Here is a 266,203-nt window from a genome sequence, read left to right on the forward strand (position 1 = left end):
TCCGGAAGGGTTTAATTTTTTTTTATTGAAATATATCCTATAATGGCCTAGTTACTCTTTAATACAATTCTCAAACACAAACTAGATTGCAATTTCAAGAAGGTAGTTGGACGAAAATATTGTTCAAACATGTTTTGTGGTGTTTTTGTTATTATTGTTAAGAGTCAAGAGTGGAAATATTTTGTTTTTGCGCAATAAAAAAAATTAATAAAAAGTATTTAAAAATAATATTTTTTATTTTTATTTTTATTTTTATTTTTATTTTTATTTTTATTTTTATTTTTATTTTTATTTTTATTTTTATTTTTATTTTTATTTTTATTTTTATTTTTATTTTTATTTTTATTTTTATTTTTATTTTTATTTTTATTTTATTTTTTTTTTTTTTTGGGGGGGACTCCCCGCGCATTGTGATTGTGTGCGTCGCTGGTTGTCATTGGCATGTTGATGAACTCGCTTTGAGTAAAACGTATCGCAGTTACGTGTAATTTCGGCAGATCGTAATGGAACCCTTTCCTAACTTGAATAGCCTACCCCCTTAATTGATATAATGAACGGTGAGCAAAGTTGACTTAAATTCTGTAACAGTTCTTAATCAAAATTCGCCCACACCATCATTCACCTATCAGGCCCAGGGCTCAATTTCATAGAGCTGCTAGGCAAGAAAAATTGGCTTAGCATGAAATTTCTTCCTTGACAAAAAAACAGGATTACCAAAAAATTATACATTTGTTGATTATTGCTTGGTACTTGTATTCAGCTGTTGTTTGATTATCCTGAAAATCACGTGGAAATTTGGTTGAGAAATCCTGTTTTTTTTTCGAGGCAAAATTTTTTTTTTTTTGGGGGGGGGACTCCCCGCGCATTGTGATTGTGTGCGTCGCTGGTTGTCATTGGCATGTTGATGAACTCACTTTGAGTAAAACGTATCGCAGTTACGTGTAATTTCGGCAGATCGTAATGGAACCCTTTCCTAACTTGAATAGCCTACCCCCTTAATTGATATAATGAACGGTGAGCAAAGTTGACTTAAATTCTGTAACAGTTCTTAATCAAAATTCGCCCACACCATCATTCACCTATCAGGCCCAGGGCTCAATTTCATAGAGCTGCTAGGCAAGAAAAATTTGCTTAGCATGAAATTTCTTCCTTGACAAAAAAACAGGATTACCAAAAAATTATACATTTGTTGATTATTGCTTGGTACTTGTATTCAGCTGTTGTTTGATTATCCTGAAAATCACGTGGAAATTTGGTTGAGAAATCCTGGTTTTTTTTCGAGGCAAAATTTCACGCTTAGCAAATTTTTATGCTTAGCAGCTCTATGAAATTGGGCCCTGGTTTTCCCCTCTTGCAATTCCCTGGACCAAGTATACGATTTGTCGTTAAATAGTTGTTTTCTGTACACGCCAGAGGGATATACCTTGCAAACAAAGACGTTCAAAAGTTTAGATTTCCTGCTAAAAAACACCATAAATCATAAAAAACAACCGAAATGTCAAACTGGAGTGTCTATCAGTCAATAACAGTCATATAGGGTCAACGGACGACATTGTGCGTAGTCGTTCACTCACTGCCAATAATAAAAAAAACCTCTCTTATTTTTGTTTCTATTGTTGACGTCAATGTCAGGTTATTCGAGGGGATATAAATTACACGGGAGGTTGTTCAAAAGGCAAAGTTTTCGATGCAAGTTCGTGTTTTTGTTAAAGTTTGTTTGAGGGTGGGCGTGGCCGGGGGCGTTTCGACCCTTTTATGTCTCAGGGCACTGCTCTGTACAATAATCAAAGCGAATAAAAGGTAAACATGCTCTAACTATTTACACACTGTTACCAAATCTTTTTTTTGTTTTTTTGTTTGTTAGTATGATGCTTTCACGTTAGTCCTAACATTACTCAGGCAGTGTACGTCATTGACTTTGGAAGTTAAATCCATCACTAGTTTTTGAAGAAACATGCCACAACTGATTCAGTTCTTGCACTAGAATATATTTATATGTCGAGGAAAAGGAGTAAAACTCAAACTTGCGTATGTTTGTTGATGTTTTTCTTTTGTGCCAAGGTGAGTTTTTGTTTAGCGTCATTTCATTTGATTTATTCTGGTTGTGAAGTCAATGACTCTCAGTCAAGCAAAGTTAGTCATCATACTAGACAGGAAACCAGATGGAGAGAAGACAAGGAAGGAACTTTCAGTTTTAGATGTGGGATGAAAACCACAGAGCTATATTGCGGAGGAAAACCACGCAAAAGTTTGGCTGAAAACCCAATCCACATAATGTGTCCCTGGTGTGATTAGAACCGGGTACCACTTGGTGTTCGAACCGGGGTCCTAGCCTAGCAAAGCAATACAATTCATCGCAAGACACATTTCACATCACCATAGTGATTTGTATTGTGATATCACATTTTATTTAGCAACTACGATTGATTTGCAGTTACAATCAATCTTAGATCTTTGTGAACTCGGCCCCTGGTGTGTTCGAACCGGGGTCCTATGAGGTGGAAAGTGGGGAATGATACCGCTATGTCAACCAGGGTCCAATTTCCTAGAGCTGCTATGCTTAGCATGATATTTCTTCCTTGATAAAAACAAGATTACCAACCAAATGTCCACGTGATTTTTAGAATAAGCAAACAACAGCTGAATAAAAAATAACAGGAGTAAGCAATATGCAACACATGAAAATTTGATTGGTAATCCCTTTTTTTTTATCAAAGGTAGAAAACAATAATTGTGCATAGCATCTCTATGATATTGGCCCGTGACCACCCATAAACCTTTCCAAACTTCCATGAACTTTCAACATTTCAAGAGGACCCATTATTTTCTAGGAATGAATGATAAATCATTTTTGTTGTTGACACATTATAAACTATGGAATGTTAGAAATATTATCTTTGTGAAATGGAAATCTGAAGCTATTTACCGCTGCTGGTTGAGGATAGGTTAGTCATAATGTGAGAATAGCTTCAGGACACCACCAACTTGGCACACGACCAATTCAATATTTTTTCACAATATCATATCAATATGATTCTCATCCAACTTTTTTGCTTTTGTTGTGAAACTGCTCTGCCTTTTTGTTTTTCGTTCAAAACGAAAGTGAGGATAAAAAACCGCAAAAATTTAAAACACTTTTAGTCGACAATAATTTACACAATAAAAGTGCAATCATATTTTGTTGTATAGCTATCGTGAGAAATATAATATGCAGTTTTACACGTCGGGCGTTGACTTCACACTGCACGTAGTGCAATATGCTGTTGTGAGACGGAAAATGTGTCAACATCGCCTGCGATTTACAAGACTAAGAACATCACAAATACAACTTCTTTCCTCGCACAATAAAAGACTGGGATGAGCTTCCTCAAGACATCATCAAGCTGCCCACCTTGGAGCAGTTCAAGGAGGCCATCAGATGCGAGTAAGCATCAAGAGTCATAGGTTACTTGCACGTTTTTCAATTTGTGTATAATTATGGTGTGATGGGCCACTCAATGAGTAGGCTAAACAAACCGTCCACCAACGGTATAGCCGCCCCCTTGTCTAGATGCTAAACATGCTTTGACATGTAGCTGAATAGATGTAGATCAATTGCGTCGTGCCGTCGCCAATCGATTGTGCTGTCGCCCGTCGCGACATGCGTCACCGTCGTACCGTCGCGTCATGCCGTCGCCCGTCGCGTAGCCTGTGTTTCATTAGTGGTTTATTCTTTTGTCTTCCGTTGCGTCTTGCCGTCGCATTGTGCTCTCGCGTCGTCCATCGCGGCGTCCGGCACGTCGAGCTGTCATCCGCGGCGTCATTACGCCATACCGACGCCCGAATCGTCGTTACCTGTCGAGTCGACCGTCGCGTTTCTCATCTTCTAATCAGTTTTAAAAACTCGTTTCTCTTAGAGAAGCTTAGTAACTGACAACATTTTAAAAGCCTTTTGAACACTTGAGTGCGTTAATGTAAAGACCTATTATGTTTAACTTTGTTTGTCCTTCGAAACTGCCTATTTATAGTGCATTTTGAGCCCCACCAAATTCCATCAAAAGTGTTTTGGTGGTCACACTATGGTCTTTTCTAAGAACATGGATGATTGCACTCTCCCCTCTTGAAACATAATACAGAGTAAATATAATAAGAATGAAATATTAATATCAAAGTATGTATATTCATTAAATATTAATAAGGGGCTATCAAAATGTGTTACTGCGTTATTGATGTTTAATCTATTTTCAAAGGTATTTTTCACTTTCTCAATATTGCCTATTCCCCTTGTTGTACAAATCACTTGAGTTTTAAAATGACACAACCTACGTAGTAATCAGACACTGTGCCAATGATTGTAGAATTTCTTGGAAAATCTTATTCAACCATGGAGCAATTGCTGCACGATTCAACACATTGTTACATAAGTGCTTTGCCCAATTTCATAGAGCTGCTTAAGCACAAAGTTCTGCTTAATCAAAATAATCAATGCTTAGTCAAATCAGAATACCGGCCAAGACTCCACTCAATTGTTATGATAAGTAAACAATAGCTCAATACCAGTCACAAGCAATGTATATGGCATGAAATTTTGGCCAGTAGCATGTGTAAAATAAGCAAGCTATTTTCGTGCTTAACCGAATTTTTCGCTTAAGCAGCTCTATGAAATTGGCCCCTGTTACACAAGGGAGACTAAAACGCCTTCTACCTTTAAACATTTTTAACGAACGTCCATAGGACACTTAACATATTGTTATTATTTCAGTCTTTCATCACAGGATAACTGTGATTTCCTAAGGACTCTAATACACACCCACAAAAGTGAGGAGCAAACAGCATGGTCTGGAATGTCAAATCTGGAAGATGTTTCCCCCCTGCAAAAGAACAGACAACAATTGGCTATTGTTCATGAGTTAGGCGGACTGTTACACTCTTTGTCTCCTCAGGAATTCGCTTAATCCGAGCTTAGTTCCACCCATGTGGGTTTTTTTGACGGACATTTTAGTAGCTATCATGGGATTAGGAACTTAATCCCGATTTCAATAACATCGTCAGCTGTTTTCACGAGAGAGAAGTGGAATTTTTACCATTATTAACCAAATTCGCTGTTGGTATTCTGTTTTGTCTTGTTAGCTAATACGGGAATTTTAAGAAGTACGTGGAAGTGTCCTTTGTGCTGTGTTTAACAAACAATGCACAGGAACGCGTCAAGTGATTATGGTCGATAGCCGGGAATTGTATAGGAAGACAGAATTGTCCAATATTGGTCAGTGAGAAAACAATGCACAAAAATGCGTGTAATACCCATCTATAGAACACGTGGTACCGATTTCATTGTTTACGGATCAACCAAGATGGCACAAAACACAATAAATTAACATGAAAAACCACAGCATTCCTCTTAAAGCGTTTTCTTTTGTTGGGGAAATCCTCTACTTCCTTTACGATATCATATAAAAATTTTAGTTGTTAAAGGCAGTGGACACTATTGGGAATTACAAAAAAAAAAAGATTATCATGAAGAGTAATGGGGGAGGGGGAGGTTGATAGTATAAAACATTGTAAAACAGCTCCCTCTGAAGTAATGTAGTTTTCGAGATAGAAGTACTTTTCCACGAATTTGATTTCGAGACCTCAGATTTAGAATTTGGGGTCTGAAATCAAGCATCTGAAAGCACACAACTTCGTGTGACAAGGGTGTTATTGACTGCATATGTTGAGATACACCAAATGAGTAGACTGGTCTTTGACAATTACCAATAGTGTCAAGTGCATTTAAAGCTATCAAAACAAAGTTTTGAATCGAGAATTGACTATGAATAATCTTGGACCATTGTACTAAAAAAGCAGGGTTGTTTTTTTGAGAGAGTTGCAATAAATTGCGATATGAAGCTATTTTTTGTCTCACGGACGAACATAACCGGGTGTTGCACTCGGAAAAAAGTGCCCAGGAGTCATTTTTTTGCAGTACATCAAAAAATCCTTTTTTTCAAAGGACTTAATTTTGTGAATCGAAAAAAATTGTTTAAAAAGAACTTACACAGTGGCAATTTTAATGTACAGGAAATCAATTTGTGCCTAGGAACCACGTGACCAAAGTAAACTGGTCCCCCCCCCTCTATTATAACAATCTCAATAGGCATCACATGACTTATAGGGATGAACTGCAAACATTTAAGAGACACGATAATGAAGCAATATCCGGGGTCAATTTGTTCAGTGAAGAAATAAACTGATTTTTCGGTATTCTTTAAACACGAGATTCAACAAACCTACCTATGTCTATTTATATTGGTTTACGTTCATTTGCCTCAAAATATAAACTTCAAACTTCAAACTGACAAATAAAAGACTTTATATTAGTACAAAAACCGGGCCACCTGGTGTACAAGGGAGATCGAGTCCCAACTATAGCCTTCATTTGGTTTATTACCATTCATTTGCATTGCGAAGAGCTGCAAGAATGACTGCAACTAATGACAAAATAGGGTCAGTGCTTCCGAAATCAGAAAATCTGAACAGTGTTAATCTTTTAAGCTTACAAGTGATATGAATTGTACTTTCCCGGACGAGTTAATCTGTAAGCAAGTCCCTCAGTTCCGAAATCTTACAAACAACTCTCAGAAGTCAAACACTAAATCGAGAAATATTAACTTTATTGTCAAAATACCTACTTACCTATTCACGGCGTCCTTCCCGGGAACAATGTCTTGATCTTTAAACCCACACTCGGTTGAGCATGAAGAGCCTTAATCCGGTCTCTTGTGCTGGATGATAGCTCCGAAATACTAGCCAGAAAATACTGCTTGTCCAGTTTCCTAGCCAATAATCTAAACAAATGTTCCAAATAAACTGGTTGAAGTATAAGTGAGGAGGGTTTTCCAAAATCGTAGTAGTGCTGCATGCTCTTCCAAGCAAAGCTTCTTAACTGCTGAAGGAGTTGTCGGCATGTCAAAGTGGACGATCGTCTTTTTAAGAATTGCTCACGCCGGAATGTTCAAGACAACATTGTCATCTTGATTGAAAAATAACTCAATATCGTCCTATCTTCCAGAAACCCCTTATACGTGGGAGAGGAGTATAACTCATTCTGACTGAGGAGCAAACAAAATGAACGCAACCAACCATGCCAGAAACCTCGGGGCGAACCCCGTCTCTTCTGGATCTGAATATATAATCTCTAGAGCCAGACGAGAAGAGAAGATGACGAATAAATTTAAGCTTTTAGATGTGGGAGGAAAACCCCATCAGTCAAGTATTCAAGGGAAAACCCAGGCAGTCAAGTAGGGACTGAAAAACCCAATCCCCATGGTGCACCGGTGGGATTTGGACCGGGTCCCATAGGTGGAAGGCGAGGCAAGACACCACTACACCAAACCGACTGCCCTCTTAAAGGCAGTGGACACTATTGGTAATTACTCCAAAAATTATTAGCAAAAAACCTTACTTTAATAGTAACGAGTAATGGGGAGAGGTTGGTAGTATAAAACATTGTGTGAAACTGCTCCCTCTGAAGTGGAGTAGTTTTCGAGAAAGAAGTAATTTTCTACGAATTTGATTTCGAGACCTCAGATTTAGAATTTTTGAGGTCTCGAAATCAAGCATAAAGCACGACAAGGGTGTATTTTCTTCCATTATTATCTCGCAACTTCGACAACCAATTGAGCTCAAATTTTCACAGGTTTGTGCATGTGTTAAAATACAGCAAGTGAGCGGACTGGTCTTTGACAGTTACCATTAGTGTCCAGTTTCTTTAAAGATCTACTGAAACGAAAATGGCAACAAGTGATCTTTGCTGAAAGTAATTTAACTTAAAATGCTTTCAATCAATAAGGAAATTGTTTTGAAATGTAATTAAACTGATTTTATTTGTGCTAAAAACTACCATTTTGGCTACTCTTCTCTGGTGCTTTTCAGACAATTTTCGCGGAAAGTCCTGTTACGTCATCACTCATGTACGTCATACGTATGGTATGGCTCCGCTTTGAGTAATGTGTTTATAGTTTAAGTGCATATTCACTCGGCACAGTAAACACACACGGAACCTTTGTACGACTTTACGTCCCATCCGAAGGACGAACCGACACGATCGGGACTCGAACCCACACTTTGAACCTTGAACCATGAAGCCTCAATAAGCTTTGTTTTGTACAAAATAAATATATGCTCCTTAAGGATTTGAATGTTCGCACTGTGAGAAACGATCTATAAGTTTGGGTAGTGCCATATCTACAGTATTGAGTAGAGGATGTTCAAACCACTCGACGTTTCGATACAGATGCTCTGATTGTCTTCAGGCCAAGCCTCACATCAACAAGGGGCGTAGCCATGCATTAAAACAAACAAACAAACAAACAAACAAACAAACAAACAAACAAACAAACAAACAAACAAACAAACAAACAAACAAACAAACAAACAACAAACAAACAAACAAACAAACAAACAAACAAACAAACAAACAAACAAACAAACAAACAAACAAACAAACAAACAAACAAACAAACAAACAAACAAACAAACAAACAAACAAACAAACAAACAAACAAACAAACATACAAACAAACAATACACTCTTCAATATCTTCCACTGAGAGTTATTTCTGTCCTACTTTCACTCATTCTCCTAAGAGATTACCAGTGTATTCCATCCATATACTGATCAATGGACCACTCATACCAGTCACCCATCATAATGTACAGAACCTCTCAGTAACTTAGTATGACAACGCACCATTGTTAAAATCCTCCCGTCGAATTAATTTTACCAACCAAACAATGCAGTCCCACACAATGCGGACTTCCTTACACCCATTGTTGTATTTCAAGCAAACTTTAAGTTTACCCCAGTGGGTTGCCACAGCAAGAAGCCGATGTGGGGCTTCGTGGTTACCCATCCCCCCTCTCCATTTTACCTCTTTGCAAGTGGCATCTCTTAGAACCCAATCCTCTTTGACCAACCTCCATTCAAGGAGTCAACCACGGAAGAATGACGCTGGCAGACACCCAAATGATTCACTCTTTAAAAAGTCAGATTTGTTGCAAAGAGTATCATCCATCGGACCGTCTAAACCCTTCTATTAATTCGGCACGAGCTTCGGCAAATCAGCCGAACTCTTGTCCTCCTCTTTCCCCCTTTTTTTCTCTCGCTAATACCTCTTTCCACTAATGCGGCTCCCCGATTTACCTTTAAAATCCCCAAGGAAAGTTCTCTTTGTTTCTTTTCTGTGTGTCTCCTTTCAGGAGTTTAATAGGACCTGATGTTTGTATTCAGAGATTTTAATCAGGTTGAAAAAGAGACGCTTCGAACGAACTCTGCGCTGACTGCTCAGTATGTTAAACCGGAGGGTGTAACTGTTTTGGGACTTTTAGAACTGCGAAATTGAGTAGCACCGATACTGCTGACGACAATGCAAAATAAAAAAACTGGGGTGCTGAAATTGACACCATGCATGGCTGTTATATATATTTATACCAAATAGAAAGTCAAAATTTACAACATAGTGGCGAATAACACGTGTAATTTATTTTAAAAAGTTGACGGTTAAAATTTGCCCTTTGAAAATGGTATGCTACATTATTTAGTACAATCGTCGTCTATTCTTACAAGAAACGCAATACCCATGTGGCATTCGAATTGCAATTTTACAGAATTTATATTTTGCAACCACATGTTTTTTCTAGAGTGACTTGTTTCTTTGCATCTTTGTTTTTGTTTTCTTGTTTGCTTTCCAGTAAAAATAATAATTACAATCATGACCCCTCCCAAGTTAACCCCCCAAAATATGAATGGAACAGTGTACGTTAAGTTTAGAATAGAATGGAGAAATATAAACGAGAAAAAACCCCGACATGAAACAAAAAACATTTACGTAATCATACGTTCAAGAGCAAACAATTTTAGTCCAAGGGCAGTGCAGAAAATAGAAAGGTGCGATTTTATAAATGTTCAAGGATAAATTGAGTTATAAAAAGTTATATTTTACTTTAAATACACTGGACACTGTTTGTATTTATTGCAAAGACCAGTCTTCTCACTTGGTGTATCTCAATATATGCATTAAATAGCAAACCTGTTAAAAATTTAGCTCAAATGGTCGTCGAAGTTGCGAGATAACAATGAAAGAAAAAACACCTTTGTCACACGAAGTTGTGTGCTTTCAGATCTAATTCTAATTCTGAACTCTCCAAATCAAATTCGTGTAAAATTACTTCTTTCTCGAAAACTACATTACCTCAGAGGGAGCCTTTTCTCACAATTTTGTATCTTATCAAAATACAGCTTTTCATTACTCATTACTGCAAGATAGGTTTTATGTTTGGGTGTTTACCAATAGTGTCCTCTGCCTTTAACCATTATACATGTATTCGGATGTCGTCAGATGGTTGGGCAGTCATTGTAATTTTATAAATTTTGTTTTGATGTAATTCCTTGTGTCTCTAACATTAATTTTCTATGTAGTATGCTTTTATTTTGTATTACCCTTTCCCCTCTTTTTTTATAACCTGCCACGTTTACATCATGCCACCAAACCGCAAAATACCACCGGACAAAACAAAACATTACTATTTATAGAAGTGTTCCCCGGAATTCGGCCGTTACACCTGGGCCTGCGGATAAGCCGGCCGTTCCGCTAAACCAGTGCCTCGAATCTCAAATGAGATTAAATCAGAGGGGGAAAAAGGGACTTGAGACCATGTTGAAGACTTAAGTATAATTCCTTTTCACGCTCTGCTGTGTGACGAAATACCCCGATCTCTGTTGTTGTTGTTGCTATTGGAAAAGGTTGGCTCAACATACTTCAATATTGTACCGGAATATTTCTCCTCGACACAAAAAGAGTGTTAGTGGGGAATTAACTAGTACTGGTTTGTGCTTGTTTTTGACTTGTAAAATCCTCTTTTTCTGAGCAGGCTTATTTTGATTAATACGGGTGTCCAGTGTGTGGTTGAGTCGTGTACGCTTTATTCGGCTTTGGCAAATCGTATTACCACTCTGCATGTACATATTATATTCTGACCAGAGCCTTTTCAAGCCCACGTACTACTTGTTGATGTTGGTTCATGCATTATTCATAAGGAGGTTGGACCATTTTTGTTATGGGTGGAGCTTTTCGGCGTAGTGGGTGTGGCTTATACTACAGCGGGCATAATAGTGTGCATAGCGAATTATACATGTGTTAAAGAGGTGATGGTAAAATGTATTGTGCTGTTTGTTTTTACGAAGGTACAATTTCTCGCATTGATGTACGGTGAGTGTAATTTTTTTAACGGAAACTTATAAAAGGAAATGTAAAGAACATTTTTTATCCTGCTTCTATTTGATTGCTATTTGAAATGTGCTTTATAACCCAATTCTTATGAAGATTTGCCAATGGTGTCCTTCCTTTTAAAACAATTTTGATTGTGTAATATGTTAACAATATTTTTACTGATACAGTATTTATACTGAGGACCTTCGTGGAAAGCAATGCTGGGTGCCGATCGGAGTTTACCCTCATTACAGGATCATTACGAAATTGGTTTTGCTAACAAAACAGTTGCTGGCAGTGTAAGCACACAAATTGAAAAACCTGTAGAAGTTCGGGATCGATCGGCCATCTGGGTCGCGAGAAAATAGTGAAAAACCGATTACACATTTTGCATTGCATCGACGCCCCCCCAAAAATGAAAGAAAAAACATCTTTAAACAAAGATGATGCAAAAAAAATAAAAAATAATAATTTTAAATTAGAAAAAGAAACATTAATCATCCGAACGTGGTCCTTGCTTTTATTAGCGGCATAAATTAGGAAATGATGAATTCTGCTCAAACATGTAAACAAAATGTTCAGTGTCATAATTATGTCCTACAATGTTATGCAATTATGAACACCTACTTCTCAATAAAGTTATCAATTGCTGACATTTTCTGGAAACTATAAAGAAGTATTTATAAAAATGGACTCAGATGCACTCCTACATCACAATCTGTCTGTTCGATATAAAGTCATGTACAGATCATCACCCAGTTTGTTGATGTTCCTGTTGTGATCTGTCTGTAAACAATAAATAATACATCTTTTGTAATCACAAAACAAAAAACAACCCCAAAACAGCCAATAAAAACATACTGTGAAAAATTTACTGACTTGTATTAAAAGGTCCTTGTGTAAAACAGGAAGATATTTGACACATTCCGCTAAGACCTACCTCGATAATACCGTAAAAAATCATACGAACTAAGTCACTTAAACTTAAAGAACGACAAATTTATTTAGACATGTTGGAGAATATTGTGTTGACTTGTATAACTGTTCCGGGTTATGAAATCGTGTATTGTACATCGCTTTTGTCGGTGTTGACAGACTTTCCCCAGGTGTTCTGTTTCATTTACCTACGCAATATCAATACATTTATCGCAAGCAAATATCATACACAGTGAGTTTCAAACAGGATGAGCAGTTTGCAGACCAGATTGAACAGTTTACCTACCAGATTTCCAAAATGTAAAAGCATATAGTAAAAGTTAGTCCGAGCTAGCTATTTTTTTTTTACGGACACCGAGCTGCCAGTAAAACTCAAGAACGGACCGCCAAGGCGGTTTATAATTTCCATGTTTATGTGATGGACAAAGAATTGAAGAGTGTGCAAGAAAAAAAAACAACACAAAGGTGTTGGGGCGTATTGATGAGTGTAACAACGCACAGGAATGCAGTTACCTGCGAGGCAAGAGGGGATTTTAACACATGTTAAGTGGTCAACTCGCACCTGCGGATGCCAAGATTTCAATGACTAGTTACCGGTCGGTATGCTGCTATTATTATACCGCTTGTCCATCACAGCGAGCGGCAGGGGTAAATGAAGGCTCCCTAACCATTCTCGTCCATGTATCTTCGATCACCCTCTCTCTCTGTTTCTCTCACTAACCATCAGCAATTCAATAACTGTTGAGGAGAAGAAAAAAAGAGACTTATTGAATGGCCAGTGTTTGCTTTGTTTTTGTCTGGAGCGTGTGACAGTTGTCAAAATCCTTTCTTGTGCCAAGAATACTGTGGGTGTCCAGCAGGGCAGGTAAAGAAAGGGGGAACCTCCAGCGTGATGGCTGTCACTCATCCCGTTAGGTTTGGAGGGGAACAATAAGCCGATGGAACGGGCGCCGATTGACTTGTTGCCTTGCCCAGCCCTCTCTTTCAAAAGCCTGGATTTTACGCTCAGATGAGCTGGGATTGAAGCTTGTCTTGATGGATGTGAACGCACGAAACAATACCCACCTCCAACCCCTTGTCATTGTTCGCCAAAACGTCTTAGTGAACGTCACTCAAACATTGAGCTCATAATAAACGGAACAGTAAAATGATCATGCACCCCACGGGACCAACAAAAGACCCCGGGCCGCTGACCGTGAGATTCCCTAAAAAAAAAATAACGAAGTGTAATTCCTATCAAATATCGACCCCAATTTCCCGCGAAGAAAAAATCCTTCAAAATCTCGTATAAGGGTATAGTCCGAGAGATACAGTACCTCACCTGGGAAGAGAATTACCTAAAACGACCCTGAAGGGACCATGGAGGGAAGACAAAAGGGACATTGAACCCCTCTGACACTTTTTTTTTTTTACAGTAGATTTTTTTTTCCATTCATCAAAAACTACTGTACGTTTTTATTCACTGGTAGGGTTAGTGACGCCTGAACTCTGGTGCACGGCCGTTGTCTACGTTACCTCGCTCTGTGGGTTTTATATATAGGCCTAGGATTTGGTTTCCTTCATGCGTAGTTTGATCATAGATGGAGGACTGGGAATGGATGGGGGTAGGACAGCAGAAACTGTGACATATATGATGGGGATGGGGATGGGGGGGGGGGGGGGGGGTGGTGATCGTCAATTTGAACTGCCCTCTGCCCTATCATGAAGAGAAATGTAACTTTAAAATGTCAGGAGGACTATAGTCCATACTGCGTGCAATCGACCCCAGGTTCATAACATAATTTAATTGCAGTGTAATTTTTGAGTCTTCGTTTTTTTTTTTTAACTCACACACCTACCATGAACCTTTGATCCCTGCTTCGTTCCAACTCCTTCTAATTCTACCTCCATGCACCTACCGATTCTTGGGTATGGAATGCAATGTATAGGCCTTAATCCCTACGACCAAATACTGACACAGGTGTCCTCGAGTTTCTCAGATTTGACCGACATTGTCCGTCACCTTGCTCCGAAATTCTCAAACGGTCGAGAAGTATACTTGTCGGTTCTTTTGATAGTTACGAAGCGACTGTGTACTAAACCTATTAAGGGGACATTCCAACATGGAGATGCATGTTCCAGTGTGGAGGAACTGGACACGAGTTACCGGTTTACTGTTTGACTGTGAAATGGAGATCTCGACGATGCGATCATCTTTATTAATTAGTATCAGGAAGTGATTTCTGTCTAGTAACTCTCACGGCTCAGGGCAAAGAAAAACAACAAATGATGTTTTCTGCTGTATCAAAATATTCCAGTGGACACTATTGTATTACTTAAAACAATTATAAGCATAAAACATTACTTGGTAACGAGTAATGGGGAGAGGTTGATAGTATATAAAACATTGTGGGAAACGGCTCCCGCTATAGTAACGTAGTTTTCGAGAAAGAAGATATTTTCCACGAACTTAATTTACGAGACCACAGATTTAGAATTTGAGGTCTCGAAATCAAGCATCTGAAAGCACACAACTTGGTGTATCTCAACACATGCACAAACAAACAAACAAACAAACAAACAAACAAACAATTTGAACAAACAAACAAACAAACAAACCAGGCCCTGTGAAAATTTGAACTCATTCGGTCGTCGAGGTTGAGATAATATTTGAGATATAAATGGAAGAAAACACACCCCACATCATGTTGTCTGCTTACAGATGCTTGATTTCGGGACATCAAATTCTAATCCTGAGGTCTCGAAATCGAATTAAAATATTCTAGTGGAAAATTACTTCTTTCTCGAAAACTACGTTACTTCAGAGCATGGAGGTAGAACTAGTCTCCATGTTCAGAGGGAGCCGTTTCTCACAAGTTTTATACTATCAACATCTCTCTATTGCTTGTTACCAAGTCAGTTTTTGAACCAGATGTATTCCCTATACCTTTTGATTCTGGATGACCTCCCACACATTCTAGATGTTCTGACCCATTTTGGGTCAATGTGACATAAAGTTCGTATCACACTGACCCATGTCGGGTTGCATCAAAAGACGTCGTGCTCTGAAACTCAGAATCTGGTTCGCATAATCATTCATATAGTTGATTAACTTTGTTTTAAATTCATTAGTTTGATACGAACCATCGACCATAGTTTGTGGTTAAAAAGATGCAATCCGAGGTCAAGCTCGGGTCGGTTTCATAAACAATTAATAGTTAGGACTGCCCTAGTACATGTAGATATATTAAAAACCTAATGCTAGTCCTAAGTTAGGAAGGGTATACTCGTCCTAACTTTAGACAACTCCTTGTGAAATTCATCCCAGTTGTTTTATGGAGGAAACTGTGTCTGCTGTGAATGCTGAGAAGAATGGACTAGGAATGTAATGTGTACATAGGTCGAGTGGCTGAAACTTTAGAGTACAGACAACAAAAAATGCGAAGTTAACGCACTTAACACTTGCCATAATGAGGTGACGTTTTAAACGGATACAATTTAATAGCGAATATAAAGAGAAAAGTTGATGGGCACGCTGTCCCCCTAAGTTATTTTGATTATGAAGAAAGTCCTTGCGAGAAATTCGAAAACATGTGCATTGTTAATGGTGTGATGATGATGGGGGCCGGACCCAAACGTGATGGAGTTGTGTACCCTTCGGATCAGCGCTAAGCACGGCAGGTATTTCAAGAGGGGTGAGGACGGCGTGGCTCGGTGATTTGATGGAGCCCGGGGAGACAACAGGCGGGTTTTTGCCCGTCGGCGTCTGGGGACAACACGGCAGCATCCTTCGGTGTTTCCACGGAGCCCCCGGGTCTCCCCTCCCCTACCACCAACTTATCTTGAGATTTTTTAATCCCCTGTTTAAGTGGCGGATGGAGATTTGGAGGTAGTCCTTGTGGAAGACGAGCACATTCATAGATGTGTAATCTATTGTGTTTTCATTTTGGGGGAGATGGTCATGTCAACACTTGAAGTTAGACTTAATATGTTGCGCAATCATATGAACTTAAAGGCCTTGTAATGAGGAAAAGTGACACAACTCTTATATGGATGGAATTTACTGGACACAACAGACTTTGCAAGTTTACAAAAATTTCTATTTTAAAAATTTTCAATTTTTTAAAATAAATTTTGAAGTAATTTTTTAGGGGGAACTTAAAGGGAAGGTACACGTTTGGTAATTACTCAAAACAAATATTAACTTAAAAACTGACTTGGTAACGATCATTGGAGAGCTGTTGATAGTATAAAACATTGTGAGAAACGGCTCCCTCTGAAGTAGCATTGACTTTGAAATAGAGGTAATTTCTCACTAAAATAATAAAATACTTCTAGCTAGAAGTCTTTTATTCCTATCTGTAAGCACACAAGTTCGTCCAACAAGGGTGTTTTTTCTTTCATCATTTTCTCCCAACTCCGATGACGAATTGAGCTCAAATTTTCACAGGTTTGTTATTTTATGCATACGTTGAGATAAACCAACTGTGAAGGCTGGTCTTTGGCAATTACCAATAGTGTACCTTACCTTTAAACAAAAACTACGGTTATAAAAACCAATGGTGTACCATTGGCTTTTATAACCATTAATTGTTTGTATCCTATATTATGAGTGTAGATAATGTACAAATTAAGCTAACCTTCGACAACTTCATGTCAAAAGGTGGTAGCGCTTTTGAGATATCGCCAAATATCCGGAGCGGTTATATGTCCACGCATATACTTCAAGGTGTTGGTTCTGGTTTGTTCGCACTCTCCATGGCACAGCACCAACCTACCTACAAGAGCTGCTACAACGCCATGAACCGAACCGACGCCTTCGCTCCTCTGACACAAACCTTCTCCGAGTACCCCTCCGAGGATCACTCCTGGGGAAACCGCTCTTTCTCTCGGTCTGGTCCTTCCCGATGGAACTCACTCCCAGTCAAACTCAGAAAGTAAACTTCCTTCAACACTTTCAAGAACCAAATCAAGACCCACCTCTTCACACAAGCTGCTTCTCCTTCTGTTTATTTTGTTTAATTAGTTCCTTCAGTTGTTAGCTTTGTTAGGGTTCCTTCGCCAGGAGTGTCACCTGTGACAGACATGGCGCATTACAAGTTTCCTTTATTATTATTATTATTATTACATAATCTGAGAAACGTATCTGACAGAAAGGTTTCTCAGACTCAAATGCTGGGCCCAATTTCATAGAGCTGCTTAAGCACGAAATTTTGCTTAAGAAAAAAAATCCTTGCTTAGTAAAATCAGATTACCGGCGAAGACTCCACTCAATTGTTATGCTAAGTAAACAACAGCTAAATACCAGTCACAAGCAATGTATATGGCATGAAATTTTGGCCAGTAACATGTGCAAAATAAGCGAGCTATTCTCGTGCTTAAGCATCTTTTTTTGCTTAAGCAGCTCTGTGAAATTGGCCCCTGGTGATAACAGCTTATAATTTTGTCCATAAGCACATAACTTCGAAGTGAATGGTTCTTCTCAAATTAATGCTTTATACTGTCGAAAGCTGATGTACTTCTAACCAACTAAGTTTGTATTGCCAAGAGTGATTGCTAAGTTTGTATTGCCAAGAGTGATTGCTAAGTTTGTATTGCCAAGAGTGATTGCTAAGTTTGTATTGCCAAGAGTGATTGTCTTATCTCTCATTATGGCCTAATAGGGCCACACTCGGCAATTAGTTCTTTGTTTTATGCAAGCAAGGTAATACCAACATAGTATTGCTATAGCAACAAACGTGAATAGGTAACTGAAATACAAATAAACTTTACTCTTTTGGGTTTCTAAAAAAAAAAAAAAAAAAAAAAAAAGGGGAGGTGGAAGACACACCAGAATTCTCTGTATTCTTCGTCACCTTGTACCTACTCTTAATGGAGAACAAGGACACTGAAACAGACTTCGATTTATCTGCTTTTCTGAGTAACAGCCTTTCACCGTTGACAATATTGGGGGGGGGGGGGACCTGAAGCCCAATTACTATAAACCGTAATATAATTGATGTCATTGTGACATTGTCATGACTCGGCATTAATTATAGATTAACAATGAACGATGGATTCGTTCCCGTTAGCGACAAAAGAGGAACACAAAACGTAAACGACCTCGTTAGAACAAAAAATTAAATATTTATATAGAACGATCAAGTCAACTTCAGCTGATCATTATTTTTTTTTTTTCCCAGAGACAATTTGCGTCTCTTCAATAAAGTTCTAACCGTCCAGAAACCCGCCACAATCATTTGTTTGTTTGTTTGAGCTGAGGGCACTACTGCACCAAGATTCCAACGATTTGGTAGTGGAGGTACCAAAAGTAAGCGTTGGTAACAAATTCGGAACATTCACAAATTATTCCCCACCTCCTTACGAAGATCGCTCAATTTAGAAACCGGTTTCTAATTTTCAAAATGTTGCGAAGAAGGTTCGACTTTCGTAGGCATCGGTAACATGGTAAAGTGTGCGTAAGCGTTGGTAATGTTCGTAAAGGCATTGACAAGCGTTGGTAAGCATTCGTAATATATTGGTAAGGAGAGGGCCGACCGAGGACGATCGAGGGGTGCGACCGAGATGAACATATTTACTATTCTACCGCCATTTCGGACGTACGCAATTCGAAATTCAAATATTCATTATATCGCCCAAGTGTGAGAGTAGCATAATATTTAGGCAGTGCCTAGTAGGTGATATATGTGTATACGGAGCGCTGCTGCTTTTCAACTGTACGAAAGCCCATTAGTGCGTACAGAAAATCTAATCCATTATTACAGATTGTGAATCCATTATTACGGTTTCATAATTCCTTATTTTTACAGATTCTTAACCCACAATATCAAACTGATTTTTTTTAATCGCTCTCTTGATTTCTCTCCCTCTCTCCATCGGCGTGATCCAAATCGAAAAAAAATTTCTTGAACACGGAAAGGTGTCCTCATTCCAAGCCTATTTTAGCCCGTTTCTAATCTGGGCTCAATTTCAGAAAATACTGCTCGACAAATTTCTTTTCTTAGCAAATATCGAGTGGGACACCAGTCACAACAATATAAACCTAATGTAATTTTGGCTGGTAACCTGCTTCTGTTAGGATATACTGTTCTGTGCTCAGGAAGTTTCTGTGCTTCTGACTTTAAGAAAGTGGACCCTATCCCGGTCGCGCGTCGCGGTTGCCACCCAGTGAAGATTTGAGACAACCTTGGCCCAATTTCATCGAGCTGCTCATCAGCACACAAATTTGCTTAGCATGAAATTTCTTCCTTGATAAAAGCAGGATTACCCCAGAAATCTTCATTTGTTGCATACTGCCTGTCACTGGTATTCACCTGTAGTTTGCTTATCCTATAAATCACGAGGAAATTTGGTTGGCATTGCTGGGTTTTTTTTCTTCAGGGAAGAAATGTCATGCTAAGCAAATGTGTGTGCTAAGCAGCTCTATGAAATGGATACCAGTCCGGCTACACATCATCCACGGTCTATCCACAAATAATGAACCATCGATGGTGGCACCCAGCCAACCCTCACCCTAAAATCAGTGTATACACCTTTTTAAAATTTTATTGAGTAATTAAACCGAGACGTAATAAATACTTTAAATTCATGGACTAAACCACTTTATCATTTTAAATCCGTCGGAGGAAGAATGGAAAGGTAAACCCGTCTGAAAGAATATGCAAATAAATTTCGAGGTTTGTCCAAATAAATTCCGAGGTTCGTCGACTGTTGGTTGAAGGGAGCCGCCGGTTAGGCTGGGATGGGGGAGAAAATACGGCGCCACGGCCCACTACAGGATCCACATCATGGAGGTGAGAAGTCTGCTCCTTGTAGTCAACTTTATTGACGGTATGACCGGTGGTATCTTTATTTTGGCATTTCTCGAAGATACCAATACATGATTAGACTTGTGGACAAGTCGTTTTGGGTACCTTTTTGAACGACACAAAATACAAACGTCCACAGATTAAACTTACACGGTCTAAAGATAATGATGGTAGAAAGCGCCCCCCCCTTAAAATATTGTACTTGTTGAGGTGCTGTAGTTTGTGGGAATTTAGAAAAACAATTTCACGTACATATTTGTGGTATCGGTGAGACGAAAATTATTTTACCATTTTCAACGAATTTACGCGAATCTCCTAAAAACATTGCTCTTTGATTTTCACCTTTTTTTTCCTCTTAAAAACTTGACGACGAATGAAACTTCTACGGGTGGTTTATACTACATACACATTCATTCACAGTAAGTACGGATTCTTGTCATGGACAAACACTTCATAAACCAACAGGTATCAAAATCCTTTGAATGTTTGTCACGATGATAGCGGTCTGACTCTCTCCGCGATTCCCGCGACATTTGTGATGTTCCCGCGAGACTGATGGCCCCACGAGACTACTGACCTCACGACTAAGGGAATCAATGTGTGGTGAAAAGGTTTTCAACTAGGGGTTTAATCCCAACGAGGCCTGGTTCTTGATAATTTTACAGAGACGAGGTCGAGGTAAATTATCAAGAACCAGGCCTCGGCGTTTTTAAACCGCTAGTTGAAAACCGATTCAACACACTTTGATTCCCATTCATAAATACCTTTTTAGTAAAAATGCGTAATAAAGTAAGAAACTATGTAAAACTTATCCGTTTACCTAAATGGTATGTTCAGTATACAGTACATGTTGAATGTACATGTACGATGTCCGTACGTGTGTGTTTTCCGGTTCCGTTCGTGCGCATGCGTTTATAGTCTTGGTGCATATTAGTCTGGTCCCCTGCCCAAAGATTCCTTGACGTCTCTTGTTAAAAATCTTAGGTCAGGTATCACCCACGGTTAAAAATAGAGCATGACGCAACTTGTCAGGGTCGGGGGTCATCTCCAGGGAAACCATGTCTGCACGTACTACTAGTTGCGATAACGTAACCCTCCTCCAGGCCGGAGGGTTACGAGATTATTTTGATCGTCAATTAATGACAATCTGGTTCAACACGTATAATTTCGACAGCTAGTCACCAGATTTTCCCCCATTTTTACCACTTTTAAAAATCATGAAACTTAATCCTCAATCAATGTCTAATGAACACTCAAGTCAAAACACCTTTGAAAAAATATGTTTGAAGAAAAAGGACAAAAACTTACCAGATCGTCAACATTCGGACAGTATCGTTTATGTTCGGTACGGACTCGTAATGTCAGTCCAGACCTGTCACTTTGACACAGGTTCCGGGAGACATATGACTAGGAACCTGTGCCATTCCCATTACAGGACCCCGGATTAGGATCATTTCTGACATGGGAGTTTGTTTAAAAGTGTGCTAAAATTTAGTGACACTGATTTAAAAGGGAATGGACGCGTTTGGTTATTGTCAAAGAGGAGGGAGAACGCCACTTTTATTTGTGGAGGGAACTTTGACCCCATTGCCCCCCCCCCTTTTTGTGTACGGGATTAACATCACAGACGAGGACCTGTGTGTGTGTATGATGATACAACTTTTCGGGTGATAACAGACGACCAATAAGTTGTGCATCGTGGGGCCCGATAAGTTTAATAACACTGTCGCAAGAAACCTCTGCTGTGGGTCAATACACTTAGGGTTTATGCTCTCCACAACCCCTCATCATTACGGCTTTGTCTCTCTATTCTTTCGTGGACTCAAGCCCGACTGCCGTTGATCTATTTGCACCCAAATCGCTGATCAAGCACAACTTTCAATGCGGTCTCTAAGTATGGGTAAACACGGAGTGGAGTGGACCGGCGCGCCGGCGGCTGGAAGGCCCCATCCGCCGGGGAGGGAGACGCAAGCTCACGGCGAGGAGTCTCAGCTCCAAGACGCGATGGCATTTTTGGATGGTCTTATTTATTGGGGAGATTTTTTTGTGAGAATGCAGGGGTCTTCTTGGGAGGCTGGGGTTTGAATAATACTGTCCAAACAGTTCGTGTTGGTGCTCCAATGATCAAATGATATCATAACACAATATAGAACTCAGTTCCTGGAAAAGTGTCCCTCTTTTCTCTCCAGAAGACGATCAGAGCATACTGATCGAAACGTTAAGTTGATACCCACGGTTGTTTTCAGAACCACCCACTTAGAGATGAATATCATCACACGGTGTTACCGCAAACCTTAATATATATATATGGAATAGATACGCAAACATATTCGTTTGAAGAATCTGCAAAACGTATCATCAATATTAGACATCAAGTTTAAAAAAGGGGAAAGGGAACCAACCCACCCCTTCCTAAAAAAAATGTTTCACATACATCTTTAAATCTAACTTGAGTGTTAAATCCACTGTCAATGTTCTCGAGGCAGTTTTGATATATATCTCTATGATATGACAGCCGTACAATGTATTTTTATAAAACCTAAACACCAATGCCTTTAGCCGGTTGATCACGACAGGTTTTTCTGAACATAGGGTTATCGGAACAAACGGCTTTCGGAACATGTGTCGGAACATGTTATGGCTTACGGAACGTAGGGTGTCTGAACATAGCGTTCTAGGGGTATCGGACCATGGCTTACGCAACATATAGGGTGTCTGAACATAGCGTTCAGTGAACTAGGGGTATCGGACCGTATGGCTTTAGGAACATAGGGGTGTCGGAACACAGGTGTTTCGGCACAGAACCGTGTTTAGCTACTCCTATGCTTTCGGAACAGTGCATAATTCAATCTTATAGCCTGACACAACATAAGATGTTGTCATCCCAAACAAAGTTTACTGCTCATTGAAAAGTTAACAAAAACTGCCTCTGTTTTGAGCCCACACCAATAAGGGCATTGCTCTTTACCCAAAACCCAATCCCCAAAATAACGGTCATTGATTGGCCACTTAGTGCCCCAACGTCACGCCATTGTTTTGCAGCACACCATAATGGGGATTTGAGCCCGGGTTGTATAATCCAGTGCAACCGATCGGTCCCCTAGATGAATGAATCAAATCTTCCCAACTTTTGTCCCCACTTTCTTAAGAGGGTGCGATTAGGACTTGAAGATAAAATCGATCGTAAGATGAAGAAGAAGAAGAGAAATCCACCCCTGGACACGCTGCCTTTTCCTTTCTGTATTAGGAAAGTGGTTCGCAATGATGGAAGACATGAGAGAGAATAGGTTCTCAGGGGTTCAGTTTTAGTTATAATGAAGTATCATGTTTATAGCATAATGTTCTAAACAAATCTTGTTGTAGCCTCTAATTTTGTATCCTTTAGAGAAACCCACCCCTGGACAAGCTATTTGTTTTCTACTTACAGGAAAGTGATTCGCTAAGAAGGGACAACAAAAGAAGAGACTGAATTCTAAGGTGGTTTAGTAGTTACAATAAAGCACACGGTTTTGAACCCAAAAAGTTCTCAAACAAAATAGTGTTTTAGCCTCTGATATCTCCCCACCCAAACCACATCATGGATTCCTTTTTCACTTTCCATTTTTCTCCACAGATATTCTCTTTAAACCTGCCTATTCCTTCAGAAGCACCGATGGCAAATTACAGAGTACGAATGTATAGACCTTGGTCGGGTGTCCCATCTTCCTGCCATGCTACAGGTAGGAAAAAACATCCATTGATAGTGAACCGTTCTACACAAAAGGTATCAGACTATTTTACCCTTTGAGCCTCCATGTGGAAGTGGAAAAAACTCAAACGACAAAACATTAGTTAATGTGAATGATTGTCCGTAACTTTTCCCCTCAATGATGATTACTTTTTATTATGATATTTTGTTTGTTCTTATAAGCAGGTCCCAAATGGAAACCATTTTTTAATACTGATTTGGCTGACCTTGGGTAAATAAATGATTAAAATAAATGTAGAATCAAAACATTTTGAAAGATACACAAAAATAAACACCAATTATGAGGAAGTGTGACATTTTATAAGAAAGCCCATTCCACTGCTTAGTCGTTAACAGTCGCAATGAAGAGCTAAATTTGCCTGCGGTGAGTTTGCTACAATTTAAAAATCTATTTAAAAACATAAAAATGGCATAACAAAAAAGAGAAGCTAAAGCTTCTGCACCATTCTATTAAGGGTAGACAATAAGATCAATATTTTGGTAACTTTGTTCTGAACAAAGCGAAGCCTGTCAAACTGTCACCCGTGGCGACTATAGATGGACAAAACATCGTAAAAACCCTGCCATTATTTCATGACTTTAGTGATACATGACCAGGATTCTTAAAGGATTAGGGTTGAAGAAAAAAAAACTCACACCAATGCAAGGAAATTCCTCACGGGTAGAAAAAGTTTAGTGTTTGGAAACACCATACAAATATTTAAAAACATTCTTCAAAGGGAGATAAAACTAAACAGTCATGTAGTCACGTTGGCTGTGCATCGTCGTTAGAGTCGAACTTCACTCATGGTTTCGTATCGATCCCAAAGTTAAGGACTTAAAGTTAAAAACAGAACAAGACAATGTTTGTAGAAGAACAAGAACAAGAATAGAAAGGGAACAATGCTAAAGGCCCCTGGATTCAAAAACATCAATAAAGCAACAGGCGGCCGTGTGAAAAGATACATGTGGGTTATATAGACGCGTGTGTACGATTGGCACAAATCCTGCGTGGGAAATGCACAGATATCAATTTTTCCATTGTGACAGGATGATTGGTACACGGGAATTATCCTGGGAACATTGAGGAAGAAGGGGGGGGGGAGGGGAGGGGGGTTAACAAAATAATTTAAAGGTAGTGCCATGTTGGTAATGCGTGTGATACTAAATTGTCAATGTTTTCATAAGTAGCTGCGCGGAGCTTTCGTCATCTTTGTGTCAGATTTTGTAATTTATAATTTTTTTTAACTACATCAAAAGTTCGCCCCCAAACAAGAACACGATTGGTAAATGAACTACAAGAAGAAACTAATCTACATGACAATCATATCAAAGGAAAGCTGAAGGTATAGGACCTGATAAGTATCCTCTTAAAGGCAGTGGACACTATTGGTAATTTCTCAAAATAATTATCATCATAAAACCTTTCTTGATTACGAGTATTGGGGAGAGGTTGGTGGTATAAAACATTGTGAGAAACAGCTCCCTCTGAAGTGAGGTAGTTTTTGAGAAAGAAGTAAATTTCGAGACCTCAAGTTTAGAATTTGAGGTCTCGAAATCAAGCATCACAAAGCACACAACTTCGTGTAACAATAGTGTTTTTTCTTTCATTAATATCTCGCAAATTCGACGACCGATTGATCTCAAATTTTTTACAGGTTTGTGTTATTTTATGCATATGTTGAGATACACCAAGTGAGAAGACTGGTCTTTGACAATTACCAATAGTGTCTACCGTCTTTAAAATCGTCCAGATTTTAGGATGGAGGGAAACATGCACCAGGCAATGCGTTTGAAAGAGATACAGTACGTTGAATTTCCTCCACGGGAATAAAGCTTCAGCAAAGCAAGGGTGTATGTGTGAGACGAAGCAGAAAGCCTCCTTTTGCACTAAAACACACTAAAGTTATAAAAGAGCAACTATAGGTAGGACACACTAGCTGCACATTTACCATGAAAATATCTATGAAAAACATAGAGCCATGGCTACAGACCGCTAAGTTCGTTGCTCCCAAATCATCGATGTACCATCTAGCCTATTCCTGTAGACAACAAATTTGAGCCAGATACTCATTTAAAAAAAAAAAAAACATTATCCCCATTAACTGCAAGGCCTCGAATTAAAAATTGCTGTGTGCCCTGTACTTTTGCTGTGGTGCTCTTTGCAAGAATCCAATACAAAATTATATTTTCCTCTTAGTAGTGGCCCTCACCAGAGGACAAATTGCTGTGGCCCTCCAAGAGCGAAATTCAAGGCCTGAATAACTGCCACTATAGCGAACTGTTTCTTGAGTAGTATTAAAGCTCCGTTCCTTCTCCTAAAGCTGAAAAACTGAAAGGTTGACGCACTGTCAGCCATTGACCCTAAAACCCAACCGTGTGACAGTAAATGTGAAGACGTCACTCTCCACAAACAAGGCAGGCTGCCTTTTTTAATAATAATTTCGGTTTGAGTTGAGAAACATGATTGTTTATTTTTACTTGTGTCCACTATTCATCATTTACATGACCCATCACATAATTTTTTTTTGTAGAAATACCTAATTAGCCTACATGTCCCTCCAACCAAACAAAATAATAAACTCGATTAAGTCAGCCACTATTATTATTGACCCAACGCCCCCTGTAATCCTCTTGTAAACCCATGGATTACAAGGTTTAAATTGTAAGGAAAGAATAGGGAGTAAGTGAATAGAACACAATGGAAGAATTGATCTTCGGTTCTTATCCTATGATAATTAGGCTAACGGTGTTTGCTTAATCTGAGCTTGAGCCTTTCTAAAGCGCGGGAGCCTTCCAAGAAAGTGAATGGGTCTAATATATTGGTCAATGGAAGGATTTGGCATATCCATAGTATTTAAACTGTAGTTGCTGTCAATACGCAATTACCAACTCAAATTGACGTACGTGTATCTTGTATACAGGGATTTCACACTGCGGGTTGCGCCACACTTAAAGACAGTGGACACTATTGGTAATTACCCAAAATAATTATAAGCATAAAACCTTACTTGGTAACGAGTAAGGGGGAGAGGTTGATAGTATAAAACACTGTGAGAAACGGCTCCCTCTGAAGTAATGTAGTTATCGAGAGAAAAAAACAGTAATTTTCCACGAATTTGACTTCGAGACCTCAGATTTACAATTAATTTTTTGATGTCTCAAAATCAAGCAACTGAAAGCACACAACTTCGTGTGACAAGGGTGTTTTTTTCTTTCATTATCATCTCCCAACTTCCACGACCGATGTAGCTCAAATTTTCACAGGTTTTTATCATATGCATAGGATGTTGAGATACATCAAGTCGGAAGACTGGTCTTTGACAATTACCTATATAGTCCAGTGTATTTGACAGGTGTTGCACCAAGCTGATTATCACAATTTGTAGGCCCTCAAAATATTTGTAATAATTGAACTTTTTGTGGGGTCATGCAATTGATATGTTGTGTAATACCAACAATCTATCACAATCCTTGGGCTCTGTGCTTTAAAGTTTGAAGAGATTTGGTAATGGTTGGCACTAAGTTGGTACTATTTGGCTTGGAAATGGAAGGAAGCGAGTCGGTTTTTTTTTCTAGGGTAATTAGCAAACATTCTAAACGGCTGACGACCCGACCTACCAAAAATTGACAAGAAATTTATTTGTGTGAATATATTTGATTGGTTTTCAAGGAGTCAGAGAGACTCTAAGTATTTTTTGAGTATTTTTGGCTATGCATTATTTTTTAGCATTGGTTACTAGGCCAATTATGTGAACTTATTAAGTGTGGTGGTGCACCCCATAGACCTTATCGCAAATACCAATGCGCAAGCGCAGACTGTTGAATGAGGTGCATTGTGGGATAGATATGGATCAAATTTGGATACCAGCTGGACCACAATGCACCTATTTCCAAGCATTACGCGCGCGCCCCGGTATTTGCGAAAAGGTCTATAGACCTTTTCGCAAATACCGGGGCGCGCGCGTAAAGCTAGGAATTAGGTGCATTGTGGTCTTGCTGGTATCCAAATTTGATCCATATATATCCCACAATGCACCTCATTCAACAGTCTGCGCGTGCGCATTGGTATTTGCGATAAGGTCTATGGGGATTCGAAGTGCGCCCTCACCGTTCTTAGGCATTATTAGAATAGTATCAATAAAAACAATGTTTCGTTTGGAGTGCTATTTTTCCGTTAGGCTTTCAGTAGGGATCAAGTGCACCTTCTAGTTTCCCTGGACATGGATAAATGTACAGGGATTATCAAAAGAAGGAAATGAAATGTCATCATTTTCATTCGAATTCAAGTTTGTCAGACCTTTTGCTGGTGTGGCAGGATATTCTTTCCCCGGAGATTCTGTACCCAATACGGCGAGCTGTGTTTATGATATATATTTTGTTCTAATCATTTCAGGTCAGTACGCCAGGTGACTAAAAAAAAGTACACAAGACAACTGAAACTACAATGATACACATCTCCCACCTTTTATATCAAACGATACGGTGTGTACGTGAAGCTTCACCAATTTCTTTCAACAGAGGGCGCTATGATGACTTACCAAGCAAACGTGAACACGGAGGAGGCAATAGTTGTTCGTCCAAAGCAAGGGCCTTTTCCAACACCTCGACATTGGCTCTTCGGCTTCGGCTTGGACTTCGTCGCCAGTTTCATGGCAGGGTACATTTTACACGTTGTTTCCATTGTCAAATGGGGATCTGGCCGGTGCTGGAGCCATAGCCTGGCCGAGGTTTAGAAAAACCTTCAGGTGTCCAGATTGCAGCTCTACCAGCCATTAGGTGTCTCTAGTCATTCTGATTATTTTTTAGCAGCACATTTTTGTTCTCTCTTTCGTGCTTTTGTTCGTACAACTCATAGAACACCTTTATTGTAAATACTTACAATCCACTAGTTTTGGATGAAAAAAGTATAAACAAGTAGCCTATGACAGACACGACTTGTACGTGGTATAGTCGGTTCTTCACCGAGAAAGCTTTTTGTCAAGAAACTGTGTCTTTTAATCAATTTTAAAGTCGCTATCATCAACACTCCGATCTAAATACTGCCCCAAAGCCATGCCTTCACGACAAAATAAAAATAGAAACAAAATGTTTTCTTATCAATATAAAAAGATAACAACGACACTGTATACAAAATGACCTTTGCACTGTATTCATTAGACCCACGTAAATCACGACTCACACACACAAAGTGTCAGAACACCAAAAAATGGTTCTCGCGAAACAAAATGCACCATCTGATTCCAGTTTTGATTCGTAAAAACAATATTCCGTGACTTTACCTATTCATCTGCCATTCATGGAGACTGGTGTATCTTTGAGATACCCTTCTGGAAAGAAAAGCTTTCCTTTGTGGATGGTCAAAGGCATTGTGGCTGATGAAGGGATTCAAAACTGAAATAACAGAAGAAAACACCGAACACGGGACTCCTGCAAGTTTATTTTCTAGTAGGTGATTTATATTATTGCCAAAATGGCTACACCTCGAATGAAAGCTCTGGAAGCCAAGGTGGTTGTCTTAGGAAGAGAAGGTAAAGTGTAAAATATGTTTTTTTTTTTTAGTAATTTCTTTAAAACAAAATCCAATCTTTACGTTCTATGCTTTGTTTTCCTCGTGAGTATCACTTTTGTTCTGTCGCATTGATCAGGTAGATTTGACAACTCCTGCCCTGAATACAAAATGTTAAAGAAGTTTGGCTGTTGGGATCGGTAGCTCATTTTAAATATGTTGTGAATACTTAGCTGACTTTAAGCTATAGCAGTAAAAAAAAACGACAGCAACATAAACAACGGCATCGACAACGAATGCGACAGCGGTAGCGACAGAGACAGCGACAGCAACAAAGACAGCAATGGCAACAACGACAACGTTAGCGACAGGGACAGTGACAGGTATAGTGCCAGGGACAGGGACAGCGACAGCAACGGCAACAGCGATAGGATATCCACCAGGTAGAGTTTGCATATTAGCATACAGATACAGAGGGATAGGGACAGCGGACAGTGATATCGAAAGCAACAGTGACAGTCAGCGACATCAACAACAACAACAACGTCGACAACAACGTCGACAACAACGTCGACAACGACAACGACGACGACGACGACGACGGCGACGGCGACGGCGGCAGCGGCAGCAACAGCAACAGCAACAGTAACAGCAACAGCAACAAAAACAACAACAACAACAACAACAACAATAGCAGCAGCAACAACACTGGCAACAGCAACAAGAACAACATCGTCAAAAACAACATTCAAATAAAAGGCCGACAATCTAAAAACAAAATCAAATGCTCATCTAATGCGGTTAAAACGGCTTCTGTGGGTGACCATTGACATTAAATCATTTTATAAAAACCTATGTGGGTTTTAACCACTTAAGTTGACTTGTTGGTCGAGTCAATGTTGGCAATTATGCGGGGAAAAACATAACCAATGACAAGGTGGTTTAAAGGAACTAAGTTTGGATTCAATAATCTCTTGTGATTCTCGCGGTTTGTCATGATTTAAAATGCCATTGCGTGGCAGGGGTAGGGTTTTCTGGGTTCATTTCGTAATAATAAGAATGAGGTTCAAAGTTAGTGGACTTACCATTCCAACGCTAAGTACAGTTAGCAACCAGGCCCCGATTTCATAGAGCTGCCTAGGCAGAAAATATTACTTAATAATTATCTGCTAAGCAGAAATAAGCAGGATATCAGTCACAATTTCTACATGTGACAGGATATTTTGGCTGGTAACCCTATTCTGGTAAGCATAATTTTGTTGTGTTTGGCTACTTTGTTTGCTTTAAGGAACACGTTGCCTTGGGTCGGTCGAGTTGGTCTTTGAAAAGCGTTTGTAACCGTTTCTTATAAAAGGCATATATAGAAAGATATTTTTAAAGTTGAGTAAATGATCCACACAAGTATCATTCGAAATTGCGTTGTTTTCCTTTTACATCGTCGACTAACACAGTCGGCCGTTAATATGGGAGTCAAATTTTGTACTCCCATAAATGGCCGACCGTGTTTAATAGTTCGCAAAGTAAAAGGAAAACCACGCAATTTCGAGGCAAACGTGTGTGGATCATTGTACTCTACTTTTAAATCATCTTTCTAACCATATATGCATTTTATAACAAACGGTTACAAAAATTACAGAAATTGGGCCTTCGACACCCGTTATCTTATCACTGTTACCACGGTGCGTACAGACATTAAGCAAACATTATTATACTTGTTGCATGTCGAAGGTCAACATCTATGTCAGTGTAAAGGTCAAAAGGCTGGAGGCTATCAGTACATCGTCATTGTGACGTCATGGTCATTACGATACCGGTACAAGTAAATTGGCTAATTAACATAAAATACCCTATTAAACATGGCGTCATTTTCAAATACCTCATCCCTCCAAAGAACAATTATAGTGAAGACACGAAAGTGTAAAGTAAAGTCAAATACAGAAATCTATTTGACGGAAAATAAGCAGGAAATTTTCTATTTTTTTTCCCACCATTGTTTTACTTTTATTGTGGAAGAATGTTGGTAATAACAACAATACAAAGATCAAATTAATTTCCTCCCGTGGTACAGAGTGATATGAGGTCAGAGTTCTCTTCAGTAACTAATATTAGATTGTGCAAATTAATGTCAATAGCAACTTTAGCAAAGATTGGGATTTCTGTATCATAATAATGTTTTGTTTGTTTGGGTGTTTGGGTGTTGAGGGCATTGCTAATTTTGTTTGTTTGTTGTTTTTTCTTCATTTGAATTCGGATGCGAACTAGTCTTGACCCAATACGTCAGTAGTCGCAGTCATGTCGGTTATTACGATACTGAGCGTAGTGCACTATCTATCGATCACTGACGTCTTGGTCCAAGACTAGACACGAATGAGCTCCCTTCCTGCCCTTAGGTACATTTCATAAAAGTTCTAACAAAAATAATTCTTTGTTTAGATTAAACCTTACTTGATAACTACTTTCATTCGACCGTCAGGTGTTGGTAAAACAAGCATTGTAGTGCGGTACGTGGGGAAAATATTCAGCAGAAATGTGAGTCCAACAGTCGGCGCTTCTTTCTTTACATTCAAGATGTGAGTATAATTAAAAAAACACTTACATATTCCTTCTCTTTGAACGTAAATTTCAGATTAGGTATGGAGTTTGACACACGTCTTTTTAACAACCTTTCCGTTGTATGGATCCCCTAAACGGACTGGAATCACTCCCTCTTCCTCCCCAAAAACACTTACTCCCTCGAAATATGTTTTTTTTCCCTCTATAAAGTAATGGTTCCCCCTAAAACTAATATAAAATGGTGTTTCGTTTCCTCGCTGTACACTTGTGTCCCCACAAATTTGTTTCCTTAAAATAGTATTACGTTCCCCTGAAATGACATTTTTGGGGGTGAACAAAGGGATTATTCCAGGGGAATGAAATATATGTTTTCGAGTGCACGAAATTATTTTAATTATGTACACTGGTTCGAGGCAAACAACAATTAATGAGAAGCGTTACCACAGTAGCGATTACCATATTCAATTGGGCATACAACATAATTAACATTTAAAAAAAAACCGCATTACTTCGTAGGCAATACAAAATGATTTATTCTATCGTAAGTGATATAGGCTACAAACCAATAGTTTTTTTCGTTAATTTTAAGACTGCACTCTGAAAATTAACTCGAGTTATTACTGAACGTTTACTTCCCCCTTTTAACAGGACCGTGGATAACCACAGAGTGAAGCTGATGCTATGGGACACGGCTGGCCAAGAGAGGTTCCGATCCATGGCTCCGATGTATTACAGGAAAGCCAATGCAGCCTTCTTGGTATACGACATCACACAGTACTCAACATTTGAGAATATGAAAACTTGGGCCGAAGGTCAGTGGCATATGACTATGAGCAGTCAGTTTTTCAAAGAGAATTGTGTAGAAATTGGAACGGAGTGTCCTGATACATGACCCTTTTAGGTGGATTGCAATCGTCACGAATTTTCCACAATCCTCGTTAATTTTGTCTCTTCAAATTCTCCATCATTGAGTCACGTCAGCGACGTTATGGAAAAACAAACGTCCCTATTTCGAGTCCATCATCTACTCTTCAAATGTTTGGCCAGGATTTGGCGCATCTCACATCCCTTCTCGTTTGCTGCCATCAGGTCTACAAGGTAGCACTGCTCTTCCAGGGATTGGCGTCATAGGTGTGGCATAGACTGGGGGTTTTATTTTATGCCACAATCGCATTTGGTGTAATTTCATTTGGTTTACCCCAATTTATTCCAAGTTTGTCTTGCATCGACGCAGAAAAGCAGATACTTGTTCCAAATTCCAAAATCATCTCAAAACATATCTATTTTGTAAACAATATAGCATTCAGCTGATCGTTGTCTTGTGCCACTGTGTATTAGCAGACTTCTTGTTCCCTTTCCCGTCAGGAGTGTCATCATTGACTGGCATGGAGCACTAGAAATGTTCAACATTATTATTATCATCATCGTCCCACCTCAAATACATCAAAGATGGCCAACGTTTACTAGCCACTCAGTAGAGAGAATTGTTTGATATGTAACGTCATGTGCCACCTGAATAATCGCCAAACATTAACAAAGAAGAAAACAAAATGGTGTCCCAGATTGAATGGAAAACTCCATCTTGCAACCTCTGAATACTGTTGTTTGTCTTTGTTTCAGAACTGAAGAAGGCAGTTGACACACCAATAGGTGAGTACGAGGGGCCACATACATCATTTGTATTAAAGGCATTTCGCAGAAAACGGATAATTTATGCTTACTCCCAAAGAAATTAGAAACGAGCTTTATGTAACACTTTCTTGTTGAAAGAGGTGGTGGTTTTGAAAGGCAATTGGTTGGTATATCTAGAGTTGTAACTCGTTTTGGAATATTTTGCGACAACTTGCGCGTTCCCTCAATACGAATGCATTGGCGAGAACAGGTTGCCAGACAAGTTAGACTTGCCTCAAGTCCCAATCCCGTGCCATCGCCAGAAAACTATTGTTTCAGACCACATTTTGGTACGGCATGTTTGCTATAGTTGGTGCGATATGCTTATAGGGAACTGTCACACGAGAACGGGACTTGGGTTTAGTCTAAGTTTGCCTATAGGGTTATGCTGCCTTTGGACTGAAAATGACATCCAGCAGCCACGTGGGGGGGGGGGGGGCATAGCCCCCGTGGCCACCCCTTTGGATCAGCCGGTGATCTATGAAATTGGCACTATTTACCCTTTAGTTCTGAGCAGACGTTATTACACTTTACTTATAGTTCTGTGGTTGTATATTGGTTGTTGATTATTTTTTTCAGTAATGTGTGTTTTGGGAAACAAATGTGACTTGAAAGAACAACGCAAAGTGGCTGCTGACGAAGCCTTGATGTACGCTGCTTCAATTGGAGCTTTATTCTTCGAAACGTCAGCTCTCACAAACGAAGGTAAAAGGAAATAGTTTGTCCAATTTCATGGAACTGCTCGATCACACCAAGTAGCCAGGCATAACCCAAATTATTTTTGCCACAAAAAAATTTACCAGCCAAAACACAATTCCACATACACGAACACTATATGATTCGTAATATCCTGCTTATTTTGACTAAGCAGGAACATTTTAGGAATTTCTTTCTGCTTCAGCGGCTTTATGAAGTTGGGGCCAGGTCAAACCAACGCAACACAAATGAAATGGTTTTAATAACGGTCATATTTAAAAGTAGGTATTTATCAAAGATTTATTAGTTCATGTTCCCGTTTTACAATCATGTTTCCCACCACTTTTTACAACTAAATTATTAAAAATCTGAATTGTTTTCCCCTTGTTATTGTAAATTGTTGCATCTCAGCATATGCCTGTGTGAAAAGATCGGGTTCTTTCTAGACCTATGGGTCTGACGCATTTGTAGGGAAACACAAGTTTGAGACTTCTTTGAGGAGAAGACGTTTAACTAACCTCGGGAACAGCGCCCTCTGTTGGCTGGTAAAAACACAAAATGTTATTGTTATAGCCTGCTTATATGATAATTTTTTAATCAAAGTATTCCTATATAAAACAGGAGTTCAGGAAGCATTTCTGCGGCTGTCTTTGGCGCTCATTTCGCTCAGTAAGAGCGCCCCCAACTGTGGGCTTGTCACCAAGGACTACGACTCACGCAGAAAGTCCGTAGACTTAGTCTCTTTCCCGCCAAATTTGAAGCTTCTTCGGGAACAGATCAAGAGGGAGGAGATGCCGGAGGAAGATGAGGAGGATGAGGAAGATGACAACACAGCAGGGAGGTGCTGCTGATGATGACGTCATGATTTGCTTCAAATGAGAACTTCATTCTGGAGCAAGTTCGAGTGTGCGCTATGGTTAACTTTTAAGGTTGACTATTTTGACTCGAACCCAGGCTGGTCGACCATTGGCTGACTACTGTGATCGACCATTTTGGAACCAGCCTCGTGAGCATGGTTTACTTAGTGGTCCCGATAGCATGTTCCATACTAACACGCGTAAAGCGCAGAGGGAACCAGTGACACTTTAGCGAAAACGGAAAAATGCAACTGCGCATGTACATTGCTGGTCAGCATTCTACTAATGTGCGCACTCGAACTTGCTTCTAGTTGAAACATTGAGTCGTTACCATTGGTTCTTTTCGGAACCAACACTAGACTAGTTGCAAGGATTTACTGAATGTTGAAGCTCCTTGAGCGTCACTGAGTGACGGATAAAATGAGTGATATATATAAGAAGCCACTTATTGAGTTATTCACATGGTGTTATCACAAAACTCTTCTCAGTTATACGTCTACCATGCAAAGTTTCAAGTTCTGCTATTCATTCTTTTGGTTGGGTTTACTTGGAACCGACTGGAGTCAAAGCACACTTTGCTCGGCCACACCCAGTCTAATTCAAGACCACTGTGATAGGCTAATGTGCTCACTGTCGCTATGAAGATAAAGATCAAAAACAACAGGGAAAACAAATCGGGTGCGCCACAAGGAATTGTGTATTGTCCTATAATGTATTTTTGGATTCTTTTTAAAATAATGTAGGGACAACAAAGTTTAGAACAAAAGATTGTCCCACAAGGATGCTTTTTGAGAATGTGTAGATCCGACTAGAGTCAACACACTTAGCTTGGACCCACAGGTCTCATGCTACTCTGCTGTGATAGGCTGATGATGTGCTTGTAACATAATTCTTGTTTAGGATGTAGTTTATGTAGTGCATTTTGCCCACAATGCGCACCACCACAGTACGACATGATTAAGCATGAAGACTGCATGGATAATGTTTTTTTTAATGATCCTTCACAAATAAGAAGAATATCTTGATGGAGTCTTATTTTTTTTATTACAGGGCAAAGAATAATAATAGTGATTTGCTATGAAGTTTACACATTAAAGCGTTATTATTATTTGTAGTCGATTTGTTTCGTAAACGGGAAGAGGCGGCCGGTGGGGGTGCTTGGTGGGGGAGCAATTTAGGTATTTCTATAGATAAAAACTGCCACCAAGGTAATGCTTTTCAAAAGGGAGTTTGCTTTTTTAAGGCCGATTCAAGTAAAGGTAATCCTTAAACAAAATCTGGACAATTTTTGAGGATGGCCAGAAAAAGACCAAACATTGCGACCGTTGGGTAATAGGTCACTGGAATGTGCATCAGCGCATTTGGACAGGGTGCCGGAATCGAGCGAAGGGTTCCGTTTGATCCGGATAGACAAAACAGACACATGAGTTCATTTTGGAAAATTGGACGACTACATCACCATGTTGACTATACAGCCCCCTGTCACACGACAGCAATTTAGCAGGGGTCCCTTGTTTAATTTGAGCTTGGTTTTGAAATTTTACAAATTGCAGTTTTTGTGTGAAAATGACAAGTGTTTGGACTTTCCGAGGTACCTATAGTGAAATCAACTGAAATTCGCCGTCCTTATGGACAGTTAGGCCTGTTAATATTATTATGTCCTTTCCTTTTTTCGCAGACAAGCTTAAATTAAGCAAGGGACCCTTGCTAAATTTCTGTCGTGCGAATAGGGCTTAAGTCGCATTTTAAAAAGAGTATCCATGTGTCCATCATCCGGGGGATTTCTTAGGCAAGACACTGTGCAGTTGATGTAGTATTTTACACTTTGTAGCGTGAATTAAAATAATTTCTAAAAATACAACTTTGAAAAATCTATGATAGTGTGCTTAGATTTTCAAACCAAAATGCTGGTATAGACGTAGAATGAAAACTACTGTGTTTTATTTTTCTTCCGTTGAGCTGTGTATAAACTGCCCCCTCCATCAGAAGTTTTATTTTTTACCGGCAGCCGCTACTTTTTATACACGTGTTGTCAAGAGTAGCATGTTCTGCCTTGCATAATATGCCATATAAATAGTCCAGTTTTGTCTGGATTCCAAAATGGAAAACTGCTGTAGCGCCCTCAAGTGGTTATATAATTATTTTACATACCGGTCGTATTGACTGGGAGAATAATCGTGTGTTTTTACAAAGAAGGAGACTTGAGTCCCGATAAAAATCACAAAGAGAAGAGAAGGAGTGCGCCCCACTACAATTTGAGGACGTAGCGGCCACAGACGCAAGTCTTTGCCGAATGATGATGATCACGATTAAATATTATGACAACAAGGTAAGCAAGAACATTTGTCTACGCTGTTTTTAGTCTATTATAAAGTTTGTGTCGCCCCCCGCCACCCCACACCAGGGATTCTCATAATTATAACGAACTATTTATGTAGTGTCTGACTTATTGTAGCCTTAAGCCCCTTTCACACGAGAGCAATTTTAGCAAGGACCCCCTGACAACAATTGTTTCGACTGTCCCGGTTTCTCTTGCAATATCTTGTCAAACATTGCTACATTTTACAACCATGCTAAAATTATCCAAGGGACCACGGTTAAAGTTGCTGTAGTGTGAATGGCACTTTGGCTAAGGTCTGTAAATTCAGATTATACGCATTTTAGAGAGTCACGAAATCTTGCGACTATAGAAGCCATATCGGCCAAAAGAACCAAGAAGTGCTTGGACGCACACATGGGTGCCAGAATATAGACTGCACATTTGGTATTGCATACCGTGCCCATAATGGGACAAAGCGTCCCCCAATTATTCCCAGTTGTTCACAGAAGTACACGCCCCCTAAAACCGTCTGAAGAATTTATGAGATTCCAAGCACACAATGTGATGGGGGAGTGTGACCAATGCAACAATAGCACCAATTAAATCACAAGCATATATATATTTTTTTATATACTATTTCTTTTATAGATCGACATTTGCATCAGGGGTAAAGCTATTAATTTTGGTCTTACCCCATGTACACCGACGTGTGTTAGCATTGTATACCCAGTACTTTCCCGAGTTCTCTGAAGAAAATTCACTGGCATGTTTCCTCCGGGGGGGGGGGGGTCGAACCCACGACCTTTGCAATGCCAGTGCAGCATCTATACTATTTCCTGCTGGAACTGATAATGGTTGCAATTCTGTGCCTCTTGAACATGATTGAACTACTTACGTGTAAAACTTGCCGTAAGTTGAAAATCAGATGTTTAGTGCGTAAAACAATATGATTGAGTTGTCATGGTGCTATAAAGTAAAGAACGCTATAAAAATGTACAGAATGTAAAAATATTTTATTATTTTCGAATTGCAAATTATTATTTGTAAAAATTACGCTTTTAATTTTGATAAATTTTGATAAACCCTGTTTGGCCACAATGTTCTGCATAATTCATGCGGTAGGATGTGTTTGTCAATAATGTAAACATCTACAATAACAATTTGCTTTTGTATCTCTAACACGTCTGTTTTATTCGTCCAAGTAAGATACAAAAATTAATATAATTGCCTTTGTGCTTATTTTCAATAGAAAAACTAATTTGCCAAGGAGTAACGCAACTTTGGTAACATTGGTATCAATTTCATTTCCAAGAATTCCCCCCTCCCCTTAAGTCATTTTATTCTGCTGATGCGTCATGTGAGAGCGCGTTCTAAGTATTATAAACACCGAATGGAGCAACAATGGACTATTTAAAAGTATTCAAATTATTGTGATGTCTAAGAGTACGTTCGATCGAGGCATTCGGGGAGAGAACAGAATATAGTGCGTCAAGATCGTAGACCACTGGAAACAAGGCTGAGCCGCGTCTAGCCTGAACATATGACGTCACACTTTGAGGCTCGTACAGGGGCCTAGTGGGTGCGTTCGTTTAGCTTCTCTGGGTCAACCCCGGTGTGTGGCGGGTTTTTTTTCCAGGATGAACGTGTGCAGATAATTACCCACGTTCGTCCTGGAAAAAAACCCGCCACACACCGGGGTCGACCCAGGGGAGCTAAACGAACGCACCCAGTATAAGCCGCGTCTGAAGCGCGAAGTCAGTGCACAATAGCGCCCTCTTGCATTCAAGATTAACATTAAAATAAACGAGAACGGGACTCAAAAATAATTGTGATCAAGGACCTTTAAAATATGATTACAACATAACTGTTTTCGAAACATTGCCACTTTCAGAAAAGAATAAATCGCGTTCTTGTGAAACTTTGACTTATTTAAAACATCTTGCAATGTTTCGAGTATATTTTATTTAAAACCAGTGTCCCAGGGAAAACTGTCCGCCGGAGATTTTTGGCACAATAATGGAAAATTAACGTTGGCTGGAGGAGGAGGATTCAAAAGAGGGTGCTATTTTTTTTTATTTATTTATTTTTTTTTTTTTTGGGGGGGGGGCGGAATCTCCTGCCAAACCGGTACGCATGCTATTGGTCATGCTCGATCCCGGATAATGGTTCACCGGTATCAATAAGGCTTTTCCAGGGGTCAGTAGAGGCGGCTTGCGGAATATACGGGGGTGGAGGTTCGGGCAATCCGGCTGACCGAGGAGGCATCACCTGACCTTGCCGTGTGTTCATTCCTCTCCTACTGACCACAGACTGCGAGTCAGAGTCCGTAGCCGATGATATCCCCGCATTATAGTGCAACTGACCGGAGTTGTAGTCCGAATAGTTCGGGTCTATCTGGGGCGTTGACTCGTCGATCGAGCAGTACTTAGCACCTTGCGCGATACCGAGCGACAGAGGCGAAAGCCCGGAGGCCACCCTGAGATTCGCGTCCTCGACCAGGTAAGGTAGTCGTATCAGATCGACCAGCCAGCCGACACCGACCATGCCGAACGAGAAGAGGTAGAGTATACCCCACGGATACCGGCCCAGGTAGAAGTTGTGGAAGCCGAGAAGCCCACCGGGAATGGCCATGATGTAGGCGTCGTCTAGGTGGTATTTCGGGGATTCCTTCAGACCGGCTCTCCGCTGCGCTTTCTTGGTGTTGTACCGCTTCAGGAGGATCGGCATACGGAACCAGTCGCTGATGAAACCGACGCCGAAGAGACCGACAGTGACGAGGTAGAGCAGACCCCAGCCGTGGCGACCCAGGTAGTGGTGATGATGACCTGTATTTAGAAAGAGTTACAAACTTTGGTTTTTTGATTGGCTGCATGAGTAGTTCTCGTAGTTTAAACATAGTCCCATACACTTTGCAGGAAAATATTTAATATTGAAGTGCCTTGAGCGTCACTTAAAGACGTATGAGCACCAAGAAACAACTAAATATTAATAACTATTACTAAACAGACAGATCAATCTGGCTGCATCTTTTATGCGTCTGATCTCATGATCCAGTGGTTAGACTGCAGGACCTGCTGCAGTTGCAAGCTTAAAGACAGTGGAGACAATTGGTAACTGTCAAAGCACTTGGTGTATCCCAACATCTACATTAAATAACATATTGTGGAAATTTTAGCTCAATCGGTCGTGGAAGTTTCGAGATAATAATGAAGGAAAAAACACCTTGTCACACGAAGTTGTATGCTTTCAGATGCTTGATTTCGAGACCTCAAAATTCTAAATCTGAGGCAACGAAATCAAATTTGTAGAAAGTTACTTCTCTTGTAAACTATGTTACTTCAGAGGGAGCCATTTCTTTATATTATTTACAGCTCCCCATTACTTGTTACCAAATACGGTTTTATGCTAATAATTATTTTTTAGTAATTACCAATAGTGTCCACTGCCTTTAACCGCTGATTTCACAATGCCTATTGTCGTATTGTCTTACTAAACCACTATAGATGTGTGTAATTCATAAACGTAGACGTTAAACCAATGCTTGAATGAAAACAAATTTGCTTTTGCCAGAGTGGCTAAGTTCACTGTTCTGGGTGTCCATGTTGTGTTCATGAAGACTGTAATAGCGCCCTCATGTGACGACCGGGAAATAGAACCCCATGTTATTATTATTATTATTATTATTATTATTATTATTATTATTATTATTATTATTATTATTATTATTATTATTATTATTATTATTATTATTATTATTATTATTATTATTGTTATTGTTATTGTTATTATTATTATTATTATTATTATTATTATTATTATTATTATTATTATTATTATTATTATTATTATTATTATTATTATTATTATTATTATTATTATTATTATTATTATTATTATTATTATTATTATTATTATTATTATTATTATTATTATTATTATTATTATTATTATTATTATTATTATTATTATTATTATTATATATTTGACCTCACAGCAAAAGTTAAACGAACAGCAACGAACCAATCAAAATAATAACGAATACAACAAATATACAAGCAAAAAGCACATAATAATATAAAAAATTAAAAATAAAAACCCAGAACAGAACATGACAGGAGGGCAACTAGATGAGCAAAAAGGGAATGAATTGAAGAGGAGCATGCAGGCATGGGGAGTAAATCAACTGAGGGAAACAACTGGACAGACCAACCAGGAACAACTTATGTGGGTCAGGAACAACAAAAGTAAACTTGATTGCTGTTGCTCGGAAGCATGTTGTCCCACGCATATGCAGCACTAATCCAGAGGATTAAACGAAACACAATGGACATAGAACTGACTATACAACAATAGTGATTAGGTTCACCATGCCTGCAAGCACCAGCGAGTTGGAAGTTGATGAAATAAAGAAGTCTGAAAAAGACTTTTTGTATTGAATTCAAGAACTGAACTTTATTAAGATTAAGTACGCGCGTATACGAACACTTCACAACAAGAGTAAATGAAGTTGAATAGTGAAACCTCACTTAATCCAGTATCTGTAATGAGAGACATAACGTCCAAAATGTGTATTGTTTTTACCTAAAACCCCAGTCAGAGAGCCTAAAAGGTAACAGTCGCTCAGCTGCTTTGGAATCTCGTAGTCGAATTTAGGAACTTCTTCGTCTGAGGGCAAGTTGGCAATTTCGTGTTCCCACATCCATCTGGCCTCAATCTAATAAAAGAAACAACAACACAAACTGAAAGTGCACCTACAATTGACTCGTCGGCCGGGTGTGGCAGAAGATTTGGTCCTCCGCAGATTCGGTTCCCCATATAAAATAGCGAACTATGTACAAAACTTCTTCTTAGAGCACCTTCTTTAAATCATCCTCACTCAGTGCATGTTTCTCGTACAGGGGTAAACTGGACCACTGTCTTTAGTTGCAACTGTAAAGACACGGGCACGTGCTTGTCAACCATTGATTTAATCGGATACAAAAATTTCATTGGATAAGCGTGTTGTGACGTAAACTATCTATATCTGTGTTTTGATTGAACCGGGGTGACGTTGCAGCTGCACTTGCGGTCGTCTGGCGTGGATCTAGGTCTAATATAGGGTGCGTTCGTTTAGCTCCCCTGGGTCGACTCCGGTGTGTGGCGGTTTATTTTCCCAGGGCGAACGTGGGTAATTATCTGTACACTATTGTCCTGGAAAAAAAATCACGCCACACACCGGGGTCGACCCAGGGAAGCTAAACGAACGCACCCATAGGGATAGCCGGAACATCTGACGTCACACTTCAAGGCTCGTGAATAAAACGCTAGAGAGTGGCCTCTATAGCGTAGACCAATCCCCGTCCGTCTTCACCTTTCTCCTAGATTCATATGCAGACGACCGTAAGTACAGATGCCAAACGTCACATTGGACCAATCAAAACACAGGATATAGAAAGCTTACGTCACCGCACGTTTATCAAATGAAATGATTATATCCAATGAAATCGCTGGTTCTGAAAAGCGGATAAAGACAGGGCACCAGTCTAATAAATGGGAATCTCCAGGGAAAATATTTCTACATGACACCACCGGCCATTACTTTGTCCACGATGGTTGGCATCCAGTCAAATGCTATTCTGTTGATAGGTTACTATATAATTGGCGGTTGAAAACCACACTTTGCAAGATTGGCATGCAATACAAAGTACAACTGGCATGTAACAAATGCAGAACATTGTGTAACAATAAAAATGATTAGTTTTGCTGCAGATTTTTTGCGATATCACAAAAAACGCGACCAATGAAATGATTTTTTTTCTTCACCTGTTGTTTTATTGTATACATCAACATTATATGGGATTAGTACACTCGAACTGTTCCAACAACTAAAGGTATACTTTGTCTTTAAAGGCACTGGACACGTTTGGTAATAATTATTAAATACCATTTTTTTGACTTGGTGTATGCCCACATTATGCATAACAACAAAACTGTGAAAAGTTGGGCTCATTTGGTCATCGAATTTGCAAGAGAATAATGAAAGGAAAAAACCCTTGTTGCATTACTTTGTGTGCTTTCAGACTCGTAACAAAAGGCTTCAACTGAAGTCTTTTAGTATTAATTTCGTGAAATATTACCTCTTTCTGAATAAACTACGTTGCTTCAGAGGGAGCCGTTTCTCACAATGTTTTATACTATCAACAGCTCTCTGTTGCTCATTGCCAATAAGTGTTAATGCTAGTATACATTTCGAGTAATTACCAATTGTGTCCAGTGCCTTTAAATCAGCTGTATAAAATTGTGACTGTAGTACCTTGAGGTTAGCTTCTTTCACGAGTCTCGGCATACGCCAGAAGTCCACCACCCACCCGAGACCGAACAGCCCAAACGTGGTGAGGTACGCAATGCCGTAACTCGGGTTCCCAAGGTAGAAATGGTGGAACCCTATCAGCCCGAACGGGAACCACAAGACGTAGGTGTTCCCGAGAGACTTGAGCATGGTCTGAGGCACGGGAGGGACGGCTTCGGAACCCAGGGTCTCGACCACCCGGGAAGGTATCGTGGACGGAGGGGCAGCAGGAGTCGATGGTGCCGTGGTGAACACACCGCTAGTGCCGGCACTGTCCTGATCCTGGTGATGAGTCGGTTCGGTGGTTGGTGACATTGTCGGTGAATGTTGAGACCTCATCACCTGTCAGAGTGAATTTCAAAACCAATAATAATAAAAACAATATCGAAGTCTTATATAGCGCACGTATCTACCAAACAAGGTACTCAAGGCGCTGAGTATATACAAACTTTCAGAAAGATAGGTTATTGCAGTGATGAATTTTGAGACCCAATTAGTTAGCACCTTGTAAGGGTTTACAAGGTGCTACGGTGCATTAAGCAGATACAGTGTTCTTCTTATACATAAACCTTTCTTATTATCATATGACAGATTAGTTTCCGTTCAGACCTGTCCTTGCGGAATATGTTCATGCCTTTTTTTTTTAAGTGTTTAATTTCAGAGCGGATGTATTACGCATTATTTATGTTTGTACATGACTGACGGACGTCAGATAATACTGTCCTCGGAATTCCAGCAAAAAATAATGTTTAGTTTTTAACTACCACTTAGAATTGTTCAAAGTGGAATTGTTTCGTTTTAGCACAGTCATTTGTATTGTGCTGAGCAAATAAGATTGATTTGCTGTTAAAATAAATCTTTAGCTCTTTGTGAAATCGAGCGCTGGAATGCTAAAATTACAGCTTGGTGTACACACTTTGTGTAGGTGTTTATACCGTTTCTTCTGCACGATCCTGCACAATTAAGTCTGTCAAATTGTATTATTCCTCCGACAGTTTCCACATAAACTTACATTAACATAGTTATCATACGTTTGTACTTACATTAGTTACAGTCTTCGAGCAATGATATTCTAACAAACAAAGAGGAAATGTTTAGAAGTCATGGCGGTCAAACAACAAATATTTCCATCGAATTCAATCTGAGTTTCCATATAATTTTACAATGCATCCGGCATGCCGGCACTTTAGTCTTAACTACATCGTTTATAGACAAAATTCAAAGTCCGAAAACTATTGTGGGACCACAAATATAGACAGCAACCGGTTCGATACAATACAACTTGACCCTTGTATCCCTTTCTTTTGTTGTTGCATTTCTAGAGTGCTGATAACGAGCTACAGTCAAATCGCACTACGATCAGGGGAGCGAGGTGCGAGGTGGATACGAGGATACAAGATCTCTACCACGTGTGCTCTTTGCCTAAAAACGAACCAAAACTCCTGGGAATAAGTTTTCGTATCGGACACTAGTCTTGGTCCAATACGTCACTATCTCATACTCACAACGCAACGTAACGTTACGTAACGTAACGTAACATAACGTAACGTAACATAACGTAACGTAACGTATAACGTAACGTAACGTATAACGTAACGTAACGTAACGTAACGTAACGTACCGTCACGTAACGTAAAGCGACGCATCGCCATGCAATGCATGCAATTAAGCTTCAAACAATACTAAAAAGAGAAAATGGCGAAATTAAATATCAGGGACGCGGCTTTACATGATTGTTTCGTCCTCAAGGTTGGCGCTAAAACCTTGATGATGGGGATGGTAATAACGATGATGGTGACATTGGCATGATTGTTTCAACTGATTCCGAAGGATGGTTTATTCACATAATTTGTTGTTTTGTTTTACAGTTTGGTCGGACCAATAACGTTACCACTACCATTGTCATGAAAACGCTTAGCCAATGACCGAAGCTAAATACATCTTTTTCGTCAGGTGACACCAAAATGTACCCTAGATGACGTCATGGATTCAAAATGGCGGACCTTCATTGTTGTCTCAAGTACGACACCTTCTCGTGACCGTGCATAATGTGAACATGTCATTATGTGTTGAATTTATAATGCAGTAATGTGATTATCTCAATAGTTTTGGAGTACAAAGCATGCGGTAAGCTTCTAGACTGTAGCCGCCCTGATAATAAATCTCATTGCAAACAATTTGTTATCTGTATAGTTATAATTTTATGGACTTTTGATAAATCTCGGCAACGGCTCTAGCTTTATAGGCACCGGCCACTATTGGTAATTACTCAACATATTTGTTAGCAATAGAGACCTGTTGATAGTATAAAACATCATGAGAAAAGGCTCCCTCTGAAGTAACGTAGTTATTAAAGCAATTGGACACTTTCGGAACAGAAACAAAAAATTAAAAGTTCACAGATTTACAAATAACTTACAGGGTTTACAGAAGGTAATGGTGAAAGACTTCTATTGAAATGTTATTCCATTAAATGCTTTACTTTTTGAGAAAACATTAAAACAGTTATCAATTCTCGATATCGAGAATTACGGATTTATTTTAAACACATGTCATGACACGGCGAAACGTGCGGAAACAAGGGTGGGTTTTCCCGTTATTGGGGACAATACTGTTTACCGAAAGTGTCCAATGGCTTTAAGAAGGAGGTAATTTCTCACCCAATTGAGAAAAAAAAACTACAGCTGAAGCCTTTATTATGCATCTGAAAGCACACGTAGTATACAATGGTGTATTTTCTGTCATTATTTTCTTGCAAATTTGATTGAGTCCAAATTTTGTTCACAGGTTTGTTTTTTTATACAATTATTCTGGGATTCATGAAATGAGAATACTGGTCTTTTTTTTTTTTTTTTTTTTTTTTTTCTTTTTTACAAATGTGTCTATGGTGCCTTTAATCAAACCCAGCCGGCCGTTTTGAAACTTATTGCTGCACAATAAAAGGCTTAATCAGCTAAAGTATTCTTTAATTGAGAAATTACCTCTTCCCAAAACTTAATTCAGATGGAGCCGTTTCTCACACAATGTTTGATACTATCAACAGCTCCCCAATGCTCATTACCAAGAAAATTGTTATGCTTACAGTATTATTGCGTAATTACCAAGAGTGTCCAGTGCATTTACAGTCTCAAACTAGACTTTATTTCGGCTTCCATTTGTAATTGTGTTTGCGAAGAACATCCCTATGAATTTTGTTTTTGGAATAATCAGCCTTGCAAAAAGGGCAGTTTCGTGAGTCTGTTGTCCATACTATTTAAAAAACCTGACTTGAAGTCCGTACAGACTTCTATGCTTACTGACGTTTAGTTATTTAATTGAAAAGGCTTCGTTAAATCTAAAATGTAGTCAACGAAAATGAAATCACTCTTCTTTAAATGTCGATTCTGTAACTATAAACTTACCGTTAAATGACATTTTACTTCTTTTAAAAGTGTTTATAATATTAAAAATGCCAACAGTAACAATGCTGCCAAAATAAACTGAACAAAACAAATGACGAGTAAATGTGTGATGTTATGCAATGTAAATTCAGCGCAGAAAGTATTCCATAGCTAATAAAGGAGTGTACATTGTGATCGCAAGACCTTAGCTTTCCGTGCATTATTGGAGATAGAGTATCTATCTTGTTGTTATAAAGGCTTACTGTCATTACAGCTAAATTTATATAAGGATTAGTGGAGTTTCGTAAAGATAAAACAAAACGAAATACGAATAACAAGCGAGCAAGGCCGAAAAAAGTATGTGTGCATTGCATTAGTAATAACGGTCCACAAATGTTGTGGCTTTTTGGCGTTGGTTTTGTTTTTATTTAGTCCATTTTTGAAGCCTTCAAAGAATTCAGACTTTACTGGGGCTGTAACGGATTGAAGCAACTTGGAGTTGTTATTGTTTCATTCAACTATCGGAAGATAAGTGATAATGTTTAAGGCCGAGTTGTGAGGATAGCTGTTGTGGAATTATATACGTGTGGAACAACGACATCCAAAATCAAAATGGCGTCGCCATCGGATATCTCTACGTACTGTTTACTGACGGCCATTCTGATGAGCACGGTTAGTACACACGATCGTTCTTGAAGTTTTGTTTAAAAGTATTAAAACTACTTAATTGATTTATATATATTCTTTACATTGGCTTCCTGTTTGTATGTTACAAAGTCTGTCTGATCAAGCCCTCAGTGGCCTAAAATGCCCTGGACACTATTGGTAATTACTCAAAAGAGGCCCTATTTGTTAGCATAACAACTTACTTGGTAACGAGCAACGGAGAACTGTTCTTAGTATAAGACACTGTGAGAAAAGGCTCCCTTTGAAGTATGGTAGTTGAGAAAGAAATATGTGACAAGGGTGTTTTTTCTTCAATTATTCCCTCGCAATTTCGACGACCTATTGAGTTCATATTTTCACAGGTTGGTTATTTTATGCATTTGTTGAAATACATCAAGTGAGAATACTAATCCTTGACATTAATTTTACCAAATGTGTCCAGTGCCTTTAATTTATTTTTATTTTTATTGTGGTCCAATTGCGATTTCCTTGACCTTGACATACCTATTATTGATAGTTCGTCATTAAAGACACTGGACACTTTTGGTAATTGTCGAAGACCAGTCTTCTTACTTGGTGTATCTCAACATATGCATGAAATAACAAACCTGTGAATATTTTAGCTCATTCAGTCGTCGAAGTTGCGAGATAATAATGAAAGAAAAAGCACTCTTGTCACACGAAGTTGCGTGCTTTCTGATGCTTGATTTCGAGACCTCAAGTTCTAAATCTGAGGTCTCGAAATCAAATTCGTTGAAAATTACTTCTTTCTCGAAAACTACTCCTTTTCAGAGGGAGCCGTTTCTTATAATGTTTTATACTATCAACCTCTCCCCATTACTCGTTACCAAATAAGGTTTTATGCTAATAATTATTTTGAGTAATTATCAATAGTGTCCACTGCCTTTAACAGCACAGTGTAAACCATTAGGATTAGGTCTCATAATTCAAACGTAGTCCCACATCCCTTCCAGTAAATACTGTTACAGCGCCAGGAGTGTCACTAAGTGACGGATATGCGCGCTATAAGACGCCTCTATTGCTATTTTTATTTTTTTAAAGTTCATATTTCATTGGTTAAACCTGCGCTGCAAGTTACCGCAATACAAGCTATCCATTCACATATAACCATCTCTGCACTCACAGGCACCCATTTTACCCCGGGGTGGGGAGAAGCTTATGGTTAAGTGTCATGCTGAAGGACACAAGTGTCACGACCGGGATTCGAACCCACTCTCGATGACTTGTCCACCAGAACAGGTGTCTGATGCTCTTATCCGATCGGCCACGACACCCAAACTATAATTGTTCATGATTTTTTCTCCTTTTTTTTGTGAGTTTTTAATACAGATTTGCACACCAGTAGAATCAACAGCAACCCTGGAGCTCAAGTTGATGGAGTTTAGTACTGTTCCGGCAAGATGCGGACTGTTTGAGAGTGGAGAGTGTGACGCGAAGTTTTCGTTTTGCATAGACCAGTGAGTTATGAATGTTGCGAAAAGAGTACATAGAAAGTCAAGGTCAACCTTATTCAGTGTATAAATCGACTACAAACCCGGCATACTAGGTTGAGTCTAATCAAGGTCCTATGGTCTTCGAATGCTAACAATTATTCTGAGTAGTTACCAACAGCGTCTAGAGTGTCTTTAAAGGCAACTAAAGCATCTTACTTGGTAAAGAGCAACCGAAAGCGGTTGAAAGTTCGGACGAGTTACTCGATGAGCTACTCGTCCTACCGGCTGCTGTGCTTTTAAGAACAGCAGGGATAAGATTGCGTTTCATTAAGCAAAGGGATTTTGTTGACAATTTCTGAAGTTTTGTTGCACTTCACCAGCTACCCCCTACCTTTACCTCCTCCCTCTCACTCTCGCTCTTCTCTCCTAGATACCCAACAGATGGTAGTGGATGTTCAGTTGGTGGAGGGTCCTTAGGGCCCCTAGAAAATGCCAACGAAATTGACTTCGCATTTTATGGATTTGAGTCATACATCTACAGGGACGTAGAAACATGGACGGTGAGTTTTTTTAGTTATAATGTTTGACTCGCTTAAAATTATCATAAGAGTATGACGGTTGTGCTAGTATGTGTAACTAGGGATACTTCGTATGAAAGGAAGGACTAAAATAAAAAAGACTAAACCCAAAAGTCAGAATGAACAATTATTTCGAGTCAAGGACCTCAAGCCATACAATTATACAAATTCTTTTATAGCGTATTTTTACAATAATCGTTTTAGTGTGTTTTACATTTATGGTACCCTGTTCTTTGGGCCTGTAGAGTACACAACCCTGGGCAACCGAAGTGCCCCAGTGGCTTGTCTATGCAAAACATCAACCTCTACCCTCGCAGGTACCCACTTATACCATGGGTGAATAGAAGCAAAAATAATAAAGTATTTTGCTGGTCATTGGGCTAATAAATGTTTAATCTTTCTCAGCTCCCTTGGGAGTATACGACCTGGGCAACCCTTGGTGCTCCAGTGGCCTTTTCATACACAATATCAGTCTGTACCCTCTCAGGTATCTATAGATAACCCTGGATGATAGTAAAGTATCTTGCTCAAGCACACAAGTGTAAGACCGGGACACCGTACAAAGTTATAGCATTTTTGTTTGCATATACCGTTTGTGGCCGGCCTACACATTTTTAAAGACAACCATCTGGGCTTAAAAAAAAAAAAAAAAAAAAATGTTTTAATGTTGCATCTTAAAAGGAAGCGTAGGGAGACGCTTCACATTTTTTTCATTTCTTATTTTTTATATTTTTTTATATAAATATTATACACATTTTTAACGACAACAGGCTTGCCTAATCTCAATTTGTTCAAATGTATCCTTTTTGTTTTCATTAAAGGCAGTGGACACTATTGGTAATTACTCAAAATAATTATCAGCATAAAACCTTACTTGGTAACGAGTAATGGGTAGAGGTTGATAGTATAAAACATTGTGAGAAACGGCTCCCTCTGAAGTGACAAAGTGTTCGAGAAAGAAGTAGTTTTCCACGAATATGATTTCGAGACCTCAAGTTTAGAATTTGAGGTCTCGAAATCAAGCATCTGAAAGCACACAACTTCGTGTGACAAGGGTGTTTTTTTTTCTTTCATGGTTATCTCGCAACTCTGACGACCAATCAAGCTACATTTTTCACAGGTTTGTTATTTGCTGCATATGTTGAGATGCCCGGAGTGCGAAGACTGGTCTTTCACAATTACCAATAGTGTCTACTGTCTTTAAAAAGAAGAAAAGAAGAGAGAAAAAAAAACACTTAAATGAAAGATAGCGAAAATGCTTAACATGGTTTTTTTGCCTTATATTATTTCACAGGATACGGTGGATATAACATTCGACATTGTTGATGTGGATAATTTGAAAGAGGACGAGATTGGTACTTTTGTATTTAATATCGAACAAGCACGTGGTAGGACTGCCAGCGAATCCATGTACATAGACTACCGGAAGGGAATGACCACAACGTAAGTTCGCTGACATGACAGATAAGAGAGCTTTCGTTTTGGACGACGGATGGTTCTGTGGCGGTAATTATGGCATTTGGCGTCATCTGCGCATGCGTCGGCTTTGAGGACGGTGGTCCCTCTTGGCGTCATCTGCGCATGCGTCGGCTTTGAGGACGGTCGTCCCTCAATTTCTACGACTGTACTTGCGTTGAATCTGCGCTGTGCTGAAAACGACGACAAGTGTTAACCACTCGAACTTGATCCCAGTTGCTGTGTTCATGCGCCCTAAATGTGTATTATAATTAGAGATAGCACGCCCGCCTGCGGTAACGGGATGATTGTCATTCATGAGGGTTTTAAAGATGCTATGTGGCAGCAGACTTTTACCAGTTGAATTTATTGTTCTTGGTAAAGTGCGCATGCTCAAAACCACGTAGTCAATAAAGATTCACCTGGTATTAAGTCTGCGGCCGGCCACCTAGCGTTCCAAACCACGTAGTGAATAAAGATTCACCTGGTATTAAGTCTGCGGCCGGCCACCTAGCGTTCCAAAGTCTCAAGGTCCATGTACAGCCACATTTCAACACTGATCATGACGACAAAGCTTCATTTTTGTTTAATAATTCCACCAGATTTGAGCTATATCGATCCAGGAATCGGTATAGTCTTGTTGCCGTCAGCAAACAAACTGTCCATTGTTTTTTAAAACAAAGACTTCTATTGTGCTGTTTTCTCTCTCTCCACAGGATGTCAATCCAGTTGAAAGTGTACTGTAACACTGACTTTTATGGCGGAAACTGTTCCGTGGCTTGCACACAATCGGACACCGATGCTGACGGACATTATACGTGCGACCTGGACACGGGAGAAAAGGTCTGCTTAACTGGATACGAGGGAACAGACTGCAAAGACAACATAGATGACTGCTTGAGTGACCCTTGTCAGAACGGTGCAGAATGTGAAGATGCACTCAATGACTTCATCTGCAAATGCAAAGACGGATACACCGGGACGCTTTGTGAGGAAGAGTTAGATGAGTGTTCCAGCAACCCTTGTGGGAACGACGGATTATGTAAGGATAGAGTAAATGGTTTCATCTGTAACTGCACTGACGGGTATAATGGAACGCTTTGCGATGGGGATATAGATGAGTGTTCCAGCAACCCTTGCCAGAACGGTGGACTATGTGAGGATAGAGTAAATGGTTTCATATGTAACTGCACTGATGGGTATAATGGAACGCTTTGCGATGGAGAGGTAGATGAGTGTTCCAGCAATCCTTGTCAGAACGGTGGATTATGTGAGGATAGAGAAAATGGTTTTATATGTAACTGCACTGATGGGTATAATGGAACGCTTTGCGATGGGGATATAGATGAGTGTTCCAGCAACCCTTGTCAGAACGGTGGAGTATGTGAGGATAAAGTAAATGGTTTTATCTGTAACTGCACTGACGGGTATAATGGAACGCTTTGCGATGGGGATATAGATGAGTGTTCCAGCAACCCTTGCCAGAACGGTGGAGTATGCGAGGATAGAGTAAATGGTTTCATATGTAACTGCACTGATGGGTATAATGGAATGCTTTGCGATGTGGATATAGATGAGTGTTCCAGCAGCCCTTGTCAGAATGGTGGAGTATGCGAGGATAGAGTAAATGGTTTCATCTGTAACTGCACTGATGGGTATAATGGAACGCTTTGCAACTGGGATATAGATGAGTGTTCCAGCAACCCTTGTCAGAATGGTGGAGTATGTGAGGATAAAGTAAATGGTTTTATCTGTAACTGCACTGCTGGGTATAATGGAACTCTTTGCAATGGAGAAGTAGATGAGTGTTCCAGCAATCCTTGTCAGAACGGTGGATTATGTGAGGATAGAGTAAATGGTTTTATCTGTAACTGCACTGATGGGTATAATGGAACTCTTTGCAATGGAGAAGTAGATGAGTGTTCCAGCAATCCTTGTCAGAACGGTGGAGTATGTGAGGATAGAGTAAATGGTTTTACATGTAACTGCACTGATGGGTATAATGGAACGCTTTGCGATGGAGACATAGATGAGTGTTCCAGCAACCCTTGTCAGAACGGTGGACTATGTGAGGATATAGTAAATGATTTCATCTGTAACTGCACTGATGGGTATAATGGAACGCTTTGCGATGGGGATGTAGATGAGTGTTCCAGCAACCCTTGTCAGAACGGTGGAGTATGTGAGGATAAAGTAAATGGTTTTATCTGTAACTGCACTGACGGGTATAATGGAACGCTTTGCGACGGGGATATAGATGAGTGTACCAGCAACCCTTGTCAGAACGGTGGACTATGTGAGGATAGATTAAATGGTTTCATCTGTAACTGCACTGATGGGTATAATGGAACGCTTTGCAACGGGGATATAGATGAGTGTTCCAGCAACCCTTGTCAGAATGGTGGAGTATGCGAGGATAAAGTAAATGGTTTTATCTGTAACTGCACTGACGGGTATAATGGAACGCTGTGCGATGGGGATATAGATGAGTGTTCCAGCAACCCTTGCCAGAACGGTGGATTATGTGAGGATAGAGTAAATGGTTTCATCTGTAACTGCACTGACGGGTATAATGGAACGCTCTGCGATGGGGATATAGATGAGTGTTCCAGCAACCCTTGTCAGAATGGTGGAGTATGTGAGGATAGAGTAAATGGTTTCATATGTAACTGCACTGACGGGTATAATGGAACGCTTTGCGATGGGGATATAGATGAGTGTTCCAGCAACCCTTGTCAGAACGGTGGACTATGTGAGGATAGACTAAATGGTTTCATCTGTAACTGCACTGATGGGTATAATGGGACGCTTTGCAACGGGGATGTAGATGAGTGTTCCAGCAGCCCTTGTCAGAATGGTGGAGTATGCGAGGATAGAGTAAATGGTTTCATCTGTAACTGCACTGACGGGTATAATGGAACGCTCTGCGATGGGGATATAGATGAGTGTTCCAACAATCCTTGCCAGAACGGTGGATTATGTGAGGATAGAGTAAATGGTTTCATCTGTAACTGCACTGATGGGTATAATGGGACGCTTTGCGATGGGGATATAGATGAGTGTTCCAGCAACCCTTGTCAGAATGGTGGAGTATGCGAGGACAAAGTAAATGGTTTTATCTGTAACTGCACTGACGGGTATAATGGAACGCTTTGCGATGGGGATATAGATGAGTGTTCCAGCAACCCTTGTCAGAACGGTGGACTATGTGAGGATAGATTAAATGGTTTCATCTGTAACTGCACTGATGGGTATAATGGGACGCTTTGCAACGGGGATGTAGATGAGTGTTCCAGCAGCCCTTGTCAGAATGGTGGAGTATGCGAGGATAGAGTAAATGGTTTCATCTGTAACTGCACTGACGGGTATAATGGAACGCTTTGCGATGTGGATATCGATGAGTGTTCGAGCAATCCTTGCCAGAACGGTGGATTATGTGAGGATAGAGTAAATGGTTTCATATGTAACTGCACTGATGGGTATAATGGAATGCTTTGCGATGTGGATATAGATGAGTGTTCCAGCAACCCTTGTCAGAACGGTGGAGTATGTGAGGATAGAGTAAATGGTTTCATCTGTAACTGCACTGACGGGTATAATGGAACGCTCTGCGATGGGGATATAGATGAGTGTTCCATCAACCCTTGTCAGAATGGTGGAGTATGTGAGGATAGAGTAAATGGTTTCATATGTAACTGCACTGACGGGTATAATGGAACGCTTTGCGATGGGGATATAGATGAGTGTTCCAGCAACCCTTGTCAGAACGGTGGACTATGTGAGGATAGACTAAATGGTTTCATCTGTAACTGCAATGATGGGTATAATGGGACGCTTTGCAACGGGGATGTAGATGAGTGTTCCAGCAGCCCTTGTCAGAATGGTGGAGTATGCGAGGATAGAGTAAATGGTTTCATCTGTAACTGCACTGACGGGTATAATGGAACGCTCTGCGATGGGGATATAGATGAGTGTTCCAACAATCCTTGCCAGAACGGTGGATTATGTGAGGATAGAGTAAATGGTTTCATCTGTAACTGCACTGATGGGTATAATGGGACGCTTTGCGATGGGGATATAGATGAGTGTTCCAGCAACCCTTGTCAGAATGGTGGAGTATGCGAGGACAAAGTAAATGGTTTTATCTGTAACTGCACTGACGGGTATAATGGAACGCTTTGCGATGGGGATATAGATGAGTGTTCCAGCAACCCTTGTCAGAACGGTGGACTATGTGAGGATAGATTAAATGGTTTCATCTGTAACTGCACTGATGGGTATAATGGGACGCTTTGCAACGGGGATGTAGATGAGTGTTCCAGCAGCCCTTGTCAGAATGGTGGAGTATGCGAGGATAGAGTAAATGGTTTCATCTGTACCTGCACTGACGGGTATAATGGAACGCTTTGCGATGTGGATATCGATGAGTGTTCGAGCAATCCTTGCCAGAACGGTGGATTATGTGAGGATAGAGTAAATGGTTTCATATGTAACTGCACTGATGGGTATAATGGAATGCTTTGCGATGTGGATATAGATGAGTGTTCCAGCAACCCTTGTCAGAACGGTGGAGTATGTGACGAAAGGGTAAATGGTTTCATCTGTAACTGCACTGATGGGTATAATGGAACGCTTTGCGAAGGGGATATAGATGAGTGTTCCAGCAACCCTTGTCAGAACGGTGGAGTATGTGAGGATACAGTAAATGGTTTCATATGTAACTGCACCGTTGGGTATAATGGAACGCTTTGCGATGATGATAAAGATGAGTGTTCCAGCAACCCTTGTCAGAACGGTGGACTATGTGAGGATAGAGTAAATGGTTTCATCTGTAACTGCACTGATGGGTATAATGGGACGCTTTGCAACGGGGATATAGATGAGTGTTCCAGTAACCCTTGTCAGAACGGTGGACTATGTGAGGATAGAGTAAATGGTTTCATCTGTAACTGCACTGATGGGTATAATGGGACGCTTTGCGATGGGGATATAGATGAGTGTTCCAGCAACCCTTGCCAGAACGGTGGATTATGTGAGGATAGAGTAAATGGTTTCATATGTAACTGCACTGATGGGTATAATGGAATGCTTTGCGATGTGGATATAGATGAGTGTTCCAGCAATCCTTGCCAGAACGGTGGAGTATGCGAGGATATAGTAAATGATTTCATCTGTAACTGCACTGATGGGTATAATGGAACGCTTTGCGATGGGGATATAGATGAGTGTTCCAGTAACCCTTGTCAGAACGGTGGTGTATGTCTGGATAAAGTAAATGGTTTTATCTGTAACTGCACTGACGGGTATAATGGAACGCTTTGCGATGGGGATATAGATGAGTGTTCCAGCAACCCTTGTCAGAACGGTGGACTATGTGAGGATAGATTAAATGGTTTCATGTGTAACTGCACTGATGGGTATAATGGGACGCTTTGCAACGGGGATGTAGATGAGTGTTCCAGCAGCCCTTGTCAGAATGGTGGAGTATGCGAGGATAGAGTAAATGGTTTCATCTGTAACTGCACTGACGGGTATAATGGAACGCTTTGCGATGGGAATATAGATGAGTGTTCCAGCAATCCTTGCCAGAACGGTGGAGTATGTGAGGATAGAGTAAATGGTTTCATATGTAACTGCACTGATGGGTATAATGGAACACTTTGCAATGGGGATATAGATGAGTGTTCCAGCAACCCTTGTCAGAACGGTGGAGTATGTGAGGATAGAGTACATGGTTTCATTTGTAACTGCACTGATGGGTATAATGGAACGCTTTGCGATGTGGATATAGATGAGTGTTCCAGCAACCCTTGTCAAAACGGTGGATTATGTGAGGATAGAGTAAATGGTTTCATATGTAACTGCACTGATGGGTATAATGGAACGCTTTGCAATGGGGATATAGATGCGTGTTCCAGTAACCCTTGTCAGAACGGTGGATTATGTGAGGATAGAGTACATGGTTTTATCTGTAACTGCACTGATGGGTATAATGGAACGCTTTGCGATGTGGATATAGATGAGTGTTCCAGCAACCCTTGTCAGGTTGGTTGGGTATGTGAGGATAGAGTAAATGGGTACATTTGCTTTGATGAGCTCTGTTTAGAGGTTGATTGCGTTGAAGGCGACTGTTTTGAAGGGAGGTGCTTTTGTTATGAAGGATATGTTGGTGATAACTGTAACCTGGTCGACCCCTGTGCCAGTTCACCATGTGAGGCAGGAACGTGCATTGAGTTCAACGGAGACTTTAGGTATGTGTATGATTAGATATTAATAAAATAATACCTAAGACAGTTTCGCTATTCTTCGACTTGATCTCAGTAAAATTATCAAGAACACGGCCTCGGCGGGTTTAAACCACTAGTTGAAAACTTGTTCACCACACATTTATTCATTTAGTTAACATAATATAATAGGATTTCTGTTCAATGGAATTAATTAAGTTCTAATTGATGAGATAATCTAAATTAATAATTAACATACTATTTACATAAGATTATTAACTGTCAATGTTTTTAATTTTTATTTATTTACCATTCTCATTATTATTATTATTATCATTATTTTTGTTTTTGTTTTTTAAATTAATTCTAAACAATTAAATTTACATTACAGCTGTGAGTGTGAGCCTTTCTTTATGGGCACCCTTTGCGACCAGCCGGTTGAGGATCCCTGCCTTGAGCTCCAACCTTGCGTAGGTGGAGAGTGCAGTCTTTCAAGCACTACCTCTTATGGCTACGCTTGCAACTGCCTGACAAACTACCACGGCACCAACTGCGAAATTGGTGAGATCCTCGTCTTTTCCCTGACCCCCCTGATTTTCTTGGTGAAGCTGTCTCCTTAAGCCCTATCCACACTACCCTACTATTCCACAGGGCTGCCCCGGGAACTAACTGTCGGTGTTCCATGGAAATCTGGAAGGATATTCTATCCCCGGAGATTCTGTCCCCCAAGTTTGGCAAACTATGTACACAACTATTTCTGACAGCGCCCTCTTTTGAATCCTCCTCTTCCAGCTAATGTTATAACTTCCTATTACGGTGGACACCGGCACTATAGAAGACGATATTATTTAAAATCACGATGTTGTTTGTAGTTGTTGGGCATCTCTTAAAACAGTGTTTCACTGAGAGGTCTCCCCATACACAGGGTGAAGAAGAAGCAAATGAATATTGTTATTATTAACTGCACTTTTTGAAGAACATCGGTTTTCTTTCCCTCCTAGATTTGATCGTGTACAGCTACAGCATGCTCCTTGATGGCAGCGACATCAACATCATTGAATTCGAATCCAGCATGGCGTCTTTACTGCAAAAGGAAAGCGTCTCTGTGCTGGCCGTCGAGAATGAAATAGTTGTGACCGTATTGACCACTGAGGACTACAGAGCAGTCCAGACAGGGTACGGTGGGGAACGGAAGGGGGGGGGGGGGTAAACAGCAATCATAGATTAACACAAACTCGTGTTGGAGATTCTGTGAGATTTCTGTTTCCTCATAGGCCCTTTTCGAAACCATGGCTTCGGCTCCAGATTCGGCCCTGGCTAGCTTGGCCCTCGCGGTTGTTTTAACAATATTGCGCGTGCTTTGCGTAAGCGCTCGGGGCTTCTGACTAGAGAACGGATACTGGAGCCGAATCCAAAGCCAGCGCCGTGGTTTCGAAAAGGGCCCTACATACAGCAAGTTGTGTAGAAAGTTTGTCTGCTAGCGCCTCTTTTGAATCAACTTCCTTTATCCCGTTGACTGACTCAGGGACACAAACATCCGGGGAACAAATTCCCCTTCGACACAGGCGTATAAATGAAGACAAAAACAAAAACATTCTGAGACCTGTGCGAAGTTAAAACAACAAATCAAAATTTATCAGGCTTTTATTCTCAATTTGAAAATGTTAAAGACACTGGACACTGTTGGTAATTGTTAAAGACCAGTCTTCTCACTTGGTGTATCTCAGCATAATGCACAAAATAACAAACCAATGAAAATTTCAGCTCAATTATTGGTCGTCGAAGTTTCGAGATAATAATGAAAGAAAAACACGCTTGTCACACGAAGTTGCGTCTGCTTCAGATGTTTGATTTCGAGACCTCAAAATCTAATTCTGAGGTCTCGAAATCAAATTCATGGAAAGTTACTTCTTTCTCGAAAACTACGTCACTTCCGAGGGAGCCGTTTCTTACAATGTTATATACTATCAACCCCTTTTTTAAACCAATTTCCCTTGTCCCATGTTGACTTGAGACACAAACACCCAGGGAAAAATGTCCCCTTCGACAAGCGTATAAAACAAAATTTAAAAAAATCTAAATTCTCGGACCTGTGTGAAGTTAAAACATCAAACCAATATGGGACAGGCTTTAATTCTCATTTTTGAAATCTTTAAACTTGCTCTGTTTTACATCCCCCAGTGACTCGTTGACAAACCTGACCTTCCTGGCGAAGCAATTGGAGCAGAGCATCTTCACGTATCTAACAGAAGAAGAAATCGCCGCTTTGCTGAGTAAATCGTCCCAGGAGGACATAGAGGACGCCCTGGGGCACACGTTGTTTTTTGGGGAGGCCACACCAGTCATTGAGTCAGAAGTGAGTATCAATAGGTCTACCTGACTTTTAAAACTGCCATCATCTCATCCTATATACATACACTGCAAAACCTGGGTTGTTCAATTGACAACTTGCAGGGGTGTTGTCACACAGTAGACTGGGCCCCTGTCTTAATCCGCAGGGATACAGACAGGTACCTGCTATTCAGATCCAGTGATCTCATTGGATACAATGATATCATTGGATAATGTAGTGACTGAAAGCAACCGTCTGGGTTTGTTTTGATTGGTCTGAGGTCACCTCGGACGACCAATCAAAACACAGATATGGAAAGCTTAATTTCGGTCGTCTGCATGCTGTGTCCACGTACGTGTGTTTGTTTACAGTACAAGCATGTGCAATGATGTGAATTAATGTGGATGCACACGCCGCTCGGCTGGAGGCCGGTCTCTGGCGTTATTCACAAGCCTCGAAGTGTGACGTCAGATGCTCGGGCTAGTCACATACTAGACACCCGAGACAGAATATAAAATCAGAGGACGCTAGGTGGCAGCAGACTCACTTGTAAATCAATTTCATCTTGGAATTATGAGCAAGCTCAGAACTAGATAACAAACTAAAAGGTAAGCTTTCCTGTCTGCTGCCCCTTTATATAGAGTTCAATAACCTCCCGTTGGACCGAAACTCGAAGCAATTTGTCTGAATGGAGCTTACTGGTCGTTTCTATGCAATAAAATCCGGATATGCTAACAGACAACTTCAGACCCCAACCCCCAACCCTTTATTAAAGCCATTATATACTTTCGGTACAGAAGGAAAACAAAAGTTCACAGATTTACAAATAATTTACAGGGTTTACATAAGGTAATGGTGAAAGACTTCTCTTGAAATATTGTTCCATGAAATGCTTTACTTTTTGAGAAAACATTAAAACAATATCAATTCTCGATAGCGAGAATTACGGAGTTATTTTAAACACATGTCATGACACGGCGAAACGCGCGGAAACAAGAGTGGGTTTTCCCGTTATTTTCTCCCGACTCCGATGACCGATTGAGCTTAAAGGTTTGTTATTTTTATATAGAAGTTGTGATACACGAAGTGTGGGACTTGGACAATACTGTTTACGGAAAGTGTCCAATGGCTTCAAACCTCCTAAAAGCATTGAACTAAAAGATCTTCTCGATCGGTGTCATGAAAACGTCATAACTCCCTCTCTCTTTTCCCTCCAGAAATCTTTGGCCTACTACTTGGTGCTCTTCGCTATTTTTAGCGTCCTCCTTATAACCATCGTGTTAGTTCTGATCTGTATTGCTGTGCGTTTCCGGTAAGATGCTATCAGTGTGTATAGCCCACACCTTGAATTTTTTTTTTTTTTTTTTTTTTTAATATGCTTGCACCGATTACGTAAAGCACCGTATTATGCTCGGTGCTTTTCAATTCCATTGTGCATTTTTGGCAGGGTTCAATCCATGCCCCTTCGTTTGGTAGATAGGTCTTATTAGAGCTCACAAGAGCTCGAGAAGGTTACGTGAGGCCAGCCTGAGATGTTTTCTTCAATAGTTGTGTGTTTGTTATCAACGTCGACTACCATTATAATTGTGTGACAACGAGGTGGCAACAATGATGCTACAGTTCTATTTTGCCTCAAACTAAATGTTTAGAACTCCATCTTGTTTTTATTTTTTGCATTGTGTTCGAAACTCGTTAATATTTTTCCTATTAAAAGGTTTGTTGGGCAAACTGTTCGTTTATCCGCGTTTTTCAGAACAGTACCGCTGGGTAAATATATACTCGTTTAATTCCTTTTCTCCCCTTTCTCTCCAGAAAATCCAAGCGAAAGGAGCTAAAACAGATTGAAGGCAAGGAATTATCAATTTCTACATTTCAAAACTATCAAGCCAGAAAAAATCGAGTGTTGCATTGGCAAGAATCAACGCAGAGTGCGGCGGTAGAATTTGAAAATCCCGCCTTCGACGAAGATGTGTATTTACCCGGCGATGAGGGCGCTAGAGGCTACCAAAATGGCGACCCTTTGCGTTTATCTGCGACAGACCAACAGACCCAAGAAGGGACGAGTGTTCGGTATTACTGGACAGATGGAAAGAGGACTGCAAACTCCGGTAGTAAGAAGCAACACGTAAACAAGCGCAAGGATGGCAGTAAAAAAGCTAAATTACGGTCCAAACATTCGGTTGCTGAAGAAGGTGGCGAATGGTCTTTCGGAGTTCAGCAGAATGAGGGGCGACATTCAGGGAGTAATTTAGATGTCGAGATAGGTCGGCGAGAGGGGGATACCCATCAGGTTCCCAATTCCTTTCACGGTAACGTACTTATGAGGTCCACATCCCACCAGCAACATTCGTCCCGCAATTATAATCTGCAGTTTAGCTCTAATCGATCGATGAGCATGATGTTTTGATGCGAGTTTGTTTTTTAAACTAATAAATGTTTCAAGACTTCTCCATTAACAGTATATATACCACAACAGCGAACAGCAACAACATAGTCCATGCATTCTCATGTGGACGACCAGAGTAGACCGATGACGAAACGTCATGTTGTTATTATGGTTTCTGCGCAAACCTCTCACTAGATTGCATTCACACCTTGTAAAGTTAACTTGCATTTTTGTTCTATGTTCTAAAACACTCTCGATGTTGCGGGTGTCACGTCTTGTCCCACTATGAGGAAGGTCTGTGGGACAGATCTGGGTCCAACGTGAGACTTTTTAACATTTGAAAATTGCATATGATTCGACTTTTGTTCAAGTTTGCGATGGCCCTATTAATAGTCAGAATAATATCTTTCTGATGACATGACGGGAGTGCCAGTCTGAACTCCATTACCACAGGCACGAACCCCCCTCCAAATTAATTTACCCTAACTACAATACGAGGCTTTCTTTTTATGGCTAAATTATCAAATATATAAAGAAAACACAAAAACAGTCATGATACCTCATTTTTATGTTATGTTACGACGAGAGATTTCATGGTGTGAGTTTGGAGAGAAAAGATAGTTGTATGCCCTTAAAGGTTCAGTTCAAATCAAACGCATTGGCGTTTTTAGACACTTTTCATTTTTGTTAGGCGGGCTGGGTGCGTGCTATTATATATCGAAACATTCACATTATAGGCCCTACCTGGTTTTCTCTCCTTTTTTTCATTCTGGGGTGGGGTGGGGCAAGAGTTGTTAGTTGTTAGTTCCCACGCTGTATTATTTAGTTTTGTAGTTTTATAACGATGAGTATAAAAAATGGTTCAGGGTCTTTATAGTCCCATGGTGCTGAAAACATCTGCAATTCCAATAACTTAGTGTTACATTTTTATTTACGCTTTTGTGGGTGGCTTTTAAACTGTGTGAAATTAATTTAAACAAAACACATAACTAGGGCCTATTAGTATTTTTATTCAAATGTATATTCTTCTTTTTATTTAATAGCTAGATCAATTGATAAACTATTAACAAAGAGATGCACAACATCAGTCTAAAGGCACTGGACATGTTTGATAATAGTCAAAATACCAGTATTCTCACTTGGTGTATCCCAACATGCATAACAATAACAAACCTGTGAACATTTTGAATCAATTGGTCATCGAAGTGGAAAGAGAACAATGAAAGAAAAAACTTCCTTGTTGCATTATTTTGTGTGCTTTCAGATGCATAATAAAATTCCTCTATCCTGAAGTCTTTTATTATTTGAGTGAGAAATTACCTCTTTCTCAAAAACTACGTTCCTTCAGAGGAACCGTTTCACACAATGCGTTATACATCAACCTCTCCCCATTACTTGTAACCAAGTCAGTTTTTATTCCAACAGTTATTTTGAGTAATTACCAATAGTGTCGATTGTCTTTGAGGTGAATCACTGAGATCTGCAACAACCTTGCATCACAAAAATCCCGAGCATGACTTTTTGTTCTGATTATTTAACTACTCATTTTCTAATCAGTAAATTTCAGTTAATTTGATAGTGTTTATTAGGGATTAAATAATCTTACAATAATTATTATGCTATTAATAATTGGAAATAAAATGTGACTTCAGGACATGACAGTGTTGTCAAGTGGGCGCATAAAATCACATTATCAAGGACGTTTGCAGCCACTCCCACCTTATGGGGATTTTGCTATACACGTGCGCAGTTAGTAATTGCAGTGGTTTTATATTATTAAGTTTTGTATTCTTATTAAAAAGACTAATACACACAAAATATTTTATCAAAACTGGGGAGCGACGTATTGTTGTTACAACTTCAGAAATCTTTGATTGTGGACTTTATTATACACTGCTGCAACTGTGACAAAAGTATTTTAAACTTCGGGAAAGTTATGATAATGGATGAACAATGTTGAGTTGTACAACTCAAATTAAGATTGTTGATTGTATTGCTCTGACTATTATTTTACAATTTGTTATTATATTTTGGACGTCTATTTCAGAAATTGTGTCCATTAATTATACAAAAATATTAATTTTGATTAATTTTGAGAAAAATTATATCAAATAATATAAAATTAATTCATGTTAAAAGAACAAGAGCTGCCATGTTGTTGCAATTCATGGGGTGAGGCATTGTCCACGTGGGAAACGAAATAGTCTACGTATCTGGCTATAGTGGGATCAGAGACAGAGTCAGAGTGTGGATAGTGAGCAAGTAAATGAGACATAGGCCTTTGTCGAAACCACGCTTCGGCATTAAATTCGGCTTCAGGCTCCGTTCTCTCGTCTGAAGCCCTGAGCACGTACGCAAAGCACGCTCAAAATGTCAAAACAATCGTGGGGCCTAGCTAGTCTGAGCTGAATCCAAAGCCAGAGCCGTGGTTTCGAAAAGGGCCATAATAATAACCGAACCGACATTATGAAGTTATGGTTGTGTTTCTACAACCATGAACAAAGCATCATACGTGTGTAGTTGAACAACCATGCACAACTATGAAGGCTTCATACTTGGTGTAGTGTCACAATGTACTCTGTAATTGCAAAAGAGTGAAAAACACCACTCTTTACATTTCGAGTTGTCCCTCAAATGGCTCTTTAAAAAGAGTGGTGGTTATATCACTCTTTTAAAGGGGTTTCACTCCAGAACAGAGTGAAGATCACTCAAAAAGATGCAAACTTCAATCTATAAAAGAGTGGAAGACCACTCGAAAAAGAGTGGTCCCTGATAATAGCTCTTCAAAGTGTGTTTTTTCACTCTTTTGCATTTAGAGAGCACAACTAATGAGCAATGAGCAATCTACAAGTTCTACAACCACGCACAAGGCTTCATAGGTAGCGTCATGTCACACCATCGGAGCATTGTTTCAAAAAAGGAAAGCCAAAATTACGAAATCCATATAATTATTTACGCCCCTCCCTGGATTATTTCAATAAGGGGATCGAAAGCCCAAATTCCATATAATTATTGTAACGCCCCTCTCCAAGGATTATTTCAAAAAGGGAAAGAGAGCCCAAAATAACGAGAGGCTAATACAGTACGCACATGCGCAGTTCAGGCACAACCGTCCATGGTTTAGCCTAAAGACACTGGACACTATTGGTAATAATAATTGTCAAAGACCAGTCTTCTCACTTGGTTTATCTCAACCAACAAAATGAACAAAGGAACAAACCAGTGAAAATTTGAACTCAATTGTTCGTCGAATTTGCGAGATAATAATGGAATAAAAAAATACCCTTGTCACACGAAGTTGTGTACTTTCAGCAGATGCTTGATTTCGAGGTGTCGAAATCAATTTCGTAAAAATTACCTTTTTTGTCGAAAACTAGGCTACATTACTTCAGAGGGAGCTATTTTTCACAATGTTTTATATCAACAGCTCTCTCCATTGCTTGTTAGCAAGTAAGGTTTTATTCTAAAAATTATTTGGAGTAATTACCAATAGTGTTCACTGCCTTTAATACGTCTTGGTTTGGTGAGATTTTATAACCAAATCGACATAATTATTTTTTCTTGGTAGTCCTTGGCCGAATAAATAAAAAAATAATAATAAACGGCTCCTCATTCAACCGGTAGAGGGCGCTGTACTTGAAGTTGCTTCCTGATTCTGCTGCCTGACTGTTTCCATGTGTGTACTGTGTGGGGGGATAGGGGGCTGCAGTACTGTGACAAGTTTACGTTATGTATTATCAATTATTATTGACTCTTTAGCTGAACTCGCTGTACTGGCTAGTGCAGAAGAGCAGCAATTGCATGCTGGACAAGTTAATACTCGTCGTCGCGCAAACGATGTCCAAACTAGCTAGCTGTCCTGCATATAACCTGGGCGATAATTATCGTTCTAAAGATTAGGTGGTAAAAACACACGAGAGATAACAACCTTTCTGTAAAGGAAACCGTAATTCTCGCGATGCCTAACGACAAACTGAGCTGGCCTGATCCCAAAGATATCGGGATTGGGGTTGCAGCTGCCGCTGGAGCTGGGACCGATGTCGACCGCCCGACATTCAGCCCGGCCGATGCGGCCAAGACGCCGGCGAGTAACACGGGCACGGACATGCTGAACTTATTGAAGAAACACGGAGTGTCGTTCTCCATGCTACTGGCAGTATGGGGAATGGGTTATTTCAGATTCAGTTGGAGTTGGCTGTTGCTGGTAAGTATTAACATTTAAAATGAGGGCGAGGGTGGTGGGTGCCGGGGGGGGGGGGGGGGGGGGGGGTCTTCTAAATTAAATCCAGTAACTGGCTTCTTCTAGAATAGATCTAGCTAGAAGACTAGCTGTCTTTAGGTACTGTTACACCGTAGAATTTAGAAACTACAGTAACTATATAAGAAGGCTCACCAGTCACTGTACCTCTCACAGTCACTGCCTCTCAGTCTCAGCCATAGTTTTTAGAGGGCGGGGTGGGGGGGGGGGGGGGGGGGGGTTGCACTCCACACATTTTGATCGGTACAATATTGGGTGCATTCATTTTTGATTTTTTAATGCATCATTGATTGGCGAAAAAGCCAGATTTCACCGAATTATATTATTCTGTGATAATGATTTATTAGTATATTACATTTAAAATGCTATTATTTAATATTTGGTTGTCTAATTATTATGTAACACAGAGCCTATTTATTTGATATTTTCTGTTTGCAATAAACACAAAATAGACCCAGAAACTCATCCAACTCGCTGTAAAAAACAGCCAGCCAGACAAGAAAACAAGACAGACAGACAGACAGACAGACAGACAGACAGACAGACAGACAGACAGACAAAAGGACAGATGAACATAATACATGACACAATGAATTCTTAATAGAAGCGACAAGATGGCAGAACAGTTTAAGCTTAATAATAAGACAAGTATTGAACAGATGGATGTGGTTCAATTACATAGGATGGGAAGCTAGTCATACATAATGGGAGATAATATCCCGTTTGAAAGCAGACTTAAATTTTAGGACACATTGAACCCATCCTAAGTTAGGATGAGTTACCCGTCCTGACTAGATTTAGATATAAGATTAATCCTTGTAGCGTTTCATGAAATCATGGCTTCCGGAATCAAAATAAGCGGAGACTAGAAATCAGAGATCATAGTACATGTATGCTGTATAGTTTGATCGAGAATCTGTTCTGTTTTTATTTGAAAAGCATTATGAGGAGATTGACCTCTTTTTTGTTTTATGGGTGATAGCCTACTTGCCCCTACCTGCAGCATTCAAAAATATTTTTGAGACCCAAACTTAACATTTGAACATCAGCTTTTGAGCAACAAGACCACTGTCGAGACTTGTCCTCGTCTTGAGTTAACTGACCTGACACTGAATTCACTGGCCTGGGGCCGATTACAGTGTGAAATTCGAACCCTGTTTTCTGTGATGAGCTCAGATTGTTATTTTGTGATGTGCTTCTGGTGTTTTGAGATGTTGCGTTTGTTACGTTGGTACACTTGTAGATGTGACTACAACCATGGAGTAGGAATTCCTCATTGCTGCAACCTCTTGACCCTTCTCTTCCTTTCTATTTCAGGGCACAGTACTGATGGTATGGCGAGAACGGAACGGTCAAAACAAGAGGCTTACAATGGAGCTGGCCCGCCGAGCCACTCTGAATGAGCGCCAGACAATACGTAGTGCTGTCAACAACTTGCCATCGTGGGTCAGTGCACACACTTCTCTTGTTTTTATCGGTCAATCAAAATACTTATTTGACAACAATATTTTTTGTCCTCCATGTTTACACACCTACGTAGTAGACCAGCTAGGCCTATGTAGGCATGACCTATGGACTACTGTAATGGAAGTGACATTGGCTTGAAAAAATTACAAAGTCACTTAGCCAACATTTGTCACTGATCCAAAGTCACTATATAGAACTCTCTCTCTGTTCACAATATACAGAGTCCACGAATTTGATTTTGAGACCTCAGAAATAGAATTTGAGGTCTCGAAATCAAGCGTCTGAAAGCACACAACTTTGTGTGACATGGGTTTTTTTTTTCTTTCATTATCATCTCGCAACTTCGATGACCGATTGAACTCAAATTTTCACAAGTTTGTTATTTTTTGCATTTTTTTTATGTTGAGATGCAGCAAGTGAGAAGACTTGTCTTTGACAATAACCAATAGTGTCCTGTGTCTCTTAAAGGGACAGTACACTAAATGTGGCTAGCTTCTAACAGTGCCCATCAATATCATGCCCACGATTAGATGCCTTGTGGCTTGAGTACGTTGAAGCCCCGCACTTTGCAAGTCAACTTCCAAGCTATTTGTATTGGTAAGAATGATTAGTCTCCCAAATCAAGATTGTTACTATATGTAACATTGAGAGTTTGAATGTTCCTTTTGCTCATAAAGTATGACAACGGGCCTAAATATTAAATTTGTTTTCAAGGCACATGGGCAAATTTCAGGTCAGTCGCATTACACTTTTTTTAATTCTCAAACCCAAAAGCTTGCAAAAGTTTTACTACACAATAACACCAAAGAATTTTTTTATGAACACTAGGAGGGCCTAAGAAGTTCTTAGACAAATTGGAATGTGTTAATGTGCTTCAAATACCACTGTGTGTGTGTGTGTTTTCAGTCCCTTGTGTACCCTGCCTGTCTGGAAATTAAATTATGATAATATTTTGACTCGTGCAGAGTCTAGCCAAACTTACGATTCAAGGTCAACCATTGGTATACCATTGAGCATGTTATTGTTGTGTGCATTGTAGTGGCATTGTGTTTTATTGCACCAGTGCTCATTGGATCTGTAAACAAATTTGCACAGGATTCGAAGTTGAGTGCTAAGTGCTGTAACGTTGCATTAAACCTGTAGCACTGACTTGGGTCCAATATTATAGAGCTGCTTTCAAGCAGAAAATTATTGCTTTCAACATGATTCTGCTTAGAAAAATTTGCAGGATACCCGTCACTGATATTGCATATATTTGGCTGGTAACCATTTTCTGGTGCTTAAAAACTACTTTCTGTGCTTTTAAAGGCACTGGACAATTGGTAATACTCAAAATGATTTTTAGGGGCAACCTTACTTGGTAACGAGTAATGGGGAACTGTTGATAAAACATTGTGAGTTCATTAAACAGCTCGACCTCTGTCGTAACGTAGTTTTGGAGGAAGAAGTGATTTCTCACTAAAATATTTGAATAAGATTTTGGACACCTCAGAATTTGATTTTGAGACCTGTCTCAAGCATCTGAAAGCACACAACTTGTGCAACAAGGGCGTTTATTCTTCCACTATTCTCTCGCAATTTGAGCTAAAATTTTCACAGGTTTGTTATTTTATTCATGTTGTAATACACAATGTAGATTGTACACCAAGTTAGAAGACTGGTCTTTGACAATTACCAATAGGCGTCCAGTGCCTTTAAAGCAGATGAAATTGGGCCATGGTTTGCAGTCAAGATCATGCAACTATTACAGTTCAGAGATTCTTAGCCTACTCGTACATGGCTGTCTGAGATCATTCTACATTAGCCATACAGTTGTATGATCACCGTGAGCACCTTATTGTGAGATTTAAAAAACTGGCGTCAATTCACTCTAGACAAGCCCCTGTCACGGGCCGTAGAGAAAATATATGTCATGGTCACTGTTGCTGACTTATTGTAAATTGTTTTGTCACCAAATTGCCAGTCATTGACACTACTCCTGTCACCACTGATAGACGCCCACTGATTTGACAAGGTCATTACATACAGACACATGTGGTTAAACTGTCCATGACACTAAAAATACTGTCACCAACTACCATGGTTGCACATTACTGGCGTTTCTTCATCACTCTCTTAAATATAATAATAGTTGATATGTATAGCCTTTATACACCTGAAGGGCGTCTCAAGGCGCTGAAACATCCAGTATTTCCTGCAAGGTATGCATTGTGGGACTAGGTTTTTGAATTATGAGATCTACTCCTTTTACATAGCACCACGTCATGGTTTACACACATGGTTTACTAGGCAACATGCCGCCAATCCAGCCAGGAACACCGGGGGCGAACCCCTACTCTTTTTGATAAGTGCACTGGGTTCTTTTACGTGCATTTCACAGCACACAGGACCAACTTGTTAACATCCCATTCGAAGGACGCACATGTAGCAACGATTAAGTGTCTTGCTGAAGGGCACGAGTGTCACGGCCAGCTTTGGATTCCAACCCACACTCTGCTGATCAGAAACACCAGAGTTTGAACTCGGTGCTCTTATACCCACACAGGGAATTTAATTATACTGGCCCCAGGTGTCTTTTTGTACCCCATTGTAGGTCCCTATTCCGTGGAGTTCTGGTTGCACGTTTCAAGAATACCCCAGGTTTTTCCCCTACTCCAGAGCAGGGGTGGCTTTTCCCATTTGCTGGGGTAGTTCAGGGGTAAAGCGATCCAAGTGTGAATGGGTCCAAGTGTGAAAGGGTTGGGCGTTAACCATGGGGCAGCCTCAGGGGAATAGAGAAATGTAAACAGGGCTACATGTATGACAAGTTCAAAGTACAGATTTTTGATTTATTGCGGGTGATTTTAAACTTTTATTTGGCATTGTTATTTTTCTGAGAGTGAATTTCTCCTGATTGATTCCAAGTCAAAGGAGACCTGCAGCTTTGCTCTCCCCAGGGGCCTGAACATTTTGTTCAAGAGACTCTCTGTTCTTGGTGTTACAGATTACAAACGTAACATCTTTGGGATATTGGTTTTATTTTATCCAGTTACATTACTTAGCTGGTAAAGATTGACATTTCTCTGTGTACTGTTAAAACTGATTCCAGACATCTTCCTTCTTAAGTCTGATCTCAGATTTGTTTTCCCTTAGAAAAAGCTGCTTTGCACAACAAAATTGTGCTTACCAGGAAGGTTATCAGCCAAACTGCTATGTTATATGTGTACAATGTGTGATTGGTATCCTGCTAAGTGCTAATTTCTGCTAAGCAGACAATTCTTGAGCATTATTTTCTGCTTTTAAAGCATTCTGCTTTTAAAGCAGCTCATGAAGTTGCTCCCGTGTCTCCAGGGACCTGTGATATTGCATCTCATTAGTTTGATCATGCGGTCCCCTTGTGTTTTAGTACTTCACCATCTGTATCAAAGGTTAGGCTTTGATTACAATACCATGTAAACAAAAACTAAACAATGAGAGTTGCTTATATTCAATTTCAAATTCAATTAAGTTTCACTTTGTTATCCCCTTCACATCAAGTTAAAAAAAATTACAAACAAATACATTTCACTTGCCTTGAAAAAAAAAACAAAAAAAAACTGGAAGTACCCAAAAGATTGCTAGTCCAAACGCACAAAAAAAATTAATTCAGAAAGATATTGCAATAACTTCCCCTCTGGATCTATCAGCACATGCCTTAAATGCCTTCTTGGGTGCATTTCCCAAAAGACACCCAGATATAATAGACACCGTACACCCCCCTGCTGGCTGGGCAACAAAGACCATGGCCCACCAATTGTAAGGTTGATGTCTGTAATGATTTTGTATGGATTGCATTGTGATTAATATTATTCATAATTTATAACCAGTTTTTATGTCGAAGCACTTTTCACACCCAAGGGGCATCTCAAAATGCTTCCAACACTATTTCTCCTGGTCACTGGGCCTTATTTCATTCCTTAGACCATCTCAGCTCCCTGGGGAGTATTATACGTACATATTACAACCTTTGCAACATTAACATACGCTACTCGGCTAAATCAATCACAAGAACCATCTCTGCCCTCACAGGTACTTATTAACCCCTGGATAGAGAGAAGCAAGTCGAGTGTCATGGCCGAGTGGTTAAGAGCATCGAATTCAAGTTCTGGTGCTGATTCACCGGAGTGTGGGTTCGAATCCCGGTCGTGACACTTGTGTCCTTAAACAAGATACTTTACTATAATTGCTTCTCTTCACCCAGGGGTATAAATGGGTACCTGCGAGGGTAGAGGTTGATATTGTGTATGAAAAGCGCCTTACAGGCAGCTCAGGGCTGTATACTCCCCTGGAGCTGAGAAACATTACAGAGATGTTATTGGCCCTATGACCAGGGCACTAATGTAAAGAGCATTGACACGGTTATTGTGACATGCACTATATAAGAATTTGTTATTATTATTATTATAGTGAAGTGTCTTGCTCAGAGACACAAGTGTCACGACCAGGATTTAAAGGCAGTGGACACTATTGGTAATTGTGAAGACTAACCTTCACAGTATGTTGTATCTCAACATAAGCATAAAATAACAAACCTGTGAAAATTTGAGCCCAATCGGTCATCGAACTTGCGAGATAATATTGAAAGAAAAAACACTCTTTTCACACGAAGTTGTGTGCGTTTAGATGGTTGATTTCGAGACCTCAAGTTCTAAATCTGAGGTCTCCAAATCAAATTCGTTGAAAATTACTTTTTTCTCAAAAACTATGGAACTTCACAGGGAGCCGTTTCTCACAATGTTTTATACCATCAACTTCTCCCCATTACTCGTCATCAAAAAAGGTTCTATGCTAATAAGTATTTTGAGTAATTACCAATGGTGTCCACTGCCTTTAAAACCAACAGTCTGCTGAACAGAAGCACCACCATGAGCTTAAATTTGGTGCTCTTATCCGCTCGACCACGACACCCAATAAATAAGTTTAGGCCTAGTAAAATTCTATTGGGCCTATTGGGGGTGTGAGATGCAAAAACAAACAATAATAATAATATCAAAGTCTTATATAGCACACGTATCTACCAAACAAGGTACTCAAGGCGCTGAGTATATACAAACTTTCAGAAAGATAGGTTATTGCAGTGATGAATTCTGAGACCCAATTATTTAGCACCTTAAAAGGGTTTACAAGGTGCTATGGCGCATTAAGCAGCCACAACCAGGAACACCGGGGTGAACCCCTTCTCTTTTCGATAAGTGCACTGGGTTCTTTTACATGCGTTACATAACACATGGGACCAACGGCTTTACGTCCCATCGGAAGGACGAAGCAATGGTTAAGTGTCTTGCTCAAGGACACAGTGTCACGGCTGGGATTCGAACCCACACTCTGCTGATCAGAAACACCAGAGTTTGACTTCGGTGCTCTTAACCGCTCGGCCACGACACTTCCAAACTATGAATACAAAAACATACTGCAAATAATTCTGAATAATGCTTAAATCCCAAGTCACAAGTTTTTTGTTATCAGTGCCAATGATAACATAATTTACAGAGCTTTTTGTTCAGATAGGAGCTGGGTAAACATCATTGTATAGAGCTAATCAGCTCTGTTGAGAACACACATTCCGATGGTATTTTCTTTATTACATGTAGTTATATCACACTATTATAATATCAAACTTGTTTTTTCCCAGTGAGTTTGTTTGTTTCCAAGTACTTGAGGCTGATGCTACACCATGAAATGCAGTCTTCTTGTGTTTTTTTTTTCATCATTAGCTGGGTAGAATTTTTATTCTGGTCTTTTAGATTGCGATTTAGTTCACTTTTGGGCAATCCCTTATGCTGCTGTTTGTTTTTGTACTGAAACTACATATATTATTTTGCTGTTTTTTTAGTATCTTGGTCAGATTGTTACTTAACCTAAACTCACCTAAACTTTGTTTCTTTTTAGTAGAACTTGCTTCAGAACTGGCAGTTCTGGTCACAAGAAAATAGTGAAAAATCGATAACACATTTTGATATTTTGCATGATTTTGATTTAAAAAAACAATGAATAACGCGATAAACTCCAAACAAACGGGAATTTATTTTTATTTATTTTTTCATCAAATAAATATGACATTTCAGACGGAAATATTTCAAGGAATGTTTTCTACTATCATCATCATTAGACCGTGTGAGTTTTATGTAAATCTGTGACCTTAGACAAGTTTCTTACCAATTCTGTAATGTTCCTTTATAAAACCTGAAGTAACAAACTTTTGATTGACATGTTTTGTTTTAAAAATAATTTTGTCCACTTTGTGCTTTGTACAATGTGTGATTGGTATCCTGCTAAGTGCTAATTTCTGCTAAGCAGACAATTCTTGAGCATTATTTTCTGCTTTTAAAGCATTCTGCTTTTAAAGCAGCTCATGAAGTTGCTCCCGTGTCTCCAGGGACCTGTGATATTGCATCTCATTAGTTTGATCATGCGGTCCCCTTGTGTTTTAGTACTTCACCATCTGTATCAAAGGTTAGGCTTTGATTACAATACCATGTAAACAAAAACTAAACAATGAGAGTTGCTTATATTCAATTTCAAATTCAATTAAGTTTCACTTTGTTATCCCCTTCACATCAAGTTAAAAAAAATTACAAACAAATACATTTCACTTGCCTTGAAAAAAAAAACAAAAAAAAACTGGAAGTACCCAAAAGATTGCTAGTCCAAACGCACAAAAAAAATTAATTCAGAAAGATATTGCAATAACTTCCCCTCTGGATCTATCAGCACATGCCTTAAATGCCTTCTTGGGTGCATTTCCCAAAAGACACCCAGATATAATAGACACCGTACACCCCCCTGCTGGCTGGGCAACAAAGACCATGGCCCACCAATTGTAAGGTTGATGTCTGTAATGATTTTGTATGGATTGCATTGTGATTAATATTATTCATAATTTATAACCAGTTTTTATGTCGAAGCACTTTTCACACCCAAGGGGCATCTCAAAATGCTTCCAACACTATTTCTCCTGGTCACTGGGCCTTATTTCATTCCTTAGACCATCTCAGCTCCCTGGGGAGTATTATACGTACATATTACAACCTTTGCAACATTAACATACGCTACTCGGCTAAATCAATCACAAGAACCATCTCTGCCCTCACAGGTACTTATTAACCCCTGGATGGAGAGAAGCAAGTCGAGTGTCATGGCCGAGTGGTTAAGAGCATCGAATTCAAGTTCTGGTGCTGATTCACCGGAGTGTGGGTTCGAATCCCGGTCGTGACACTTGTGTCCTTAAACAAGATACTTTACTATAATTGCTTCTCTTCACCCAGGGGTATAAATGGGTACCTGCGAGGGTAGAGGTTGATATTGTGTATGAAAAGCGCCTTACAGGCAGCTCAGGGCTGTATACTCCCCTGGAGCTGAGAAACATTACAGAGATGTTATTGGCCCTATGACCAGGGCACTAATGTAAAGAGCATTGACACGGTTATTGTGACATGCACTATATAAGAATTTGTTATTATTATTATTATAGTGAAGTGTCTTGCTCAGAGACACAAGTGTCACGACCAGGATTTAAAGGCAGTGGACACTATTGGTAATTGTGAAGACTAACCTTCACAGTATGTTGTATCTCAACATAAGCATAAAATAACAAACCTGTGAAAATTTGAGCCCAATCGGTCATCGAACTTGCGAGATAATATTGAAAGAAAAAACACTCTTTTCACACGAAGTTGTGTGCGTTTAGATGGTTGATTTCGAGACCTCAAGTTCTAAATCTGAGGTCTCCAAATCAAATTCGTTGAAAATTACTTTTTTCTCAAAAACTATGGAACTTCACAGGGAGCCGTTTCTCACAATGTTTTATACCATCAACTTCTCCCCATTACTCGTCATCAAAAAAGGTTCTATGCTAATAATTATTTTGAGTAATTACCAATGGTGTCCACTGCCTTTAAAACCAACAGTCTGCTGAACAGAAGCACCACCATGAGCTTAAATTTGGTGCTCTTATCCGCTCGACCACGACACCCAATAAATAAGTTTAGGCCTAGTAAAATTCTATTGGGCCTATTGGGGGTGTGAGATGCAAAAACAAACAATAATAATAATATCAAAGTCTTATATAGCACACGTATCTACCAAACAAGGTACTCAAGGCGCTGAGTATATACAAACTTTCAGAAAGATAGGTTATTGCAGTGATGAATTCTGAGACCCAATTATTTAGCACCTTAAAAGGGTTTACAAGGTGCTATGGCGCATTAAGCAGCCACAACCAGGAACACCGGGGTGAACCCCTTCTCTTTTCGATAAGTGCACTGGGTTCTTTTACATGCGTTACATAACACATGGGACCAACGGCTTTACGTCCCATCGGAAGGACGAAGCAATGGTTAAGTGTCTTGCTCAAGGACACAGTGTCACGGCTGGGATTCGAACCCACACTCTGCTGATCAGAAACACCAGAGTTTGACTTCGGTGCTCTTAACCGCTCGGCCACGACACTTCCAAACTATGAATACAAAAACATACTGCAAATAATTCTGAATAATGCTTAAATCCCAAGTCACAAGTTTTTTGTTATCAGTGCCAATGATAACATAATTTACAGATATAGGTCTATCTGTGTGTAATTGTACTTTTTGTTCAGATAGGAGCTGGGTAAACATCATTGTATAGAGCTAATCAGCTCTGTTGAGAACACACATTCCGATGGTATTTTCTTTATTACATGTAGTTATATCACACTATTATAATATCAAACTTGTTTTTTCCCAGTGAGTTTGTTTGTTTCCAAGTACTTGAGGCTGATGCTACACCATGAAATGCAGTCTTCTTGTGTTTTTTTTTTCATCATTAGCTGGGTAGAATTTTTATTCTGGTCTTTTAGATTGCGATTTAGTTCACTTTTGGGCAATCCCTTATGCTGCTGTTTGTTTTTGTACTGAAACTACATATATTATTTTGCTGTTTTTTTAGTATCTTGGTCAGATTGTTACTTAACCTAAACTCACCTAAACTTTGTTTCTTTTTAGTAGAACTTGCTTCAGAACTGGCAGTTCTGGTCACAAGAAAATAGTGAAAAATCGATAACACATTTTGATATTTTGCATGATTTTGATTTAAAAAAACAATGAATAACGCGATAAACTCCAAACAAACGGGAATTTATTTTTATTTATTTTTTCATCAAATAAATATGACATTTCAGACGGAAATATTTCAAGGAATGTTTTCTACTATCATCATCATTAGACCGTGTGAGTTTTATGTAAATCTGTGACCTTAGACAAGTTTCTTACCAATTCTGTAATGTTCCTTTATAAAACCTGAAGTAACAAACTTTTGATTGACATGTTTTGTTTTAAAAATAATTTTGTCCACTTTGTGCTTTTCAGGTGTACTTCCCTGATACAGAGAGAGCTGAATGGCTGAACAAGGTACAGTCGTGCTTGTTAATTTTCTCTTAAGAAAATTTAGAATATTTTTTTTGTTTTGTCTTAATTTGGTTTGCCTTGTCCTCAGGGGATGGCTGCTATTTAAATTTTTGTTTTGTTTTGGGCAGAACAATTTAAAGGGAAAACATTTCACCGAAAGGAGCATTTAAATTGGAGATGGTCTAGGTGCTGGCATTTGAAGGGGTTGGGATGTTAATAATACTGGGGGCCTTTATATTTTACTCAGGCAACATGATTATGAATTCAGATAAAAACAACAGTAGGATACCCAGGAGGGAACAGTTAAAAGGTGCCTATACTATGTCTCCTAAATCATAGAATAAGCAAGAAAATATCGAGAAGCAATAAGTTGAGGCAAGCAAGATAGGGCATCTACAGGCCACTGCCATTCTTTATAGTGTTTTATTTTGCATTCAAGACATTCCCCTCCACACTCGAAGGCCGCCTCCAAAAGCTTAATACCTGTGTGCCTTTGATGTGAATAACAGGTCTGAGGATACATTCAATGAATCTTGGAGGGGTAGACTTTGAGGTCCACATAGTGAGTTCAGTTTAATTCTCTAGAGCACATTATGTTGCATTGAATGTGTTCAGTAGTGCGTGTTCAGTAGTGCTAGTCCTGTGTGAAACCAGAAATCCTTTCTTGAATATAGCTATTGAAGCAAACTGATAGTGGGAGGTGGGCAAGCTCAATTCTAGATTAAAACTCAACAGTAGTGACCAGTAGCCTAGTGGAGGTCTGGGCCCAATTTCATGGCTCTGCTTACCGCCGAATTCTGCGCTTATGATCATGATTCCCAGCTTACGTGCAAGCGCCAAATGTCTGCGCTAGCCTTGTGAGCCTAGAATGTCTAGTAACGTGGAGTACACACGCGCAGAAGCCAAAACTCGCTGCTAACCCGTGAAATACGCTTGCCGTAAGTACAGAATTCCCTGCTTCCGTAAGCGCCGATTCTGTGCTTGCCGTAAGCAGAGCCATGAAAATGGGCCCTGATGTTGTTGGTGCTAGCCAGAGGGGTGAAAATTTGAGCTCAATCGATCATCGAAGTTGCGAGATAATAATGAAAGAAAAAACACCCTTGTCACACGAAGTTGTGCACTTTCAGATGCTTGATTTCGAGACCTCAAATTCAAAATCTGAGGTCTCAAAATCAAATTCGTGGAAAATAACTTCTTACTTCGAAAACTATGTTACACTCCAGAGGGAGCCGTTTCACACAATGCGTTATACATCAACCTCTCCCCATTACTTGTAACCAAGTAAGGTTTTGTGCTAATAATTATTTTGAGTAATTACCAATAGTGTCCACTGCCATTAAGTGAAGTGTCTTGCTCAAGGACCCAACTACCAAATCAACCACCTGAATCAATTAGATTTGACAAACAAATGACAAAAGCAAAACTAAATCACCTTTGATCAATTAATCTGAGATGTAGAACAAGGAGCCATTCGGACAGTCTTACCGGTACTCCGTGTACTTCACCTCTTTGGAACTCCTTGCCTGTTGCATGTTTCCCTCCATCCTACAATCTAGACTGTTTTAAGAGGACTATCAATTCCTAGCTTCAGCTCCCCTGAGTTCGTTTCACATAAAGAAATTTGTCTTCTTGTGGCCTCATACAGAGATTGGCATTCAGCCTTGTTTTGGGCATACACGTACATGTACTTGCATAAAATATAAATAAAACAATATAGATAAAACAGTAATCATAATTATTGCATATTTTTTCCCCTTCTTTTTTTCTGGATTCGGTTATACCCTGGATCAGCTCTCAATTGTTCCAGGATTACGTTTTTATACATTTGAAATTTCAAACCTGTCTCCAGATGGTGAAGCAGCTGTGGCCGTACATCGAGGGCTACGTTGCGAGCATGCTCCGTGACACCGTGGAGCCGGCTGTTCAGAAAGCTCTCCCGTCATACCTCAAGTCTTTCCGATTTGAGAAGATTAAACTTGGCACATACGTAAGTTCAACAGTTCATCAATTCATGAATTTTTGGCATTTACTAATAATTTCAGAACTGGTATTCTTCTAACTTTAATACAAATAATTTTTTTTAAACTTAAATTTGATTTCTGATTTTGGGGTCTTTGGTAAAAGTAAAAAAAAAATGGGAGGAAGGAGGTACTTATTGGTCTTTTTTTTCCCAACTGTAACTAATACTCACCTAAACTTTGTTTCTTTTAGTAGAACTTGCTATTTTTTTTCTATTTTTTTTTTTTTACACAGGTAGTAATAGGTATATGTAGTTTAATCTCATAGATTACATTTTGTTCACGGTGAGAAAGACATAATGAGACTTCCGGCGTCTCAAATTTCTTCGCTAATAGTCAAATATGAACACCGGCTCAGTCTACCCTAGTTAAGAGTGAGAAAACATTTTTTGTAAAATACCAAGGTGCAGGTACGTATTGCACTTCTTCGGATTTCTGCTTCACTGCATTGACTTCTCACCAAAGACTGAGCGTAAAAGGACATAATATGCCTGCATATAAATAACTGTTCTTTGCAAACCATTGTGTGCTTAGCAGTAGTAAAGGACCAAGGACAAAGTGTGCCCGCCAAAGAATAAAAAAAGTAAATGTTTGAAGTTTGTGTTTCAGGGGAAACCATGTTTGAAAAGTAGTACAATCGGTTTGTCCGCGTCTGTCGAAGGACAATCAAAATTGGAAACAAATTGATTTTTTTGGTTCATTATCACATAGAAAAATGACTCTATTTTCTATCAAAGATGCTCTCTTATTGCTTACAAAGTGAACTTGTGCTGGGATAGAGTGGTACTTTTAAGGCGCTTGTAGTGCATTAGTCTGTGCATGAATTGCTGGCTATAATGGCTTCGGCCAGATGTCCATTTCATCATGGGTTGAATCCCTAGTAACATTCTTAGTAACAGTCGTAGCCAAATTTGTAATAGACCGTAATGAATATGACGTCACCGTTCAAATATTTGCCCTACACGATGGCGTCTGCGAGCGTGTGCGTGCTTGTGTGCGTGCTTGTGCCGTAGAAATCAAACCGAGAATGCTGCGTGCTGCGTGTTTCTTTGATGTACGCATGTAGACCTCCATACGGTCTGTACAATACGGTCTACACGGCCATACATTGTGCTACATGTATTTAGGTCAGGATTGGCACCTGACTAACTTTTTACAGATTAATGCTGCCAGGACGGCCCAATTCCATAAGACTGATAAGAAGAAGATTCGTATTAGCTGGTATGGATTTGGGCTTAGTGAAAGAAGATATTCAATAATAATGAGTTGAAAAATTACTTTGCTACTTGTAGGCAAAAATTGAGTGGGGCACTGGTCACAAAAATGCAAACTGAACGTAAATTTGGCTGTTACTGGTAACCTGTTTATGTTGAGTAATTTTTGTTTGTGCTTAGTGAGTTTGTGTGCTTACAGGATTTATGAAATTGAGCCCAGGGCCCAATTTCATAGAGCTGCTAAGCATGAAATTTCTTCCTTGATAAAAACAAGATTACCATCAACATTTCCACGTGATTTTCAGGATAAACCAACAACAGCTAAATACCAGTAACAAGCAATATGCAAAAAGTTGAAATTTGGTTGGTAATCCTGTTTTTATCAAGGAAGAAATTTCATGCTTAGCAAATTTTTATGCTTAGCAGTGCTATGAAATTGGGCCCAGGTCACAGGATGGAGGCACCTGGTGATGTACATGTATGCCTTTTGGCATTTTGTTACCTTTTAAAGAAGTTGATGTTATGTTGTGAGTCATAAACAATTTCGAGGAAACTGTGGTTAGAATAGATTGAACTTTTTTTTAACTGTTTATTTATTTATTTGTTTATTCATTTCATTGTTAATTTAATAGGGCCAGCCCCACTAACAGGTTGGTCAAACCATATATTTTTAAATGTTGGAGTTAAATCCCAAGTCCCAGACAATCAACAACAGGGACCGAAAACCCAACCAAATTGGAAGGCTCAGGTCTGAGTTGGGATTTGAACCGGGGTCCGCAGAACTGAAAGGCAGTGACAAAAAACATTTTAGCCATCCTGCTCCCCAGATTTTAATTTATATATAGAAGAGTTTGCGGTAACACCATGTAATGACTATCTCTAAATGAGATGGGGTGGTTCTGAAAAGAACCGTTGGATTAACTCATCGAAACGTCGAGTTAATCCAACGGTTCTTGAAACGGCGAGTTTATCCAACGGTTCTTTTCAGAACCACCCCAACTCATTTAGAGATAGTCATTACATGGTGTTACCGCAAACTCTTCTATATCTTATTTCCACCATGCAAAGTTTCAAATCCTACAGATTTTATTTTGTTCATGAGTCAAAGGGAAAGTATACATTTGGTTATCACTCTTATACAAATAAAAACTGTTGGTTAGGCTTGAAAAAAATATCAGCTGAAAGATCTTTGCAGTAAAAGTATAAGGAGGTATCCAGATAAAGATTTTTAAATGGGTCGGGGGGCTTTGAACGGTCGGGCGGGGACAATCAACATTTTTTTTTTATGTGGCCTTTGAAGCTTAGCAGCAGCTTTCAATAGTACATGTATGTATACTGAAAGCATTTTGAGAAACATTACACTGTGGTTATGTAAAAGTATGTAAGTTTTTATGCCCAAAGATTTGAATGCGAGATACAGTACTGCGTAAATTTTCTCAAAAGTGTGACTCAAAATGGCAACCTTTGAAAATGAAATTTTCACATGTAAATTGCATTTTATTCTTAAGAATTGAAACATTCGAACGCTTAACAAAAATCAAAGGTACACTTTGTCTTTAAGGGGACAGTAAAACATCTTTTTGGCTGTATTGTGTACCATATGTTTCAAATGTGGACAGTGTGTTGTGTATGGGTTTATTACATTTCTAATGCTTTGGGATTTTCTTGTTTTACTTGAGACCAAAATAGCCCATGAAATGCAGGCGGTGGAAAGTAGTAATTCAGTCCGGCACTACCAGACCCGATTGAAATAAACCGTTTTATTGTGTTGTCTTCCATTTCAATTATTCAATTCAATTAGGTTTAGTGTTTACATTATTAAAAATTACAAAAAAAAAGTTGACTGATTTATACAGAAAACCTGAAAAGCAATAAAAATTACAAAAAAAAAGATACTAGACTCGTCAAAAAGCCTCGTAAAAATTCATCTGTCTTTAAATTTTATATTATAAAACACTGATCATTTAATTAATCATTTGATTAACTTGAATGATAAATATGCTGGTAGTCTGGTGCGTCATGGGATGGGTAGCGACAGATGAAGGACACAGCCAGAAGTCTGGGAATGGCATGAACAATACATAATAAAGTTTAATTATTGGGGGTTAGACAGCTTTAGTTGGTAGAGCGCTGGCATTTTAATCCGAAGGTTGTTGGTTCAAGTAATTTTTACTTTGTTTCCCCTGTTTATTATTTGATATCTGAAATAAAAAGCTAATCCCTGATTGCTTTACTGCTTCCATGGTTATCGTTAATTTTTTTCTCTGGGGTTTTGGTTTTCCAGCCTCTGGAATAACTCTCATTCTGTTCTCCAAGGTCATAATAAATGGCCATGTGGCTGGTTGCCAAGGTGCCCGTATGTACATGAGGCTGGTTGCCAAGGTGCCCGTATGTACATGTACATGCCTGCAACTTAAACCCATTGTAGCAGCGTCCTTCACAAATAAGCTTCTCAGATGCGAGTAAGGGTGAACAGCCTACCTAGTTATTATCATGAATTTGTAGTATTAGAAATTTAAAAAATCCTTTAAAAAATGTGTATTCAGGGAGCTTTATCTCACGACCAATGAGGCACTGTCAGTTTTTGTCACTCATACCCTGTCTTTTTCTGTTGTCGATGAATTTAGCCACTACGCATTGGAGGAGTGAAAGTTTACACTGATCACGTCGGTCGAGATGAGATCATTCTGGACTTGGAAATCTTGTAAGTATCGACACTTAATGTGAAGAAAATTAAAAACAAATAACTAAATGACCAAAGAGGATGTGTTGCAAACTGATTATATTCAGAGCAATGAACTGTGGTATACATTTTAAACAAAAGGTTCATCCCCTTAGCTTTAAGTGATCCCTTGGCCATGTTGGCTTCCGCTTCCCAGGTTGTATCGTAAACTTGGTATTAGCACTGTGATTCCTGGCTATACGGCAGTTACAGTTTGAATGGCTTCTGACTTGACTCCCTCCTCCCACCTTTCAAATCAAGATATTTACAAGTATACATTGTAGGGCTAGATAGCTCAGTTGGTAAATAGCTCAGTTGGTAGAGCGCTTGCCTGTTAATCCAGAAGTCTCAGGTTACTCTAGTAATTTTTTTCATTGTTAAAATTGTGCAATCCAAAATAATATAAAATGTACTCGGTTACTTTCCCTTGTCAATTATAACAGTTTATTATAGTGTTCATCCTTGGTAGATGCTTTGAAGAAATGCTCTCGATCTTCCTCGGAACCAACCTTGTTCCATCCTATTCACTAATAATTGCTCTCGGTAGTCTAGTTGGTAAGACACTGCTCTAGAATTGCAAGGGTCGTGGGTTCGAATCCCACCTGAGTAACATGCCTGTGATATTTTTTCACAGGACTCGGGAAAGTACTGAGTAAACAGTGCTAACACACATCGGTGTATGGGTAAAAACCAAAATTAATATTCTTTATCCCGATGCAAATTTAACATCTATTATAATTGCTCACGCTGTTGTTTCAAATTAGCTCAACTTGAATGTTGTCAATCAATCATGATTGGTTGACAACATTGTTACAGATGGGCTTTCTCTCCCCCTTATCCTGTTCCTTTTGTTATGACATATTTGTTGGTCTTTAAGAACATCTGTGGTATTTGGCAAAACAGGTCAGTCTGTTTCACAATGTGTATTGTTAGATGTTATGCAACGGTCATAATGTAACATTGTGTCCTTAATGTGTTGACACTCCAAACTTATTATTAAGGTGCAGTGGACACAATGTTTAGTATAATTGCCCACTGCATTGTGTGATGTTTCTAGCCTATAAAATACTGGGTATGCCTCTTGCTGGGTTACACTCATCACTCCGCCACCACTGAGTCAGCCAGGGGCTCTGCCCAACTCATACATTGATGGGTGTCACCACTTCAACCATCGGCCACACCATTGTCCAGTATTGGTGTTTCAGCCATATTCCAGTTACAGAGACAGTCAGTCACAACTGTGCTCTTTCTCCTTCAAGTTGATGGCTTGAACCAACCGGTTCTTGCACAGAGACAGTCAGCCAAAACTGTGCTCTTTCTCCTTCAAGTTGATGGCTTGAACCACCCGGTTCTTGCGCTCCGATGGCCTAAAACCCACGCCCGGTTTTGAGGCTCTTCCTAGATGGCCTAAAACCCACGCCCGGTTTTGAGGCTCTTCCTAGATGGCCTAAACCCATGCCAGGTTTGAGGCTCTCCCTAGATGTACCAATCTAGTGCCAGACGTCAGTTTAGAAGAGGCACCGTGTAACCAGCACATCGAACCCAGTCATCAAACTTCCGGTAGCTATAATCTTAGGGTCTCTCTTTTGAATTGTATTAAATCTGCCATGTGCATTATTAATGGTTCTATTGCTTTAAATATTGTTGTTTGAGTAAATTAAATTATCATCGTGAATATAATCGCTGGTTAGGTTTCACTCTTCCTTGTCAAATGTCTCTGTCGTGCTTTGGTTCCTTTTTGACATTGTAATGAATTAGGCGCACGTAACAGAATTGGGGGCTTGTCCGGGAAAGAACTGAACAAAATTCAGAAAATTCCTGAGCCATTTTAAAATTCAGTGTTTCGATTTCACTTACAAATTTTAAGTGAACCAATTTCTCTGTTGTTTAACCAGCAATTATATCACGATGGCGGAGAAGTTTTCAATACAAGACTTCGTCGCTGACTTTGAAGAGAGTCCTTCGGAGGACAAAGTGTTTGGTTTAAAAAGGGCCGAGTTATTCGAGGTTGCCAAACATTACAAAATTTCCGTAGCTGCTAGTATGAAAAAGGCTGACCTACGAGCAGTAATTTTGGAACATTTGGTTGAAGTAGAAATTTTGGAAGAATCAATGGTTGAAGAAAAACAAGTAGAGGGTTATGGTCATTCAGTTGAAGCGGCTATTAAACTTAAACAACTTGAGCTAGAAATTCAGCTAGTAGCGTCAAAGAAATTAGACAAAGAGTTGGAATTGTTTCAGCTGAAACAGCATTCCAAATCCAATGAGCAATCAATCTCTGCAAAGAAATTTGATCCTACCAAGTTCATTAGATTAGTACCTCCTTTTAAGGAGAAAGACGTTGACAAATATTTCGCTCACTTTGAGAAAGTTGCCGATAGACTTGAGTGGCCTAAAGATATGCGTACTTTGCTTCTACAGAGTGTACTAGTTGGTAAAGCACAAGAGGTTTATTCCACTTTTCCTATTGACAAAAGCGCTGATTATGATTTAGTCAAGGCTGCAATTTTGAAAGCCTATGAACTTGTACCAGAGGCATATAGGCAGAAGTTTCGTGAAAAACGAAAACGAGAAAACGAAACGTATGTTGAGTTTGCTTATGAGAAGAAAACCTTGTTCAATAGTTGGTGTAGATCCTGTAAAGTTAAGGAAGACTTTGGCATGTTACGACAGCTAATCCTTCTTGAGGAATTTAAGGCTAACATGCCTTATGCTGTCAAAGCGCACCTAGAAGAGCAGAAAGTTACAGATTTAGAATTAGCGGCTGTGATGGCCGATGATTTTGCTTTGACACACAAAGTTAGTTTTTTGCATGCTAATGTTCAGGATCACAAGAAAGGCAACAAGACTTTTGTTCAATCTAAACCTGTTTCTGATAATAGGCCAAAGACTGAGACAAAACCACAGTCTACCTCTGATGCAAGTTCTAAAGGGTCAACTTCCAATAGCTTTTTTGACACTTCCAAACAAGTACAATGCAATTACTGTAAGAAATTTGGGCATGCTATATCAGTTTGTAATGCATTGAAAAGGAAAAATGCGGCTCTTGCCGAGTCAAAAACTGTTGCCTTTACCAATAGTACATCTCTTTCAAGCTTAAATAAGTTTGATCACAAAAGGACATCTTTGTCTGACATTAGAGAGGAGTTTATGCCCTTTGTTTCTAAGGGATTTGTATCGCTTGATGAGCGTTCTGATTCACCTACTTACCCAGTGACTATTTTGAGGGATACGGGGTCCACTCAATCTTTGTTGTTAAAAGGGGAAGTTCCTTTAAGTGAAGAGTCTTCACTCGGCACCGATGTGTGCATTACGGGTATAGGTAATGAATCTTTTGGTGTACCTCTCCATCAGTTGTATTTACAGTCAGACTTAGTTTCTGGTCCAATTTCAGTGGGCATTACCCCCACTTTGCCCTCGGGGCTTAATGGTATAACACTACTGTTAGGTAATGAAATAGCTGGCGCTAAGGTAGTTGTAGAACCATGTATGACAAGTGTGCCTTGTTCTGATAATAATACTAGGTTATTAGAGGAAGAATTTCCTGGTATTTTCCCCGCTTGTGTTACAACTCGATCCATGAGTCGTAAGACTAAGGCACCAGTTCATACTGATTTAGACTTGGACATTTCTGAGACTTTCATGTCTAGTCTATCTGATGAAATCCCTAGGGTTTCTTTTGACAAGAATGTAAATTCTTTAGATGCAGACAATCACTCTGTTCCTCATGACAGTAAGGGCTCAGCCTTATTGAATGAATTGGGTGTGTACTCTGACATCTTTTTAAGTAGAGAACAGCTAATATCTGAACAGAGTAAGGATACTGATTTGGTGACTCTTTTTAACCAAGCACATACTGAAACCGAGACAAGTAGTCTCGCTGTGTGTTACTTTATCAAGTCAGGTGTGCTCATGCGCAAATGGCGACCACCAGATGTGCCCGCTGACAATGAATGGAAGGTGTTGTATCAAATAGTTGTTCCATCAGGTTACCGTTCACACATTTTGAGTTTAGCTCATGACATCCCTATGTCTGGACACTTGGGTGTCACCAAAACATGTGATCGAATATTACAACATTTTTATTGGCCTGGTATCCGAAAGTCGGTTACCGAGTATTGCCGCACCTGCCATACTTGTCAGCTGGTTGGAAAACCAAACCAAAAACCTCCTCGTGCACCATTACACCCAATACCTGCGTTTGAAGAACCATTTAGCAGAGTAATTGTAGATTGTGTGGGGCCTTTGCCTAAAACTAGGTCAGGTCATGAGTATTTACTTACTATAATGTGTGCTTCAACTAGATATGCTGAAGCAATCCCACTAAGATCCATTAAGGCAAAACCAGTAGGTGAAGCGTTGAGAGGGTTTTTCACTCATTTTGGACTGCCAAAAGTTGTTCAGAGTGATCAAGGGAGTAATTTTACTTCTAGATTGTTTCAAGAACAGTTGTATGCTTTAGGCATTGACCAAATTACTTCTAGTGCGTATCACCCACAAGGTCAGGGCGCACTCGAGCGTTTTCATCAGACGCTCAAGACCATGATTAGGACTTATGGTATGGACAATGATAAAGATTGGGATGAAGGTATTCATTTGTTAATGTTTGCAGTACGAGAAGTTGTACAAGAATCTTTAGGGTTCAGCCCTTTTGAGCTTGTATTTGGCCGTACTGTTAGGGGACCATTGAAGTTGGTCAAAGAGAAATGGTTGTCTGAAAACACGGATGACAATATCCTGAGTTACATTGTGAAGTTGAAAGATCGCTTACATAATGCGTGTAAGTTAGCCCAATCTAGTTTGAAAGCCACTCAAGATGGCATGAAAACTTGGTATGACAAGAGGTCAAAAGTCCGTACTTTTAATCCTGGTGATAAGGTTTTAGTATTATTACCAATGCCAGGACAGCCACTTAAAGCTCGTTACAGTGGACCATATGTAATTGACCGTAAGGTTAATGATTTAGACTATTTAATTTCCACTCCTGATAGGCGTAAACAGAAACGAGTTTGTCACATTAACATGTTAAAACAGTATCACGAAAGAAATGAAGAAACTGTCCCAGTTTGCAATGTAAATGTTGAAGTTGAAAAGCCTTCAGAGAACGAGGGTGATCAGTCATCCCAAATTCCGGGTACAAGTTTCAGGTTGAAAAATTCACAAGTTTTGTCGAATTTGAGTGACAAATTAAGTCATTTGACGTTTCAACAACAATCTGAAGTGTCCAACATTGACTGATTGATTGATTGTACATTATGTACATGTAGCTTGTGTTTCTATGATGTTTGCTCTTTCTTCCTTTATTCAGTTATGCAGGCAATTGTGACATTGAGATCAGTCTGAAAGCATTGAAGCGCTTCAAGGCGGGGATAGAGAGTCTCCAGGTAATGAATATTGATTAGACTTGATCATTACTACTCTCTTTCCGTCTGGCTCATGATAATTGAATAGATCTGAGCAGGGATTGAAAGACACTAGTTCATGAATATTTATGAGGTTTGAGTGTTGCTATTGCTGCTATTGCTTCATCCAAGCTCACAGGTACTTTTCAAGTCTTGTTGAAAAAGGTTATGAATATTCAACAGCTTAACTTTTGCCATTCCCCTTTTCCCCTTTTGCCAGCTCAAAACAATTTGTACAATGTATCTCTTAATGTTTTGTTTTTGTAAATTTTAAATTTCTATTTTTTTATATGAATCTTTGTATTTTAAACTCAATTCAGCTTGTAGCTGCAATGTTTGAATGTGTTTTAATAAACCAATAATAATAAATAAAACAAAATTGATAGCCACCAGGTAATAAACATTTATTAGGCTCGACTAAACTTTCCAAGCTCAAAAGCGCACCAGCAGATCTAAGCAGTCACTTATATGAGACACTGGACAATTAATTTCAATGGTGCTTGATATTGAAAGCAGGGTCCTTTGTATTCGTTGTTAGCCTGTAAGCAGGTACACGCACCATCATTGTTCTGCTGTTAGGTACTCTTTGCTTACACAGCTACAGAAATCGGCACCTGCACAGTAAGCAGAAAATGGTGATCATTAGCGTAGAGTTTGGCGGTAAGCAGAGCCATTAAAGTGGGCCAGACACAAGTTCCTTCAAGTTCACCGACTGTCAAAGAAAAGATACAAATCTGGACTTGTATTGACAGAAGGGCTGATTTTTGTGACCCCCATTAAGGGGAAGTGAGTCACACGGTGACCCATACCCAAGCAAAGGTCGCTGTGTGGGAGACGAATTTCTCCAAACATTCAGCACTTGAGATGATACATAGACCTTGAACTACTCTCTTGAAGGGGCACAGGAATTTCCCTCTGGATGACACATGACGTTCCACCAATCAGATGACGAATATCTGTGTGTGAGAAGTCAAATCTCTTAACTTTTCAAAGCTCTTTATGGCCTCACACCGTTTAATATCTTATCTTATGGGCAATTCCATGGTCAGTCGCATTACACTTTTCTGTGTCATCTTGTTATCTTGGTGTTGGTAGTTCTGTGCGAGATATTCTTTTCACTACTGATTTGTACCTGACACCCGAGGCTTTGAATTGATATAAGAAATGTTGCGGGCTTTGTGCTCTGGATATTATATAACATCCAGAGCACAGTTGTTAAAAAGCAGTCAGTCGCATTACACAAAAAGGACATGGACAAAATTCACTAGTCACAATTCAAAAGTTTCCTCCAACTAAAAACCTTGCGAAAGTTTTACTAACTGCAACACACAACTTTTATACATGAGTATCCAACAGTATACTTATAAATGGCCAGCAACTTGAACGTTTAGGTATACATGTACATGGTCAAACCATGGTGTTGGTCAGTCGCAATAGGGTCAGTCGCATTGCAATTCTCCAGTAAATTTAAAGGAACACGTTGCCTTGGATCGGTCGAGTTGGTTTTTGAAAAGCGTTCTGTAACCGTTTGTTGTAAAATGTATATGGTTAGAAAGATATTGTTAAAGTAGAATACAATGATCTACACAAATATGCCTTGAAATTGCGTGGTTTTCTTTTTACCCTGTCGACTAACATGGTCGGCCATTTATCAAAATTTTGACTCCCATAAATGGCCGACCGTGATAGTTCGCGACGTAAAAGGAAAACCGTGCAATTTCGAGTGATACTTGTGTGGATCATTATATTCTACTTTTAAAACATCTTTCTAACCATATGCATTTCATAACAAACGGTTTCAAACGCTTTTAATAGATCAACTCGTCCGATCCAAGGCAACGTGTTCCTTTAAGCCAAGCCTACGGAGCCCAAGCTGAGTTCTTATTTGGCAAAAACGAATTCATTTCTTGTCAACAACTAAAAATAAATTGATTTTATATGTTAGCTATAACTTCTAAGTGGAAAGAAAGTTGTGAAACAAATTTGTGAAAAGTTGGTGAAAAGATTTTTTTTTGTGTCATGTATGATGTCCATGTTTGCTTGGAATTGTCCTTCTGCGTGAATATATTCCCGTTCATCCTATAGCTGCTTGCCAATCCTTACTGGCGCAAACCTTTTTTACGAATTCCATCGTCAAAAAGCCTTCCACTTCATTGCACCTTCATTGTGGATTGACTTTCCAGTACAAATTTGTCACACTGATTCTACTAGAAAGAACCCAGTGCACAAAGAGAAGGGGTTCGCCACGGTGCGCGGTGTTGGTGCGACTGGCTACACATAATGCACCACAGCACCTTGTAAACCATTACATGGTGCTATGCAAAATAAGTACTGTAGGTCTCATAATTCAAACGTAGTCCCACATCTTGCAGGAAAATGCTGAATTTTATTTTTAAAGCGCCTTGAGTTGAGCCTCACTAAATGTTGATATGTGCGCTCTATAAGAAGCCACTATTACTAATATTATTATAACTGATTTTCAAAAGACTTTTAAAGACACTTGTTTGAAGCTACATTTGTACATTATTATATTAGTTTGCTTCATTGTCAAATTGGGTTTGTTTCATTTGTTTGTATTGTTTATATAGAGGCTCCTGCTTTATGCACTTTGAAAAGTTATTAGTTATAATTAGTATACCAAAATATGCAAATAGTTTTTGTTTAGTGTCTGGGGTCGTCCTGATGGCATGGATGGAATAAAAAACAATGAAGAAAAGTTTGATCAAGCATGAAATTGAACACAGACCTATCACTTGGTGATTTTATTAGGTGGGTTAATTTCAGCTCTTTAACATAACGAACAGATGGTTGGTTTCTCACAACAATGTCTTTTCAGGAGACTGTGGATGCGCTAATTTGGGATGCATTATACAATTAAAGGAACATTACAGAATTTGTAAGAAAAAAAACTCGTCTAAGATCACAGATTTACATAAAACTTACACCATCTAATGGTGATGGTGGTAGAAAACATCCCTTGAAATATTTCTGTCTGAAATGTCATATTTGATGAGAAGCTAATTTCCGTTTGGCCAATCAATCTCAAACTTCTACATGGTAGATAACATAAAGTGCTTACACTGCCAGCAACTGTTTGTTGAGCAAAATCAAACTCTGTAACGTTCCTTTAAGTGTTAAACTTTTAATGCATCATCCCACATTGTTTGTGTACTGTGTTCCTATTTCAGTTCTACACTTTGTTAAACTTCAATGCAGTCAAAAATAATTTTTTCCTCTGTTTTTCACAGCTTCACGGTACCCTACGCGTTGAGATGAAGCCACTGGTTGACAGGGTGCCCCTGATTGGAGGAATGTCTATCTATTTCCTGAATAAGCCGGTAAACATCGTCAAAATCAAGGAATGAACTAGAAAATCTTTGCACTAAAAATGTACAGACCATTACAAAAATTTGAGTGCTGACATCATCAATCATTTGGGATTTTGACAACAATTTACCCCAAAGGGTATCAGACACAATACATTTACACCATTTTAGCTCTGAGGTTAGAGAATTTTTTTTTGACCATTTTAATAAGGACTCTCGGTTGTAAAATGAGTGCATCATAAAACTCGATTTGACCGTGGAGCCTACTGCCACAAAACATGTTGGTAGTCGCTACTTTGGAGCTGGGGGATTCTTAAAGGCAGTGGACATGTGCCGTAGAAATCAAACCGAGAATGGTGTAAAATTCGATGATGTCTGCGTTTGGACGCGCATACGGTTTGCCCCACAAGATGGCGACTTTTCATAGCAAAAAGGGGCTATTCAATACGGTCTATTACCAATAGTGTACACTGTCTTTAAAGGCAGTGGACACTATAGACCTTTTCGCAAATACCGGGGCGCGCGCGTAAAGCTAGGAATTAGGTGCATTGTGGTCTAGCTGGTATCCAAATTTGATCCATATATATCCCACAATGCACCTCATTCAACAGTCTGCGCGTGCGCATTGGTATTTGCGAAAAGGTCTAATGGTAATTACTCAAAACAATTATTAGCATAAAACCTTTCTTGGTGACGAGTAATGGGGAGAGGTTGATGGTTTAAAACATTGTGAGAATTGGCTCCCCCTGAAGTGCCATAGTTTTTGTGAAAGAAGTAATTTTCCACGAATTTGATTTCAAGACCTCAGATTTAGAACTTGAGGTCTCGTAATCAACCATCTAAACGCACACAACTTCGTGTGACAAGGGTTATTTTTCTTTCATTATCACTGATTATTATCTCGCAACTTTGATGACCGATTGAGCTCAATTTTTCACAGGTTTGTTATTTTATGCATATGTTGAGATACACCAACTGTGCAGGCTATTCTTCGACAATTACCAATAGTGTCCACTGCCTTTAATCATTTGATGACTTTAATTTCAAACAATGTTGAAAGCTGTAGACGGCCCCTTCAGAAACTTAAACTTTTATAGTGAGAGTCTTTATAACATTGCATCCTGGTTGTGGATGCCTTTTTAGAAGCATCAATATTTATATAGTTCAGCTGCATGTTTTTGACATAATCTGTCTGGAATTTGTCAAGATATTATTTTTGTTTATTTTGCTGCTTTTTCCTTTATTTGGTTTCTAGGCTATTGACTTTAATCTCACCAATGTGGCAGATATTCTGGACATCCCAGGCTTGAGGTAAAAAAGGGAAAAAATCAGTTTTTATTTGGCAATGTTGTTTAATGGTCAGTGCATTGACAAGTTGTTCTACCAAGCTGGTTCTTCCAATCTCTGTAAACCGAACCTACAGTAGCCTAGTGATAGGGTAACTTTGGGGAGTTAAAACTTAGTAAAACCATCTCCAAGTGTCTCTACATGCCTGCCAATTGCCTCCAAGTTCTCCTCGTGTTGCCAAGTTGCTATTAAAACAAAATTTCTGATTGGGTGGGTTTGAACAAAGAAAGGTGATTCCCTGGCTGCCGCTTCCTAGGTTGTAACCAAATTTGGGTGTGATGCCTGGCTAGACAGCACTTACAGGTTGAATAGCTTCTGTCTTGCACCCCGAACAAAGATATTGACAAAATAAGGAGACCGCCAACATACATGTGGGGCTACAATGTAGATACATGTAGCTCAGTTGGTAGAGCTTCGGCACGTTAATCCGGAGGTCATTGGTTCGAGTCCCACTCTAGTAAATTTTCTTTGTTCGACCCCAAATCATTAAAAAAAATTACTCAGTCAGTCTCCCTTGTGGTTTAAAGCATTTGTTTCCTGAGAAAGGAAAAGTTTAACAAAAGAGAAAGGGAAATCCTCGCTGAAACTGTCTTTATTCTCATCCGTTAAAAGGTCTTGAGACTCGGCCTGTCATTGTTTGACCAAGGTGGTTCATTCTTCTGAAGAGAGTTTTATCAAATACAGTGTACAGCAATTCTTCGCCGATCTTGAATTCTTGGCTGTGGCAGCAGACACTGCGAGTTGACCAGCATTCTTTTGTACTAGCGATTTGCAAAGTAAAAATCCTGCGACTGATCAGATGATCGCTGTTAAGCCCAACCCTTAAACCCATGGCTAGGCGAGGTGGTACAGTCCAGGTACCACCGAAGCTGGTATCTGCTGCCACCAAGAGTTCAAGATTGGTGAAGGACTGCTGGATACTTATATCTCCCTCTCAATGCATTTATCATTGGTGTTTGGTGTTCTTCCTTTTATAGCGGCGTGTTGCACTCCATTCTAGAGGACCAGCTGGCAAACTTCCTGGTCCTGCCAAACAGATTGCCGGTCAAGCTGATCGACGATGTGGACATCAGTAGCCTCAAGTATCCAATGCCACAGGTAAGACAGAAGCCATCTGGGTCATGGCCGATTGGTTTAGAGCATCACTCTTAAGCTGTAGTGGTCAAAGCCGGTTCATACTTCTTGTGAATGCGAAGCGAACTTTTTATGTCACATAGCTGTTTTCGCTGCGAATGTTTCTCAGAAGTTGAAGCCGGCATTTGGAGTGCTATGGTTTCCCAGGATACTCCCCTGGGAGCTGGGAAAGATTAAAGGCATGTTATTGGCCAAATGACCAGGGGACTAATGTAAATTGCATTTAGACCTTTATTGTGAAATGCGTAATATTAGAAATTGTGTTATTAATATTACTATTATTATGTGAATGTTATTTTTGTCAGGGTGTTTTGCGAATTCATGTGATCGAAGCGAAGGATCTTGTTGCGGCAGATTTTGGAATTCTCAAGAAGGGAAAGTCCGACCCGTATTGCATTGTGAGAGGTAAGTCTACAAATAGCTTGATGACCAACCAACCAACCTCACAGAAATACTAGTGATAATTAGGTAATTTGTACAATTATTGGGCAGAGTCTAGCACCGTAACTTGGGTAACTTTGAGGGGTGCGGCACAAGGGGGTGCACTGTTTTTTCGACGAGGGCACTTCTCTGGCCAAGTTTTTGTTTGCCCTTTTCTTTCAAGGCCCCGCTCTTTGTTAGGCCACTGGTCCTGTCCACAGTCTGTCAAAAGGGTCAAGACTGGGGATTCAAATCCATACTCAGAAACACCAGAACCTTGAATCTAGTGAGCTTGACCGCTCGGCCTTGTTGATTAATCTGATGTTCTGGTATATTTACTGAAGATGGAATTTTAAGGTTTTGTCCTTTCAAGAGACCAGTTCTATTTTACTGATGTTCAAGTATCTAAATATTTTTATCTCTCATTGAAACGAATGCAATCTTCATCGTTTTTATTCTGGTTAATCACACAGTTGGCTCTCAGAAATTCAAGACAAAGGCCATAAAGAAGACGCTAAACCCAGTCTGGGAAAAAATCTTTGAGGTAAGTACACGCTGGCTTTTTTCTCCATTTGAAAAAAATAAATACAATTAGTCAATGTGATGCTGATCTGTCTAGCAAAGATATGAATTGCTCAATTGTGTGTTATTCAACTTGTTCCAGGCAATCGTGTACCAGTGCTACGGTCAGATGATGGACATTGACGTCTACGACAAAGATGACGGAATTGGGAAAGACGACTACCTTGGAACGTAAGATTAGTTTATGGTTTTTTTATGTTTTTTTTTTTTTTTTGGGGGGGGGGGGTGGAGAGTTCTTAATGTACACAAAAGGAAAACAATTACACAAGTTAAGCCTGGTTCATACATTTACTTCCTGTGAATGTGAATGCGAAGCGAATGTTGACGTCACAAAATTTGCAACGAATACTTGAAGCAGGGAAGCAGTGCGAATAGCGAATAGTGCCGTGAAAGGATAGTTATGGCATCAAATTTGCATTCACCGGGCTTTTTGTTCTGTTGACAGAATCACCCTAAACCTTCACCATATCTACGAGGTCGGCCATCTCGATGTTGTAAGTATAAAATCAAGATCAATGACTCCGGCTCTGCTTATCATAATAATAATAATATCGAAGTCTTATAATAGCGCACGTATCTACCAAACAAGGTACTCAAGGCACTGAGTATATACAAACTTTCAGAAAGATAGGTTATTGCAGTGATGGATTATGAGACCCAATTAGTTACCATCACCTTATAACGGTTTACAATGTGCTACGGGGCATACAGCAGCCACAGCCAGGAACACCGGGGCGAACCCCTTCTCTTTTTGATTAGTGCACTGGGTTCTTTTACATGTGTTACACAGCACATTGGACCAACGGCTTTACGTCCCATCCGAAGGACGAGGCAATGGTTAAGTGTCTTGCTTAAGGACACAAGTGTCACGGCTTGGGATTCATGTCAACCAAATGAGCATTATTGTGGGTATAATGATTTCAAAATTCAATTATGAGGTCTTCAAATCAAATTTGGTGGAAAATTACTTCTTTCTCAAAAAGTACGATACTTCAGAGGGAGCCATTTCTCACAATGTTTTATACTATCAACAGCGCTCTAGTACTCGATACCAAGTAAGGTTTTACATATTTTATGCTAATAATTATTTTGAGTAATTGCCAATAGTGTCCAAGTGGTGGCATTTTTATCGGTCTTGTTTTCGTTCTTGTTATCAGGGCCTGTCTGACCTGGCCTTAAAAACCAAATAAATATTCTTTATCCCTGATGCAAATTTAACATCAATTCCTTTTGTTGAATGCAGTGGCTACCACTACAGGACATTAAACATGGTGACATCCATCTGGAGCTGACATGGCTGACGCTAACAGAGTCAAGAAAAAATTGCTACGAGGTAACAGTAGACTTGTGTTCTAAGGAGGGGGGGGGCAGATGGGGATCACATCAGTAGTTTTTTTAACTAGATAACAGGCTGCAACTGCCAAACTAAACTTTAAGCAGTCAGTTGTCAAGGAATTCACTGTGGTCAAGTGAAACAGACTGTAGGACTAGCAATCACAAGGATGTGGGTTCGAATTCTCCAAGCTAACTGCCATTGATTTCACACAATGACTAGATTGTCCTCTGGTTACTGAATTACAAGTTCTTGATTTGTGCAAATAGTAATAATAGACGTTATACTATTGTTTTATATGAGAGAGATTGGCAGTTGCCAGCTTGGCATTTATATAGCCCTTGAGAAAGTTTGCCGAGTTCCCTTGACGGAAAAATCCTCTGAAACAAAAATGCTACTGAATATTCATGAGTTAGCCTCCCCATTGGCTGTTGATGATTTTTTGTTCATCAATAACTTTTCACTTTGATACCTGCTGCTTATAAATATTCACGCAACTTATCCATGCTGCTGCTGAATATTCATAAGTTCATCATTCCCCATTGGCCTGTTGGCTGTTGATGATTTTGTTAATCAATACCCATTCCCAATGATACCTACTGCTTATAAATATTCACGCATCCTATCCATGCTGCTGCTGAATATTCATGAGTTCATCTCTCCCCAATGGCTGTTGATGATTTTTTTCACTGCTTATACATAACTATGACTCTTATCCACACTGCTGCTGAATATTCATAGAGCGAGGAAGAGGTTCAAAAGCAACTGAAAGAGGCGGAGATGGAAGAGGTAGGGACTTTAATATGCATGTTGCCGTGACAACCATCTTTATGACATCTCTCCGCTCAATTCATCTTGCCTTTCAACGATCACCCGTTTGAATAAAAATGTCTTGTACGATTGCTGTGTTTGGCACAGCTATGAGGAAGAGATTTCCAAATGGTTTTTGATTCCTTGTCTTCCCTGAGTCAGTCTTGAGATGATTTTCTCACCCGCCTGGACCTTCAAGAAACTAGTTTTGTTTTGTCGCTGTTATTTTTGTTGACAGAGTTCCTTCATTAGTTTTAGATTAATATCTTTGCATGATTTTGTGATGTCATCAAACTGTATGAGTCGTTTGCCGGGAAGAAAAGTATGGAGAAACAAGTCAAAACAGGCCACCAGGGGTGAACATTTTCAAAAATATTTTTCTTGGAAATTTAAATGCCAAAATATATTTTATTTTATATTGGGAACTTTCTTCCTGGTTAGCACTGAAATAAAATGTGCTGATGTATTCTTGACTTTAAACCCCGGACTTTATTCTTTCACATTTCTTGATACTTCTACTTTCACAACTTTTGAACAAAAATGGGTATCAACATGGAGTTTGAACAGCAGTAATGCATACATTATTCTCTTTTCAAATGTATGAAAAATAAACTGGGTAGACAAACAACTCATTTTGCTTAATCTCATCACATCTGTTTTTCGAGTTTAGAGAGTAGAGTTGTGTTTTTCCTCTTGTAGATCTGTCTCTGTCACTGTACACCGAGAGAACTCTGTGCTGTTTTAAACATTAATCATTTTTCTGATGCAGTTCTGTGGTCATCATTGAGTAAGTTCGGGTGAGCGACTAGACTAGACCTGAAACTGTAACCTACACACACATGTAGCTCTCGCATTGACCTAATTGTCCATGCTCCAGTGCATGGTCGATGTACATGTAGTCAATCTCCCTGTGCTCTATGGTTTCTGGTTAGACTATTCGGTCAAGTGTAGTCGCCACCTGAATTTACTTGTTTTTGTTACATTTAGTCACATGAATGGCAGAGGGTGGAGGGGACAGGGTTTACTATTAGTCTTGGTGCAAGACCTTTTCGTTGTGATCAACAAACTGCTCTATTTTTATTTCTATGGATTTCCCGAGTAGTGTGGAAGGGGCTTTGGTTTTACTGTTTATAGAGACCAATACATCTCTGTACAATTTTTACCACATTGGATGCCAAGACAACGTTAAATTTTTTCTTCATACAAGTACACAATAATTAAAATTGTAAATGATCCGGGGAAAAAGGTCATCCAAAGTGATTGACTGCTCAAAATAACATTCATGGTATAATTTTTGGGGATCTTTATGATATAAGCTAAAGACACATGGACACCTTTGGTAATTTTCAAAGACCAGTCTTCTCACTTGGGGTGTATCTCAACCATTGCACAAAACAACAAACCTGTGAGAATTTAAACTCTTGGTCATCAAAGTAGCGAGATACCGAGTAAGTTTTTATGCTATTAATTATTTTGAGTAGTTACCAGTGCCTTTAAAAGCTGGTTGGTTTAATCTGGAAACAAAATCTGCTCACACCTCCTCTTTTATTATATATGCAGAAAAACAACAAAATTTGAATGGTTTTTCTCAAACATATAATTCAAAGGTCTAAGGGGTCCGATACCCAAAGTTTGCCACTTTCGTTAATGTTCCATTTCTTGTTTGATTCTTGTGACTTTCACAATCCTCTCGTTTTCTTTACTGTGTTCTACCATTTGTATACCTTTTATGTAATGACAACATTTTTATTAACCCATTGACATTTCAGTTGCACTCGTGAGAATTGTTTTGTGTAATGTTTTGAGGTTTTCCTAATGTGTTCGTCAATTGTACCGTAGAGTAAGGACGGACTCATATGATTGTACTATGGGTCTTGCAAAGGGCTGGTGTCGTAGGAAAATCTGTACCCCAGAGATTTTTATCCCCCTCATGAGAAATTAACATGAGCTGAAGGAGGTTTATGGGGGACCGAATCTCCGGGGAATAGATCTCCTGCCACACTGGAAACTTTGCTTTCTGAAGACGAGCAGAGTATACTGTACGAAACGTCGAGACCACACCGGCTCTTTTCAGAGTCAACACTCCCTCAAAAAGAGATTTTTACCCGCAAGTTTTACTTGGTTGTACCCGCAAGTCTACTATTTTTACAGTTACTCTTAGGGATAGTTATAGTGCATCCTCCGGACCTCAGAGTAGAATAAAGATTTGAAAGAAGAGGTCCCACTGTTTCCCTATCGAGAGATACATGTAACAGCAGAACAGGTTCTTTTCGGAACCTATAGTCTTGTAGTATATGGGATTTAAGACATTGCATGGTGAGGTACAGTACAATCTATCTTTATTGGATGTGCCATATGTAGCACCACCACGTGTATACCTATTGCTGGGTAGAATACATGTTATCTTGAGGACTCACATGCTATGTATTCTACTACCTGACTACCCCCAAGTAGATTTTTTTGGCATTCGGGGGACTTTTTTACTACCAAAAAGAGAGTAGATTTTTGGAATTTGATACTTCTCAGTTCTGAAAAGAGATTTCATAAAGTGCTTACACCGCTAGCAACTGTTTTTTTTTAGCAAAAACTAATTCTTAAAGACACTGGACACTATTGGTAATTGTCAAAGACTACTGTTCTCACTTGGTGAATCTCAACAGTTGCATAAAATAACAAACCTGTGAAAATTTGAGCTCAATATTGGTCGTCGAAGTTGCGAGATAATAATGAAAGAAAAACACCCTTGTTACACGAAGTTGTATGCGTTTAGATGGTTGATTTTGAGACCTCAAATTCTAAATCTGAGGTCTCGAAATCAAATTCATGAAAAATTACTTCTTTCTCGAAAACTACGTCACTTCAGAGGGAGCCGTTTCTCACAATGTTTTATACCATCAACCTCTGCCCATTTCTTGTCACCAAGTAAGATTTTATGCTAATAAATATTTTGAGTAATTACCAATAGTGTCCACTGCCTTGAATAATACAGCTTTTTCTATCTTTGAAAGTAACTCCTGTTTCTTCTCTCGTTGTTGCTGTAGCGCATGGACTTGAACGACAATGAAGAAGAGGAAGCTGAAGGTAGCGATGAAGAGGATGATTCCACTTTCTCTTCTGCCCTCTTGATCGTCAAGCTGGACTCTGCTAAAGAGCTTCCGGTAAGCTCCATTACTTTTAATCAGCCCTAACGATCAATATATAGATGTTATTTTTGCATCATGGATGAAGAATAGAGCTTGTTTTTTACCCTTACACCGATCCTGAGTTTGTAAAACACAGGCCTTTCAATCTGTGAGATTCAAACCCACAATTTTTGCATTGCTAGAGCAGATGTCTTACTACTAGCAATGAGCTAGCCCGGTGGCTATAGAAGCATTTTGTATATGCATCAAGGAAAACCATCACACAACATGTGCAGTGAACATTGTAGATTTAATTTGCCATCCATTCCCTTATGGGTTTTTTGTAGAGTGTCATGGCCGAGTGGTTAAGAGCATCGAATTCAAGTTCTGGTGCGTTTTCACCGGAGTGTGGGTTCGAATCCCGGTCGTGACACTTGTGTCCTTGAGCAAGATACTTTACTATAATTGCTTCTCTTCACCCAGGGGAATAAATGGGTACCTGCGAGGGTAGAGGTTGATATTGTGAATGAAAAAGCCTTTGGAGCGATATAAACTGTTGCCCAGGTTGTATATTCCTACATGTAAGGGAGCTGAGAAACATTAAAAAGGGATGTTATTGGCCCTTTGACCAGGGCACTAATGTAAAGCGCTTAGAGAATTAAGTGTTAGTTATTAGGCGCTATTTAAATCGAAAGTTATTTATTTATTATTTTCTGTAAAGCAGGGTGTTTATTTTGTATTGTTTTTCTACAGGTCTCAACACGATCGTCCGCATTGCCACATCCCTATGTCAATGTGTCAGTCGAGAGAGACAGTAAGACAAGTCAGGTTGGTTTGAAACAGAAAAAAAGCAAAATGTTTTGTGGTTGCTTGAATCATATTCTTCCAAAACTAAAGTTTGTGGCTTGTCCATCAAATGTGACCCGCTACGTGAAAATGAGTCAGATGTTGACATTTCAAGGATTGAGTTATATCAGGCATGAGAATCTTCCGGTTTAAACCGGAATTCCGTTTTTTTTCCTTTCAAAATTGTGGTCTCCAAGTTCGATGTAAATTTGCTATAAAATTCGGGGGGTAGGTTTTTGGGGGTATACATTTAGATTTCTCTAATCCCTCTTCTCTAGTCAGACAATGTCAGTTTACCTTTGTAATTGTTATTATCGCGGATCCACACGTACGGCGTTCATGAAAAAACGGCACCTAAAAACTAAACAATAAATTGCCGTCCAGCAACTGGCCCAGTTTACGGCTTGTGGTCTTCCTGGCATCGCGCATGCATGCAGCAGCAGCGACAGATGTATAAACTTGCCTCATTCCTTGCTTCGTTTATAGTGGTACGGTTCAATAATGTTTGCGTGTAATGCGCTTGCTGCTGCAGCAAAGATAACTTATATGCATGGCTGGAAAGAACACACCAACAGCAGTAATTTGGTATACATGTACATGTATGTCTTAGCCTTGGGGTGTATTGCGTTGCTGAGTTACTCCCGTTTGAAATTAGCCAATTCATATTTTTTTCTGAAAAACGAATTACAAGTAAAGTGATGTTTTAAACTACTATTTCGTGCAAAAGGATACAAACTAGACATGCGTATGGTCACAAAATTGTTGTATTTATAGCATTATTACCTAAAAGTAAGTGTTCTAAAGGTTCAACATGCAAATATATCACTTAAAAAGTAAAAAGAAATAATTTATTTTTTATTTTTATTAAACTGTCCATTACTTGTAATAATGCATTGGGCGACATCTGACTCATTTTCACGTAGCGGGTCACAAATGTTCTAGCTCCGTTACCATGTTCAAAAGGTCGCTGAAAACATTTTTTTTTAGTAATTCAGTAATTCTCGCCCGGTTTGGCCTGCACGTTCTCGTCTTTTGCGGGACTTTCTTCGGCTCTATGCTGCGGCTTGACCTCTGGTCGTGTTTTCTTTCTTGGTTTCTGATTTCATTCACATTGTTGTTGGTTTTTTCTGGTCATTCTCACAGCGCTTTGCAATTTTAGGAAAAGGCGTTTTATAAATGGTGTTATTATAATCATTGTTGTTATGTGATGCCATCAAGCTAAGTTTGTTGTTTGGGTGGGTGCGTGAGTAGATATACACATTCAAACTGGGGACCTACGTGTACATACACAAATAACAAAAGAGGACAACAAAGTCCATGGTTCGGAAAAGGCCCACAGTTAGGAAATGTGTCCAAAACCGATGGGAGCTGTTGCAAAAAAGTTAAGAGTATAATTAAAGGAGGGACAATAGGAGGTCCACAGTTGCAGGGGTATACACTGTACAAGCTTGTGTAATTGTGTATTATTTGAGTGCTTTTTCTACTCTTCCCATTTGTGCTTGTCCCCTGCACCCCGCACCTACATGTACATGCAGTATGGACACTGAGCATTCACAGTCAGCGCACGTACATATACACTTATGAAACAATCTACGTCTTCACATCCGACAGGCCTCATCTATTGAATCTTTCGAAATCTTGTTAAAAACTCTTTTGCTTTTATGCTAAGCAAAGTTATAATTATTTTATGTGTTTATTAACCAAAAAAAAGTAGAAGCGCTTTGTAACTTTTTTAAAAGGCGCTTTATAAATAATATTCATTGTTATTACTGTTATTAATATGTGCTTTCCCTGCAGGTTCAAAATGCGACGGTTTCACCGGTGTGGGAAGAGGTGTTCAACTTCTTGGTCCAATCTCCGAGCTATCAAAATCTCAAAGTGGAGGTACGTAGCACCCTTTTTAGACAGGCGCCGAACCAAATAGATAAAGAGCAACTCTAGGTTGACCCAAATATATTTTTGTTTCAGACAGGCAAACTTAACATAACACTTACTGAAACCAAGGCGCTCATATGGACTTGAATGACTGCAACAGTCGATCTTTCGACTTCTAGTCATCAAGTTACTCCTTACTGTTTCAGACTTAATTCAGAATCAGAGTCGCACCTGTCTGAAACGGATTCAGTGGCCAATTTTAATTTCATCTCAAAATTTGTTATGACCAATTATAGCTCTGTCATGGTCTTTGTTTTTAATAAACCATGTCAAATCAAATTGCTTGATTTCAGGTAATTGACAAGAGGAAAGACAAGTGCATTGGAATGCTCTCTCTACCAATCAAACAGATTCTGTCAGCTCCTAGCATGGTGTTAGAGCAACCCTTCAAACTGGACGGGTCTGGACCCCAGAGCTTCATCACCTTGAGAATGTGCATGAGGGTGAGTAACAGAACAGGTCATCTTTGGGGGGGGGGGAGAGGGGGGGTCAAAGTCATTGATATCCTAGACTGGACTTTTCCACATATGCAAGGGGGGTGTCGGGTCCCAGAGGGGCTAAACATATGCTTTATTCATGCTCTTGTGCACAAAATTTTCTAACAAACCTACCCAGAGGATCAGCAAATCTGTGTAAGGATAACCCAAAATAACATTCTTTTATCCCCCAGGTGCAAACTTAACATCTATTAAATTGTTGGGTCACCCATATACATGTACAGTTTGTAGGGTTAGAATTGCCTCTAGCTACCTACCAATCTCGGTCGTCTAGTTGGTGAGACATTTGCTCTCGAATTGCAAAGGTGGTGGGTTCGAATGCCACCCGAGTACATGTTATATGCCTGTGATTTTGTTCACACAACTCGGGAATGTACTGAGTGCACTTTGTGCACTTGATGGCTTTTTTCCAAGCCTTTTATCTTGTGACTCCTTGGTCCAACAGTGTTTGTGTGTTTTTATTTTGTAATGTTTATTGCTTATGAATGATTCTACATATATTGTGTTTATTTGCTTGTTTTGTTGTTGTTGTTATAGTGTGCACATTTCCTCTTTAATGTGCTCTTAATTACATGTACATGCCCTTGTTTTTTCTGCTTTCTTTTCACTGGATATATGTACATGTATTGTTTTGATTACATTGTCTCTGCTTCTCTGTGCCTTGAACATCTCTTAAAGGCAGTGGACACTATTGGTAATTGTCAAAGACTAGTCTTCTCACTTGGTGTATCTCAACATAAGCATAAAATAACAAACCTGTGAAAATTTGAGCTCAATCGGTCATCGAAGTTGCGAGATAATAATGAAAGAAATATAACCCTTCTCACACGAAGTTGTATGCGTTTAGATGGTTTATTTCGAGACCTCAAGTTCTAAATCTGAGGTCTCGAAATCAAATTCACAGAAAACTATTTCTTTCTCGAAAACTATGGCACTTCAGAGGGAGTCGTTTCTCACAATGTTTTATACTATCAACCTCTCCCCATTACTCGTAATCAAGAAAGGTTTTATGATAATAGTTATTTTCAGAAATTACCATTAGTGTCCACTGCCTTTAAGATTGTTTTGGCACATTGAAAATGCATAATATTATTATACTATGATTAGGCCCATCTAAGTAGTGTACATGTACATGTTAGCTTTCCTTCATTTCTCTATTTTTCCTAACACCTCAGAATATGTTTGGTCATAGATACATGTAAATGGCACCTTACATAATTTTGTATTTACTGATTAGTCTTACATGTAGGTAGATAGCGCTTTACAAGTTTTTAATTTAATTTTTATTATTATTATTATTGACCCTTTCAACTATTTAAAGCTGTTTGTTGTTTTATCTTTGGATGTCACAAATATATATATATGATAAATTTATTTAGAACAATAACATTCATATCCCTCCTACATTGACCCCCTAGCAGTGTTTATTAAAGGAACTGGACATGTTTGGTAACTATTCAAAATATTATTAGCATAACACATTACTTGGTAATGAGCAACAAAGAGCTGTTGATAGTATAAACATTTTTTTGAAACGGCTCCCTCTGAAGCATCGTAGTTTTTATGAAAGAGGAAATTTCTCACCCAAAATATTTGAAGTTGAGAAAGACTGTTTTTCATTTATTTATTTTTCTTGCAACTTTGATGACCAATTGAGCCCAAATTTAACAGATTTGTTATTTTACGCATATGAGGGATAGATCCAGTGAGAATACTGGTCTTTGACAATTAAATTACCAAATGTGTCTAGGTCTTTAATTGTTGACAACACTTATTTTGGACACTTTTACTTTCCTAGTTGTTTATCATCATCGCGCCAGTCTAACCGAACATCATCTAACCGAGTGAATATAAAAGAAAGATTTGGCCACCTGTTTTGCTTTTTATTTATTATTTATGTTTAATTTTTTGAGAGGATTTTATTTTAGCACATTACATGAAGAATAAGAGAGAGAGAGAGCAAGATTTGAATTATCAAATTTAATTTTTTAATTTAAATCAATGTATTTACTGATCAGAGGAATCTGAGTGAGTATTTAAACTGTATATATGGGTAAAACTAAGAAATTAATATATTTTAAACTTTCTCACAAACAGGGATTGGAACGTAAGAAGGCCCTGAAAGTAAAAAATCCTAGAGCTATGTTGGTAAGTTGAGAAAATGTCACTTTGACATTCCAAAACAGCAAGATTTTGAGTGATTTAAAGGCAATTTTCCTTTTTAAAATCCGCCTTAAACTCTTTTTGCCCAGGGGTGTCGTGGCCGAGCGGTTAAGAGCTCCGAATTCAAGCTCTGCTGATTCTGTTCAGCAGAGTGTGAGTTCGAATCCCGGTCGTGACATTTGTGTCCCTGAGCGAGACACTTATTTATTATTGCTTCTCTCCACCCAGGAGTAAATGGGTACCTGTGAGGGCAGAGATGGTTCTTGTGATTGATTTAGCCGAGTAGGGCATTTGTTGCACGAGGCTGTATACTCCCCAGGGAGCTGAGATGGTTTAAGGAGTGAATTAAGGCCCAGTGACCAGGGGTAATATCTTGAAGCGCTTTGAGACACTCGTAGGGAGTGAAAAAGCGCTATATGAAAACTCAATATTATTATTATTATTATTATTATAAGATGTCTGAAATTAGCATGGAAGTTGAGGAGGAATCTGGTCTCTCTGACACATTGGACGTCAAACCTCAGAGACAGTCGTCTGTCTTCAGAGAGACATCAGTTGATGACGCCCAGTCGCCCAAGCGCAGCCCCCGTAAGGAGCGATTGTCGGCGGTGCCCAACCAGTCAGACAGTGCTTCGTTGTCGGAGAGCATCGGAGTTGCCCAGCCAGTCAGCGAGAGCGAGCTGCGCAGGCGACTGGTTCAACACTCAAAGTGAGTCGGGAAAAGTTGAAGGCACTAGGGAGAAGACCTTTAGAGCAAGTGGGGTGTCATGGCCGAATGGTTTAGAGCATCAAATTCAGGTTCTGGTGGTTAAATCATCAGAGTCAATGTTTAAATCCCGGTAATGATGCTTGTGTCCTTGAGCGAAATGCTTTACTATAATTTCTTTTCTTCACCCAGGGGTATAAATGGGTACCACCTCCTGTGAGGGAAGAGGTTGGTATTGTGTAAGAAAAGCCACTGGAGTGCCACGGCAGCTCAGGGGTATACTCCCCAGGAAGCTGACAAAATTGAGTTTATTCCCAAACCATTGCACCCAATTTGTTACAATGTTGTTTGCGCTGGAAATATTAACTCAATTTCATCCATTATAATGAGCTGGCACCATCAAAAAAGCCCAATACACTTTCCATCTGCGGGCATGTTAATAAAATGTGGATTTATTTATCTGTACAAGCTTGTGAACTTGCTATAAATAGAAATGCATTGTCTGCCCAAAACCGCAAGCAGCCATTGTACACGCAGTTCGCTCAACACGTCACGTGCACACAGTGCAAAGTCTTATTTCTTGAGTGAATACAAAAGTTAGTTAAAATGGATATTAGAAAGTTTTGTCGATAGATTTTCCAGGAAATACCCCCACTTAAGAATAACACTGGCATGAGTCCGCCAAAGTGGTAAATCAATCCTTTCTGCAGTACAAAAATTACATTATAGATTTGTTTTGCCCCCCCTAAATTTAAGTTTGCCCCCCTCTTGCCCCCCCCCAGATTAACAGGTCTGGTGCCGCCGAGGTAGAGGGGTTAAATGTAATGTAAGAGGTATTAAATGCAGCGACTTTCAGAGGAGACTTTCAAATAAGTTTACAACTTGTATTTTGTTATGTTCTTTTTATCTTAAAGGGAGAGTGAGGAGGCTCCACTGGGAAAGCTGCAAGTAACCCTGAGATACAGTGTGCCAAAGAATCGACTTATTGTCGTCATCCACAAGGGAGAGTAAGTAATCTTTGAGAGGTTCTAAATCACTTCAATTTTATCACCCCCCGTCGCCGGCAAAGCAAGTCAAAGGGGGCATAGTGTTTGCCTTGTCCTTCCAGAAGGACTTGACGCATCAACTCCTAGCCTCTGCTTCTCCTTAACCTAGTTGTTGTCCTACGTTAAGCTTCTTAATATATATAACTATCTAAATCATTGTGAACTTTCAATTTGTTCATATTCTAAGTTACTCTGTATTACTTTAAACTCATAATTGAATATAATTGACAAACTTTGTTAAAACGTGTAACTGAGGGCAGCAATAAAACTAAATGTTTGTGAACTGAAATGAATGTAAATAAAGGCCCGAGCCGAAGACGAGGGCCTTTATCGCATGGCCACGACCCTGCAAGGTTTAAAACGACAGTTAAAAAACAAAAAAAAAACAAACTTGGTTTGTGGACTGGTCGTGAGATCCCCCAGAAGCCTATTTTTTTTGGACCCCCCTAGATCAAATACAAGTCCATTTGGGAACGCATGGTAGAATTACACCAAAGCCAAACACGGTAACCTTTCGCGTGGCAGCGGAAGAAAAGATTCAATGGGACACGGTATTAGTGCTGCCACAGTCAATCCAGACTTGCATTTACCTCGTCATTTCATACTTTTCTTTCTACAGAGGGATTAAACGTCAAGAGTCAAACGAGGCTCCAGATACCTATGTGAGGTTGTACCTCCTTCCAGACAAGTCCAGGTCCAGTAAACGCAAGACCAAGGAGATCAAGGACACCCATGCACCTGTCTATGATGAAACGTGAGTAGAGAAACCACTTGTTGACTTCTTTGTGGTTTTGTATAATAAGTCATTGTTGAGTAGATGTTAAGTTTGCATCGGGGATAAAGAATATCAATTTTTGGTTTTTACCCATATACACCGATGTGTGTAGCACTGTATACTCAGTACTTTCCCGAGTCCTGTGGAAAAAAAATCACAGGCATTTTACTCGGGTGTGATTCGAACCCACGACCTTTGCAATTCAAGTCTAGTTGGCATGACACTGCTCTAGAATTGCAAAGGTCGTGGGTTTGAATCCCACCCGAGTAAAATGCCTGTGATTTTTTCCACAGAACTCGGGGGAAGTACTGAGTAATAAAATATTGTGCTTATATACAACGGTGTAAGGACAAGACTGAAGCATTTTTGTCATCCCTGTTGTAAAGTCAATACAGCGCAGAGATATGTTGACGATTTTTTATTGCTGTCTGGATGTTTTCAATTGATTTGGGTTGTGAGCTACCTAGCCCTATTTTGGGGGTTTCCGTGGGAAGCAGCTGAGGTTTTATAGTATAAACTTTGATGTGATCACTGGCTACACTGCAGCTATAGTTGTATGGCTTCTGACTGGCACCGTCGATCAAAGATACATTGACAAATTAGGGAGACCGCCCTTACCACATTTGAAAGCTCAGTTGGTATTGCACTGTTACTTTAATCTGGAGGTCATTGGTTCTTGTAAATTTATTTTGCTTGACCCAAAATCCTTTTAAAATTGTACTCTGTAAGTTTTCCTCATAGTTTATAACTTAATACACACCTGTACTTTTAACTGACTGATAGTTCCACATCACTGCAGTTGTTTGATAACAACTTGTTTTTCTTCTCTTGTAAATTTTGTGTCCATCAGTATTATTATTATTTTGTTTTAAATGCTGCTTTCAATATTTTTGTTTGTCTTCTTCACTCAATTTTGTATTTAACAAACTTTAATGTATTCAATTGTCCAGTAAATTGCTTAAGCCTTTGACTTTTTATTTGGTGATGTATTTTTTTAAATAAACAAAAACTGAATTGAAGCTTATTGAATAACATGTACCTTCCACAGTGTTGAATATATGATAGCAGCCAATGAAGTCAATACTCGCACTCTGAAGCTAATGGTCAAAGACAGCTCTCGCTTCATCTCTCTATCGGATCCTGTGATTGGTCAGGTGGGTATCATTGAGGGGAAAACGAGCCAATTGGCACTGTCGTCTAATATGTGTCTCTCTTTAAAACACTTTGGGTTTATTGAAATTTTATATTCTGTCACAAGGTTAGGAATGTTTTACTTTTATTTGGTTTGACTGTAATGATAAGTAGTTTGTCCTTTTGTCCAATGCTGAATAATCTCCTAAATTAATATCTTTGTGTTTACTACGCAGGCTGATATCAAGCTTTTGGACTATGATCTCAGCAAAGCTACAACGGAATGGTGAGTGCCAATATAACTGCTCTCTGTTAATTTATTATCATTATAGACACTGGACACACGCTTAAAATAACAAACCTGTGAAAATTTGAGCTCAATTGGTCGTCTAAGTTGCGAGATAATAATGAAAGAAAAAACACCCTTGTCACACACTTTCAGATGCTTGATTTCGAGACCTCAAATTCTAAATCTACGGTCTCGAAATCAAATTTGTTGAAAATTAATTTATTTCTTCAGAGGGAGCTGTTTCTCCCAATGTTTTATACTATCAACAGCTCTCCATTGCTTGCTACCAAGTAAGGTTTTTTGCTGATAATTATTTTGAATATTTACCAATAGTGTCCACTGCCTTTAAAGCCCTGTTCGCATTGGACTTAATTTGGCTAAACTAACCGAGCCAATGGGTAACTTACCCATTTTAAGTCCAAATGCGGACAGCCCAGGAAGTTTTTCTCCCAGCTAACTTACCTGACCCGAATGGCTAGTTTAACCGAGCCAAAGGTGCCCGGTTAAATTGACCAGGTTAGTTTAACCGAGCTGAAAAGTCCAATGCGAACGCGATCGGGTAAAAGCCGTCCCGGTAAAAAAGCCACATCCGGTCCCCAATCTACCTGCAGCCACATGATTGCATGATGACACATCGTACATCGTACATTGTGTACATGGACAGAAGCTCAGTTGCACTGAATACATTCTCGCTGTCATGCACCCCTGTCAAAGGTCACTGTGATAGCGCCCTCTTGCGTTTTTCTTAAGTAAGTGGATATGTGTTTTACCGATCGTGTTGGTTAGTTTACCCACGTCAATATTTCAAGTGTGGACGCTGGTAAGTTTCCCCTTTTGGAATGTTAACAACTGTCTCGGTAAAACGTTAGTCCAATGCGAACACGGCTTAATGTGGCATTTTATGGTCGAGGGGGTTATAGACCACCGAAAACTCAAACTATGGTGTTGCTGATCAGCAGAGTGTGGGTTCTAGTACTGGTTATGACACTTGTGTCCTGAGAAAAATACATTATAAAAATGTCCTTTATCCTGTGGAAGGGACATACATGTAAGGATTGTGGCAGTGCACGTAAACGAACGTAGAAAACTTCATAATTGAAGAGTGGGGTAAAACTTTGCGTTTCTGGTGTAGCAAGCGAACTGGTTTCCTCACGATACAAAGTACCTTAAACAGCGGCTACAGGATAATCTCAATATTTTAACTCTTACCCTTTTTTGGCCAAACAGACATTGTAGATACAGATCTACATGTATAACTATTTTACGCTTAAAATTTTCATTTGGTAATAAATAATTCAAGTCAATTTTCATTAGGTAATAAATAATTCAACTCAAAAATGCACCTCTCCACGCAGCTTTTTCAGGCAGGAGTAAAAAACTGCTTATCTATTATAATGACCCCTTGACGTCAGTGGCGATTTTCCCATAATTGGATTTGAACACAGTTCTCCAGCTTTGTCAAACTGAAGGCGTTTTTTTCCACATCAAATAGCCGCTAATGACATCACGATTCCTTTGTCGCGCGGGTTTGTTTGACCTCACATTTTTCAGAATTTTGGCTTGGAGTGTTTCGGGGAAAAAAGATTTTTACCATGGTTTAACGTGAGGTACGAGACTCGTTATATGTTTTTTCTGTTCCCTTGGACTGCATGTATTACAAAAATGTAACAACTATATTTATCTGAGCATTCTGTAGCCGCTGTTTAATAGCAAAGGGCTGCCCACATTGTGACTGCTGTGCAGTGAATACCATGGAATGTCTGCCACAAACAATATCAGGAGCAATCTCCATTGTATACGTAAAACATAAACAGCCTCAACTTCTCTCTTTTTATCCGTATAGGTTTATTCTGAAACCAAGCGACGCAGATTCCTCCAAGTGATCTCCAAAAGGTTGTGACCCCAATTCAATATAAGGACATCTTAGGCAAAATTTATTTCGGCTTCCAAATGAACCATTATAGATGGAGACACTGCGATGGGGATCAGTTAAACCCACCTCTAAAAAGGACCCGCCGTTTCCTTTTGTTGAAGGAATTTCTCCTTGAGATTTGTTACCCTACCCATGAAAGCCCTGTCTCTCCGGTGAAATTGGTTGGCTGTTACCATTCTTTAATTGCCAACCATGTTCAATTTCCCTTTTTTTTGTCAGGAAATACTGAGAACCTTAAAAAGGGTTTTCCTTTTTATTTGAACACATTTTTAAATTTTTCAGCTTGCCCATATTATGATATGTTTTGGTGCTTTAATATCTACGTAATGTGTGCATGAACAATGTTTTGAATTTTTTGTTCCCGCCTTAGTTATAAACATGAGACGCTCCCCTCATGCCCTACACCTTGAACAGAACTGAATCATTAAGTCCACTGAGTCATCACTGAGGCTGCCCTTGGCAACACCCTTAGCCAGAGTCACAGCTGAAGCCACCAAGTTGGACACTGCCACTGTGTTCTTCTGAAATGTGCTCTAAATTTTTACAATTACATTTACGGTAATCACGCACTTACCAGTTTGTATAGACAGTATTAAAAATATTAATAATAATAAAAGTTGCTTCTTATATAGCACAAGGTGCTGTATTCAGGATTAACTCATGCTGTGTCTTTTGGTGTGTAAAATAACTTAAAATAAACAAACAAACAAACAAACAAACAAACAAACAAACAAACAAACAAACATACATACAAACAAACAAACACAAAATCAACCACAATCGAGACAAAGGTTACTTTTATAAAGTGGAATTTTGATGATGACAGAAGGGCCTTTAGGATGGCTTCTATTTCATCACCACTGCATACTGTAATACCGGCTTAAATACCACGTCTTATGTACCATCTGTGATTGTTATACCTCGGTAACAAACTGTGAAGTTTGATTGGTCGAGAACCAATTATGTGACGAGCAACAAAAACGCATGTTACATGGCTCGACGGGCCGGGTAACATGAAAAGTGATGTACACTCTGCCTCGGGTGCCATTTCCCCCCTCGGGTGTACAAAACACCATGGACCCCCGTCACAGCGTGCAACATTTGTATACTGGTATCCTACAATGTACTTATTTTTGCTCAGCAACAAACTTTTTAAGCAACATTTGCTGTTTAAGCAGCGATATATTTGCGGGTTTTAGTAGCTTGTTTTTCTGTTTGCGATTTGATGTGATAAGTGACTAATTAATTAACATTTATGGGAAACATAATGCAAATTTGTGTATAAAATAATCGTATTTGTATTCATGATCCAAACGAAATTTAATTTCATGGGTTAATGTTTATATATTTTTGGTTGAGGTATTGTTGTGGTTCAATTAAGCAAATTTTAGTCTACTCAATAGTTGTTTGACTTCAAAAGATATTGATAAACGTCAAGTTGTACAAACAAGTGTCATATCAAAGTTAATGTGTATCTTTCATTCGGTGCTGGCTAACCAGAGTGAGGCTTGGGGAAAACTAGTCTGGTGCTTTGACATGTTAGTGCTTGTGTACAGGTATCCGGCTGAGAATTCAGCAACTAGGCATTAAATAGCGATACTATCATGAGAAAATGTATCAATGTATATATAACTCCGTAATATTAAGATAAAACCTGCTTCCCTTTACTGGATTGCCAATATTGTCTTTGCGCATCAATTGATGGTACATTGCCAGGGAGTTATATTTGACTGCTTTTCTACTGGCATACTTAGACTTTGTGTACACCAATATAGGGTATAGCAATATTGATATTTCCACAATGCTTAACTTACTAGTCAATACTCTCTATGCATCAATTGAAGGTACATTGCTATGGACGTGTATTTTACTGCTTTTCTACATAGCTATGAACATTTCTGCAGTACTTCGACTAACTTGGCAATACTGTCTATGCATCAATATAAGGTACATGAGGATACATGTACCATGATCATGAGGATACATACATCCCTTTTATTTGAATATTGCGGTTCGGATATTTTAATATTATATATGGATTACAGGGAAGTTTGTGCTATTTTTTTCACTGTGTGGTGTTTTTGTTTTGATACTAACGCCTTGTGCACTTGCATGTATATTTTTCATATACAGTGGAAATTTGGTGTGGTGTGTAACTATTTTAAAAAGGTGTATATATTTTCTATTGTATTTGTTCTTTGAAAGGTTTACTGACAATTAAAACTTATTTATGTAAAGAAGACAGGGTAATTCAAGTTTCTATTCTGTAAAGGAGCAGTAAAGAACAATTTGGTGTCACGTAAACAGGCAACTGTTGTCGATATCAGAATAACTGTTTTCGACTTTCTTAAAGAGAAGATCACTTACTAGTCAGAACTCGGGATCATAAAAACTCATTGAGCAACCATGGTCCCTCAATTGCGCTATTAGACTTAATTTAGTCCCCTACCCAACGATCATTTAACTAAATTGAGTTGACATGTTGTTTCACTTTACTTTTGTAACCAGATTTGTTCACCTTTGTAACCTTCATTTCGCCTTTTTAACGTATTTTGACATACTTTTAAAGATACTTGGTGCTTGTATCATTGTGGGTTTGAAACTTAACATGGTGGTGCTACACTCTCGTGTAGAAATGAAACCGAGAGGCTGTTGTATATTATTAAGGTCAGGGAATATTTATTTGTCATTATTGAGATTCAAATACACTCTCAAAAACTATTGGGTGGGTCATAAATGACGCGGATACCACAAGGCCTAACGCAGTTTGGGTCAGCTTGACCCATCTGTGTGTCAGTATGACCAATTTGGAGTCAGCTTGACCCATTTCTGGGTCAATATGACCCATCTGAAGTCAGCTTCACTAATTTCTGTGTCAGTGTGACCAATTTGGAGTAATCTTGACCACTTCTGTGTCAGTATCACGCATTTGGACTTAGCTTGACCCATTTCTGTGTCAGGTTGACTCTCAAACTGGTTTGAAAGGATTTTTAAAGGATGTTTGTAATTGATACAAGTCTTCTCGGGAAGCAGGGTTTTGAAATTGTTTACTGTAAACAATGTGTAAATTATGTGTAAGTGTAAATTACACTGTTTAACCCTTAATCAACACATCGGTGAATGGCGTGACCTATCGGTCATTACTTTGACTTTATTAAAGGCAGTGGACACTATTGGTAATTACTCAAAAAAATTGTTAGCATAAAAACTTACGTGGTAACAAGCAATGGTTCCTGAAATCAAGCATCTGAAAGACAGTTCACTTTTCCTTCCATTATTAACTCGCAACTTTGAATACCAATAGGTTCTAGTTTTACAGGTTTGTAATTGAGTGCATGTTATGTTGAAATACACCAAGTGTCAAGACTGGTCTTTCACAATTACCAATAGTGTCTGGTGTCTTTAACATCGGGCTTAGATCTGCACAAATCTATTTTATGTACGAAAGACACGATTGTGGCGCACAATAAAAACAGAACAAAAATCGCCCTTTTTGTCTTTTATCATTTGGTTTAATTTTTGGTTTTCTTCTCAATTAGTAACGATCCTAAGAAAGATCATAAACAGCGATTCTTTCCTCTCATTATTCTACATAATCATTCCATAAACATTCATTTTTAATCTACCATAAATACAAAATTGTATTAAACATTAAATTAATTTACCATGACGTTAAAAACCATAATGTTACCTTCGGATTAATACTGGGTAAAAAAGCAAAGAAAACTGTACAAGTCCGTAGAAATGGATTTTCTACATCAGTGGGATTTATTTTTGTTATAGTTTAGACTATGATGGAACCAGTCATACCTTAAAGAGAAGGAAGATTGACCGGGTGTTTCTGGCAGTGGCTGCTGGGTGCACCACAGCTGATTTTAAACCTTCGCGTGTCACTAATGGTCTCAAAATTAAAAAAGAATAATAATAAAAGTCGGCCTAAAATGTTTCCTAATAATGGTAGATATTTCCGTCCTATAAGACTAATAATAACAACATTTTAGTAATGTTGTTTAAAACCTGCTTCTTTCCCTTTTAATGCCCTATTTACACGACATCATTTTACCAGGGGTCCCATGCTTAATTTGAGCTTTGTTGTAGACTTTTTACAAATAACACTTTGTGTAAAAGGGCAACTAGGTTTGAACTGTCCGAGGTCCCAGAGTGAAACCTCAACTTTTGCACTCTCTTATGATGAACAGTATATATACATTGTCCTTTCACCCGAGGTGCAATTTTGCAACCAAGCTAAAATTAAGCAAGGGACCCTTGCTAAACTGCCGTCGTGTGAAAGGGGCTTAAGATGTGTTGCTCTCCTTGTTAAAATAAAAACGAGGTGCTAATGGAAACCTGTATCCGATATTACCATTGTTTATAAACGCGCGAGTCGATCCATTGCTTGGTCTGCTCTGCACTGTTTGTCATCCACCGTATGTTCACCTCAGTTGTGGTGATGGCTGACTCGTAGACCGTCTGCATGCCGCCGAAGTGACGGTCGTTGCCGAACTCCAACAACTGCGGACGCAAAAAAAAAATATAAATATTTATTTCATCTGACTTCGGTTCATAGTTTTTGATGTTTTACCTTAATTGCTATTTTTTTTTCTTCGTTTGAACTTGCATAACATGATGGCAACATAGGCCTAATATACAAAAGCGCGGTGTGTCGTGCTTAGGCCTTTGTATTGCCTTGAAAAGCGGTACAACAGAAAATTGACGGTGTATAAACATAACATTATGTTACAACAGTAGACCAATAATAATTATTACAAATAAAAATGTGTATAAATTATGTTTACATGGTGATGTCTATTCTAAAATTTAAATCAGGATTATTTGCAATACTTACTTCCTGCAGTCTCTGTGGGGTATTGAAGAATGACGTCATCTCTTCAAAAATGTCAGCGAGGTTCTGCTGACGGTTTCTCTTGAACCTGTTCAAGCAATGGAAACGATGTCGAAAGTTTAATTAGTAATAATATAAATGAGAGTGCTAATTGTAGGGTCATCGTTTGGTATCGACCTACTGTAGTGATCCCGAGGAAACACTGAAAAGAATGCCGAACGTTCATTTGCTGATAATATAAACACAATTCGCTGTTTGGTTATGTTTTAGTTTGCTCTATGCGGTGGTTTTGTAATGCTTTCTGTGCTGTTTCAGCCATGGCTTCTGATGGATGACCGCTGAACCTACATCCGAATGGACTGTAAAGGTATTAACTCTGTTTCAGCCCCATGAGTAGGTGGCAACGGCCCCTGGAAAAAAAGCTTGTTGTAGCCAACACCTTGAAGCGTCTTCAGGCATTGTGTATTTGGCGACTTGCATAAAAGAAAATGTTGTGAATTGGACTTATATAGAAATAAGTCTCTTACATGGCGGTGATTGCTCCCCACTCGCTGCGGATGAAATCCCAGGCCACCCCGTATCCAGCTGGATTCTCGGCCACACCCATCAAGATAACTTCCGCATCCTTACGATTGAAGACGGTTGCATCCAACACCAAGGGCAAATAGCTGCAAAGATTTGTAAAAAGCAATATATTTAGCTTTTAAGGCACTGGACACTATTGGTAATTACTCAAAATAATTGTTAGCTAAAACACTTACTTGGCAACGAGCAATGGAGAACTGTTGATAGTATAGAACATTGTGAGAAACGGCTCCCTCTGGAAATAACATAGTTTTTGAGAAAGAGGTATTTTCTTCCTCAATTAATAAAAGGCTTCAACTGAGCAAACAATGACCAATAAATTGAGCCCAATTCTCACATGTTGGTTGTTTTATGCATATGTTGTGATACCCAATTAGTGGGGATACTTGTCTTTGAAAATATTACCGCAAATGTATCCTGCTTCTGCTATCTCACTTTTTTTTTTTTTGGGGGGGGGCTCAGACTTACGAGTTGATAAAGCCTTTATGTACCTTTTTAAAAGTGAAGCGTCCCTCGAGCACGTGAGGGCGCTTACCCATCGAGATCGCTCCCGTCGGTCATTGGTTGTTTGCATCATGTTCCACGCAAAGTCCCACTCAGATTGGCCACCGAAACGAATGCCGCTACAGTACACAACTGACCTCTGGTTCAGGGGAATTCTGGTGGCAAAGAATGAAACGTGAGACATAAACAAAAATAAAAAAAAACTGGCTGGCAAAGAGTAAAAATGAAAAACATCTTTGGCTATTCGCCAAAGAGACTCTTCGGACACAAGACTATTTAAAAGTGCACATCTTAATACAAAAGTACTACATCACCCATTTACGATTTCCATTACCCAATTTTATGGATTTACGTTGTTTTTCTTTTCTTTTTTCTTTCTTTTTTTCTTTCCAAATTAGCGTCCTACGGACGTGGTTCACAACGCAAAGGTCAGAGGAGTTGTTTCCATTTATGACCAGATTTTCTACATCTTCACTGAACTTTTGAAACGATTATTGACAAAACTTACAGGTTCGATGTCGGATTGTTCACAAAATCTTCGAACATCTCTGTTGCCTTGGAAACACAGTGGATGTTGCCATAGAAACATGCCATTGACGTCACATCGATTCTACTCTTCTTTCCTTGACGTCCGCTAAAGTAAATAAATCAATAATTTTCAAAGTTTAAAACTTAAAACAACGATCAACATAAAACACACAAAAGTCACCTAAAATGCACACAATCTGTACACAAAAAACACGTTGTTTTGTAACTTTATAGTCACACGTTTTTGCCAACCGGACCCAAGCTCTGGTGTTGTCAGCCACAGAGTGTGGGTTCGAATCCTAGTCACGACACTTGAGCAAAGGCAATTTTAAAACCATATGCTTCGTGACAATTGGGGAAGGTAGTGTATTCTGATCTCTACTAGCCAGGCTCCTAGTGGATGATACCCAAGCCTTCATGCTTTTACACTGTAAAGGGGATAACACATTTTTCCTCTCGCATTTTTTGTTTTGTTTTGAGCTCCACAAAAAATAGAGCGTGACGAGATGCTTACCTTGCAGCTTGTACGTCTGGTATAAAGGTAGCATCCCACCCAGACTCGGCGTACAAGGGCTCCACCAATCGCTGCATGTAAGTCTGAGAAGATAAGAGGACGATTAGCATTATTAATCTCAATTTTGAACAATAATGAACAGCTGTTATAGCACCATATAGCTGTTATATTATACATGTTTTAATACGGGTTTTTGAAGTGTTTGCATGTTGGTGTGTATAGCGCTGTCGCCTGTCAAAGACGATTACATTCTTGGTAAAACAATTGAATGATTAAAACTTTTTTTTTTAATAAGTAAGTGTATAAAAGCATCACAACCTATGTTTGCCAATTGTTAATTTTTTGGAGTAGGATCTTGGTAGCTTGTTCTCTTGTTTTGTTTTTTTCGCGGGTGTAACTTTTTTATAGCAATGCACGTTTGAAGGCAATTACCCACCTGTATAGTACATGCCCAGTAGTTTCTAAATGTGCCATTATCAAAGTTGCGTTCCTATTAAATGCGATGCACTCTGTAACCGGCCGGTTATAGGTCCTGCGGCCGATTTAACGAAACTTAACGCAACTGCGTAAGTCCACTTCCGCAACGTTTATGGAGCAACTTGCACCATAAACGTTGCGCAAGTGGACTTACGCAGTTGCGTAAAGTTTCGTGAAATCGGCTGCAGATTGGATGAAGTTGGGTCAATTACCTGAACTGAAGAGACGGATCGTCTTATGTCATCGCTCAGCAGCATCTTGGCGATATATGAGGATGTTGCAACTACAGCCCTTCGAGTCGAGTTGGAAGACGGCTCAAGCAACGCGGAGAAGTTCAGATAGACGGAGTTTGGGATTACTTCAGCTTGCGCCAAGTAAAACGTGTCGTAGATGAGACCGACTCGATTCTCTTCAATGAACACCTTCATGAATGAATGATACACAAGACATATTTTTCTCAAAGAACTGTAGGATTTTAAACTTCGCTTGGTGGGAGGGTAGTACGGTTTGCTGGGTAGGGTGGTTTAAAAGACACGGAGGTTAACTCGACGTTTCGATGAGTATGCAATGATTGTCTTCTGGATAAAAAAAAAGTGCTGTATTTTTTTATTAATCTGTATAGATCATTTTAGCATGTACAACGGATTTGCTACGCGTGTTTTCACCTATTTTTTTTCTTCAAAAAAACTTCTACAGGTAAATTATATTTTCTTTTAATAGGGATTCATGTCATGGCCAAAAACTTAGTCTATAAAATGTATCAAAACCCTTTAAAGGAACGTTACAGAATTGGTAAGAAATAAAAATCGCATCATGCAAATAATGTGTAATCGGTTTTTCAGTTTTTCTCGTGACCCAGATGGCCGATCGATCTCAAACTTCTACAGGTTTGTCAGTGTATGTATGATAACATAAACTGCTTACACTGCCAGCAACTGTTTCGTTAGCGAAAACCAATTATGTAATGTTCGTTCAATTTATCGACAAGTAAGCTAGGTAATCAATAATTACACTTGGATCGGTAGCGGCTTGGTCCAGGAGACGTTGCCAGTTGTCGTCTTCGTAATTGACTCGATAGAGACCAACCATCTTGGCGTTGGCAAGGTACCAGTCATCAGAGGCAGCCTCGTCCGGTAGAGTAAAATACGCTACAATTAGAAGAATGTTTGCAATTATTAATATCAAAATAGAAAATGAGCTGTGATGCAAACTGCTCACCCTCCAAAATGGATGACGGTATAAGATGCAAACATGGTAAAAAAAAAGGGTATACGTATTACGTATAGGCCCCCTCCTCATAAATGAACACGTTGCCTCGGAAGGCCTTAACACCGGTCGGCCATTTTAAGGAGTCCAAATTGTGTTTCTCGGCGACGTGTTTCTCGGCGACGTAAAACGAAAACCGTGCAATTTAGAGGCATATTTTATGTGGATTCTTATACTCTATTTTTAAATTATCTATCCAACCATATGCATTTTATAACAAACGGTTTCAAATGTTTTTCAAAGACCAACTCGTTCGATCCAAGGCAACGTGTTCCTTTAAAATTAATGGCAATACATTTTGTTTGTTAGCAGCAGTATTTGATTATATAAGGCCCAAAGCACTTTGATAAACATTTCCCTTCGAAGTAATAAGGTTATCAAGTAACAATTTATGTTCCCAATTTGTGTGGACACGTTCGAACGCGTTCGCTCCGGATTTTTGTTGAGATAACTCACAAACGCAACCAACTATTGAAATGATGTCAGTTTTATTGTGTATAGCTGTACATTTTTATGAAGATTAAAACAACCGAACGGTCCCCGAAACCACACTTTAATCTCACGGGAAAAATAGCTCCATTCAGTTAACATCAATATCACACTTGCAGGCCTCTAACTATTTATTACAATAAATTAATATAGTACGCTATAGGTTTTGAGATCTAAAAACTGGAGGTGGCTGTTCAAACGCAAAGTCACTCTGAAATGACTAATGACATCATACTGAAATGAAATTTTGTTCAAGAACAAAAAACAAACTTGCTTACAATAGTCCTCTGGTTCCATCCATACTTTCTCTGGTTTTTCATACTGATCAGCTGGTCCAGATTTATAGACGTAGGTCAATGGAACGTACCAGCGATACCTGAGCAAAAGGGACAAAATAATTACTTAATTCTTGATATGTGTCAGAATACCCGATTATGTGTCAGAAAGAAGGAACTTAGGGACCCCCTTCCTAAAAAAAGAAGAAGTATGATTTGGAATATTGGAGGAAGTATAACTAATAGAGAATTGCGGATCTCTTTAAAGAGTCAGTGTTGGTTCCGGTGGTTAAGGACTCAACGTTTCGGCCAGTATGCTCTGATCGTCTTCATAGGTGAAAGAAAAACAAATTAAAACAACAACAATAAACGTATTAACTTCACAAAAACAGCAACAACAACTCACAGCAAACAATTTCTCAGATTCTTTTTAGAACCTCCATTCTGAATAAAAACAACAGAATGGGCAGGGTGGTTAATACACCATGTCGTTTATAACCCATTGCCAACGTTACCCGTCTCTACACTTGTGTTAAACACCGGAGTTTACTGAGCACTGTACACTGTATACACTTTCCCGAATTCTGTGAAAAACAAAACCACATGTGGGATTCGAACCCGTGACCTTTGCATTGCTAATGCAGGATGCTTCCACCTAGACAACCGATGTCTAGAGGCAGTTTGAATCCTAATAGCAGCGTGTAACGCAACAACTTAGATGTGGATTTTTCTTTTTTTTTGCACGAGGGCTACTAGCTGTCAATGAGCAGCTGCAAATTCTTGTGTCATTGCAGACACTTGATCTTTTCACGGTTCGGTACTCCACTTCCATTGGAATGCCATCTAGGAAACGCCAAGTAAAAAAAGGAACACCAACGGTCTTGAAAATATTCTTTAAATTATGCTTACTGGAATTTAACCAAGTGCCAGAAGCTTGGTGTATTGACAAATATTTATGTGATTTCACTCGGAGAATATGAGTCTGAATCTGAATAACTTATACTCGGCAAAACGTCTCAATAGTGGAGACATAACCCCGAATGTTTGTATAGAGAAGACCATGGAGAAATTTAAGGAAAAAACCCGGTGGGGAAAACCCACGCCGTTAGGTAGGGACTGAAAATCCAATCAACATGCAAGGCTCTGGTCCAGGCTCGAACCGGGGACTGCAAAGGTGAACGGCTTGGAGATAAACCAATGAGAGCCAACAGTGGCAACCACGGGGGACAACGGGGACGAGTTGTTTCTCGGACCAGGGAACTTGACGTATACAGGTTTGACGTGATTCACCGTCTTTTTGCGGGAGAGACACGCCGTGTAAATGACGGTCCGGACCGGTTGAATTCTTCATCGACACCACGTGAAATGTTATCACCTCATCACAGGGTGGACTACAATGGAAGCTTGGTATCGTTGCGGGGACTTTTGTGAACGTTTACGGTTTGTGTTCGTGTGTTTTCGACCAGGATCGGGAAAACTTGGCCACCATGTTTGTTCATCTGATTGGTGTCCAACTTTAAAACAGACCAGCTCTGACGGGGACATAACAGGCAACCAACATTCTCTGGAAGATGGTAAGTTTACAAAAGAAACCAGACATAACTTGTATTAACCGTTTCTTTAAGTGTGTTAACGCTACTTACGAAGTGTGGACCTGAGAACAAAAGACGGTCCACACTACAACTCGTTAAAAATTAAAATTAAAAACTGTAAAGTTAAAATTGAAATGAATGACATTTGCACTGACAACTAAATTTATCCACTGAATGTTTTCACTTTTATACACTGCATACCGCTAACTATTTATTTCCCACTCTATCCATGATTAAACTATACGGCAAAGCCTGGAAACACTTCCGGCGTAATCAGTGGTTTCGAAACCACTACCTTTGGTACAGCGTTTAGTGCAAAACGGGAACTCATTCGGACACTATGAAATTTAAACATTTGTTTCGAAAATACTCGTTGCCTTCAACCCACTGCTAAGCAATAAATGCATAGAAATTCGGGGCCTTTGCGCCATAATAATGTCAAAGTTCAATCAGTAGCTTCTTAACCAGACAACCAGAACATCGTACCTTGCAAAAGGTACGAAGGTACGAAGTGTCAAATTTTGCTGCTGTCAAACCGTGAATTTGAATGTTCATATCATAAAATGATTCCCTATTTATTCCTACATGTAGAAAGAAGTTGTATTAAACTGGCGGGATTTCTAGTAAACGATAAACCATGCTCTCTGACAGATGGCCAGCTGTGGCCAACGGAGCGATTTGTTCCAATACTTACCTTTTGGTCTTTTCAGAATTTGTTTAGAAAGTGGAGCATATACTTTGCATAAGTATTGCATAAGAAGCGACAATGCGGCTGATACATCCCTAGTGCTTGCGGCGGCGGTGATCATTGTTCATTTTGATGCTGGGGCATCTAACTCATCCCGCGGTCATTTCTCAATGATTTGATGGATCTAAGGGAAGTTGGCCGACTAATTTAATAATGTTAATATATATATATATATAATTATACCAGTTACTTAAATAAATTATTTATTTATTTATTTATTTATTTCCTCAAAACATCCAAAAATTGAGAAGATAAAAAGATTTTTAACAATTACTTCAAAAATACAAAACAAGGGATATAAACACGCAAAAAAAAGAAACAGGATAACCCTGACACTCTCGGACGACCTCCATACCATCCTGGAACAAATTTGAAACAGAGAGATTGTCAGAACGATTTGAGTAGCAGACCGAGAGTATCAAGGTCATCACATTCAAAAAACTGATCACGAAACAAAACTGTTTTTACACTTTCACAAATACCATGGTTGACGCAGTTTACATACTTAAGGTCAGAGTTAAATTTCCGCCTGAAATTAAGAAATAAGAACAATTTCAAGAGCCTTACCCGAGGTTGCCGAACTCCTCATCTTGAGCAGTTCTGTTGACTTGCAGGAACAACTTCTGTGTTGCCACAACGTCTTGTCCGGTTCTTGTCAGAGTAATCAACGGGTATCCGAGTTGAAGGGTCCAAGTGTCCATGATTTTCTTCACGTCGTGTTTCCCGACGTCTTTATCGGCCTGCACGTAGTAAATGAAGTCGAGAGTGGAGCAAAAATATATATGGGGATATCAATTTCGTGAGAGTTTTATGGCTCATTGTGATTTCAATAATTATTGCCATGTTCTTGTGTGCGCTTTAAGGGTGTTTGCGACCATAACTTCAAATCATGTTGTTACTGGCCTGTTTGGTGTTGTATATCGGTTAAAAAACGGCACTGATCATGTTTTGTTTGTTTATTTGTTGTACAGTTTTTGTTCTTGGTTAATGTTGATTTTTTGCATTTATGCAATTCGTTAAAAACATTATGATTTTCATGTTGTCCTGACAAATCCAAGCATTTTGAAAATGAAATGAAAAAAAAAATATAAAAAATGGATTGAGAAAACAAAGACACAAGCAACAGATTAAAACAGCAGCAACAAAAACGTCCATATCAACAAAATACCTTTGGCAGTGTTGTTGTTGTTGCGGACGTCGGTGACCATTATTCCTCGGAAAGATGAAAACTATAGATACTAGTTGAATAATTGGTAATTTTAAATAATATAACTTTCGAACGCTTTCACAAAGAATGCGTGATGATGGCATCTTTGCTCCAACACTCGCTGTTTTACTATTAAAAAAGCCACCATGTTCTTAACGACCCAGATAACTTTAACCGAAATGATACATACGTAGGTTAGTTCGTGCCATAGATGTTCTGCATTGGCGTTGTTGTAGGCCCGCTCCTTGAGGTAGTTTTGTATGCCTAGGTTGAAGACTTCGAGGGTCAAGAAATGCTCCATCATCCAAATGATAGATCCTCCCTGGGGTTGTAAACGGACACTGGGATTAGACAAATTGGCATTTGACATGGACAATCTGGGGATTTGCTGGCAAGGGGCCGTTTGATTCGTTTTTACCAACCTTTAAGGCCCGGTCACACAGGCCCCGATAACGAGAACTAAAACGAGAACGATAAAAATGCACGCCCTCGATTGGTTGAATTGCTCCACGCAGAATACGCCCACACTCTCTCAAGATTTCGAGACCTCAAGTTTAGAATTTGAGGTCTAAAAAACAAGCATCAGAAAGCATACAACTTCGTGTGACAAGGGTGTTTTTTCTTTCATTAATATCTCGCAACTTCGACGACCGATTGAGCTCAAATTTTCACAGGTTTGTTATTTTATGCATATGTTGAGATACACCAACTGTGAAGACTAGTCTTTGATATTTACCAATAGTGTCCACTGGGCTTTAACTGGGCCCCTTAACATGTGAAAGATCATGTTACTTGGTATCTACATACGATACCATTCTTTCAATACGTTTTTGTGTAGTTTAATTATGATGCTCCTAATGTGACTTCATATAAAGTGTGCTACCTTTTGATACGTAATGCGAGTAAATTGATTGCCTATGTCTTCATCTGTAGCATAGACTGGTGCTCTGATGGACGGGTAGGTACCCAGACTGTCGTAAAACAGCGCCACGTTCACAGTGTCGATATAGTATCTTTCGAACTGCAAAATAGAATAGTCGCATATGTTATTGTTATAAATGTTTAATTAATCAGTATTAACAGTACGAGCTGGGGGTAATAAAGGCAATCCGAATTTACGGATCGAAACGTCGAATCGTTACAACACCTAATTGCCTTTAAGAGCCGTCCCGATGCCTTTTTAGAATTCGACATTGTGTTATAGTGGCCTATAATAGTTTTTCCACCAAATGCTGAATTCAAAGCTTGACTTGAAAAGGAAACCTTCACTCTCAACAGAATTGCATCCTCATTACTAATTGAAATTAACAACATTGCTATGTCTCATTAATTCTTATTGTTCAATATGGTTGTTCTAAGATGAAGGCAAGCGCGCCCTCAATCTATACTTGTGCCCGACGCAACTTTCATATTTGCATAAAAACTTCAAGTTAGTCCCACAACCTTTGGATAGCCGTACCTTTGTATGTGTAGTTTTCCGTGAAAAAAGCACCCTCTATATTTATCTTGGTATACATTTTTTTTTTTTTTTGGGGTGGGGATAATGGACTCCGGCCTCCTAATGTTTATTTAATCTGGAAGGGATTGTGTTTTGGGACCTCTCTGTGAGTGTTGCTTTCGGTTTTGATAAATTATTGTTAAATGTCTAACTTAAAGATTGGTTGGAAAGTCAAATTCAGGTTTTGCGATCCACTCATTTCCCCAATGAAGATATTGACACAATAGGGAGCCCTTTACTTAGATATTCTGACCCTACGTTGGCAGTCTCACTATTTCGTCAATATATTTGACCGCGGGTGCAGTCAGAAGCCAAAAACCCTAAGCTGCCGTGTAGCCAGGGATCCCCAGGTTTACGATACAACCTCAGCCGCTTCCCAGGGAGACCGCCAACATAGGGCTATCTCATTTTTCAAAATGTCCACGGATTTACATTAAACTTACAGGGTTTGAAGATAATGATAGTGGAAAGCTTCCCTTCGAATATTACTAACTCAGGTTGTATAGTTTTTGAGAAATGAGTAAAACAAGTCACAAAATCATTTTGGTATCATTTAGCATGTACAATCCCCTTGACCAGTTATGATATTATACAAAAAACATAGCATAACTGGTTAATACGTTTTTACATGCTAAAACTGAGACGAAAATTATTACTTTTACTCATTTCTCAAAAACTACAGCACCTCAGTAAGTAAAGTTTCAAGGGAAGCTTTCTACTATCATAATCTTCAAATTGTGTAAGTTTAATGTAAATCTGTCGACATTGTGTTCTTTGTAAGGAAAAAGTGTATTATACCCTTTAATCAAGAGGTCATTGGTTAGAGTCCCACTCTTACTGGTAATTATTTCTGTGTTCAACCCCAAATAATCTTCCCAACAGATAGGGTCTTTATGAAAATGGGGGAAAATAAACAACGATATAATTTGCCATTGGGTTTGACTCAATATCTATTAAAAATCATGCAACGGTCAATTTGACCTTTAACAATTAATCCCGATCACTGTATTTTTTATCTGATAAATGTAAACAGCCCACCTTGTTGAATTCTGGGTGTACGAAGTCAACACCGATGTGCTCAAAGTAGGTTGCAAACCCTTCGTTAAGCCACAAGTCGTCCCACCACTCCATCGTTACTAGGTTACCAAACCACTGGGCAACAGGAAAAGAACACAAAACACATATTTATTTTAAAAGGACATGGTTATTAGTATTTCAACCAAGCTTAAAGGCAGTGGACACTATTGGTAATTACTCAAAATAAATATTAGCACAAAACCTTAATATTGGTAACATAGTGCAATCATTGTGAGAAATGGCCCCCTCGGAAGTAACGAGAAAGAAATAATTTTCCACGAGTTTGATTTCGAGACTTCAGATTTAGAATTTGAGGTCTCGAAATCAAGCATCTGAAAGTACACACCTTCGTGTGACAAAGGTGTTTTTTTCTTTCATTTGTTATCTCAGAACTTCGACCACCGATTGTGCTCAAAATGTTCACAGGTTTGTTATTGTATGTATATGTTGAGATACACCAAGTGAGAAGACTGGTCTTAGATTATTACCAATAGTGTCCAATGTCTTTAAGGCAATGGGTACATGCCAGTGTTCTTAATTGGTGTATATGGTGTACTCATCTACGTTGCAAGAGAATAATGAAAGAAAGAAAAAACACCCTAAAATTCATTGGTGTGCTTTCGGATGCTTTATAAAAAGCTTCAGGTCTGAAGTATTTTATTATTGAATGAGAAATAACCCCTTTCTCACAAACCATGCCACTTCAGAGGGAGCCGTTTCCGCAATGTTTTACACTATTAATGGCTCTTCATTGCTCGTTTAATTCCAAGTATAGTTTTGTATGCTAACAATTATTTTGAGTATATACCAATAATGTCCAGTGCATTTAAAGGTCAACAGAAACTCCATGACTCAGTCAATTGCGTTTGGGAATAAAACGCTTCGCCAAAAAAAATGTGATCAGTATCGGGAACCTTTAAAACCAATTGTATCTTCTGGATCCTATCAGAGGTCGTGGCCTCCAAAAACACAACACACCCAAAGCGATACTTCAAATCTACTTAAATAAACATAAACCAAAATTAACCGAGATTACACTTATCTATTTTATAATTTATAGCCATTGATCCCACGTTCCGTTTCACCCTATCTCTATATAAACGGGGGTGGTATATTTATCTGTGTTGACTCTCTAGTCTTACGATTGGTTATCGATAACTTGGAGCCGACTTCAAACACCAACGATCACTTCGCCTGGGTGGGTATTATTAATACTGACCTTTGACCTGTAATTTGGCATAATTGTTATAACCCTTGACCTATATATTGAGGAGAATGATAAGTATTGTTTGATAGCTCCATGGTTTGAAGCTTTGCATGGTGTGGATAAATCGGAATAAACCATTAAGAAATAATGTATAGGTTTTCTCGGTCAAATTCGGCAAATGAGCAGTCAATTCAATTTGCATGCGTTCGAATTAAAGCCGTTTTACTTTTCCAGTTGTTACCGCGTTTCAAATTCAGAATTTAGACATTCAATTTCGTTTTTGGTCGAGTCAAATTCCTTAAGCACTCTGTTCAATTTAGCGTAGCGTCATTCTTTTTCATGACACACACGCCTGAAGAAGCGTCTGCGAATTTGAATGCTGCTTTGATGAATTGTTAAATTGAATGATTATTTTGTTAATTCGAATGACGCAACATTACATTTGACTCATCCCAAAACGAAATCGAATGACCCTACTGAGTAGCACTCGATTTTGCGCGAAATAGAATAGCTTGGTGGTTAAATTGGCTGCTCATTTTCCGAAATTGACCGAGAAAACCTATAGTAAAAACTTGCCGGTACAACCATGTTTAAATCTCTTATGTCTGAGTGTTGGCTCTGAAAAAAAAGGAGCCGGTGTGGTATCGATGTTTCGAACAGTATTATCTGCTCATCTTCAGGAGAAAGGAGGATAATAATATTTACCATGTGAGCTAATTCGTGGGTGATAATCTCCGAGTAGAATGTGTTGTCACCAAAGTCCTCCATGCCGTACAGAAGATAGATATCCTGGTAGGTGATGAGACCCCAGTTCTCCATGGCACCGGCCCCGAAATCCTGTATAGCTATATGATCTGAAAAAAGAAAAATCACACACACGGACGAATGGTCCAGTGGTTAGACTACTGGACTTGCAATTACAAGGTTGTGGGTTCGAATCTCAGTGGTTAGACTACAGGACTTCAAATTTCTAGGTTTTGGGTTCCAATCCCTCAAACTAACTGCTGATTTCCTCCCCCCCTCCCACCCCCCACCCCCCACCCCCAAAAAAAAGAAGAAGAAGAAGAAGATAAGAATAGAATAAATGTTGTTCTTTTTTGTTTATTTTGTGTAGTTTGTGTATCATAGAAGTGAAATGAGTTTTTGTATCAGATGGATTGATCGGGGTTGAAACATTACCTTGTTTATCCAATGGAAACTCGTTGTCCATATACTCATCTAAATACGTCTGAACTAAATCTGAGACGTTGAGGGCGTACGGAGCAAGGCCAATCAGATCTTTCTCGGTCCAAATACGAATCTGGAATTGTATCGAGAATATAAAAGTGAAATATATTGCACATTGGCCCTTTTCGAAACTGCGGCTTCGGCTCCAGATTCGGCATTAGCATGGCACCGCGGTTGTTTCGATAATTGCGCGTGCTTTGCGTACGTGCTCGGGGCTTCAGACTAGGGAACAGAGCCTGACGCCGAATCCAAAGCCGAAGCCCTAAATTCGAAAAGGGCCCTATGTGTAAGTCTACAAACCAGTCAGGAAACAAAGCCTGATAGAGTCTGTTAGTCGCACCAAATGCGAATCTAGAATCCAATCAGGAATAACATTAACAAAATGTATTACCAAGATCGATCAATTCAGTCTTGCACCAAATGGGAATCAAGAAACTACGTCAAAACTCTTTACCTAAAAAAGACAGTTTTTATAAGTGAAATGGTTAATAAATGTGTGGCCAACTGTGTAAAACAAATGGACATAGATCACTAAATAACATTATTTTGTTTCACTATAATGGACTTGATAAATAGGCCTCATACTTGTTTGTGACATGTTTCACATGTGAAAGAAAAGACACAACGTCACAACTTAATGATAAGTAATGTGCCTTAATGGATGTCCCTTGTACATTGAAGTTAATTGCAGTAAGTGTTACGCTTATACTATCAGTAAAAGACGGAGGAAACAAATTACTAATTTCTAAATAGGTCATTATTAATTTTGAATATTTTATAGAGGATACATTTTTTGTACGGCCTAATGCCAAATAAAGACCATGTTACAGATAATCATAGAAACATGTAAATAAATTCCTTAAAAAACCTACTAGGGAACAGTTGAATAATACATCAGTTACGGTAACTTCCGAAAATGTTAAAACACAAACGAGGGTTTACATACCAGACAACCGTTAGGGTTCACCACGTCGATATGGTCGTAGTCATTAACTATGAAAGCCAGAAGATACGTCGGCATTGAAGGCACCCTCTTGAAGTAAGTCCTAGACCAATGGCTGTCCAACTGTATACGTCGTATATCAATGCCATTAGATAAGGCGCTCATGTCCGTACGATGTTCTAGTTGTACGTCGTAGGATGCCTTGAACGTAGGCTCGTCGAAGCAAGGAAGGACGCGGCGGGCGTAAGGTCCTTCCATCTGGGTAGTTGCGATGTATCTGTGAAGTAAAATGTCGGTTATACAAGCCACTACGATTGATTTTAAGATTAGTTGTTTTTTTTATACTGCCATTATGTGATTTGTAATGGCAGCCAGTTGTGGGCAGTCCGGTTGGCTCTTTATCAGTTGTTTCTGTCCCTGCCTTTCAACTCTGCCTTTTAAAAATGATGACCGAATTCCCTCATAAGGCATTTTCAACGTTCAGGCTCCTGTATGTAATTTAAATGCCCGTACCGTAGCGCAGGTTCGAGACTGGCATAGTGGAGCCAATAGCTGAAGCCGGCAAAGATGCCGGGAGTTCGGAAACGCCCATATTTTTTAGCGTGACACCAGACCTTCTGCTCCTTCTCACCCATATTCACTCTTTTCATGCTTGTATAGAACAAGGAGCCATGCCAATTACTTTATTCCTCGTACTACATCTCTCTGGAACTCCTTGACTGGTGCATGTTTCCTTCCATCCTAAAATCTAGACTGTTTTAAGAGGATTACAAATTGCTACCCTCAGCTCCCCCTAAGTTCTTTTCACATTAAATAATATTTCTTCCTGTAGCACCATTATACCGAGAGTGGCTTTTAAGCCATTGTTTTTGGCGAACTTGCATAACTTTTAAAGCAAAACTAAAACAAAAACGAACTGACCTTGTGTTGTTCATTGAATCCATGTACATGCTCGGGTAGAATCCTGCTTCGTCATCTCCGAGGATACCCGAGTACACGATGTAGATGTCATACTCCTCATGTGGTCGAAGCATCTCTTTCAACTTGAGAACCAAGAAGGCGTACTCCTCAACCATCGTATGACTCTCAAAGATATCAGTCTTATCCAGTGTACTGACGCTATGTACAGTCGGCATACCGTGAATGGTGATGTGCTTGGCGTGTAGGGTGATCTCATCCGTCGCTTCCATGCACTGCACTTTTATCCGGACCCAGCCGTCAAAAGTGAATCTCTGTCCGAGCTTTGAGTCCGGAACGTCATCGTCGTACAGGAACGGGCGGAGATTGAGCTCGTATCGTCTCGGTAGGACCGACGTGGGTAGCCGACCCTTCATGAGGTCTGACGGCGCCACGGTGGTCGGCCTGACTGGCTCCATGGTTGGGTTGACTGGCTCCATGGTTGGGTTGACGGGCTCCATGGTTGGGTTAGCAGGCTCGGGGGTTTTGACAGCCGCTACAGTCGTCTTGCCGACCTGAGGGGCCTTGGTAGCCGCGTCGACGACCACGGTGCGATCGGGAATGTAGAATACCAGCAGGGCTGTGGCAGCGATCAGCACGCATACTGTCAGGATGGTGAACGCAATCATGGCAGGGCTACAGTACATCCCGTTACCCTTGCGGCCGGGCGGCTTCTCGCCTGAACCACCTTCGAGGCTGAACTCATCTTTCGCCATCTTGAGTTTCTGAGCTTCTAAACACAGAGTAGGAAACAGAAACAAATAGTTATAATAAATAGAAAGCTTGCGGGTACCACCGAGTGTAAATCTCTTTAGTGGGAGTGTTGGCTCTAAAAGAGCTGGTGTTGGTCTCGATGTTTCGAACCGTATACTCTCACTGCTCGTCTTCAGGAAAACGCAAAAGATGGAAATGGTTTCGATAGATCAAATTGCTATTAAAAGTCAAGTCACAATACCGTATCTCATCCATTTGATCAGTTGCAAAGTTTCCCCTCCCGATTCCCATGGACAAAAATCCAAAAGCGTTAACTATCAAGGTGATATGCAAACCCACGACCCCAACCATCTTAGAGTAGATGGCTCATTACTAGACTGCTGAGATTGTCCGGGTTAAGAAGAACATAAGTTTACAGAGTTAACCATCTCGATGTTATAGTTAGAGAAACAAAATCAACTAAAAAGAACACTTCAGAAGAATACAGAAGAATATTTTGTATACAAATTTTGGCTTGCGGTTGTGTATATCTACTTTCTGAGTAGATTATGTTCTTTTGAGAACTTGACATGTATATCTAGCTCCAACCCCCCCCCCCCCCCCCCCGCCCCCACGCCTCTGGTTCCACCACTACATTTTAGGCTTTTTTTTTTAAAGGGTTTAAATTAGCCCCAATTTTGAGACCGTAAAGTTAAAAAATAAAGACCCTAGTTTGACTTTGTCGTGTAAAACGAGCTATACATTACTCATTAGAACCGGCTTCCGTACACCTCACGCGCTAAACACGTTTTTTTTACACAAACATCATTATTTTCGTTTTGGTATTTCTTTTCGGCCAAGAAGTTAAAACCATAAAGGTAAAACAAAATGCAACTCACAGATTCCAGCGACGTCCCCTGGCGTTACTTGTACAGGCCGGATATCTGAACAACACTGGTGCAGCTGGTAAACCAACAAGACCTTTATACAACTTCATGATTATGGTCTAATACAAGATTATACCCACGTGATATAAATAAACTTTGCTATCTATAAGTATGGGCTTGTTCAAACTGTACCATGTAAACATAAAGGTTTTATATAAAACTTGTATTCTAAGTATTATGTAATTATGAACCTTGATGTAGTTGACATGCTATTCGTCGCGTCATGTGTTACCGGGTAATGGTGAATGGTGCACAGGGCGTAAATGACACTGAGTGATACAAAACCATGAATAATATCAGATAAGACTTTTCAATCCCTTTATCTTGATTCTGGCACACTAATCCTCCCTAGCGAAGATATTGTATTACATTAATATGAGTAGGCCTTTGTGTTAAAGTTTATGGTTACAAGTCGAGCTTTGTGACATAGAAACGGAGTAACGCCGTTTCTAGGCTACGGTGCTCGAGAGGGGCCATTCAACTTGTTGAGATATGTAAGTTTAGCCTATTTTACTCGGCTGCAGGAGGAAAGTCTCTTCACCAATTCTTCACTTCTGATTGTCCTGAGTGTTGCCAAGCATTTGCCAGTGTACTGAGTATAATAAGTAGATCACAAGGCTCCAGATTATCTGTCTTCACTTTTTGAAATCCATGACTGCCCATACTCCCTTTGAAGCTATGATGTTATCTCTGGTGAGAGAGCTGTTTCTACGGCTGAATCAGTGCCCACTGTTGAACCAGTGCTACTTTTTGGATGCGAAGCATGGACATTAACATCTGCTCAAGAAAAAGCAACGTGGTGGTTGCTTCAACAGAATGCTACGCCAGGTGCTTGGTGTCGGGAGGGAAGAACATATCAAACATATATCTCTATCTCGGGTTCCCCAAGCTTTATAGTGTCACAATCTGCGCAAGAAGAGTGAGGTTTGCATGGCACTGCTATCGCCATTCTGAGCTTCCAGCCAGCAAGCTTTTCCTCTGGGAGCCTTAGCAAGGTCAAGCTCAAAGAGGTCGAGGTCAACTGACTTAAATTGATCTTCTCAAAAGATGCTGGATTTGTAACAGCTGGAGAAATATCCACATGCATGAGGGCTTTGGAGATATGTAGACAACTACGCCGTAACCTCATTGACCACAGACCACAGGAAAGATTGCTGCCTCTCGCCTATTGAACGGTCTGAACGCTCAGACTGTTCGGTCAAAATACCCCACCTGTAGGTCTACTCCAATCTGTAGGTGGTAGTCACACTCACTTTCTATTCTCTGCATCCTCTGGTAATTTGGCGCTATATAAATCAAGTTATTATTGTTGTAACATCTCTCCATCTTCTATGTATATATGGCATGTATATGCTATATTATGGCATTTCTAGTGCTCCGTACTACAGACTCGCGTCTGGTCAAATTCGCACTCGTGTACAATACACATCTTTGTTTACAATGCCTGCACTGCAGAAACGGGGGTGTTAAAGTGACACCGGAATCCAAATTTACGTCAAACGGTGTTAAAACAACACCAATATAATTTCATTACAGAAGTTATAGTGTTCATTTAACACCCTATGGTGTAAATTTTGATACTTTTTGTTGTATCTATTTGTTGCAATGTAGTGCATTGTCATACTACTATAGTATTTCCAAAGTGCCTTGTGTATGCAAATACTAGGAAAGAGCTGCATGATGGAGTTTGTGGCCCTTTTCGAAACCACGGCTTCGGCTTTGGATTCGACTTGAGGCTCCGTTTTCTCGTCTGAAACCCTGGACGCGTATACGCAAAGCACGCCCAATCCAGTCGTTTCGAAAAGGGCCTTAGTTTAGCTGCACCAAGAGGTTGAAATTCACGAATGAAGTCAGATGCTAACAAGTATTTGCTAAAAAGGTCTATGCATTGTACGACAGTATACAGTGCGATTTAAGTTACTTTGCTTAATTCTGAAAAAAATAAATAAAAAATACAAGATAAATTGACAAATGCGAAAGCAATAAAACAAAATTGTACATATTTTGTTATCCTTTATTTTATTTAGTTTGATAGCAATATCACACCATCATTAGAACGGAAAACAACTACAGCTATGAAAACAAATTGTATAATTTGTTTTTACCAAATCGTCCGCCTACGGTAGGCCAAAGCACTGCTGCTGCATGCAGTAAACGCACCGACAAAGACGTACTCTCCCGATAGCCACTAAAATACACTGGTGACCACTTCTGTGGACGGTCCTTTTAAAGGGGCATTAGGCATGAATTGCATTATTTTCTTGCAATATTGGGTGCGTTCGTTTAGCTTCCCTGGGTCTACCCCGCGGTGCTCACTCGGGTGAGCCCCTGACAAGAGCTAAACGAACGACCGCTCACCGCTCTCGTAGTGACGTCGTTTACCTGGGGCCAGCCCCCAAGTGACCCACTCCACAAGCAGGACACTGGGAGCTGACCTGGGTGAGCCCCTGGAATGACGTCAAAAGCTATTCGAACGCACCCGGGCAGACCGGGGATGACCCAGGGAAGCTAAACGAACGCACCCTTTGTGGCTTACCTCGAGTCACTAAACAAGACACGTGACTCATCAATATGGTACTTGTGCGGTAGAATCATAATCAACAATCACTTCATTCGCTTTACTTGAGATAATGCATGTAAACTTAAACGTTATTTAAACAGTTGATTTAATTAATAAATTTGTTGGTTAAAGAACGGAAATAACTGCAATATCAAATTGAACATAGTTGGAACTGTCCTTTGGTGACCTTGTACATTGTGTATTGTATTATTAATAATCTTACGTTTCAGGGCTTGGTTTCATTACGGGTGGGTTGGCTGATGGGTGGGTGGTGTTGTGGGGTGAATAAGGGTAGACGTAACACCAATAAATGGAAATTTAAGAGGTAATTCATAATCCTCACATGTAAACTGAAATTTACTAAATTGATAACCAACTGCGATATTTGGAAAGCTTTAAATTCTTTACTTTGCGCAACTGTGATTGCATATCAAAAGAACACTATTTTCCTCTGCTGGATTTATGGTACCGCGGGCCATATTTCATAGACCTGCTTGAGCAGAGAATAAGCAGGATACCAGTTACACATTGTACATGCGCTTTCAATTGGCTGGTAACCTTACTCTGGTAAGCCTACTGTTGTTGTGCTTATATAGCTACTTTTTGTGATTAAACAGCTGTATGAAATTGGGCTCTAGTTTGAATTTCTGAAACTGCCTCCTCTTTCTATGATGATTATCAATTCGATTCCTTGTACACAAGTGACCTTATCCATTGCTCCGTTTGGTCAGCGCTGTTGCTCATCCATCGAATGTTGACCCTTGTCGACGTCACTGCAGCTTCATTTGCATATTTCAAATGACCAAGATGGCGACTCTGGCCGAAGTCCAACAACTTGAAAGAACAACAAATTCAGAGGGACACATAAATCATAAGAAATTAAACAAATATAGACTGACAATCCTGATAAACTGGCAAGCAGTCGTTTACTTTGACAACAATCATGTGTTGGATTATACTGTAGAATGTTCACCGATGGTCTTGTTTGGAGTAAGATGTCCTGCATATTATTTGTAACCGTTGAATATGTGACCTTTGACATCACATGTTTTCAAACTCTTCCTAACTTGGGATAAATCTTAGGAATAAAGGCCCGGTCACACAGGCCTCGATAACGAGAATGAAGACAGGAATGTTAACAATGCACGCCCTCGATTGGTTGAATGAGCTTGGGCGTATTTTGCGTGGAGCAATTCAACCAATAGAACGCGTTCTCTTTGCGTCGTTTTCGTTATAGCTGCAGCCTCAAGCCGAATCCAAAGCCGAACCGTGGATTCGTAAAGAGCCTAACGACTATGTCAACAATGATACTGAGTGTAAGATCACTGACCTCTCGTAGTCTCTCGCGAGTGTTGAAGTGAGACGTGATCTCCTCAAACGCATCGACCAGACGCAGCAACTGGTTTTCCGTGTACCTGGAAAAGTCAAATGCATTGAGGGAGTTAATTTCATTTTACATTGATGTACAGCACCCTGTTTTCCTCTTTTTCGTCTTTCATGATTGAAGATAGTCGCACTGCCAGACACACCAGGCGAACCCCTTCTCTTAAACGATAAGTGTGTACTGGGGTCTTTTGCGTGCATTGATTTTTGTTCTGATAATAACACAAGGGACCTATAGTATTACGTCCCATCCAAAGGACTCCCTTTTTTACACTCTCTCGCTCGCTATTAGGAACCGTACACCAATAAACGTTCAATTGGGTAAATGGGGGGGGGGGGAGGGAGGGGGGATGAAATCCCATTTTGTTGTTTTGTTTCAATTTGCAGTTTTGTTACAAACTGTGGCTATCTGTTTATGTTTTGCAGTTATATGACTTTATATAGGATTTGAGGTATCAATGTATATTTGGTTTGTGGTAACACCATGTGTGTATCTACGTGCCAGGTAGAGTTCCTTAGAGAACTGTCTTGCTTTATTATACTGCCGCGGAGTAGATAATCGAAGATTAACTATTACCAGGGCGGATGGTATAGAAAATAGAATGGGACTACTACTTTAGCTTATATCGTAATTAACTGTACTGCCACGGAGTCAGTTCTGAATTGGTCTCAACGTTTCGACTAGCTTGCTCTAGTCATCGTCGTTATGACTTTTTAATAGTTTTCCAACCACGGTTGGCAAAAACTCCAGCTGTGACGTTGCAATAGAGAAATGTCCACTTTGAAGGGCCCTTACATCGTGTAAACTTCCTCCCAGTTGTTGCGCAAGAAGTCCCATGCAACCGCGTACCCATCTGGATTCTCGGCCAGTCCCACTAGGATCAGCTCTGTATCTTTGGCACTAAACGTCGTAGCACCTCCGGTCAAGAGATTGCTGTAAAATGAAAATGATCAATATTATTAAATCAATCAATCAATCAATCAATCAATCAATCAATCAATCAATCAATCAATCAATCAATCAATCAATCAATCAATCAATCAATCAATCAATCAATCAATCAATCAATCAATCAATCAATCAATCAATCAATCAATTACACTCAATTTGTAGAGTGCCTACATCAAATGTTTGTTCAAAGGTGCTGAGTCACAGAATAAATAAGTAAGTCATTGATGGTAGGCCTCCTGAAACAAGTGGGCTTTCAGAAGTGACTGGAACATAATATTGAAGGAGGTTGTGTCCCTAATGTGGTTTTGAGTATTATTCCAGAGTTTGAGTCTATTACTGGAGAGGATCTATCAGCAAACGTCATGTGGCTTGTTTTGGGCACACCAAAGTATGATGAACATGAGTTATTTGATCGAAGGTGTCTCCTTTTAGCACGTACTTGCAGTATGTCCATGATGTAGTTTAGAGTTTTCAGTGTCACTTTAAAGGTTCTAGAACAAGGTTTTTGAGCATGGATTTTTTTCATTATGTGAAGAAGTCTTATCATCAAAATTTTTATGGAGAGTTTTAGTAGTGTGGTGTCGCTCAACCCTTGTTCAATTTAGCAATACATGAGGTATACTGGTCCCCTATCCTTGACCGTATGGATATGGAAATGTATTGGTGTTACAGACCGAACCAGTGATGTCACTGGCTACATCGTACATGTATTTATAGTTAACACGTACATCCAAATAATGATGTTTTATATGTTATAACGTGTACGTAGAATGTTACTGCGAAAGTCAACGGAACATCCGTACCACGTGACCGTCAGTATTTTGAGTCGTCAATGCGGACACACGGCCGTAGGCTCAAGGCATTCTCTGGTGTTCTTGCTATAGATGACGTCACTACAGTTAAGGAATACTTACCTTTTTAAAAGTAATGTGTTCCGTGAGCACGTGAGGGCGCTAATCCACCGCGATCGCTCCCGTCGGTCTTCGGTTGTTTGCACCAAATGCCATGCAAAGTCCCACTCTGATTGGCCGCCGTAACGGATGCCGCTACAGTAAACAGCTGCCCTCAGGTTTGGGTGAACTCTGAGGGATAAAACGAAAACACTCAAGGAATACATTAAGTCTATATCAAGCACAAGTTGTCTGTTTTTTTCAGAAGATGATTAAACTAAACAGACTATGACCCTACAAAACGTGAATACACTAAACAAAAAAACGCATCCGAATTGTTCCGAAATCTCTGTTACTTTGGGTTCTGACCCACGTTTGTTCAGAGTGACCCCCAAACCCTTTGTTAAAATGAACCGGGAATGAAAAACGAACTGACTCAGACTCCGAGTTTATAAAAGTTCCAGTTTGAAACCAGTTTCTGGATCCGACCCAGAAACGGGTCAGGCTCCAGTACCCGGAATCTTGGTAAATTCCGATCAAGGAGATTTTAGTGTGTAGCTTTCAAGCTTTTATTTCGTTCTTTAAAGACACTGGACACAATTGGTAATTGTCAAAGACTAGTCTGTACAGTTGGTGTGTTACTCAACATATGCATAAAATAACAAACCTTTGAAAAATTGGAGCTCAATCGGTAGTCGATGCTGCGAGATTTTAATGAAAGAAGAAAAAACACCCTTGTCGCACCATGGTCACACGAGGTTGTGTGCTTTCAGATGCTTGATTTCGAGACCTCAAATTACAAATCTGAGGTCTCGAGATCAAAGTCGTGGAAAATTACTTCTTTCTCGAAAGAATGCTGTTTCTCACAATGATTTATAACATCAACCTCTCCCCATTATTCGTAATCAAGAAAGGTTTTATGATGATAATTATTTTGAGTAATTACCAATAGTGTCCACTGCCTCAAAACCATGTCGTTTGGCAAGGATGAAGAAGTCAAATGATTTGTCGGTTTATGGGGGCCAACAATCGACTACTGCTTTGACGAATATAGCGTTTTTTGCATTACAAATGGTTCGTGGATTTTGTAAAAATGTTGTATACAAAATCCAGCCTGAAAGACGCACTGCAGATTTCCAAATGCCCCTCCAACTTCGCCCCTTGTTATCACATCGCAGAGCGTAGAGGTTGTGTAGACGTGGTTTGTTTCTGTTAAACTATAAAGTATTCACAACAACCCATTATCTTCAAAGCGCTTAATGAAAGTTAGGTTTAAATCACTTACGTGTTTAATGTGGGATCGTTGACATAGTCTTTGAAAATTGTGGTCGTTTGGGAAATGTAGTGGCTGTTGCCGTAGTAATACGCCAGTGATGTAACATCGAGTTCACTCTCACTCATTCCTCTGTCGAAACAATGTAGTTTTTAAAAATCACTTTTTAAGGTATTCCATCAAGAATGTGTCTGATAAGACTTAAAGGGTGTATGTACTTTTTGTAGGAAAAAAAACACAATGTCCACAGATTTACACTAAACTTACACCAGTTTGAAGATAATGATAGCAGAAAGCTTCCCTGAAAATAACTACGTGCTGAGGTGCTGTAGTTTTTGGGTAATGAGTAAAACAATGTCATGAAAATATTTTTTTGTCTCATGAGACCAATATTATTTTAAGCATTTACAAACGTATTTCCATTACATTGTTTTACTCATCTCTCAAAAACTACAGCACTCCAGTAAGTAATTTTTGAAGGGAAGCTTTCCACTATCATCATCTTCAAACCCTGTAAGTTTAATGTAAATCTATAGACATTTTGAAAAAGTACCCTAATCCTTTAAGGCTATGATTGTTGGAAAAAACGAAAGTAAGTAAGGTTTGCAGTGACACCGTGTAAACATGTCTTTTATGAGTAGTGATAACTCCGGTTGTCTTGTCTAGAAGACGGTCAAAGTATATACTGACCGAAACGTCGAGTAGTCAACCGGTTCTTTTCAGAGCCACCACTAACCCTCAAATAAGATGTTTACATGGTGTCACCGCAATCCTTAGAATTAAGAATTTGTTTGAACAAAAAAACAATTTTTTTACACAATTTTTATTTTTTTTACACAATAAATGTTTTTTTTATGCTTACGATTACGAAAATTTACATTTTTTTGTTTACAATTGTTTGTTATCACCTTGAGATGTGTACGCCTGATTTAAGTACGGTGTTCCAATCTAAGTTCCCGTAGAGGGGCTTCAGTAACTGTTGCATGTAACTCTGTCAGTCGTAATAAAAAACACTTATAGTCAAATATTTGAATTATATTTTTGTTCACTGCAGGTAATATTTGTAATGAACAAAATGTCGTTGTCTAGATAAGCTGCTGTTCATTTGGATAGTAATAATAATATCGAAGTCTAGCGCAAAATATGCAAACTTTTGACAGGTTTTTGCACTGATGAATTTTGAGACCCAATTATTTAGCACATTAGATTGGTTTGCAAGGTGCTACGGCGCATTAAGCAGCCACAGCCAGGAACACCGGGGCAATGTTTCCCTTCATCCTATGATCTACAATCTGTTAAGAGGAATATTACTTCCTACCTTCAGCTCTACGGAGTTTCTGCATGTCTATGTTTTCTTCTTTGTAGCCCTTTATACCTAAAGTGGCTTTTAGCGTTTGCTTTGGGCGAACTTGCATAACAAACAGAGCTTTGGTAGTCTTTACCTGAACCGTCGAGGAAGAGGATTGTCTTCTGTTGTCGCTCAGCAGCATCTTGGCAAAGTATGAGGATGTTTTTACCACTGCCCTGCGAGTCGAGGGGGAAGACAGTCCAAGATAAGTAGAGAAGTTTTGATGGATGTAGTTTGGGATGACTTCGGCTTTCGCCAAGTTGAAAGTGTCATAGATCAGACCGACTCTAAACCATTGGCCAAAGAAAAAAAAACGTGTCACTCTCCACCAATAATATGAACGAACTGTTATCAAAATGTTAAGGCGTACTAAGAACTCGATACGGTTAGGTTATGAGGATGTGTTAACCATGCAAACGCCAATGTCGGAGGTAAAATTGGGAGGGGGGGGGTAACTTTTGTTCGACGAAGTCTATTTGAGAGCATCGTCATTGTACAGTACACAGTGGCGTTACAGATGGAGGAATTCGAAGTTTCGACCCCCCTATTCTCAGAACTGTTTTTGTTTCCCTTTTTCTTTGCTTTTTTAAAGCACATCTAGACGTTATTCAGTCAACTTAGCTGTCCCAATCAAATGATTATAAACACTGAGGTGCTGCGGTTTTGAGAAATGAGTAATCAATATTACGAAAATAATTTTCGTCTCAGTTTTAGCATGTAAAAACGCAGGTTAACCAGTTATGGTATGTTTTGGTTTAATAACCATAACAGGTTTAATACGTTTGTACATGCTAAAACTTAAACGAAAATTATTTTGTGACTTGTTTTACTAATTTCTCAAAAACTACAGCACCTCAGTTAGTAATAATTGAAGGGAAGCTTTGTACTATCACTAAACTTCAAACCCGGTATGGTTTAATGTAAATAAGGTGAACATTTTGAAAAAGTACCACAATCCTACCCTGACCCGCGTGGTGTCAGCAATGTTCATATCTTATAGTTGTCAATGCTTTGTGCAACCTTCCACATAAGGACCTATTGTGGCTTTTACTTTTAGTGGAAAAAAAAAGATATCATACTTTTATCAGTGTTTCTTTCAAACACAGTTTCTTTCAAACTTGATTCATATTCTAATCTGTACCGTTAGAATCCAATGCTAGTCAAGGAAATGAGAAATTATTATTTACATCCGGATCCTTTGCGGCTTGGTCCAGGAGACGTTGCCAGTTGTCGTCTTCGTAATTGACTCGATAGAGACCAACCATCTTGGCGTTGGCAAGGTACCAGTCATCAGAGGCAGCTTCGTCCGGTAGAGTAAAATACGCTAGAAAAGAATAAAGCAATTTGTGAAGTTTCACTTAATATTTGAATGAGACGGTACGCAGTTGTTTTTATTGATGATCGTGGCAAGGTGGTCTAGGTCACCGGACCAAAGCTACGGTGTTGTAAGCAGCAAAGAGTTGGTTCCAATCCCGGTCACCCGGAACTTTGAGCATAATGGACATCTGAGACCGTGACCACCGGCCCATAAATGTTAAGTTATCTAAAATCTAAGACTTTCAGTCTACTTACTGTACTCCTTTGGTTCCATCCACACTTGTTCCGGTTGATCAAACTGATCTGACGGTCCGGATTTGTAAACGTACGTCAGCGGAACATACCAAAGGTACCTGAAGTAAAACATTATTCCGAATTATTCCGAACGATCAAATGGAACTTAACTGACCTTTCCAACAATAATTGTTGTAATGTGTAAAATCTACTCGGTTTCAATCGATTTTGAAAAGACAACTTGTTTGTGTTGCAGAAAAATGATAGTAGGTGTTCACCGTTAACCAATCAATTCAGCCTTTGGTTGCAAAGTGATTTTTAATATTAAAACCTTATGAAGGGGTGGAGGGAGAACGAGTATAAAACGCTGTTAAGAACTTTCTAAAGATCTTACCCAGAGTCTCCCGTTGTTTCGCCGTCTGTGATTTGTAAGAATCTTTTCTGTGTGGCCACTACATCTTGTCCGTCTCTTGTCAGAGTGATCAGAGGGTAGCCTGGCTGTAGGGTCCACGTGTCCATGATTCGCTTTACGTCGTGTTTCCCGACGTCTTTATCCGCCTATACCAAGAAAGTAAATAGTTATGGTTCAATCAGATGATGATCTTCATTTATTTTCGTTTATTCTGTTTATGAAGCCACAAACATTCCGAAAAGCGAACTACTGTACTTGCAAAGAACCCGAATGCAGAGAAGACAAGGAAGTTTCAGTTTAAGATGTGGGAGAAGAACCAGTGAGAAAAATTATTCCAGTGAAACCCACGCATTAAGGTAGGGACTGAACGCCCAATCTCCACATATAGTGTCCCTGGCGTGATTTGAACTGGGGCTCCTTGTGGTGGAATGCGAGGAAAAATACCACTGCCCCTACCCGACCATCCATCTAGCAAAATGTGTTTCTCATCCCACAACGGAAACAACATTTTTTAATGGATGAAAGGAGTCTACCAAATTAAAAGATCTTGAAAACTAATACATTTCCAGTCTAAGCGCGAGTTGAAACCAACACCCAATTAGGCTTCGGCAATTTCACGTTTCAATAATTAATGGGTGTGCAAAATTATATTAATCATTATACCTAAAAATAAACTTCATATAAAGAGCGCAGTATTGCCGCAAAACGGCCTCAAAGCACTGTGTACAGAAACAGAAACAAAGCAAAAGTCAATAGCAGATACCTGTTAAAAAGTTACAACATCACATCATTACAGGAGAATATACAATAAAGCACACTCAAAGGCAATTAGGAGTGATTGCTGGTAAACAGAAATGTCCAAATTCAATAGCAATAAATTTATTTAAACAATATTACAAAATTACGAGGAGTACCCCGGTAGAGGCAATGAAACATACATAGGTCAGTTCCTCCCATAGGTCTTCTGAATTGGCATTCTTGTAGGCCCGCTCCTTGAGGTAGTTTCGTATTCCTTGATTGAAGACATCAAGGGTCAAGAAATGCTCCACCATCCACAGAATAGATCCACCCTAAGGTATCCAAACAGAATAACGAAATTGAAAACACTTGAGAGTTGTATGAAAACATTCTAGTCGACGAAAAACATACTTCATAATTATACCAAACTTCAAACTCGTCTACTCACACAAGTGTGTATACGACTGCAACCGTGGACGTCATATTGTTCCTCTTTTTAGTTATACAAACTGTTTTTGCAACATCAGTCTTTGGTTTTGGACACGTTTTCAACTATGGACCTTTCCCGAACCGTGTACCATAATATAATACCCAGTTTATATATGTGTTAACCTACTCACTTGGTCTCTCAGGTCTCTCAAAAGTTCGTTCCTTGATTTGGTTCAAAGGTGTTTTAGCATTCGTCAATGACAATAATCTGTATTGGTTTTTTGTTTTTACCCATTTAGCACTGTATACTCAGTACTTTCTCCGAGTCATGTAAAAAAAAAAATATCACAGGCATATTACTCGGGTGGGATTCGAACCAACGATCCTTGCAACTCTAGAGCAGTGTCTCAGCTAGAGTGTATCGAGGTTGCCGGTAGCTAGAGGCAGTTCGAATCCTACGTTTTGGCAGCGGGTACCGCAACGATATATAAATTATATGTACCATCTACTAACATCTATGATATTAATATCTGGGTTTGTTTTCCCAAAAACAATTTGTGTGTAAGCGTTAGTAACATTATTTACCTTACTAACTCTTCCACCGATGTGTGTTATTAGCACTATTTTCTCCCGAGTTCTGTGAAAAAAAAATCACAGGCATATTACTCGGTTGGGGTTTGAACCCACGACCTTTGCAAACCTTTATCAATCTCTTACCAAATAACCAGTGATATTTTTTTCACAGAACTCGGGAAAGTAACACACATCGGCGTAAGGGTAAAAACCAAAATTAATATTCTTCATCCACGATGCAAAATTAGCATCCTGTAAACAATTACCTTGTTGTAGGGTATTGCCGTGAATATCCCATTGATGTCGTCATCATTGGCGTAGATTGGTGCCCTGATAGCTTTAAAAGTACCAAGACTGTCGACGTAAAGTGCGCGATCCATTATATCAACGTAGAATGACTCAAACTAGTGAGAGAAAAAACGAGAGGGAAATTAAAGGGTTGTTTTGGGGGTAGTTTGAAAAGTGTTAAGTTTCATGAAAGTAAGCTTAGACCGGGGTCTTGTACATTGAGTGGTTTACAGTTCAAACTTGATTGCGTGGGTTTCCCAAACTGCGCCCTCACATCTTAAACTTCACATTTCTTCTTGTTTCCTGTTCATCGTGTAAAAATTAGCGCTATTGAGCTGGGGGTAGTGCATTAGAACTGGGTCGTGTTAGTACCAAATCTCAATTCTACATTTCCGAGCACTCTTCTAAGATTGGATCTTAATAATGTGCTGTACAATGAAAACTCTTTCGTTGACAAATTTACCAATACGATTGGCCAGAAGCAAACACTAGGTGGCGCACTATATTGTGATCAGCGTGTTACGCGCAGATTGGCTTAAGATTAAGATAAACCTACCTTTCCGAACTCGGGATGTACTCTATCCTGGCCAATATGTTCCATGTAGGTAGCAAAGCCTTCATTCAGCCACACGTCATTCCACCATTCTAGTGTGACTAAATTGCCGAACCACTGTATAACAACAACGGACAACGAGAACGGTTTGTTTTTCGGGACTTTTGGGACGCTAGACGGCAGCAGACTGACCAGGTAAATCCATTGCTCTCTGTAATGTGCGCATGCTCAAAACTGCAGTAGCACTAACGGAGCTAACTGGCAAATCTGCTGTCACCTAGTTTGAAAGTCTATTAATTAGTTTAATCATTATTAGTTAGTTATTTCCTTTTATTTATGACAGCAGTGCCAATTTAGTAGAAACATCCTCTGTGTCAATTGCTGCCAAAGTAAAAAAGAAAAAAAAATGTAAATTTCATCCGCACTTATAGAAATCTCATCTGTCTCATGTTTTAATGCAATTTGTTCATTTCAAAACAAGAAGTGAATGCATTTACTCATGTGAAAATAAATATGTACTATTACAATACCTTTTATTTGGTTTTGGAACCGCGATATTTTAATACCCTCTGACGATAAACAACAACGTTAAAAGACAGCACAATCTATTCTCTTGACTCCGAGATAAACATTGAACCTATTTTTAACGGAAAATCTCAAGGTGTATCTTAACGTATGCATACAATAACAAACCTGTAAACATTTGAACTCAATTGGCTGGTCGTCATAGTTGCGAGATAATAATGAAAGAAAAAAAATATCCGTGTCACACGAAGTTGTTTGCTTTTAGATGCTTGATTTCGAAACTTCAATCTGAGGTCTTGAAATCACATTCGTGGAAAGTTACTTCTTTCTCGAAAACTACGTAACTACAGAGGGAGCCGTTTCCCACAATGTTTTATACTATCAACAGCTCTCCATTGCTTGTTATACCAAGTAAGTTTTTATGCCAATAATTATTTTGAGTATTTGCCAATTAGTGTCCACTGCCTTTTGTATAGCCTACCTCTTAATGTATTTTATGACATACCATGTGAGCTAGTTCGTGTGTGATTATCTTTGAGAAGAATGTGCTATCACCGAAGTCTTCCAGGCCGTTAAGAAGGTATTTGTCCTTGTAGATGATGAGACCCCAGTTCTCCATGGCACCGGCCTCGAAATCCTGTATAGCTATATGATCTTTTGAGAAAAAAATTCAAACATTAATATTAGAATAGTTGTAATTGCAATGATTGCCTTGAATATCAGCCTGTGATTGTGTTTGCAGAGCTCTAGACTAAGTTTAGAATGCTATATAAAACACATCATCGAAGGGTAAAACCAACATTAATATTATTTTTTCCCCGATGCAAATTTAACCTCTATTAATTGAAGTTTTTAATATTTGAATGAGAAATTACCTCTCGTTTCTCACATTGTGTTATCAACAGCTCTCCATTGCCTGTTACCAATTAAGTTTGTACGCTTACAATTATTGTTGTAACAGTTGCGTCCAGTGCCTTTAACTTTTGCTGTTACCTAGTTTGTCAAACGGGAACTCGTAATCCAAGTAGTCATCGAAGTATACCTGAACTAAATCTGAGACGTTGAGGGCGTACGGAGCAAGGTGGATCAGTTCGGTCTCGCACCAAATGCGAATCTGTAGAGACCAATAACGAATTATATTGCGAAGGTTAAAAGATAAGGCTTGACAGTAACATGTTTGTACCATTTTTGGCGAATCTACTAACCGATCGAGAAACCAGGCTTAATGCCAAGTCCGCAGCAATAACGATAACGCAATGAGAGCTGGTTGAAGTGCTCCACCCAGAATACGCCCACGCTTATTCAACCAATCGAGGGCGTGCATTTTAAACGTTCTCGTTTTCGTTCTCCGATCGGGGCCTGTGTGACATGGCATTTACTTGTGTTTCATATCCAGTGCAGATAATAGAAAGAGGATCGAAACAAGACAAAAAAAAATCGTGAGTAAATACTTCTAACAAGTAGAACTATTTCAAACTTTAAACGCAGTGGACACTATTGGTAATTTCTCAAAATAATTTCTTGGTGACAAGTAATGGGGAGAACTTGATGGTATAAAACATTGTGAGAGACGTCTCCCTCTGAAGTGCCATAGTTTTTGAGAAAGAAGTAATTTTCCACGAATTTGATTTCGAGACCTCAGATTGAGAACTTGAGGTCTCGAAATCAACCATCTAAACGCATACAACTTCGTGTATTTGTTTCTTTCATTATTATCTCGCAACTTCGATGACCGATTGAGCTCAATTTTTCACAGGTTTGTTATTTTATGCATATGTTGAGATACACAAACTGTGAAGGCTAGTCTTTGACAGTTACCAATAGTGTCCGGTGTCTTTAAGAAACAAACACGCATGTGTCATGTGTCATTGGGGCACAGTTTTACAGGAAACTGCGCGTAATTTCTCACTGTAATTTACGACAGTAAAAAATATCATTGCTTACCAAACACCCGTGTGCGTTCGTGACATTGATGGACGAAAAGTCGTGTACTACAAATGCAAGAAGATACGTCGGCATTGAAGGCACCCTCTTGAAGTAAGTCCTAGACCAATGGCTGTCCAACTGTATACGTCGTATATCAATGCCATTAGATAAGGCGCTCATGTCCGTACGATGTTCTAGTTGTACGTCGTAAGATGCCTTGAACGAAGGCTCGTCGAAGCAAGGAAGGACGCGGCGGGCACGAGGGCCTGCCATCTGGGTAGTAGCGATATATCTTTGAAGGGGAAACAGAAACGCAATAGACCTTATCGCAAACACACGGTACTTCCAAACACAATCACAAGTTGTTTTAATTATTATTATGGTTATTAAAAAAGTAAAAGTATAAAATAAAACAGAGGTACTTAGAAATGTTAGGAACAAATGGGCTTGGTTTTTTTTTTTTTTTTTTTTTTTTAGGGGGGGATTTCTCTGCCGAATATTAGCTTTTATAGTAGAGTTTAAGATTCCTTTGACAGTTGGGATATACTTCGAAATTTGAATTCTATTTTATTTTTTATTGTGTTTGGTGTACTGACCTTGTTATGTTCTGTGAAGTGATGTACTTGCTCACATAGAAACCATTGGTGTATTCAGTCCGTAGTGTACCGGAGTATGTCATGTAGATGTCGTAGTCTTCATGAGGTCGAAGCATCTCTTTCAACTTGAGAACCAAGAAAGAGTGCTCTTCAATCATTTTATAACTCTCAAAGATATCAGTCTTATCCAGTGTACTGACGCTATGGACAGTCGGCTTACCGTGTATGGTGATATTCTTAGAGTGTAGTGTGATCTCATCCGTTGCTTCCATGCACTCCACTTTTATCCGGACCCAGCCGTCAAAAGTGAATCTCTCACCGAGCTTTGAGTCCGGAACGTCATCGTCGTACAGGAACGGGCGGAGGTTGAGCTCGTAGCGTCTCGGTAGGACCGTCTTGGGTAGCCGGCCTTTCATCAGATCCGACGGGTCGACAGTTGGCCTAGCCGTCGGTGCAGTCGTTGGTGCTTCGGCTGATGGTAGCTGGATTTGGGACCGATCGGGTACAAAGTAGGCCATCAGAGCCGTCACTGTCAGAAGTACACACACTGATAGGACGCAGAATGCGATTCGGGTTGGTGTGCAGAACAAACCACCCTTGCGATCAGGTCCCTCTTGGTCCTTTCTTACGGTAAGCTCCATGGTATCCCCGATAGCAAACGCACTTGTTCGTGTGATCCTTTGCAGAGGATACGAATTGCCCCTTAACTTATGAGATTAAAAAGGTGCAAGCTGTTTGGAAAAACAACCACCGAGTGCGCCGTTTTATTCTATCTATAGCTGACAGCATTCCCTATACCTGAGATAAACATGTAAACTGTTTGCAAACATCTTTTCAGTAGAGTTCACAGTTTCATTCCTGGGCTGATGAGATATCTATACACTTGACTTTAATCAGTACAAATCAAAGGCGACAATAGGGTGGTCTATAGTATTGGTTATAAAATATAAAATAAATATCGAGAAATCTGGCCTCATTTAGTAAATTTTATCAGTGTTCAAATATTGATTTTAGTGTTCAAATAGTGCTGAAATGACTATGGAGAGGGCCAGAGTGCAATATTTTTTTCCAATGGTCCGAGACGTTACTATTGCGTTGTTTTGCGGGGAGTCTGTTGGGGGGCTTCTCAAAAAGACAGTTTTTTTTACAAAATCTGTCAAAAATTTGAAGCAGCAAACATCGTTTTAAATTTGTAATATTTAAAACTTTATTAAAAGCCAGACACATTATTATTACATGTTTATTTAAAATCAATCTCTTCTGTTTCAAACAAAAATAAAACGGTGAAAAAACACTGTCTTCTGTTTCAAACAAAAACAAAACGTGGAAAAACCCTTGTGTTTTCTCTGTTCACAAACATTGGGTTTCGAATTCGCGGCATCAAAGCTGATAATGTTTACTGACTGATTTTGTCAAAAACTATCGCATTTTAAGCAAAACCATTTCAATGAAAGTTATCCACCATAACCATACCGTGTAGGTTATACATCTGTATGTTTTTAATTTCACCGATGTTGTGCACATTCAACCTTTAGAATTTTTAGGTCAAAAACTATTAGAAAATTGCACTTGGTGCGAACTGTGGACTAGCTCTTCTTTTGGATTTGATGTGGGTAGCGAATACACCGTATATAAAGACTAATGACACTCAGCCCCCTGCTAAGCTACAATCTAATGGGAAAAGATTACCTAAAAAAATAGCAAATCAAAACTATAAAACACACCTTTACAGTCGGTGATTGTTCTAAATACATAACTTATCGCTTACTTAAGTATCAATTTCAGTTGTAGGGAACGTATTACTTAATTATTTTGTTGGTAACAAAACAGTTACACTTTACGGGCTGTGATCTTCACTTTTGTTTTCCAGACCATTATTTGGTAATGTTACTTTTAAGGGATTATAATTACGTGCTTGTTCCAAGCGTATAATAAGAGTCACTTTTGCAAAATAAATGCCGTATTAAATTAAAAAACGCAAGGCACTGTATTTGCAGCTACAGAACACGTGTTGCGACCGCAGGAGTATGATGGAACATTTTCCCGGAATGTTTATAAGCATTAACAAAACCTCACACATTTATCCTGCTGGGAAATTTGAAAGTGGAAATACAATATAGAAAGGTTTGGAGTTGAAACCAACGGTTCTTTTCAGAACCACCCCAACTCATTAGAGATAGTCATTACATGGTGTTACCGCAAACCTTTCTATATTATAGGGGTGGTAACCATGTTTGTTCTGCACTATTTGTCATCCACTGATTGACTGCTAAGCACCAATGTTTGTGCTTAGCAGCTTAATATAAACTGTACCCAGTCCCTAAATGAGCGAGGCCATCCATTGCTTGGTCTGCTCTGCACTGTGTGCCATCCACCGTATGTTCACCTTCGTCGTGACAATGGCCGAGTCGTAGACGTACTGCAAACCATCGAGTTGATGATTGTCCCCGAAGTCCAACAACTGCAAATATTCATATAACAACAAATCTTAGTCAAAGATTTGAAACTTTGCATGGTGGGAGTGTGATCTCTAGTTTGACATCACTCAGCGTGGGCAAATGCGGATTGACATTTTTTACAATTGGCGCCAAGATTTATCATTGATCTTAACATCAGGGCCCAATTTCATAGCGCTGCGTAAAAGTGGGCAAATTGTTGCGCTTACTGTAGCAGAGCGTGTTTCACAGGTTAGCGGGAACAATGGGCCGTCATATTGTGCGCTTACCATGGATTTGCATTGTGACGTCATTTATTTTCGTGCGGTAAGCACCGGAAGGTTCATGCCTTTTCGTGCGCTAACGGTTAGCAGCGCTATGCAATCGCACAGTAAGCACAACATCGGCCGCTAAGCAGCGCTATGAAATTGGGCACAGGTGACTTGAAAAGAAAGTTTTATATTTGGTCAGAAAGAGAAAAAGTTGTGTTTATTCTTTACGCTTACCTCTTGTAGGTCCTCTTGAGTGTTAAAGTAAGATGTGATCTCCTCAAATATACTTGAAAGCGAAGGCAGGCGATTTCCACCGAACCTGTTGAGATGAAAGTATAAAACATAAACAGATAAAAACGAACAAATAGATATAGATAGATAGAAACATAATTAAATAAATAACACAACTGACACCCCCCATGAGATCCATAAACTGTAAACATAATCTTAAATAACCCTCGTGAAACCAGGACCAAGAACATTTTTCTTCTTCGATTGTGACTTGTTTTCTTCGAGAGGAGACAATTAACTATAGTTTTTACTTTTGACAAAGTCTCTATAGGCTCTTACATCGTGTAAACCTCCTCCCAGTTTTCACGGATGAAGTCCCAGGCATCCTCGAAACTGTCTGGGTTTTTAGCCACGCCCATCAAAATCTGTTCTGCATCTCCGGGACTGGAAAGAGTAGAATCCTTCAGCGACTGCAAGTAGCTAGATGAGTAACGAGAAAATGATCGTCACGTCATTTATTATTTCACTTTGAAGCAATGTTTGAGGTCATTGTTCAAACTGTTTTATTGTTATGTCTAAAGAGGGTCGTAGCTCCTTGTCAACATGTTTGGTGACTTCCCTTCAATTCAAGGGAGAACACGGCAAACTTCCACACATAAATACAAACGCCAAGCTGGCAACAGCCAATCTCTCTTGTTCAAACATTGGTATAACGATAAGTAGAACATGATATCAAGAAATATTGTGATTCCGTAACTAAAGACAATACGTATTATAATCTAGCCACCGTGAAGTCAGCAGTTAACTTGCTAGGATTCGAACCAACAACCTTGTGATTGCATGTACTGCAGCCTTACCACTTCGCCGTTGTTGTTGGTGTTGGCTTTTAACTGTTTTCGTGTATAGATTTAAAACAAATGGATGAAAATGAAGCAATACCTTCCAAAAGCCATTTACGTGCTTTCCCTATGTAGTTTACCTTTGAATTCGAGAACTATCTCTTGAACAAGTGAGGGCGCTCACCCATCGCGCCCTCTCTTGTCGGTCATTGGTCGTCTGCAACATGTCCCATCCAAAGTCCCACTGGGATTGGCCTCCTAAACGAATGCCGTTACAATAAACAGCTGACCTCAGGTTTGGAGAGAGTCTGGAAATAAACCATTTAATTTGAGAACATATTACTTGATGAAAATGAAGGACCACCGGAAATCAACAGATAGCGGGGCTCTGCTGCTGAAACTAAATATGACCATGTGTAACTTAGGCTACCCTACATTAATGTCAGCCTGTAAGCACAAAAATTTGCTTAGCACAGACAAGTTTGCTAGGCCAAGACATTTCCAAAGCAGAATGTCCTGTAAATAGCTATAACATAGGGCTCTGTTTGGTTGCAGCTTCCCTGTTTTCAGCACATGCTGGCAAGTTGGTTTTTTTATCACGAAAGAGAGTTTGTTTTGCAAACTGACCTATGTTGATTGACACCCCCTTCCCCGGAAGGTGTGCCATGGGCCCAGTTTCTTGGAGCTGCTTAAGCACAACATTTTGCTTCAGTAAAATAATCATTGCTTAGTAAAATCAGATTACCAGCCGAGACTCTACTCAATTAATGCTACGAACAACAGCTAAATACCATTCACAAGCATGGCCTAACATTTTGGCCAGTAACACGTGTAAAATAAGCAAGCTATTTTCGTGCTTAAACAATTTAATTTTGGGCCCCAGCAAAGAGTGGCGTAAAGGCGTACAAGCTGACCAGTCTGTGCCATGTGGTGAAGACAAGGTACACATTACAAACAGTCTGTGCGCACTGACGATAAACCTACCTCTCTTTGCAGGTTAAACACTTTTTTTTTTCGACGCTTGGAACTTACGTGTTTGAATCCGGATGATCCATCAACCCTTTGAACAGTGTGGTTGCTTTGACAACACATTTTATGTTGCCATAGAGACAGGCTGTAGAAGTAATATCAACCTGGCCGTCGGATCCACTCCCAAGTCTGACAAAACAAAATCGAGGGTTTCAGTTTTTAAGAACTCGGTTGTAAATTAGATTTTGTCATTCAAAGCAATATTACAAAACTAGCAGCAATAGTAACATACTATAATTATGCAAAAGTACCATAAAAAAAGTCTTCTCCGGTTTTGGCGGTGTCAAAAATGTTTGGCAAATGTGAACTTTTGGTCTGTTTAGCCTATTTCACTCCACTGCAGGAGAAAAGCCTCTTCACCAATTCTCCATTCCACAATCCCGTGCTGTTGCCAAGCAATGCCCCGGTATGTACTCAGTTCATCTCTCCATCTCGGTTTCTTGGAGTCCAGTTTGGTGTTTTGCATGCCCACCGTTTTGTCATGCCTTCTTGCTAGGTGGCCTGCTCATATCCACTTCTTTGATTTGATCGACTTGATAATATTCTGCACTCTTGATTTATTTCTTAGGTCCTCAATCGTCACCCTGCCCTTCTCCGTTACTCTTATCATAATCATTCTCATAGCCCTCTCTGTCACCCTTAGTTTTTTTTTCTTAAGTCGTTTGGTGGTCGTCCATGTCTCAGCACCGTAAGATAGGACAGGTATGATGCACTGATCGAGTCTTTTCAGGGATTTAGGAAGGGCGTGGTCTCTAAAGATGTAGCTCAGTGTGCCAAACTTCACCCATCCTAACTGGATTCGTTTCTTTATTTCCTCTCCTGTTTCATTGTAGAAGGTGATCTTCTTGCCCAGATAGATGTAGTGGTCAACTACCTGTAAATATTTTCCCTAAACCACTTTTTTGAAGTTTTGATTATTGGTACTCATCTCGACCTTTGTTCATATTAGGGCACTTTTGGTACCGTGCTTTATATCAGACAGAAAAGAGGATCTAGCCTTGCCTAAACATAGCCTTATCTGTAGGCTGAGCCTCACATAGGCCTAGTCTAAATTGCATAATATGCATATCGTACCAAGCATCTTACCTTGATACTGGTGCGTCTGAAGTTGAGCTTTCATCCCATCCAGACTCGTCATACAATGGCTGTACTATTCTCTGCATGTAATACTGCCATTGTCGAGATGAATAAAGAATTGAAGACAATATTACTCACGGATTACGTAATGTTATATTCTTAGTTACGGTAATAATGTTGTAAAGGTTTGTGAACGTATGCAGTCCCATTAATTTTTGTTTTAGGCGTACTTTCCCGAGTCCTGTGAACAAATATCACAGGTATGTTACTCGGGTGGGATTGGAACCCACGACATTAAATTTGCAATTTTAGAGCAGTGTCTTACCACCTAGACAGTCCTGTTGGAATGTGGGTGCATTTGTATACTCTTCGTGCCTGGAACTTTCCCACTGTGTAATAAACTAATACAACCCACCTTCCTGTATTTCTATTGTAGTTTTGTTCAAACTGTGGCCAACTGTTTTCTTGATCAACCCAGACTTCACAGGGTGGGCTGCTTAGCCCACCCTCTCACCGAACCCCAGAACGAAATCCCGGTCTAACTCAACCAAGGATCAAAATAGGAGCCTCAGTTTTTTGTCTTTTTTCGGGTTGGGGCCGGTGATCATGGAATTCATGTTTATGCATACCGTAGTTTTTATATTATTTCGGTATGTTATTGGTAATATTATATCTTTTACATCTTTTGATCTGTAAAGAGCCTCGAGCGGATTGTTAGGCTGGTTTTTCTAAATGCTTTCATTTTTATTAAACCTACCCTGATGTCTGAGGTGGCTGATCTTGGTTCACCTTTCAACAACATCTTCACGAAGTAGGAGGACGTCGAGACCGCAGCTCTTCGAGCTCTTCTAGATGTCGATATTAGAAGCGCCGAGAAGTTCTGGTGGATCCAGTCGGGGATGACTTCGGCTTGCGCCAAAGAGAACGTCTCAGTAATCAAACCCACTGTGTTCTCGTCGCCGAAGACCTGCATTATGTTCACAAAGTTTAAAACAAAAATTACCATAATTATTCGGTTTATAAGCCGTCATGCTCAGATAGGGGTTTCCAAATGCTTAGCGTATAGTTTCCTTTCTTGTATGTATTCATGCCGTGTTCCTTATCTTCAATTTCCATCCTCATTGTTCGTCCCTTTGAGTTAGATTGTTACGTTTTATTGGTTGTTGCGTTGTTTTTGCTATTCAACCTCTGAAATTCTAAACAAGTATTAAGCAAATATCATTTCTCAGTTTTAACACGTTTATCTTAACATTGTTTCAAGTTTCCGTGAATTGTAATAACCGTATCGCAGATACTCGGTACATGCGCAATAGGCGTGGGCTGAGGTGCATGCTGGTCTAGCTCGCGATCAAGTTTGATCGCTAGCTAGACCAGCATGCACCTCATTCAATAGTTAGCGCTTGCGCAATGGGTTTTAATGGAGCTATCATACCCCTGGGTCAAGGGCGGCTTGGTCCAGGAGACGTTGCCAGTTGTCGTCTTCGTAATTGACTCGATAGTAACCAACCATTTTGGCGTTGGCAAGGTACCAGTCTTCAGATGCAGCCCGGTTCGGTAGAGTCAAATAAGCTGTTGATTAAGAGAGAGAGAGACGAATTGAGCACATGGAAAATTAGTTCAAGAATAAAACACCAACTTCTGTTAAGGTGGCTACATACTTGAAAATAATGTATTGGCATCAATGGCATATTTCGTGACTATACCCAAATATTTAATTATTCAAAATAATTAACAAGTAATGTGGAGAGGTTGGTAGTATAAAACATTGTGAGAAACAGCTCCCTCTGAAGTGGAGTATTATTTTCGAGAATTTGATTTCGAGACCTCAAGTTTAGAATTTGAGGTCTCGAAACCAAGCATCTGAAAGCACACAACCGCTTGTGACAAGGGTATTTTTTCTTTCATAGTTATCTAGCAACTCCGACGACCAATCGAGCTCAAATTTTCACAGGTTTGTTATTTTATGCATATGTTGAGATACACCAAGTGAGAAGACTGGTCTTTGACAATTACCAATAGTGTTCACTGGCTTTAAACAAAACTAATATTTAAGTCGTGTAAACGGGCTGGCTCCGTAGTTTCTTTCCCTGCCCTACGCTTCTGACCCGATTACGAATCCCGTATAGGATCAAAGTGACCCTTGCTTGCACTTGGAATGGGTTTTCAGTCTCTACTTTGTAATCTGCCCTTTTTGTGTTTTCCACCACACGTAAAACTGATCATCATCATGTTTTCTTGTCATTGTAATTGGCACTTACGCTTGATGTGTAATGAAAAAGAAGTAAATCACAGGGTAAAGTTCAGACATGCTATTTAAATAGACCCAGCTCTCGCCGCAGGCAAGAGAAACTTGCAATAAGTTTAACTACAACCCTCGGTTTTCTGGTGTGCCGTAGATCTTGATAGAATTGAACTATATGTTTCAACAAGAGAGTGATTCAACAAGAGAGTGATCTGTTGGTTTGCATTTCATAGAAAACTTCTGGTCGTTGGTTAGGGCATTTAATTAGGATTATTTATATCCTTAATAGGTGATCAAAGCATGGTTTCACTCACTGTATTGTTCCGTTGGTTCCATCCATTTCTGTTCCGGTTTGTCAAACTGATCCGCCGGTCCGGATCTATACACGTACGTCAGCGGAACATACCACTTGTATCTGTGTTTAAACAAAACAAGTTTGATCTGCATGCAAGCTGAATATAGATTTACTGTCACTTAAATCAGGAAGGCTTGAATCCCACACATTTTAAAGAAGCTGTATAGGCATGTTACTGATGTTGTGTTTTTCTTATGAGGGTATAGGGTTCGAGGCTCACTCACTGGCTAAAACTAAAACGTACACTGTCCTGCATAACTTTCTTGATTATGGAATACACTCGTTGAAGTCACAGTTCGTTTAATACTGCTTCATGGGCTGTATTTCCGACAGTTAAACGTGGACAGAGTGTTTCCCTAATCATGCATAATCTGACATTATTAGTACCAGGGTACATTGTTCATTTGATTCTTGGGTAACTTTTCCTGTAATGTCAGCAATGAAAGTAGTATTTGCCAAAAAGGCCGTCTTAAAGCCCTACCCGGGGTCCTCTATTGTAATGCCGTCTGTGATTTGCAAAAATGTTTTCTGTGTGGCCACAATATCTTGTCCGGTTCTTGTTAGAGTGATCAGAGGGTAGCCTGGCTGTAGGGTCCACGTGTCCATGATTTTCTTCACGTCGTGTTTCCCGACGTCTTTGTCAGCCTGTTCATACAAAGAAAATTATGAAAATAAAAAAAAACGCAAAAAACAATACAGCAACACTGATATAACTTTGGAATATTTTGACATGAGAAAAAATCACCTTTTTCTAAAAATGCTTTCTGGTCAAAATACCATAAATATTATTTTGAGGCGTTTGCCTCGGATTAAACTTTAATAAGCAAATAATACAAATGAATAATACATAATACATTTTTGAATATGTCAATGGTAGTCATTGTGTGGCAACGATTGTCAAGCTCCAAGGTACTGCTCGTCACAGCAACTTTGGAAACTGGCAATGTATTAGGCAGCTGTTTGGAGGACAACTCCACAATCACAAGCTGGACGAGAAGTATAAGTGTAAGTTATATTCCCACGAGTTTATGAGTTATTTTCGCATAATTATCCATTTGGATGGTGGTTATAATGAGTGACGACACTAGTACTCACGTAGGTTAGTTCATCCCATAGGTGATCCCCATTCGCATTCTTGTAGGCCCGCTCCTTGAGGTAGTTTCGTATTCCTTGGTTGAAGACATCAAGGGTCAAGAAATGCTCCAGCATCCACAGGACGGAAGCTCCCTATGTGGGGAAAATACCATAAGCTTGGGTAGTAGTACTTTTAGCAATGGTGGCTTCTTTTATAGCGCTCCTATCCACCACTCAGTGACGTTCAACAACCTGTATTTTCATGATATTGTGGAGCTTAAAGTATGAGACCGATTCCTTAACCTAGCACAACCTTTGCCTTCGTCGAATTTTTGTTAATGGATTCTCTTTTTTGAATCGATTTAGACAAAAACATTTCCCCCATTGAAAACATGACAGTGGCAATGTTGATGTACACACGCATGTTCGCAACCAGGAACACCGGCGGGGCGAAACCCTTCTATTTCCAATAATGGTGCTTGGTTCTTTGTACACGTTCTTTACATTAAACTTTCACGGTGATGATCACAGTAGAAAAAATCCCTTAAAATATTTCATACTCAACAAGAAATTTATAAAACTAATTATCCGTTTGGAATATTTCGCTCCGTGAGCGTTTTATTCAATTTTATTTTGTATCGATGTCATTCACTATTTTTCTCGTGACCCGGATGGCCAATCGATCTCAAACTTCTACAGGTTTATCAGTTAATGTATATATGGTGGATCACATAATATAGAGTGCATTCCCCAAATAAACTGTCAGATTAATTTAAGACACACCAACAAAAATATGACCCACCCAGATGTAGAACAGTTAGGTACAAACGAAGTGCAATTCTTCAAATCGGCAGTCTTTTAAATCCCTTTTAATATAGTTATGTGTGTATAATAATGAATGTGCCTACTGGGTTTTTACCAATGTGTTTTTCACAAAGTAATAGTATCTTGTTTAATATCATTTTCTTTGTTAATTTCTATTTGATGTAATTTTTTAATATGATGTTGACATGGGCAATTAAGTTTTTTTAACTGCGAGACATGTTTTAATAAACCATGTTTAATTGAATTGAATTGAATTGAATTGAACAATGCCAGCAACTGTTTTCTTAGCAAAAACCAATTTTTGTATTGTTAATTGAAACAAAATTAATTGTAAAAGCATATTTGTTTATTTTATATTCTGTGTAAAGAGCCTACCTTGTTTATTTTATATTCTGTGTAAAGAGCCTACCTTTTGATACGCTATACGGAAATTAAAACGTTCGATCAGCACATCCTTGACGTAGACTGGTGCCCTGATTGCGGGTGCAGTACCCAGACTGTCGGACATTAAAGCCCTTTTAGCTACATCGAAGTGAAAGCTTTCAAACTGAAATAAAAACGAGAAATTTCGTTACTGTCGTTCAAACTCGTTTTGTTTAAACTCACTATTGAGAATTTCCCCAAACAATTGTTGTTTATTTCTTTAATTGCATGGGTGACAAACTGCCTCTTCTTTTATGTATTTGTTTTCGTATCATCTGTCAGTTTGTCTTTCTGTCAATAGTTTTATGTCAAAGTTGTTGTCTGTCGGTAGGAAACATTTAAAAAAGTCTTATTGTAATTAAATGTTCGTTCAATCGCTGTCTGATGTAATGCCTTTTTCGATACAGTCACGTGTTGTTACCAAATTCAAGAATAAAAAGTGTCTTATGTCTTTGGCTATGGGCTCCGTGGGAAGCTGAAACCCCGGGCAAAGTGCATACTGCGCACCTAAATGAATCGTGGGGATGAGGTGTGTACCGATTTGAACTCCGGGTGTACAAGGTTGAGGCCAATATGCTCCATGTAGGTTGCAAAGCCTTCGGCTAACCATAGGTCGTCCCACCACTCCATCGTTACTAAATTACCAAACCACTTAAAAGAAATAGGAGAAAATAAAATAAAAAAAAATTAAAATTATTATTATTAAGTATTATTTATACAGGGTAGCCCGAAAAAAAGAGGGGAAAGGGATTAAGAGAAGGATCCAGAAAAAAAGCGGGAATAATACAGCCAATCAAAGTTTCTATTTGAGAAACAGTTGGTGGCTATGCACTAATATGAGTAACGTGGTGAGGACAATTAAGGCATGTTCAGTATAGAAAGAAAGGATTACTCGACCACATAAGTGGTAAATGAATTGTATGTATAACAATGCAGGGAAACATGAAAGGGTAAGATTACAGACAGACTAGTATTATTTCTATTATTAGTAGTAGTAGTAGTAGTAGTAGTAGTAGTAGTAGTAGTAGTAGTAGTAGTAGTAGTAGTAGTAGTAGTAGTAGTAGTAGTAGTAGTAGTAGTAGTAGTAGTAGTAGTAGTAGTAGTAGTAGTAGTAGTAGTAGTATTATAAAATTCCTACCGAATGAGCGGTTTCGTGTATGACTATCTGTGGATATAGTGTGGGGTAAGACCCTTTGTATCCATTCAGAAAGTAAAAATCCTGATACACGAACAGACCCCAGTTCTCCATGGCTCCTGCTATAAACTCTTGGACTGCTATATGATCTGTATACATAGAGAGATGGGGTGCAAAAAAAAACCCGATCTAAATAACACAGTTAAAGGAACACGTTGCCTTGGATCGGACGAGTTTGTCTATAGAAAGCGTTTGTAACCGTTTTATAAAGAATGCATATGGTTAGAAAGATGCTTTAAAGGCAGTGGACACTATTGGTAATTGTCAAAGACTAGCCTTCACAGTTGGTGTATCTCAACATATGCATAAAATAACAAACCTGTGAAAATTTGAGGTCAATCGGTCATCGAACGTGCGAGATAATACTGAAAGAAAAAAACACCCTTGTCACACAAAGTTGTATGCGTTTAGATGGTTGATTTCGAGACCTCAAGTTCTAAACCTGAGGTCTCGAAATCAAATTCGTGGAAAATTTCTTCTTTCTCGAAAACTATGGCACTTCAGAGGGAGCCGTCTCTCACAATGTTTTATACCATCAACCTCTCCCCATTACTTGTCACCAAGAAAGGTTTTATGTTAATAAATATTTTGAGTAATTACCAATAGTGTCCACTACCTTTAAAAGTAGAATATAATAATCCACACAAGTATCACTAAAAATTGCACGGTTTTCCCTTTACGTCGCGATCTAACACGGTCGGCCTTGTCAAAAATTTGACTCCCATAAAATTAATGGCCGACCGTGTTAGTCGACGATGTAAAAAGAAAATCAGTGACGCAAATTTGAGGTACATTGTGTAGACCATTGTATTCTACTTGTACAACATCTTCTTACCCATATACATTTTATAACAAAAGGTTACAGAACGCTTTTCAAATACCAACTCGACCGATCCTAGGCAGCGTGTTCCTTTAAAGCGATGCTCACTCTGAGCAGTTCGGGTGACGATCTTTCGTCAGCTGCAATTGAAATCACGCATGCATGGTACTCGATCGAAAATAACACTAATTTTAGTTAATGTATTTGGTTTGGCAGACTAAATGGGTATCGTAAAAGTTTATTGAAGTAAGTTGTCGGCGCAGGATGTTCGTTTTTATTGTCTATTACTTCCTATATTATTTGTCTCTAGTTTGGTGTAATTATATTTGAGCGACATTGAGGCCTCGTCCCTATGGAATCTTGAAAGGCTGATGTCACTTTGGCTTCATATTAGGGTATCAAATTAGCGCTTATAAATTATTTTGCTAAAAGTGCACTATACGGAGCTATAAAAGACACAACCATTAAACAAATTGGGGGCACAAAAGGACATCAATTTGTGTTTAGAAAGAAAGTACTTCTTGCCAATTAAAACATTATTTTGTGTGTGAGTATTTCTCTCAAACTAAGCCCCATCTAGGTTCTTGTAATGCCAAACTCTAAGATATTCTGAGTCGAGTGTAACAAATCTGTTGTGTAGTTGAAAAATAGTCCTCAGAACAATGAAATTATCAGATTCTGGTAATGTTGTATACACAATGAATTCATTCTCTAAAAAACATAACACTCTGCATTACCTTGTTTATCCAATGGGAATTCGAAGTCCAAATAGTCATCAAAGAATGTCTGCACCTTATCCGAGACGTTAAGGGAGTACGGAGCATAGTCAATCAGTTCAGTCTCGCACCAAACACGAATCTAGAAATCAATCAGGAATAATGATGGGACTTGGGCGTTGTGAGTTTGTGACAATCAAAACCGATTACTCACAATAAAAATGGCAACGACTGGTTTCTCACAGTAAGGATAACAATGCGACGTACCAGGTGTTTCCATTGTTCTCGGTAATGTACACTTGCTCAGAACTATGGCCCTTTGCAAAACCACGACCTAGGCTTTGGATTTGGCTTCAGGCTCCGTCCTCTTGTCTGATAAATACTCTGAGTCCGTATATGCAAAGCACGCGGAATATTGTCAAAACAAACACGGGACCAAGCTCACCTGAGTCGAAGCCGTGGTTTCGAAAAGAGCCTAATAGACATTATCGCAAATACCAATGCGCAAGCGCACACTGTTGAATGAGGTGCATTGTGGGATAGATATGGATCAAATTTGGATACCAGCTGGACCACAATGCACCTAATTCCAAGCTTTACGCGCGCGCAATAAGTCTGCTGCCACCTAGCGTTTCAAACTCTCCCGGTCCACGTTTGTCAGGAAAGGAGCAAAGGAAGGTCCACTGTTTGTGGTCATTTTATAAATACATGTGTGTGGGTTTACTTTCTCAAAAACTAATTGACTTCAGAGGAGTCCTTTCTCACAATGCAACTCCGTAGCTATCAAAAGCTATCGTCGGATCGCTCGTAACCTAGTGAGTTTTGGTGCTAATAACTATAATATTCTGAGTAGGCTAATTACCAAAGGTGTAAGGTGGATTTTACACTAGAGTAAAGACTAGTCTTATCTCGATTTAAGACGAGTTATTACTCGTCCTTTAGACTAGTCTTATCTCGAGTAAGGCAAGATAGCCAAACAAAATTTAACTTCTAAAGATTCATGGGACTATCCTTGTGAAACCGTCTCCAGTGCATTTAAAGCCATGGGACACTTTCGGTAACAGTATTGTCCAAGTGCCACACTTCGTGTATCACAACCATATATAAAATAACGAACCTGTGAAAATTTAGGCTAAATCGGCCATCGGAGTCGGGAGAAAATAACGGGAAAACCCATTCTTGTTTCCGCACGTTTCGCCGTGTCATGACATGCGTTTAAAATAAATCCGTAATTCTCGCTATCGAGAATTGATATTGTTTCAATGTTTTCTCAAAAAGTAAAGCATTTCATGGAATAATATTTCACAGAAGTCTTTCACCATTACCTTCTGTAAACCCTGTAGGTTATTTGTAAATCTGTGAACTTTTTTTTCTTCTTTTCTGTACCGAAAGTGTATAAAATAATCCATACCAAGCATCCATGTGCATTTGTGATGTTGATGGCCGAGTAATCATGTACCACAACTGCCAGAATGTACGTCGACAATGAGTGCACCCTCTTGAAGTAAGTCCTAGACCAATGGCTGTCCAACTGTATACGTCGTATATCAATGCCATTAGATAAGGCGCTCATGTCCGTACGATGTTCTAGTTGTACGTCGTAAGATGCCTTGAACGTAGGCTCGTCGAAGCAAGGAAGGACGCGGCGGGCATACGTGAAGGACATCTGACTGGTTGCGATGTATCTGTATTTCAAAACGTCCATAGAGCAATTAATCTGAACTTAGGTCCGATGTCTCTATACTCAAGCAATGGTTGTTAAAACTTCCCTTGCTATAGAAACAATAATACTTCAAAAATAGTTGGACATTTGCAGCGGGGATGAAGATGTTAGTTTTACCCCTTAAACCATAGTGATAGCACTGTTTCTTCGGTACTTTCCTGAGCTTAATGAAAACATATTACTCGGGTGGGATTCGAACCAACGACTTTGCAATTCTAGAGCAGTGTCTTACCAACTATTAAACTACTTGTGTGACTTTACGAATGTACACTTAGTGAAGATTCGCAAAATAATCTACAGTTGAGTGTGTCGTAACAATAGTTCAACTTGAATATTACTGTTTTTCCAAACTGAAAAATAGCATGAAGTGCGACAAAGTTTGGCCAGCTGAATATATGTATGTGACCCGCTCTGTGAAAATGAGTCACAAGTAGGCAATTTCAAGAAATTAGGTATTATATGCATGGCTGGAAAGAACAGAAGCAGTAATTTGGTATATGTATAAGCTTTGGGGTGTATATCGCGTTGCTGAGTTACTCCCGTTTGAAACTAGCCACTCCACCGTTTTTTGTGAAAAACAAATTACAAGTAAAATGATATTTTAAACTACAATTTCGTGCAAATTGATACAAATTAGACATAAGTATGACCACAAAATTGTTGTATTCATAGCTTTATTGCCTAAAAATAAGTGTTCTAAATGTTAACCATGCAACTATACAGATCTTAAAACAGTAAACTGTCCATAACTTAATAATGCATTGGGCGACATGTGACTCATTTTCACAGAGTGGGTCACATAATCTTGAAATTTACAAAAATATTTTCCAGTTTATTTTTAGCTGAGCAAACTGACGTTGTACTCGATAATGTTGCAAGCACTATAACAAAAGAATGCCTAGGGCCTATACAGTTTATAAAATAATGATGTAACCAACCGTTGTTTTTGAACATATACAAAATAAATTTAATATAGTGTTGTTACTATTGAGAAACCCAAATCATTGAAACTGTAACCAATGGAGGCAATAGTTGAAGTCAAACTCTAAAGTGTAGATTCGTGAATACAATGTACTCGCCTTCGGCTCGTACATTTTTTTACCCGAATCTACACTTTCTCGTCAATTCTTCTCAACGCAACCAATAACAATAATCACGCATTTGTACGGCACATTTTCCTGTGTCGATTTGGTAAAAGTTTCATTTAAGTATGGTCAAATTGTTGGGAAGCGAGCACGTTTATGTGTCTGTTAAGGTTATGCTGGTAGGAGTGATATTGTGCATTTTGTCTGAGGTCTTCGGGAATTGAGTTCCAGAGTCTTGGTGCTATGTTGAAAACGGCAATTTCCCGCCACTTTTTGTCTGTCTTTTTTAGGTGAGTCGCAAGACACAATGGCTTGAAGGCCACTTCAAGATGTGGACTACACACAACTATTTTTTCCAGGGGTCGTGGTTGCCACCTACTCCTAATGTTTTCTGTAATTTTAATAATAGTATATATATTTTCTTATGCTCTGTAATTTTAAACGCAATTCAGCCTCTGGCTGCCAAGTTTGGATGTTTTTAAATAAACCAATAATAATAATAAGGGGCTGAAACAGGGTTAACCCATTTACAGTCCATGAAGGCACGGGTATCATCCATCAGAAGCCTGGCTGGTAGAGCAGAAAGCACTACCTCCCCAAATGACTGTAATAATGGGTCAGAGGGGCAGTAAACAATCATGCATCTCACAAGTTTTTCTTTTGGCGATTGACATAACATTTCAACACTGTTTGTTATTTCTCTTATTAGTCTTCATGTAACCATAATGGGGGACTTTTGGGACGCTTGGTGGCAGCAGACTAACCAGGTAAAAATCCATTGTTCTCTGTAATAAGCGCATGCTTAGAACTACATTACAATGGACATTTACCTGGTAAGTCTGCTGCCACCAAGCGTTTTAAAATCTCCCATTGTAAACTTACCTTGTTTCGTTTTGTGACGTGATGTACTTGCTTGGGTAGAAACCGAATGTGTCATTAGCCATGATACCAGAGTACGTCATGTAGATGTCGTAGTCTTCATGAGGTCGAAGCATCTCTTTCAACTTGAGAACCAAGAAAGAGTACTCCTCGATCTTCTTATAACTCTCAAAGATGTCAGTCTTATCCGAGACGCTCTGGACAGTCGGCATTCCATGAATGGTTATATTTTTGGAGTGTAGTGTGATCTCGTCCGTTGCTTTAATGCACTCCACTTTTATCCGGACCCAGCCGTCAAAAGTGAATCTCTCACCGAGCTTTGAGTCTGGAACGTCATCGTCGTACAGGAACGGGCGGAGGTTGAGCTCGTAGCGTCTCGGTAGGACCGACGTGGGTAGCCGGCCTTCCATCAGCTCCGAAGGAGGGGGGCGAGTTACCGGTGTCCAGGGTGGCTGAGACAACGTTGCAGTCGGTGCTATAGTCGGTACAGGGTCCTTGGTGAATGGGGTTACGGTAACGACTTGCTTGACGGTACGGTCCGGAAGGTAGAAGACAAGAAGCGCTGTTGCAGCGATGAGCACACAGACCGTCAATATAGCGAAGAATATTCCCCCATTGCTGCAGTAGACACCGCTTTTCTGACTACCCGACGCTCGGTCCGAAGAGCCCGCCACTTCGAGGTCGAAATGGCCCTGCGTCATTCTCATTTGCCTTCAGATAACCTGACAAATAAATATATAAAAAAGTCTGATATTGTTAATACTGATTCATGTTGTTTTAATCAGAATCAAGTTGTTTTTAATACCGAGAAACACATTTTCAGTCACTGTCACTCTAAAAGGACACATTGCCTTGGACGGAGCGATTTGGGCTATTAGATGCGTTTGTTATAAAAACCAGATTTAATAGATGTTAAATTTGCATCGGGGATAAAGAATATCCAATTTTGTTTTTACCCAAGTACACCGATGTTTGTAAGCACTGTACACTCCAAACTTACCTGACTTATGTGAGCAAAAACACAGGCTAATTGGGTGGGGTTCGAACCCACGACCCTTGCAATTTTAGAGCATTGCCATACCAGCTATACCTAGATTGCCCGGTAGTATAGAGGCAGTTCGAATCCTATATTTTAGCAGCGGGTACTGCAAATGATTTATTAGATGCTAAGTTTGCATCGGGGATGTTATGAAAAGAGTTGTAATGAATACGGTATGAACGATTATTTTAAGTTAGGTATAATGATCGACACATTGGTTTCCTTTCACTTAGTGAACCAACGCCGTCCTGTCGGACCAAATTCTGTGGAACCAAATAATGTTTATGAAGTTGTTATGACATGTAGAACTATTATTCACTCAACCGTGTAACTACGTGAAATACATATTTAGCATAACAATCCCTAGGCATTGTAATACAGCATTATTACTACAAAGAAAGGATCTGAAAAAATATCCTCGCAGTCTCCAATTAAAATCAATTGAATTTGGACAAACACTTGTCAATCGGTCCCTCTGACCCTTGTTATGTTTACCAACATATATACATGTCAACCTGAAAACAAATATGAACATAATACCCAGATGTTGACCTTACCCTTTAAACTTGTAAAAAATTAGTATACAGTTTTGTGTGTATGTTTCAAGTCAATAGTGTTGCAGCGTCACTGCACGAGACATCGAAAAGAAAAAAGAAAGACAAAAAACAGTAAATGGAGTTTTTAATGCACGTTTTGGAAATTTAAAGGCAGTGGACACAATCGGTAATTACTCAACATAATTGTTAGAAACAAAACTTACTGGGTCACAAGGGTTAGACAAGGTGTTTTTTATTTCATTATTATCTCGCTACTTCGACGACAAAAAGAGCTCACGTTTTCACAGGTTTGTTGTTTTATGCATATGTTGAGATACACCAAGTGAGAAGACTGGTCTTTGACAACTACCAATGGTGTCCAGTATCTTTAAACAAACAACACCCTGGTATGGGAAATGGAGTTCGTAATGACCGTTTTGAAATTTAAGATGTGCCAACCCAAGTTGTAATAACAACAACAAATTTCGTACCCTTGATGTTGGGTCATGCGTATAACGGGTTCAGGTTCGGCCTTTTGTGCCAGAACGAATTCTTTTCAATAAATTCGACTGATGCCCTACACGCTATTCGTACCCGTGTCCATATCAGTGTATTGACGACGGTACAAAAGAAGGTCAATCGTGCCTTTCATGAGTTCAGTAGTTATAATTTTCAGAGCAACTTGACTTCGTCCATGTGAAAACAGAAACCATGGTACGTTGGAAGAGTACTTAAGGTCGGTCCTGTTGGCATGTTGCACTGTAATGTGCCATAAGAGTGTGTATAGTGGAGCTGTTCGATTCCTGCAATATTAACAAAAAAATGTAGTATTTAAGCCCGACAACAATTATTTTAAGTGTGACGTGAAAACACTTTAGAAGTTGAAAAGAGGTTATTGCAGTGATGAATTCTGAGACCCAATTATTTAGCACCTTATAAGGGTTTACAAGATGCTACGGCGCATACAGCAGCCACAGCCAGGAACACCGGGGCGCACCCCTGCTCTTTTTGATAAGTGCACTGGGTTCTTTTACATGCGTTACACAACACATTGGACCAACGGCTTGACGTCCCACCTGAATGACGAAGCAATGGTTAAGTGTCTTGCTTAAGGACACAAGGTCATGGCTGGGGATTCGAACCCACACTCTGCTGATCAGAAACACCAGACTTTGAAATTCGGTGCTTTTAACCGCTCGGCCACGACACTTCCACAAAACCATGTGTACATCCCTATTGCGGGAGTTTTTGCTCTGAAGGGAGCCGGTTTGGATTAACGCGGCAAGTAGATACACACCTGGTATAACCGCAAACCCAATAATATTGACAGACCATATGCACAGTAGAAAAATGAAATACAACTTACCAAGTTCACGGTTTTTGGTTGGTTTACATGTACATTGGGCATCCGACTGGTAAATGAAACGATGGGATCTCAGTGGTAAAATGTGTGTGTCAAGTTCACCAAAGCAAAGCAAACCTTTATGAAAATTCTCTGTTCCGTGTGGTGAGTGAATAGAGCTTCGCCCCTGGTTTTGGATTTAAGAGATTGCTCGGCACTCCCATAAACCCAGTTTGCGGTGAGTTGTATTGTTATTTTAATAGGCCTACAAGTTCTGTGACCCAAAAGATGGGCCTTTTGTGATGTGGAAAGTTCATTGCCAATCCAACAAACAAGCCAAGCACAATGGGAGGGAAAAGTCTCAGTGACGGGGGTATCGAAGGGAACCCCACAACGTTGGACACACAACCTTGGCTTGAACTAGACCGGTCCCCTAGCAGTATAGGCACTGGCCTTACCAACCCCATGATTCCATTGGATGAGCGTCCAGTGACGTAAGCTTTCCATATAGCTGTGTGTTGATTGGTTCAAGGTGATGTTTGTCAGATGCATTTAATTTCGTATGATTTCGGTGTGTACTGTACTTTGTGTGTTTTGCGCACGTATATTTGTACAAAACGATGTGTTTTAATGCACGGAGGATTTGACTGGCAACCTACATATAATGAATGCGGAAGGATCTTGACCAGGTTGTTCGAGTGTTTTTTGTTCTTTCTGACAACACTTCGTTGCCCACTTTAGGTCGTATATGTCAGTGAAAACATGAGCCTAGGAACCATTGAAATATGGGAGTATGAATATTTTAATCTCAATATAGAATCAACATTTTATTAATTTTTCAACTACAATTATAAAGAATAGTATACCAATAATAATATAAAAAGAAGTAGACAAGTAAAATAGAGAAAGAATTGATCAGAAACAAAATACCAAGGATAATTGAAATCTCGTACAGATTCAGTGTTGATTAATACAATTTTATGCAAATTTATTGTTAAAATATAGTACGTTCGGAATTTCCCACAACGGCATCTTGTGCGTTTTGTTTGTGTTTTTTTGTGGGGGGGGAGGGGTAAGGGAATTAACATCTTTATTTTAGATAGTCAGTACGTTCCTCTAAGTTAAGTAGCTATAATTAGTTTCTATGAGAAATGAACAGAAACCTTAATAAATGACACAAGTCAAAGTTTCAACTGGACAAAACAAAATTAATAAGACAAAATTCAAAGTAAATTTGTGATCGTTCTGAGGATGTAGTGTATCTCTGGATAATAGACGGACACATTGCTGACAGGAATAATCAGGGCTCGAAACTATCACCGGAATGCGGACCCGAGACCAGTAAATTTAGCATCGGAAAAAAAACCTCAAAACCAAAAAAAACAAAACCGACTGGTCTTGTTTTTTTTCTTCATTTTTTTTAAATATTAATAGGGTGCCTCATTGTGTTATATCTTTGTGAACAAATAACGACTATATGAATCTGAAATTACCCTTCAATTCCATTGAGTACAATAATGTATCAAAGTATGCTTTAAGACAAATGAGATCTTCATGAACAAAGGGTAAGTCTAAAAGCTTGCAAATTGAGTACCTTTGTTAAAGAATACATAATTCCTCTTAGGAATGAATTTCTTTCATTTGTTTTCAAATCATTAAGGAGAGAGTGCTTGTTAAATATATGCTTTACTGAACTTTTGAGTGTCGATTGTTTGTCTTGAAGAAGAAAAAAAATCCTAAATCCCAGTGAATTTCTCTCTGAGTGCTTATTCGATTCCTTTTGATACGAATTTACTTGGGTACGAGATCGCTTGAATACGATTTCACCTGGGAACGAGTTGCCTTGGGGATGAATTTACTTTGGGACGAGTTGACTTAGGTACAATTAGTACACGGGCCGAGTTGACTTGAGTACTATATGACCCGAGTTCTTCCAACAGGGCAACTTCCCGACACCATCGTTTGAAAAGCCCAGATTAAAAAAAAAAAAAATTGATTATTCGTCTTAACCGTAAATGGAGTTCCTCTAATATCAAAACATTTTATTAAACAAATCTAATCAATTAATAAACTCAAAAGGTGTTGAGGCCTCCGAAAAAAATCCCACAATTGCATACAAAAAAATAAACAGGTTCATATTACTTTTCTGAAATAATGTATTTAAGAAAACATCTCTTAAAAATTGTAAGTGTGAAATTTCGTTACAGAAATACATCAAACTGATTTCCGTAATTTCGCTAATTTGTAACATCCGCGAGTTCACCTAGTTACGAGTTCCTTGTGTACAAGTTGACTTGAATACGAAATTTCATGGGTACGAGATCACTTGAATACGATTTCACCTGGGAACGAGTTGCCTTGGGGAAGAATTTACTTTGGGACGAGTTGACTTAGGTACACTTTGTACACGGGCCGAGTTGACTTGAGTACTATATGACCAGAGTTCTTCCAACAGGGTAACTCGTGCCACAGTTAACTCGTACCTATGTCATAGCGTACCGGTTATTAAATGTACGTTGTAGTGCTAATCTGGAGGATATGTTTGTGGTACTAATTTTCCCGTTTTCGTTTGAAAAGCCCAGATAAAAAATTAAATGATTTGAATATTCGTCTTAACCGTAAATGGAGTTCCTCTAATGTCAAAACATTTTTTAAAACAAAACTAATCAATAAATAAACTCAAAAGGTGTTGAGGCCTCCGAAAAAAATCCCACAGTTGCATACAAAATAATCAACAGGTTCATATTTATTTTCTGAAATAATATTTTTAAGAAAACATCCCTTCAAAATTGTAAGTGTGAAATTTCGTTACAGAAATACATCAAACTGATTTCCGTCATTTCGCTACTTTGTAATATCCGCGAGTTCACCTAGTTACGAGTTCCTTGTGTTCAAGTTGACTTGAGTACGAATTTACTTGGGTACGAGATCACTTGAATACGATTTCACCTGGGAACGAGTTGCCTTGGGGAAGAATTTACTTTGGGACGAATTGACTTAGGTACACTTAGTACACGGGCCGAGTTGACTTGAGTACTATATGACCCGAGTTCTTCTAACAGGGCAACTCGTGCCCGGTCAACTCGTACCTATGTCATAGCGTACCGGTTATTAAATGTACGTTGTAGTGCGGATCTAGAGGATATGTTGATTTAAAAAAAAAATGATTCGATTATTCGTCTTAACCGTAAATTGAGTTCCTCTAATATTAAAACATTTTATAAAACAAATCTAGTCAATTAATAAACTCAAAAGGTGTTGAGGCCTCCAAACAAATCCCACAATTGCATACAAAAGAAGAAAAAGGTTTATATTAATTTTCTGAAATAATGTATTTAAGAAAACATCCCTTAAAAAATGCAAGTGTGAAATTTCGTTACAGAAATACATCAAACTGATTTCCGTAATTTCGTTAAGTTGTAACATCCGCGAGTTCACCTAGTTACGAGTTCCTTGTTTACAAGTTGACTTGAGTACGAATTTACTTGGGTACGAGATCACTTGAATACAATTTCACCTGGGAACGAGTTGCCTTGGGGAAGAATTTACTTTGGGACGAGTTGACTTAGGTACACTTTGTACACGGGCCGAGTTGACTTGAGTACTATATGACCCGAGTTCTTCCAACAGGGCAACTCGTGCCACAGTCAACTCGTACCTATGTAATAGCGTACCGGTTATTAAACGTACGTTGCAGTGCGGATCTAGAGGATATGTTTGTGGCACTAATTTTCCCGTTTTCGTTTGAAAAGCCCAGATTAAAAAAAAAAAGGATTTGATTATTCGTCTTAACCGTAAATGGAGTTCCTCTAATGTCAAAACATTTTATAAAACAAATCTAATAAATTAATAAACTCAAAAGGTGTTGAGGTCTCCGAAAAAATCCCACAATTGCATACAAAATAATAAACAGGTTCATATTTATTTTCTGAAATAATTTTTTTAAGAAAACATCCCTAAAAAATTGTAAGTGTGAAATTTCGTTACAGAAATACATCAAACTGATTTCGCTAAATTCGCGTATTTGTAACACTTCATAGTTCACCTAGTTACGAGTTCCTAATGTACAAGTTGACTTGAGTACGAATTTACTTGGGTACGAGATCACTTAAATACGATTTCACCTGGGAACGAGTTGCCTTGGGGATGAACTTACTTTGGGACGAGTTGACTTAGGTACACTTTGTACACGGGCCGAGTTGGCTTGAGTACCATATCACCCGAGTTCTTCACACAGGGCAACTCGTGCCACAGTTAACTCGTACCTATGTCATAGCGTACCGGTTATTAAATGTACGTTGTAATGCGGATCTAGATGATATGTTTGTGGCACTAATTTTCCCGTTTTGGGAAGGCGGCTTCCCAACACCATCGGTTGAATAGCCCAGATTTAAAAAAAATTGATTCGATTATTCGTCTTACCGTAAATGGAGTTCGTCTAATATCAAAACATTTTATAAAACAAATCTAATAAATTAATAAACTCAAAAGGTGTTGAGGCCTCCGAAAAAATCCCACATATGCAAGGTGTAAGGTTTTTACAGTCAAATAAAGTGAACAGTGTGGAGGCCGATTTGATTAGCCAAGCCTTGTAGTAAATCAGCCTATGGACAGACAGAGACAAGTTAAACAGAACAGAAACTTACAGAAAACAACAACGCTTTATAATGGACTAAAACAAATATGTATATATGAAAAAAAGGATTCCACAAGGAATGATATAGTTTATTCGAGCAAAATGTCTTTTGTGGTCATTATAATCCAATTGTCGTTGCTGTCATGGCCACTTTATAGTCATAGGCGTGGTTGAGCTCTTTGGTGTCGTTGTTTGTGTTGGTACTGTTGATGCCATTGTGCTCTCGTCCAGGCTTGGATGTATTTACTTTCATACAATTGACGCGATCCATTGGTCTGTTTGCTGCGCACTGTTGTCCATCCATCGTATGTTAACCTCCGTCTCTATAATGGCCGCTTGGTACGCGTACTTCAGCACACCGAGGCGGTGACTCGACCCAAAGTCCAACAACTGGAAATGAAACGATTTAAATGAAAATTGATATTCAAACTTAGAATGTATTGTCAACCCTGTTGCAAGGAGCCTGTTGAGACATCTTCCGATTTTGTACAAAATTTTGAAAAAAAAATGAGTACAAACCTCAGATTATTTGCTACGAAGCAATTTTTTAAAGTGTCTATAAAACTGTATACGTTTTTAAACAAAAGGCGTTTATGAATGGGGAAAAAGGAGTAGTGACTCGTTCTTAAATTCGTCGCTACACTTGTATTCCCCTAATAAAAATGTATAATAAAAATGCAACAGTATGATAATCCATATTGCAACAAACCTCTTGCAGCTCCTCCTGTGTGTTGAAAAAAGACGTTACTTCTCCAAAAACATCGGATATTGAAATCTCACGATTTCCTTTCAACCTTGAAGAGTAAGATACACTTTAGTAATCATTTTATTGAAAGACAAAATGAGTGAAAATAAGTAAAATTTAATAATTTAAAAGACCGTCATGGAAAGTCGGTTCTAGAAATGTGGTCACTAGTTAAATATCAACTTACTATAAAGTTCGCAACCGGTTTCAGAGAGAGCTAAGATTTTTCAGATTGCAAATCACTCTTATTTACCACGCAAAGTGTGACGTAAATTATAACTATTATTATTCAAGGTTCAAGGTTCAAGGTTCATTTTATTAAGGTTCATTTTATTTCCACAGTATCAAAAGACAAAAAAAAAACAATATCAAACAGCAGTCACAAGAAATCATTACAACAATGAAAAATAATCGTTTCACAACATAGGTTTGAAGAAATAGATGCATAACAATGTTGACACTGCGGAGGGATCCATTTAAGAAGCAAAGCTTGTAGGCAATGGTCCTTTATGACATGCATATGCATAGAGATTATAATAATGTCAAGTGAACCGTAGAGGTCCGTGGTCGAGTCGAGCCACCAATGAACAAAATATAACAGCAGGTCTCAATGCATATGCATGTTTACAAAGAATAATTAGTAAACACTGAAACAAACAAAAAAACAGACACAAACAGAGGACTGGACTTAAGACAAAACACACACAACAGTCTTGCCGGTCAGCAAATACAGTATCGACCGAAACAAATGATCCCATAGCGGGGGATTTAACAAGTGTGGCTATGGGTGATAATAAATATACACAAGGATCCCATGGGGGAGACCACCCGTCCCCGGTCCGCAGTAGCACGGTTCAAAGCATACAATTACATTTGTAATAATGGTGATTATTGACAATTCATCTTAGATGAAACCGAGTACTTTGCTTTATACTTGAAAGTGACGCCTCTGGCGCTGTAACATACATTATTTTCCTGCAAGGTATGCGGGACTGCGTTTGAATGATGATACATACTTCTTTTACTTTATAGCAACATGTAATGGTATACAAGGGCTGTGGCGCTATTTTCCGCCAGTCAAACCAGGAAAACACCGGGGCGAACCCCTTCTATTTTCGATAAGTGCACTGGGATATTTTACGAGTCGCAACACATAACACGGGACCAACGGCTTTACGCCCCATCCGAAGGACGACGCATCATGGTTAAGTGCCTTGCTAATACATGTGTCACGATGTGGACACGAACCCACACTCTGCTGAGATAAGAAACACAATGAGTTTGAATCCGTTGATTTTTACCGCTAGGCTAAAAACGCCAGGCTTTTCATGAAACAACTACAGTATACATGCTTTCCCAGAGGGTTTGAATCTAAAACCCTATAACAATATTGAACCTTGTCCGCAGGGCTTTAGCGCATGCATGATGTACTTTTTTTACACAAACGGTTTATAGAGTGCGAACATGAAGTTTACTTACAGCTCGTAAGTCTCTTCCCAGTTACTGCGGATGAAGTCCCAGGCTACTTGGTAACCAGCTGGATTCTCGGCCACGCCTATTAGGATAAGCGCAGCCTCGCCACGATGTAGGTTTAGGCCGAGGCCTTGCTCAAGCACCGTCTGCAAATAACTGATATAATCAGATGTCAATCCAAATAAATTCGGGGAAAAGAGGCATGAGTTTCATTTAAAAATAAGCTGACCCTAGCCTGAACATTTCTGTCACAATTCGAGGCTCCCGAGTTGCGCCAGATACATATCTTGAGCAAACGCCAGGATCCTTACGATTCCAGTTTTGACCTTGCATGCATTTCATAACGAACTTCCCAGTCAAATTCTACGTATAAACACGTACATAATATAAAAAAAAACGTTATACAATGTACATGTATAGGTTCACATGTACATAGGCCCTACAAATTTTATGCACGCCACATGCAGACGACATAAAGCTTGGAAACTGCACGTTCAACCAACGATATAGTTTTGTATAAACCAAAACCTGTCCTCCTCCTTGGGGATAAGGACAGGGAACCAGTCTATTAGACAAATAGTACCTTTTCAAAAGTGAAGTGTCCCTTGAACAAGTGAGGGCGCTCATCCATCGCGCCCTCTCTTGTCGGTCAGTTGTCGTCTGCATCATTTCCATTCCATAGTTCCACTCCGGTCGGCCACCGAAACGAATACCATTACAATAAACGACTGACCTGAGGTTCGGGGAGACTCTGAGGAAAACAATATAATAAAAAATAAAAATATAAAAAAACCGATTGCCTGCCCCCGTGTAACTAAAGAAGGTCTAAGCCATTCATTTCCCAAGCTTTTAATAATACGAATGGATGCAATATTTCAGCACCTTCTGCAATCAACGAGCCAGAATCTTTATTCGTCTTTCTTTTTTCCAGGAAAACTGTGTTCTTTTTCTTTCTTTTTTTAATGAAAGATCGCATTTACAAGACAACAATATTGTCGTTGTCCTTCATATGTGACATAAAGCCGTAGGTCCCTGGTACTAAACCCGGTGTTTCTTATTCACTTTTAGCAAAAGAACCAAAGTAATGGCTGCACTTAACCGATTTTGGGCCATCGACAAAAAATCAACTGCCTCCAGCAGAACATTTCCAAGTCCGTAAAAGGGTTTTGACATGTATATTATCAAACCGTAAGAGACTGGCTGGTAGAGCAGAATGCACAACCTTCCAAAATGTCATGACCGGGAGTCGACCCAAACTCTGCTGCGGACAACACCAGAGACTGGAACCGATGGATTGAACCGCTTGGCCACGAAACATAGCCCGGGGCTGGCTTATATAGTGTGGGCACATAAATATCCCCCAAAAAGGTGTAATTAAAATGAAAATGCCAAAAAATATCCTCACGTGATAGGCTTTTCCTCGTCCATGTGTGCTTTCATTAATGATGATGCTTTGTCAACGCAGTGGATAGTGCCATGGAAACAAGCGGCAGACGTCACATCAAATTGGTGTTTATTTCTTCGTTGTCTGTTAGGGAAGGGAACACTGGTATAATAATAAATAGTAAGGTTTTGAGTCCCGGTGGTGACACTAACACTAATACTGTTACCAACATTTGTTTTTGTTCTTCGGATGGGTTAATAAGACGTGGGTGCCGTGTTCTGGGTTTGGCAGTGAACGTTATCCCTGAAACAACAGTTATGAACATCTGCTGATCGCATTCAAAATTGATAATAATATGCTTTTTCAATAATCATATATACGGTGTAATAGAAAATAAAAACTTTTTACTTTTTATACAACGCAACTATCACGCAAAACTAGTTCACTTTGCAAACGTTCACTCCAGTTTCACTCTAATGAGGGACTTTGTGGCGCTAGGTGGCAGCAGACTTACCAGGCAAGTTTCCATTGTAGTTCTGAGCGTGCGCACATTATCGAGAACAACGGATTTGACCTGGTATGTCTGCTGCCACCAAGCGTCCTGAAAATTGTGTTATACCTTTGAATTTCTGGTGTAAAGGTGTCATCCCAACCCGACTCAGCATACAATGGCTCTATCAACTGCTGCATATAGTTCTGTCAAGTAAAAACTCCCAATGAAACGGCAATGAAAATGTGTTCATGTCAAATGTATTGTATACATCTACGTTATAATTCTAGACTTAATACAATCCAGTGGTTTCAAAGGTCTAATGTATACTTTGACTTAAGCACTGCAGTGCCATGGACACATTTGGTACTTGTCAAAGACCAGTACTCCCATTTGGTGTTTCCCAACCCATGCACAAAATAACAAACCTGTAAATAATTTAGACTCAATCGGTCATCGTAATTTGAAAAATACCATTTATTTGTTGCATTACTCTGTGTGTTTTCAGAAATTTGGTTGCCAAGTAAGGTTGCATGCTACTGATTATTTTGTATTATATACCAATCGTGTCCAGTGCCTTTCACGGACATGTCTTCGACACCCCAATCTTACCTGTACTGGGGAGGATGAGGAGGCTGGTTGGGATCGACCCGTGTCATTGCTCAGCAGCATCTTGGCGAAGTACGAGGATGTTGCTACCACAGCCCTGCGAGTTGAGTGGGAAGACGGTCCAAAATATGTGGAGAAGTTTTGATATATGTATCTAGGAATGACTTCAGCTCTCGAAAAGTAATTGGTTAGGTCGATCAGTCCAACCTTAGTCTCATCTGGGAAAGCCTATTGGAAGTAAAGTTGTTTATCACAATCAAATTGTATTAGAGGCTTATAGAGGACAATGATGGCTTCTTATAGCGCGCATCTCCGTCACTCAGTGATGCTCCTGCCGTCGATTTCACAAAGAGATAGGACTCGTCTTATGTCGAGTTATGACGAGTATTAACTCGTCATAACTTATGATTAATCTTAAGGCCTGCATGCTACAGTGCAGGGTTGGGACTCGTCACAAAGTCCCAAGATTAGTTTTAAGTTAGGAAAGAGTTTTGTGAAATCGACGGCTGGCGCTGTAACATGCAGTTTTTCCCTCGAGGTATGTGGGACTACGTTTGAATAATGAGACCTAATCCTTAGCACCATGTAATGGTTTACAGGGTGCTGTAGCGCAATGTGCTGCTAATCAAATCAAGAACACCGGGGCGAACCCGTAAAGTGCTTCTTTTTTTTTACACAACACACGGGACCAGCGGCTTTACGTCCCATCCGAAGGACGAAGCATCATAGTTAAGTGCCTTGCTCAAACGTACCAGTGATCACGGCCAGGATCAGAACACACTCTGCTGACAACATCAGAGTGCGCATTGTACCAAAAGCAAATTTAGTACTTTGAACAGTTTGCGTATACTCTACATTACGACACAATGTCAATCTATGATATTTTGTCCAAGGCATTGATAAACAAAACGAACCAAGAAAAACGTACGCTTGGATCGACAGCGGCTTGGTCCAGGAGACGTTGCCAGTTGTCGTCTTCGTAATTGACCCGATAGAAACCAACCATCTTGGCGTTGGCAAGGTACCAGTCATCAGAGGCAGCCTCGTCCGGTAATTTGATATAAGCTACAGACAAAAAAAAAAAAAGAACCAAAACTCAGAAACAAATCATGCATTCTCCTGAAAACAATCAGAATAGACTGATCGAAACGTTGAATCCTTAACCACCGGTTCTTTTCAGAACCAACACCACTTAAAGATTTTTGAAAGGTTGTTACCTCAAAACCTCTCTTAGTTATCTTCCTCAATGCAAAGTGTCAAATCCTACAAAAATCAGAAGTAAGTTTAAGCAAGAGTAGCAAATTGTACATGTGTCAGATTTAAATGAAAGAACTGAAATAATGGACCAATATACTCATTATTTACTTTCATCCCATAAATCCATAGTTCATGCCAAGTGCGCCCTCAGCGAGCAGAGAACCCATACAATTTTCTTTGTTAAATTGATCTTTTTATGGTGGCCATGTGTAAGTCATCTGTCTATAGGAAATAATGTTGTGGAAACCTCAGTGACTATCTGCTGGACCGTTCTGTTATAGAAAGGACTTATTTGTGACATTATAGGGGGACCTTCAAAACACAAAATGTAATTGTTTTTAAATCCGTGCACCATCAAGCCATGTGTTGAGCTGTAACTATAGGATTTCTCGGTAAGTTTTGGCAAATGAGCAGCCAACTTAACCACCAAGCTATTCTATTTCGCGCGAAATCGAATGGTACTGAAAAGGGTCATTCGATTTCGTTTTATGACTAGTCAAATGTAATGTTGCGCCATTCGATTTAACAAAATAATCATTCAATTTAAAATTCATCAAAGCAGCATTCAAATTCGCAGACGCTTCTTGAGGCGGGTGTGTCACGAAAAAGAATGACGGTACGCTAAATTGAACAGAGTGCTAAAGGAATTTGACTCGACTCTAAACGAAATTGATTGGCCGAATTCTGAATTTGAAACGCAGTAACAACTGGAGAGGCAAACAGCTTTAATTCGAACGCATGAAAATGAAATTGACTGCTCATTTGCCGAATTTGACCGAGAAAACCTATATTACATTGTTCGTGTATTGCGCCACAGCACTATGTAAACCATTACATTGTTCTACGTATTAAGGAGATGGTTTATATTATCATTTCAAAAGTAGTCCCACAGGAAAAAATTTGAATGTGCGCTAAGAAACAACCGCGTTCAGCGCTAATTTAATGCTGTGTATGGTATAGTATTAAACTTTGCGATTATTATACACTTTGTTCTTCTTATGTGTTCAAATTGTTAAATTGTGTCTTGGGATTTATCTTTTAAAACTATTTGAGACGTCGTCAAGTAGTGGATTTTGTGTCATCTGTGTTCAACCTTTTCTGTAGTTCTTAGCCCTTTGTTTGTTTTTTTCTAGGACTCGTAAATATTCATTGATTAATTTGTAAACATTGATTATGAGAGACTCACAGTACTGGTCCGCTGGTTCCATCCATACCTGTTCCGGTTTGTCAAACTGATCCGACGGTCCGGATCTATACACGTACGTCAGCGGAACGTACCAACGGTGCCTGGTAAAACATAAAAAATGATAATAATGCTATGTTATAATAACATTAAAACAAAATAAGAAATGTACAAGAATAAATGAGATTTGCTGCGTGAAATAGTTTTTGGAAGCATGGTCTATTGACGAATAACTTGTGTTGACAAAGTGATGTAATATTTGGCCGCTTTTGAAAGGTGCCAAGCTTGTTTTTGTGCATGTGCTGAGTTTGTAGGTGCCGGGTTGGCAAGGTGCCGAGTTTGTTGGTGCCAGTTTGCAAGGTGCCGAGTTTGTTGGTGCCGAGTTTGTAGGAACCGAGTTTGTAGGTGCCGAGTTTTTGGGTGCCGAGTTTGCAAAGGTGCCGCAAGTGACCCGATCTAGGGTTCCCTTAAACGACGTCAGAAAATCCTTTGGATATTTATCTTATGGTGGTTAATTATTTCTAGTTATAATAGTTTAAAATGTCACATTTCCTTTGGATGCCGGTTCCCAGGTTTTATCATAGACTGGGACGTGATCACTGGCTACTGGGACGTGATCCCTGGCTATGTGCGGCAGTTTGATGGGCTAAAGTGGCACCCTCCAACAGATTTTGTTAAAGACCGCCAACACACAGGTGGAGTACTTGTGTGACCGGAGATTTTGTTCCCTAGGCTGTGTGTAGTACGTTGCATGCAGTTCAGTTGATATGCTGTGATGACTATTAATAAGCAAAATGTGATAAGCAAAATAAAATTTCCATCTATCTAAATATCTCACTTCTTCAAAACAATCTCCTCCAACACATGTTTATTATCCATGTGGGACAAAATCTCAGAGACAGGTTTCATTTTGACATCAGCCCACTGATCCGGAAGTCGCTGGTTCAAATCCAGCTAGCTCTGATCAACTTGTCATTGTTCAATCCAAAGTGATTAAAGGCAGTGGACACTATTAGTAATTGTCAAAGACTAGCCTTAGCAGTTTGTGTATCTCAACATATGCATAAAATAACAAACCTGTGAAAATTTGAGCTCAATCGGTCATCGAAGTTGCGAGATAATAATGAAAGAAAAATAACCCTTGTCACACGAAGTTGTGTGCGTTAAGATGGTTGATTTCGAGACCTCAAGTTCTAAATCTGAGGTCTCGAAATCAAATTCGTGGAAAATTACTTCTTTCTCGAAAACTATGGCACTTCAGAGGGAGCCGTTTCTTACAATGTGTTATACCATCAACCTCTCCCCATTACTCGTCACCAAGAAAGGTTTTATGCCAATAATTATTTTGAGTAATTACCAATAGTGTCCACTGCCTTTAAGACATGTACCCGGTCCGCTTTCCTCTGTTTATTACTTGGTCTCAAATATTTGGGATACCATTGCCTTACCCGAGATCGTCAAATTCTGTCGATCTGTTGGCCTTGAAGTTAAACATGAATCTTTTTTGTGTGGCCACAATATCTTGTCCGGTTCTTGTCAGAGTGATCAGAGGATAGCCTGGCTGTAGGGTCCACGTATCCATGATTCTCTTCAAGTCGTGTTTCCCGACGTCTTTATCCGCCTTGGAGAAAGTGAAACATGATATCAAGTATTATGTGATTAAATATTTTTCGATAGTGAGCTCTGCCCAGCAATATGATGCCAAAACAATGCTTGCTTTTCCAAATAAAAAGCACCGGTGTGAGAACAATTCAAAATCATATCATGGTGGGCACTTTAATTTTCAGATTTTTTTTTTTTTTTTTTTTTTTTTTTTTTTTTTTCTTTTTTAAATTATTTATTTAGGGTGTTTGGGATGCTCAGTTCGGCTCATTCTTGAAATTAGTCCGAAAAAGGAAAGATTGTTCCGTTACATGCAACAAGATGTATGGACATTTACATGATAAGTCTGCTGCCACCTAGCGTTCCAAAGTCTCCCATAACTTATCGAATGTCTTTGTCAAAAGGTATGCTTACGTAGGTAAGTTCTTCCCAAAGATGTTCCGCATTGGCATTCTTGTATGCCCGCTCCTTGAGGTAGTTTCGTATTCCTTGGTTGAAGACATCCAGAGTCAAGAAATGCTCAAGCATCCACAGGATAGATCCTCCCTTTGAAAAATAGAAGACTGACTAGAAATAGCAGAATCGAGTAGAGGACTCTTAAAGGCAGTGGACACTATTGGTAATTACTCAAAATAATTATTAGCATAAAACCTTACTTGGCAACGAGTAATGGGGAGAGGTTGGTAGTAAAGAGCCTTGTGAGAAACGGCTCCCTCTGAAGTAATGTAGTTTTCTAGAAAGAAGTAATTTTCAACGAATTTGATTACGAGACCTCAAGTTTAGAATTTGAGGTCCCGAAATCAAGCATTCGTGTGACAAGGGTGTTTTTTCTTTCATAGTTTCTCGCAACTCCGACGACCAATCAAGCTCAAATTTTCACAGGTTTGTTATTTTATGCATATGTTGGGATACAGCAAGTGAGAAGACTGTTTTTTTTTTGACAATTACCAATAGTGTACACTGACTTTAAGTCTCTGTAGACTTGGTTTCGTTTGCTATATCAGGGCCCAATTTCAAACAGCTACTATGTTTACTTAAACAGCTCTTACTATGAAATTGGGCCCTGGCTTGTAATAGGGTGATGCGCTATGTCAAATTTTGTTTAATATTTTTAAATTCAGTGAAGGAAGACGAAGTGATCTTGCAAACAATCAAACCTGGATTGGCAGTGTAATGCGCCACATCACTTTGTAAACCATTATAAATTATGATATAAAAAGGAGTAGATCTCATAATTCAAACGTAGTCCCACAACATTACTGGAAAAACTATGGGTTATTAAGTGCCTTGCGTGAGCGTCACTGAGTAATATTAATAATAGTATAACTATAATAATGGGGTGGGGGGTAATCATCCTTACACGCAGCTAAGAACTGAATTGCGGGGGCGCGGCTACAGCGTGTTCGCGAGAAGCAGGCATGCAAGGGCGCCTGTGGCCACATCAACGCATTATTAGCAAGATCGAAAGTACAGCAGAGAATCAACGCACAACTCAACTCACATAATATGGCCATGGTCGGAACCGAACCGGGGTCACCTTGGTGAGCTGCGAGCGCTTTACGCACATGCCAACCATCCCACCCAGATGTGCGCGCTGTATAAGAAGCCAATATTATTTGTCAGTTCTGCCATTGTTAGAAACAGTCATGTAAAACACTTCTATTACTATCGATCTGAACCTATTTACCTTTCCATATGTAATTGTGTTAAATTGTCCTTCTATGTCGTCTTCCGTCGCATAGACCGGCTCCCTGAGGGAAGGGTATACACCGGTACCATCCACGTATAAAGCGATCGAGACTCGATTCGCGTAAAACTGTTGGAACTGAAAGTAAAGCAGGAGAGAGAAGAAATTGATGTTTAAAAATATTTGTACCCCTCCCCTCTTAAATGATTGATCTCTCTTTATTTTAAGTGGAATAGCGCCTTCCTGATCTACTTTGTTGTTAATATTTAATAGGAATTATCAAAAGAGCTACTGTGCCGCAACCGCGCCCGGTGTGTTACTTGCAATGCACAAGAATTGTCTAAACAAGAGTTGGGTGCCAGTGAGTGAGCCGCCCGGTGTACAAGCCGCAGCGGGTACATTTTTTTTATTTCTTTTTTTAATGGACCATTTTGTAAATTTGTGCTATCATCATACAATTTTTAACTCCGGTAACACAAGATCGATGCCGATATGCTGCATATACGTAGCGAAACCTTCATTCAGCCAGAGGTCGTTCCACCAGTCCATGGTGACAAGATTTCCAAACCACTGGGCAGGAGAGAAAACAAAGTGTATAAAAAGATTTATTTGATAGTAGTCTACCTTTCTATTGCGACAATAATGTCAAACCAATACGGTACTATAATGTCACCACATGGATATTTACAAACTCTTGGGGCGCACTTTAATTTGAATGCCAGATTTTTTTCATAATAGTTGCTTAGCGTTCAGGTCCGTCACGCAGTTACGCTCATGCCGCTTCAACATTATTACACCTGGACACTGGGCCATGTTATTTCACCCTTTAAACCATCTCAGCTCCCTTTTTTAGAATACAGCCTGTGCTGGGGAGTATACAGCCTGTGCTGCCAAATAATCAAGAAAATCAATCAAAATATGTTTCTCTGCCCTTACAGTTACCCACTTATACCCCCTGGGTAAAGAGAACGTTCATGGTGCAAGTTGCGCCATGAACGTTGCGCAAGAGGACTTATGCAGTTGCGTTAAAGTCACCCGGAAGTGGTATTTTGTCAAAATAAAGCTGTTGTCACTAAAACATGTGTTTTGATGAGTGGAATATGAATAAACAATTAACTAAGGTTTCAAAAAATTACTTTCCATGTTATTTACAAATTTGAAAATAAGCCCGCCCCGAGAGGGCGCTGTTCGTGATGTCAATCGAGGCGCGATTAATTGCATGCAGTGCCAACACAAGATAGTGACGCGTGGCGCAAGCTAAAAACATACCCTCAAAGTTGAAACAACACTTGATTTTTGTTCACGTTGGGCAAATGCTCTTTGAGGTTCGTTACGTCTTTCAGGTACCTTTTTCGACCTCCCCTTTAGCTGGAAAAATTGTTGGGATGACGTCATGTTTTAGAAAAAAAACTTTTCTAAAAACGATAAAATGTGTAGTGTAATCCGGATTCTCGAAGCACGACGGCTCGAAGTGTTTGCTGCACAGCGCTGGAAAAGACTTGCAAACCGACCCCATCTTTAGTAGTGTTTTGCTGCATCCAGCAGCAATACACCTAGTCGACATTGCCGGAAAAATGCAAGAAAAAACTATTACGAAACGTACAAACTCACGACTAGGACTTGAATGTACTTGCACGTACGAGTGTTCGATTTTCGATCGAGGCAAAGTCTGACTCGATTTACGTCACAAACGGGGTAGGCGGAGTCACCCCCACACAACTTTATTTTTTTTTTTTACATATAAATCGTTACATTCAATTACTCAACAAAATAATTTTATTGTTCAGAAACGTAAACTCTAATGTTTGAAGAAGAAAAAATTATATTTCCAGGTGACTTTAAGTTTTGTGAAAATCCACATGAGCATAAAATAACAAACCTGTGAAACGTTGGACTAAACTAGCCATCGCAGTTGCAAGAGAGCAATGACAGACATAACAATTTGTTTTACAATTCGTTTGCTCTCAGATGAATAAAAATGTGTTAAGATGAGAAGTGTTATCTAATTTTGAGTGAGAAATTACCCATTTCCCCCCAAACTACGTTACTGCAGAGGGAGCCGTTCCTCACAATAAGTAATCATTATCAAAACCTCGCTATTGCTCATTAACCGTTTTTATGCTAACAACTATTTTGAGTAATTACACAAAAGGGGAAGTGTCTTTAACCAATGAAGACAAACAATGAACTAACCATATGAGCGAGCTCGTGGGTTATAATTGATGCGACGTATCTGCCGCCTCCATTCATAGCCTCGTCGTAGAGTAGCGTTATATCCCTGTACGTGATTAGGCCCCAGTTCTCCATTGCTCCGTAAAAAAACTCCTGTATGGCGATGTGATCTTAAAAAAAAAAAACAGATTAAAATAACTTAACAAATTTGCATCGAGGATAAAGAACATTTTTTCTTTTTTCTTTTACTAAGCACTTTCTTTTGGTCAGTGAAAACTATCACAGGCATTATACACGGGTGAGATTCGAACTCATGACCTTTTCATCTATAGAAGTGACTTACCAACTAGACCACCTAGATTGCCTGGTAGGTAGAACAGCCCCCCCCCCCCCCCCCCCCAAAAAAAAAAAATAAATAAATAAATAAAAAAAAAATATATAAAAATAAAAAAAATAAAATAAAAATGCTGTTTGCAGTTGGTGGTAAACATTTATAACTTATAACTTGTATACATTTATTGAACGTGTACTCGGTGATTATTTTTTCGATCATCAAATTACAGTTGTTAGTAAAATGTTTAATTGTGTAGTTAGTAATAACATTTTTTTTACGTGAAGCTTGTGATTTTTTTACTTGTAGTTGGTGACAACAATTTTGAACGTGTAGTTGGTGATAATTTGGTTGAACTCACATTCACAAAATGCATCCTTGTGAAGCATTATTTTGTTCACATTAAAATGTCCTTTGTTTCTGCACTTACTAGTTTCACATGGAATTTTGATACAATATTCATTGTGGAGCACCCCATTCCTAAGAATTTATCCATGGAGTCCTTTTCTTTTTTTCCCTTTTTTGCTCTTGTCCTTGGTCTTGATAAAGGTACCGGAATTCAGCACACCCCAACACCACAACAAAACAAAAACACATCAAACTTGACGATCAATGACGATTCGTATTTGAGATTCTCACCTTGTTTATCCAATGGGAACTCATTGTCCAAGTAGTCATCAAAATACGTCTGGATTGATTCTGAGACATTGAGGGCGTACGAAGCATAGTCAGTTTTTTCGGTCTCGCACCAAATGCGAATCTGGAAACCAATCAAGAATTATAATGAGAAGGTAAAGAAACAAGGCTTGTTTGTGAATTTTGTTGCACCAAATGCGAATCTGTAAACCAATCAAGAATTGTATTGAGAAGGTACAAGACTTGCTAATTAGTGCACCTAATGCGAATCTGAAAAACAATCACATTAATGTTATCACCGAGAGATAAAAGTTCATCGACTAAAAATATCTCTTCCTCAAAGTGGATTCGAAAACATCTCAAGAATTTCAATACAGTAACTCAAGGAAGGGATTGATATTGGTCGTCAACAAAATAAATCAATAAAGGAATGAACCTGGAAAATGAGAAGATTGCAAATAAACCAAAGTAGTTGATATTTCCTTTGCTCTTGACGATGAAAGTGGATTTTGAAAACCTATCTGTTTCAATTGGCTATTAATGATTTGTGATATCAGGGGTTTAACTTGCAGTCTCAGTGTTATTGATATAAATGTTGATGAATGTATTGCATTTTAAAAATGTAAAATAATACTGATTTACCAAACATCCGTTTGCGTTCGTGACATTGATGGACGAAAAGTCGTGTACTATAAATGCTAGAAGATACGTCGGCATTGAAGGCACCCTCTTGAAGTAAGTCCTAGACCAATGGCTGTCCAACTGTATACGTCGTATATCAATGCCATTAGATAAGGCGCTCATGTCCGTACGATGTTCTAGTTGTACGTCGTAGGATGCCTTGAACGAAGGCTCGTCGAAGCAAGGAAGGACGCGGCGGGCGTAAGGTCCTTCCATCTGGGTAGTTGCGATGTATCTACTGTAATCAATAAGAGTTTAGAGGTCGTGGGTTTATATCACCCTGTATTTGTTTGACTCCATTATATGCTTTTTGTTATATTGGTCACTACACTACTTCATAAAAGTATATTATAATTAAGTCAGTGCCTTCCAACAACAGCAGTGGAGTTATGCTTTATGCAACATCCGATAGTTAGAGAACTGGGCCCAATTTCATAGAGCTGCTAAGCACAAACATTCGCTTATCGTGCAACTTCTTCCTTGATAAAAAACAGGATTATCAACCAAATTTCGATTTGTTTCATATTGCTTGTTACTAGTATTCAGCTGTTGTTTACTTATCCTGAAAATCACATGGAAATTTGGTTGGTAAATCCGTTTTTATCTAGGAAGAAAATTCATGCTTAGCACATTTATGTGCTTATCAGCTCTATGAAATTGGGCCCTGGTGAGTTGGCACCATTGCCCTTCAAGCCATTCTTGTATCCAATGTCTCGAATATAAATTGTTTTATAGAGCCAGCCAACTCAAAAGTTTCCTTTGTGTTTCTTCTTCAGGGGTCACCCCCCCCCCTTCCGAACCCCCATACATAATATTAATGTATCCTCCGTGGTAAACGTTTCGGTTACCTGGGGTGCAACAGTAGCGCGTATCTACTAATAATAAGGTCGCCAAGGAGCTTTAACAAACATGTTATTAAGGCACTGACCAATATTGGTAATTACTCAAAATAATTATTAGCATAAAACCTTACAGGTTAAATGATCAATGGAGAGCTGCCGAATATATAAATAATTGTGAAAAACGGGCCCCTCACTGAAGTAACGTAGTTTTTTCCAGAAGTATTTTTTCCAGCGATACCTCAGAATAAGATTTTGAGGTCTCGAAATCAAGCATCTAAATATAAATGCACACAACTTCTTGTGACAGGGTTTGTTTTTTCTTTCATTATTATCTCGCAACTTCGACCATTAATTGAGCTCAAGTTTAATTGAGGTTCGTTATTTTAAGCATATTTTGAGATACACCAAGTGATGAGACTGGTCTTTGACAATTACCAATAGTGTACATTGTCTTTAAGGCAGGTTTATAAAACTGTTAAATATATGAGTCCGATTTGTGTAGCACCAAGGATTTACAAGTAGCTATACTGCACAATCGGCAGCCACTGCACGAGTAAACACATTCTCTTAGCGATAAGTGTAGCTGGGTTCTTTTACGTGCACTGCCCAGCACACGGGCCAACTGCTTTTCGTCCGACCCGAAGGAGTAATTTTCTTACTCAATAAACACAACAACAAGACCTGAAGCCTTTCTCGGTGGAAATTACCACTTTCTCTAAAACTAAACAACTTTAGGGGCGTCGTGTATAATAATGTTTTATAATACCAACAGCTCTCCAGTGTAAATTGCCAAGTTAAAGGTTTTACGTCCATTCATTTGTTGAGTAAATTAACAAAAGCATTTAAGATTTGGCTTAAATAATATTAAGAAAGTCTCGGTTGTTTTGTTTTATCTGTTATGGTTTTAACTTACCTTGTTTCGTTCTGTGATGTGATGTACTTGCTCGGGTAGAAACCATGAAGTGTGTCAGTAGCCATAATACCGGAGTATCTGATGTAGATGTCATACTCTTCATGAGGTCGAAGCATCTCTTTCAACTTGAGAACCAAGAAAGAGTGCTCTTCAATCATTTTATAACTCTCAAAGATATCAGTCTTATCCAGTGTACTGACGCTATGGACAGTCGGCTTACCGTGTATGGTGATATTCTTGGAATGTAGTGTGATCTCATCCGTTGCTTCCATGCACTCCACTTTTATCCGGACCCAGCCGTCAAAAGTGAATCTCTCACCGAGCTTTGAGTCCGGGACGTCATCGTCGTACAGGAACGGGCGGAGGGTGAGCTCGTAGCGCCTCGGTAGGACCGTCTTGGGTAGCCGGCCCTTCATTATATCGTCCGGTGGGGCTAAGGTGACGGGGGCACCCGTGGGTTGAGGTTGTTGTGCGGTGGTGGTAAGATCGGTGGTGGTGTTGCCGGGTGATTCCGCAGAAGTAGTAAGCCTACCTGTTGGAGTAATATCATCAGCAGCCGTTGGGTAATTCACTATAGACGGTTTTGTGGCAACCTGGTCGACAGGGCGGGTCGGGAGGTAGTACACCAGCACAGCCGTGGCAGCGATAAGTACGGTAACGGTTAGAAGAGACAGCACTATCCTAGAGACGGTGCAGTACATGCCACCCTTCCGTTCACCGTGGATCTCTGTAGTGGTGGCCTCCTCCAATTTGAATTCTGTCTCGCCCATTATGAAAATATTATTCTGCTGAAGACAAGGAACAAACGGGAACTCTCGGAACGCGAACCCACACTCTGTTGAACAGAAACACCCAAGATTGATAGAAAGTTTCTGCCCAGCCACGACAATTTTTGACTTCAATGAAGTCATGAAGAAAAAAAAAAAAAAAAAATGGAATCCACACTCTGTTGGAACAATTAAACACCAGAGCTTGATTCTGGTACCCTCAACCGCTCGACCATGGTATTTGATGCTTTACAATTAATACGAATGATAAACTACTACAATGCTCGTTAACTATAGTCGATAACACAAAACTTTAAGACCATGCATGGTGGAAAATACTAAATTAGTAAAGTTTGCGGTGATACAGTGCATGAATCTCTCTTATAGGAGTAGTGGCGGCTCGTGCTATAAAGAAGAGCCGATTGGTACTGATCAAGTGTCTGAAAACACCATGTAAATATCCAAGTTGTGAGTAGTGGTGGCTCTGAGAAGAACCTGTTCGTACTGGTCAATAACGTTCTATGCGATTATTCATTTTAGTCTGCTTTTTCCAATAAGACATAGTTAAGATTGTACCTTAGTTTCTACCCTTTTTCTTGTCTTGTTCTTTTCTTGGGTTTTATTTCGTGTTTATTATTTCTTCTATAAAGCTCAACAGAATGCATTACCGGAATTGAACAGTTCATGGGGTGAGATTGCCACCAGCCTTTTCCCCAAGCCCCGTTGTCTTTCTGCGTTCGTACAGGATCCATTTTAACGATCTGTTTTGGTATTTATTCAACGGTAAACCGGGACTCAGCTTGTTTACGTCGTTCTGTCAACGGGTGTCAAGATTTTAGAAGTAGTAATCGACGGTACCCTGAAAATGCCCATTGGCACTTTTAACTTGCAAAGCCAAAACAAAACAAAGACTACACCATTCTTGTAAAACTATAACCTCTATGGCGTGTCATGGCCTAGCTGTATACAGGAGAGCCGGATTCAAACTCTAGTGATTCTGATCAGCAGAAGGTAGTTTCGAGCCCCAGTCTTGAGACCTGTGTCCTTAAGCAGAACACTTGTTTACAATGTTGCTTCGTCCTTCGGATGGGACGTAAAGCCGTTGTCCCCGTGTGTTGTGTACCACCATAAAATAACCCAGTGCACTTATCGAAAAGAGAAGAGGATCGCCCTGGTGTTCCTGGTTGGATTTGCACCTATAGTGCGCCACAGCACCTTGTAAACCATTACATGGTGCTGGTAAAAATCATATATTATAATGATAATTTCAAGAGTACAGAGGTCATCGAAATATTACCCTGACATCAGCCATGAGCATATCAGTAGACGGCTTCAGTTTGACAAAGCTTAAAGGAACATTACAGAATTGGTAAGAAAAAAACTGACCTAAGATCACAGATTATAGAGGCCTGAAAACTCATATGGTCTAACGATGATGATAGTACAAAACATCCCTTGAAATATTTCTGTCTGAAAGTTTTATATTTTGATAAAAAAAAATATAAATATAAAAAAATCCGTTTAGAGTTCATCGCACAGTGGGCTTTTTTTTCATTTAATTTGTTTAAATCGATGTCATGCAAAATGTGTAACCGGCTGTTCAATACTTTCTCGTGACCCAGATGGCCCATCGATCTCAAACTTCTACAGATTTGTCAGATTTGTCAGATTTGTTAGCAAACAAGTTTGAAATAAGTCTGTGATCTAGACGAGTTTTTTATACTTCTTATCAATTCTCTATAGTGTTTTCCTTAAAGCAAAGAAATCGAGACATCTCAACCCTTTTTAACGTGCGTTTTGCTATTGCTTTTATTTATTTGTGTTTAATAGTGCGCCTCCTTGCCATCGACAGTTTACAGAAACAAGTTTACGAAACTTTCCCGAGAATATGAATTTGTCTCTCTTGTTTTCGTTCATTATTTTGAATTTGTTTTTGTTTGGTAATCACGCTATAATACAATGGATGGCAATGGAAACCTTTGTTTAAAGGCCTACATCGGCTCTTGATGGGTGTAAAGCATTGTCCGGACTTTCGGCGATATTTTCAAAAACGCGACCACCCTTTGAAATTAAAATTTCAGATGTTAGTTTTATTGTGTACATCTACATTTGTAGAACGAAAAAAAAACACCAAAGGTTTACTTTGCCCTTAAAAGTATTTTCCACCACATTTTTGTACGCACCTAAACGTGTTCTAAAATGTACTTACCCCAAGGATCAGGCAATAATTTGTCTCACTTTTGGAGGCCGTCAATCGGTCTTTAGTTTGGTGTCTCAGACGGCCTGGTAAGTACCCTCACCGGGTAACAGTTCCACATACCATTACAGGTCACGTTACCTGTGGGCTAGTATTATTTTGTGTACTACTTCGAACCAAACCAGATTTCTTCACGCTTGGAGGAAAAACCCCAACCACCCTAGGCGTGAGAGTTCACATGTGAAAAGTGCATTATTATTATTTCATTTTTTGCTAACCAAGCTAAAAAAAAACATGTTCTCATTTAAGGCATTGGACACGTTTTATAACTATACTCAAAAAAATATGTTGGCATCGAGCAATAGGGGTATGCTGGTAATGTAAAACATTGTAAGAAACGGCTCCCTCTGGAGTAAAACAGTTTTCGAGAAAGAGGTTTTTTCTCACTCAAATATTTGAATCTGAGAAGGACTTCACAGGCCTGAAGCCTTTCTCATGCATTTTTTTTTTTTTTTTTTTCAATCATAATTTTTTTTGCAATTATACACGACAAAACAATTTTTATATTTCAAACTATACTGCATTCTAAAGGACCATAACTTTGTTATTTCGGTTGTGAGTTTGAACTTTGACCTTAATGTTAAGAGTGTATATCCTCATGTGTCTTCACCAGGTGTTTTTATTTTTTTTTAGTTTATTGCTGCGACTAACATTCGCATCTGTTTAAGTTGTCAGTTTGCGTGTGGTTCTTGGAGAACGTGTGGGGTGCTCAGCGTGAACTTAGGGGCAAAGTGTTTTTTTAAACCGTTTGAAAATTGTTTTAATCATCAACTCTCGATGTATATTCGTGTTTAAAGACACTGGACACTATTGGTAAGTGTAAAAGACCAGTCTTCTCAATTATTGTATCTCAACGTATCCACAAAATAAAAAACCTGTGAAAATCTTAAGTCAATTGGTCGTCGAAGTTGCGAGATAATGATGGAAGAAAAACACAATTTTCACACAAAGTTGTGTGCTTTCAGATGCTTGATTACGGGACCTCAAAATCGAATTTGTAGATCTTGAAATCAAATCCAACTGTTTTAGTTACTAAGTTATTTCAGAGGGAGCCGTTTCTCGCAATGTTTTATACCATCAACAGCTCCCCAATACTTGTTACCAAGTAAGGTGTTATGCTAACAATTATTTTCAGAAATTACCAATAGTGTCCAGTGCCTTTAAAGTGTCATTAGTCTTCACTTATTTACACATAACTCACACTATGCAAAAGATGGTCCAGGTGGGGCAAATCCTCCTGTTTTGCCTGAAACTCTGTAGGTTTATTTTCTAAAATATGTTTAAAACAGTTCTGATCCAAACCAGATGTTTGGAAATAGTGAAATCGACTCCTTCTTTTTTTTTTTTCTTTCTTTTCTCTTACTTTGTGTTCACTTTTTTCTTTGTTACCGATTGACCTCAAATTGTCATAGGTATTAAGTTTCATAGGCTGTTTGGGTCACACAAAAAGCTACCCCTCACCCAAAGGGAGAAAAAGGCTAAAAAAGTAAGTTTCTCTTCAGATAATGACATTACACGGAGGCCCATATCATATCCAAGACATTATTGGATTCGCACATACTATACACCAACGGAAAGCGCTAATCATGGGCTACAGTTTCGTGTTTTTGTTTTGTGTCTGTTGCTTGGATCTAAGCGATGCAAGCCGACAAAGGAGGGAGCCATTTTCGGCAAGTTTGAAAACGCCTGGAAACGGGGTGCCGAAAATGGTTGGCATACAAGTTCGCTCAGAGTCTGTGAACTTGACCATTATTCCTGAACTTGGTAGGCTAGAGAAATAATCTGGGTGCCTGTGTGTGGCAAGTTGTCGTTGACACTTTCCAATGTTGGCCCTGTGATTTGAATAAACGGGTACCTGGATATACCTCCCAAACACTTCCACCCTGGTACCCCTCAAGGGAGGTCGACTTTCATCAAATTGTCTGATGGTCGGGTAGATTAGACTTGATTCAAGTCCCGTTCTCGTTTGAGAAGACCCCAATAGGAGCGCGTCAACTAGCAAAGCGCGCTCGCCGTCAAAATGCTGGTCCCGGAACAGGTTGGGGAATGCAGAGCACCACAAAACAATAATTTTCTGGCGATGGCACAGGATTGGGACTTGACTCAAGTCTAGGTGACTTGATCAAATCCCGTTTTCGTGTGAGCAAATAAGCCAAACAGTCCGCGCTCGCCGTCAAAATGTGATCCCGAGAACCAGGAAAGCAGAATGTTTATCTGGCGATGGCTCGGGATTGGGACTTGAGTCAAGTCTAGGGTAGACCTGACCTGATTTACATGCTTGGGGGTGTATTATCTGGCACAACACCCACATTTGACTGAACTATGTTTAGAATCATTTTGTAATTAAAAAAGCTGTCAAATGGCTTCTGAATTATACCCGAACAAAAAAATCATTGTTGTCGTTAAGAAAGAAGATCGTCAATAACAAGGTTAGACAGCTCTGTTTGCAATCGGATGGTAGCAAGTTCTGATCACGTACTTGTCAAATTGTCTCTGGTCTTCCCGAAAATTGAAATACAAAAATGTAAACTTTCGTTGCGTCTCGATAATATGGCCACTTCGTGCGCCATCGTGAGTGGTGGACTGCCTATCAATAAAATCACATCAGAAGGAGCTTTGGTCCCCCATAATTTATGACGCTTTTAACATGAAATATGTTCTTATTACCCCTGTGTTGTAATAACACGGGTCAATAGGAAAATCTCACATTGGTTTCCTTCATGTCACCGACACATTCTCCAGACGTTAGATGAAGTGATTCATTGTCATACAATATTTTATAGTGCTAGCCGAACTTTCGAAAATAAGCCCTTTGCAGTGGCCGCCGTGGCCATTGAAACGTACCCATGTCGTGTGCAGCGCGTACACACGTGTGCACTAATCCATTGTCAAAGATCCATTGTCAATGACGTCATGTGCAATACATTTTCGCGTCAAAGACACTGGAAACTATTGGTAATTGTCAAAGACATGTACATGCATAAAATAACAAACCTGTGAAATTTTGAGCTCGAATGGTCGTTGCGAGATAACTATGAAAGAAAAAAACACCCTTGTCACATGTAGTTGTGTGCGTTTAAATGGTTGATTTCGAGACCAAGTTCTAAATGTGAGGTCTCGAAATCAAATTCGTGGAAAATTACTTCTTTCTAAAAAACTACCTCACTTCAGAGTAGAGGGAGCCGTTTCTCACAATGTTTTATACTATCAACCTCTCCCCATTACTCATTACCAAGTAAGGTTTTATGCTGATAATTATTTTGAGTAATTACCAATAGTGTCCACTGCCTTTACAAAACATTTACCAGCTTTAAGACTGAATTCGAACACCTAAGCAAGATCATTGCCAGTCCCATTGGAAGTTTGATATAATATTCATTATTTGTGCTATTTCAAAAACTCTGCTGATAACTTTATTCCATAAAGCAACACAATCCAAATTATATTTCTCAAGCCCCGCAAAATTTTCAGAGAAAAACTAATCAATGTAAATAAGTTGTTGTGCACAGTGAGCGGGGTTTAACAACTTGGAAACTTGTTAAACTAAAACGATATCTCACTGAAAACTCACAAAATCAAATTAAAACACCACATGTTTATGTTTTCGTTAACATTATAAGAGGGTATATTTTGGGGTCATGACCCAAGGGGGATATAACCCAAAAGGAGTAAGACCCAAAGTGGTGTGACCCAACTGGAACATAACCCAATTAAGTTTGGCCCAGGGGGGTACGAACATCATGGGGTGCAATGACCCATATGTGTAGCAGACCAGTACAGGACTTTTTGAATCAGAAATCATAATAAAACAGGGAAAAGGTGATTTGTAACTCGATGTCCTTTATTTATCTTCCCATGATGTTTTAGTTACACCGGCACGGCCTGAATTAAGCATATTCAATGAAATATTAATACTAGGAAGCATAAGACAAATAAACAAGCACAAATTCATTTGTTGATTCTTAACATGACAGTTGATTTAAATATCACGAAGAACGATTGCCGCAATATAATTGTCCATTACATCAACGACTATCAATCATGTCGCATACAAGTGGCTTATTCCTATACCGTCTGTTCCATTACCCATGGTCATATTATTTTACAGTTTAAAAGTTGCACCAAATTGCCACATAAAATACAACATAAATAAACGCTTGTGACCAACTAAAAGTTCGATGTGCCAGTAAGTAGAAAGAAGGAAAAACTTTTACAGGCCCGAGTTCACACACCTTAACGACTACAAAATCATCGTTCTTGATTTTCACTCCAGCTATATTTCTGTATGCAAATTTTCCCCACACGAACGGTGTATTCTTCTTTTTGTTCACACAACTAACACTCTGTGTTGGAACTTGACTTTACTTTAAAGAAATAACACAAATGTTGTTGTGTCTGTTTGACTTCCAAAAACACAAAACTTCATACTCAAACTATTATGTCACTTGAGAATTAGATTTACTTGAGAGACATATTTTGCAAACATTTAATTTTCAAAACCCCGGATTTTATTTTACCCGCATCAAAACTTATAATGCTCTTTGTGGTGCTATACAACCCTTTTAGTTAATATTTAATTACGTGTAATTTATATAAGTTATGTAAAGCCATTGGACACTTTCGGTAAACAGTATTGTCCAAGGCCCACACTTCGTGTATAACAACATATATATAAAATAACAAATCTGTGAAAATTTAGGCACAATCGGTCATCGGAGTCGGGAGAAAATAACGGGAAAACACACCCTTGTTTCCGTACGTTTCGCCGTGTCATGACATGTGTTTAAAATAAATCAGTAGTTCTCGATACTGAGAATTGATATTGTTTTAACGTTTCTCAAAAAGTAAAGCATTTCATTGAAAAATATTTCAAGAGCAGTCTTTCACCATTACCTTCTGTAAACCCTGTAAGTAATGTGTAAATCTGTGAACTATTTTTTGTGTCTCTTCCGAAAGTGTCCAATTGCTTTAAACATAAAATCTGTTAAATGAGCATTCATGCACTCTTCCGGGACGAGTTACGCTACAAACACCGTAAAAAATACATCTACTGATATACAAAATCCGTATAAATGACATCAAAGTTTACGTTTTACACTGTGGCTATGGTCGCCGAATACATTGAAAATAAGGTAGTTATGGTATAGTCATTAAGTTCTTAGTAATTTCTTTAATCAAAATAATTTGTACAGTTTTCGTTCGTTTTTACAGCTTCCTCAAATAATGACCAAAATAACGCTAGCACTATGGTGGTTGGTACCAGCTTTCTGGTACGTGTATTAAAACCCATGTCATTGCACCAATGTCAAACACGAATTCAGTCTGCAACGGTCGTCATTTTTAATTTGGAGTTACAACTTGAAAATTACGCCCCGTTTAAATCACTACGTCACCTACAAAAATGTGCATTACAATGTATACCACACAGGGTCATTGAATCCAACAAATTTACAGAACATTGCATCATGATGACGTCAGGTGGAGTTGGCCTATCTTGGTTTTCATTGAAAAAATTAAAGGCACTGGAAAAGTTTGGTAATAGTCAAAAACCAGTATTCTCACTTGGCCCAACACATGCATCAAATAACAAACCTGTGAACATTTTGGCTCTCACCTGGTCATTGATTTTGTAAGGGAATACTGGAAAGAAAAGAAAAAATACCTCGTATCACAACTTTTGTTTGCTTTCAGGTGCATAATAAAAAAGGATTCAGCTGAAATCTTTTATTATTTGAGTGATACATTACCTCTTTCTCTAAAACTATGTTACTTCAGAGGGAACCGTTTCTCACAATATTTTATACTTTGGACACCTCTCCATTGCTTGTTGCCAAGTGCTAACGATTATTTTGAGTAACTAACAGCAGTTTCTAGTGCCTTTAACACGAATTGTCTACATGACTGTGACGACTATTTGCAGAGAAGAATCCAATCTAGGCTGAACTAGAACTCGATACTATGCTTGACTCGGTCTCGTCTGCCTGGGGTGCTGAGTATGACGTCACAGCAGAGGTATCTCTTTTCCTGTAATGGATGAAAGTTTAAAATGTTTTGTATCAAAATAATGTTTTATAGAAAAGAAGATATTGAAGAATACATTTTCACCCGGTTTGATTGCGGAGGAGGGGCTAAACGGGGAAAAAGTACTTTTAAATTTAAATCGCCACGAAAACTGTCCCTTAATGTCATTTATGTTGATGTACCAGTCAAAATTTACCCCAAGTTCAGAGTAAGGCTGACCCGATTACAGGTTTAAACAAAATAGATTTTATGTGAAATTCTGCATCAGTTTTACAAAGTCAGGTGTTAGTTAGGTATTTAACAAATAACACGATAATGATTTAACTGGATAAAGATTGAAAATGGTTGTGCAGTTCTAAGATTTGCCCTATTCACCCCCTTTGTAAATGCGCGCACAGGCAATAACTTATCGGGATAAGTATCACGATATTTATCGCGATTATAACGCGATACTTATCATCATGAAACTTGTTGCGAAAAAAATATTGAGATAATTGTCACGATAAATACCGTGAAAATATCGTGATAAATATCATGATTAATATTGCGATATCGCAAAAAATATCGTAAAAGTATCGCCATATTTTTCGCCATATTTTACGCGATAATAAAATTTGCGATATTTGATGCAATATCGCGATATTTGTCATGATAACGCGATAGGCTACTCCATTGTGGTTAATTCTGGTCAATAATTCTGCCCTGCGAGGTTTAAGATGTGTTCCTTACCCTTCCATATACGCATTCAGGAACCATATTCTGACGGCCTCGGCATTGTTCTCCATCCATCTGATGTTGGTCCTTGTCCGATCAAGACTCATGTCTACTGTTTTCTTCAGGAGCGAAAGGTTCCTCTTGGAATAGAAATGACTTATCTACAAGAGAGAGGGAGAAGGAAATCATTATGGAGTGTTAAGAATAAGTTATGATTGGGGGAGGGCTACACAACTTTATTGGACACACAAGTTCTGTGTTGCAGTCACTCTGTTGACAACTCCTGTTCTCAACGCTGACAACGCTGTGTAAGTCCACATAGTAGTTCATAGTGGTTCCCTGTCGTGGACCTATTTTGTTCTCAGGTCCACACTACGAATTTGTAACACTTTTAACACAACCATTTGTTTCCCTTGAAAAAAAAAACAGAATAAACACGGGGAAACTTAACATGACTTGTGTCTAGCCCTTTGTTCGTCTCAAGATAAACAAACCCAGTAAGTAACAGTGGAGTTCCTTTAAGAACTCAGTAGAGGATTGCAGGTTGATAGAGAGGTTTGCAGGAACACCATGTGAATATCTCATTTGAGAAGTGGAGTTCTTCCTAAAAGAAAAACCCACAGCCAAAGCCGTGGATTCGAAAAAGGGTCTATGTTGAAAAGGTCATCACTGATGAGTTCTGGCTATCCAGAATGGCGTGAGCGAAGCATGTCCCCTAACCCGACCACCACCACCACCCACGCTTCAAACCCCGACCCCCAAGATGCTAACGCATTCTTGTCTTACCTCTGTGATGTCATACTGCGTGTTGCAATGCTTCGTCAGAGCTTTGAAAATAGACGGGAAATGTTGATCTAAGCTGTATCTGAAAATTTAGAAGAAATTATTTCTTATTATCAATATAGTAATCGGTTAGGTTTGGAGTATTTTACAACCACAATATAGTGCCGAGTTTTGTGCAATACTTTACAGTCAATATAGTTAACCTATTCCTTTCAGGTTCATATTATAAAGATAATCATATGATTATAAGAGGAGGACTCCTAAGGAGTTATTAAAAACTTAAGGCTAGTCTTAAGTTAGGACGCGTAACTCGTCCTACCTCGAGATAAGACTAGTCTTAACTCTTTGTGAAATCCACCCCCAGTGTATTTGGCTTGAGACCCTCCCATTTCTCAGAGATATTCCACTCTAGCATAAGTCAACATCCAAATGTTGAGACTTGAATACCATTGGACAGCCGGTTCCATAGAAAGTCAGAAACCTTTGGAACGGAGTTTTTCGAGAATCGGGACCACAAGGGTTCAGTCTGACGTTAATGATTCATAAGAAATTAGTTTTATATATGAATCAGCTTTAATTTCTGCCTCACTGCTTCAACAGTCTAATAATCAGTATCTGGACTGTTTTAAGAGGAATATCAGTTCCAACCTTCAGGTTTCTCAACTTGTTCTGTTTATTAAAATAGTTTTCCTTCCTGTTACAGCCCCTTAAAGACAGTGGACACTATTGGTAATTGTCAAAGACTAGCCTTCACAGTTGGTGTATCTCAACATATGCATAGAATATCAAACCAGTGAAAATTTGAGCTAAATTGGTCATCAAACTTGCGAGCTAATAATCAAAGAAAAAAACATCCTTGTCACACGAAGTTGTGTGCGTTTAGATGGTTGATTTCGAGACCTCAAGTTCTAAATCTGAGGTCTCGAAATCAAATTCATGGAAAATTACTTCTTTCTCAAAAACTATGGCACTTCAGAGGGAGCCGTTTCTCACAATGTTTTATACCATCAACCTCTACCCATTACTCGTCACCAATACAAGTTTTATGCTAATAATTATTTTGAGTAATACCAATAGTGTCCACTGCCTTTAAATAAAAGTGGCTTTTCTCCTCGTTTTAGGCGAACTTGCTTAAGATAAGATAATTATTTTTAAAATGTTAATTTTAACCTTAGCGACCTCACCTTGTACGGCATGCAGTCCATTCTTACTCTGGCTTCAAGCAAGCTCATTCTAAAACTAAACCATCAACAACAACAACAACAACAATGTCGTCGTCCTTCCATGCTGCATCCACGTGCAAATTCAGGCATTTTTTACTTTCCACTCCGACCGCAATGTTCGGAACTCACGTGCATGTTTGCTTCATTTTTTAGGGGACAAGGGCACCCATGCATTTTGGTAAAGGGCATCCTTTACGAGGAAATTTCTACTGGAGCATTTCAAGGGCACCAAGGCAATGACCAGAGCTCTGCAGAGGGGATGGAGGCAATCGCATTCGTCGCCTCCGGGAAGTATCAGGCCTGGACTAAGCTCAGTCCCCAATAAAACTGAAAACACTATCGATGCATAATATTTTTCACACCGAAGTTATAACGATGACTTTCTACGATTGATATTATGGACCAATAAGATTTGTAATAAGTGCCAATACTGAACCGTTTCTTAAAGAACTGTTAAAGATATATTGATCATGCACACATGCATTCGTTCATTCGGTACAATTGTTTACTAGATCGAAACCCTAACAAACAGATGCTCACAATTTATTTATCGTTAGTTTGCTTTCCAAAAATTGTTGTATATAGCATTGTGCTGCAGGAAAGTGATTTTTTTTTTCCGAAAATTGAGGGAAAACTTATCTTTCAAATACCTAGATACTTTTCAAAAGTTTGTGACTGTTTTATGGGTGTCGCCTTTCAATTTGTAATTCAAAGTTTTGATTTTTCATTGGGATTTCTCTACCACCACAAAACTACTTTTCTATTGTCGTTTTAATCGAGGCCAGTTTATTTGTACCTTTTTTTTATTTCTACATTTTGATAGTTTTTAAATTAATGTTGACATGTGGTGGATTTTAATGATGAATGTTGAGACTGAACTAGCGTAGGCCCTCATCTTTAATGAAAGTTGTTGAGTTTCTGTGCAACTAAAGATATATTAAATAAATTAAGAAAGTGTAAACAACTAAACACAGTTTACACCCCTTCAGTAGTAAGCTTGATATAAAACACTCACACATTCTTGTTTATAGATCACTGTTGTTACATACTTGTTTAGTTATTGATCTTTTTTATTCGATTCCGTCTACACATTTAAAAAGATTGGCGTGTTCGCTCCCAAACATTATCACCTTTAAAAACAAATTAAGGCTAGTTCTGAAATTAAATAAACATTGACAGATATATATACAAACTTCATTTATAATGTGAGAAGTACAATCAGTCATGTATATATACTTTTTTTTAGACAATTTATAAATTACGACAGTATTTATAATTACAGTTTTTTAATTAGTGACACCATTATTGTAAAAAATTGATTGTAAATATTTTACATACACCAACTCTCAACAATGTAATGTCCGTCACCAGTGTCGAATGATTTACTTGTAAAGTAAAAAAAATTGTAACAGAGGTAACAGTTCTCTTCAAACAGAAGAAAATGTGTGTTGAGAATTCCAAAATAAGAACATCAACAGATGTTTTAAGAACAATACTACAACTCTAAAATGGGAGATGACAAAAATAAAATGCAGAGTACTTGTGACAATTTGTTTTGTTAACCTTACCTGTGATATTATAACGGAAGTGTGACATAATTGCAGACGCAGAACTGAGATTATATAAGTACATGTATATCTGATATTCCAAATGTAGAACTGAGCTATGCCTTACCACGGAACTATAGGCTAAAAACATAACGGAAGTATATCGGCTATTCCAAAGGTATAACTGAGCTTTACCTTAATACGGAACTGGGCTGATAAAATCCAAAAATATATAACTGTGCTATACCTTATATACGGAACTGAACTGATGACATTAAGGAACTATATGTCTGATATTCCAAACGTAGAACTGATCTATTCCTTAGTACGGACTGAGTTTATACAGAGAATATCTGATATTCCAAATGTAAAGCCGATGTATACCCTCATACGGAACTTAGCTGATAACATAACGGAAGTATATCTGATATTCCAAACGTTTAACTGTTCTATATCCAAATAATATACGTTAGGAACCGGATGAGGAAATATAATTACTAATTATTTGCTTTTACAAGTTTACAAGAACTATATCTTTTCTACACAATTTACATATCATTCACTCATTTTCCTTTATTTTATATTTTATTATCTATATATAAATTTTTATTTATTTTTTTACTTATGTTTTCCATTATGACATTTTTTGTATAATTTAATCCAAAACACTTCCTTGTCTACTCTATGTCTAATTTTCTATTTTTTAGTACTCAACTATAGTTCTGTAATAATATGTACTGGTTTTTGGTCCCGTAACTGGCCACTGCAGAAAAACAAGATACTTTTTTATATAGAGAAATAGAGAGCATGTGGATGCTCGTGTACGCAACCTCGCATCAGGGGCAGCGCGCCTTATCGATACCCATCGTCACTGACCCCTGGAAGGGAAGCATTGGAAACCGACGCTGATTGGCTAACCACAATTGACTGCTCTTTACGTATCCGCTTGTTAAAAACTGTCGATCGCTTGTAGTGCACGTGTATAGGGCACTTTACATCTCAAACGGATTCGGCTTTCATATGATCACACCCTAAACTTCATACAGTTGGTATCACATGATCGGGAAAACATAAAAGTGGCCAGCAGCCGATTTTACGAAACGTTAGGAGTAATCCTGATAGGGCGGGTAACTCCTAACGCCTTTTGTTAAAACTCGTCCTAAGTCAAAAGATTAATCACAAGTTAGGAAAAGTTTGGTGAAATCGACTTGATGTGTCTTTTTGACAGCGCGCTCTGCGTAGTCTCTAGCACAGAATTGATCAAGCACTATTTAAAATATCCAGTATACATTTTGATATTTCAAATTTCCAGGGGTTGCCCCCCTTTAATCGAGCAGGGCATTCTTGGAAAGAACAACAAATGGCGCGACGTAGTCTTACACCATTGGGAACGAGGTTGTTCTGTGCCCGAGGCAATCTCTGTGAATAGTATATAAAACAACTACCGTTCACAATCATTATATCTCGTTACCAACAGATACACTGATTAGTAATTTTCACATGTTTCTAGACTGAACTACACCCTCTCTCTGTCAGACAACAATACTATTATAATAATATTTTTATGATTTCTATTTACACGATTCATTTAATTTTAATTATTTTTGTTTAACAATTTTTTAATATTCTACTTCGGTGTAAAGTTCATAATAATAGGTTCATCATAGAAAATCACAATTAAGACCTGCTTCGGGTACGGAGGAGGTGGGGGTGTCTGTATAATGGGTACAGGGGTTATAAGTTCATTAAAGGCTCATAGAAAATCACAATATTAATACCTGCTTTGGGTGTGGGTCAGTATAGTATACGAATTCAAACCGAGGATCTATAACATAAGAGGACAATAGGGTCAACGGTTCGGGAAAGGACCACAATATTGGAAAACGTGTACAACACCAATGGGAGCTGTTACCAAAAAAGTATAAACAAAAGAGGGACAATAGTAGGTCCACGGTTGAAGGCGTATACCAGCTTGTGTGATCTGTAATATTGAAGGGTTTGCAAATGTTTTGCTTTGGTGTAAAGTTCATATAATATTGGCTTCATATAAAATCACAATTATGACCTGATTCGGGGGAGGTATGGGGGTGGGGTAGGACTGTAATGTTTTATAAGGGTTAGTCCATGTTCGCCTCAAGCCATTTTTCCATACTGTCTGCATTGAGGGTCATCCAGTCGATGTTGGCTTGGCACTTCTCGACGGATTGTTGGTAGGCACGGGTCGCTGAGCCGAAGTCTCTCCCATCTCCAAAAGCCATCAGCTGTAAATAGGTGTGAAAATTAAAAGACAAGAAAAATGTAGGACTCGTTAATAAAATATCGAGACATTAAGATATTGGTCACATCGTAGTTACACTTCGATTTGAGCACCGTAATTTGGTGGATTTAGCATAATACAAGCACTCAGTATTGTTAATACTATCATTTTAACTTTATATTGTACATGAACACTACTTTACTTTCACAAACATTAATCCTCGAATCATTGCAATTAATGCATGACGTCATCCGCTAGGCATGTTGCCGGAGCCTTGCGTGACGTCATTTGGGGGGGGGGGCACCCCGCCAAAAGAGCGTCGAGCTCATCAGTTGTTGCTGGCCCTCAAAATAACATTCTATATAAGACAGTTTTGAGAACCCAAGAAAAAAAATGGTGCCCAAAATGTAAACTTGGTGGGTTGTTGACCTCCAACTTGGGGTATTTTGGACGCCCTGAAATAACTGGTCCTATTTGTCGGGAGGTGTAGAGATTTTGTTCAAGCTTGATGCTCGGACGTTTGGAAAATAATATTACTTTTGTTATAGGGGTGTTTTCATTTGGAGGGTGAATAACTCGACTGGCACTCGGACTCCCATATTAAATAAGACCTCTTTCCCCCGAGTCGCCTAACCATAACAATTTCACACCGTGTTGATTTGTTTAAAATTTCTGGGTTAAAGAGCACAGAATCATCACAGGGGACATGATCTTTTGGAAGGCGGTATTTGTGAAATTTCGTCGATCAACAGACTGTTGAGTGGTGTTTTAACCTAGTTTTTAGTTTTGGTATTTGTTTATGATGGTATAAATGCTGAGGCAATCATTTCTGGGGAGGGGTCCGTTTTGTTTTTGTTTTTTCCCCCACTGAAAAATGTGTGAGTTGTTCTCTATTTTTCATCCGTATACTGGAATTGGTGATGAATATCTGCAATGGTAAACCCCTAATATTTGGAGGGGGTGGGGTGGTGTTAGGTTTGAGTTCGAAGTTTTTAGAGTGCAGCACTGAGGTATTGGAACTCCCTACCTGAAACCGTTAAACTTTCAAAATCACTTGCCATATTAAAGAAAAGTTTGAAACGTATCTACACACAGAACAACTTTATATTCTAATTGTGTGATGCTACTTCCTTGTCTGTCGGTTGTTTTGTACAGCATCGATATTTGCGCCGCCTGTGTCGGATTTGAAGTATTATTATTAGGGACCGGTTTTATAGAGTTGTTTAACATTGCGACGAAAATGTTACTAAGCATAAACAGTTTACCAGCCAAATTTAGTTCGGTCAACAAAAAGGTCAACATGTCAAACAATCGCACTCTGTTCGAGTTCACTCACACGAAATCTAAAGCTCAACACGGCCATTGGAAAAAGCGGTACGTACACGGAATGCATAACTTGAGGGTTTTTCCCATTTGTTTGCTTTGATGGATTTACCCAACTGCGGGGACCCGTTAGGCATGAAAACACCAACTGCCTCTCCTTGGAAGTATGAGACTACGGCATTTACAACTCGTAATATTCAAACAAAATGGTGGTTATAGCATGGTTATAGGTTGAGCTTCGAACCCCAACAACATCTTGATTAAAAGTTTAACTGTCTGTCATAGTTCGTTATCAAACTGGCAGCATCCAATGATTTGTTTTCTCCTTTTCTTTGGTTGTTTGTGTAAACCGTGGCCTTAAAAAGTGTGTTGTTTCCTTTACAATGGTTTCCACAGTGTTTTGGTTAGTTTTGATGAGGAGGAAAGACTAATCAACAATTTAAATCCCACCATGTGCAGTGATGTAGGCTACTTAATATCAATTACCATGAACGTTCTAAAGCGAAGCACACACACCAACAGCAACAACGGCAACAACACAAACAACAACAACAACAACAATTAGCAGATAGCTAATACAGACAACGTACAATGATACGGAAGTTAAATCACAATACTATATGAATGAAAAAGCTACAGCTCAAACATGCCACCGTAAAGTCCAACCATGTCACGTGTATAGCTTTGGACAACTTTTGTCCGATGAATATTCTCTGCTAAAGCAGCCAGTCAGTGGAGAAGTTCCAGTTAAAGAGTCTTTTCATTAATGAGGTGAAAATTGTAGGCATAATATAAAGGCCCAAGGTTTGTGGTTTTGGTAAAAAACTGTGTTTTTTTCTTTTACACAAAACGATCCAAAGCTATACCTTGATGTGTTAGTGTTCTGTTGATGAAACTATACGTAGAGGCAGAATAAATAGTGGCTAATTCGGATAGACCCAGTGAAGATGAAATGATGAGAGAATGAAAGAGTTACATATATTTTTGGAAAGAATTTACAGATTTACAATCTTATAAAGATGTATTTCATGGACCAGGTTGCGGTTGGGGGGGGGGTACGAAACCTCAGAGTTAGCTGTTAATATATGTAATGAAATTATGACGTTTAATGGGAAAGTAAGGTCTGCGCTTGAACCCATTGCTTAACAAATTTTTCGAATACGTGCAAAGCCATAACCCATTTTTAGATATGGTGTACACAAACCTATGCCATTATTTGATTTGGCTACATTTGTCTGTCAAAACAAAAAACCCGGAGTGCACACCGATTGTCCACCATTTCTCAAAGGGCTTATTACATTAGTGCAGCCAACCTTCCAAAGCCACATAATGGTGTGAAACCAAAGACATAACATTGAGCACAACGACAATGGTACAAAAAAATGGTGCGACACTTCAAAATACAGGATTGTAAAAAAAAAAAAAAGGTTATTATTACCATTACGATGTGCGTTAGCACTGTATACTTTCCCAAGTACTTTGAAATACAGAAAAGTGGTAGACCTGTATGCTTCGTTTTTGGAAGTTAAAGGGCGACATGCAGACACCACTTGAAACCATTTTGAAACCATAAAAATCACAGACAATTTTTGTTATCCCAATGTGGAAATTTTACCATGTCGACATGGCAGATTGTTTACTGAATAGGACAGTGCTAACATAACACGGTGTAAGGTAGAAACCCTGACTAAAATTCTGTATCCCAATCTAGTAAAAAGTTGAAAAGATGAAAGGTCAAAGGTCAAAAGTTCAGACTCACCTGCTTCATGTCGAAATCCGTGTTGAACTGTGAGGTGATCGTCTCGATCAGGTTACTGAACGAGAACGACCCGCCACCGTAGCTGCGTGGTTTGTGCAAAAAAAAGTCCATTATTTGTTAGAATGTATTATTCCCTGACTCTTTGCCCAGTTAATAATTTCGACCATCTGTCAAGGAAAATGTTTTTAGACACTTGGGAGTTGTGCAATGCGTCTCTCCGAAGACCACTAAGTGACATCAACGGGTGTTACTGACGATTTGTGGATATTACCTGGATGCAATACCACAATCGTGGGTGTTTGTGTTCGTTTCGTGTCTTCATACTTATATCCACTTTTGATTGTGCTACCTTTCTGTGAACTTATATACTTTCATGTTGAACTATTTGCCCAAAAGAGTATTTAATAAAAGTCATATTGAACTGAATTGAAATTATCCACTGCATTTTTGTGACACCACTGAGCAGTTATCTCAACGTCATTTATAAGATGAGACTCAGCGATTGTTAAAGGGACGGTACACGTTTGGTAATTACTCAAAACAAAATTAACTTGAAAACTGACTTGGGAATGAGCAGTGGAAAGCTGTTAGTATAAAACATTGTGGGAAACGACTCCCTCTGAAGTAAAATAGCTTTTGAGAAAGAGGTATTTTCTCAGTAAAATAATAAAAGACTTCTAGCTAGAAGTCTTTCATTCCTATCTGAAGGCACACAAAATTTGTCCAACAAGGGTGTTTTTTCTTTCATCATTTTCTCGCAACTTCGATGACCGATTGAGCCCAAATTTTCACAGGCTTGTTATTTTATGCTTATGATGGAATACACCAAGTAAGAACACTGGTCTTTGACAATTACCAAACGTGTACAGTGCCTAAGTGATAATATGTTATATCAATTAAGAATCGCTGGGTCAATGTTGATCGCTGTGCCAATGAATAAAAAATACTTGAGTCTGTCGACTTATATTCTGCAGAATCAATCTTCATCTGTTGTTCATTGCAACACATGAGTCATTCTTCAAACAATGTCTCACGATCCCCTAGAAAAGTAATAACATGTGAGTGGCTTCTTCTTGGAGATCGGTTCGGGCCTTGCCTTGATTCGCGGTTCTACATTATGCGCTTTCCCTCATCCTGCAGACATTTTAAAGGGCGCCCTCTCGCCACGCACACTTAGAAACAAACTCGCTCATGTTCAACTTGAAAAAATAATACCAGTCGCTCGTTTTCCATAAAAACATATGTTCATGCATCATTCGTCCATAAAAGAAAAGTGCAAGCAAGAGAAAGAGATGATGCAGGGGCAAGCTTCTTTAAAAATGGTTTTGAAAACATAAATTGGAATAATATGTAAACGTCATCTAACTTTAGTGGAACAGTTCAATGATGTCTTGGTGTTTCACTTATCCCCTGCTTCTATTCCAGTATTACACTGCAAAATGTTGGGTGCTGAATTAACACCATGGGTGTTGTCAGGGTGTTGTCACGCCATAGGGTGTTTATAACACTAGGGGGTTGAACAAAACTATTTTCTGCAAACACAATTAACCTAATCTCCTGAAGATTTACAGTTGGTTTAGATGAAGCAACACCGGGGCCTGATTTCATAAAGCTGTTTAAGCACAACAATAATCTATCAGCAAAACAAAAAGATTCTAACCAAAAAAAGGTTACACGCTAATTGTGTGACTGGTGTTCTGCTCATTTCTGCTTAGCATAAAATAGTCAAGCTATATTTTGTGCTTAGGCTTGCTCTATATGAAGTTAAGCCTATATCTTGATGTAATCAACATTCTCACATGCATAGTTTTGGTTCCTCTGCCTCCTTTACAGACCAATGACGTCACACTCCTCTTGAAAGCTTTAACATAGTACTGATCATGCTCTTGTAAAAAATGAAATGGTTGAGATTTCAAAACGAAATTGTTCGGCTTACTCATTAAAGAGCGTGTCCCAGTTGGCTCGGACGAAGTCCCAGGCTAGCGCCCTTCCTACGTAGTTGAAGGCAACGTATCGGATGACATTGATGGCGTCTCCCTTTGTGATCTTTTCTATATCCAAGGAATATTCCAGGAATCTAAGTACACACACCGAAGAAATGTACACTTAAAGGCAGTGGACACCATTGGTAATTACTCAAAATAATTATTAGCATAAAACCTTACTTGGTGACGAGTAATGGGGAGAGGTTGATGGTATAAAACATTGTGAGAAACGGCTCCCATTGAAGTGGCATAGTTTTCGAAAAAGGAGTAATTTTCCACGAATTTGATTTCGAGACCTCAAGTTTAGAATTTGAGGTCTCGAAATCAAGCATCTAAACGCCCACAACTTCATGTGACAAGGTTTTTTTTTCTTTCATTAATATCTCGCAACTTCGACGACCGATTGAGCTCAAATTTTCACAGGTTTGTAATTGTATGCATATGTTGAGATACACCACAAGTGAGAAGACTGGTCTTTGACAATTACCAAGAGTGTCCATTGTCTTTAAAGACAAAGTGCAGATTTTGGAAATATCTAAAAACACGATCGATCCCTTGTACACGTTGCCATGAGCTCAAACAGAGCCCTCTTTACGCAAAATAAAATGTAAAGTAAAATGCCGTATAACGGACCAGACAGGGTCCATAGGTTTGGTCGGTATAGTGGTCGTTCGGTATAGCGATTTTATGCACCGAACGACCGAAGCCAAATCCAGCTGTCACAATTGGTGAATTTTGTCTGTATCCAATTACAGTAATAAATGCCATTGTTGCAAAAAAAAAAAAAAAGAGGCAGACTATTTCTGTCTCTACCAGCCTTGTTTTTTGGTTAGGCTAACAGCGAATTGGATTGGAGAAAAATCAAAATGCCTGCACCAATATAAAGGTTTGCACGTGGGGCGTACACACTTGCAAGGCCCAGCGAGCGGCTTAAAAGCCCGGTCACACGTCTCGCTAAACGAGAACGAAAACGAGAAAGTTAAAAACGCCCTCCTCGATTGGTTGAAAAAGCGTGCGCGTATTCTCGTTATCGCTGCAGTGTAACTCGGCCTTTAGAAAATGGTATTTTATATTAATTTGCTGCCCCCTAGCGTTCCTGTAAGTCCAATTCCTGTCCACCTACCTGCTCAATATCCAGGGTTCCGTGCTGCATGCGAGTGCGCTCAGCCATTTGGATCTCTCGGACGAGTCTGACGTGTTGGAGAACCGTTCCCATCCGAACTCCCACTCGTCCTGCCCTCCGTATCGGATGCCTTGACAGTATACTACTGACTTCAAGTTTGGTGTAATTCTAAAACAGTGAATGAAGAAGACACATTCTGTAAATTTCTGGTCAAGTTTGATTTGTTGTAAGATAAGGATGAAAGGCACTGGACACTTTTGGTACTTGTCCAAGACCAGTATTCTCCCTTGGTGTATTACAAAATATGCATGTAAACATAACAAATCTGTGAAAACTTTAAATCAATTCGTCATCGAAGTTGCAAGAGAACAGTAAAAGAAAAGCACAATGTTGCACAAATCTGTGCATTTAGTTGCACAATTAAAAGCTTCAGGTCTATATAAAATCTGTGAATAATTATTTGAGTGAGAAATTACCTCAAAGGGAGCAGTTTCTCACAATGTTTCATAATATCAACAGATCTCCATTGCTCGTTTCTAAGTAGGTTTTAACTATTAGTAATTACCAACAGTGTGTAGTGCATTTAACTACAAGCAGTAAAAGTACGTGTACAGCCATGTTACAATCTATTTTGTAGGCGTGTTGGCTCTGGACAGAGGAGGACTATGTGGCCTCGACGTTTAAAACGGTATGCTCGTCTTCAGGAGATAACCTTCGCTTTACTCGTTTGTTGAATCAATTCGAAATTGGACGGTTTTATTATGTATTGAAGATCTGAGCAACAAATATTGTTTGTCTGAAATGCAACACCTTGTTTCAGAGCAGCTAAACAATCTGAAATCATTCTACAGGGAATGAGCAAATTATACAACAGTTTGGTTCAGGTTGGAATTTTGCAAACTTACGGGTTGACTGAGGTATCCTCCATGTATTGACCGTAGAGATCAGAGGCCTGCCGTACGCAGTCCTCCATACCGTACTGACACGCTGTGGCCAGGGCGTTGATCCGGTTATACCTGAGGGAAAATCAAGGCCAAAATATTAAAAGAGAGCCATCAACAAAAGTGCTAGTTTACGTTCTCGAAAGTAGTTTGAAGCGAAGCCGTTTCTCACAATGTTTCATAATATCAACATATCTCCAAGTACGTTTTTATATTAACAGTCATTTTGGGTAATTACCACTAATACAGTGAGTAAAGTTCATGAATCGAAATGCTGAAAGTTGTTCTCCCTAAGCCTACCACGGAATGTCTTGGGCAATCTTTTATTTATTTTAGTGCTGCTATTTGGAACAAGTAACCTGCCTAGGCCCAGATTGCATCGTCTTTTTTTTTCTTTTTTCTTTTTAATATAATAAAAACGCATTTATTGTTTGAGTTTATTTAAATTCCTTTTGTTGTTTTTCTTTTTAAAAGCTGCAAAATCTGTTTACTCTGACTTGAAGTCTATTTTTAAGTAATGTTTTCCTTTTCGCACTTTTGAAGACACAGGACCATACTGCAAAACAGCCGTTGTGCTGAAATTGTTATCATCTATAGAGATCTTAAAGTAAATAAATAAATAAATAAATAAATAAATAAATATTATCGATACACTCAAAAATGCCGCTTGATATAGGTTTTCTCGGTCAGATTCGGCAAATTGAGCAGTCAATTTAATTTTCATGCGTTCGAAATAAAGCTGTTTTGCTTTTCCAGTTGTTACTGCGTTTCAAATTCAGAATTCGGCCATTCAATTTCGTTTTGGGTCGAGTCAAATTCCTTAAGCACTCTGTTCAATTTAGCGTAGCGTCATTCTTTTTCGTGACACACACAAGCCTCAAGAAGCGTCTGCGAATTTGAATGCTGCTTTGATGAATTGTTAAATTGAATGATTATTTTGTTAATTCGAATGACGCAACATTACATTTGACTAATCCCAAAACGAAATCGAATGACCCTTTTGAGTAGCATTCGATTTTGCGCGAAATAGAATAGCTTGGTGGTTAAATTGGCTGCTCTTTTTCCGAAATTGACCGAGAAAGCCTATATTAGTAAACTGGGTAACTCACTGAGTCAGGTGAGTGTTGGTTGGGTCTGTGATGTTATCCTTCCATCCAAGTTCTGTGTACAACGGCTCGATTTGTTTCAACATGTATTTCTGGAAATCAAGACAAAAGAATAATCAAAACAATTAAAATATTACGACAGACACTTTAATGACAATTGGGAAATTTTGAAATTTATAAATTTAGAATGGTAAACATGGTAGCCCCCCCCCCAAAAAAAAAAAAAAATAGATTATGCTCTCCTTACAAAAAAAGATGTGAAGAAAGTGACGGTTTTGTCAAATAAAATGTGGGACCCTGAGCCATGCAGTTGATTCAGGGCAATATAGTTCCCATCAGGGCGTTGTCGTCTCCCCCAGCAGACATGCTGAAAGAAATGGCACGCCACACGTTTGGGAACGAGCTGGGATTCAGAATTTTAAGTCAAGGGCTAGTTCTTTGAACAGTTTTGTTGATCGGGCACTACTCTAAAGATTGACACTGGTGCATTTTTGCTGGGCACTGGACAAGTTTGGTTGTTGTCAAAGACAAGTATTCTCACATGGTGTACGCCAGCACATGCATACAATAACAAATAATTATGTGAAAATTTGACTCAATTGGTTATCGAGGATGCAAGAGAGTTGTGGCACAAACATAATTTGTGTGCTTTCAGATGCCCAATGACTTCAGGCCTGAAGTTTTATAATATTGGATTGAGAAATTACCTCTTTCTGAAAACTACGTAACTTCAGAGGGAGCCGTTTCTCACAATATATTATACTATCAACAGCTCTCCATTGCTCGATACCAATAAAGTTTTCATGCTAACAACTATTTTGAGTAATTATTAATAGTCTCATTTAAATACCAATACCAAAACTATTTTATTCTCACCTCCAGGGGGCCGTAACCAGAGTATCTGCTGAACATGTCCCGGATGTATGAGATGACAACCAGCGTGGCTTCCCATGGTAAGTACTCACGTTCCTTGGTCAGGTATTTAGTTAGATTCAACGCAGTCGTCTGCTCGATAACTCCCGCCCTGGCCAGGTTAAACGCGTCGTCGATGAGGGCAGCTCTATTCTGGATCGGTATCAACTGTTTATAAAAAAAAAAAAATATATGAAATGAAATTAGTTTCATACATATAGATATTTAAATATTAACTTTATCATTACATATCAAAATCGTTGCAAAACAGCTGAGTTGCGTGAACAACAACAAGATTACAACGCATACAACACACAGTCGTTTCTTTCACCATTATGAGTTACCTTTCAAAATGAAAAACGATTTTTCCTTCATGAAAACCTACAGCAAGTCGTTTGAATGTAAACAAAAAGTCAATACAACATAATCGATATCGGAAATAAAGCAACAATCAAACTATTCGGGGTTTTGTTTTCGTTGTAGGGACATGACATTTTGAGGCGCCTTGTGGGGAGTAACGCCTTTTATCATAGCAAGTCCATGAAAAACGGTACTAAGTGTTTTGGTTGCTCGGCCATTAATGTTTGGGTAGTTATCAAAGGTATACCTCCCTTTACTGTTGCAGAAATCCGAAGTTAAAGCGTAGTAACTTTCCGTGGGAATGGTTGTGATGAGAGCTTATAAAAGACTATAGAAAAGCCGGAATTGATTTTTATTTTCTGCAAAAGACAAACATGTGTTTGGGTCTATAATCCTTTTCAGCAACTATTAACTGTGAAACAAGTCTCCTCTGTATAATAGATGTTAAATTAGCATCGGGGATAAATAATATTATTATTATTTTATTTTTTTACCCATACACCGAAGTCTCCATTGGTAGCAAGTAATATCCTCAATTACAACTTATAGTACAATCTGATACCATTTTTACGATCAGATATGTGTAAACTAAAACAGCCGTCTGACAATGTTGGACTCACTTCGTGGTCCTCCTCCAGTTGTTTGCTGAGTCGCTCCCAATTTTGTGTGTCGTAGTTCACTCTGTAATACCCATACTGGTTCACGTTGACAAGGTACCAATCGCTCTCCATATAATCATCCCCAAGTGAGATCTCGACTGTTTCAAAACAAAAAGGTAAATAAAGCGATGATTAGAAACGAAAAAGTTCTATAGAAACACAATCAGGACATTTTGTGCATAGCCTGAACATCTGACGTTACGCTTCGAGGCGCATGAACAACGCCAGATACCTGCCTGGCTGGATGTTACCCACTGACATTTGACCTTGCATCGCATTCATTACACCCGGAGATTCGCAGTCAAATCACACGTCCTATGTACTCAATATAGTGAATGTAACATTACAAAGTGTAACATTATGCACACGCTACATGCGGACGATCGAAAGTGCATTAGCTGAATATTCACCTCGGACCAATCATTACACTTATTTGGAAAGCTAACGTCATTGCACGTTATCCAATGACATTGTTGGGTATGACCAGTATAACCTGGATGCAGGGAACCAGTCTAACAATGTTCAGTGCCTCAGTAGCTAAACCCCAGGGCCCAATTTCATAGAGCTGCGAAGCACAGAAATTCGCTTAGCATGAAATGTCATTCTTGATAAAAACAGGATTACAAACCCAATTTCCATCTGTTGCTTACTGCTTGTTACTGGTATTCAGCTGATGTTTGCTTATCCTGAAATTCATGTGGATACTTGTTTGGTAATCCTGTTTTTATCAAGGCAAAAGTTCCATGCTAAGCAAATTTTGAGCAGCTCTATGAAATTGGGTCCTGATGTCAATGATAAGCACAATAAAAAGCGATATCTGTGTATTTTGTAATGGCAGTGGTAAGCACTTGTGAGAAGGTGAACCCCAGCCCTGTACCCATGGGCACCTCGACGCATCGTCCCCTCGAATCAGTGGGTTGTATGGGGTTTGCGTTGCGAGCTCGCACGGAGGTTGGTTGACCCTACATTGTTTCCGTTTACTTTTTAAGGTTAAAGGCAGTGGACACTATTGGTAATTGTCAAAGACTAGCCTTCACAGTTGGTGTATCCCACATATACATAAAATAACAAACCCGTGAAAAATTTGAGCTCAGTCGGTCATCGAACTTGCGAGATAATAATGAAAGAAAAAAAAAACCTTGTCACACGAAGTTGTGTGCGTTTAGATGGTTGATTTCGAGACTTCAAGTTCTAAACTTATTTGAGGTCTTGAAATCAAATTCGTGGAAAATTACTTCTTTCTCGAAATCTATGGCACTTCAGAGGGAGCCGTTTCTCACAATGTTTTATACAATCAACCTCTCCCCATTACTCGTCACCAAGAAAGGTTTTATGCTAATAATTATTTTGAGTAATTACCAATAGTGTCCACTGCCTTTAACGTAACGACGTCACATGGGATATGATTTAACTATGGTTGAAAAGCATAACATGGCATTTGCCGATCGCTAAGTTTTGAAAAAAAAGTTGTAAGGATCTAACCCTTTGGCTCCTTGTTCATCCATTCTGTCATGGGGTTGTCGTAGTTCTGGTCAGACTTGTGCGTGTACAGCAGGTAGATATACCAGAGGTACCTGTCAAAAACGGAGAAAAAAATGGAATGTTCAAATAATTGCCATGCACCAGCTCTAACATCCTCACATCAACTGCGCCCATGAGGTTCGTACCCACTTTTGGTACCAGCAGACTTCACACAGTCCACGGTTAATTACAACTAGAGAGGGCGCTTGGTTTGGATAAAAGACGGTAGCCTACTCAGACCCGGCGTTTTCAAACCAATCTACATATTCATGTCATTGTTTCGAGTTTTGCCATGGAAGGCCAGAGACCGGCCAAACCTTAGTTCAAAAACCTACCATTGGTTTCAAAGTTCAAGTCTTCCACCGTGCTGTTCGGGTTATTCAAGAAATGTTTTGATGCCAACACAGCTTGTCTCTGTACATGTCTTTCTCAATAATGTCATTTTTCAAGTTGGGCTGTCTTCCATGCAAGGCCTGGCCGGCCAAACCTTTGTTCAAAAACCTACCCTTGGTTCCCGAAGTTTGAGTCTTCCACCGTGCTGTTCGGGTTATTCAAGAAATGTTTCTGCACGGCAGTCAGCGTCTTGCTGTCCCTGGTGAACGACACGTACGGGTACCCCATCTGGAGCGTCCAGGTATCCATGATCTTCTTCACGTCATTCTTTCCCTTGTCTTCGTCAGCCTGTCAAGAGTATAATTACTTTCGTATTTTAAACCGTACATTGAAAAGGAAACCTAGAGATCTAATTGTTTGAGATAATTAATATGAAGTTCAAGCAAATGTAAAGCGCTTTTCACTTGTCTTCAAAAACTATCACTAAATATGGCAGGTTTTAGCACACTCCCAGGGGTCGATTTCACGAAGAGTTAGGACTATTTCTCACTAAGGACTAGTCCTATGGGTAGTCCTAAGTTTTAAGACGAGTAACTCGTCCTCACTCGTATTTAAGAACCACTTCATTTGTGTCTTGGGCGCTTTGGAATCTTTGTCTGATATCAAAGCGCCTAATTCAGCGTCTTGTTAAAGGCAAGTGGACACTATTGGTAATTACTCAAAATAATTATTAGCATAAAACCTTTCTTGGTAACGAGTAATGGGGAGAGGTAGTATAAAACATTGTTAAAACGGCTCCCGCTGAAGGACCGTAATTTTCGAGAAAGAAGTAATTTTCCACGAATTTGATATCGAGACCTCAGATTTAGAATTTGAGGTCTCGAAATCAAGCATCTGAAAGCACACAACTTCGTGTAACAAGGGTGTTTTTGTTTCCTTATTATCTCACAACTTTGACGACCAATTGAGCTCAAATTTTCACAGGTTTGATATTTCATGCATATATTGAGATGCACCAAGTGAGAAGACTGGTCTTTGACAATTACCAAACGTGTACCTTCCCTTTAAGTGGCTTTTGATGCAATGTACACTGTTGCCGTTTTTGTTACTGTCATTTGTTAATTTGATTCCGATTCGAGAGGGCGCTTGGTTTTCATGCATGATGGCAGCCCACTCATGATTATAGCATCATCAAACCAATCTAAATGTGTGTGGGTTTGTGTGTCTTTTTTAACTCACAGTTTTTTTCATCATCAAACCAATCTAAATGTGTGTGGGTTTTTTGTGTCTTTTTTAACTCACAGTTTTTTTCATCATGAGACTTTGCACACAGCACATAGCCAAAGCATTAACTTTAAATTTAAAGATTAAAGTAACATAGAAAAGAAAAACACATTTTTACAAGGCATAAAACTTAATTAAGTATGTAGGCATAATCTAGAAGCTCATGCTTATGGTGAGGTTTGCTTAGAGTAGACAATAAAACACGAAACTTACGTAAGTGAGTACAGTCCACAGATCGTCTGAGTTTGCGTTGCCGTACGCTCTTTCTGTAAGGTAGTAGTTAAGACCCTCCTTGAATACATCTTCCGTCAGGATGTTGTCCAACATGCGGATGATGGAAGCTCCCTGTTGTGTGAAGAGAACAACATTTATTGGATAAATCAATCAAAGGTTTGTTTATGTAATGATGGAGACGTGCCGAGAAAGGCTTTGAGTGTGTGAGAAGCAGAAATTTGGAATGTAATCGTGTAGTTTTAAGGTTGTGACGGGGTATCATGCATCAGGGGTTAAAATGTTGTTTGACAGAATTCATGAAATACAGCATGAGCTCCAAAGGCAGACACGTACACAATAATAAGGCCGATTTCACATAATTTTCTTCATAAGAGCGCTTTATTATATTGACTTTGTAGTAGTAAAGCACTCAAGATTCGTCTAAAATTGAGTTGTCAATAACACCACAGTGATTTGTATCGTGGCGTCACACGTTGCTTAGCAATTGAGATTGGATGCACAACTCAAGATCAACCATTAGCTCTTTGTGAAATCTGGCCCAGGGGTGGATTTCACAAAGTGTTGGGACTAGTCTTATCTCGAGTTAGGACCAGTTGCTCGTCCTAACTTAGGACTATCCATGCAATTTGTTTATCTCCTAGGACTAGCCCTAAGTTAGGACTACTCTTTGTGAAATCTGGCCCTGGGTCCCTATAAGATTCCGCGTATAAAAAGCAGTCTTACTTGAGCCAGAATGTTAATAGCTAAATCCTTTTAGCTGGAAGGGTATTTTGAGAAAGTTAGTAACATAGCCCATAGAACTACAAAAGCTACATTGGTGCAAGTGCATGTAGGTAATACAAGTAAAACTTGTTCCGCACTTCAACGAGACAGTTGACAAGTTGTGATTGTTTTCATTTTTTTTCTTCTTCTTTAATACAAATTAAAACACACTTTGAAAAGGTGTAGGCCTATGTCTCAATATTTGTTACAACAAGTAAGCACAGGCACAGGACATTAGGTTTTGCTAATGTCTCTAGACCTATATTGCGCCCTCTGACGATAAATCTTTTCATTGTGATCGAGTTCCGATGAATCACAAAGAGTGACAAAGATCGTATCTATGTCACGTCTTGATTTGAGACTTAAAACTAAAAGTTACCTTTTCATACGAGATGGAGTCGAATATTTCGTTGATTTCTGACGGGGCTCCCACTGGTACCCGCACGGGATGTGACGTACCGAGTGCGTCCTCTGTGAAGACGGGCTGGAGCTCCTCCACAAGGAATTGTAATTTCTGACAACGGAAACCAGCGAAAATATGTATACATAGTATTCCTTTGATATCCATTCTTTGATGATTTTTCCAGTAACTTCTGCAACTCATAACCATAGACGTTAAACCAATGTTTGTAGGAAAGACTTTGTATTGGTTGTTGCCAGCTTGGTCCTTATATATCCCTGTTGAGTTTGCCGAGTTTTGATGTGAAGGTCATTAAAGACAGGCATGCTTAGTAGAGCGACATTGTTGGCTTTCCCAAGTGCTGCCCTATGATCCATTTGTTTAACATTCCCCTTATAAAAACATAGTGGAACTAAGCCCAAAATGTAATATTTCTTATGGTTTTAGTGGCCCACAATAACCGACATACCGACATACCGACAGACAGACATACAGACAGTTACATTAGTCGAGGAGATTATACGTAGGCCAACGTCTCGGCAGAGAAAGGAGTTTTGTTTTTTTAATGTAGAGAAAACTCTTTTCGACAAATAATTTGTCCTGCTATAACTTTAAAGTGTAATGCCTGGCCTAAAATGTATTGAAGTGTGCGTGGAGATTGTTTCATTTTATTCGCAACTCATCTGGTATTTCCCTTGCTTACAATGTGTATGGGAGTTGTATTTGCAAAATGGAACACACTGTTAGCAGAATAAAACAATGACACATCACATCTAAAAGCAGTGCCAAATTTCATACATCACGTAAGCACAGAAAATATTGCTTTACAGAAAAGAAACAAGACCAGCGTATAAATAGTACGATATTTGTTTGGGATTGGTTCCCTGCTTCTTCTTACATTGCAGGAAACGATGCTTAAAGTAACACGTTGCCTTGTACCGGTCGAATTGGTCTATAAAAAGCGTTGGTAACCGTTTGTTTTAAAATGCATATGGTTAGAAATATGTTTTAAATTAAAGTAGAATACAATGATCCACACAAGTATGCCCCGACATTGAGTGGTTTTCCTTTTTCTTTGCGAACTTACACGGTCGGCCATTTTACGGAAATTTGACTCCCATAAATGGCCGACCGTGCTAGGCGACGTGGTAAAAGGAAAACCCCGCAATTTCGAGGCATATTTGTGTGGATCATTGTATTCTACTTTTAAAACATCTTTCCAACCATAAGCATTTTATAAAAAAAAAAAACGATTACAAATGTTTTTCAAGGACCAACTCGACCGGTCCCATGCAACGTGTACATTTGGGCCTAGATGTAGGCTACATTGTTATCATTATACCATTTGCCAGCTAGGTTCAATGTTGTCTACTCCAAGGTATTGTACGTAGGAAGCGAAGCCTTCATTCAGCCAAAGGTCGTCCCACCATTCCGGTGTGACTAGATTTCCAAACCACTGTAAGAGACAAGAGAAAGATGATATTTTTCAAAGTTTATAATACATTATTATACAGTAGGCGTTTACCAATTAGATGCTCATAGCGCTTGAACAATAGTTAATATTTCAGAAGGCTTTTGAATTGTTTTAGTTATAAATAAGATAATGTAGCACCTACTTTTGTTTCAAATTGTTTTTTTTTTTTTTTTTTTTTTTTTTTTTTTTTACTTTTTTTGTGTGAGTAGGTCCTTTTCAAATGGTGTCTGCCCCAGGACGTTATAAACTTTACTATTTTCGTATATATGGCTGAGGGTCAGAAACGATATGGTTATAGGTGTCAATGTATACAGATTCCTCCAGTAACATCACGTCAGTATATCGATAAAGGGATGACACTCCATACTTATTGTAATGAGGTACGAGATAGCCAGGGTTAATACCTGCATGTAGTGTTATACAAATGTTTTTACCTGGTGAGCTAATTCATGAGATACCACTACCGCAACTCGTTGTTGGTTACTCGCAGAGTTCAGCAGAGGGTCGAAGAGCAGCGCTGTCTCACGGTACAAGATCAGTCCCCAGTTCTCCATAGCTCCGGCAGCGAAATCAGGAATAGCCATCATATCTACAAATGCAGCGAAAAGTAGAAAATTACATTTGGGTAATTAGCAAAGACCAGTAATCTCACTTGGTGTATCCCAACATAATGCATAAATAGCAAATCTGTGAAAACTTGGTCTCAAATAAAGTTGCAATTGAACAAATGACAGAAAAAACACTATTGTTGCACAAATTCGTGTGCTTCAAATGCCTAAGAAAGGATCCAGACCTAAAGTCTTTTTCAGATTCAATTGTTTTTAGTGAGAAATTACCTCTTTCTCAAGACTACGTTCTTCAGTCTCTCAAAGGGAGCCGTTTTTCTGTCATACAGGTTGACCCACTTTGAAATGTTCTTAACTCTAAACCATTCAACTAAACAATTTTTTGTCTTGATCCAAACCTTGCTTTTCCAGAGGGTAGTCAAAGTCGAAATACTCCTCGAAATAGTTGAGAATATCGACTCCAGCTTGCAAGGCGTACTTGGTGTTCTCGACGGCTTCAGGGCGTGACCACACTCTGAACTGTTGAATAAAAAAATACATAATCACCAATCACCATCAACAAACAAAAAATCATACAAATAAATAGCTAAAAAAACGGTATACTCAAGGCGTTGAAAAAAACCCAGAAACCTTTTAAAACAGGATTTTTAAAGTATTTAATTATGAGCCTAATGAGCACAAGGGTTTACAGAATGGTGTGGCGCATTCAGCAGCTTACTGCCAGAAACACTTCTCTTAGTGATAAGTGTACTGTTTTTAAGGTGCAATCCACAACACACTGGACCTACGGTTTCACGTCCCATCTGAAGGACAAAGCAATATAAACCTCATGACAGTGACTCCAACCGCACACGTTGTCGATACGAAACACTAGAGCTTGAGTGTTCTTAATCGCTCGGCAGGACAGTTAAGGATTGGCGATTGTCAAAGTTAAAAACTCAATGAATTAGAAGGGTTTATACCACCGAATCCCCACAGAAAAACTCTGACACACTGCCGGAATCTAGAAAATATTGTGGTGTCCCTCCCCCCCCCCCCCCCCCACACCCCATAAAGTAGTATCGCCAACGCGTATTCAGATCATCGTGATCGAAATAAACCCGTAAGGCCGAGTAAAAAAAAAACATGTTTCACGTCCGGGTTTTTCAAAAAAAGGAGGAAAAGGGGCTTTTTATTTTTTATTTTTTATTTCAAGATGGCCGCCATTCTTTGTTAAAATGTCAATTATCCATTGTTTTTTCTACTGCTGAAATACACAAAACATAATTGAAACAATTTAGTCGAGGCATTCAGACAAGACATTCAGATTGTTTTTGCTGAGATCATTTAAAATAACCCTATTTAAAAAATTAAAAAATAATAATAATAAAAATGTGCATAAACAAATAAAATAAAAAATAAAATAAAAAAGGAGGCGGCCTGTAAAAAGGAAGCGGGCGGGGACGCGAAACATGTTTTTTTTTTACTTGGCCTAATGAATGTGCTCAAAAGTCCCTTCAAGATAAAAAATAAATTATTGAAATCTTACCAGCACTCCATTCGTAGTAGTGGCCTGCTCGTACTTGAAGTCGCTGACTACGAATGCCAGCAGGTAGGTAGACATCTCCCGTACGCGCTTGAACTTGGTGACCACCCACCGGCCGTTGTCTCCAATCGGTTCCTTGTCCACACTCTCGATACCGTTGGACAGGGCGCTGGTGTTGGCCCGGTGGATGATCTCAACATCGAAGACGGACTTGAAGGCGGGCTCATCGAAACATGGCAGGGCTCTTCGGGCATCTGTCGGTTGCATCTGGGTAGTTGCAATCCATCTAAGCAAGATAATGAGCAATGTGATAATTAACATACACTAAAAAAGCATGATTAATTGTTGTATTTATGCCAGGTATGTATTAAGACATCAATATATAAAATCTTGCACTTCTTGCAGAATACTCGTATTTAAAGGCAGTGGACACTATTGGTAATTACTCTCAATAATTATCAGCATAAAACATCACTTGGTAACGAGTAATGGGGAGAGGTTGGTAGCATAAAACATTGTGAGAAGCGGTTCCCTCTGAAGTGCTGTAGTTTTCGAGAAAGAAGTAATTTTCCTCGAATTTGATTTCGAGACCTCAAGTTTAGAATTTGAGGTATCGAAATCAAGCATCTGAAAGCACACAACTTCGTGTGACAAGGGTGTTTTTTATTTTATACATATCACGCAACTTCGACGACCAATTGAGCTCAAATTTCCACAGATTTGCTATCTTATGTATAGACACACCTAGTGAACCAATTACTGGTTTTTGACAATTATCAATAGTGTCCACTGTCGTTAAAGTTTAAGTGGTCTGAGCAAGGTCGTTTACACGCTGGATTTTATACAATAGAGACTGGTCTGTTGTCTTAAAGACACTGGACCCTATTGGTAATTGTCAAAGACCAGTCTTCTCACTTGGCGTATCCCATCACATGCATAACATAACAAACCTGAGAACAAAATTTGAACTCAATATATTGGTCATCGAAGTTGCGAAATGCTTAATAATGGGGGAAAAATACCCTTGCCAACCGAAGTTGTGTGCTTTCAGATGCTTGATTTCGAGACCTCTGAGTCTAATTCTGAGTTCTCCAAATCGAATTCGTGGAAATTTACTTCTTTCGCTTTCCAACAAACTTGTACTTTTGCGCACTTTGTTTAACCAAAAATCACTTAAAACTTCCAATGAGTTTATCTTCTGGTTTTTATCAAACATATCAAATAAGACCTCAAAAATCCAACTTGAGTTGCAAATGGCTTGTTTCTAGAGTGGCAAGATGGCGACGACACAGACCATTGTCACACTGTTACCGATTACATAAACAGTAAATGTGTACATTTCCTGGAGGGCGAGAGTCTACACTATAGCAAAAACTCTGACTTTTTTTTATACATTAATTGTTGAACACATTAGGGACTTATCACATCAATTTAAGAATTTCAAAAGTTCTGAGATGTAGCCCTCCTTTTATATATTTTTTTTATGTACACAAATCATAATACAATGCAATTTCCATAACATGTTTTGTACTATATTTTCCTCCACTTGGTTCCGTACAAATCACGCCTTGAGGACATTTGAGTAACAAGTCTGTGGCTCTTTTGTAAACATGTCAACTTCAAAAGTGCTGATCTATATATGTACAGTTCTAGTACAATACTCTAAAATTGCCCGAATGCAAAGTTTACACGTACTGGTACGAGAACATTCAATAAACATAAAAACTATAGTTGTCATTCAAGATACCGAACCAACCTTTGCTACCTAAACTAAACACACACCCAACTTTTTACTTATTTATTGCCGACATTCCCGGGTGGCTATTATGATAAAAAAAAAACTAGATTACTACGATTTACATGTTGATGACTCTAGAAGTTGTTTAACTCATTGTATTATGCAAGTCACTGCCCAGTTACAGTTACATATACATTGAAGTCAGTGATCACTATTTCCTACAGGGTAGTGAAGTAAGGTGATGATAGGAATTTATACAAAGAATTGGCACAGTTTAAAGCCATTGGACACTTTCGGTGAACAGTATTGTCCAAAGGCCCACACTTCGTGTATCACAACTTATATATGAAATAACAAACCTGTGAATATTTAGGCTCAATCGGTCATCGGAGTCGGGAGAAAAACCCTACCTGGTTTCCGCACGTTTCGCCGTGTAATGACATGTGTTTAAAATATATCCTAATATATATTAATGTTTTCTCAAAAAGTAAAGCATTTCATTGAATAATATTTCAAGAGAAGTCTTTCACCATTACCCTCTGTAAACCCGGTAAGTTGTTAGGGTTTTCTTCTGATCCGAAAGTGTATAATGGCTTTAAACTATAGTTTGTGTCCATACAGCCTCTGTTTGGTGCGAGAAAACCAAGATGGCCACGGTAGCCAATGAGTGTTCATCCATACACAAAACTGGTACCACGCTAACAGTTTTATAATAAGGTTTCTTGCAGTCCAACATGTCTAGTTCAGTATTAAAGACAGGTCTACTTTTGTTATGAATTGTAGACTCATAAATCTTTTCCCCGTATACATTTCATGTTGGTATTTTTGTCTTCCTTTCTTTCGATTTGAACACAATGTGCGTTCTGTGTATTCTGTTTGCAAAGCCCTCGTGCTACGTGAAATTGTCCATAGACTTCGGGATTTCGTTTCAGGGGTATGTTCTCTTGTTTGCGTGTTGGCATTTGTTAGTTGACTCATACAGAATCAGCATGAGGACAAGAATACATTGTTCAAGGGCTATTTCATTAGTTTAAAGGTAAAGTATAGGCTTGAACATTTTCGAAAGCATTCAACCCGAAAGGTTATTATAATAACACTGCAAACCAGTGTCATGTTTGATGGGAATGTTTCCGTCTGAAACTCGTCGAGCAAAACACATGAAGACCCCGAAGTCATCGTGTTTTATTTCGATAGCAGCAATCAAAATAAGCCATATGTGAAGCTAGCAACAAACATCATTAACATAATATTTGCGTCTAAATTGAACACGAGACAATTGCGAATGAGATAATTTATCTTCATAATATGTTAAACCCAAATAACAACTCTGCTCCTATACAGGGAGCACATGAACACCTTCGGTAATTGTCAAAGCTCAGTATTCTCACTTGGTGTATAACCACAAAATATAAAACCTGTGAAAATTCGGGCTAAATTGGTCATCGAATTTCAAAGAAAACAATGAAAAGGAAAACACCCGTATTGCAATACTTTGCGTGCAATCAGATTCACATTAAAAGGCTTCAGCTGAAGTCTTTTAATCATTTGAGTAAGAAACTACCTCTTTCTCAACAAATCGTTCCTTCAGAGGGAGTGCCGTTTCTCACAATGTTTTATATTATCAAAAGCTCTCATTTGCTCTCATTTACTCGTAACAAAAAAGAGTGTCTATGCTAAAAAATATTTTGAGTAATTACCAATAGTGTCTAGTGCCTTTAAGGTGTGGTTATGACACCATAAATCTACGTCAGTATGAATATTTAATGAAGTGTTTACACATTATTGCAAGTTATCTGATTTTTGTGTTTACTCTTAATCTTTCGCACGCCATATGTTCAGAATAAACCCATGAGGCTTTTTATACACTCATGAAACTATTCATCGGGCCAATCATTAGCTGATAGCGTTTTTATCAGATACAAAAAAAGTCATGGCTTTATACGTAAAGGCAGTACGTTCACGATTCCGAACTATAACTGATTTTTGCGCGAATTGTGGTTACTCTTCGCATCTTCGACCATGTGGCAACAATGCTAAGTGTTATAGTTTATGACAAAATTAAAACGTATGAGAAACGGAACCTACATATTTTTCTCTTTTTTTTATGCGTTTTGTTGTTGTTTGACAGTAAAAAGGAAACATGAAATCGGTATTAAGATGTCGAAAAACACACATGTTATTTATCGTCATAATCTTCCTTTAGAACTATAACCAAAGAAAGTTCTATCAAAGTTCAAATAACCTTTTGGAATAATTTTCCCTGTTTCCGTGACATTGCCAGTAGGACCATATAATTAATAAGTTCGCAGGTCCGCCAACATTTTCACTTGCCAGCCAGCTTTTTCACTCGTCCATTTTGGGGTATTTCCTTTGAACAAACATGCTCCATGCCTTGCTCTATGCCTAAACAGCAACCAGCAGCGCTCGATCCCAATATTACCATGTCATTTCGTTTGATTAGCTATTACAGCGCTATGGGATCACAGAAGGTCAAGTGCATACAATGTACTGTATACCGATAAAAAGTCACGCAAGTAGGTTTTCCGTTCAAAAGTTGTTTATTTACAATGAAAAGTAAATACCGCCGAATGTAGAGTGTTGAAATTATAGTCAACTGATACAGAGCAAAGTTTATACACGGGCGTAAAACCCATTGGATGCGAGGCGAGGGGTGTGGAAAGTAGTCCGTAAATAATCCCACCCCTGGAATGTCGTCTCAGCAGAGGGAAAACATACTCCAACCTCCTCGAAAGCGATGTGTATGAGCCCCATTAAAGACAGTGGACACCTTTGGTAAATGCCAAAGACCAGTCTTCTCACTAGGTGTATCTCAACATATGCATTAAATAACAAACCTGTGAAAATTTGAGCTCAATTGGTCGTCGAAGTTGCGAGATGGAAAACAAAAACATCCTTGTCACACGAAGTTGTGTGCTTTCAGATGCTTGATTTCGAGGTCTAGAAATATTTCCGTGGAAAAAACAAATGTTTTAGGAGAAAAATACTTCTTTCTCTAAAACTGCGTTACTTCACATGCAAGGAGACGTTTCTCACAATGTTGTAAACTATCAACAGCCCACCTTTGCCTGATACCAAGTAAGTTTTTTATGCTGACAACTATTTTCAGTAATTATTACCAATAGTGTCCAGTGCCTTTAACGAACATTTATTTTTGTAACTCGCCTATAAAAAGCGTGTTAAAAAGGCCGGATGGGACATTGAATTTGCACCCTTTTAAAACAGACACCATAATTTTTAAGTCAGTAGGTACAGTATCAAGATTATGACCTGTTGCGTCATAAACCTTGTCTTCATTCACCGGTCCTAAAATAAGCAATTGCCGTGGGTGCCCTGTGTTTTTGCTTTGGTGCCCTCTGCAGAGTGTCAACACAAATTTTCCCCATATGGAAGTGCCCCTTACAGGCTAACATTGCTGTGCCCCTTCTCAAGAGCGAAGTTCGAGGCCTAACCACACTAATCGAAACGTAACTGTCGTAACTTCCATACACACCCCTCTGTTTTCAAGAACATTATCGTTACCATAGTAACAGTCCCCTCCCCCTCCTCCCCAGTGACGCCATACACAATGTGGTATCGTATTGCAACCAACACTTCTGTGGGAGGTTTATAAATGACGTCATTCATGATTACTCAGCAGTTAAACTGAAATCAAATTCGATGTTTCTCAGCATCTCGCAAGACCATCTGGTCCGGTATCTTAATTTCATACAAAGCTACAACGTTGGATGATGAATTTATCTAGCGAAACAAAACTGCAGTTCTGTAAGGCTATGGAGGCAATTGGGTACATGCCCAAAGCTTATTGCCTTGTATGCCCCTTGGTGTCCCTTAGAGTTATTCGATGAACACTTCAAAAGTGGGAAAAGGCCTTGCCCTTGGCAGAAAAAAAACAGCAGTCATGTGAGGCAACGAAGTCAATTGGGTACAGATGCCCCTGCCCCTGTGCCCCTTTTGCATTGGATGACAATTCTAATGTACCGAAAATAAATTGCCCCCGGTGCACTGATTTAAAAAAAAAAAGAATAAAAAAGTTAAAGGTTGAAAAGGGAAAGCTCTGCATGGTCTCCGCCCAAAACATACTCACTTTAAATACAACCAAAGGGCAGAAACAGTATGAGCAAATTCCGGGTGATAATCTTATTGTTGGGCAGAGGGTACTGAATTTAATGCCAAAGTAAATGGTAAGAGTTCATGGTTTAATATAGGAAGGAATGCCACTTATTTTTACAACCCACAAATTTTCCAGAGGAAGAATGAAACAACTTGAGGGGCAAATGAAGGAAGGATTTGTTGGTCGTTGCGACAAATTGTAAATCCGAAACAGTTCTTTTTGGAAGTAAATAAACTGCTAGTCATAGGATGTAACGCGCATGTTATACACATAGCGTAGTTTCATAACCATACATTGGCCGCGATTAAAGGCAGAGGACACTATTGGTAATTGTCAAAGACCAGTCTTCTCATTTGGTGTATCCCAACATATGCATAAAATAACAAACCTGAGAAATTTTAGCACAATTTGGTCGTCGAAGAAAAAAACACCCTTGTCACATGTAGATGTGTGCGTTTTAAATAGTTGATTTCGAGACCAAGTTCTAAATGTGAGGTCTCGAAATCAAATTCGTGGAAAATTACTTCTTTCTCAAACACTATGTCACTTCAGAGGGAGCCGTTAATTATCACAATGTTTTATACCATCAACCTCTCCCCATTATCCCAAGTAAGGTTTTATGCTAATAATTATTTTGAGTAATTACCAATAGTATCCACTGCCTTTAAAGGCACTGGACACCTTTGGTAAACTGTCTAAGAACAATATTTTCACTACATGTATCCCCACATGTGCATATCAATTTGACCCAATTGGTCAACGAAGTCAGAGAATAATGACAGAAAAAACACCGTTGTTGCAGAAATTGGTGTGCTTTCAGATGAAGAGACTTCAGGACTGAAGAAGAGACTTCAGGACTGAAGTTTTTATTGAGTGAGAAATTATCTAGTTTCACAAAAAACTATGTTGCTTTTTTTAGATGGAGCTGTTTCTCACATTTTGTTTGTTACTACCAACAGCTCTCCAGCCTATACCAAATAAATTGAATACCTTGACGGTATTTTGATGCTGAATAAAATGATACACTGACCTAGTTATTGGTTCATTAAATTACTTTGACGTCATTATGCGGGGGTGGTGCTTTCGTTTAGTCTATTTATAATTTATGCCTATTAGAACGGACGTTAGTATTATTTTTTTATTTGATCTGTCATAATGAATTTAAAGATTAAATACAACTGGGTTTATTTTGTCCACTTCTCATTTTGATTCACTTTAGAAATGCAGAGCACAACACTTTTTTTTTCTCCGAATGTAGCTGAAACGGTCTTCTTGTATTTTGTTTTCCCAACAACTGCTTTCCAACATGGTGTTTTTCAACAACACTTTATAACCAATTCGAATTGTCCTGTATCACAGTCCCAACATGTGAGTTTGATTGCTGAAATCTAAATTAAGCATAGTGAAAGTGATTTTGTGATTTTTGAGGATTTCAACAGCTAAAGCTGCTGATATTATAAAACATTGTGAGAAACGGCTCCCTCTGAAGTAACGTAGTTTTGAGAAATATGTAATTTCGGACTCAGTTATCAAAATATTTCAGGCCTAAAGCCTTAATAATCAAACGCATCTGAAAGAACACACATTTTTCAACAAGGGTTTTTTTTCTGTCATATTTCTCTTGCAACTTCTATGGCCAATGATTATTTTCACAGGTTTTTTAATATGCATAAACAAAATGGGATACACCAAGTGAGAAAACTGGTCTTTGATCATTACCAAAGGTGTCCAGTGACTTTAAATTTGCGCCAACACAGTTCAACCATTGAGAAAGGGCCAACTCATGTCTCAACGACTCTCAAACTTTTACTCAATAGTGTATAGTATGTAGTGTGTATCACAGTTAATGTCAACAAATCAACAGAGTTGTTATAAAATATGACTCACAAGATGTGAAATACAACATTAAACCTCCTTGGGCAGGCCCCAGGACGCTTCGTGTATCAGGGTCATATGATTTGAAGTCAGGGTCACAGATGACGAATTTGGGTCATAGGCCCTTTTCGAAAACCCCGGCTTCGACGTTGGATTCTGCTTCAGCCTAGCTTGTCCCCGCGCGTGTTTAAAGAAAATGCGCGTGAGTCGCATGTACATGCTCAAAGGAGCCTGAAGCCGAAGCCGTGGTTTCGAAAAAATGCTATACTTTGAATACCTTGTGTACACGACGATGACATTAATCATGTTAAACTGTTGTGGGACCATACGTTACCCTCATTCTTGGGGTGGGGTTTTACATGCCTTAATGTTCAGATCATGTCAATGATTTAAAAGGCGTTAAAGGGACACGTTGCTAAGGATCGGGCAAGTTGGTCTATAAAAAGCGTTTGAAACCGGTTGTTAAAGCCATTATACACTTTCGGAAAAGAGAAAAAAAGTTCACAGATTTACAAATAACTTACAGGGTTTACAGAAGGTCATGGTGAAAGACTTCTCTTGAAATATTATTCCATGATCTGCTTTACTTTTTGAGAAAACATTAAAAGAATATCAATTCTCGTTATCGAGAATTACGGATTTATTTTAAACACAAGTCATGACACGGCGACACATTCGGAAACAAGGATGTTTTTTCCCATTATTTTCTCCCGACTCGGATGACCGATTGGGCCTAAATTATCACAGGTTTGTTATTTTATATATAAGTTGTGATACACGAAGTGTGGGCCTTTGGACAATACTGTTTACCGAAAGTGTCCAATGGCTTTCAAAAAGGAACAATTTAGAAAGATGTTTTAAAAGTAGAATGTAAAATGGTCTACACAAATTATGCCTCGAAATTGCATGGTTGTCCTTTAACGTCGCGACGTGAACTCACAGCACGCCAATTTGTGGAGTCAAAATGGCCGACCGTGTTCGTTCGCAAAGTTTTGGTCAAACTGACCTCATTAGAGGGTCAAAGGGTGGAGTTTACCTGGAAGCTTTAGTAAGTAGTCTGACTGATGTTTCTTTGACCTTAACTCAAGGTAATTTTGAACTTATAATGGATAAGGTGTATTTATTCTCGTATTTGGGTCTATAATAGATTGAAATCTGCATCGGGGATAAAGTATATTGACTGTGGTTTTACCCATAAACACCAACGTATGTTAGAACTGTATATAAACTACTATATTAACAGAGCTCTGTGATGACAATCACAAACATACTCGGGTGGGATTCGAACCCACGACCTTTGCAATTCTAGATAATAAGTGTCTCACCTTTTTTCTCCATTAGCTGCGGTGTAACTACTTCTGTAAAATCCGTACAGGTTCTCATTGAGTTCTCCGGAGTAAGCGATGGAGATCTCATAGTCTTGGGCTACTTGAAGTTCCTCTCTTAGAGTGATGACGAGAAAGTCGAACTCACCCACGAACTTGTAGCTCTGGAAGAGGTCCTCCGCGGCCGCACCGGCACTCCGAGACTTGACGATGGGGTTTCGATGCAACGTGAGGTTTTTAGTGTGCAGGGTGATGGTCTGGGTGGGTCTGTTACACTCCACCTTGATTGAGACGTCCCCATCGAAAGTGAAATGTCTTTGGAGGTGAGAGTCCGTGGCGTCGTCCGGCGTCAGAAAAGGCTGCAGGATGACGCTGTAACGCTTGGGGAGCACGTCCGTGGACAGCCTCCCCGCCCAGTCCGCAGCCCTGGTGGCCCATTTGGGGTCAACACCCCCGTAGTCGTACCCGGCTTGTTGATGCACCTCAAGTTCCCGTGGTTCACCCCCCGTACTCTCTCCGGCCACCGGCGCCTCCGTGGCCCCGATGTCCTGGCAGCGATCGGGGACGTAGAAAGCCAACAGCCCCACGCCCGTGATGATGATACATGCTGTGATGAACACGAACAGCATCTGAGCGTGGCTGCAGTACATGCCTTTACGGACCGGCTTACCCGACTCCTTGTCTATCTCCAATGTTCCGTCCATCCCCATGGTGACCGTCACTTTCTTTACACTTCCTATACACACAAACAAAACACAAAAGTATAAGTCAACTACAAATGCAACATCAAAACAATAAACACAAGAAGTTTTAAAGTTCTCAGATATACCATGGAGGTAGAAAATACATACCGGAGTTGGGGAAATTTTAAGTACTGCCCGAGTCTCGATGCAGTGTGGTCTGAAGGGATACCAGAACGTACACTCGTATCGGCACCAATCGTGTACAGATTAAGTTTTTTTATCACCACTCACTGTGGTAGAGATTAGTTGGTAGAATTTGGACCCCAGAATAAAGATAAGTGTTTGATTGTGCCCACCCTCGAGGGATTCGTTATCAAATAATATACCATCAAATATAATCAACCTTCATGCTTATGGTTATATGATCATGTTTATAGAGCTTGTCCTTTACTCTGTGGTTATATTTAACCTATTAATAGTAACCACGGGTCATTATTACTCACTGCTGACCGTGCTGGACCTCATCTATGATTTGATATTGGCCTCGTTTGGGGAGGGGGGTACTTGCTTCCGATCACTAGCCTGAATGATAAATTATTTTGTCTTAGCAAAATGTCCTCTGACCACATCGATTTCAAATAATATAAGTGACCAATATGGTAACATAATCCCACTTTGAGTATCCCGACATAATTTATACATAATATTAACAAACCTGTGAAAATTTGAGCTCAATTCGATTTTGGGAGTTGGAAGAAAATAACGACTGCCAGAAAAAAAAAACACCGTTGTTGCATAGTTTAGTGTGCTTTCAAATGACTGAGAAGAATTCATACCCGAATCCGTTCCAGATTCAGTTTTTTGTTCGGAACGTTACTCTTTCTTTATAAAAGACTACATTACTTAAAGGCTCATAACCATGTTTTATAATAAGCACACCAGTATGATATACCAAGAAAGTTATGGTCATATAACTTGTGTGAAGTAATTAGCCAAGGTATTTATTACTAATAATTGTATTATTTTGTTTTATTTTATTAACGCATATTATACAATAATTATTCAAATATCAGCTCAGATACTGTTTACATCACGGTCCTGTTAAAAAAGGAACAATATAAAAAAACAAGCATGTAACTTTTAAAAATACAATGAATGAGAAACACCCAAATTGAATATGGAACGAAAGAAGCAACACAAACATGAAATATATACCATAAAAAAACCACTGTAAATACACCTTCTTGTACACCTACCTTTCACCAATATCAAATGACATACAATAACATGTTATCAAATTTCTAAAGCAACAATTTATATATTGTTTATTAATTTTGATTTAACCCTTACACCGATGTGTGTATCAATTTGATATTAAAGCCATTAAACACTTTCGGCACAGAAAAAAAAAGTTCACAGATTTACCAATAACTTACAGAGTTTACAGAAGCTAATGGTGAAAGACTTCTCTTGAAATATTATTCCAGGAAATGCTTTACTTTTCGAGAAAACATTAAAACAATTATCAGTTCTCGTTGTCGAGAATAACGGATTTATTTCAAATACATGTCATGACGTGGCGAAACGTGTGGAAACAAGGGTGGGTTTTCCCCGTTATTTTCTCCCGACTCCGACGACTGATTGAGCCTAAATATTCACAGGTTTGTTATTTTTTGTATCAGTTGTGATACACGAAGTGTTGGCCTTTGGACAATACTGTTTACCGAAAGTGTCCAATGGCTTTAAACAAATATTTCTGTATGAGCTTTGACACAGGACCTTCCAAGACACAACAATTTATGTCTTCGTCTTCACAAGCCACCATTTTTGTGATTGTTTTGTCATCATCATGCGGGAAGGATGTTGTTAATTAAAATCCATAATAGAGAAAGGAACCCCGATATTGCGAATGAATACGCAAAAGTGCAAAGGTCAAAACAATTGCTCATGCCTAAAAGATAAAATGCAGTGTTTGCGGAACCCCGGCATCAATATAAGGTAGAGCATTCGGTAAAAATGACTTGTAGAACCTTTGCCATTGATATGCTTACTGTCTTTGACTCAATATAGAGTACAGTTTTGCCAAAATGTGGCGAAACTCCATACTGGCATGCTTTCTGTATTTTATTTGTTAAAACGCTTGTACGGTGTGTCTAGTGTATTACCAAATAAGTATAAGTCATTCATAAAGCATGACAAAACCAATAACTTGACAAAACCAATAACGCTTGTACCGTGTGCCAAGGATAGGCAAGAAGAAGCGAATTAATCAAGATACTGTAAAGCACTGGTAGTTGCAATTTGTAAACGTAGAACTTCATTGGAACAAGAAAATGTTACCTTCCCCTCGCCTCCAGCAAAACCCACTAATTTCCACATTCACTTACCAGCCTTAACCCAACCACCCACAAGGATGTAAGCACCATCCTCTTTCAAACCCACTTTAAAATTAAAGAAAATAATGTCAGGGCGTGTCAAGCAAACCCGGAATTTCCACCGTCATTCCCGCTGGCATATTTTCTCCCAAAAATAACTTCCAGTTACCTGGGAATCTGTGTCTTGTGGCATGCCACCCCCCCCCCCCCCCCATTCCATCACCGCAGACCCGCCTAACTATCCGCACTCGCTGGAAAACATGGATGGTTTAAAACTGTTTAAACTTTTTCACCACGCTTTTTTTACCACGCCAACCGACTGGGGGCTCACTGTTCCCATCAAAACAAAGAACCGATTAGAAACTGTAAGAAAACAGTTCCAAATTAAAGCGGCATGTTGGCTTTAGGAACCCGTACGAAGATCGATATTTGCCGTCATGCGCCCACAACTTTGTTTTATTTTTCCCACAACCTTGTTTTGTTTTTCCCGGGGAAAATGTGTTTGTCCCGCTCCGAAGAACCGTCCTATTCTCTTGGATAGTGAGGCCTTATCTGAATTGGCGGCTAACGGCTGAGGCTGTTGTTTAGTGTGTTGCTAAGGACGTCCTATACCTCAATGCATGGAAATCTAGCCGTAGCCGTTGCTAGCTGTAGCCGCCAATTCGGACACAGCTCAAAGCTAATCATAACTCTAACCCTATAACCCTTTGAAAATACACCGTATAATTATAATGGGAAAAACAGCATGCACATCCCAATGCCAAAACCACCACCATTCCAGTGCAAAATCAAACTTTATAGAATCCCAACCTCCAATGGATGCATCAAGAAAGCAAGAAACCAAAAGTTTTATTTTATTTTACCATAATCGGTGCCATCTTCTACAAGTGGTATGACCGTTTCTGCGCCCTCTTCATCGGTCGAGTGCCTCTCCGAGACCTGGGGGAAGATTCGGCCTGCCAATGGCACTCTCCGTAGAAAACCAAACCCACTGTAAGCATTGTAGAGTGCTAAACATTTACCTTTACCCACATTCGGCATAACACAGTCGCAAAACTTGAAAAACACAGAAACCGTCTTGAAAGAAGACCACCTCTCTAGTCATCGTGGCACACATTGAAATCGGCATTTTAATTGAGACTGCAAACAATTTTCCATGAAACAAGTAACCGATAATTCACGAACAATACAATAAACACTTACGGGATATTGATATGGGTAAATTCTGTTTCCAAAACGACGTTTGCTGACGTGGGCTTTCGAAATTCAACACGAACTACACCAGAACAGATATCTATACTATTTAACTGGTTTTCAGCTGAAGGCTGTGGGTGAATGATAATACCAGAAGGCATAGTGTTCGCGTTGGGGCTGGGTTTGCCAAGGCGGTCATTTATGATATCAGATATTATCATCAACAACAAATGACCCTGCGTAATTGGAGTTCATAATGGTCTTGGTCCCAATACGGTATATGATTTAAAATGAAGCATTTTTACACAACATTTGTAATTTTCCTACTTAAACCGAAAGTATTCAATTTTGTTATGTCAATGCATATTTACTGTTGTATCTACTGTCTTTATGTTGGCATTTTAACTGTTTGGGGAGTCCTGTAGGGGTGTTGTGTTTTCATTTTGGGAGCTGTGATATTTCAATGCTTTTAAATTTATCAGTTGATAAACATGTTTAAACATTGTGTATTATCATTTGGTTGTGCGCTTGTGTACATTTTATGGAATTGGCACAGAGCAATAATGTTAATAGGTTCACCTTGCCACCATCAGCATGTGATATAGCTGAGATGTAGGCCCCGATATGTTTGTACATTGGCTATATATCAGCTCGAAACGTTGTAAACCGCCGCGTTTTTTTTTTTTTTTGTATAGTTCTTGTTTAGGACAAACACCTCTCAAAGGAAATTTACATATGGAGCTTCATCACCTCCTATATTCACCGTGCAAAGTTTCGAGTCCTACTGAAATCTATCTGAATCGATGGGTGTTATTTCAAGGGCTACCAATAATACTTTCTCAAGAATTCATTTCATTGCTATATTTTTTATTTCAATTCCTTGTATTAATTTTATTGTCCATTAAAAAGATAATGGCAAATGTATATAAGTAAACGTTGATGAGAGCTCCAAAACAGAACAATAAAAAGGTGTTTTGTTTGATGTATTGAAGGCAGTGGACATTATTGGTAATTACTCAGAATAAATATTAATTGGTAACGAGTAATTGGGGGATTTTGACAGTATAAAACATTGTGAGAACCGGTTAAGTGATGTAGTTTTCGAGAAAGAAGTAATTTTCCATGAATTTGATTTCGAGACCTCAGATTTAGAATTTGAAGTCTCGAAATCAAGCATCTGAAAGCATACAACTTCGTGTGACAAGTGTGTTTTTTTCTTTCATTGTTATCTCGCAACTTCGACGACCAAATGAGCTCAAATTTTCACAGGTGCGTTACTTTTAAGCAAATGTTGAGATACACCAAGTGGGAAGACTGGTCTTTGACAATCTTTGACAATTACCAATGGTGTCCAGTGTCTTTAAAGTATTCCCTTAGTTGGAAAGCGCCATCACTAAAACAATCCACAGTGCTTGATTTCTTTGTCTTCTTAATTAAATTGACCTGGAGACATTCTTCGCCGTACCAGCCCCCTCCCTAACACCGTCAAGCCACCGTCCCGGGGTCACCAGACTCTGCTATCCGGACCCCACTAAATGAGTCACCCCTGAGCCTACCGACGGTGACTTTCAGTGTTTTTAAAGCGACAATTGGAGAACTGAGAAAACTGGGACATGATTTCAGACACCAGTGGAAAATATTATCTCGTTGCAGACAGCGACAACTTTTTTTTTATGGGTTCCCTGTCACGAATGTGTCACAAAATTTGGGATTTTGACTTAATGACGTATAACCTATAGCTAGATATAACATATTTTACAGATAACTTATAACTAAAAGGCCCACTGATAACTTATATAGCTAACCCTATACCGGACAAAAAACTAACTAACAGTTACTTATACCATAAACCGATAACGGTTAGGCCTAATATAACTTATAACAAACACTGGTAACTAATAACTAATACAAACTATACTTGGTAGCTTATAACTAGTTTAACTTATACCGGTAACTTTTCACTAGTATAACTTATAAACTAAAACTTCGAAAAAAAATTGTAAAAACTAGTATGTTTCTGTCCTGCATGTTCCTGTTCATGTTCCTGTTCATCGCACTGTATTACCCTTTAGCAATAGCGTGCACTTTACGTAGCCCTGTGAACTCGTGACTTTTGACAAAGAAGCACATTATTATAAAAGCACGTCCTTATTTCTATGGTTGTTGTTTCACTGGCCTGTATTTTGTACCAACGACTGGTTTGTGGTGGTTGTAGGTCATGTTTACCTCACCTGAGTGTAGGACTTTCCCCGTCTTTGTTTCATTGGAACTCATTGGAGATTCGGTTTCATGTTCCTGCAGTTCAATAAAAGTGAATTTCTCGGGACTATTTGGGGGATTGCCGTCGTCGTCACCGAAATAGGAATATGCGACATCCATTATCGTAGTTCAACTTTCTAGTTACTTTTTCTTGCATAGAGTTGGTTTTGCTTCCTCCATGGTTGCTGTTTATGTCGCGGGAGGGCGCTGTTTGCTTAAACTTGTAAAAGTTGAGGAGGATAAAAACCCATATGCAAATTTGCATCCTTTCTCTGTGGTAAAATCCATGATTGAAAACACATAATACAAACAAGATTCTAACAAGAAGAGTTTCAATTTCTTGGTGGAAAGGGAATGCAGTAAAAAAAAACTTTCATTGGGGAGCTTCGAATTGGGTGCGTCACTTCGCTTTAACATCTTTTTAATCTTTTCCCAAGGAATTTGAAGAGCTCTAGAGTGCCTGTAATTCGCATTGCGTTTTTGCTACAAAGAGTTTTCATTCATCAATGTTTCCCAGCTACTGTTTAAAGACTTTCGCTTGCTGGTGTTGTTATACATGTCATTGTTGTATCCATCCCCAGCCTGGTATATTATGGGATGTGATCCTGAATTTGGAATAAAAAAGTCAGTCAGTTTTCGAGGGTGTTTCATACATGATTATAGACCTTTATTGCTGTTCAATGTAATGATTGATTGTGGTATTTTATCAGGGGGGAGAGATCTGACTGCCCCTTTAAGCTAGAATCAACCGCTATAAGGAGGGAGGCTGCGCTTCCTTCCTTCATGATGACATAACCTACTTGGAATATCCCATCCTTAACTAAGCCCAGATCAAGTTACCAAAATCTGCTAAGCATGGTACCTTGGCACATTCTAACAGGGGAAACGGTAATAACAAATGCACTTCCACCACTGTGTTCGACCAAGTTCCTCCTATCAGAATTTGTGAGCGTGAAATCAGACTTTCTGCTTCTTCTCACCCATAAACTCTTGATTTGCTGAGATGTAAAACAATTAGCTTTAATTCCACTTACTGCGTCTCTTTTGAACTCCTTGTCTGGTGCATGTTTCCCCCCATCACACAATCTAGACTGTTTTAAGAGGAATATCAATTCCTACCTTCAGCTCCCCTGAGTTATTTTCTCGTAAAATAGTTTGTTGGGCGAACTTGCATAAAACAAAATATACGAGCAAATCGGGCTGGTGTATTATTCTGCTAAGCAAAATTTGTTCGTGCTTAGCAGTATGGGCCCCAGATCCGTAACCAATCAGTTACAGGATTTAAGGTTCGGGGTGTACGTTTCCGTCATATGATTAAGAAACTCGTGACTGGAATTAAGAACTTTATTTTTATCCTAGGATTGGAATGCATGAGCAATTTCCACTGACCTTGGGTTTTTATAACACTAGACCTACCTTAGAACTTAGATCAATGTTTTTGTTTTAGCTTATGGTTTATTTTGGTGCTGCTAAACAGACCGTGTAACCTTTGTCTGCAAACAAATTAGTAAGCTATATTCCAGTATCGTTCTTGTTTTGGGGTTTTTTTTTTTCGTTTTTTTTTTTTGGGGGGGGGCTTTTTAAATGTCATTATTCTATTGTATTCATATCAGTCTATGATATCTCTAGATTTGTCATTTAACGGCAGTGGACACTATTGGTAATTACTCAAAATAATTTTTATCATAAAACCTTTCTTGATTACGAGTAATAGGGAGAGGTTGATAGTATAATACATTGTGAGAAACAGCTTCCTCTGAAGTGACGTAGTTTTCGAAATAGAAGTAATTTTCCACGAATTTGATTTCGAGACCTCAAGTTTAGAATTTGAGGTCTCGAAATCAAGCATCAGAAAGCACACAACTTCGTGTGACAAGGGTGTTTTTTCTTTCATAATTATCTCGCAACTTCGACAAACAATTGAGCTCCAATTTTCACAGGTTTGTTATTCTATGCATATGTTGAGATACACCAAGTGAGAAGACTAGTCTTCAACAATTACCAATAGTGTCCACTGTCTTTAAGTTATTCTTTAAATAATAAATTACTTCGTTTTTACCAATTTATCTGCTAATTAAATACTCCAAGTCTTAATAAATTCATTACTTAGTGTACTATTAAAGGAAAGGTAGCGGGTTTAATTTAACCTATAATTACGAGATTCACAGAAAGCGATTAAATATAGTTTGTACTATATTTATGCAAGGGTTTGTTATTAACCGGAAGCTCAAATGTACGGAACCCCCCCCCCCCCCCGTAACTGACAGCTTCATCCATGAGAATGATGGCGTCGTACTTTGAGGTCATTTGAGCGGTGTCATCTTTAATCTAGTGTGAATTAAACCTTAAAGGCACCTGGAAATATAATGTTTTCTTCTTCAAACATTAGAGTATAATTATGTTCCTGAACAATAAAATAATTTGTTGAGTAATTGTTTTTGACGATTTATATGTTGAAAAAATTAAATAAAGTTGTGTGGGGGTGACTCCGCCTACCCCTTTTGTGACGTCAATCGAGGAAGACTTTGCCTCGATCGAACATCGAACACACGTGCGTGCAAGTACATTCAAGTCCTAGTCGTGAGTTTGTACGTTTTGAAAAAGTTTTGTTCATGCATTTTTCCGGCAATGTCGACCAGGTGTATTGCTGCTGGATGCAGCAAAACAACTAAAGATGGTGTCAGTTTGCCAAATTGTCCGGTCCGACGTCTTTTCCAGCGCTGTGTAGTAAACACTTCGAGCCGTCGTGCTTCGGGAATCCGGAATACACTACACATTTTGACATGAAGAGAAAAGTTCTTTTCTAAAACATGACGCCATTCCAGCTTGTGGGGAAGTCGAAGAAAGTACCTGCAAGACGTAACGAACCTAAAGGAGCAATTTGCAGATTGTTTCAACTTTGAGGGCATGTTTTTAGCTTGCGCCAAGCGTCACTATGTTGTGTTGGCACTGTATGCGATTCATCGCGCCTCGATTGGCGTCACGAACATCGCCCTCTCGGGTCGGGCTTTTTTTAATAGAAGTTCTAATGAGGTGTCTTAAAATAAACAACTTTATATTAAGACGTGTGGCAAGAAAAAAATACGTTTGGTTTGTGACATTAGTGATTGGACACAGACTTTTTTAAATAGAACATAATGATTCACAAACACATCCCTCGAAATTTACGTCAGTAAAGTTATTTTTTTTTTTTTGGGGGGGGGGATATTGGACAATCTTATGGGTTTTTACGGTGAATGTCTACTTTACATATCGAAAATTCAAATAGTTGTTTACAGTGTATGTCTATACCTTGCACATCGATATTGTATATTGGACATTCACACTTGTACGGTACAGTAAATGTCTACACCCAGTAACTGTAAGAAACCACGCTAGTAATAAAACAACTTTTACTATACCCACTATTCCCACTCACTGTAGATGGAAACAATTCCTCTACCGTGGATCCATTTACATCGTGAACAATTGTTTTTCAAAATCTGCCCTCCATCTTTTCTGTATAAAAAAATTCTCAACGAACCTATTCCCGGCCATTCGACGTGTTGCTCAGACCAACTCGTTGCGGGAACATTAATTTGCCCAAACTTCCTCACCGTCTCTCGCCCTTGCGTTGTGATCTTATAATGGAAGAGTTGGCAATTTCAGTGTTGTAACGATGACCAAGACATCCGTTCAAATAGATAGCTTTTCGCTCATGGAGACAGCTGTGATCTCTAACTGACTTAACATGAACAGTTATTATGAATACTCCTACACATGCTCTGTTTAAGCCCAGCCGTAAGAGGAATTTTACTTTATTTATTTTTGTGTGTTATTTTTTTTTTTTGCTGGTACTTTGTCGCTGGTTTAGAACCTTAACAGTGAAGGCTGTTGATGACATTTTTTATTGGTTTACTTTGTTTTTTAATTAACAACATCGTTAACTTTAATGAGTTTCTGTCACCGCGGGTTGTTGGTGACGTTTTGTGAATACGACACGTTAAGAACAACATATGTTTTGTTTTGTGAATTTTTTTAGAGGTGGACTTTCAGATGGGTTAATGGGGGTTCGATGCCTTATAACGAAGACCCGCAGTAAACAACATATTAATTTTTTTCATTTTTTGATTTATATTCGGATTATTTATAATAATTTATTCGTTTGTATTTAATATTTCATTGTTTTAGTGATTTATCTTTCAAATCTCTGAATTCTCAATTGTAGAGTAGTTATTTAGTTCTAATTATTTTTGTTCTAATCCCTCGAGACATAACATAAGTTCTCTCAATTCCATTAAACTCAAGTCACTATCAGAACCAGTGGAAATCAACGAATGACATTATAAAGTAAAAAGTACCCAGCGCACTTATGCAAAAATTAGAAGGGGTTTGCCCAGGTGATCTTGGCTGGATTGGCAGCATATTGCGCCACATCACTTTGTTAACCATGTGGTGCTCCGTAGAGGAGTACAGATAGCATACTTCAAACGTAGTCCACAATAATTATACCCTGTATGGAAACACTGAATGTTAAAGCGCCTTAAGCGTCACACTGTGTGATGGATATGAGCACTAGAAGAAACCACTATTAATATTATTGTTTACTATATATGAAAAGGTATTTTCGTAACAATACGGCTTTTCAGTAGTCATCCCGCCCTCTACGGCTAAGGATGTAAACAATACAATGTCCTCTTTAAGACCCTTGCCAACCACTTGTAACTGATTAGGGTAATTCGTGCTCAAACATGCATAACGTAGCATTTCCCGTAGACATTATTCATTCCCCGGGCTTCTATTCCCAAATGACTGGAATTATTAATAGCCTTAAATTCTCTACATCCCCACGCAAGACGAATCATTCGTGTTGAAGATGCACACGGAAGAGGACTATACTACCAACACGAGTAGTAGACTAGCACATGTTTATGGGAGAGGCCATGGGAAACTCTTCTACAGCTAGTTAATGCAAAGACAACAAGTGACAGGCGTAAACGACTGTGTATTTTCCATGCATAGCGTCACCAGTGGTTTTAAGAAGATAGCAACTCATTATTGGCTGACCGTGGTCAATGCTATGAATATTCATACAATCTAATTAGCAAATCTAAACTATTCAAATGAGAATATGCAAAGCTGTTAATGTAATTGCAGCAAAGCAGCGGGTAAACTAACTTTTTTCGTTACCAGTATTGCGGCGGTCTTGCACGTGGTGGTGAGCCAGCCTCGAAGCCCGAAAACCGTCTTCTTTTTTCTCATCACTCATGTTTTGTTTTCGGTTTACCAAAAAAAAGGAAGTAAATAATAACAGTTCCACACCTTCCACTTAATATCTGCTCCACGTACGCACAGAGAACAACGCCCGCATCGTTGACATCCTCTTATGTTTTTACTGGACGGAAGAAGAAAATGGCAACCGTATACGCTCGCGGCGAGGCCTGTAGGAAGCTTTAAAGGTATATATGGATGACAGTTCAGCCTATGCACAACAAGTCAGGAGGGTTTATTCTTGAATGACTGTCTATTTGAGGGGGTCCTTGACACTCTATTGGAATGGGAAGTAGAGGCTAAGCCAGGAAGGGGGAAAGAAGCAATCATTGGTGAGGGTTTTTCTTTCCTTTGTATCACCCCCCCCCCCCCCTTCTCTTGAGAGGTCACGGGTAGTGACTAGTCCTGGGGTTGAATCATCCTCCTCTCTGCCGGCCCCGACTCGGCTAGGGGGAGCTCATCAGTATGAGAGGGGCTGCGAACAGGCGGCGGCATTCAATACCTGTGATTTGGATGGGTTGCATGCAGCTGGCACACACAGTCATGAGGGAAACATGGCTATGCACTAAAACATAAGAAAACCACCACACAAGGGGGTTAGTGTGTGATGAATACCGATCTCCCATAAGGATCTCAACAAACAATGTATGAAACAGTTACCTCGTCCCCAAAGGATATGCATCACTACCTGAGTTTTGGACGGGTTACAAGCAGCTGGCACACACAGTCATCGGGGGAAACATCCCCGTGCACTATTATGGCTTTGTCAGCCTACCGGGATACTAGTAGTAGTACAAACTTCAAACAAAACAGGCTTGTGAGACTTCTTATTAGAGAACACAATAGCTTTATTTAATAACTTAACTTACGAAACTTAGGTAAATTAAAGACGGAGACTCCAACCTCCCAGACCAGGCTAACGGCTACTGGCGATCATAGGCCGCGCCCTGGTATAAGTACTATACCCCGTACTTAATTAGTATTCATAATATTACTAGGCCATCATACGAAAAGTAGTCCCATAACAGCACTAAAACCTCAGAAAACCCCAAAGGATACTAGCAAACAATAGATTTTAATTTATTTAAAGGAACTGGACACCTTTGGCAATTGTCAAAAATTTGAACTCAATTGGTCGTCGAAGTTGCGAAATAATAATGGAAGAAAAACGCTTGTCGCACAAGCTGTGTGCCTTCAGATGCCTTGAATTCGAGACCTCCTCAGCAGCTGAAGTCTCGAACTCAACTCATTATTTTGGTGAGAAATTTGGGTCCGGGGGGGGAGACCCATTTCTGGGTATGTTTGACCCGGAATCCGCATCAATGTGACCCGGAATCCGTGTCATTGTGATCAGAAATGTGGTTTAAAGTGGTGATTTTGACTCGGATTCCGGGACAATCTGACCCAGAAATGGGTCTGGCCCACTGGGACCCAAATCCGGGTAAATTTTGACCCGGGAGTTTTGTTTAGTGTTCGTTACTTCAGAGGGAGCCGTTTCTTGCAATGTTGTATACTACTAACAGCTTTCCATTGCTCGTTCCCAAGTCTAAGTTTGTATGCTAACAATTATTCTAAGTGATTACTCATGGTGTCAGGCAGCCGATTTCACGAAACGCTAGGATCAATCCTTTCTCGAGTTTGGGTAACCCGTCCTAACTTAGGATCGGTTCAATGCGTCCTAACGTCTTCGGATACGGAACTGAACTCGTCCTAAGTCCTAAGATTAATCCTAAGTTAGGAAGAGTTTGGTGAAATCGACGGCTATGCCTTTAGTTTTATTTACTAAGCCAATAAAATAGTTATAACGTGTAGAGGCCGTCCATCTCAGGGGAAGGCAGCAGTACAAACAACAACTGTCTTCAAAAATGATATGCCCTCCAACACCTTGCTCATTTAAAAGAGTAAAAATTGATATCCTTATGCATTACCCAGAAATCTAAACACATGAAATAGGTTAACCTCGTCCTCCAATAGGCCTCGTCCCCGGCTCTGTAGGTTGAGTGTCTGCCTATCGGTTACCCAGTTACCCCTGTCTTGTCCAATTAGTCGTGAAGTATTTCCCTTGTGTTATATTAAGTTATTAAGTTTCTACAGAAAACTTGTCCATTTTATCACTGTAAGGTTGTTGCTAATTTGAAGTGATAGGTCTTCTTTGAAGGCAGTGGACACTATTGGTAATGACTCAAAATAATTATTAGTATAAAACCTTACTTGGTGACGAGTAATGGGGAGAGGTTGGTGGTATAAAACATAGTGAGAAACGGCTCCCTCTGAAGTGCCATAGTTTTCAAGAAAGAAATAGTTTTCCACGAGTTTGATTTCGAGATCTCAGATTTAGAACTTGAGGTCTCGAAATCAACCATCTAAACGCACACAACTTAGTGTGACAAGGGTGTTTTCTTCTTCCATTATTATCTCGCAACTTTGATGACCGATTGAGCTCAAATTTTCACTGGTTTGATATTCTATGCATATGTTGAGATACACCAACTGTGAAGGCTAGTCTTTGACAATTACCAATAGTGTCCACTGTCTTTAAGGGGCTGTAACAGGAAGGAAAACTATTTTAATAAACAGAACAAGCTGGGAAACCTGAAGGTTGGAACTGATATTCCTCTTAAAACAGTCCAGATACTGATTATTAGACTGTTATCACAGGTTAGTTATGTTATGCATACATTGAGATACACCAACTGTGAAGGCTAGTCTTTGACAATTACCAATAGTGTCCACTGCCTTTAATCACTAAAGGGTATGGGAAGGTGTACAGCGAACATAGAAAATAGTATTCTTGAAATGTAATATCAGTAAACCACATTCTTACAAGGTCTTGGTGGGTGAGAAGTACATGGACAAAGAAAAGAACAAAAGAAGTTTCCACAGGGAGACAATTGTTGTCCGCCATCTTTGATGTCAAACAATGGAGATGTGCACGCGTGTATACGCGCTGCACATGACTCTCATCCAATGGTAGCGATTCGTTAACGTCTCAGTGAGTGGGCTGTTTTAGAGCTTATAATGTCATAATGCACTGTGTCTTAGTTAAGACAGATACTGGCCTAACCGTAGATCAAGATTGTTTAAATGCAGTAGACACCATTGGTAACTACTCAAAATAATTATTAGCATAAAACCTTACTTGGTGACGAGCAATTGTGAGAGATTGATGATATAAAACATTGTGGGAAACGGCTCCCTCTGAAGTGACGTAGTTTTTGAGAGATAAGTAAATTTCCACGAATTTAATTTCAATACCTCAGATTTAGAATTTTAGGTATCGAAATTAAGCATCTGAAAGCACACAACTTCGTGTGACCATGTTGCGACAAGGGTGTTTTTTCTTTCATTTATATCTCGAAACTTCGACGACCGATTGAGCTCAAATTTTCACAGGTTTGCTATATTATATGTTGAGCATACACCTACTGTGAAGAGTAGTCTTTGACAATAACCAATAGTGTCCAGTGTCTTTAAAGGAACACGTTGCCTTGGATCGGTCGAGTTGGTCTTTGAAAAGCGTATGTAACCGTTTGCTATGGAATACATATGATTAGAGAGATGTTTTTTAAAGTAGAATATAATGATCCACACAAGTATCACTCGAAATTCCGTGGTTTTCCTTTTACCTCGTCGACAAACACGGTCGGCCATTATGGGAGTCAATAAATAGCCGACCGTGTTAGTTCGCAATTTCGAGGCAAATGTGTGTGGATCATTGTATTCTACTTTTTAAACATCTTTCTAACCATATGCATTTTATAACAAACGGTTACAAAGTTACGCCTTTCAAAGACCAAATCGACCGATCCTAGGCAACGAGTTCCTTTAAGACAGATACTGGCCTAACCGTAGATCAAGGTTGTTTAAACCTTACAGGTATACGGTGGGATCTCTTTGGAAGAAATTTTGGAGAAACATTTTGCAGAATCACCCAGTATTATATAAATCTCCATAATTATTTAGCCCGAACAGTGTTGTGTATACATAACACTTCCAATCAATGATACTATGGGTGCGTTCGTTCCTGGATCTACCCCGCGGTGCTCACCCGGGTGAACTCCTTACAAGAGCTAACTCGCCCTCTCGTGGTGACGGCATGCACATCAGGTCACCCCCAAGTGACCCACTCCACAAGCAGGGTACTGGGGGCTGACCCGGGTGAGCCCAATCAAAGCTATTCGAATTTACCGGGGCAGACCGGGGTCGACCCAGGGAAGCTAAACGAACGCACCCTATCTGTGCCAGTCACGTGTTGATATGGACTCTCCCATTATAGACCGGGTATAATGAATGCTTAACAAGCTTAGGATGTTTCTCATTTTCTTTTTATAATTAACACGTTCAGCGCTTATTTCTTTACTGTGAATAGTGTTTTTCTTGGAATAAACACACAGATAGCCTTTAAATAAAAACAATTGTATTTGGTTGTCGACAGTTATTTTTATACCTCTGATAACGTAACATTTTTTTATTTAAATGTGCACACAGACGAATTTGATGTCTGTCTCGTTTATTTATATAACAAATATATTAAGGTAACTCAATATTTTTTATAACTCATTCATTCGCCCATGTATGAACTGGAAATAAACAAATGACTAGAACTTAGCAAGAATGATCTCCCGTGAATTCTGCCTGACTTTTGCACACTCACTAGGTGATTTATAGGATGGGTGGGGTCATGTACTTGTACTGAATTGTTTCCTCTGTCACCTCCTTAAGGATATCACAAAAGATCTCCAACATCTATACCACTCAATCAAGCAGCTGTTTCTGTCACCCGTTTCAACCTATAGGAATTTCTAACAGTATTATGTGAGCCATACCACACAGAAATACGAAAAGGTTAAAATGGATTGATATCAATTCTGATACAAAAAAGACAAATATAATTGCTTCTGTCTGGTGGGGGGTAGAGTTGCATCACGCCTTAAGTGTTTCTTGTTGTCTCCTGCAATAATCGCACAGTGACTGATGACCACCGCCCGAAACGACTGTGCCCAATGTCATGGTCCTGCTTATACCGTGGTATGGCCCTTTTCGAATCCACGGCTTCGGCTTTGGATTCGGCTTCAGGCTCCGTCCTCTCGGAGGAAGCCCTGAGCACACAACCGCGGGGCCGAGCTGCAGCCGAATCTGGAGCCGATACGAAGCCGTGGTTTCGAAAAAGGGCCTAAGCAAACAATCAGCACTTGCGGAAGCACGGTATTCTGCGCTTTCGTCACATGTATTTCAAGGGTTTGCAGCATGATAACCTTATTCTGGTAAGCTAGCTATGTTGTGCTTAGCTACTTTTCGTACATAAGCAGGTCTATACAATTCGGCCGTGATCGTGACGTAGTTATACAATAAACTAGGCTATGTTTCATGCTATGTTTGCTGCATTCATTTATAAGTTTAAATAAACATGTTCAGTCATCGGCCCCAAACCCCGATCGCCATCTATTATTTTAGTCCACTTTACTCATCATAACCGTGTTAAGAGTCCGCTATCCCCCTTATCATCAGCGTCGTCATCCCCAGATTTCCCTGAATATTCCCCCTCCGGACCTCTCGTATAAAAGACACGAGGGAGAAAGATTCCCAGTTTGCCTCCACACCGTAAACACGTCGCGTAGATCTCCCTCGATCCATGTATACCGTCCCCCGTCCACTTCACGGTCCCGCATGGACTCCGAGCGGTTCTCGGGGAGTCTGCCACCGTGTCCCGGCCCTACTCCTCCCGGGCCTCGAGTACCTCATTTACGGCGCCGCTTCGACTACGATATGCGTGCCTTTCAGCTGTCTCCGTATACCCCTCTCGCGAAGCAACCCCAGCATCCCTTATCCTACCCTCCCGACCTCTGCCCCCCCCCCCCCCCCCCCCGGTCAAGAAAACAAAATAAACTGAGCTACTGTAAGAGGTCTATAAAAGGAACTGGACACTCTTTGGTTAATGTCAAAGACAAGTACTCTAATGTTGGGAGCCTATTAGACATTGTTAGCAGAAGTCGACTCGAGAAGAGTATAGGCCTAAAAGGCAGTGTATGTATCAGTCAAAGACCAATGTTCTCACTTAATGTATCCATGGAGGTAAAACTCCATCAATTGTGTATCCAAACAAAGTCCATAAAATAACAAATCTGTGGAAATTTTCACTCTATAATTGGTCATCGAGGTTGCAGGAGAATAATATTAAAAGAAAAGACACCCTTGTTGCACAACTGTGTGTGATCACAGCAGATGCATAAAAAACGGCTTTAGCTGAAGTCTTTTATTATTTGAGTGAGAAATAACCTCTATCTCAAAAACTACGTTACTTCAGTACAAGCCGTTGCTCGCACTGTTTTATACCATTAACAGTAACTCTCCATTGCTATTTTGAGTAATAACCAATAGTTGACAGTGCTTTTAAACAGTGAGGCTAGAATTAAATAGTTATTAAATTGATTCGTCCACTTAATAGGAATATCCTCCCTTTGTCAGAAAAAAACCCAAAAATATTCTGTGAAAGAATCTAGATACAAAGAAATGAAAAACACCGTGATGTTTAACAAATTATTTAAAGAATTCAATTAATCAATTTGTCCACTATTCTCTCCCGACCCTTGCTACTGCAAGAAATCTATTAAACCATAAACCACGCGTGGCTACAGTAAGACAATTCAATCAATCCATATAAGAATATTCTCCCTTCATCTGACAATAAAACAAAGCTCAACATATTTTGTGAAAGAATATACCACACCCTGTGATGTCTATACTGAGCCCCCCCCCCCCCTGCCCTCGAAAACAAAATAAATTTAGCTACTGCAAGATATCACAAGTGGCCACAGTTATACAATAATTATTTATAAATTAATCCGTTCAATAATATCCTCCCTTCACCAACAATAAAAAAGGTCGTAAAGAAAGAATTTACATACAAAAAAACTGTTCCCGTGATGTTTATAGATTACTTCAAAGGCAGTGGACACTATTGGTAATTACTCAAAATAATTATGAGCATAAAACCTTACTTTGTAACAAGTAATGGGGAGCTGTTAATAGTATAAAACATTGTGGGGAATGGCTCCCTCTGAAGTAACGTAGTTTTCGGGAAAGAAGTAATTTTCCACGAATTTGATTTCGAGACTTCAGAACTGGATTTTAAGGTCTCGAAACCAAGCAATCTGAAAGCACACAACTTCCTGTGACAAGGGTGTTTTTTCTTTCATTATTTCGACGACCAATTGAGCTCAATATGTTCACAGGTTTGTTATTAAATTCATATGTTGAGGTACACCAAGTGAGCAGACTGGTCTTTGACAATTACCTATAGTGTCCATTGTCTTTAAAGGTGGTTATTATTTCAATTAATCAATTTGTCTGTAGCTAGGCCTATGTTTTGTTTTTAACTGAGGCACAGAAGTAAAGTAAGCGATCACAGGAAATTCCCTTTAAGGGACAATCCTTCACCTTCTGCCAGAAGAGGATTACGAAAAGGCACAACTGTTCTTAATGATTCACCCTTTGAATCATTTGTTATTAAACATTGGAAGAACTGAATGACCCTCAATACTAATGCCCGAAGATATTAGACTAGCTAAACAGTCCCGCAGGATTGAATGTCCCAAATATTTAATAGACTTTGGCTAACTGTCCATGCAATATTGCCCGAAGATCTCATTGCAAAATAGTCCCACAATACTGAATGTCCCAAGATATTATATAGACTAGCTTAAACCAGTCCCTGCAATATTGAATGCCCAGAAGATCTTATAGACTAGCTAGCAATCAATGCAGAACTGAATGCACCAGAGATCTTATAGACTAGCTACTAGTCCCTGCAATACTGAATACCAGAAGAACTTGTAGACTACCAACGGTCCCCGCAATACTGAATGCGCGAAGATATTATAGACTAGCTAACAGTCCCTGCAATCCTCAGTGCCCGAAGATCTTATATAGACTAGCTACTAGTACTAGTCCCCGCAATACTGAATGCGCGAAGATATTATAGACTAGCTAACAGTCCCTGCAATCCTCAGTGCCCGAAGATCTTATAGAATAGCTAACAGTCCAAGCCCAAGCTTTTCATTCTCTCTAATAATTTATGTGAGTGGGATTTTGGGGCAAATTGGCCCTGGTTGACTGCGGAAATAAACTCACGCGAGACTTCGTGCATCCTGATCAAGTTAAACTTGGCCCTAATCCTGTCCGTTTTAAGGTAATTTTATTAAGCTTTTTTAGGACGGCGATGAATTTTGGAACATGAACAAGGATACCAGCGTTATAAGTGTTCTGACATAAGAGTGTTGTTCTTTAAAGGCACTGGACACTATTGTTAAATACTCGAAATATTAGCAAACCAAACTTACTTGGTAACGAGCAATGGAGAGCTGTTGATAGGACATGTATAAAACATTGTGTGAAACGGCTCCTCCTAAAATAACGTAGTAAGTAATTTCTCACTAAAATATTTGAATCTGAGAAAGACTTTGTCGGGCAAAGCACACAAATTTGCAACAAAGGGTGTTTTTTCTTGAACCTCAATGAACACTTGAGCAAAAATGTCACAGGTTTGTTATTTTATACATGTTTTGATACACCAAGTGAGAATAGGTCTTTGACAATACCCGAACGTTTCAAGTGCCTTTAAAAGTGTTCTGACCTATCAGTGATACTTTAAACGGACAATGAATACGTCATTTGTAATTTCCATGGTCTTGTTTTTTTCTTATTAAACCTTCCTCCATGATTAAACCCACCAGGAAACCAGCCAGAGACAAATCCATCACTGTTTTTTTAGTGACAACAACGGGAGGAAAAGTATATGTTATTGTTTGCGAAGTTTATTATCAGCGAACTTTTAAAATGCAACTAAACCATTTTCGATGATCATCAGTCCTGATTCTGCCTTTAAATAAGATTATTTGAAATCATATCCGCTACAATTATGATTCCGTTGATGGCGCCCTTTACAGTAGTCGTTAGTGAACGCAAGCATAAACGCTGCAGCCATTTTGTAGTCTTGTTTGCTCCTATTTGAATCAATTCAAACAAACTGAGACTAAGAGGTAGTCGGGTACTTTTCCTGTCAACTGTTGATAATCAAAAACTCGATATGGTACTCGACTCAAAAACTATATTATGTACTCCTAATTTGTATTTGTCCGCACATAAATTTGTCCTCAGTTGCTGTGTTCGACTTGTATCCAGACAAACAGTGTATCTGTACTCGTGCATACTTACAGAAAAGTATATTGTACTGTAACTCGTACTGGTAATTATAGTAGTTGACTAACTAATACGCAAAAAAAAAGGAAGAAAACAAATATTTTACTCGTACTCTTACTCACAGCAAAGTGTACCTGTAATCCAGTATTCGTACCCAATCTCATTATCTAGTACTACGTGCCATCTCATACCATTTCGGACTCGTACTCACAGAAACAATTGTGTAATCGTTCTCCAGTACTCGTTCTAGAGTACACGTACCCTAGTAGGGCTACTCGTACTATCGTAATAGTGTTATATTGCTCGTACTCTAGAATTCGTACTCTGGTACTCGTACTCTAGTGTTCGTACTCTAGTAGTCACAGGTACTCGTGCTCTAGTACTATTTTCCTAGTATAGTACTCGTACGATAGTACTCTATGCACGCACTCAAGTACTCGTACTCACGTACTCGTACCCTAGTACTTGTACTCAAGTACTCGTACTCTCGAACTCGTACCCTAGTACTTGTACTCAAGTACTCGTACTCTCGAACTCGTACCCTAGTACTTGTACTCAAGTACTCGTACTTTCGAACTCGTACCCTAGTACTTGTACTCAAGTACTCGTACTATCGTACTCGTACCCTAGTACTTGTACTCAAGTACTCGTACTCTCGAATTCGTACCCTAGTACTTGTACTCAAGTACTCGTACTCTCGAACTCGTACCCTAGTACTTGTACTCAAGTACTCGTACTTTCGAACTCGTACCCTAGTTCTTGTACTCAAGTACTCGTACTCTCGTACTCGTACTTACAGTTGTAACATTAAACATTTTGTTCATAAAACATGTTGTTCATAAAAACAATAAATTGTACTTGCACCCCTACGTGTGTATACCCGCAAGAAACACTCTCGTTAAAAGTTCGAAGGCTATTCTATGTTGTCTCCTGTCCACACGAATGGGTCACAAGGGTATTGTTGCTAAATCACCTTTCAACTCCGCTAATCGAGACCCATCCTTGCTGACAGTCTTTAATATCTTAGTCTATTCCGTAATCCATCAGTGCCGGACACTGATAATTATTTGTTATAATAATCGGAGATCAAAGTATGAACGAGATTATCGTTGTGATATGGAGTGGTGCTTAAATCATTACTGGCATCAACGTCATGCCCTTCACGTAATTAAAAAAACAGCCGGGAAAATAACAAATAGGCCTTTTTATTTCTTAGATTTCAAGACGCGCGTTTGTCGCTGACGCTTTTCATATTATTTTGGTTCATATTATTTTGGTGGCGCACTTAACACAATAAACAATAACAACGAAAGGACCAGTCCTTGTTTTGCTTAATCACTCTTAAAATGAAAGGCAATAAATACTTTATGAGCAGCTTTCGATAGTAACGCATTCTGAGAGTAATTTCACTTCGTAGTAATGTGGTTATTAGAAACAATCAGACTTATCCCCCCAAAACAAATTAAATCTAAGAAACGTTCTTAGATTGTGAATTCCAATAACGGAGTTTTCTTCCTGCGTGGACATAAACCGCTCCGGACTTTCGGCAATTTTCAAAAACGCGACTATAAACGGGAGTTTTGTTTTATATATCTACATTTTCAGATTAAAACTATCAACAACAAAAAGTATACACGAGGGATTGAACATAACTTTGGTAAGGGAGATACTCAATCAAAACGATACATGGATGGACATTAGAATTACATGGCACTTAAACAAATATATATATATATATCTGGTTTAAGAAAGGTTCTCAAAAGACTGTGTGCGTCTTAAAATGGTTTTGAAGACAAAAAAGTGATTATCGGTGGGATATTAGTTTCAAACTTGATGAAGGTAATTGTAACTTCATACCAGTACTAATCATGATAAAATCTTTGCTAAGTTTTCTTTAATTTTGTCGACCAAAATTCTTCCAGGTGGCCAACATCCCAGTGTTCGTGAAACAGTGTTTGAACATGTAAGCTGTGGTCAACGGTGCATTTATTTAGAGACTCGCTGTAATATCCCGATTACAATTATTGGATAACTTCTGACAAACAGAGATAAGACTTCTACAGGAAGGTATCTTTAATCCCTGGAGCATTTCCATCTACCGAGATGGTAAACTAATAGAAAGCTTGAGAGAGATGGATAGGGGTAGTGATTGTACAACAGTTGGCACAGGAGGGAAGTTGTGTAACGTAGTTACCCCCTCTAAATAAGAACCATGAGTCACCGCAAGGCGGAAATAAACATAGAGCCAGCAAGTTCCTCAAACTTTTTTTCCAGTGTTAAAGGCAGTGGACACTATTGGTAATTGGTGTATCTCATCATATGCATAAAATAACTAACCTGTGAAAATTTAGCTCAATTGGTCATCAAAGTTGCGAGATAATAATGAAAGAAGAAAAACACCCTAGTCACACGAAGTTGTGTGCGTTTAGATGGTTGATTTCGAGACCTCAAGTTCTAAATCTGAGGTCTCGAAATCAAATTCGTTGAAAATGACTTCTTTCTCGAAAACTATGGCACTTCAGAGGGAGCCGTTTCTTACAATGTTTTATACCAACAACTACTCCCCATTACTCGACACCGAGAAAGGTTTTATGCTAATAATTATTTTGAGTAACTACCAATAGTGTCCACTGCCTTTAACATTAATGCGTTTTCATGTGCTGTGTGAGCGGAGTGATTTATGAAGCAAACGCTATGGCTTTGGGTATAATTAACTTGATTTATGAACTGCTCTGTGCGTTAATAAAGTGCGATTCTTGTATTAAACTATAGTTTTTAAATATAAATACCTTGTGCCAATATGTTCTGTCTATCCACTTGTCTCTGTGGTGCGCGATTCTTTTGAATGGACTCTTATGGGTATATGCCGCACGTAACAGAGTTGGGGGCTTGTCCGGGAAGCGATTTTTTTTTTTCCAAAACGACTTTGCAAAATTTTGTCCCCTTTCCGTCAATTTTTGTTTTCCCCTTTCCGTCGAAATTACGTCATTAATGAAATTGGACTGCTCTTTTACCATATCAATGTCGTTTGGGGAAAAACAAATTAGCGTCCGGGAAGACATTGTACACGGTGTCTAATGGCATCGATTGGGAATGCAATATTGCATTAATGTGTAGATACATTACATCTAATGTGACGACAAAACGCGAGCACGAACACATCTTCAAAGAATAACTTTACTTTTGTAACAACAAAATGCAAAATTCTGTTAAACATGTCTTCAACGAATGTGTAGATACATTAATGCAAAAAAATAATGCGAACATATTATTTGTAAACAAATCTTCAACGAATAAATGGAAGATGCATAAGAGCTCATGTGACACAAAAAATGTCAGTGGGCAATTCTTCAAAGAATACAATGACCATACGAGTTCATAAACCTAAATGCCAAATATTAAATAAACAACAGCAGCAGCAACAACAACTACGACGACGAAAACAAAAAGCTCCAGTTTTTTAAGCAAGATGTAGGCCGGACAACAATTAGGGTCACATACAATTACAGGTGACAATTACAATACTCAAGTGTTTCGAGCTAAAGGCAGAATACTGAATAACATTCTTTACCTCTCTACAGAGCTCTGGAGTTCATGAATAATTTACGAATGAATAATTATTATTTGGAAAGATACCAGCTCTGATTGGCCAACAATCAATGTAAGGTGTTTGTTTAGAGCAGACTATACAGATGACGTAAGAGTAATAACAAGCGCATGCGCAGGCTTTGTTTGCGAGCTCAAATTTCGACCTCCATTTCCTCGGTTATGTTTGTAGTGCATTTTACTGATACAATTAATATCTTACTTCAGTTCTATATTGTTCCATAACGTAATTCGATTGTCTATATGAGAAAAAAAAATCGCATTTCAAGAAAAAGTAATAACAACAATTCAATGGGAAACTAGGATTACCGTTTGCAAACTAACTGCCAACCAACCAAACGAACATGGTAACTGCAAAGTATAGTTAAATTAATGGCCTGACGTTTCTAGCAGAGTCTTTCTTAGAGGCCAAATTTATTCAACATGTAAGTATCAGAGAACTCGCGAGTATTATGCTAAGTTGGGTGCCACCCAGGGGTAACAACTTTCTCTATGGCATGCCAATGCCAATATTAACGCAAAACTCTAGCTGCCTATGTGACCCTATCTGTAGTACTGAGGCAGTCTGTCAGCATGCATTGCATAAAATCTCCACAAGCCTATCCTTTAATTCCGAAGTATAAAACAAGGTATCTCAACCGCTTAACCAGGGCTCAGTGCCAAATAAATCCCCCATGATCAATCTTTCTTATAACCTGACGTTAAAGGAACACGTTGCCTTGGATCGGTCGAGTTGGTCTTTGAAAAGCGTTGTAACCGGTTTTTTTTATAAAATGCATAAGGGTAGAAAGATGTTGTAAAAGTAGAATACAATGATCCACACAAACATGCCTCGAAATTGCACGGTATTCCTTTTACCTCGTCGACTAACACCGTCGGCCATTTATGGGAGTTAAATTTTTGACTCCCATAAATGGCCGACCGTGTTAGTTCGAACAGTAAAAGGATAACCACGCAATTTCGAGTCAAACTTGTGTGGATCATTGTATTCTACTTTTAAAACATCTTTCCAACCGTATGCATTTTATAAAAAAGGGTTACAAACGCTTTTTATAGACCAACTCGTCCGATCCAAGGCAACGTGTTCCTTTAAAGCTTTAATGCTAACGGTGCAGTTTAGCTAAGCTTGTCCGTCCACTTGTGTGTTTGAACGCACGGAATACCACAAGTTACAACCAACCTTACTTACGTTTTTGCCGTTAAATTCCCCCACTCAGATGCTATACAACCGGAAACGAGAGATTCTTAGCTTCACGAACTGATGTTGTTGTTGTTTTTCTTCTAATAATAGTCTCCTGTTGAGGTTTGGTGTTTACGATACAACCTGTCAAATAAAGCCTGGGCGACTAGTGCAACCAGTGTCGAAGTCACGACTATTGATTGCTAAGATGTCCGGGGAAAAAAATTGCTGCGGAACTTATTCCACCGGCCACACAAACCAGACTCGGACTTTTCCCCTTAGTTTTCCTTTTCAGCAATGACTCTAAGAAACCAACAAGTAACATGAGCTCGATATTACCTCGAGTTCCTGCTGCGAATTAATCAAAATCTTTTGAAGGTCGCCCACAAGAGACACAGTATAACAAAATCCCACTAGGGCGCTCGTTTTTTTTTCTCTCAGCAAAAGGGCACATCTATAGCTAGGATCTCACACAAGAGTTGAGTTATTAAAATCAGATTGGGGGGAAAGAAACTTACCAGGGACGGGCAGCGGCAAGCCGCGTGTAGAGTTTGAGTTTTTCTCCATGGTGCCGCCTACCACTGTCATCGCAAAAATCCTTCTCTATAACTGAGTCTTTAAAAAGGGGAAGTAGCCAAGTCAAACCAGATCCAGGCGGGATAGGAAGCACATAATTCCAGCAGCAGCCTTGCGAGATTTCTCAAAAACCGAGCAGGCTTTGATGACTGTTCCTTTCTTTCTCTGTCTCTTCTTTGGCTCTCTGCTTTGAGCCACAGCTTTTTTTTTTCCTTGCGAGATTTGCTTAACAAAAGAACGGGCTATGACTGTCCGTTTGTCTCTCACTTTCCTTGGCTCTCTGATGTAAGCCACAGTTTTTTTTCCTAGCAAGATTTCTCAAAAACGAACGGGCTACTATGACTGTCCTTTTTCTCTCTCACTCCTAGTCGTCTCTCTGTTTTGAGCCACAGTTTTGTTTTTTTCCTTTCGAGATTTTCTCAAAAACCGAACGGGCTATGACTGTCCGTCTTTCTCTCTATTTCTCCTCGGCTCTCTGCTTTGAGCCACAGCTTTTCTTGTCCTTGCAAGATTTGCTCCAACAAACACGGGCTACACTGTCCGTTTTCCCTCTCTCCTCGGCTCTCTGCTATGAGCCACAGTTATTTGTTCTCCCTTCCTTCGGTGAGCTTCGACTCTACACTTGGTTGTTTTAGCCAGGGGCCAAGGCCTGTACTTGACAGTACACTGCCGATCAGCAAGTGAAAACCCTAGATGACCGACATCGCCAGAGCAAGGCGGATTCTTACATCCTCAAGTGGTTTTGGACTTCTTCAAAAAAAGATGAGGAGAAAAGAATCTGCCCATGCGTACTGGAGAGACTGGGAGTGAGAGGAGGGGGGCATACAATCTCATTTTTTTTAGTACCAAGCTAAGCTGGAATGTTTAGTATTCTCTTCACTGGTCGGGGAGCAGTTTACGGGGAACATATAGTACAGTGCTAATGATAATAATAGTAATAATAAGAACACTTATGATGCGCCGGGTTTTGAGAGCCTTTTTGAAATTATGAATAGATGACATGTTACGGAAACTAAGAGGCAGATAGTTTCAAAGTAGCGGACCAGCATGAGAAAAAGCCCTCTCACTCCCATTTGTTGTGGGTTTGGGGAACAACCAGTATCGAATCAGTTGAAGATCTTAAAGACATATTTAAGAATTGTAACTAGTTATTAATTGCCAATAATACTGAGGGGCAGAACCATGTAAAGAATGAACAAAAAAAGCAAGAGTAATCAATATTCAACGAGATGCTGAACAGGGAGCCAGGGAGTGGAGAGCATTCAAAACCGAAGTGATGTGGAATCTCCTGGGGACCAGTGACCAGCCGAGCTGCTATCAAGTTTGCAGTCGTTGCAGACGTGAGATCTGATTATGCTGTAAGCCTGGAATGTTTAGTATTCCCCTCACTTAACGGGGGTAGTTACCGGGAACATCTAGTGCCATGCTAAGCCCGAAGTGTTTAATATTCCGCTCACTGCACGGAGAGCAGTTACGGGTAACATCCATGCTAAGCCGGAGTGTTGAGCATTTCCCTCCTCCCTGGACGGGGAGCAGTCACGAGAAACCATGCTAAGCCCAAAGTATTTGTTATTCCACTCACACTGCACGGGGAGCAAGTTACGAGGAACATCTCACTAACCGTCTCCATATCTTCGTAGTCTCCCTGCCGCTTTCCTGTTATCCCTCCTTCCCCCTTAACCTCTTCACGCTACTCAGACGATCTAAATTGGTTTTCGTAGAGCTTCCTCAAATCTTCCTTTAGCATGCTCAGCACGGGGGGAGCTCCAAAAACAAACATGAGGACTCTATAAACGATTTTAGCTGGACCAAAAAGTCGGGTCAGTTGCCTTTCACAGAACTTCAAGAAGCCCCATCCACCCCACAACCCCCCCCCCCCCCTGGTTGTCTTTCGTCTCCCTCTAGCATGCTCAGCACGAGGGGCATCTCCAAAAACAAACATGAGGACTCTAGCCGGACCAAGAGGCTGGGTAATTCCCCTTTTACCAAATGCTGGCTCAATATTTCGACCGATTAAAAAAAAAAAAAAAAAAAAAAAACGTAAGTTATAGTTTGTTGCCATCAGGAGGGACAGCTCCACAAAACAAGCATGAAAACTCTATAAACGATTTTTTAGCCGAACCCCATTATTATGATTAGAGGTTGGGGCAGTCGCCTTTTAGTACAAAATAGTTGTAGAAGATTTCGAGTGATTAAAAAAAACAAAAAACAAAAAACGTCAGACATTTTGTGACCAGTCCACTTATCGTGACTGGATGAGCTCGGTCCAGTTGCACACTCTCTTTTTATAGTTCCCATCTGTCTTGACAAAAACAAAATGTCCTTAAAAAATGCTATTATCACACAAAAGAACTATGTTGTTGTTCTTTGACCGTTACTTTCAAAGATTAAAAAAATCGGAAAACTATTATAGAGATCCATCCATGTCCGCACTCCCCCAGTCTGAATCGACCAAGATATGTGTCCCAGAGGGCACCTGACTCTAATTCCACGCTATACTTTACTGTACATAGGTCTTGTTCCCTGCCCTGCATATAGGGACCAAACTCAGACTCTCATTTGCGGGTGTTGTTACAGTCTAATATATCATCACGTACAATTAAGTATATCTTTGAAAACACCTTTTAGAGGGAAATCACATTTTTGATTACAAAATCAAAGTTTTAGATCTTTCTCAATCAAATATAAGACGATGTGGTTTAAGGAACGAACACTTTATTCATTTGGGTACGTTCGACTTCCGATTTCTAAATATCCAACAGACATTTGGCGCAACTCCATCCGAACCGGAAACACTGGGGGCGTGGCACCCCCTGGTTTTCCAGTCAAAGGTGTACCCATGTGAGAAAGAAAACTGCAACGTAGGGTATACTTTAATGGAAAATACGCTACTCGGAAAAGAAAACCCAAAAGAATATTCCACCCACTATCCGTATCCGTTTGAGCCCTCGATGACTAGGGGTGCACTGTGCAAAATTGCACATTTTGAACATTTTGTGGGGTCCTTGGGCCCAACAATACCTTACTTTACGCGGGAAGGAAATAATTTAACAGTGCGTCACTTACGCCCAACGTGTACGACTTGCTCGCTTGTCTTCCATCAAAACTACTCAATCTCAGCAGTTTGATGTTTCCATGTTTTGCTCATATTATGCTCAGGTTTATGTTTAGTTGTTTATTTTTCATTTTAAATAATTTGTTTCATATATCTTTTTCCGGGGGTTGATTGATATTACATTTTCCTTTTCTGATATCCAATTACTCCCGAAATTAATTCACCAAATTAATGAACGTTCTCCACTTTAACAATGTTCCAATTTGTGATTTTATAATAAACTCGTTATTATTGCAACGTTTTTTGGACAGTTTATTTCTTTTGATGTATGACAACTTTAAAAAGTTTCAAATATTTAATAAATGCAAGAAAAATAAAGAAAAGAAAAGAACTCAAAACTCACACTCCAAACTGCATGATAATTTCCGAGAAAACGGTCACCTGTGTGGTATAGTGCAAGCAATGGCACGTGGATGCCTTTTGAACGGTTCCAATCTGTCAACTTCTTCTATAAAATGGAATGTTTATGTGCCAACAAGTATTGAATGGTAAAAAAAGGGATAGTTATGGCCTATATTTCTGTCAGGAACCATACGTTTATGTCGGGCAGTACGTTGAAAGATTCGTTGCTGGCGAATTGCTCGATCGTTGCTTCAAAATGACTGCAGATCTCGTGTGGGTGGAGCAGTTTTCCCCAAAAATATATTTTAATAAATACGATGATCATTTTGAAGGGAGGGTATACTTATGGTTATGACTCCAGAAATTAATTAACATAAAAAAAAAAAAATTATATTACTGGAAGGTTGTTAATACTTAAAACCATACTTAAGTACTACTTGACCACACGGTGGTGGACAGCAAATAATTATCAACTTTGCTTGGGCAACTGTATATCTAAAATGGGGTGTTAAAGGAACACGTTGCCTTGGATCGGGCGAGTTGGTCGTTGAAAAGTGTTTGAAACCGTTTGTTATAAAATACATGGTTAGTTAGAAAATTTAAAAGTAGAACAGAATGATCCACACAAAACATGCCTCGAAATTGTATGGTTTCCTTATACGCTGTGAGCTAACACGGTCGGCCATTTTATGGAGTCAAAATTTTGACTCCACAAAAATTGCCGACAGTGTGTGTTCGCGACGTAAAAGGGGAAACCGTACCATTTTGAGGGATTCATGTGATGATCATTCTATTATACTTTTAAATAATCTATCTAACCATGTATTTCATAACAAACGGTTTCAAACACTTTTCAACGACCAACTCGACCGATCCAAGGCAATGTGTTCCTTTAAATTGACTCCATGTGTGCTATCACACACACACACAAAAATCACAACTTACACCACAACACTAATTTCTGTAGGACAAAATACTGAGCGCGTTGGTACGCCCATATGGTGTGATAAAACTAAGTATTGTTATAATTATTATTTACCAAAAAAAAAGAAGATATGCACGTACTTACTCTTTCCGTAAAAACAACGATGTATTCTCACAACAACTTTCCCAAATCTCTCGTCTGTATTGCAGGTAATCCACTCTCAAACCCAAGTCAATTTCCTAACTTGTCATAGTGCTGCGCCATTCCTAACTGCAAGGTCAAGTCAGCAGGTTTGTCCCCTGCCCCCCCCCCCCTCCTCCCACCCCCCCCCCCCCCCCCCCCCCTCTCCCGTCGTGATCTTCATAGCTAACCCGACCCACCCTTCCCCGGTACAGTGAGTGAGTAATTCAAAGAACTCTCTCACAAAGAAAGACATTACTTCGGTTCAAATTAAGATAGCGTTCGGTTAATTATGTTAACTACGAGGTGGTTTTGTAAGCAATGAAGTCGTTTTGGAGATTGTGGACAGGGGTCAATTCCAACAGTTTTTTATCTTTTATTGCATCGCCGATTTGGACAAGTTTCCATCATTTTGGACTGACACACCTCTTGGTGACAGTGCAGGCACTTTTGTCAGTCCTGGCAAACCTGGATTGTTGATGTCTTTCTGTTGTCCTCAGTCGTGTAGTACTTTGTCTTCTCTTTTACTGACTGCCCTCCTTTTTATATATCTTGATGTATCCCCCTTTTTACTGTTTTCCAATCCAGATGTATTTATATCTATAATTATAATGAATGTTTTAAAGACCCTTTTCGTATAAATTTTTGTAATTTTGTATCTTATGTGAATTACCAAATAAATAATAATAATAATAATAATAATAATAATAATAACAACTCCCAAAATGGTGGACAGGATAGGCGCGTGTAAAGCCTGGTTCAAGCCAAGGGCGTCGCGCATTGTTTTTCCCTGTAGCATAGAACTTCCATTTTCAAATAATGTCAATTTTTTTGTTTTTTAAAGATTCCCTTTTTTTGATTCGATTTATAAGACCAAATTCCCAATTGGATACCATTACCACAGTGGCAATTTAGATATACAGAAAAAAATGCAGGCGTCCGCGTGCCGTATTGATAAATGATCGTAAATAACGATCGAGCAAAAGGCATTCTGGTGGTTGGCTTCGCTCGGCCCCAGCGGCCAGTCTAATCGCTTGAACAGATTCTTGTTCAGGAAGTACGTCATGAGTACAGTGCATAGAAATATGGTGCAGTGTGAGTGTGATGCATGATGGGACTGCGCATTATTCAACCAATGACAGTGCATGATACGTTTGCCCATCCCAGCGCTGGGGGACGAGCGAAGGGGTTGGCGCGGCGATATCATACAACTCTGGGCACGAGGTTAGTTTGTTGTCGTCATGAAATGGGTTAGAAGCACGTACTGCTAGGTATGTTTCATTGAATGACACTTTGCCCATGTTTAGAGCACAGCTTGTATTAGGAAAACCGTGTTCAGAGAACAGTTTGTATAATACGCCGTGTTGCTTTTAACAATCAGGAATGTAGCCCCTTTAAAGCATTCGACAAGACCATGATGCAGCGACAGTAGTGGGAAATAATGAGACCCATTTTCTATAGAGTCAAAGTTCCTGTTTCCCATCCAAAATATCTTCATCTTAAAAAGAAAATCACCCGGAAGTGCCCTCCTTCTTCCAACGCCATTTTGTTTCCCGTATCAGCACAGTGGCTGCCTGTACACCCCCGACATCAACTGCATGTCGGAAATTATAAGTGACAGTTTGTCAGACTTCAATTGAAAGATGCGTAGTGAACTTTCAAAGTCTTTGTATGTGTATTGTTGTAGGATATACTAGTATGCATCATTGTCTGCAGATACATGTATGTCCATAACTTAAGGTTACTGCTGCATGCTTAAAAAGACATGTCTAAACACTGTCAGGAGATGTACCCTGTATTGACAAAGTGCCACAAGACTTGACTTAACTTGACTAATGCCCCATGATAGTTTCAGTTGTTAAGTTCAAGAGTGCAACCCTGACATGTTTTTCTTTAAGAAACCTACAGAATTTGCTAGGATATAATAGTATGCATCATTGTCTACAGTTATTTACCCGTAACATAAGGTGACTGTTCGCTGTATTGCTTAAAAAAACATATCTAAAACACTGTCAGAAGTTTGCACACTATCACTGACAAAGTGCCGCAAGACTATTGACTTAATGTGTCACATAATATATGCCCCCATGATAGTTTCAGT

The 266,203-nt window shown here is 39.2% G+C and overlaps 6 protein-coding genes across 11 annotated transcripts; 3 read left to right on the forward strand and 3 right to left on the reverse strand.

Moving 5' to 3' along the window:
- The first annotated feature begins 29,145 nt into the window (after nucleotides 1–29,145).
- On the forward strand, nucleotides 29,146–34,958 carry LOC117287749 (ras-related protein Rab-22A-like). The gene is made up of 6 exons (XM_033768251.1): nucleotides 29,146–29,209; nucleotides 31,661–31,757; nucleotides 32,389–32,552; nucleotides 33,361–33,390; nucleotides 33,991–34,116; nucleotides 34,729–34,958. Exons 1-6 carry the CDS (start codon nucleotides 29,152–29,154, stop codon nucleotides 34,956–34,958), a joined length of 705 nt encoding a protein of 234 aa, XP_033624142.1. The 5' UTR covers nucleotides 29,146–29,151.
- A 4,462-nt stretch (nucleotides 34,959–39,420) lies between these two features.
- Nucleotides 39,421–43,927, reverse strand: LOC117288114. Its single transcript, XM_033768814.1, has 3 exons — nucleotides 43,577–43,927; nucleotides 41,866–41,998; nucleotides 39,421–40,109 (listed from the first exon to the last, which is right to left on the reverse strand). Exons 1-3 carry the CDS (start codon nucleotides 43,925–43,927, stop codon nucleotides 39,421–39,423), a joined length of 1,173 nt encoding a protein of 390 aa, XP_033624705.1.
- Nucleotides 43,928–47,604: 3,677 nt separating this feature from the next.
- LOC117288115 (neurogenic locus notch homolog protein 1-like) lies at nucleotides 47,605–62,108 on the forward strand. Its single transcript, XM_033768815.1, has 9 exons — nucleotides 47,605–47,664; nucleotides 49,493–49,672; nucleotides 50,985–51,133; nucleotides 51,862–57,396; nucleotides 57,761–57,930; nucleotides 58,371–58,545; nucleotides 59,551–59,725; nucleotides 60,919–61,013; nucleotides 61,514–62,108. The coding sequence occupies exons 1-9, from the start codon at nucleotides 47,605–47,607 to the stop codon at nucleotides 62,106–62,108; spliced, it is 7,134 nt and encodes a 2,377-aa protein (XP_033624706.1).
- A 3,768-nt stretch (nucleotides 62,109–65,876) lies between these two features.
- Nucleotides 65,877–112,942, forward strand: LOC117288150 (extended synaptotagmin-2-like). Of its 3 annotated transcripts, XM_033768867.1 has the most exons (27): nucleotides 65,877–66,291; nucleotides 67,663–67,791; nucleotides 77,172–77,213; nucleotides 79,060–79,197; nucleotides 83,070–83,146; nucleotides 88,473–88,548; nucleotides 91,815–91,904; nucleotides 93,148–93,203; nucleotides 94,217–94,337; nucleotides 94,679–94,778; nucleotides 95,267–95,337; nucleotides 95,458–95,546; nucleotides 95,821–95,869; nucleotides 96,619–96,708; nucleotides 97,450–97,497; nucleotides 100,560–100,676; nucleotides 101,394–101,468; nucleotides 103,284–103,370; nucleotides 103,715–103,864; nucleotides 106,016–106,066; nucleotides 106,537–106,790; nucleotides 107,702–107,794; nucleotides 108,453–108,587; nucleotides 109,657–109,762; nucleotides 109,976–110,025; nucleotides 111,872–111,921; nucleotides 112,332–112,942. In XM_033768867.1, exons 1-26 carry the CDS (start codon nucleotides 66,046–66,048, stop codon nucleotides 111,909–111,911), a joined length of 2,580 nt encoding a protein of 859 aa, XP_033624758.1. In that variant the 5' UTR covers nucleotides 65,877–66,045; the 3' UTR covers nucleotides 111,912–111,921; nucleotides 112,332–112,942. The 3 variants fall into 3 exon arrangements, with proteins under 3 accessions (XP_033624758.1, XP_033624756.1, XP_033624759.1); XM_033768865.1 differs by having other exon boundaries at nucleotides 111,872–112,942; XM_033768868.1 differs by lacking the exon at nucleotides 97,450–97,497 and having other exon boundaries at nucleotides 111,872–112,942.
- Nucleotides 112,943–115,195: 2,253 nt separating this feature from the next.
- LOC117288116 lies at nucleotides 115,196–191,576 on the reverse strand. Its single transcript, XM_033768816.1, is given in 71 exon segments — nucleotides 115,196–116,473; nucleotides 116,808–116,892; nucleotides 117,332–117,472; nucleotides 117,881–118,048; nucleotides 118,402–118,527; nucleotides 118,936–119,018; nucleotides 119,625–119,834; nucleotides 120,424–120,560; nucleotides 121,446–121,543; nucleotides 124,350–124,522; nucleotides 125,180–125,311; nucleotides 125,873–126,010; nucleotides 127,526–127,639; nucleotides 129,477–129,625; nucleotides 129,951–130,071; nucleotides 130,945–131,218; nucleotides 131,863–132,631; nucleotides 135,460–135,470; nucleotides 136,796–136,932; nucleotides 137,429–137,513; nucleotides 138,278–138,398; nucleotides 139,328–139,515; nucleotides 140,609–140,728; nucleotides 141,505–141,587; nucleotides 142,039–142,229; nucleotides 142,401–142,414; nucleotides 143,115–143,268; nucleotides 143,517–143,614; nucleotides 143,890–144,053; nucleotides 144,846–144,977; nucleotides 145,914–146,051; nucleotides 146,492–146,605; nucleotides 147,519–147,667; nucleotides 148,007–148,127; nucleotides 148,958–149,231; nucleotides 149,536–150,242; nucleotides 151,859–151,996; nucleotides 152,477–152,561; nucleotides 152,813–152,953; nucleotides 153,453–153,620; nucleotides 154,345–154,470; nucleotides 155,428–155,510; nucleotides 156,176–156,385; nucleotides 156,851–156,987; nucleotides 157,975–158,075; nucleotides 158,497–158,660; nucleotides 159,111–159,242; nucleotides 160,324–160,461; nucleotides 160,875–160,988; nucleotides 161,476–161,621; nucleotides 163,090–163,210; nucleotides 164,480–164,753; nucleotides 166,759–167,466; nucleotides 168,290–168,309; nucleotides 174,564–174,698; nucleotides 175,018–175,102; nucleotides 176,533–176,682; nucleotides 177,110–177,277; nucleotides 177,932–178,072; nucleotides 178,530–178,606; nucleotides 179,013–179,237; nucleotides 179,938–180,074; nucleotides 181,453–181,553; nucleotides 182,898–183,070; nucleotides 183,466–183,597; nucleotides 184,739–184,876; nucleotides 185,195–185,308; nucleotides 186,932–187,080; nucleotides 187,881–188,001; nucleotides 188,520–188,796; nucleotides 190,314–191,576. Coding segments are annotated over 71 exon segments (12,312 nt in total). The 5' UTR covers nucleotides 191,225–191,576; the 3' UTR covers nucleotides 115,196–116,320.
- A 7,574-nt stretch (nucleotides 191,577–199,150) lies between these two features.
- LOC117287908 (aminopeptidase N-like) lies at nucleotides 199,151–239,900 on the reverse strand. 4 transcript variants are annotated; one of them, XM_033768525.1, is made up of 19 exons: nucleotides 239,703–239,900; nucleotides 233,220–233,955; nucleotides 224,153–224,435; nucleotides 223,023–223,143; nucleotides 222,493–222,647; nucleotides 221,927–222,040; nucleotides 220,564–220,698; nucleotides 219,402–219,533; nucleotides 218,077–218,252; nucleotides 217,533–217,624; nucleotides 216,012–216,148; nucleotides 214,996–215,199; nucleotides 214,123–214,211; nucleotides 212,978–213,088; nucleotides 212,073–212,240; nucleotides 210,901–211,041; nucleotides 200,859–200,937; nucleotides 200,088–200,233; nucleotides 199,151–199,361 (listed from the first exon to the last, which is right to left on the reverse strand). In XM_033768525.1, the coding sequence occupies exons 1-19, from the start codon at nucleotides 239,848–239,850 to the stop codon at nucleotides 199,271–199,273; spliced, it is 3,258 nt and encodes a 1,085-aa protein (XP_033624416.1). In that variant the 5' UTR covers nucleotides 239,851–239,900; the 3' UTR covers nucleotides 199,151–199,270. The 4 variants fall into 4 exon arrangements, with proteins under 4 accessions (XP_033624416.1, XP_033624419.1, XP_033624418.1 ...); XM_033768528.1 differs by lacking the exon at nucleotides 239,703–239,900 and adding an exon at nucleotides 237,481–237,539; XM_033768527.1 differs by lacking the exon at nucleotides 239,703–239,900 and adding an exon at nucleotides 234,071–234,090.
- Between the last annotated feature and the right edge of the window lie 26,303 nt (nucleotides 239,901–266,203).

Source organism: Asterias rubens, chromosome 3, assembly GCF_902459465.1.
Source record: "Asterias rubens chromosome 3, eAstRub1.3, whole genome shotgun sequence".
NCBI lineage: Eukaryota > Metazoa > Echinodermata > Asteroidea > Forcipulatida > Asteriidae > Asterias > Asterias rubens.

What these genes read in the sequence shown, in the direction of transcription:
- LOC117287749 (XM_033768251.1), top strand. Translation starts at nt 29,152, where the DNA reads ATGGCTACACCTCGAATGAAAGCTCTGGAAGCCAAGGTGGTTGTCTTA. An exon ending in GGTTGTCTTAGGAAGAGAAG is followed by an intron (nt 29,210 to 31,660) that starts GTAAAGTGTAAA and finishes TTCGACCGTCAG; the next exon opens with GTGTTGGTAAAACAAGCATT. An exon ending in TCTTTCTTTACATTCAAGAT is followed by an intron (nt 31,758 to 32,388) that starts GTGAGTATAATT and finishes CCCTTTTAACAG; the next exon opens with GACCGTGGATAACCACAGAG.
- LOC117288114 (XM_033768814.1), bottom strand. Translation starts at nt 43,927, where the DNA reads ATGTCACCAACCACCGAACCGACTCATCACCAGGATCAGGACAGTGCC. An exon ending in TGAAAGAAGCTAACCTCAAG is followed by an intron (nt 41,999 to 43,576) that starts GTACTACAGTCA and finishes TTCTTTTATTAG; the next exon opens with ATTGAGGCCAGATGGATGTG. An exon ending in CTCTCTGACTGGGGTTTTAG is followed by an intron (nt 40,110 to 41,865) that starts GTAAAAACAATA and finishes TTCTAAATACAG; the next exon opens with GTCATCATCACCACTACCTG.
- LOC117288115 (XM_033768815.1), top strand. Translation starts at nt 47,605, where the DNA reads ATGGCGTCGCCATCGGATATCTCTACGTACTGTTTACTGACGGCCATT. An exon ending in GAGTTCAACGGAGACTTTAG is followed by an intron (nt 57,397 to 57,760) that starts GTATGTGTATGA and finishes TTTACATTACAG; the next exon opens with CTGTGAGTGTGAGCCTTTCT. An exon ending in TGTATTGCTGTGCGTTTCCG is followed by an intron (nt 61,014 to 61,513) that starts GTAAGATGCTAT and finishes CTTTCTCTCCAG; the next exon opens with AAAATCCAAGCGAAAGGAGC.
- LOC117288150 (XM_033768865.1), top strand. Translation starts at nt 66,046, where the DNA reads ATGCCTAACGACAAACTGAGCTGGCCTGATCCCAAAGATATCGGGATT. An exon ending in AGGTCGGCCATCTCGATGTT is followed by an intron (nt 95,870 to 96,618) that starts GTAAGTATAAAA and finishes TGTTGAATGCAG; the next exon opens with TGGCTACCACTACAGGACAT. An exon ending in CGACTGGTTCAACACTCAAA is followed by an intron (nt 106,791 to 107,701) that starts GTGAGTCGGGAA and finishes TTTATCTTAAAG; the next exon opens with GGAGAGTGAGGAGGCTCCAC.
- LOC117287908 (XM_033768525.1), bottom strand. Translation starts at nt 239,850, where the DNA reads ATGGATGTCGCATATTCCTATTTCGGTGACGACGACGGCAATCCCCCA. An exon ending in CTCATGAATTAGCTCACCAG is followed by an intron (nt 222,041 to 222,492) that starts GTAAAAACATTT and finishes TGTCTCTTACAG; the next exon opens with TGGTTTGGAAATCTAGTCAC. An exon ending in GAACCCTGGATATTGAGCAG is followed by an intron (nt 211,042 to 212,072) that starts GTAGGTGGACAG and finishes GTGTGTACTTAG; the next exon opens with ATTCCTGGAATATTCCTTGG.